At 46.2% G+C, this 246,747-nt stretch overlaps 8 protein-coding genes, 4 long non-coding RNA genes and 3 other non-coding genes across 51 annotated transcripts; 8 read left to right on the top strand and 7 right to left on the bottom strand.

The window, feature by feature from the left end:
• Nucleotides 1-7,018: 7,018 nt before the first annotated feature.
• On the top strand, nucleotides 7,019-25,073 carry 9430091E24Rik (RIKEN cDNA 9430091E24 gene). Of its 2 annotated transcripts, NR_040363.1 has the most exons (4): nucleotides 7,019-7,113; nucleotides 8,793-8,915; nucleotides 14,965-15,074; nucleotides 22,731-25,073. It is a non-coding gene; the product is annotated as an RIKEN cDNA 9430091E24 gene (long non-coding RNA). The 2 variants fall into 2 exon arrangements; NR_040364.1 differs by lacking the exon at nucleotides 8,793-8,915.
• Pdpr (pyruvate dehydrogenase phosphatase regulatory subunit) lies at nucleotides 12,736-57,908 on the bottom strand. 5 transcript variants are annotated; one of them, XM_006531084.4, is made up of 18 exons: nucleotides 57,691-57,856; nucleotides 50,427-50,656; nucleotides 48,480-48,613; nucleotides 39,934-40,015; nucleotides 39,667-39,830; nucleotides 37,654-37,775; nucleotides 37,276-37,393; nucleotides 35,686-35,835; nucleotides 34,358-34,550; nucleotides 31,245-31,369; nucleotides 28,617-28,772; nucleotides 27,905-28,038; nucleotides 26,764-26,912; nucleotides 26,189-26,301; nucleotides 24,180-24,274; nucleotides 22,822-22,911; nucleotides 19,458-19,640; nucleotides 12,738-17,909 (listed from the first exon to the last, which is right to left on the bottom strand). In XM_006531084.4, the coding sequence occupies exons 2-18, from the start codon at nucleotides 50,648-50,650 to the stop codon at nucleotides 17,505-17,507; spliced, it is 2,637 nt and encodes an 878-aa protein (XP_006531147.1). In that variant the 5' UTR covers nucleotides 50,651-50,656; nucleotides 57,691-57,856; the 3' UTR covers nucleotides 12,738-17,504. The 5 variants fall into 5 exon arrangements, with proteins under 5 accessions (XP_030099463.1, XP_006531147.1, XP_030099464.1 ...); NM_198308.1 differs by having other exon boundaries at nucleotides 17,373-17,909; nucleotides 50,427-50,703; nucleotides 57,691-57,772; XM_030243604.1 differs by lacking the exon at nucleotides 34,358-34,550 and having other exon boundaries at nucleotides 57,691-57,742.
• Nucleotides 57,909-60,092: 2,184 nt separating this feature from the next.
• Clec18a (C-type lectin domain family 18, member A) lies at nucleotides 60,093-83,021 on the top strand. Of its 11 annotated transcripts, XM_011248418.2 has the most exons (14): nucleotides 60,093-60,721; nucleotides 61,957-62,102; nucleotides 70,780-71,014; nucleotides 71,586-71,677; nucleotides 73,527-73,769; nucleotides 76,394-76,491; nucleotides 76,980-77,101; nucleotides 77,262-77,369; nucleotides 78,776-78,868; nucleotides 79,789-79,895; nucleotides 80,402-80,531; nucleotides 80,832-80,928; nucleotides 81,741-81,832; nucleotides 82,590-83,021. In XM_011248418.2, the coding sequence occupies exons 2-14, from the start codon at nucleotides 61,977-61,979 to the stop codon at nucleotides 82,625-82,627; spliced, it is 1,581 nt and encodes a 526-aa protein (XP_011246720.1). In that variant the 5' UTR covers nucleotides 60,093-60,721; nucleotides 61,957-61,976; the 3' UTR covers nucleotides 82,628-83,021. The 11 variants fall into 11 exon arrangements, with proteins under 11 accessions (XP_011246720.1, XP_030099497.1, XP_030099499.1 ...); XM_030243637.1 differs by having other exon boundaries at nucleotides 81,741-83,021; XM_006531143.3 differs by lacking the exons at nucleotides 60,093-60,721; nucleotides 61,957-62,102 and adding an exon at nucleotides 70,429-70,488.
• Nucleotides 83,022-87,357: 4,336 nt separating this feature from the next.
• Gm38523 (predicted gene, 38523) lies at nucleotides 87,358-94,131 on the top strand. Of its 10 annotated transcripts, XM_011248573.3 has the most exons (5): nucleotides 87,702-87,836; nucleotides 88,102-88,179; nucleotides 91,278-91,423; nucleotides 91,589-91,710; nucleotides 93,574-93,820. In XM_011248573.3, exons 2-5 carry the CDS (start codon nucleotides 88,109-88,111, stop codon nucleotides 93,595-93,597), a joined length of 363 nt encoding a protein of 120 aa, XP_011246875.1. In that variant the 5' UTR covers nucleotides 87,702-87,836; nucleotides 88,102-88,108; the 3' UTR covers nucleotides 93,598-93,820. The 10 variants fall into 10 exon arrangements, 4 of the variants coding, with proteins under 4 accessions (XP_011246873.1, XP_011246872.1, XP_011246875.1 ...); XM_011248571.2 differs by lacking the exons at nucleotides 87,702-87,836; nucleotides 93,574-93,820 and adding an exon at nucleotides 87,358-87,387 and having other exon boundaries at nucleotides 91,589-92,324; XM_011248570.2 differs by lacking the exon at nucleotides 93,574-93,820 and having other exon boundaries at nucleotides 87,697-87,836; nucleotides 91,589-92,324.
• Nucleotides 89,886-89,956, bottom strand: n-TGgcc2. The gene has a single exon. It is a non-coding gene; the product is annotated as a tRNA-Gly (tRNA).
• A 721-nt stretch (nucleotides 94,132-94,852) lies between the features above and the next one.
• Exosc6 (exosome component 6) lies at nucleotides 94,853-96,178 on the bottom strand. Its single transcript, NM_028274.4, has one exon. The coding sequence runs from the start codon at nucleotides 96,144-96,146 to the stop codon at nucleotides 95,325-95,327; it is 822 nt and encodes a 273-aa protein (NP_082550.1). The 5' UTR covers nucleotides 96,147-96,178; the 3' UTR covers nucleotides 94,853-95,324.
• Nucleotides 96,179-96,947: 769 nt separating this feature from the next.
• On the bottom strand, nucleotides 96,948-124,739 carry Aars (alanyl-tRNA synthetase). 5 transcript variants are annotated; one of them, XM_006530921.3, is made up of 23 exons: nucleotides 124,602-124,739; nucleotides 118,976-119,394; nucleotides 118,254-118,877; nucleotides 115,444-115,608; nucleotides 112,197-112,385; nucleotides 111,775-111,920; nucleotides 110,848-111,039; nucleotides 110,132-110,276; nucleotides 109,709-109,854; nucleotides 109,176-109,284; nucleotides 108,724-108,874; nucleotides 107,515-107,639; nucleotides 106,846-106,990; nucleotides 105,408-105,586; nucleotides 104,492-104,605; nucleotides 102,612-102,818; nucleotides 101,988-102,172; nucleotides 99,996-100,104; nucleotides 99,213-99,326; nucleotides 98,509-98,628; nucleotides 98,306-98,392; nucleotides 97,895-98,008; nucleotides 96,948-97,498 (listed from the first exon to the last, which is right to left on the bottom strand). In XM_006530921.3, the coding sequence occupies exons 4-23, from the start codon at nucleotides 115,585-115,587 to the stop codon at nucleotides 97,313-97,315; spliced, it is 2,907 nt and encodes a 968-aa protein (XP_006530984.1). In that variant the 5' UTR covers nucleotides 115,588-115,608; nucleotides 118,254-118,877; nucleotides 118,976-119,394; nucleotides 124,602-124,739; the 3' UTR covers nucleotides 96,948-97,312. The 5 variants fall into 5 exon arrangements, with proteins under 5 accessions (XP_006530984.1, XP_006530985.1, XP_017168237.1 ...); XM_006530922.1 differs by lacking the exon at nucleotides 124,602-124,739 and having other exon boundaries at nucleotides 118,609-118,877; nucleotides 118,976-119,368; XM_017312748.2 differs by lacking the exons at nucleotides 118,976-119,394; nucleotides 124,602-124,739 and having other exon boundaries at nucleotides 118,254-118,310; nucleotides 118,609-118,835.
• Ddx19b (DEAD box helicase 19b) lies at nucleotides 120,766-149,331 on the top strand. 3 transcript variants are annotated; one of them, NM_001190786.1, is made up of 12 exons: nucleotides 120,766-120,895; nucleotides 128,503-128,551; nucleotides 130,063-130,116; nucleotides 131,422-131,557; nucleotides 131,796-131,888; nucleotides 136,850-136,952; nucleotides 139,649-139,763; nucleotides 141,055-141,232; nucleotides 141,559-141,796; nucleotides 143,174-143,336; nucleotides 143,676-143,867; nucleotides 144,206-149,331. In NM_001190786.1, the coding sequence occupies exons 1-12, from the start codon at nucleotides 120,794-120,796 to the stop codon at nucleotides 144,265-144,267; spliced, it is 1,485 nt and encodes a 494-aa protein (NP_001177715.1). In that variant the 5' UTR covers nucleotides 120,766-120,793; the 3' UTR covers nucleotides 144,268-149,331. The 3 variants fall into 3 exon arrangements, with proteins under 3 accessions (NP_001177715.1, NP_001177729.1, NP_758488.1); NM_001190800.1 differs by lacking the exon at nucleotides 120,766-120,895 and adding an exon at nucleotides 124,747-124,919 and having other exon boundaries at nucleotides 144,211-149,331; NM_172284.5 differs by lacking the exon at nucleotides 120,766-120,895 and adding an exon at nucleotides 124,747-124,919.
• On the top strand, nucleotides 135,987-136,067 carry Mir3473d (microRNA 3473d). The gene has a single exon (NR_039583.1). It is a non-coding gene; the product is annotated as a microRNA 3473d (primary transcript).
• A 5,362-nt stretch (nucleotides 149,332-154,693) lies between the features above and the next one.
• Nucleotides 154,694-177,526, top strand: Ddx19a (DEAD box helicase 19a). 2 transcript variants are annotated; one of them, NM_007916.2, is made up of 12 exons: nucleotides 154,694-154,850; nucleotides 159,412-159,460; nucleotides 161,990-162,040; nucleotides 162,908-163,043; nucleotides 168,844-168,936; nucleotides 171,424-171,526; nucleotides 171,850-171,964; nucleotides 173,304-173,481; nucleotides 173,812-174,049; nucleotides 175,387-175,549; nucleotides 175,897-176,088; nucleotides 176,427-177,526. In NM_007916.2, exons 1-12 carry the CDS (start codon nucleotides 154,794-154,796, stop codon nucleotides 176,486-176,488), a joined length of 1,437 nt encoding a protein of 478 aa, NP_031942.2. In that variant the 5' UTR covers nucleotides 154,694-154,793; the 3' UTR covers nucleotides 176,489-177,526. The 2 variants fall into 2 exon arrangements, with proteins under 2 accessions (NP_031942.2, XP_006530713.1); XM_006530650.4 differs by lacking the exons at nucleotides 154,694-154,850; nucleotides 159,412-159,460; nucleotides 161,990-162,040 and adding an exon at nucleotides 163,917-163,977 and having other exon boundaries at nucleotides 162,955-163,043.
• Nucleotides 156,061-162,908, bottom strand: Gm51551. Its single transcript, XR_003947457.1, has 3 exons — nucleotides 161,842-162,908; nucleotides 156,969-159,549; nucleotides 156,061-156,574 (listed from the first exon to the last, which is right to left on the bottom strand). It is a non-coding gene; the product is annotated as a predicted gene, 51551 (long non-coding RNA).
• A 932-nt stretch (nucleotides 177,527-178,458) lies between the features above and the next one.
• Nucleotides 178,459-232,774, bottom strand: St3gal2 (ST3 beta-galactoside alpha-2,3-sialyltransferase 2). 5 transcript variants are annotated; one of them, XM_006530786.3, is made up of 8 exons: nucleotides 232,412-232,774; nucleotides 230,906-231,108; nucleotides 194,467-195,759; nucleotides 190,155-190,348; nucleotides 184,921-185,100; nucleotides 183,284-183,329; nucleotides 182,854-182,973; nucleotides 178,459-182,415 (listed from the first exon to the last, which is right to left on the bottom strand). In XM_006530786.3, the coding sequence occupies exons 3-8, from the start codon at nucleotides 194,803-194,805 to the stop codon at nucleotides 182,242-182,244; spliced, it is 1,053 nt and encodes a 350-aa protein (XP_006530849.1). In that variant the 5' UTR covers nucleotides 194,806-195,759; nucleotides 230,906-231,108; nucleotides 232,412-232,774; the 3' UTR covers nucleotides 178,459-182,241. The 5 variants fall into 5 exon arrangements, with proteins under 5 accessions (XP_006530849.1, XP_006530850.1, XP_006530851.1 ...); XM_006530787.3 differs by lacking the exons at nucleotides 230,906-231,108; nucleotides 232,412-232,774 and adding an exon at nucleotides 220,512-220,612; XM_006530788.2 differs by lacking the exons at nucleotides 230,906-231,108; nucleotides 232,412-232,774 and adding an exon at nucleotides 211,417-213,145.
• Nucleotides 203,477-210,217, top strand: Gm39251. 2 transcript variants are annotated; one of them, XR_001778654.2, is made up of 4 exons: nucleotides 203,477-205,335; nucleotides 207,006-207,103; nucleotides 207,651-207,791; nucleotides 210,177-210,217. It is a non-coding gene; the product is annotated as a predicted gene, 39251 (long non-coding RNA). The 2 variants fall into 2 exon arrangements; XR_879195.3 differs by lacking the exon at nucleotides 210,177-210,217 and having other exon boundaries at nucleotides 207,651-210,156.
• On the top strand, nucleotides 213,210-216,330 carry Gm46052. Its single transcript, XR_003947458.1, has 3 exons — nucleotides 213,210-213,344; nucleotides 213,882-214,097; nucleotides 214,842-216,330. It is a non-coding gene; the product is annotated as a predicted gene, 46052 (long non-coding RNA).
• On the bottom strand, nucleotides 229,254-229,401 carry Gm26132. Its single transcript, XR_003947676.1, has one exon. It is a non-coding gene; the product is annotated as a small nucleolar RNA SNORA57 (small nucleolar RNA).
• Nucleotides 232,775-246,747: the final 13,973 nt, after the last annotated feature.

Genomic DNA, 246,747 nt, shown 5'->3' with positions numbered 1-246,747 from the left:
GCATACAGCATAAGGAAGTTGCCATTGGAGTGCCCAGCCCTGCTCTGTCTTACAGAGAATACTAGAACCCCAAAGCTGCCTGGCCCTGTAGGGAGCACACTGCCCGAGGCCCACCCTCTGGCTTTGTGGATAGGAATTTTTCAGGTAGAGTGTAGGGCAACTTCAATCCTCAGAGGCACTTGGCATTTGTTCTCAGGATTTAGAGGGCATTAGCCAGGACAGGGAGAAGATGGTGGTTATCTGAAAACCAATAAAGACATTTTAAAACTTGAACAACCTGCACTTGTAAGATGGCTCAGCAGGTAAACTAGCTTGCTGCCAAGCCTGACCACCAGAGTGGAATCCCCAGGACCCACGTGGCAGAAGGAGAGGACCAACTCCTGAAAACTGTCCTGAAGTCCATGTGAGCTAGGCGCTCTTTCCCCGTACCTACAATACACATTAAAAAAAATGCCAGCTCATATATTTATATTTTTAGTATAGAACTAGCCTTTCAAATAAACACAGGCTAGAGTGATTGCTTAGTGATTAAGAACACCGGGTGTGGGTTGGAGAGATGGCTCAGTGGTTAAGAGCACTGACTGCTCTTCCAGAGGTCCTGAGTTCAAATCCCAGCAACCACATGGTGGTAACCATATGTAATGAGGTCTGATTACCTCTTCTGGTGTGTCTGAAGACAGCTACAATGTACAAATATTTGTTTAAAAATAAGCAAATCTTAAAAAAAAAACACCGGGTGTTCTTCCACCTGGTGGAACTCTGGACTCAGGGCTTCCAGCACCCTTTCTGGCCTCTGAGGGTATCAGGCACCCACATAGTACATAGGCAAAGCGTTCATACACATAAATCTTAAAGAGATGGAGCAATGGAGATGGCTTCAGAGATGAGAGCACTTGCAACAGAGGCATGAGGGCCTGAGCTCAGACTCCTGACAGCCATGTGAAAGGCCTGTGATCCCAGCAGGAGTAAGGAGGACAGGATGAGAGACAGAATTGCTGGGACTTGCTGGCCAGCCTGATGGGAAAATAAATGAGCTCTAGCAGTAGTGAGGGGCTGTAGGGAGTAATGCACCTAGTGATTGGTCAGGGCACCAGAGTCCTGGCTTCTACACCTGCACACATGCACACGTACAAAAGTAAATGGCGAGGTCTGTTTCAGCTGGCCCCTGAGTGCTAGCATTAAAGGCATGTGTCACCACCTCAGGGTAGACCCTGTCTTTGAGTGAAAAGATAAGGGAATATATGGGGGCCAGGATAGAACATTAGATTCATGTCAAAAAATCAAGGAACCAAAGCCAGCTGTAGTAACCCATGACCGAGGAGCTGGAGTCCAGGAGAATCATCTTATAAAAGAAGCTTTATGGGCTGGGCGTGGTGGCCAATGCCTTTAATCCCAGCACTTGGGAGGCAGAGGCAGGCTGATTTCTGAGTTCGAGGCCAGCCTGATCTACAAAGTGAGTTCCAGGACAGCCAGGGCTATACAGAGAAACCCTGTCTCGAAAAAACAAAACAAAACAAAACAAGAAAAACAAACAAACAAAAAAAGAAGGTGTAGCTGAGGCCCACCACACAGCTTACAGTCATTCAGCTGGAAAGGTTGAAGAGTGTCGCTTCCAGGCAGCTCATCTGGCTTGAGAGTGTCTCTTAAGAGGCTTTACTGCTACTGTATCCTTGCAGAGGGAGGACCCTTGTGCATCTGCTCAGCCTCAAGGTCTTCCTGGGGTTTTTGAATTGTTTATTCCTGAGTGTTACTGAGCCTCCCTTTAGAGCCTCCCGAGTCTTAGGGAACTTCCCTCCTAGATGGATGTCTGTCTCCTTTTGGAACTTGCTGACACTTAAGGGCCTCAGAACCTCTGGGGAAATTGTTATACATGCAATATCTCACCCTAACCTATTGAACCTACATAGCTATTTTGGATCTATGTTTTCTGACCTCCATACACATACCATAGTAGTCAAATGCCCAGCATTCACACATAGGAATATACACAACAATAAAAGTAAAGATTTGAGTTGGGAGGTGGGCCTTCTCGCCTTCAGGCCTCATCGAAAGTCCTGTACCAGGTGCCAAGTGTCTCCAGGCTTAGCCAGGCTAAGCCCTGACCACTGTTGAGTGTGTGATGACCCACTAAGCAGCTGGTGTCCTACGATTTCCTTCTGGCTACCTCTCATTCCATGGCAATGGGTCTGGAAAAGAGGTTGGGAAAGCCACAGTGATCTAACCTAGCTGAGCTGTGGGGTTATAGGCAGCTCTAAAGGGAAGGCCAGAAGAGAGCGGGTAGGGGTACAGTGGCCTGGGAGGACCTAAGGGAACTGCAGGATTGCCGCTCCAGTGGTGAGTGAATGGGGTCAGGTAAAGACTATGACTGGGGGTACCTCCGCCCCCAAGAGTACCAGAAGAGTGCTGGACATTCAACAGTCACTTCTTCAGACTCAGGGAAGTGTATACACAAACCAAAAGGATTGGGTGTCAAGCATCGGTTTTATATATAGGATTTCTTATGGGCAGGAGTTTTTCAGGGCAGAGATTTCTAGACTGAAGATTGGTGGGATTTCAAGTCCCAAGCTTGGGGGAGCTCAGAGACTGGTAGGTTTATCTGCTCAGGGATTGGTGGGTAATCCCTGAGCTTCCCAAAGAAACCCACCCTGGCTGAGCTGAGGAGCTCTGGAACCTCAGCCCCACTCCCTTCTTCCCTTCAGAATATTTGATCACATTTTGAACCCTGAAATTGTGTTATTTATGGTGTGGGGGTGGGGGACCTGTTTTTAGTTATGGTGTGGCTTAGCCTTAGCACACACCTTAAATCAAGAGCTTACTGCTTGAATGTTGTAAACAGGATTAAATAAAGTCAACCATAGGTCAAGAGGCAGAGCAAACAACCAGATGACAGGAAACGAACATAGGATTACTAAGAAAAAAAAGAGTAAGGAGGAGTCAGGAGGATGGCTAGACACACAGGTAGAAGGGAGGGACATTCAGTTGGAAGGAGGTTCTTCTGAGACCGTGTGAGAGAGGGGAATTCTGAGGAGGAAGGGAGAAAGGTCAAACAGGTGCTTTCCTCTCTGAGCTAACAGACTTTGACTGCAGGGTCTGACTCCTGAGTCTTCATTAGTAAAATCAAATGACTGAGTCCTCTCCAAGAGCAGAGAATGTGGGAGCTGGATCGCTCATTGGTTGAGACCACTCGTTGCTCTTTCCGATGACTTGAGTTCAATTACCAGCACCCACATGGCAATTCACAGCTGTTAGTAACTGCAGTCTTGGGGGATCTATTGTGCTCTGTCTGGACTCTGTGGGCACCAGGCACACATAACTCACAGAAATACATACAGGCCAAACAACTATACACATAACACTTTTTTTTTTAAAAAAAGACCAAACAGTGCTCTAACTTTAGAGCTCTCTCCAAGCAATCCTTGAGTGTGCTCAAAAGTTTAACATTTGTTTTGAGAAACCAGAGGATGCATCTTGACATAGGTCATGCCAAGTATTTGGACTTAGATCCTTATAAAGGAGACCCAATCAATAATAGTGAGGGGGTAGGAAACAACACGTGTCTACCTTCTGTCTGACTCAACATTGTGTAGCTCAGACACGTGAAGCAGATGGCTCATGAAACCTTGGTTACCCCCCTCCCCCAAATGATCACATCTGCGCATCCAGAAAGACTTCCCTAACAGTGTTGTAGGTGGGTTTATGGTCCCCCCTCTCTTAGGGGGCGGGGGAGGGTGGTGATCAGCATCATTTCTCTTGCTGCTTGTGAGAAGAAGGATATCTTGAATGTTGTGCTCCAGGCGCGGGGTGAAGGTGTTGAGAAGCTGCACCTGAGTAAGGTTAGGTCAAGAGCTCAGAGGGGCCGGGCAGTAGTGGCAAACACCTTTAATCCCAGCACTTGGGAAGCAGAGGCAGGTGGATTTCTGAGTTCGAGGCCAGCCTGGTCTACAGAGTGAGTTGTAGGACAGGCAGGGCTACACAGAGAAACCCTGTCTCAACTAGCCCCCAAAAAGCGTTCCATTTTAAAAGTATTATTTTATATACATAAGTATTTTACCTGCATGTATACCTCTGTACTACGTATGTGCCTGGTGCCCACAGAAGTCAGAAGAGGGCATTGGACCCCCTTGGACTGGAGTAACAGCTGGCTATATGGGTGCTGGGAACTGAGTCCAGGTTCATTGGGAGAAGAGCAGCCAGTGCGCTTAAACAATAGACCATTTCTCTATCCACAAATACCAAAAAACTGTAGAAAAATCGTGTGTGTACACATGTGGATGTTAGACAGCTTCTGAGAGTCCATTTTCTCTTTCTACTATGTGGGTCCCAAGGACTGGACTCAGTCAATGATGAGGCTTGGAGGCAGGTACTTAGCCATTTTGTCAGTTCATGCTTCTATTATTTTTCTAAATGTAAAATATAATTTTATTTTATAAATGTTTTATCTGCATGTATGTATGTTATGTGTACCATGTGTGTGCTTGGTGCCCAAAGACATCAGATGTTGGTTTTCCTAGAACTAGAGTTACAGATGGCTGTGAGTTGCCACGTGGCTTCTAGGAATGGAACCCAGGTCCTATGGAAGAGTAAGAACTCTTTGAAGCCATCTTTCCAGCTCATTGTTGCTCTAGATGCCTCTGGGCACATTTCCTCTCTTCTGGGATAATATTTATTTCCTGATTTACTCAATGAATCCTGGGTTAAGATAATGCTACTTGCTAAGTGTTTCTCTGTATCTTTTTTCACTGTTGACCTCAAATTTAGTCCGTGGTTAGAAAACATATTTGGGTGACTAGAATTCTTTCAAACACAAGTAGCTCAAGGCATGGTGTAAGTTGACAAGTGCTCCACAGGAGGAAAATAAACTGTATTCTACAGTTGCTGGGTAGAGTAGGGTTTTTTGTTGTTGTCGTTTGTTTGTTTTTTGTTTTTTACCTTTCTGTCTTCTAGAAGACAGGGTCTACGTATCTCTAACTGTTCTGGAACTATGTAGCCAAGGCTAGCCTTTGAGATCTGCCTGACTGACGATGTTTTTTTCTTTCTTTAAACGTTGTTAGACTAGGGAGGTTTTTTTTTTTTTTTTTAAATGCTTTTTAGAGACAGGGTTTCTCTGTATAGCCCTGGCTGTCCTGAAACTCACTTTGTAGACCAGGCTGGCCTCGAACTCAGAAATCTGCCTGCCTCTGCCTCCCGAGTGCTGGGATTAAAGGCGTGCTCCACCAAGCCTGGCTTTTTCTTCCTTCTTGTGTCTCCATTTCTCCCATGCATGGAGATCTGAAGATCCTGAGTTAGGATTCATTTCATCCAAGTCTGCTGGTGACAGATTCTGATTGTCAAAGTTTGAGACAGGGTCTGAATAGCTCTGGCTGCCCTAGAACTTGCTCTGTAGTCCAGGCTGGCCTTGAACTCGAAATCCACCTGCCTCTGCCTCCAAGTGCTGGGATTAAAGGCATTGGCCACCATGCCCAGCCCATACAGCTTCTTTTATAAGATGATTCTCCTGGACTCCAGCTCCTCGGTCATGGGTTACTACAGCTGGCTTTGGTTCCTTGATTTTTTGACATGAATCTAATGTTCTATCCTGGCCCCCATATATTCCCTTATCTTTTCACTCAAAGACAGGGTCTACCCTGAGGTGGTGACACATGCCTTTAATGCTAGCACTCAGGGGCCAGAAACAGACAGCTCTCTGAGCTCAAGGCCAACATGGAATACAGAGGGAGTAATAGGGCCACACAGAGAAACTGTCTCAAAAAAAGAAAACAAACCAAAAAGGGTCTCACTTAGCTCAGGCTAACCCCTAACTCCCTACATAGCCAAGGATAATGTAGAGCGCGGGTCTCAACCTTCCTAACGCTGTGACCCTTTACTACAGTTCCTCAACTTGTAGTGACCCCCAACCAAAAATTAATTTTCAATGTTAGTTCATAATTGTTATGAATTGTAAATATTTTTGGAGACAGAGATTTGCCAAAGGAAATGCCCACAGTCTGAGATCCTGCTGCCTGCACCTCTGTGAGTGACATCACGCTGGGTGTGGGCAGTGCTGGGAACCAACCCCAGGACTCCAGTCATTTTAAGCCCATAATTTGTAAACTTATGAATTAAACAACCATCACAATAATGTAGTTTTAGAACATTTTACAAAGCCTGGAAATATCTGTGTGTGTCCTTTTATGTTTATTTTTATGTTGTCCAGGTTAAACAAATGGGCTCAAGCCAGCCGCCTATCTCAGCCCCGGAGGGGTTGGGACTACTATATTTCTTTTACTTAAAACATTATTTTTGGGGCTGGAAAATGGATCAGTGATTAAGAGGACTTATTGACTATTCTTCCCAAAGACACACATGTGATTCCTAGCACCCACATGGCTTCTAACAATCATGTCTAACTCTGGTTCTAGGGGATGTGACATTCTTGGCCTTCTCGGGCACTGCATGTATGTTAGACACAGACTTGCTGACACAAGCTGACCAGACAGCTACACATAAAAGTATTCCATTTTGCCTGGCGGCAGACGGTCACCCTAACTGCCCACACTGGGTCGAGGCTCTGGCCCGGATCCGATGCCCGGGCTCTAGGCACACACGGAGGCCGGCCTGAGGCCGGTGGCGGCTCTCCTCACTCTCGTCGCCATCCAGGCAGAGGCGGAGGCGGAGGCGGCCACGGGTTCTGGGCTGCGGACCCCTCGCGCAGGATCGGAGCTCAGGCCTGGCGGCAGACGATCACCCGAACTGCCGACACACGGAGGCCGGCGGGAGACCCGGAGCGGGGACGGAGGGCGGTGGCCGCTCCCTGCACACTCGCCGTCATCCAGGCGGAGGCGGAGCGGGAGGGGCGGGGCCTGGCGAGACCCAAACAAGCGCACGTGCGGGCCGGCCCGCCGCGGTGACGTCACGGCGCGTCGGCGCGCGCGCCCGCCTTACCCTTGCCGCGGGCCGTAAAGCGCGGAAGGTCGCAGGCCCCCGCGGTCCCGGAACTCTGCGCTCCGCGTCCCGCCCCGTCCCCATGCCCTGGCCCCCTTTCCGGCCGGCGCAGACCCTCTTCAGCGGCTGGGCTGCCCTTCACTTCCGCCGGGCGTTGCTGAGCGCGCTGCCCGCGAGATGCGGGCCCCTGAGGTAGGAAGCCGGCTGGGACCCGCGGGTCCGGGCGGCCTTCTGGTCCCGCGAACTCTTGCGCCCCGCACGCCCCTGGCGTCCGAGCTTTGGGCTCCGGCTCCCGGCCGTCCCTCCGGGTCTCTGAGGCGGTGCCACCGGTCGGGCGCCGGGATTGAGCCAGTGGAGCTGTGCGGGCCTCGGGGAGCCGCGCCGGCCGCCCCGGGACTGCGCGCCGGCTCTCCCAGGGCGGCCGACCGGGCCTCGGGGCGGGCTGCGGCTCGGGCGGGCGCGCGCGCACTGCTGTCACGGCCAGAGGTGGCCCCGCGTCTCTGCAGGTGGAATAGTTTCCCACCTTGTAATGTGCGGCTCGGCTGTGCTTCACCGACTCCTGTCAGAGACCTAGTCAGGGCCGTGGGGTTTCCGGTGGGTGACAGTTGTGTGTGATCCACGGTCTCCAAGCCTACTTTGCATGATGTCCGTGGGTGGGCGAGGGCCGCTGGCAGGGAGCAAGGCCAGAGGTCAACTTTGAAAGCCACAGGGATTTGCATCACTTTAAAAAACTAACTTCATATTTTTAATATTTACTGGCTTTGTTTGTGTGTAAGGTAGAGGTCAGTAGAGAAATTGGGGATGCGTTTCTCTCCTCCAGATGAATCCAGGGATCGTTCCTAGCCGATCAGTCAAGTACCCAGGTTTTTTGACTTTTACCCGCTAGCCATTTTTGTGGGCCCAACTCTCTGAAGCTCTCTTTTTTTTTTCTTTTTTTTTCTTTTTTTTTGGTTTTTTGAGACAGGGTTTCTCTGTACAGCCCTGGCTGTCCTGGAACTCACTTTGTAGACCAGGCTGGCCTTGAACTCAAAAATCCGCCTGCCTCTGTCTCCCAAGTGCTAGGATTAAAGGCGTGCGCCACCACGCCCGGCTCTGAAACTCTCTTGATACCTCCTAATGCACCTGTTGAAAAAATAAAAATCTGCAGTCGGGCTGGAGAGATGACTCAGTGATTAAGAGCACTTCCAGAGGTTCTGAGTTCAATTCCCAGCAACCACATGGTGGCTCACAGCCATCTGTAATGGGATACCCTCTTAACGGTGTGCATGAAAACAGTGTACTCATATACAGTAAATAAATAAAAGGAAAATCTGCAGTCTGGACCAGTTGGGTCACAATGTCCAGCAGGTTCTGTCCTTCCTTCCCCATTCGTTCATCCATCCATCCATTTTAACATAGAGTCTCACTAGTAACCCTGGTTTACCTGGAAGGCAGAGAGTCACCACACAGGCCTTCGGTTGGTAAGCAAGTGTCCTGTGGGGTTCTGTTGTGTGGGGGAGTGTGGCCGTCCACCTGTCTTTTTGACCAGCAACCCATCTGTGGTTAAAGCCAAACAGAAGAAACTCTGGAGTCACTTCAGTGCTGCCCCTTTGCTGGGGTTGATTTAAGAGGAGCCCAACAGAAACAGCCTGGGTTGTTTGGCAGAAGTTGTTTTAACTGAGAGTTTTACAGTTACTCTCAAGGACTTTTTAAAGGGTGTCCATTGCTTTAAGCTTACTGCCTTTTATCTTCTGCATCTCCGGTGTCACTGGCGTGATTACCCTCGTTGCTGTTGAGGTTTCTTTGGCTTTGACATTCAGCCTGCTGGAGAAGACTCCAGAGCCTCCCTTTGCTTCTTGCTATTTGGTTTAATCCCTTCTGCTCTCACCTAGTCACTGTTGTAGGTCAAGATGAACACTAAACCAACAGTCTGTCAGGCTGGGCTTTTGACATGGTTTATTTCCTCCTGAAACTCATCTGTTGCTGTTTCTTCTGCCATGTCTTCCTGCTAAGGGGTGAGTCTTAGCGTTCTTTCCCACGGTTGTATTATCTTTTCTCGTCTAGTTTTCTTTGAAAGGGCTGCATAGCGTAGAAACAGATAATGACTATGCTAATGATGACTGACTGAAGATGATGGGTTCTCTGGAGTAACTGGTCCTTTCATCACCAGCTGTACATGACCAAGATGCCAGGACATTCATGGTCTTCAAAGATCAACCTGGGCCAATGGCTCTGGAGTTTGTTGTCTCATGCCAGTGAAAACTAGGAGACAAGACCTCTAGTGGGAACAAGCAAAAAAACCCAAAAAAACCAAAAACAGACTTTAATTATTACAGCGACTGAGGAAAAGTGAGACATGAAAACGGGAGTAACTCTCCAGAGTCAGAGAAGGGTTTCCAAGAGAAGGTGGCTGAATTTCCTTATCCAGGGTTTTTATAGGGCAGTGGTAGAAACTGATAACAGATAAGATCTCTCCAAATTGGTTTGGTTCTCTTGACTATAGTGGGTCAAGCCAATGCAGGGCCCGCATTCTGTCACACGTCCCATTCACCCAGCCAGAGAGATGAGCATGCACTCTTCAGACATTGGGGGTCTCAAGGCTCCTCTCAGTCATCACTGACTCTGGCTTTGTGGGTATTGACTGTTCCCTTCACTGCTGGCCATAACTTGCTGGTGTTTCTTCCTACAACCTTGAGCTGTCTTATTAACTTTTTTATTTTATTTTTTTAAGATTTATTATGTGTGCTGCACTCTGCCTGCTTGTATGTCTATATGCCAGAAAAGGGCACCAGATCTCATTATAGATGGTTATGAGCCACCATGTGGTTTCTAAGAACTGAACTCAGGACCATTGGAAGAACAGCCAGTGCTCTTAACCTCTGAGCCATCTCTCCAGCCCTGTTAATTCTTGATTATGTATTAAACTCTGACTTTGTTAGTTGTTGATTTGGACTCTGCTAGCTATTCTACTGGCTAGTGTTGCTACTTCTAGCCCAAGTGTTGGTAGTTGTATAGAACTCTCTGTTCTCACAGCTACTAACAAGTAATAGCATTTTGGGTTATCCCTGTATGGGGATGGTCTGGTGTCTCTTTCTTGATGTGAAGACAGGCTCTAATAGCTTCAGTAGAAGCACTGTATTAAAAGAAAGGCTATATAATAAGCAGGAGTGCCTAGCATGTCTTTTCCAAGGAGGAAATGTGTCTTTCTGTCCATCACTGGCACTGGCCTGGTACTGCTGTTTATTTTCCCTGTTTGTTTAAGATAGGGGGTCTTAAGACCAGGCTGGCCCCAAATTTAGACATGTGCCTGCCTCTGCCTAACAAGCCTGGGATTAAAGGTGTGCACCACCACTTACTGGCCTTCCTTTATCCTTAGCCTGCTGTTCTCTTTAGCACGTTCTTTTTACTGTGTCACCCAGCTGCAGGTGTCTTTGTGTCTCTTCCTTAGTATTCTTGGTTTCATGTTTTAAGATTTATGTATTTAATGTGGATGTGTGTTTGCATGAATGGGTGCATACATATACATTGGTGTATATGGAATGACTTGTGTGCCTGGTGCCTACAGAGCCAGAAGATGGCATAGAATCCCCAGGGGCTGTTTGTGAACTTCCAAAAGGGTGATAGGAATTGAATCAAGGTTCTCTGGAAGAGTAGTCAGCGCTTTTAACCTCTGCAGTATTTTTTTTTTTTTTTTTTTTTTTTTTTTTTTTTTTTTTGGTTTTTTGAGACAGGGTTTCTCTGTATAGCCCTGGCTGTCCTGGAACTCACTTTGTAGACCAGGCTGGCCTCGAACTCAGAGATCTGCCTCTGCCTCCCGAGTGCTGGGATTAAAGGTGTGCACCACCACACCCGGCTTATATCTGCAGTATCTTGACCTTGGCTTCACTGTTTTGGCTTTGTTTTTTGTTTTGTTTTGTTTTTATTTTAAAGATTTATTTATTTAATGTATATGTTCTCTTCAGACACACCAGAAGAGGGCATCAGACCCCATTGCAGATGGTTGTGAGCTACCATGTGGTTGCTGGGAATTGAACTTAGGACCTCTGAAAGAGCAGTCAATTCTCTTAACCATTGAGCCATCTCTCCAGCCCTGGCTTTGGCTTTTTAAGACAGGATTTCTCTATGAAATCCTGACTATTTGAGAACTTGATCTGTAGACCAGACTGGCCTCAAGCTCACAGAGGGATGCCTGCTTCTGCCCTCCAAGTGCTGGGATTAAAGGTGGTGCCACCACCACCCTGCACTGGCTCTACTATTTGAACTTTCACATTTTTTTTTTTTACCTTAACATCCATGTTTGGCATATGTGGGCAACCTGTAGTTTTTACTGTTGGGGTTTGGATTAAGGTTAGATGAGGCTATAATGAATTATGACATAGATGTGAGGACATGTAATGTTGACATTTCTCAGGAACTGAATTTGGAATGCTACAGAGTGAAGGAACACATGATGACCTGTGGTGTTCTTAATTTTTAGACAATAGTTAGGCCAAATGAGGTACCCATGCCTCAGATATTTTTAAAGAAAAACTACATTATTGGACTTTATGTAACCTTGGATATGCTGGCCTGCCTTGTTGGGTAAGACTTCCTTGTTAAAATCTAAACCTGTAACTCTGTTATTAAAGGAGCTGTAACAATAAAATGAGCCTTGTTTACAGTTTGTGCTCTGTGCTCTCTTGCCTTGAATTCTCTGGTGTTTGCATCGGTTCTTCAGCATCCATCAGTCAGGAGAGCAGATTTGGCTACATCTCATATTTTACCCTGAATGTTTTCCTATTACTGTCTGCTGAGCTACCTCTTAACCTCATTAGACTCTGGTATATTGTAGTGGGAAAAACCAACTTGCAATTCCAAGGGGCTTTCTGATCACCAGGAGACACAGCTCCACGATACAGTTCTAGTCTTCCTTAGTTACCATCTGTCTAACCCACAAGCTTCATTTGCTCTCACAGTTGTGTTTAGTGGTGGTGGTGGGGGGGGGGGAGTACTATTTCATGAGTGCTTCTGTGACACTACTTGCGTATTTTTCCTGCATCGCCTGATAATTAGTCTTTCCACAGGCATATGAGGTAGATAATTCCTAGACCATGTAACAGATGGGAAAATCCTGGAGTCTAGATTCTCGTCTCGTAAGTTGTGTTGCTTATCCATTTTATTAGCTTACATATAGTTAGGTGGTTGGAATGTTCTGTGCTGGGAGAAGGTCAAGGCATCAAGGGAAAGAGTTCCTTAACCAGGGTCTGTAACTTCAGTGTTGTGAGATGAGAGACAGTGCACAGCACACAGGTCCTGGACGTGGAGGAGGGGGTTAAGCCTGACTTGTTTGAGAGGCAAGAAGAACAGTGAGGCCAGAGATAAGCCAGCTTGTGAAAAGGGCTGCACTGAGTAGTAAGGAGCTTTGACTCCTTCCTGCAAGCATCAGCCCATCACTGGAAGGCTGTGTGAAGGGCGGTGAAATAAGATTTCCATTGTGGAAGACTGTTGTTCACTCAGGCCTGTGTGTGGACTGAGGTCTGGGGGAGTGGATAAAGTTCTACAGAAATGTCAAAGAAGTGTATTTTTAAAAAACTGTAAATTGTTTAAGGTTTTAGCTACATTTTAGAATTTTGATACTAACCATATCTCCTGCTAATTAACCCTTTGTTCCTCTTTTACATAAACATGGGCTTGCTTACATGCATATGGTAGTGGGTCATGTTCATTTTTAGCCACATCCACACTGTACACAAGCCTGTCTCTTCCCTCCCTTTAGTTTCTAAACCCCTTAGCAGCAGAGATATTTTATCCTTTGAGAAGGCATGTAACCAAATTAAAGGACATTTCACAAGTGAATATTACAATAGTTATGGAAACATCTTTTTATTCATTTATACACCTAATACATGAAAAGAAAATCTCAATTCAAATCCAGCCATCTAGAAATAATTCTGGTCATAAATGCACAATTACCCCATGTGTCCAAAGTCGGCTGAGTTTGCTCTTAAGAAAAGATTTTATTTACTCCAATATCTAGAATGTCCTCAGGATCACATGCTGATACTACACAGGAACAGAAGGGAGCTGAGCAGAACCACACACTAAATGCGAATTTAAAGATCTTTATAGCAATTGCACTGGTGTCTTATATATCTTAAGCATTGACCAGAGAGTTAAGTATGCGCTAGAAAAGCTTTCAGTGAAATGAGCTGCAGAACTTTTTACCCCACACCAAGGTTATTTTGAACAAAGAGGGCTGATGTGGGGGATGAGAACCTACAGACCGAGCATCCTGCTTTCATCCTACCTCAGTCCGATGCTGGACATCCTGGAGTGTAAGGCACTAGAACTGGCCTGAGAAGTGCTCCAAGCTTCAGTTCTTGGTGTGCAAAAGAAATCTTGGCATAGATCTTTTGAAACATGATAAAAATAACTCCCCCTCCTCTTATAATCTGTCATTCACAGACAAAAGACAAGGAGGTAGATGTTTGCAAAGATGAATCAAAATATGAAGAAAGTGTGTATAATTATTCAGATTCGGACAACTGCTTAGAGGCCAAGAGTCTTATACAGGGAAATGCTGACGTGACAGACTGAGATGGCAAAGGGGAACGCTCGATCCTTGTGAACAGTACCTGGTGCAGGTACTGCTGAGGACTTGGAGAGAAAGCCCCATGCTGACGAACATGGGGGCTTACAGATCAGCACCTTGGAGGCCAAAAGAAAGGGAGGTGCTGCCAAGCCGCCCACAGCTCAGCCACAGCCGAACTCAGGCATCATCCTCACCCGCTCACCTACTGCTCCTCAAGCTGTGTGCCTACAGACGTAAGGGCAGGAGGAGCATCCTCCAGTAGAAGGAAAGTGTACTGTGTTGATACTATGCTGCTTATCAACATGTGAGCTGGGGGTGTTGGGATGCAGAAAATGGAAAAGTGACTTCATTGTCCTAAATATAAATCTGTTACCTTAGCCAAGAAGTTAACCAAAAGATACAAAGATGAAATTTGTAGTTCACCCCTGCAAACAGGATGATGGAACTGCTCATCCAGGTCTGTCTCCAGGGCTAGTACCAATACTGTAAGGCATACAGTTCTCTCCAAGGACAGTGAAGAACTTTTCCCATGCTAGCAAATGTGTTCATAAGGTAACCTGAAAATCAAAGCTGTCACCCACATCCCAAAACAGATCAGTTAATACTGAAATCTACAAATTTGTTTTTCATGTTTGGTTACTTTTCTTGAACACAATATAGAGGAGACAGGCCAGAGCTAATGTACTTCCACAACAAGTGCCAAGCTGAAGTGGCTATATAGTCCACGGCTGCATAAATGGGCTCTTGGTGACCAGACTGAAGCTAGGGTTTACAATTGTGCTAAATGATCCTGTGTGCAGGACTAATATGATCTGTAGGAACCCACAGAAGAACTAGAAATGCAGTGAGGTAGTCTCACAATTAAGACTATTCAAGCCATTCCTCTTTGTTCCTTTTTGCAAGTTCAGTACCTATGTCATGGAAGGGAACTCTGTTACAAGCTTGAGCATATTTCAAATAACTGTGGTAGTGCTGAGAAATAGGCTTTGCATCTGGCTAAGAGAAAAGAGCCTTCATGGAGTATCACAGAAAACTTCCAATTCTAGGTTTTCTATATACTTTGTTACCTTGTTCAAAGAGATTTAATTGCTTCTATAATCAAAGAAGAGAACATGGAACCCCCTCACTTCTAGGAAGTAGATGTGGTAACATTATTCCAGAGAATCTGTCACCTAAAACTGAAGTGTTTACAATCCCTTAAAGCTAACCGGCTCCCCAGTGTGTTATACAAGGCAAGCCAAGATAGCCTCACTGTCCCTGAACTGGAAGTGTCACACAGCTCAGGAGGTACAGTGATTGTTCCTCCTTAGTCGTCCTAGATTTTCATTCACGCCTCTAGAGCAGTGGTTCTCAACCTTCCTGATGCAGTGACCCTTTAATACAGTTCCTCACATTTGCAGTGACCCCAATGTAGGGTCACTGCTACTTAGTAACTGTGATTTTGTTACTATTATGAATCATAATGTAAATATCTGTGCTTTCCAATTATTTAGGAGACCTGTGAAAGGGTCAGGGGTTGCTCTAGAGCTACCATTTCTGCTAACAACTTGCATCTACTCCTGAGAAGCCCAGCTCTACCACACTGGTGGATCAGATATTCTAGGTAAGCAGCCCCCTCGACTATCTAAGGTACTTGTGCCATCAAGCATAGAAAAAACTGCAGCAAGACAAGCACGGTGTGTAAGCTCTGCTGATGGCAGCATCGGCCAGAACTTCTAGCTGAAAACTTACTAGGAAGCTGCTGTTTCCCTCCAACTTAATAGTTAATTAGCTAGTGATTAACAAGTGCAGAAGAAAATAAAAAACTGCTGAAAATACTCTTGATGACATTTGTTTCTGAATAATATACTGTGATGGTGGTATACCCAATTGTAAACTATATTGGTTTGGAAGTTTTTCTGATTTGGAACTTAAGTACTAACTTCCATATTTAAAGAGCAAACCTGCTGATTGCTACTTTTTTTTTTTTTTACAAGTAATGCATAGTTCAAAAATGTATTTTGTATTCAATACCAAATAAACGTTCATTACACAGACTGTGGAATGTTACAGCCAACAGCCATATCTATCAGAGAGAGAGAGGGCACACAATACCTGGAGCTGTGCATCTGTATTCCACCCCCATAGGTCAGTTAAGAGCCTGTTCTGTCTCCTCAGGAGCTTACTGCTACTGCTGCCCTGCTCAGCTCTCTAGTGGAGAAACAGTTCCTCTCATCTCATTAAATAGGTATTTTTCCCAAAATACTAATTCCCCTCACATCAAATTCTAATTGTGTGTCCTTTTAATCATTTAAAATCTTGAAAGCCAAGTAGGAATGGCCTAGCTGGAAAAAACAGCAAGAAATGTGTTAAGGAAGGAAGGAAGAAAGAAAAGTCTGAGTGGATAAAGTTCTACAGAAATGTCAAAGAAGACACTAGAAATTTGAGCTGCTCTAAAGAAATGAAAGGATTTCTATTGATATCAGTTTAGCAAAACCAATGCTTCCCGGGTACTGAGAATTACTTTAACTGAATTAAAGGCTGGCATGTGTTATGGCCAGCTAGCTCTCTTGCCTGAGCTCGCCCTCGCCCTCTCCTTCACTCCCTCCCCCCACTTTCTGGTTTTATGAAACAGGATTCTCTGTGTAGCCCTGGCTCTCTTGGAACTCACTCTATTCTGTGGACCAGGCTGGCCTTGAACTCACAAAGACCCTGCCTGCCTCTTCATCTTGAGTGCTGAGAGAATTAAAAGTTCTCCAAGACTGGGACAGTTTGTATATGAGAGCAAACAAAATCAGTGTTGATGGTATATAGAACAGCCATGACATCCAAGTTTCAACTTCAAAAAAACTGTCACCACACCCGAAATCTCAGTACTCAAGAGACTAATAAGCAAGAGGATCACAAATTTGAGGCTAGCTCCAATTTTCACAAAAACAACAGTGCCACTGAAATGTGTGGTGCATTTGGTGGGGAGCCTGGAAAGAAAGGATGGGAAGCAGTCTCTGGCCTGCACTGTACTTACAGTTCTCAGTGGTCATCTGTCTGGCTTTGTTCATGCTAGGGACACAAAGCCTGGGGCTCTGAAATGCAGTATGACCAGCATGGTTTACTTAATCATCCAAAACAACCCGCCTGATCCCCTCTTCCTCTTCTAAAAGGCTAAGAATGGATGTTGAGGTTGTAGGCAGGCTACACAAGGCACAGATGAGTCTAGAAGTCATCTGAAGAAATCAATAAGGGATAGCCAAAATATGATTAGCTAAAAGAAAAGCAGCACTCCTCCTCTAATAGTAGGAACTCAGCATCTGAGTTCACACTGCTCCTACTGGGAAAAGCAACAGAAAAGGCAGCATGGTTTGTCTTTCCTTTCAAATACTGGCATACCTGTTTACTCAGCTAAAAACCAACATCATGATAAAAGATAGCAGAAAATGAAGAAAATGCAGGTAGGGTGCCCTGGCACAAACATGTAAGGACAAAGTTGGAGGATACTGGGTGCCAGGTAACTATTCCCCCTTCCACAGAGCAGACAGTGTCCACACAATCGCTCTTATTGGTGAGGTAGATGGTTACGAGGTATCAGGTGGCAACCTCAGCACAGTGGAACAGAATTATCTGCCTGGTTAAGACACAAGTTATTCCCAGGGCTGCATCAGACACAAAATCATCTACCGAAACTAGGAGGTTACTTGGTAAGAATCTAAGCCGAAGGGAAATGGATATTTACCCTAAGACTTAAATAATACCAACTTGCCTAACACTGAATTTAAAATCAGTCTGTCACCCTAATACCACTCCACAAGTGGGTTCTGCCCGCCATTGTGGGTATGTGAGCCTGCTGGAGGGATGAGAAGAGCCTGGATTATTAGGAGGGGTAACAGCAAATGGGAGAAAATGGGAAGACAAGAAAGGTTTTCAAGGAAAAAGTTTAGGTCAAATTGAACCTAGGCAAGGACAAAGGTACCTTCAGTGAGGAGACCAGGACGGAGGGAAACTCGGCTCTGAGAACGATGCTCCTCATGGCAAGAATGTGGGAAGGGAGTGTCTTGCGTTACTTCCCATGAAAGTCGCTCAGCTCCACATCGTCCTTTCTACGCTTGTGAGTGAAAAAAGAGGTGACAGGGTAGAGCTTGGCCTTGGCCTGAAACCGATGTCCTGCAATGTCAATTTCATATTCTCCTCGGTTGATGAAATCTGTTGTCACCACCTGCTCTTCCCCACTGTCCTCAGAAAAATTGTGTACATAACCCAGGCATACATGGCGCTCCAGTGTGTAGCTATAGGCACTACTGGTGGTCTTGCCAGCATACTTTCCGTTCCGGTAAATGGGTTCTCCCCACCAAGGCCACAAATCAAGGTCTGTGTCATGGTCGTCCAGAATGAACATAGCAAGGCGCTTATATACCCCGGTCTGCTTCTGCTGCAGCAGGGCATCCCGACCAATGAAGTCTATGCCCTAGGAGAAAAAAGGGAAAAAATCCCTGAGATACCAGTCTATAAGATGGCCCTTGGCATGTAAAAGTAGAGGGTACATCTAGACTACATTCCTGCTAGCTTTTAGAAAATGATGTTTGAGGAAGGCATTATGAAAAGCTTTGTACACAGCAGAGACACAGCTGAAGTACATACTTCTGTGAACAGATTTCAATCACGGGCCTAGTAACAAAGAATGTTAGAAAAACTGAAAAGTTAATCAAGAATACTTGATAGAGGGATGGCAGGATGGTTCAGCAGGTAAAGGCTGTTATCACACAAGCCTAGAAACTGGAGTTTGAGCACCAAAACCCAAGGAAAGTTGGCAGCAAAGAACCAATTCCACAGAGTTAGAGGTATGTAACCTTTGTGTATTTCCAGCAAGAAGCCCCTGCATATGTATGTACCAATATACTTATATATACAGGTAAACAAACTTAATAGTGATTATCTCTATAATTAGAATACAGGTCATTTTAAGCAAGTTAGCATTTTCACAGCACACAAAAAATTATGTATAATTTCTTTATGTCTAGTTATATGCAGTGGCCAAAATTAGTAAGTAAATAAATGAATAAGTGAGTACTATCTGGGCATGATGAGACACAGCCTGGTCTACACAGAAATTTCCAGGTCAGCCAGGACTACATAGCAGGACCTTGTCTACAGGTGTACTGTTAGGGCACTGCCTAAATACACTGTAGTAAGTAAAGCAAGTTTAACACGATCTAGATTGGAAGTGGGCAGGGGAACACACACTGGCATACTTGCCCATTCTAACACTCTAGAATAGAAACCAACTGCTGCTTCTGAGAAGACACCGGGTGAGGTTCAGAGGTGGAAGACAGTAGACTAACCTTTTGAACTATACTTCTCTAAATAATAAGACCTGGGGGCTGGTGAGATGGCTCAGTGGGTAAGAGTACCCGACTGCTCTTCCAAAGGTCCGGAGTTCAAATCCCAGCAACCATATGGTGGCTCACAACCATCCGTAATGATCGACTCCCTCTTCTGGAGTGTCTGAAGACAGCTACAGTGTACTTACATATAATAAATAAATAAATCTTTAAAAAAAAAAAAAAAAGACCTGGGGCTGGAGAGACAAGAGTTGTAGAGGACCCAAGTTCTGTTCCCAGTGGCCTCTTTTGGCAACTGCATTCAAATACACCTCATGCAGACATACATGCATTCACATAATTAAAAGTTAAAAATATATTTTAAGAGAAAATTAGGCAGCTGGCTGTAAGATGACTAATTTAGATGAATACTGTGGTACATTCACAATATTATTTGTGACCACAATTGACTAAAAAATGTATGTCAATGTAACCAGGTGTTGGGATTTTATCTGAAATGTGCATCCCACAGGTAAGTGTCCTGCCCTGAGGACACACTATTCCTCATGACTTACCTGCTGCTAGCTAGCACCTCCCTATCTTTCCTGCTCTTCTTTATTTGTTCAGCTCTTCCTATCTTAGACACATCACAACTGTTTGGCTGAGAGGCACAGAGAGATGTAGATAAATAATACCTTCTCTAACTTCACTCGAGATTCTCCTCCACATTCCAAAGGCGTGGTAAGGGTGTTTAAGTCCTGACCCCAGAAAGCAAAAAACTTCTCAATTCGGAGACTTCTGAGGGCATAATACCCAGCATTCCGGATTCCATATTTCTGTCCAACACTCATCACCTCATTGTAGACATGCAGAGCGTACTATATGGAGAGAAGAAAAGTTAGCAACTAGTGAGCTTTCTAGTTGGCTGAAGTGGTGTATCCCTTTGGTTCTTAGGTCGGCTGCAGGAAAAGGATTTTATCATTTTTAACAGTTAATTTTGAATGGATATATTCACATTTTTAAAAAAGATTTATTGATTTTATGTATGTGATTACATTGTAGCTGTCTTCAGACACACCAGAAAAGGGCATCAGATCCCATTTCAGATGGTTGTGAGCAACCATATCGTTGCTGGGATTTGAACTCAGGACCTCTGGAAGAGGAGTCAGTGCTCTTAACTGCTGGGCCATCTCTCTCCAGCCAAACATAATCACATTTTAAAAACCACCTTAAAGCTGCTGAAGACATGCAGCTCAGTTGGTAGACAGACATCTTCCTAGCAATCACAAAGCTCAGAGGTATACTCACTTGCCCAGCGTGCCTGTGACTCTTGGTTCAGTTCTGTAATACACATGCAAAAACCTCATACCATGTATCACATGACAACCTAGAAAAATGCATCATGCATGGGAGAGATGGGTCACTTGCTGTTCTTTGCAGAGATCCTGGGTTCAATTCCCAGCATTAACATGGCAGCTCACAATAGTTTAACTATCCCATCTTTAATTCTAATTGCAGGGGATCCAATGCCCTTTTCTGACTCCCATGGCCACTGCACCCATGTGGTACAAAGGGATACATGCAGGCAAAACACCCATACATATAAAAATAGTATGTTCAAAGTATTTAAAGTATCTAGAAATATAAATTAATGTCTCTGCATCTTTACTATGGATGCAATGAAACTAGTTACAATTCTGCCACAATAACTTACTGTGCACTGGACAATACTCAAACTGAACCAAAATAAGCCCCACCTTTAAAAAATGTGTGTGTGGCTGGAGAGAAATGAAAAACTAAATTGATGAAGATCAGGTTCAGTAGTTGAAGTATTTGTACCCTATGTAAGGACTTGAGTTTGATCCTGGACCCCACAAAGAGAGGAACCAACTCTAAAAATTTACCCTTTGACCTCCATGCATGTACCATGATAGGTATGCCCTGACATACAGACACTACATAAACTAAAAAACTAAGAGTGTAGGTGATATGGGAGGAAGCCTTGGTAATGTGGAAGCAGTTCCAGGTTGATGCAAGAATGGAGAGTAGGAGGCCAGTGTGGGCCAGGCCTGGTCCTGGGGCATGGGAAGGAGCATGGTCAAAGGAAAGCATGTGACCAAAAACGCCAGGGAACATCTACTCTGACTTACTCTGTGACACCGATTTCTTTATGTGATAAGATATAAAATCCTTACAGGGAACTCTCAGGAGTACACAGTAATGTTATTAGGTAGTGGTAAGTGCTACAGAAAAAAGGGGTAAAAAAGAGGTAAGAGGACAGATAGCTTTAAAAAAGGTCTCACTAAGAAGTGATGTGGCTGGACATGGTGCCACACTTTTAATCCCAGGACTCAGAAGGCAGAGGCACTGGATCTCTTAAATTGAAGGCCAGCTTGGTCTACATAGTGAGTTCCAGGACAGCTAGAGCTATATTCTGAAACTCTGTCTCAAAACATTACAAACTGTAATATGAATGCTGGAGAGATGGCCCAGCAGTTAAGAGCACTTGCTCAGGCTTGGCTCCCAAGCACATCATTAGTTCGCCACCACCTGTCACTCCACTTCCAGGAATTTCACACCTCTCCTGGTCTCCTCAGTGCAGCGCAACATGTGTACCATATATAGATGTACTAAATCATATACATATAGGTGTGCATGTGTGTGCTGGGTGGGGGAGGTAATATGAGGCCTGAAAGGGAACAGTAGTGGCTTGCGGTGCCAGAAGGAAAACAAAGCATTAGGACACAGAGCAGCAGCCTGTCTAGCCTGTTCCACCTAGCAGGAATGCATGCTCCAGGAAACTCTGGCCAAGTTCAGAGGCAAGAAGAATAGACTGCCAGCTCTGTGGAGTGGCTTTCAGTAGTACTCTGCCTCATTCATAAATTACACTTGACTGACATGCCAGGTATGGTGAGACACATATAATCCTAGCTTTCAAGAGGTAGAGAACAGCCTGGGCTAGAATACTGAGAATCCCAAGACCAATTTAAAAAACAAAAACAAAACAGCACTTGCAGGGAACTCTCAGGGAACTTCTTAGTGAGACCTTTTTTAAAGCTATCTGTCCTCTTACCTCTCTTTGTACTTTACCCCTTTTTTCTGTAGCACTTACCACTACCTAATAACATTACTGTGTACTCCTGAGAGTTCCCTGTAAGGCAGACAGATCTCTGAATTCAAAGCCAGCCTGTTATACAGAGTAAGTTTAAAGATAGCCAGGGCTACACAAAAAAACCCTGTCTCTAAGAACAACAACAACAAAACAAACAAACATGTAATCCCAAAGGTACTACTAAGTACTACCCCCCTTCCCTGTCTTTGAATTTACTTGCATATACATCAAAATTACTGATTAAATAATGCTACTATATCAGGTTGCTGTTGGCTGAAGGGAACTAATTATGAAGGTGATGCTGAGTCTTATCTACAGAACTGATTTTATTTGACTGGTTGTGAGCCTAGACTTTAACAACTAAGCCATCTCTAGCCCACGGTGTTGATTTTTGAGATTCCTAGAGTCTCATGTATCCCAGACTAGACTGAAACTCCGGCGTCTACCTTCTCAGTGCTAGGATTATGGGCATGTGTTACCATGCCTAGGTAGGTGATAGAGTACTAGGGATCAAACTGAGGACTGACTGACATGCTAGACAAACTGTACACTAAGTGAGCTACATCCCGTCAAGTTTTCATTTTTTTAAGATGCGTAAACATTTTATTTCTATTCTACGTATGTGAGTGTTCTGCCTGTATGCATGTATGGGTACCATGTATGTGCCTGGTACCCTTGGGGGTCAGAAGTAGGCAGTATATCTCCCAGAACTAGAGATAAAGATAGTTGTGAGCTGCCATGTGGGTGTTGAGACAGAACCCAAGTATTCTATGTTCCCTCCCTCAAGTTTTTTTTGAAAATGCATGTATCTCTTTAACAGTAACTATTAAAAATGATGAAAACTTCTTCCCTGCAGCCTGTCCAAGACTGGATGGGATACACCATTCTAAATCTGTTGGTACTCAGGAATCTTGGGAAACTGGTACCCCTGCCCAGAGCCCTCTCACCTCTATGGGGATATACAGCATGAAGCCTGGCTCTCCCGTGTGCGTCATACTCATCACCCGGATCCCATTTGCATAGCCCACACTCATCTCCTACAAAGAAAAGGAAAGCAGTCAGTACTCGTCCCTCCTGACAGTCAAGAGACTGAGTCCCGAGGGGAGCCTGTCAGTACCCACCCTATGTTAACCCTGGAAGAGCTACAACCAAGGAAAGCATCTCTCTTTACCAGCTCATGCTAAAACATTGAGTTAGCCAAGCAGCGTTAGGAACAATGAAGACCAACCAAGTGTTTTCTCTGGAGGACTCTGTAAGACACATAAAGGACAATGCCTGCAGAATACAATTCATGCACTCTGGGACCAAAAGCTCAGTTTCTAGTGTTACAGCTGCTCAGTCGCCTTGAAAGGGTCACTGATATAATACTGCTCTATGAAGGGAAGTGTAAGGCCAAGCAAGACAGCACTGAAACAATTCCACATGAATTCTGACAAGGCATTTGACAGTCAGGTTGGATCATTTGTAAAGTACAGAGAAGACTGTAGAGGGATCTGTTCACCAACATGGAAGTTTTCTGTTGTTTTCTCTGCTTGGGAGAGCAGGAAATCATTAAACAATCTGCTCTAAAAATCTCCACTTGGGTTTAAACTTCCAAGTTTCTCCATGCATGGTGCATGTCCAAAGTGGCTGTGTGACTGCTTCCTGCAAAGCGCTCAGTTATTCAGTGTAGTGTGTGCCAAGCAACTAGTTGTGTGTTGTCTAGGGTTCAGCTATCAATATACTATGAGAATAAAAACAAAACAGCAAATGCAAGGAGAAAAAACATCTGACCTCAGTGTGCATTTACTGTCACCTTAAGTTTAATTCAGGCGCTAGAGAAACCAATAAGTACACATACCTGACATTCAAAGACATTAAGTATACTTCAGGGAATACCCTAATCCTTACTAAATAAAGCAGACTTGGAAGTAAAAAATAAAAGTTGCTTGGTCATTTTGCTTGCTTAATAAAGGTCAAAACACTGTTTAAGTATTAACACCATATTAAGAATATGAACCTGCCATCACTATAAAAGAAACATATTTAACATTTAAAAAAACAGAACTGCTAAGAATGTGGCTCAGTTGGCAGACTGCTTGCCTAGCATGCATGGAGCCATGGGTTTGATTCTCAGCACCATATAAACCCATTACACACACACACACACACACACACACACACACACACACACAGACACACACCCGCATTCCCAGCACTTGAGCAAGCTCGCAAGTGTAAGGTCATGCCCAGCTACATAACAAGTTTGAGACCTGCATGCACTACATGAGACACTGATCACAAACAATAAATGACTAGCACCTACCTTGCAGAAGAGCGTTGGAAAGTGATCTGGAGTCATAGGGGCATAGGACAGCTCAGATAGCACATCCACGGCTCGAGGGCCAATCAGATTGAGGGCTATAGGGTAAAGAACAAGAGATGTCCAGCCTCTCCAGAGAACAGCCTCTTCTGACCGTGTCCACTGTCCCCGGTTCTTTACCTGCTACTGTCATGAATACACTGACAACGTAAACGATAGTTTTCTAGTTTATAGTTCAAAGTCGGTCCATCCACGGCGGGCAGTAATTTCCCATAGGCAAGTACATTTATCTCCCAGGTGATTAACTAACCACCATATTTACACAGGACCTGGTCTACAGCTGATGAGATATAAAAAATGGCCCTTTATTTAGGGTCCTGAGGTTCAATGGTAAGTACCTGGGCTCTGGCCCCCAGTCCACTGACAGAGCTGCTGAACGCAGCTGCTGACTGTGTGTGCTGGTGTGGTTCTTGCAGTGCACAAGAAGGGTGTATTTTATAGTCTCCTCTGCAGAAGATTAGGATCGAGACCAAGACCTGACCAAGAGGTCACTTCCAGGGCTGGCCATACACCAAGCACTATAGTTCATCTTCCTACATGATGGAAGTGATCCCCATCACAAAACAGTGTCTAGAGAACTGTCTCTCCACCCTAGGCTCTGTTCCTTTGACAGAACTACACATAACTGCTCTAGTACAGGCTAGAAGACAACCAGTATTCAGTAATATTCTACACTTTGCCAAGCTAGCAGCAAGAAGCTAATCATGCTTTCTGCTAACGAGAGAGAATGAAGTCCTTGGTGAGATGAGCGGTTAATAAGATGAGTGCAAGTCACTTTTCTCCTTCCACTGTGGTTCCAGGGATTGGAACTGAATAAATAAATTGAATGGACAATTATCTGTGTTCACAGTGTCTTATTTCCCTTTAAAGATTTATTTTTTTAAGGAGTATACAGTTTGTTTTTGTGAAACAGCTCTAGCTGTCCTAAGGCTCATCATGTAGACCAGACTCACAAAGATCTACCTACTTCTGCTTCCTGGGTGTTGTGATTAAAGAAAAGCATCATTACATGTAGCTAAGGGTTAAAGACTTGCTGATTTTCTTCTCATGCTCATGAATGTTTTACATACGTCTGTGCCCCATGTGTATGTGGTACTCATGAAAGCCAGAAGAACACACTGGATGCCAGCAGTGGTAGTAAGTGAACCAACGTGCTCTGGAAGGACAGGCAGCTTTTTGTTTTCCTTTTTTTTCTTTTTCTTTCTTTTTTTTTTTTTTTTTTTTTTTTTTTTTGGTTTTTCGAGACAGGGTTCTCTGTTCGGCCCTTGCTGTCCTGGAACTCACTCTGTAGACCAGGCTGGACTCGAACTCAGAAATCTGCTTGCCTCTGCCTCCCAGCCTCCCAAGTGCTGGGATTAAAGGCACCACTGCCCGGCCAGGCAGCTCTCTTAACTTAGCCGTTTCTCCCCAGCCCCAAAGATGTTTTTATTTCTATTTTATGTGTTTTATCTTTATGGGTGTTTGCAAATGCACATGTACCAGATGCAAATGGAAGCCAAAAGAAGGCATCAGGTCCCTTGGAAGTGGAGTTGCAGGCAGCTGTGAGCTGCCCTCAGGTAAGGGAACCAGAAACCTACAGGAGCACAAAGTAAAGTGTTCCTAACTTCTCAACCACCACTCCAGCCCCAGCATGTCTTTACTTTTATTTTTTAATTTATTTATTTTATATGAGTACACTGTCACTCTCTTCAGACACACCAGGAGAGGGTGTCAGATCCCATTACAGATGGTTGTGAACCACCATGTAGTTGGTGGGAATAGAACTCAGGACCTCTGGAAGAGCAGTCAGTGCTCTTAATCACTGAGCCATCTCTCCAGCCCTGCCCCAGCATGTCTCTTTCACACTAATTCTGATGCTTACTTGTAAAGTCAAATATAAATAAGTACATAAAGTAGAAGATGATCTGCGTCTGCTTCTTTACTGGGCTGCCCTGTGAAGGTTGACTGATTACCTGTGTATTTCCAGGTGACGTCCTCCAGCAGCAAGTTGCTGTCTTTCGGCAAGTATTTGTTAAGCCAGGCCCAACAGTGGACCTGCTGATCGGTTGGAGAAATCATAAAGAAACTGAAAATGAAAACCCCAAAATAATCAAAACCAAAAGGCAGAAAATTTACACAGATTTAGTAACATTTCTAAAGAATCCTTTCCCATTAGGGTGACTACACCCAGTGTACAGTTATACATAGTACAACTTATTCTGTTCTTATCTTTTAAGCAGAGTGAGTCTCACTTCATAGGCCAAGCTGGCCTGGAACTTCTCATGTAGCCCAGATTGGCCCCAAACTTGTGTTAAACCTTCACATTCCTGACATTATAAGTATGAGCCACCAACCCACCCTGGGTTTCTTCTCTTTATTGGCCTTTGCTGATTTGTTTACAGGTGACTAGTGATTTAGACAGGAGTTTATGAAATCGTTTCTGGGCTCCTAGGACTGTGGCCTCCTAGAGAAGTACTAATTGTTCAACATCCAGAGCCCGTGAAGTATCAGTTTAGTGGAAGGAGAAGGGCATGGCAGCTCAGCTCACCTGCGTTTGGTCAGGCGTGCGATGCTGCAGTCGTTTTCGTATCCTCCATATTCATTGAGCATGCCAGTATGAACGATGTGGCCTACAGGTACATCAAGGTCATTGCAGAAAAGGTACTGCAGACTTTCTAACGCCTCGTCCCCAGTGGACTGCAAGGCAAGGTTGAGGTGGGGACAGTGAACACAGGAGCACCTGACCGCACTGCCCGACTGAGGGAACTCAAAGATACAACCTACATGGCACCATTTGCAGGCTTACTTTCCTGTAAGCCACAAGGAAATCTAACCATCAGTACTTATGATAAACATGTCTTACCAAGTTAATTAAAAACTGCTACAGGAGCTAAACTTCAGAAAAATGTGATTATACAGTTGAAACACTAAAATAGTGTAGAGTTCTTCCAGAATCAGTTTTGAGGTAATAAGTGAAAAATGGGCATTTGGGAGCTAGAGAGGTGTCTCCGTGGTCAAGAAAACTGGCTACACGTCCAGAAAGAAATCTTGAGTTCAATCTTAGCAACCACAGGGTGGCTCACAGCCACCTAAAACTAGAGTCTCATGAGATCCAGTGTCCTCTTCTGGTATGCAGATATATATGCAGACAAAACACTCATACACAAGCAAGTCTTTGCTGGGCTGGCGGTGCACGCCTTTAATGTCAGCACTTAGAAGGCAGAGGCAGGTGGATCTCTGAATTGGAGGCCAGCCTGGTCTACAAAGTGAGTTCCAGGACAGCCAGGGCTACACAGAGAAACCCTGTCTGAAAGAGAAGAGAAGAGAAGGGAGGGGAAGGGAAGGGAAGGGGAGGGGAGGGGAGGGAGGGGAGGGGAGGAGAGGGAAGGGGAGGGGAGGGGGAGATCAAAACAAACATTTTGGGGGCTGAAGAGGTGGCTCCTTGGTTAAGAGCACTGGCTGTTTGGTCAATTCCCAAGCACCCGCATGGCAGCCCACAGCCATTTATAACTCCAGTCCCAGGGGAAGCCAAGGCTGCCTTCTGGCTGGCTTCCTCAGGTACTGCATGCACACGGTCAACAGGCATACATTGAAGCAAAATAACTATATGTATATAATTAAAAACATGAAAATACATGAAAGAAAACACTCAATAAGTAGAAAATGTTTCCCCAAACTTTAATACTTACAGTTATTTCAAATTTTGTGAAAGAGGACATGTCAATGACACACACAGCTTCCTTGCAGCATTTGACTTCTGACTCCACAATATCAAACCAATCTGGCTTGTAGAAAGTCTTGCTCTGTTCTAATGCAAGAAGGTCTATGAAGCAGAAAAAACACGGTGGAAAGTAAAGAGTTTTGACACTGAGAAGTCTTCATATATTTTATTATGGCCTACAGACTCTTTTCCTTCCAGGAACCCATTCTAGCCAAAGGCACTCACTAAATACCAGTTTTAAGGCAGGGTAGAAGCAACTGTCTCAGTAGCTGAAGAGCTTGCTATGCAAGCATGAGGACTTGAGTTTGGATTCCCAGCACTGATATAAAGCTGGGATTAACAGTGAACCCTGGTTAATCCCAGAAGTGAGAGGATTCTGTGGCTTGTTGGCCAGCAGTTTAGCCAATCAGTCAACTCCAAATTCAGTGAAAAAATCTGTCTGAAAAAGTAAGGTGGAGTACAGAGAAAACATAAATCTCTGGCCTATACGAGGGTGCACATATACACATGCATACAACACACACACAGCCAAGGGTGGTTTCTGCCTATGATCCCAGCAATTGAGATGCCAAAATAAGAGGGCTGATCAGGATTCAAATCTGACCTAAAATATAAAGTAAGTTCTAGGCTAAAATGTGAGATTCTTAAAAAAGAAGACAGACAGACAGACACATTCCTACCCTTGTTGGGTGGAACAAAGTACTTTGGCCTCTCAAATCCATGTTTCTCCATCCATCTGGCTCCTTGAGCATCCAGCCGGTCATAAAGAGGAGATGTACGTAACTGCCTTCCAGTCTGGAAATCCCAACGGGGAACCTTCAGATCATATATCAGAGCTAGAACAGATAAACACTCTGTCAGCTGGACCTGGAAGCACAGGCTTACAATTCCAGAGACCTGGGTGGCTGAAGTAGAAGGACTTCAAGGTTCCAGCCAAGCCAAGCCTGGGCAGCTTGTGATGGTTTGAATTAGAATGGCCTCCATAGACTCATATATTTGAAAGTTAGGTTCCCAGCTGGTGGAACTCTGTGGAAAGGATTAGGAGGTGTGGCCTTGTTAGAGAAGGTATGTCACTGGGGGGACTTTGAAGTTTCAAAGCCCACACCAGGTCCAGTGCTATCTCTGCCTCCAACTTGCAGATAAAAATCAGCTACTGTGCTAGTACCAGTCTTGCCTGCCTGCTCCATGCTCCCCACCATAATGGTCAGACTCACTCTCTGAACTATGCACAAGCCCCCAGTTAAGCAATTCCTTTATAAGTTGCCTTGGTCATGGTGTCTCCTCATAGCAAGAGAAAAGTAACTAGGACTGCAACTTAACAAGTCCCCAACTCAGAGTAAAAATCAAAAACCAAGCAAGAGACTGAGGCAGATGGACTTGCTTAGCATGCATGAGGCTCTGGGGCTCAGTTCCCACGACCATAAAAAAAGGGGGTAGAGTCGGGGTAAGAACAACCTCTCTGCAGATACAAGCACTGGCTGTCCTTCCAAAGGATCTGGGTTTATTTTCCAGCACCCACATGGTGGCTCACAATTGTTCTCTAACTCCACTTCTAGGGGATCTGATGCCCTCTTCTGGCCTTCATAAGTATCAGGCATCAAAGTGGCACACAGGCATACACAAAAGCAAAATATTCATACACATCAAATTTTTAAATAAATTAAAAAAATTTAAAGCCAAGCAACAGTAATGCACAGGCCTTTAATTCCAGTAGGTGCAGTTGGATCTCTGCGTTCAAGGTCAGCTTGGTCTAAGGAACATGAACACGTTCCAGAACAGGGAGGACTACACAGAGAAACTGTCTGAGAATTACTAAGGTGGTGTTCATGATGGGCTATCAAAGTTCAGAGTCACAGACTGAACTGAGAAGAACTGAGTGACCAATAGCTATAAGAGCCTGGAATTATTCCAACTCAAAAGAGAGTAATTTACAGGGGAAAAGCTCAAGTATCAGATATCACCCAATGGAACATGTCTAGTTCAGAAGAGAGAAAAGTGTATAAATACTGGTGCTATCTTGCTAACAAACACTAGCAAGTAATTTACACCTGTTTGCATTTTTAGTTCCAAATTAGTCAGCAGAAACAATGAAAAAGTCATGAATCTAAATGTTGCAAAACTCCAAAGTATGTATGAAGGCCCTGGCTGTCCTTGAACTCACTCAGTAAACCAGGCTGACCTCAAACTCACAGAGATCTGCCTGCCTCTGCCTCCACTCCCCCAAGTAATGGGATTAAAGGTGTGCACCTAGATTGATGAAGGCTGTATCTAAAGGGGACGTGGGTAATTTTGTTTATGCTCAAAGACAGGCATATGTTGGCACACACACTTCGTCTTAGCACCCAAGAAGCAGAGGCAGGGAGATCTCTGTGATTTCCAGGTCAGCTAAGAATACAGTGAGAAACTACCTTGGGGAAAAAAGCATGTGAGAGGCCAGCTGCTTTTCATAACAAGTTCCAGGCTAGCTAAAGCTACAAAAAGTGTAAAAAAGGTACTTAATTCTTTGCTTGTGCTGCAGGGATCCTCTGGTTTACAGACTTCCCTTTAATGTGTAAGGGGTGTATGGTACACCTTCATGTGGTGGTTCTGAGATCTGAAAGGCTATGTTATTCACATAACAAAGCTAAAATCCAAATTCATCTCTTCTTTATTTTAAGATTTTTGGAGCTGGAGAGATGGCTTAGTATAACAGCACTAACCACTCTTCCAGAGGACCTGAGTTCAATTCCTAGAAACCTGTGTACAAGTAGGAGAGGCCAACTCTACAAAACTGTCCTCTGACCCTACATCTGCCCTGTTCTGCAATATGTGTACACACACCATTACACGGAACAGAGGGACAGACAGACAGACAAGGATTGGTGGCATACACCTGTAATCCTAGCATTTAGGAGATAGAGGCAGGAAGATCAGAAGTTTAAGGCAATATAGCAAGTTAAAGACAGCCTGGATTCTGAGACTCCATCTCAAAATAATGACAAAAACTACCCAATGACTTCAAAGCCTAGGAGGGAAGCTGAGGTAGCACCAAGGCCCACTGAAAAGGCTACACTGCTAGCAGCACACAGGAAACTGCAACATACCAGCTTGCAAGTCTAGTCCTTCCTATTCCTAGCATGGCCCCATGTGCCGGAAATGCTCCTAAGTGTCAGGTGGGGCATAAATCCCCATCCTCCGACCTGAAATAGGCACAGATGAGAAACCCAATTCAAAATGGTTATTAAAGAGGTAAGGGAAAGCCCTGACTAATAAATCAAACGACACAAAGACTGCTGAGCCCAGTAAAATTAGAGTAAAAGCACACTTACGCATAACTTCCATGACCCGGTGGCGCAGAAAGGTGCGGCTGCTCTGGAGGGCTCCGAAGCGCTGCAAATCCAACTCCCAGACATTTTCAGAGGGATAACCATATACCATCCATTCTGCTAGGAACCTGTTTAGATGGAGACAGAAGGCTGTTGGGCCTCAGATAGGACAGAGAGAAGAATTCACATCATACAATCAAGAACCAGTGGAACCACAGAGTGGGCAGCACAGAAGCCGAGCAAGTCTAGACAGTTTTCTCACATGTTCTAAAGTAAACATGGATCCAAGTACGATTCTCACAGGACCACAAGGAGGAACATAATAAGCCCTGGCTGTCCTGGAACTCACTATATAGACGACGCTGTCCTCAAACCCAGAGAGATCTGTATGCCTCTGCTTCACGAGTCCTGGGATTGCAGGAGAGTGCCAGTTTTTGAGGATTTTTGAAAAAATTTTATGTGAGTGGGTCTTTAGTCTGCATGTAAATTTGTGCACCAAAACTGCTGGTGTTTACAGAGGCCAGAAGAGAGCCCTGGATCTGCTGCAGCTGGACTCAGGTGGTTGTAAGCTGTCATGTAGATTTTAACTCTAATAACAGAATTCCTAACAGAATCCCCAAAAAAGTGTTTAAGACATAAGCCGTATGCAGAAGTGCTGTGCTCCTCCTTCACAGTCAGTCAGGTGGAGACAGCTCTCTGGTACCTCACCATGTCTCTGCTCCAGATGTCTCTGACACGCTTCGGTTTTCACAGCCGCCTAAGCACTGACCTCCGAATGTAACCTTTTCTTTTTATGACTGTGCATGTGTATATGATTGGAGCCGGCACTTCTGAATGTCAGGGTAACTGTGGAGTCGCTTCTCTCCCTCTGCCTTTACAAAGATTCCTTTTTTGTTTTGTTTTGTTTTTTGGTTTTTAGTTTTTGGTTTTTCGAGACAGAGTTTCTCTGTATAGCCCTGCTGTCCTGGAACTCACTCTGTAGACCAGGCTGGCCTCAAACTCAGAAATCCGCCTGCCTCTGCCTCCCAAGTGCTGGGATTCCTAAAGTTGAACTTAGGTTGCCAGGCTTGTGCAAACGCCCTTCCCCACTCAGCCATCTCACAGGCTCCCCAGATGCCCGGAAAAATGCTCTAACTATGATAAATACATTTGACCCTTGAAGAGCATGGCTTTGGACAGAGCAGGTGTATTTTATTTCTGGATTATAAAAAATTGTTACTTTGTGACAATTAGAAAACAACAAAAAACATAACTCATGTACCCTACAAATATCCAAAGCACTGTGAGTTAGGAGGGCTGAAAAGCTGGCTCAGCAAATTAAGAGCACATACTGCTTCCATATAGGACTGGAGTTTCAGTTCCCAGAAGCCAGCATGGAACTCCAGCTCCAGCAAGAGGATTTAACGCCTGGCACTACAGGACCCCCACTCATGTGCACATATTCATATGTACATAGTTAAAATAAAAAACAAAACATAAACATTTTTTTAATAGAGAAGAACAGATGGGCTGGAGAGATGGCTCCGTGGTTGCTCTTCCACAGGACCTGAGTTCCAATTCCCTGCAACCACATGGCAACTTGCAACTGTCTGCAATCCAGTGCCAAGTGATTTGACACCCACACACAGACAAACATGCAGGCAAAAAGCCAATGCACATAAAGTAGAAATAAATAGATCATTAAAAAAAGAAAAAAGGAGCCAGGCGGTGATAGTATGCACCTTTTGTCCCAGCATCCAGGAGGCAGAGGCAGGAGGATCTCTGAGTCTGTAGCCAGCCTGGTCTACAGAGTGAGTTCCAAGAGGGCCAGAGCTACATGAAGAAACTCTGTCTTGAACGCCCTTTAAAAAAAGGCGTATCAGATGCACATAAGTAAGCACTGTCGACTGGCAATGTATACACGCACATATATTGTAATATGTAAAAATTTCAGATTAGGTTTATGGGGGGGGGGGGATTTGTTGGTTTTTTGTTTTTCTAGACAGAGTTTCTCTATGAAGCACCCCTGGCTGCCCTGGAACTAGATTTGTAGACTAGGCTGGCCTCAAACTCAGAGAGATCCACTTGCCTCTGACCTCTGAATGCTGGGATAACGGTGTGTGCCACCATGTTGGGTCCCACTTTCTCACTCTTTTTTTTATATATATATATTTTTATTAGGTATTTTCTTCATTTACATTTCAAATGCTATCCCAAAAGTCCCCCAAACACCGCCTCCCTTTCTCACTCTTAACCCAGGCTCAATAGAAATCACTAAGTGTCCAGTCTGGCCTCGCTCACTACAGTCCTCTTCCATCAGTTCCCTAAGTAAGCGGATTACAGGCACGTGCCACCACATCCAGATAATCAGCTTCTTTTTAACCTGAGAATAAAGTGTCCTATGCTGCTGAGGACGACCGTGAACTCCTGATCCTCCCAAGAGTTGGACCTGTAAGCTTACAGCTGATTGACTACTACATGTGTGTGGCACAGTGGGGTCAAGCACACGTGCCCTGCTGTGTAACCTCTCACAGGCCACTTAGGCGCTCATTCCATCCTGCAGAACTGAGACAGCAGACCTATCTAACATAACTCCACATTTTCTCTTCCCCCGGCAACCACTATTTTTCTTTCTGTTTCTATGACTACCCTAAATGCCTCACATAAGTGGAATTGTACAGTATTTGTATCCTTCTGTAACTGGCTTATCTTTTTCTTTTCAAAACAAAGTCTTTCTATGAAGTCTTGGCTGGCCTCAAATTTGTAAGGATCTACCTGCCTCTGCTTCCCCAGCTGGGATTTTCCTAACTACCTATTGTTAAACTACAAATTTAATTGCCTACCTTGATTGCCTATTTCACTTACCATACCTAGCTACTTCTAACCTTACTCAATCAAAACATTAACATTGGTAGAAACTGAAATATTAAAGTTTTTTCCACAGGTTAATGACTGAGTTACTAAAATATTATATTCAGTAACATTTATGGAACATGGATGAAGTAATTACCTTGAAGATAATACACTGTTATTTACATTACTATCTGGTCACAGACATATTAACAATGAATACTCTAAAAAGGAAGAACCTAGCAAGCTAAAGCATCCACAGGTGACTCTACGTAAAAAAGACTTACTTTCCAGCTCCTCCACCCAACGACAGGCCAGCAGAGTTCATCCCTGCCAGGACAAAGTAGCCCTGTACTACAGGAGACTCGCCCATGATGCACTTCATGTCTGGTGTGAAGGTCTCAGGGCAATTCACCAACTTCAAAATCTCCAGAGTCTCCAATGCTGGCATCCTACGCAGGAGGGAACTCAGCAGGGGCTCTGAGCAATCAAACAAACCCAAACAGTCCCACCTTTAGGGAATTAAACCTCTTCAAGTACTTATACCTTTTACTCCTCCTTTCTTTAGAGGAGACCGTTCTAAGAGTCATTTGGTTATCAGAAAGACGAAAATTGGTAGAATTACAGAACACACCTACAAAATGCCTGGCATGCAGAGTAAGAAAATCATACTTTACAAAGGCAAGGAGCCACACAACAAAAGGAACACAGAAGGTGACAAGCAGTAATCTTGAAGGGGTCAAGGCCTGTGGGAAGGTCTCCATGAAAGACAGTGTTTCCTACAGTGAGATGGATGTAAGAACAAGTTTGCATTTGTTCTACACTATCTCTGCCCACTGTCCCTTTGGACAGCAGTAATAGATGGAAACAGGATTAACTGGCTGATGGGCACAAGGGTTTAGTTTCCCATAAGCAGCAATTTGTCCTTTTAAAAACCCACCAAGGATGGAAGAAAAATTAGGAGATATTTCATATCCTTTCGATTTATAACCATGTAACTACAATAATTATTCAAAAAAAGACAGAATTATTTTAAGTCTTAATAAAGACCACATCAGCAAAATAATCTACTTTTACAATCCTCCTGCCTCAGCCTCCCACATGCTGTGATTACAAGCAGGAATACATCACACCAAGCCTGGCTTTGTAGAAACCTCTTCAATTTCATTAAGTCTTACTAAAAGAAAGTCCCCCTTCTAGTCTAAAGCTTCAGCAGTGATTTAAATAAGTCAGTCAAGCTCATTCAGCCTGTAGACCCCTGCCTCCATGAGCTAACCAGTAACCATATCCTTAGTTCAGGCAAACGCTAGACTACCCTTCATGATTACTATTGTACTTTCTGGAGCTGTCTTCTTTTTATTTTTTTTTTAGGTTTTTCGAGACAGGGTTTCTCTGTATAGCCCTGGCTGTCCTGGAACTCACTCTGTAGACCAGGCTGGCCTCAAACTCAGAAATCCGCCTGCCTCTGGCTCCAGAGTGCTGGGATTAAAGGTGTGCGCCACCACCGCCCAGCTGGAGCTGTCTTAAAGATAAATAACTACTCATGAAAATACCTTGAAAAATGTAACATCTTAGATAAGTAGACGACACTGTTGTTATAATTGACTTCACATACCAAAGTGATCCCAGTCTTCACGAAGGTTCTGAATTTCCAACTGGTTCTTGCCTTCAGTGAAAATAGGTTTGGGGTTCTTCTCAAAGCCTCCAGACAAGATGCCACCCTGCCAGTTCCTAATGTAAATTCTTCCATCAGCATCCACAATGGCTGAAGAAGAGAAGCAACAAAGAAGTGGGACAAAGGAGAAAAACAAGGGGTTAGAGACCAGCCAGATTCCTAGATGGAGAGACTGCCTTACCAACAGTGCAGCAGCCAATAAATACAGGCATCCATTAAAACACTTCTACTGAAGACCAGGCAGCGGTGGCGCACGCCTTTAATCCCAGCACTTTGGAGGAGGAGGCAGGTGGATCTCTGAGAGTTCGAGGCCAGCCTGGTCTACAGAGTGAGTTCCAGGACAGCTAGGGCTACACAGAGAAACCCTGTCTCGAAAAAAAGAAAAGAAAAAAAAAGGAAAGGAAAACCATTGGAAGTCAGGGGGAAGGATCTTCCCACTCAAGATTACAGAAAAGATTGTTTCTCTGATTATCCCAAACATTACCAGGAACCTAAACGCTTTGCCAACACCTCACAATCAAACTAAACTATGGTGGCACTGTGCCTTTCCAAAGTCTAACAGAAAGGGGAGGTGCAGAGTTCATTCCCTGAAATGATATCAAAACCCTCCTAAGCTCAGCATGCCTGCCTCTGCCTCCAAGCCCACAACAGTGAGTTCAGGCCAGCCAGGACTACACAATGAGACTCTGTCTCAAAAAAATAAAATATAAGCCAGGCAGTAGTGGTACACACCTTTAATCCTAACACTCGGGAGGTAGAGGCAGGTGAACCTCTGAGTTCAAGGCCAGTCTGGTTTACAGAGTGAATTGGTGGACAGGCAGGCTACTGTCTGCCCCAAAACAAAAGGAAGGAAGGAAGGAGAGAGAGAGAAGAGGAGTAGGAAGAGGAAGAAGAAGAAAAGAAAGGAAGGCAGACAGAGAGACTTACCGGCCAAGCAAGGAAGGAGTAAAATAGCCCCACCTTTTCTTCCTTCCGTGGCTTATAACCATTAAACCACTAGGTACATGGACTACCTATACACTTCTACAACTGATACCATTTAAGATGAAAGCACAAAATGTATATTCCAAATTCTCAATGAACCATATATATTAGGGATTAAAATAAGCTTTCAGAAAAAAAAATCAAACCAAGAAAGTGGGGCGGCACACGCCTTAAATCTCAGCACTCAGGAGGCAGAGGCAGGTGGATCTCTGTGAGCTTGAGGCCAGCCTGGTCTACAAAGAGAATCCAGGACAGCTAGGGTTATTACAGAGAAACCCTGTCTCAAAAACAAACAAAAATCAAAAAGCAAGAACATTCTTGGTGGCATCTCCATTCTGGCTATCTTTTCCTAAGAAGTAATCAAAGGAAATTTAGAATGGGATCCACGTCCCTGTAACATGCTCCAGAAAAGAAAGAAAGGCTTCTAGACATAATATGTCCTTAATGAAGTTTTCCTTTCAAAGGACAGGATACTAGCTAGCGAGGAGATAAAATTATTTTTTTAAAAGAAGAATGAAAGAAAGAAAAAAAAATACAAGTCCTCACTTGGTGTGTTGCTCTGCAGAGGGGTGTCCCAGGGACGAGTCAGAAGGTAGAAGTGTTCACAGGCGTGTAGCGGGATACTAAGCGGCTCCTCGTTGGACAGACCCAGCTCATATGCCCACTACAATGGACAGTTTGTGGGTGAGAAGAGGAACAGAAACACAGTCAGTAGCCTTCTGACTAAGACAGTACACTACTTCACCCAGTGTGGGAGTCTACTGTTAGCTGCTCATATCTGAGGACTAGGTTTGTGTTTAGAACATAGCTCTGGATTACCCACTCCAAATAAGCAGTATAGTATCTCAGTAAAATGATAACCTTGTATCTCTACAGTAAAAAGTGCAGATTTAAATTAAGTCATAGACCCAGTTACCAACCTACCTGCCCGGCACAGTTGACAAAATACTGGCATTCGATCTGTCCTTTGTCTGTCTCCACACCAGTAACTTGACCTTTTTTGATCAGTACGTGAAGAACACTTGTCCGGTCATAAATCTGAACACCTATTTCAAAACAAAGAAAAAAAGAAGGCAAATTATTAGCCACACAGTGGTGATGCAGGCCTTTGATCCCAGCACTTGGGAGGCAGAAGCAGGAGGATCTCTGGGAGTTCTAAGCCAACCTGGTCTACAGAGCAAGTTCCAGAACAGCTAGAGCTACATAAAGAAACTGTCGCAGAAAACTAAAAAGAAAAAGAAGGCAAGGGCTGGAGAGATAGAAGGCTTACTGGTTAAGAGCATTGACAGTGTACTCATATACATAAAATAAATCTTTAAGCCGGGCGTGGTGGCGCATGCCTTTAATCCCAGCACTCAGGAGGCAGAGGCAGGCGGATTTCTGAGTTTGAGGCCAGCCTGGTCTACGAAGTGAGTTCCAGGACAGCCAGGGCTACACAGAGAAACCCTGTCTGGAAAAACAAAAACAAAACAAAAATAAATAAATCTTTAAAAAAAAAAAAAAAAGGCAAATTATTTGATGTTACAAAATTAAGGTCTCTTGGGGGGCTAGAGAGATAGCTCAGCCATTAAAAACACTGACTGTTCTTCCAAAGGTCCTGAGTTCAATTCCCAGCAACCACAAGCTGGCTCACAACCATCTGTAATGGGATCTGATGACCTCTTCTGGTGTGTAGGCATACATTCAGATACAGCACTCATATATATTAAATAAATAAATAAGTTTTTTTAAAAAGATAAGTTCTCGCCGGGCGCGGTGGCGCATGCCTTTAATCCCAGCACTCTGGAGGCAGAGGCAGGTGGATTTCTGAATTCAAGGCTAGCCTGGTCTACACAGTGAGTTACAAGACAGCCAGGGCTACACAGAGAAACTCTGTCTCAAAAAACCAAAAAATAAGTTCTCTGAAGCAGACTCTCTACTCCAAAAAGGCACTGAAGAAGCTGAGTCAATAATTTAATTTAAAAACAGAACCTCAGCATAGTATGGTGACATACAATGGTGATCTCAGCACTTTGGAGTCTAAGGTTTGGCTACATGGCAAGTCTCAGGCCAGCCTGAGCTACATAGTGAAACCCTACTTCAAAACAAACAAACAAACAAACAAAAGACAATACAGCTCAGTAATAGAACATCTGCCTAGCATGCCCAACGCACTGGGTCCAATTCTCAGAACTATAGTGAGTGTATATATAGAGAGAGTATATGTAACACTCTGGACACCGAGTCCTTTTCTGGTTTACTCTGGGTCATATTTAAGCTCTAGTTTAAACTCCCCAATCATTCTCTTGCCTTGGCACTTCTCAAGTCCAGAGCAGGGACTCTCGTAAGTCTGACATGTATGAATCAGCACAGGTAGGTCCTTAGAACAAATGGATACTATTTAAAAATACAGTCTAGGTAAAATAAAGTCCAGGTAAAATATTAAAGGCCTAGGTAGAATTTTAAGGTCTGGCTAGCCTAACATTCCAAGGAGACTTTCTCATATGTTTCTGCTGGTACTAGGAAACTTTCTCATGCCCAGGAAGCCAGGGCTATACAGAAAAACCCTGTCTCGAAAAAAAAACAAAAAAAAAAAAAACAAAAATTAAAAATAAAAATATAAATAAATAAATAAATAAATAAACCCTGTAGAATCTTAATTCAGGATCATGGTTCAGTTCCCGAATCTGGACCCTGGCCCTGACTGATCAGTCCTGGGGTGTAGGCTCAATAAATCATCCCTGTATGACTGAGATCAGTGTTCGTGTGAGATATTATTCAGTTTTCCAGTTTTGACACAGTGCAGTGGTCAAAACTGGAAAACTGAATAATATCTCATACCTTTCTTTCCCCATACCTAAGCTGGTCTTAGTACCCAAACTCATGCAAAATAATAACAACAACAACAATAATAATTAGCCAATATATAAACAAACAAACAAACAGAAACCTGCTCACCATTCTGGGAGGCAGCACTTGCCAGGGCCAGAGCCACATCAGCAGAGGACACTACTGCATCCTCAGGAACGTACATGGCCCCGACCAGATCATGCACATTGAGGAGAGGGTGAAGTTCAGCCACTTTCTTCGGGGAGATGATCTCAGAAGGGATACCTACAACACTGCCATAGAACACAGGGGAAAATTCTACTGTTATGGGCTCTGTGGCAAAGTCAGGAGGGGTGTGTAGTCCTTAGTCTAAGAGTATATAGAACTCTTACGTACTTCAGCCTTGAGTTGATACGCTTCAGAGAGATCAACCGGTCCTGAGTCTGGGCCAGAGAGATTGAGCCTGTCCTTAAGTAACCTGTGAGAAAAAGCAATCAAATGAGCAGTCCAATGGGATCCACTAGATTAACAGGTTATACCTATTATGAATCATCTAGCAAAATTTAAACACAGAGACATAACTACTCTTAGCTCACAGCTTTGTGAGAGTCAACTAGAATCCTAACATATATAAAAACCTTCAAAATGATAATGAAAGCTACTATGGCTGAAAGTTTACTAGGCTGAGAGCTCATTCCTTTCTTCATTCAGTTTCCCTTTCAGTCATGGTGGGAGTACACTCCTTAGTGAAAGCCATTCCTAACATTGTTTACCAGAGAGGCAGTCAGATTCATACTCCTTCCCCAGTACAGCCAAACAACAAGCTGCTATCTAAACACAGGCAAGTGGACCCTCTTAAAACATTTAGTCTTGAGCAAGCGGGTGAATGCCTGGAAGATTCTGGTCCCCTGGAGAAGCAGTAATGTCTGGACGGCTTATTCATCTTCCCTATGTCTGGGCTCCCTAGCCTTTTTGTAGCTGGAAGTTTCCTGGAATTAAGTGATTTAATACGTTTTGGTTCCTCTTGGGTGGGAAGGTTTTTCTGAAACCAAGATGCAATGCCATCTCTAGCTCATCTTCTTTCATGTTCATTTTTTTTCCTTTTAAAACAAAATTTTTATAGCCAGACCTGATAGCACATGCCTTTAATCCCAGCACCTGGTAGGCAGAGACAGATGAATCTCTGTGAGTTCAAGGCCAGTAGGGTCTACATAGCAAGTTCAAGTCTATCCAAGGCTACATAGTGAGACCCTATCTCAAAAAAAGTATTATTAATGTATATAGATGAGTGGATATACAAATGTCACAGCATGTGTGTGATAGTTGGAGGACAACCTTCTCAGGGGTCAGTTCTCTCCTTCTACTATGGGTTCAGCAAGAAGTGTTAGCTATCAAGCCATTTCACCAGCTTTCTCTTGTAGGGATACTATTTTCATGTAGGAACGACTGTCTCTGATTTCTGACCCAGCAGAGATCTGATTGTAGACAAAAATTTTGGTATTGTTAAGCATCTCCTGCCCTAGTATTTTGGAAACATTGTTCTCCATCACCTTCTCATTGGTTAAAAGTCTATGGCCTATAGCAAAAAGCAGAATAGTAAGGTGGGACTTCTGGACTGAGAGAGGAACTCTGGGAGAGAGAAAGGCATGGGAGAGTCAGCCACCAAGATGTGGATGGATGAAACTAAGGAGAGGCAACCAGTCAAGTGGCAAAACTTAGGAGAGTATAAACTGGATAACTGAGTTATGAGCTAGTGAAAAACAATGCGAGCTACAGGGCCTAGGCATTCATAAATGAATATAAGCCTCAGTGTCATTCAGAACTGGGGCTGGCGAGCCGGGCATGGTGGCGCATGCCTTTAATCCCAGCACGCGGGAGGCAGAGGCAGGCAGATTTCTGAGTTCGAGGCCAGCCTGGTCTACAAAGTGAGTTCCAGGACAGCCGGGACTACACAGAGAAACCCTGTCTCGAAAAACCAAAAAAAAAAAAAAAAAAACCAAAAAAAAACAACTGGGGCTGGCATAGAAAAGGCCCACATGGTTACATTCTCATATTCTCTCTCTCTCCTCTCTGGAAGAGCAGAAAATGCAGTAATCATTGAGCTATCTCTCCAACTCCCTGTTCTGTTTTTAAAACAAAGTCTAACTCTTTAATCCAAGTTGTTCTGGAATTCACAGCAACACTCATTCCTGCTTCAGCCTCCGAAACACTGAGATTACAAGCATGAGCTACAGCCTCTCTAGGTATTTTAACCTACTGGTTATCTTGATTGTCAACCTGACAGGATTTAGAACTTCCTAGAAGGAGCTGGAGAGATGGCTCAGCAGTTAAGAGCACTGTCTGCTCTTCCAAAGGTCCTGAGTTCAAATCCCAGCAACCACATGCTGGTTTACAACCATCTGTACAGCTACAGTGTACTCATATAAATAAAATAAATAAATAAATCTTAAAAAAAAAAAAAAGAACTTCCTAGAAACCAAACGTCTTGAGATGTCTGTGAGGTTATTCCAGGGAGGCATAATAAAAGATCAAAGGCCTATCTACTTAGAAACACCATCCCATGGGCTGGGGTTCCACAGAAAATAAAAAGAAGGCAAGTAAGCCAGGCGGTGGTGGCGCACACCTTTGATCCCAGCACTTGGGAGGCAGAGGCAGGTGGATTTCTGAGTTCAAGGCCAGCCTGGTCTTTCACAGTGAGTTCCAGGACAGCCAAAGCTATATAGAGAAACCATGTCTTGAAAAAAACAAAACAAACAAACAAACAAACAAAAAGAAGGCAAGTACAACTCATCTGTTTCCTAACTGTAGACTCAAGGTGAGGTGACAAGTCACCTCTTGCTCCTGCCACCATGCCTTCCTCACTCTTGTGTAGCCACTATCTGTGCGCTCAAACCATAAACTAAAACAGACCTTTACGTGGCTTGTCAGGCATTCTGTCACCAGCAACAAGTAATATGGCCTCCTTTTGCAACACCAAATGCCTGCTTCCCTTTATCCGTAACGTACTTATTCTCTAGTTACTGTCATACATTATTCATTTGCTGCATTTGAGGATAGACAGAAAAAAACAGAAGTGTCCACATATCCTCAGGAAACAAAACTGCTAATTAAGGGTCAGTTCTATCAAATGTTATCTGTCTTTAGGCTAAGAGGGAACAGTTTAAATACCTTGGTCAAAAATGGGCATATTCCAATCTCAGACACACAAGAAGCTGTGGTAAGAGGGTCACTGGAGCCCGAGTTCAAGTCCAGCTCAAAACATAGAAATAAGCTGGGCGTGGTGGCGCACACCTTTATTCCCAACACTCAGGAGGCAGAGGCAGGTGGATTTCTGAGTTCAAGGCCAGCCTGGTCTACACAGTGAGTTCTAGGACAGCCAGGGCTATACAGAGAAACCCTGTCTGGAAATAAAACAAAACAAAACAACCCATAGAAATAAAAACATACCAGGCTAGAGAGATGGCTCAGTGTTTAAGAGTGCCAACGGCTCTTCTGAAGGTCTTGAGTTCAAATCCCAGCAACCACATGATGGCTCACAACCATCCATAATGAGACATATAATAAGTAAATATATCTTAAAACAAAAAACAAAGAAAAAAAAAGAAATAAAAACATACCATGGTCAAAAGCTGCCTAGTCAGCCGGGCATGGTGGCGCACACCTTTAATCCCAGCACTCAGGAGGCAGAGGCAGGCAGACTTCTGAGTTCAAGGCCAGCCTGGTCTACAAAATAAGTTCCAGGAGAGCCAGAACTATACAGAAAAACCCTGTCTCGAAAAACCATTTAAAAAAAACAAAAAACAAAAACTCCCTAGTCTAATTCTTTTACCTTACTTGAGTATAATAGTTACCCACTTAAAATTCTGTTGGTCTCTTCCCATCTTTCAAGACTTTATATATTTGAGTATATAAATGTTAAAATGATTCAGAAGAGAAGCTAGAGAGATAGCTCAGCAGTTAAAAGCTCTTGATACTCTTTTCAGAGGATCCACAATCAGTTCCAAGAACCTACATGATGTCTTACAACCACCTGTAACTCCAGTTCCTCCAACCACCTCTTCTGGCCTCCACAGGCACCAGGCACATACATTGTTTGTATGTATGTATGTATGTATGTATGTATGTATGTGTGTGTGTGTGTGTATATGTATATATACATATATACATACATACACACTTGCAGCAGGCAAAATACTCATATAACATGGCAGTTTGAATGAGAAGGGTCTTCAAAGACTCATATATTTGAATGTTGAATTTGGTTCCCAGTTGGGAACTATTTAGGAAGGATTAGGAAGTGTGGCCTTGTTGGAGAAGGTGTGTCATTGGGGTTGTTGGGCTTTGAGGTTTTAAGAAAGTACACACTACACCAAGTCTCACACTCTCTCTTCCTTCATCTTGCAAATCAGATGCAAGTTCTCAGCCACTGCCCAGTACCATGCCTGCCTGCCTGCCTGCCAGTCTGCCTGCTGCCATGTTTCCTGACAACTACACACTTTATTTTATAAATTGCCTTGGTCGTGATGTCTACTCACCGCAATACAGCAGTAACCAGGACATACACATAAAAAATTAATCTTGAAAATATCTATATAAATTTGGGGGCAGGGGACTCATTATGTAGCTCTGGCTGTCCTGGACCTCCCTCAGTAGACCAGCCTGGCCTTGAACTCAGAAAGATCGACCTGCCTCTGCCTTCCACATGCTGGAACTGAAGGCATGCACCACTAAACTCAACTACATATGATTTTATAAAAAGACTTATTTATTTAATGTGAGTTCACTGTCGCTGTCTTCAGACACACCAGAAAAGGGCATCAGATTCTATTACAGATGGTTGTGAGCCACCATGTGGTTGCTGGTAGTTGAACTCAGGACACTTCTCCTGTCCTACATGATTTTTAAAACCAAAATTATTGAAAGTTAGACTACCCTTCCTGATTGCAGCTGTTATATACTGTTTCCCACCTATCAATCTCAGTAGCTTTATTTTTCTGAATTTCTTTTGCAAACATTCAGCAGATAGTAGCTTTCAATATATTTATTTGGGGATAGAGAGCTGGCTGCAGTTAAGGGCGTGTACTTCTCCTCTTCCAAAGAATCTGAGCTCAGCTCCCACACCCACATCAGGGCTCACACTCAGTTACAGCTCCGGGGAGACCCAACTGCTCTGCCCCTATGGGCACCTGTACTCATGTACACATACCCCACACACATAATTTTTAAAAATAAAAGTAAACTGTTTGTTTGTTTGTTTGTTTGGTGTGGATGCTCACATTCCAGAGCCTACACACGGGCCTCTGAAGACAGCTTGGAAGAGCTAATTCTCCCCTATCATGTAGAACCCAGGAATTAGAGTCAGATAGAGTTGGTGCTTGTTAAAACTGTTAAATCAGTAAAGACTGTTACTTTCCATTTTTATTTTCTACACTTTTAAGAATCAAACTTAGAGCTTCACATATATCAGTCAAAGACTACGTCCTCAGCCCACTGAAAAACTATCAGCTTTTAGTCCTCGTGTTCCACTTACTTGACAAAATCCTGTCACATGCCATTGGAAGAACTATGGTTGTGATGGCAGACATCTCTAATCCCAGTACTTGGAAGAAGGCAGCAAGAGGATTAGGAATCCAAGGTCACAGTCTTCTCATTAAATTTAGATTATATACGTGTTTTCAACTTTAATAACAAAAACAGACAATGGGCTGGCAGGATGCTTCACTGGTTGTAAAGCTCCTGTCGCGGAAACCTGGTAACCTTAGTGAGATCCCTGGAGCCATAGAAAGTTGGACTCACTGGCTGGCATCTACAATTGCAGCATTTCTATGGCAAGATGGCAGGTGAAGACAGAAGAACTTCTCAGAGCTGGTGAGTGAGCTAACCTAGAATGGCACAAACAAGACACCCTGCCTCAACAAACTACAAGTAGAGAACCAACTCTCGAGAGTGTCCTCTGACCTCTGCATACATGCAGAAGGCGAAAGGCCTTGTGCACACGGACAGCACCGGAGGAGCCAGGAAAGTTACTGCTTAGCTTGTCAAGGGATGAGATGCGTAGCTACTCTCCCGGGAATGCCACGAATGATGTAGTTTTACAACCTGGTGATCCTTTGCTGACTGAGGAGACAGGCTCTGCCCATATCTCCCAGAATTTATGTTTTTACTTAGCCCAGATCTTGAGCACTGCAGAGCCCATTCTTCTAAGTGACGTCACTTGTGCTGTACAGCAGCTGAGAGAACTTCTATATCTTAGGGTCGAGACAATCCTGACACCTATGGGTGTTGTGTTTACCTCACTTAAGACCCCCAGACCCTAAATCATGGGCACTATCTCTGAGTCAACAGTCCCCATTCTTGTGAAATAAGCTAGCTGTTCTTTGTAAAGAATCCCAGGGTAGACATGTCTAAAATTGTGTACTTAGGACGGAATTAATTGTTATCTAAAGACTTTTTCCCAAAATTGTACTGTGCTTAAATATAACTAAAGTACAATGATCTGGGTCAGACTCTGGAAGTCTTGAGCTGAATTTTATTCTTATCTTTTCCTGGATTGTTTTGTTCGCATATGGTGAAGCCTAAAGGGAATCACCACACATACACACAAGCATATCATACACACAAGTAATAGAAAAAGTAAAAATACAGCAGCAAGTATCATGGTAGCTTACACACGTATACTGCTCTCTGCCTCTTTAAAACGCATTACATTTTTATTTATTGTTTTTGGCAGAGGGAGCTTATGTGTCCCACTGTACTTTCACGGAGGCCAGAGGACAACTTGTAGGGGTCAATTTTCTCTTTCTACCATGTAGGATCCCAGGTACTGAACTCAGGTTGTCAGGCTTGGCAGCAAGCATTTCTACCCTCTGAGCTGTTTCACAAGCCCATGTACGCTGTTTAACAGAGAATCTCAGCCAGGTGTGGTGACGCACACATTTAATCCTGGCGCTCAGAGGCAGGTGGATCTCTAAGTTCAAGGCTAACCTGGTCTACAAGGCAAGTCCCAGGACAGCCAAGGCTACACAGAGAAACTGTGGCTCAAAAACAAAACAAACAAAAAACCAGAAAGCTCCCCACCACTGACGTTCCCGGCTTCCTTTCATCCATTACTGGTCCACTGCAGTGAAAACAACAGGTTAAAGCAAAACCCTACACCCCTGCCTAACTCTGCACTATTCTCCATGTCTTTGCTGCCTCACAAGCATAAAAGACAAACCAATAAGGGGTTCTAGGCTGTGTATGACCTGGATCTAATGCTAGGCTCACTCATCTCTCACCTGTGTGTGTGTCTCATCTGTGTGTGACCTGGATCTAATGCCAGGCTCACTCATCTCTCACCTGCCCTACAGACATCTGACTCAAACTGGCTAACATTTGACTCAAGCACTGTACGCTGCCATCAGATTCAGTCCAACCAAACTGGAGAATCTCTCACTTGTCCTGCACAAAGCAAACATCTTTTCTGGCCTCTGAGGGTGTATGTATGCATATTTGTACATACACATATACAGACAGGCACAGACATACAATATATAAATCTTAAAAAAAGGAAAATTATAGCTGGGCAGTGGTGACACAAACCTTTAATCCCAGCACTCAAGAGGCAGAGACAGGCAATGTCTGTGAGTTCAAGGCCAGCCTTATCAACAGAGCGAGTTACAGGACCACTGTTACACAGAGAAACCCTGTCTCTAAAAAGAAAGGAAAAAGAAAAAAAGAAAGGAAAGGAAAGGAAAATTCAATAAGAACAAAAAAACCAAGGACAATGTTGTGGAACTACTTTCACTAAGTTCATTTCAGAGCCTTAGGTGGCCAAGTTCAGTTATGCTGACTACATACCACTGTTATGTTCTGTGTGTTATAAGGTTTATTAATCTTACACTCCACAACCGTAAGCTTCACATAAGTCCCATCAAATTAAAGGTCAATATAAAGTGTTATGTCTAAAATGGCTTGAGTCAGGGCTGGCCACCAGGCAGCACTTCCAGCATCTACACCTGATATGCGCTCACTATGGGTTTTACAGCTTTAGCCTTTATAGGCTGGCCCTGAGAAATGTCCACCATGTGGATTCAGCTCTCCAGCCTGAGCTGTTGCCCTGGCTGATCAGTCTTGGGGTGTGCATTCAATAAACCATCCCTGTTTAATTGAGGTCAGTGTTTGCGTGGTTTGCAGGGCAATTCCTGGACCCAAACAGTTCAGACAGTCTCCCTACATTCCCCTAGCTGGTCTCCTCACTAGCTCCAGTACTATTACAGAGCTACTTAATTTATAATTCTAAGTCTTCTTTCCCCTAACTACACAGACAATATATTTCCATATCCCATAATATTAATCGGTAGAGTTTTATGAGTTGAGCTATGATTTACCTGCTCCTGCTAAGCACTTGAACAGTCTCCTTCTCTTTGTTTAAGAGCTAAGTGCTTCCATTTACTATACTTAAACAAGTGAAATACGCTAATGACTTTCATATCATGGCAATGGTAGGATTTGCAGGCCCTGAGTGCAATACACTCTCTACTCCCACCAAAAAAGTTATAGACTCTGAAAATGACCTGGGATTACTGACTGCAATCTCCTCATCCTGTACATAAAGAAGGTGAAAACAAGCTACATGACCTGCTGAAAGGAACACTCTGGCTTGGCAAATCCTCCAACACAAATGTGTTTGTTTGTTTTTTAGATTTACTTATTTCATGTATATGCATATATAATAGCTGTCTTCAGACACACCAGAAAAGGGCATCAGAGTCCATCACAGATGGTTGTAAGTCACCATGTGGTTGCTGGGAATTGAACCCAGGACCTCTGAAGAGCAGCCAGTGCCCCCTCCAACACAAGTCTTAATCATCAGATCCGACAGAGTACAGAACCAGAGACAGTAACTACTGAGTAAGGGTGTAGAGACAGGAAGAGCAATAAACAGCAGGTTATCTGCTTACCTGTTTGGATCCCTGTTTCTTGTTCTAACTGATGGTAGAGTTTGTTTGAATAGTTAGCCATCTTCTGCTCAACGCTTGAATGCCTAGCAGTGCTTAGGATGCCAGCACAGAACCTTGTTGAGCCAGCAGCCAGCCTGCAACATAGATGCAAAATTCTGTTAGAAAGACTCACTTGGGGCTGGTGCGATGGCTCAGTGGGTCAGAGCACCCGACTGCTCTTCCGAAGGTCCAGAGTTCAAATCCTAGCAACCACATGGTGGCTCACAACCATCCGACTGACTCCCTCTTCTGGAGTGTCTGAAGACAGCTACAGTGTACTTACATATAAATAAATAAATCTTAAAAAAAAAAAAGAAAAAAAAGAAAGACTCACTTGTATCTGTAGATCTAATTTCAGGCTCCAAGATGAGAGAAGTCTCATCTGATTAACAGCAGTGGTTGTTCTTACAAAAGCCAGGTCTAATTCCCAGCAACCACACACTGGCTCACCATTGTGGCTCACAATCATCTATAACCCCAGCTAGGCAAGGAACCACACGCCTTTAATCTCAGCACTCTAGAGGCAGAGGCAAGCAGATCGCTGAGTTCCAGTGACATTCTGCCTTAGCAGTTAGGACCTCGGTTTGATTCCTAATACCTGCACAGTTGCTCAGAGCCATCTGTAACCCTCTTCTGGCCTCCACAGGCACCAGGCATGTATGTGCTATATATAGACATACATGTAGGCAAAATAGCCATACACACAAAAATAAACAAAAAACAAAGGCCTGGGGAGATGGCTCAGTAGTTAAGTGAACCTTTATTCTTCTAAAGGAACCGAGTTTAGTTCCCAGAACCCACTCGGTAGCTCACAACTTCCTGATAACTCCTGTTTATTTGACGCCTCTGTGCACCTGCGCTCATGTACATGTATGTATACACACACACACACACACACACAAAATCACAATAAAAATCCTGGGCTGGAAAGATGGCTCAGAGGTTAAGAGCACTGATTGCTCTTCCAGAGGTCCTATTTCAATTCCCAGCAACCACATGGTGGCTCATCTGTAATGGGATCTGATGCCCTCTTTTGGTGTGTGAAGACAGCTACAGTGTGTTCATATACACAAAATAAATAAATCTTAAAGAAAATCCTTACCCATCTCCCCAAAACAAAGGTAGATGAGAGAATCATACACATATACCCCACACATATACAATAGTTTATTTTTAATTTTTTAATAATTTATTTATGTGGTCTTTTGTCAGCATGAATATCTGTGTGTCTGTGTGAGGGTGTCATATCTTGAAGTTACAGACAGTTATGAACTCTACCATGTTAATTTTTTAAAATGTATTTATTTTTACTTGTTTGGGTGTTTTTTTCTGCACATATCTGCATAACACATGTGTGCTTCATGACTAGAGACCAAAAGAGGGTATCAGATCTGCTGGATCTGGAGCTACAGACCCACCTATGACCTAGGTAGATGGCTACAACCTGCCATATGGGTGCTGGGAACCAAACCCTGGTCCCCTGGAAGAGTAGCCAGTGCTCTTAACTGCTGGGCTGTCTCTTAAGCCCTGCAAATCTAAAACTAGACTGAGTCAAACAAAAATTAGTAAAAGAACATGGGCAGGATGTAACCACTTTTGTTCAGCTCATGACCACAAGATACAACTGTACTGTGTAAAGAGGATGACAACAGAGGAAGATGAGCTGGCTGTGAATTCTTGTCCTTTTAAGACACTCTGCTGAAATTTGCTTGCTACCTCTCTACAATGCAGAAAACATGAGTGCTAGAACCTTGCTAAACACGGTGCAGATTTCACCTTGGGTCTTCTCACACTAGTGAGCAACATTTAGATTAGCTATGGGGATGACATTATGAAAAAGACAGGGAGTGACAAAGCCCTATACTGTCATTGCAGCCAAACCCCAAGGCAAGTCAATTTGATCCTTACCTGCCCTGCTCCAAAAGGACAATATCTTGCCATCCCATTTTGGAGAGGTGATAGGCCACGGATGTACCCATGATTCCACCTCCACAGATGACCACCTGGGCCTGGGCAGGCAGAGCAATAGAATGTGCCTCCGCAGTGGACGTGCTGCTTCTCGCTGATGACCAGGTCTGCCATCCTGGGCTAGTCCTTTGTCTTTGCACAATAGAGAGCAACCGGTAAAGCATCACCACCTGGAAGATACGTTTTCACTCAGCTGAGAAGATCCAAAGAATATGAACTAGAAAGAAAAAAAAAATCATTCCATGTAAGTCCGTTCTCAGGACTAATGAGAAAAAGATTTAACATAGAACAATAGCCCTTTATGCGACATATATTTGAAAACCTATGTTCCAAATTCTGCTTTAAAAAAAAAAAAAAAAAAAAAGCCAGACATGGTGGCACATGCCTTTATTCCCAGCACCCTGGAGGTAGGATCTCTGTGAGTTCAAGGCCATCCTGGTCTACATAGAGATTTCTAGGACAGCCAGGACTACAAAGAGACCAAGTCTCAAAAACAACACACACACACACAGAGAGAGAGAGAGAGAGAGGAAGATAGCAGCACAAGCCTATAGACCTAAAGTGAGTACAGGAGGCTCCGCAGAAGTTCAAGGTCATCCTCCGCTACACTGGGATTTCAGGGCCAGCTGGGGTCGGCGATCTTGTCTAAAGATAGAAACAGACAGACATAGACAGAAAGAAATGTAAGGGCTTAGTAAGTGAAGGCACTTTGAAATGGGGCCTTATAACCTGAGTTCAACACCTATTATCCATTAAAAAAAAAGAATAAGGAAGAGCAGTGGGACGGTCAGGAAGGTGAGGCATGGCAATAACATCGGCAGATGAAAAGAAAACAGCTATATGAATATTTAGACAGAACGGTAAGTATATGGAAAGACCCTTAAATAAGACAAACCAAAAAAAAAAAAATGAAGGCAGGGGCTACGATATAGTGATGGAAGGGAAAATGCTTAAGCCTGAGAAAAACAGGCAGGAGTCAATTCTATAATACTTGAATGCCATAATAAACAAACAAACAAAATCACTAAAGCAAGGGAATCAAATGATCGTGCATGATTTTCAAAGGTCAGTCTGGCTCCACGGTGGAGAGAGGATGGTGAGTGAAAGAAAAAGATGAGAAAGGAAGATCCTCCAGCAGTCCAGCATCACAGTGGCTGAGACTGAACACGGCAGATAAGTCAGGAAAATGAACATATTGTTCTGGAAGCAGAAAGGACAGAATTCAGCCACTCATGATGATGCACACATGTGATCCCAGCACTCCAGAGGCTGAGGCAGGAAGATCTCAAGTTCAAAGCACCTTGACAACAAAGAGAGACTTGTCTCAAACAAAGAGAATGTTCCACTTCTGGTGTGAATAATGCAGCTGAAGAGCCAGAAAAATGCATTAACAAAGCATGGAGTGCTTAGGAAGACAAGAGGCGAGACCCAGAGCCCAGTGAAAGAGGCAAGCATAGAGGTTCAAATATTAGACACTTTTTCATGGAAAGAAGGAAAGGGGTTTTATCTTATTGTTTACACACAAGTCGTACATAGTTCTACAAGATAATAAATCTAATAGGCTAAAGAAAAAGGTAATGGCTGGAAAGAATCATACTGAAAGTAGGATGTAAGTTGAGCCTTGGAGGGGTGATGTTTGGACAGAGACAAAGACATAGAAAACAGGGGCTGGAGAGATGGCTCACTGGTTAAGACCACTAACTGCTCTTCCAAAGGTGACTCACAACCATCCGTAATGAGATCTGATGCCCTCTTCTGGAGTGTCTGAAGACAACTATAGTGTACTCACATATAATAAATAAATAAATCCTTTTTTTTGGGGGGGTGGTGGTGGTGGTTGAGACAGGGTTTCTCTGTGTAGTCCTGGCTGTCCTGGAACTCACTCTGTAGACCAGGCTGGCCTCGAAATCAGAAATCCACCTGTCTCTGCCTCCCGAGTGCTAGGATTAAAGGCGTTCGCCACCGCTGCCTAGTTAAATAAATCTTTAAAGAAAAAGAAAAGGAGGGCTGGTGAGATGGCTCAGTGGGTAAGAGCACCCGACTGCTCTTCCAAAGGTCCGGAGTTCAAATCCCAGCAACCACATGGTGGCTCACAACCATCCATAACAAGATCTGATGCCCTCTTCTGGAGTGTCTGAAGACAGCTACAGTGTACTTACATATAATAAATAAATAAATAAATCTTTAAAAAAAAAAAAAAAAAGAAAAGAAAAGGAAAAAGAAGGAGGAGGAGGAGGAGGAGGAGGAGGAGGAGGAGGAAGAGGAGGAGAAGAAGAAGAAGAAGAAGAAGAAGAAGAAGAAGAAGAAGAAGAAGAAGAAACAGAAAACACACATACTAAAGACAACAGAACAGATCTGACTTAGGACGGTAATACAGACTCAAGTACAGGAACTAAAGGAAGAACCCAACCACAAGGGACTCTGAATATTTGATCTGGCATGGTCCAGTAAACAAGAAGTCACTACTGGCTGAAAATTTAAAAAGCAGGGTTTTAGCTGGGCATGGTGGCGCACGCCTTTAATACTAGCACTTGGGAGGCAGAGGCAGGCGGATTTCTGAGTTCGAGGCCAGCCTGGTCAAAAAAGTGAGTTCCAGGACAACCAGAGCTATACAGAGAAACCCTGTCTCAGAAAAAAAAAAAAAAAAAAAAAAAAAAAAAAAGCAGGATTTTGGCAAAAATCTAACAGGAATACTGTCAAGTCTCAAGAAACTAAAGGCTGACCTACTGGCAGACTACGCCAGCATTAAAGAGATTAAGACACAGGGTGGCAGATATGTGGGAATCAGGGCAATAAAGCTGCCGCCACCTCCACCACCAGCATCTGGACTTAGACTCCCCATTGGTCTATGTCCTCTAAGCCCAAAGACACACACACACACACACTATCAGAGAGGACTCTCAGAACTGCAATCTTTTTTTAAAAAAAGATATATTGCACACATACATATATTCTGTCTGCATGTATATCTGTGTGCCATATGTATGTGTGGTCCCTGAGGAGGTCAGGATAGGGTGTCAGATCCACTAGGACTGGAGTTACAAATGGTTGTGAGCCACCCTATGGGTGCTGAGAATCAAAGCACGGCCCTCTAAGAACAGCTAATACTCTTAACTGGCCATCTCTCTTAGTGCTCAGAACTACAATCTTGGCAGACAGGGTGTAGAGAGAAATCTCATGCAAGTGGAAATCAGTTATTATTTCTGCTTCCTATGAGGTTCTATCTGAAGGGTGTCAGTCTGGTCTAGCAACACACAACTAAGACCCAGCACTTGGGAAGCTAAAGCAGGATTCTGAATTGCAGAACAACCTGGGATCCATATAACCATGTCTCAAAACAATCCAAGACCAAAAACAAAAAACAAAAACAAAGATACAAACTTCTCTACATGAGCAGTTTTCTGAAGTCTCATCTTCATAAAACTTTCTATTGCCCAACCTCACCTTAAATTCTCCACAAGGCCCTCTAGGCTACATTTCTAAGTTAAATACACACCCCTTTACTAACATTCTCTCCACCTGCAATGGAAACACAACTCTCAACTGGAGAATTATCTTACCTGTTCTACTGTCTGGCCATCTTATTCCATTATCAACCATTGCCACTTGGTCATGCTTGTGAAAGACCCTTGGGCTGGATGGTTTTATATCAACTTGACACAAGCCAGAGTCTATGGGAAGGGGGAACCTCAACTGAGAAAACGTCCCATCAGATTAACCTGTGAGCAAGTCTATGATGTATTTATTGGGATTCAGATCTGGAACAAACAGCTGAGGGGAATATTTAACCCTCGTAGCATCCCTCAGTCCCTACCTGGCATAGCCTGTCTTCTATCTTAACTGCCCAACCCAGAGGCTGGGATTCCCCTTCCCCAGAGGCTCTTTCCTATATAAGCCAATCATTCTGGTCTCTTCCCTCTTCTCCCCGCCCCGCTATACATTCTCATATTCATTCTCCCCACCTCCACCCCTCAAACAAGTCAGGCTTAACTCTCTCTTCTATGCCCTGGACCTGTGGGCACTGTCTCTCTAGCTGGCAAAGTTCCTGCCACTTGTCTACTGAGCAAAGCTACCTCCTCAGAACACGGCCTATTCTATACCAATCTGACAGTGTAGCCTTTGAGTAAAGGAGTCTTCTGTTTTCTCCCAGGATATTCTACTTCTCCCAGAACTTTTCCTCTTCTCCAATTATCTGTAAGGCATTTGAGTGAAGTAGTAATTCAGCAACCCACTGGGGGAATCCAAGATCTACAAACACAAGATATCAAGTCTCCTTACATCTCATTACCTGTACAACTCTGACCACATTTTGGTGTGCCAGGTTCTATCTGTTAACATCGGTTAGAAATATCTATCTCACATGGTTGTGGAAAGCCTAAATCAAACAATACAATACAAGGGGGGGGGTATGGGGGACCTTTGGGATAGCATTGAAAATGTAAACAAGGAAAATACCTAATAAAAAAAAAGTAAATTAAAAAAACAAAAAAACCAATACAATACAAAAGGGTAACTGATGTCAAAGCCAAGCTCAGAAGCTGGGGGTAGGGTGGGGTGAAGGAGAGAGATGATGGAAGAGTGGAGACAGGGAGAGAGAAAAAGACTATCATTCCCTCATTAATGAGAACTCCTAGGCCAGTAGACAACTGTATCCCAACAGTGAGAAGGTAGAGTTAGAAGAGCAGGAATTCAAGATCATCCTAAACTGTGTAGCAAGTGTAGGCTAATGCCGGGAGCACTCGGGAGGCAGAGGCAGGTGGATTTCTGAGTTAGAGGCCAGCCTGGTCTACAAAGTGAGTTCCAGGACAGCCAGGTCTATACCGAGAATCCCTGTCTCAGAAAACAAACAAACAAAAACAAAAAACCCCAAAAAGTTTAGGCTAAATGAGACCCTATCTCAATAAACATACATAGGGCTGAGGAAGGTGGCTCAGTGGTTAAAGCAGCAGCTGTGCAAGGATGAGGTCCTGAATTTGGGTCTCTGTTAGTGGTTACAGTGTGCAAGATACTTCCTAAGTATCAACTAATCTAAGCACAACCCTATAGGGTGGACATAATTTCTGTTCTGTACTTTAGGAAACTTATGTATAAAGTATATTATGTAAAATTATTATTCTATAATCAAAGACAAAACTGCAAATCTAGCATCAGAGCCACTTATCATAATACTACTACTGCTTTCTTTTTTCCCTTTCTCTCTTTCTTCCTTTCTTTCTAGACAGGGTGTCACTTTGTAGCAAATGGCCTAGAACTTGCTATGTAGACCAAGGTTGCTTAGACTTCATAGAAATCCACCTGTCTCTGCCTCCCCCAGTGCTGGGATTAAAAGCATGGGCTTCAAAGAAATCCAGGTAAGCAAAGGCCAAACAGCTGTAAAGCAGTACCAGAAGCTCTTTCCCTACCTAGAAAAGAGAATAGCAACAGGAAAGAAACATAACAGAGAATTCCTCCCTGAGAAACCCTACCATGCCCAGTCCTTTGTCACTGTTTGCTCAATAAACTTATGATCTCTCGGCAAGACAGGAAGAAAAGGACAAACAGGAGATTCAGGAAAGAACAAAGCACGTTTAATGCCCAGTCTGATAAGGCCAAGAAAAGAATGTTGACTCTGTGATCATCATGACCTTCAAGAGTGAAGAGATGAGGGCAGAAAAGACTGAAGTATACCAGGAAGGGAGGGCTAGAGAGATGTCTCAGTGGTTAAGAACGTTACTGTTCTTGCACAGGGCCTGGGTTTGATTCCCAACTCCCACAAGGAGGTAACAATCTTTAACTTCAGTTCCAGTGAATCCAATGCCTTGACTTTTGTGGACATCAAGCGTGGACATGGTGCACAAACGTACACATAGGCAAAACACTCATAAAATAAAATGTGATGAAGGGGTCTGGCAGTAAAAGCAAGCAAGTTTCACAGGAAAAGGAGGTAGAGCCAGGAAAACAGACACTGAAGACTGCAAACTCATTCAAAGGAAAGGTCAGGAAGTTTTGCATTTTCTTGAAATTCGTGAAAATTAACGGTATCTCTACTAGTAAGAGTAACTTCTAAACAGCCTTAAGACCCAGACTGATTGTGCTCGGATCCTACACCAACAAGCTCAATCCTGGAGCAGTGCTCACACCTGAAATTCCCACCACACTGGATACTGAAACAGGAGAAATGCCCAGGTTCCAGGTGAGCTGGGGCCACAGAGCAAGACTCTGTCTTTAAAAGGCAGTCACAGGGACAGTTCTAACAACTCCTGAATGCTTCCTCTGGTAACAGCATGAGCCACAGGTCACAAAGAATGAAGGCTGAATGTACATTGACGCATCTCCCACACATAACTCGGAGGAATCACCAGGGCAAGTTTACAAGCAACAGAATGACCCTCTGAACAGTTTGATCATGCAAGTTCAGGATGCTGTAATTTTCAACAAATGCACCGTTGGCTGAGAGAATTTAAGAAAAATTATACACGTCCCTGACGCCAAAAAGAGGACCCTTGGGCCGGACGTGGTGGCGCACGCCTTTAATCCCAGCACTTGGGAGGCAGAGGCAGGTGGATTTCTGAGTTCGAGGCCAGCTTGGTCTACACAGTGAGTTCCAGGACAGCCAGGGCTATACAGAGAAACCCTGTCTCGAAAAACCAAAAAAAAAAAAAAAAAAAAAAAAAAGAGGATCCTTAAAGGACGTCTTTATAACTAGACCCTCTACCACATCATCATCCCTACAAATCAAGATTGCATAAATGTTCGAAGTAGGCTTGGAGACCGTGGACTCGCACCTCGGGATCACACACAACTGTCACCCCAAGTCACCCACTGGAAACCCCACGGCCCTGACTAGGTCTCTGACAGGAGTCGGTGAAGCACAGCCGAGCCGCACATTACAAGGTGGGAAACCATTCCACCTGCAGAGACGCGGGGCCACCTCTGGCCGTGACAGCAGTGCGCGCGCGCCCGCCCGAGCCGCAGCCCGCCCCGAGGCCCGGTCCGCCGCCCTGGGAGAGCCGGCGCGCAGTCCCGGGACGGCGGGCGCGGCTCCCCGAGGCCCGCGCAGCTCCACTGGCTCAATCCCGGCGCCCGACCGGTGGCACCGCCTCAGAGACCCGGAGGGACGGCCGGGAGCCGGAGCCCAAAGCTCGGACGCCAGGGGCGTGCGGGGCGCAAGAGTTCGCGGGACCAGAAGGCCGCCCGGACCCGCGGGTCCTAGCCGGCTTCCTACCTCACGGGCCCGCGACTCGCGGGCAGCGCGCTCAGCAACGCCCGGCGGAAGTGAAGGGCAGCCCAGCCGCTGAAGAGGGTCTGCGCCGGCCGGAAAGGGGGCCAGGGCATGGGGACGGGGCGGGACGCGGAGCGCAGAGTTCCGGGACCGCGGGGGGCCTGCGACCTTCCGCGCTTTACGGCCCGCGGCAAGGGTAAGGCGGGCGCGCGCGCCGACGCGCCGTGACGTCACCGCGGCGGACCGGCCCGCACGTGCGCTTGTTTGGGTCTCGCCAGGCCCCGCCCCTCCCGCGCCACCTCCGCCTCCGCCTCCGCCTCCGCCTGGTTGACGACGAGTGTGCGGGGACCTGCCAACGTCCTCCGTCCCCGCTCCGGGTCTCCCGCCGGCCTCGGTGTGTGGGCAGTTCGGGTGATCGTCTGCCGCCAGGCCTGAGCTCCGATCCTGCGCGAGGGGTCCGCAGCCCAGAACCACATCTCTCTGCCCGTGGTCACCGTTGTCCGTCCCTGCACGTCGCTTAAGGCCTTTCAGTGCTTGGCTTGGGCAGAAGTTGTACTGTGGGCCTGGCCGCACCTTGGAGGCCGAATCAGCTGACCTTATTTCCCATCTTACTCCTTGCGGCTGCCCAGAGGGAAAGCATTGTTCACTGGAGCCTCAGAAACATCTTCTGCCTTCCATCCCCCCACCCCCGCCCCCAACTCTCAGCCACATCCCCTAGTTTCTTTCACAGCACTCGTTACTAGATTAAATATATGTGTCTCTACACTGGTGTAGACGTGGCCCTCAGATATCTTGAGGACCTAACCTTACTCAGGTGCAGCTTCTCAACACCTTCACCCCGCGCCTGGCGCACACCATCCAATCATCCTTCGCACAAGCAGCAAGCGAAATGGTGTGCTTTAGTTTAGCCTATCTTGTCTTATGAGCTAGTCTTGAACATTATTGCTAGGCTGTGTACCTTGGTGCTGTCTTGAGCGCTCTGACTAGGAACAAGAAGGCTTCAAGAATCTCCTTTTCATGATGTCATTCATTCCCCAGCTTGCTTAGTTTATACCCAACTCACTAGCCATGAATTTCTCCAAGACTGCCCAGATGAGAACTGACAGTAAGACTCAACTCTACCCGGTTCCTTTTTTTTTTTTTTTTTTTTAGTTTATTTGTTTTATTTAAGTTTATTTGTAGCTGGGCAGTGGTGGCACACGCCATTAAACCCAGCACTTGAAAGGCAAAGGAAGATGGATTTCTGAGTTCGAGGCCAGCCTATTCTACAGAGTGAGTTCCAGGACAGCCAGGGCCACACAGAGAAACCCTGTCTCAAAAAAACAAAACAAAAACAACCAAAAAAAAGTCTATTTGTTTTATTTATTTATTTATTTATTTATGTGTATGTTTTTATAGGCAAAGTCTCAGTCTAGGCTGGATTCAAATAGGTACAGAGGATGACTTAGCTCCTGGTCCTCCTGCCTCCACCTCCCAAGTGGCTTGCTTCACCACACATTCAGTTGCCCTTGTTCTCCTGAAACATTAAGCTCAAGACATTTGGAAGCCCCTAGTAGATGAATCCTTTCACATTTTTGGTTAAGTTTTTAATGATACCTATCCCCAAAAAATGAAAATGAAAAGACACTGACCAATCAAAAATATTTGGGGATAGGTTTTTTTAATTTGTCAGGGAACCAAAGGTTTTTGGGTTTGTTTTTTGTTGTTTGTTTGTTGTTTTTCCTGAGCCATCTGCCTACTTACAATTTCCAGACATACAAACTTTGTAGCAACCTAGTTATCTACAGGACAGGGTGAATGAAATGAGGTGGTGTGTTATCTATGTGTCACACGTAGGGAATGTTTCTCTCACCCACAACTGTTACTGACTCTACTAGAAATTGCTAAGTCTATCCGAGCAGTGATGGCACACACCTTCAATCCCAGCACTTGGGAAGCAGAAGGAGGTGAGTCCCTGTGAGTCTGCGGCCAGCCTGGTCTACAGAGGGAGTTCCAGGACAGCCGGAGGTACATACAGGAACACTGTCTCGAAAATAAAAGATAAAATAAGTGTTAAGTCTGAAAGCTCTTCTTGCGCGCGCCAGACTAGATGCTGCAACAGGATCCTTCTGCACACGTTTATTGGGAGAGCTTGATTGTAGAGGCGAAGAGACCCCAAGCCCAGAACTGGTGCTGCTTATATAGGCCTAGGAGAGGCGTGTCTCACACCCGGATTGGTTATGCACTACGCCTCATTTGCATGTTCCTCATCTGATTGGCTACTCTCTTTCTCTCTCTGTACCTCACAGAGCCTCATTATCATACCTCATTTGCATGTCTCACATCTGATTGGTTATACTCTCAAAGCCTCATTATCATGCCCGGGCCAGGCAGTGTCTTTGCAAAAAACTTTACTGCATATGTACACATTGGTTGTTTGTCCAAACTTATGTGTGGTGGCCAGCAGTAGTCAGTGCCACTCTGCAATGGCACATGTGGCTTCCCACAAGCTCTTTGTGTTGTCAGTGATAAGATTTGGTTTTTGTAATCTCTTACAGCCACCAGCACAGTTTTGAATGCATTCAAGACCAGTGAAATATTTTTGCTTTTGTGATTGGTTTTTTTATGATTTTTGCTGATACTCTGTTGGGGTCAATCCTAGGTCCTACACATAAATAAACCCCACTCTCCCTGAGTGACAGCCCCAGACCTGTTTTTTATAGTTTTGCCTTCTCTCTCCTTTTTTCCCATAAATCATCAGAGGTGTTCCATGATTGGCTCCTGACTTCTCTATGCTGAAAATCCCTTGGAGAATCATCATCCTTTGGCGATGAAAAATGTACCTTGGAAGATCTGAACGCAGCTAACGTTTTGTCCTTTGAAAACACTTGGCATCCTTGTGTGTATGTTGACTACAGAGAGAGTGAGAGTGGGAAGATATTTTTAGCCCTTGTTTCTAAGGATCCAGGCCAGGACGTTCTCTGAGTAGCAAGGACTGGAATCGGAGCTCCTCTCCACAGCTTGGTTCTGGTGCCTTAGCTTTCGGGAATGTCAGGTAAGTAGTAAAACGAAAAAAGAAGGAAAGTTTATTTTGAACTGTAGGCTCCCATCAGCCCTATATACAGTCCTTCCTTCCTTCCTCAGAACAGATGAAATAGAAACCTATACAACTTATTTCATGAAAGGGTTTTCTAGTTCACACTTAACTCTCCAGTCAAATCTTGGTATGTATCAGACACCACTGTAATTTTGTACTTCTGAGTGTTGTTTGCCCTCAGCCCACTAATGTTCCTGGGTAGAGTTAGCATGTGGTATTGAGAACATTCCAGATCCTTGAGTAGAGGGAATTAAGCTAGTTTACTAAGCTGGATGTCGTGGCTCATGCCTTTGATCCCAGCATTCAAGACACAGAGGCAAGCAGACCTCCTTGAGTTCAAGGCCAGCCTGATCTACATAGTAAGTTCCAGGATAACCAGAGCTATAGAGAGATCCTCTCTTGAAAACAATGAAATAGAGGATAGTTGATTGTGCACACGGAAGCAGAGGCCAGCCTGGTCTACACAGCAACTTCTAGGACAACCAGAGCTAAACACAAATAAAACAAAACAAGCACTTCTCCAAATACTGGCACTCAAGACAATCTAGGACCATGCCAGGTGTGATACTAGGGTCTGAGATTGTATCTAATCCAGTCCTCTGTCTTTTTTTTTTTTTAATGTAAGTACACTGTAGCTGTCCTCAGACACCAGAAGAGAGAGTCAGACCTTGTTAGGGATGGTTGTGAGCCACCATGTGGTTGCTGGGATTTGAACTCCGGACCTCAGGAAGAGCAGTCGGGTGCTCTTACCCACTGAGCCATCTCACCAGCCCCAGCCCTCTGTCTTGGAGCTGCCTGGAGAAACGTCCTCTTGACACCTTTCCTTCTGTGCTGTGGAAAGTTCTGAACTTAGAATCTTTTTTTTCCACTTGGTTTTCTAGACAAGGTTTCTCTGTGTAGCTCTGGCTCTCCTGGAACTCACTGTGTAGACCAGGCTACCCTCAAATTCACAGAGCTCCACCTGCCTCTGCCTCCTGAGTGCTGGGCTAGAGGTGTGCACCACTATGCCCGGCTGAATTCAAAATCTCACGACCCCAGATGCCTCTCCCAACTTTTCTGGAAAGGCCCTTTCGTCTCTTAAATACTCAATATTCAGCTGATGAAAGTTCCATCTCCTTGGTGGAACATTGCCTTTCCAAGAAACTGGGGTCCCTTGGTGTTTCCACAGTCTTCTTTCCTTTCTTTTAAAAAAGCTTTTTAGGGGTCTGGAGAGATGGTTCTGTGGTTAAGAGCACTGACTACTCTCCCAGAGGACCTGGATTTGGATCCCAGCAACCACACATGGCAGCTCACCACTATCTGTAATTCCAGATCCAGGGGCTCTGATACCTCCACTCAGGTGAGTGTGTTTTAAAGTTTATTAAAAGATCTTTTTTTCCCCCAATCTTAACTGATTTAACTGTAATTGCCCCACAGACCAGATGGGACTTGGTTCTGCTTATGTCCTCAGGCTGACCACTAGGTGGCGCTGGAACCTGTGTATTGAAGTGACCTGGCTGCCTGTATCCCTTATACTTCGTTGAGTGAACTGTTAGGGTTAATTAGAAACTGACCATCTAGTGATTGCCATATGCAGGGATCCATCCCATAATCAGCTTCCAAATGCTGACACCATTGCATACACTAGCAAGATTTTGCTGAAAGGACCCAGATATAGCTCTCTCTTGTGAGACTATGCCGGGGCCTAGCAAACACAGAAGTGGATGATCACAGTCAGCTATTGGATGTGTCACACGGCCCCTTATGGAGGAGCTAGAGAAATTACCCAAGGAGCTAAAGGGAACTGCAACCCTATAGGTGGAACAACAATATGAACTAACCAGTACCCGGGAGCTCTTGTCTTTAGCTGCATATGTATCAAAAGATGGCCTAGTCGGTCATCACTGCAAAGAGGCCCATTGGACTTGCAAACTTTATATGCCCCAGTACAGGGGAACACCAGGGCCAAAAAGGGGCAGTGGGTGGGTAGGGGATTGGGGGGGGTGGGTATGGGGGACCTTTGGGAAGGAATTGAAAATGTAAACGAGGAAAATACCTAATAAAAAAAAAAAAAAGAACTCAAATGATATGTACTCACTGATAAGTGGATATTAGCCCAGAAACTTAGTATACCCGAGATATAAGAGACAATTTGTAAAACACATGAAACTCAAGAAGAACGAAGACCAAAGTATGGACACTTTGCCCCTTCTTAGAATTGGAAACAATCATCCATGGAAGGAGTTACAGAGACAAAGTTTGGAGCTGAGACAAAAAGATGGACCGTCTAGAGACTGCCATATCCAGGGATCCATCCCATAATTAGCCTCCAAATGATGACACCATTGCATACAGTAGCAAGTGTTTGCTGAAAGGACCGTGATATAGCTGTCTCTTGTGAGACTAGGCCCGGGCCTAGCAAACACAGAAGTGGATGCTCACAGTCAGCTATTGGATGGATCACAGGGCCCCAATGGAGGAGCTAGAGAAAGTATCCAAGGAGCTAAAGAGATCTGCAACCCTGTAGGTGCAACAACATTATGAACTAACCAGTACCCCGGAGCTCTTGACTCTAGCTGCATATGTATCAAAAGATGGCCTAGTCGGCCATCACTGGAAAAAGAGGCCCATTGGTCATGCAAACTTTATATGCCCCAGTACAGGGGAACGCCAGGGCCAAAAAGTGGGAATGAGTGGGTAAGGGGGAATTTGGGGCGGGAAGGGAAATGGGGGGAACTTTTTGGGATAACATTTGAAAATGTAAACTGAGGAAAATACGGGAATAAAAAAATAAAAATAAATAAAAATAAAAATTATACTTGAATATATAAAAAAAAAAAAAGAAACTCAAATCAGACTAAGAAAATCCCCTCTAAGACTGATAACTCAGAGTGACTGCTATGGTAAAGAAGGAACAGAGATGAAGGAACTGTAATCCCAACAACTCAGTAGGCTGCTGCAGGACTAAAATTTGCTTGGTTGTTATTGTCTTGCGTTTTTCTTTGTTCTTGTTGTTCTTAAGGGGGCCATAAAGACAAGGTCTCTTGTAGCCCAAGCTGGCTTCTAATTTGCCTTATGGTGGAGGGTGATCTGGAATTCTTCATCCACCTCCGGAGTACTGAGATTACAGGTATGTGCCACCATGTCACCTTTATGTGGTATTGGGGATTGAACCTAGGGATTCATGCATGCTTGACAAACTCTAACAAATGAGCTACATTCATGGATAGCAAGGCCAGCCTGGGAAATTCACTGAGATCATCTCTAGAGGGTGAGAAACAGCAGCAGCAGCAAAAACCTAACAACCAAATATAAAACAACACAACACAAAATGTGGGTGGGAAGACTGGGGGTATAGCTCAGTGGTGGGGTTTCCCTAGCCAACATGAAGCCTTAGTTTCAATTCATAGTTAAAAAACAAAACAACGACAAGCTCTGTGTGGTTAAGTACACCTCTAAGCTAAGGACTTTCGAGGTCGAGACAAGGGGATTGCAGTAAGTTTGAGGTGACCTTGCACTATATATTAAATACAAAGCCAGCCATGACTAAATAGTGAGACCCTGGTGTGCATGCACACACACACAAAGAAGGAGGGCAGTTGTGCAAACATGAGAACCCAAGTTCAAATTCTCAGACCCTACATAAAGTTAGACATGGAAGCATGTCTCTGTAACCTCAGTGCCAGTGCAGACAGCTGGGAAGCAGCGACTGGAGAGTCCTCAGAAACTCATGGGCCAGCTAGCCTGGCATACACAGCATTAAAATAAAAGAACCTGCCGGACGTGGTGGCACATGCCTTTAATCCCAGCACTTGGGAGGCAGAGACAGGCGGATTTCTGAGATCGAGGCCAGCCTGGTCTACAGAATGAGTTCCAGGACAGCCAGGGCTACACAGAGAAACCCTGTCTCAAAAAACCAAAAAAAAAAAAAAAAAAAAAAAAACAAAAAAAACCTGTTTCGACAAGCTGGAAAACAAAGATTGGCACGGGAGGTTGTTTTCTGATCTCTATGCATGCACACGCCATAGTATTCAAATGCCCACATTCACACATAGGACTTCATACAAAAATAAAATAAAGGATGGAGTTGGGGGTGGGGATGGTAACATTCACCTTTAATCTCAGCACTCAGGAGGCAGAGGCAGGTGGATCTCTGAATTCCAGGCCAACCTGGTCTACACAGGGAGTTCCAAGACCAAAGTGCTACACAGAAACTCTGTCTCAAAAAAACAAAACCAACAACAAAAGCTGGAGAGATGGCTGGGTGATTAAGAGCACTGGCTGCCCTCCAGAGGACCTGGGTTCTATTTCTAGCGCTCATGTGGTGACTCACAACCATCTGTAACTCTAGCTCTAGGGTCTCTGATGCCCACTTCTAGCCTCTAGAGACATTAGGCACACGTGTGCTGCACAGACATACATGTAGATGAACATCTGTACACATAAAACAAATTTGAAAAAAATTAAACTAATAAAAATTAAAATAGAAAAAACAAACAAACAAACAAACAAAACGCCTTTAATCTCAGCACTTGAGAGGCAGAGGCAGGCAAATTTCTGAGTTCGAGGCCAGCCTGGTCTACAGAGTTCCAGGACAGCCAAGGCTACACAGAGAAACCCTGTCTCAAAAAATCAAAAAATATGCCGGGGCGGTGGTGGCACACGCCTTTAATCCTAGCACTCAGGAGGCAGAGGCAGGTGGATTTCTGAGTTCAAGGCCAGCCTGGTCTACAGCCTGAGTTCCAGGACAGCCAGGGCTACACAGAGAAACCCTGTCTCGAAAAAAAAAAAAAAATCAAAAAAAAAAAAAGAAAAGAAAAAGATAAAAGTAGAATAAAAATAAAAATAGGTCAGGAGTGTGTCTCATGCCTTTTATCCCAGCACTAGGGATGCAGATCCAGGCAGATCTCTGTAAGTTCAAGTCCAGCCTGGTCTACATAGTAAGCTCCAGGCTAGCTAGGACTATATAGTAAGACCCTGTCCCAAAAGAAATTAAAAATAGGAAGAATGATATGCCATTTCCCCCAGTACATGATTTCTGTTGTGTCTCCTACTCTAGCCAGATCTGGGATGAACCTAACTTTGGGTGTGATGTGACCTGGAGCTGAGCACAGGTGTTGCCTCCCCGCTCTGTGTTTTGTTTGTTTTGTTTTGTTTTAAATTTTATTTATTTATTTATTTATTTATTTAATTAATTTATTTTACATATTTAATTAGGTATTTTCTTCATTTACATTTCAAATGCTATCCCAAAAGCCCCCCATACCCTCCCCCCCAACTCCCCTACCCATCCATTCCCACTTCTTGGCCTTGGTATTCTCCTGTACTGAGGCATATAAAGTTTGCAAGACCAAGGGGCCTCTCTTCCCAATGATGGCCAACTAGGCCATCTTCTGCTACATATGCAGCTAGAGTCATGATCTCTGGGGGTACTGAGTTCATATTGTTGTTCCACCTATAGGGTTGCAGTCACCTTTAGCTCCTTGGGTACTTTCTCTAGCTCCTCCATTGGGGGCCCTGTGTTCCATCCAAGTGACTGTGAGCATTCACTTCTGTGTTTGCCAGGCACTGGCATAGCCTCACAAGAGACAGCTATATCAGGGTCCTTTCAGCAAAGTCTTGCTGGCGTATGCAATACTGTCTGCGTTTGGAGGCTGATTATGGGATGGACCCCCGGGTGCAGCAGTCTCTAAATGGTCCATCCTTTCGTCTCAGCTCCAAACTTTGTCTCTGTAACTCCTTCCATGGGTGTTTTGTTCCCAATTCTAAGAAGGGGCAAAGTGACCACAATTTGGTCTTCATTCTTCTTGAGTTTCATGTGTTTTGCAACTTGTATCTTGGGTATTCTAAGTTTCTGGGCTAATATCCACTTATCAGTGAGTACATATCATGTGAGTTCTTTTGTGACTGGGTTACCTCACTCAGGATGATGCCCTCCGGGTCCATCCATTTACCTAGGAATTTCATAAATTCATTCTTTTTTTAATAGCTGAGTAGTACTCCATTGTGTAAATGTACCACATTTTCTGTATCCATTCCTCTGTTGAGGGACATCTGAGTTATTTCCAGCTTCTGGCTATTATAAATAAGGCTGCTAAGAACATAGTGGAGCATGTGTCCTTATTACCAGTTGGAACATCTTCTGGATATATGCCCAGGAGAGATATTGTGGGATCCTCCGGTAGTACTATGTCCAATTTTCTGAGGAACTGCCAGACTGATTTCCCGAGTGGTTGTACAAGCTTGCAATCCCATCAACAATGGAGGAGTGTTCCTCTTTCTCCACATCCTCGTCAGCATCTGCTAAAATTCCTGAATAGAACAGCAATGGCTTGTGCTGTAAGATCGAGAATCGACAAATGGAACCTCATAAAATTGCAAAGCTTCTGTAAGGCAAAAGACTCTGTCAATAAGACAAAAAGGCCACCAACAGATTGGGAAAGGATCTTTACCAATCCTAAATCTGATAGGGGACTAATATCCAATATATATAAAGAACTTAAGAAGGTGGACTCCAGAAAATCAAATAACCCCATTAAAAAATGGGGCTCAGAGCTAAACAAAGAATTCTCACCTGAGGAATACTGAATGGCTGAGAAGCACCTGAAAAAATGTTCAGCATCCTTAATCATCAGGGAAATGCAAATCAAAACAACCCTGAGATTCCACCTCACACCAGTCAGAATGGCCGCTCTGTGTTCTTGTACCAAGAAATGCTCGTTCATGAATCCCAAAAAGACCATCAAGTAGCCGAATCCATGACACAGCAGGAAGGTGGAGCCCTGGGCCTAGTTTTAGGCAAGCATTTATAGGGGCAAGAAAGGGGTATCTGGCCTGGTACACATCTGATTGGGGGGCCATTATGGCCTTTAATTGGCTGGGAGCCCAACAGTATACTTAACTTCTGTTTTCCTCCTGACTGATGGTTGTTAGGAAGTGAAGTGCCAGCCGTGGGTTTGTAACCTGAGGGTGCAGATGTGTTGGGGAATAACCTGGAAACTGGTGCTAGATGCAGGTTGTGTTGGGGTGGGGGGTAACCTGGAAACTGGTGTTAGATGCTGAACCTCTGGAAGAGTGGTCAAGAAGCCAGTGCTCTTAACCAATGGGCCATTTCTCCAGCCCTACATTTTCTATCTTTGAGATGATCGTGTGGGTTTTGTCCTTTATGTTGTTAACCCAGAGTTTCAATTAGTAAGCTAATCTTGCATTCTTACATTAAGTACTGTTTAGTCGTGGTGTTTGATCTACCTTATATGTTGCTAAATCAAATTATACATTCTGTTGAGAGAAGATCCAGTCTGTATTCCTAAAGAATGATAATCTGCAGTTTGCAGATATCTAGACCTGGCTTCGGTGTGACTACTCACATTCGTAGGATGAGTTGGAACATATTTCTATTTGCATTAGTTACACTTCACTGCTGTGTCAAACTACCTGGGATTCTAGGCATGGGTCACAAATTCATGAATCACAAACTCTGGGCTACATATGAAAAAAAATTTTTCAGAGAAACACTGTTGGAGTATGAGTGTCATCAGGAATGCCAGGCAGTGGGGGGAAGGCCGAGCAGCCAGGTGTACTGGGCTGTACAGTACCCAGAGCCTTCAGGACTTCTGCCTCAAATAGCCTGACAACTTCAAGATCATCATATTAGGGGCTGACGAGATGGTGGCTCAATGGTTAAGAGCGCCGACTGCTCTTCTGAAGGTCCCGAGTTCAAATCCCAGCAACCACATGGTGGCTTACAACCATCCCTAACAAAATCTGATGCCCTCTTCTGGAGTGTCTGAAGACAACTACAGTGTACTTACATACAATAAATAAATAAATCTAAGAAGAAAAAAAAGAAAGAAAAAGAAAAAGATCATCATATTAGGGAGAGATGGCTCAGCTGTTAAAGCATTGGCTACTTTTCAGGAGGACCCAGGGCCCATACCCAGCACCAATAGGCAGTTCACAGCCGTTTGTAACTCCAATCCCAGGGGATCTGACACCCTCTTTTGACTCTGCGGGCACTGTATATACATGACACATTGACATGCAGGCAGGAGAAACACCTGCAAACATAAAATAAAGGGGAAAACTTTAAAGTTGTTCCACCGGTAAAAATTTCCCTCCTATCCAACCAAAAGCCAAATGACAATGAGCCACTGGAGCCCAGGAGCAGAGATTGAGTCAGTTATCACCAGCAAGAGACAAAACTATTGAAAACTGAACTCTAAAAGATCCACTCTGGGGCTGAAGAAATGGCCCAGCAGTTAAGAACACGGGTTTCTCTTCCAGAGGTCCTGAGTTCAATTCCCAGCAACCACATAATGGGTCACAACCATCAGTAATGGGGTCCTATGCCATCTTCTGGTGTGTCTGAGGATAGTAACCGTTGTACCCACATATATAAAATAAATAAATCTTAAACAAACAAACAAACTTGGAAACCTGAATGTAGAGTCCCTGAATTCACTGGGATGTACCTGGGGTCAGTCCCTGAGACACCCTGTGTCCTGCTTCACCATCTGCCAGATGGAATCAGTACAAGGTTGTTATGATACAAATAAGTTACATTTGTAAACATGCTTTGTAACCTCTGGCTGGCTACCAAGCTAGCAAGATGTCTCAGAGGGAAAAGGTCTCTGCCACCAAGCTGGATGGCGTGGGTCTGACTTCTGGGAACAGTGGAAGGAGAAAAGCCTCTCTCTGTCTCTCTGTCTCTGTCTCTCTGTCTCTGTCTCTCTGTCTCTCTGTCTCTGTCTCTCTCTCTAGTTGTCCTCTGACCTCTACATACACATGAGGTAGCACCTGTATTCATATATATATGTAATAGCAATTTTTTTTACAAATAAAAATGCAGCTGTTACTAATCATGGCTTGGACCCACTGTGGTGCGCTCAGGCCATCTATTCGAGACAGAGGATCCTGAGACTCTGGGTATTGTACAACACTGTACACTTGCTGCCTGGCCTTGTCCCCACTGCCTGACATCCATGATGACATTCATATCCCATCAGCGTTTCTCCAGAAGTCCATGTAGCCCACCTGTGCCCTAGCAGAATCTCCAAAGAGGTGACATCTGAGATAGCACTGACTCTAGGGTCAGGGACCACACCAACTTCAGAAGGACAAAGTATTAGCTTGTAAGGCTGTGCTCTAGAATGGCCGAGTACCCTCCCTGGTCATTTGACTATGGTCTACATGTCAACCTTTTTTGATTTGGCTGTACTAGATACTCAGTGATCCTGATAGGATCACGCAGGCTTCAGCTAGGCCCTAAATACCATGGCAAGTTGCCGCCTTCCTGTTCCACTGTTTGTCTAGAGGCAGGCTTGTTCACCGCAGGACTTAAGTCAGCCAAGGGCATCCATCACATGCCCTCCTCTTTGTCTGCCTGCCCCCATCTTAGCCCAAAGTCACATGGGTAAGCATGATGGATCCTGGGACTAGCCTCATCCTCTCACACTGCCCTGACATAAAAGGCACACCTTTCTCCCTGAAGGTGCAGTCCCCAGCGAGTTCCTCTGTGATCCCGTCTGGTGGCATCTGTCTGGCGAATAGTTACTTCCTGCTTTATGTTTAATTCATGGCTAGGGGGGTTGGGATGAGCTTCCTAAGAAAGGAGAGAACTCCCCTGGGGTCCTGCCCAGGTCCTGCCTGCTTTACTGGCCCACTGCCAAAGTCCCAGCCTCCTCCCCATGACTGGGGCTGAGGAGTGGAAGCTGTCCATGGGCTTGGAGGACACTGTCCCTGCCAGGGTACAGTCATTAGTCGCTAATCCCACAGCCCTGGAATGTCTGTAGGCCAATCAGCAGGGTCTTTGGGGGCTCCCTGAGGGTGCTAATAATCCTACAATGATTAGCAGGGGCCACAGGTCAGTGCACACTGCCCTGCTTTTTCTTGCGGAGCGGGCTGGCCAGACACTGAGGCTGGAGGAAGGAGGCGTTTAGAAGAAGGGTTCTATGTCTCTTTTGAAGTCAGTGCACCAAGGAGGGGAGGCTGGTTTGGAGACAGTGATGATTCACTAGCCTCCTCCTTTTGACTGGCAGCTTAGCCTGACTCCGAGACTTGTGAATAGCTTCATGAACACGGGGAGGCTAGCTGGACAGCTGAGAGAAGCCATGTCTGCAGCATCCGGCAGGCCAATGATTCAGCCGGAGCCCTCCCTGTGGCTGGGAAGCCAGAGCCGATGGCTCGGTCTCTTGCTTCTGCTCCTGTCTCTCCTTGGCATCACATGGACAGAGGTTCAACCACCCCAGCCAAAGCAAGATCCCACTCTGCAAGGTAAGGAACACCTGGGCAAAGACGGAAGTAGAGATGCTGTTGTGAGCCTGAGAGAGGGTAGCGAGGGATTTCTAGAAGTCAGGTACCCAGGACTGAGCCCTGTGTTATGCTGATGTGATATGATGGGGGGGGGGCATTAGGATGATGGTGGGGAGGATGGAAGGATACTGGGAAGGAAGAAGAATGAAGCAGATGGGTCCAGGGTGGATGTTAAGGAAAGATACCGGTTAGAGCCTGCAGCTAAAACCTCAAAAGAAACACATCGGTAGAAAGGCCTGCTTCTAGTCCAGGGCTGAGTCATTCATTACCCCGAACCCCTCCACCCCCATCATCTTCCCACACCTAAGCCAGTCACTTATGCCATTGTTCTACACTTTGCCCATCCTCACCCATCTTCCTATCTCTCTCCTGGCCTCCCTCCATCTCTATAATGGGAGTTCTCTCCTACACAGCTACCACTGCCCCTCCTCATCTCAGATCTGTGTTCCTGGGGTGGGGTCACCCTCAGCTGGCTATGGCGATGTCCCAGGAGCCTCTGGTCATCGGCCTAACCTTCTCTCCTGGCCTCCAGCCCTGAGCAGGAAGGAGAGTTTCTTAATCCTCACCGCACACAACCGACTGCGCAGCCGGGTCCACCCTCCTGCAGCCAACATGCAGAGAATGGTGAGTAGACCCAACTGCCCTGTGTCAAGAGGGCTGCCAGAGGGACTGAGCCCCAGAGTGATCTCAGGAGGCCTTGCCAGTGCCAGAGGCCCTTTCACCAGGGGTACCATGGCATTGGATGCTGCAGAGATATGTGCCTTCTTCCTTCAGGGAAAGCCATTTGTTTAGGAAGTCAGGGCCCTCAGCAACTCACAGTTGCATTGAAGACAATCCTGCCTTTCCTGGCATCCTGTCGCCACGGAGATCAACAGATATGGATGGAGCCAGGGTTCCCCACTCCCGGAAAAGGAGCTCCACAAAGGAATTCAGCAGAAAGGGAGAGGTGAAGGACAGAGAGGGAGAAGAATCTCGCTGGGTTTTGCGGGGATTGGTTTGGGACCAGGATTTATCTAGCAAATACTGGAAGACCTCTCAAAAGTTCCTTACTCATTCACTGACTTGCCCTTTAGAGCCTCCATGATGGAGCCTGCAGCAGGGTTGGTTGGAGTTGATCATCCTGGAGCTTTAGACATGCTGCCTGCATATTCTGGGAGGCCCCTGCCACCCCTAGCCCCAGCCCACGTGAACAGGCCTGGGAACAGGGTGGGATCGGTAAGGGAGGGCAAGGTTCCCCATGGCTGCCTCCCATAAAGTTCTCAGAGGTGGACAGCCACAGTGGGTGGCGACCTTGAGAGCTCAAGGGTCAGTTTCCCAGGAGGTGGGGGAGGGTCTGCTTCTGTCCCCTGCCCTGCTCTGCCTCCCGGTGCCCAAGTCCAGAGCAGCCAGGATTTTCCAAGCGGCAATACCTAGCAGAACTCTGCAGCCTGGAGGTAGATGCTATGATTAGCTGACTGGTAGTGTGTTCCTTTCTTGGGGACCGTTGCTCAAATGGGCCTGGAAAAATCACATCTGGCCAGATGGGAGCAGCAGAGTTCTTCTGACTGTGGCTAGGGCAGGCTCTTAAAGGAAAACACAGCCGAGCCAGCCTGCAGGTCTGGGCACCATCTAGGCTCAGATTATTAGACATGGAACATGATATCAGAAGTCCATCCCCTTGCCTGGACTAATGCTATTTCCTAGGCGAGGTCAAAAGTGTGTATTGCAAGGCAGTTCTCTTTTCCTGACCTCTCTCGGGAAGCTCTAGATCTTGTGTGAACCTTCTGTGGCTCTGTGCCGTGAGCAACACTGCTCTGATCATGAGGCAGGCAAGCATGACTCTTTACTCTATGTGACCTGGCACCCCCTGGACACTCACAGACAATAGAGAAATGGCTCAATGCCCATTTACTTCCGTGCTGTCCAAAGGCCAGTTGTAGTGAGTGGTTAGTTTTGATCATGCCAACGTGACCAGAATCACCTGGAAAAGGAATCTCACTGGACAATAATAGTCTAGATTAGGTTGGACAGTGGACACATCTGTCCACAGATTATTAAGGTCAGAAGACCTAGTTTAAAAAGGGGTGGGACTGGCCAGGCATAGTAGCACATGCCTTTAACCCCAACACTTGGGAGGCAAAGGCAGACAGATCTCTGTGAGTTTTAGGCCAGCCAAGTCTACATATTGAATTACAAGACAGCCAGGACTGCATAGAGAAAACTGGGTGCCACCACTCCCTGAAGAGTCCTGAACTGTAGAACCAGGGAAAAGTGAGCTACGTATAAGCATGCATGCCTTCATTCTCTCCGTGCCCTTGACTGTGGGTGGAACGAGCAGCTTCAAGTCCCTGCTACCTTGATGTCCCTGCAGTGCTGGACTGGAATTGTTGAGCCAAATGAGCCCTTGCTCCCCTGCGTTGCTTTTGTCTCACAGCAACTGGCGGGGGAGCAAGCGAATGTATCATCTGAGGATGTCTGTTTTTGCCACTCCCAGGACTGGAGCGAGAGCCTGGCTCAGCTAGCTGAAGCCAGGGCAGCCCTTTGTGTCACTTCAGTCACCCCAAACCTGGCATCTACCCCAGGGCACAACTCACATGTGGGCTGGAATGTGCAGCTAATGCCCATGGGCTCAGCATCCTTTGTCGAAGTGGTCAACCTCTGGTTTGCTGAAGGGCTGCAGTACAGACATGGGGATGCTGAGTGTGCCCACAATGCCACCTGTGCCCACTACACACAAGTGAGTATATTTCAGATAAGGCTAGGGGAGGGCATGGTCTCCCCAGTCACCTTACAAGAGGCTGCACTTTATCCTTAAAAGGACACTGTCTAGATTTAGATGTTACCACACCAGAGCACTGTGCCTCCTTTTTTTCCTGCTGTTCCTCCCCAGATGAACCTCTTTCTCAAGTTCAGGTGCATCATTCTCAAGAAAGTTCTCTTCGTTTTCTCCTCCATTCAACAATCATGAACACTTATTGAGTGTTTTTAACATACCTGACACTGTTTAGTGGCAATACAACACTGGATAACACAAGCAAAATTCTCAAATTTTTTTTTACACCTTTAGTATAAATATAATGATAGTGAAGTTGACCCATGAAGTGAGGAAGACTCTTTGTCTCATTTCCTATTTCCTGGAGTAATTTATGATGTTATAATCTTTCCCTAAATTTATTGAGCCTTATTCCATTCTGTATTTGTGTGTGTAACTATGTAAATAGACTACTTTTGTTTTGTTTCATAATACTAATTAATTCAATATTTCATCTTTTTTTTTTCAAGACCGGGTTTCTTTGTGTAGCCCTGGCTGTCCTGGAACTCACTTTGTAGACCAGACTGGCCTCGAACTCAGAAATCCGCCTGTCTCTGCCACCCGAGTGCTTGGTTTAAAGGCATGTGCCACCACGCCCAGCACCTCATCTATTTTTTTTTTAGTGTGTGTGTGTGTGTGTGCGCTTCCACACACATGCAGAGGTCAGAGGTCAATTTGGGGAAGTTGGTCCTCTGGCTTCTTGCACAGGTCCCAGAGTTTAAACTCTGTTGGTTTTGTGCAGTTGGTCCTTTTTAACCTGCGAGCCATCTTTCTGGCCTATTGTTTTGTGGTTTGTTTGTTTTTATAATATTTTCACTTGTATTGATGCTGTGTGTGTGTGCACGTGTGCGCGCGCACCCACATACACGGAGTACATCTGAAGCTCAAAGGACAACATATAGAGATTGCCTTTTTTTCTACCATGTTGGGCTGCGGAATTGAACTGGGGGTGGGGAGCCCACAGAATTAGAAACAGGTATCTTTATCTGACGAGATAGCTCCCCAAATCCAACTCCTTGCTGTGTATTATCTTAGGCAGACCAAGCCGGGCTTGAGCTTACCTTATAGCACAGGGTGACCTTGTACTGGTGAACCTTTTGTCTCCAGCTTCCAAGTGATGTGACTACAGGAGTGTGCCACCGTGCCCAGCTACATCCTACAAATTTCTATGTGACTTAAGGATGGTTTTATTGTTGGGTTTGTTGTTGTTGTTATTGTTGTTTTCATTGTTGTTGTTATTTTCAATGGTGGTTCTGGGTCATTTGTTTTGAAATATGTAATTATTTTTTAATTAATTTATTGCCTTAAATATATTCTATCATCTCTCCTCTATCTCTCATCCTTTAATTTTGTATATTTTAAATTCATTTTTATTTTATGTGCATTGGTGTTTTGCCTGCCTGTATGTCTATGTGAGGGTGTCAGATATTGGCGTTACAGACAATTGTGAGCTACCACGTGGGTGCTAGAAATTGAACCCAGGTCCTCTGGAAGAGGAAGTCAGTGCTCTTAACCGTGGAGGCATCTATCTCTCTAGCTCCAGTTCTGTGTCTGTGCAATGCTAGTGATCCAAACTAGAGTCTCGCACATGATAGGAAAATACTTTACAACTGAACTATACCTGTAGCTCTAAAATTATAAAACTAACATGTATATTTCAAAAAGCAAGACATGTTGCATGCCTGAGGTCCAGGCTCAAAATGACCTACTCAGGAGCTAGAGGCTGAGGGATCAGGAGTTCTGTGTCATCCTTGGGTACTCGAGGGAGCTTGAGGCCTGCCTAAACAATAACTATTTTTTAAAAAAGGCATGGACTAGTGGCCTGGGAGGATGTAGCTCAATGGTAGAGCTTGCCTAGTATGTACCAGGCCCTGGATTCAATCTCCAGCATAAAAGACCAGTCTATAAATTGAGCATGGTGGAACATACCTTTGATTCCAACATCTAGGAGGCAGAGACAAATGGAACTCTATGAGTTTGAAGCCAACCTGTTGCTATACATTGTGATTTCCTGGCCAGTGCTGCATCCTGCATAGTGAGACCTTCTCTCTCTCTTCTCCCTCTCCCTTTCTTCTCCCTCTCTCTCTCCCTCTCCCTCTCCTTCTCCCTCCCTCCCTCCCTTTCCCTCTCTCTCTCTCTTTGCTTGTCTGCCTGTATGCCTCTCTCTCTCTCTCTCTCTCTCTCTCTCTCTATATATATATATATATATATATATATATATATATATATACATATATATATATATATATATGCACACACACATATATATATATATATATGAAGAGGCTTGTGGTCATTTTCACAATCTTTCACAAGACCCTTGATAGCTAAGTCTTTCTTTTGTCACTATTTCCACCTATCCATAATCATTTCTCCTTTCAACACTTAGTAGCATAGCCACTGCTCCAAGGGCCCTGGGCAGGTAAGGGAGCCATCTGTCTGCCTAGTTGAAGCCAAACTTTCTCCAAGTGTGCACTGCCTGTGCTGTGATCCCCCAGAATGGAGTAAAAGCCATCTGAAAGGGTTTCTGAGCCTTGCGTTCTCTGCAGCTTGTGTGGGCTACCTCCAGCCAGCTGGGCTGTGGGCGGCAGCCATGCTTTGTGGACCAGGAAGCCATGGAAGCCTTTGTCTGTGCCTACTCCCCTGGGTAAGCCCCTCATCATAGACTGGGTGATAGCTGGGTGCGGGGGTGGGGGTGGGTGAGAGGGCAGGAAGGCTGGGGCTGAAGGTGGGAGGGGTGGATGGATGACTTTCAGTTAGGATGAGATATGGACCCAGCCACCCACAATGTCTTTACTTCTTGGTCTGCATTGGGAGACAGAGGATGAAAGGAAGAAGATAGAGTAGATTCTGGCCAAGCTGAGCAGGACTTGTTCATGAATTCTCCTTACTGGATGTGTGACCCTGCTCAGAGGGATTGATACAAAGTCATCTCTTGTTTCCTAACTGGCCTACCTGCCACATCCAGCTCCCTGAATCCCTAACTGGGCCACAGGTGCTAAGGTGACCCATGAGGAAGGGAGCCAGGAGCCATTCCTGCCCTGCCCAGGGCCCCTCCTCAACTCTGTCCGAAGCTCCTGCTCCGGCCTTGCCCAAGGCCAGGTTCTCCAGACCCTCTGATTCTTGCTCTCACAGAGGCAACTGGGATATAAATGGGAAGACAGTCGCCCCTTACAAGAAAGGCACCTGGTGCTCCCTCTGCACAGCCAGGGTCTCGGGCTGCTTCAAGGCCTGGGATCACGCAGGGGGGCTCTGTGGTGAGTACCCACCCTATTTGCCGCCTCCTGGAGCTTAGAATGGGTGACCCTGGCGTGGGCACTAGCAGTCTAAAGGGCTATCCCTGAAGCCTTGGCCTTCACACCTGCCTGACTGGCTGGAAGGAGGCCCCTTCTCAGAATCACCTACTCTTCTTACCAGAGGTTCCCAGGAACCCATGCCGCATGAGCTGCCGAAATCTCGGACATCTCAACATTAGCACTTGTCGCTGTCACTGTCAACCTGGCTACACAGGGAGGTACTGCCAAGGTGAGGACCCTGTGTTCCGTCAGGCTGCCCTGCAGGGTAAGCGTGAGGGAGAGTCACCTCAACAGGCATACACCTGTCCTGTGATGTGTACTGGTACAGTGGGATAGCTGGAGGGCTGGGGTGGCCGGAGCTGCTCTGAGGGAGTCTGGGGTACATTACAATTATTGACTACTGGGTTTTTACAGTGCATGCATTCACTCAATAAAAGCTCACGGAGCCCCAACTGTGTGATATACATGTGATTTAAAATGTTCAGGGCTTGGGCTAGAGAGATGGCTCAGCAGTTAAGAGCACTGACTGCTCTTCTGAAGGTCCTGAGTTCAAATCCCAGCAGCCACATGGTAGCTCATAACCATCAGTAATAAAATCTGATGCCCTCTTCTGGTGTGTTTGAAGACAGCTACAGTGTAGTTACATATAATAATAAATAAGTTTTTTAAATGTTCAGGGCTGTAATCCTAGTACTTGGGAGAGTAAAGTAGGAGGTAACAGGATTGTCATGAGTTCCAGGCCAATGTAGGCTATATAGTGAACTCTACAGCTCAGGCTGTAGATAGAGTAACACTCTGACTTTAAAAAAAGGGAGGGGGGATCAGATTTGGCCCTTTGTTTCTATTGAAACAAAGATAGAATTAGGAAACAAAAGGAGTCTCTCTTGTCCATGTCCACTTTCCATGACCTTCTGTCTTAGCTAGTGTTTGGTTACTATAAAGAGACACCATGACCATAGCAACTCTTTCTTTTTTTTTTTTTTTTTTTTGGTTTTTCGAGACAGGGTTTCTCTGTATAGCCCTGGCTGTCCTGGAACTCACTTTGTAGACCAGGGTGGCCTCGAACTCAGAAATTCACCTGCCTCTGCCTCCCAAGTGCTGGGATTAAAAGTGTGCGCCACCACGCCCGGCATCATAGCAACTCTTATAACAGAAAACATTTAATTTAGGGCTGGCTTACAGTTTCAGAGGTTCAGTCCATTATCATCAAGGCAGGAAGCATGGCAGCCTGCCGGCACACATGGTGCTGGAGGAGTCGAGAATTCTGTATCTTGATTCAAAGGCAGCCAGGAGAAGACTGTCTGTGTGTCGAACTAGGCAGAGCTTGAGCATATATTACCTCAAAACCCAGCACCCATAGCTGCACACCTCCTCCAACAAGGCCACACCTCCTCCAACAAGGCCACACCTCCTAACAGTGCCACTTCCTGGGCCAAGCATATTCAAATCACCACACCTTCCAAACCTTAGTTTGGTTCTCTCTACAAGGAGAATCAAACCACAGCAGCCAAGCATGGCAGTGGCTGGAAGCCCTGCCATGGGCTCTGGCTCTGGGAGGGTAGTCTTGCTGTGGTTGGCCCGTGGGTCCAGGTGGTTTAAGACTGAGCACTCGCCCTGTCTGCTCTGTCCCGGCAGTGCGCTGCAGTGTACAGTGTGTGCACGGCCAATTCCGGAAAGAAGAATGTTCCTGTATCTGTGATGTCGGCTATGGGGGAGCCCAGTGTGCCAGTGAGTTCCAACTCGAGGTTGTTCTCAGACCCCTCTTCAGTGGGGTGCTGGATCTGACTTTATCAGCTCGTGAGAGTCCATGTGCCAAACTATTACCAACTCCTCGTTCAGGAAAACCACCCTAGTATCCTGGAATTGACCACAATGGGGTATTTATACCAGTGCAATTAGCAAATGCTTTATAAGCTATGGATTTTTAAGAAAGATTTATTTATTTCGTGTATATGAGTACACTGTCACTTTCTTCATGCACACAGGAAGAAGGCATTGGATCCCATTACAGATGGTTGTGAGCCATCACGTGGTTGCTGGGAATTGAACTCAGGTCCTCTGGAAGAGCAGTCACTGCTCTTAACCACTGAGCCATCTCTCCAGCCCCTGGATCTTTTTTTTGTTTTGTTTTTCAAGACAGGGTTTCTCTGTGTAGCCCTGGCTGTCCTGGAACTCATTCTGTAGACCAGGCTGGCCTCGAACTCAGAGATCTGCCTGTTTCTACCTCCTGCTGGGATTAAAGGCGTGTGCCACCACTGAACGGCTTTTTTTTTTTTTAATGACATTTTATTTGTGTGCATGTGCCAGAGAGCAGGTGTTGATGTCAGAGGACAGCTTGTGGAGGTTGATTCTCTCCTTCCATGATATGGGTTTCTGGGGATTGAACTCAGAACATCAGGCCCCTGGGCAGCAAGTGCTTTTACCTCACGAGCCATCTTGCCTGCCCTGGATTCCCCAGTCCCCCTCTTTGTCTCTCTTGAGAGATCTCATGCTTTCAGATTTCCCAGCACACTACTGACTTTTGTCCACTTCCAGTTTGGAGTAGTTAGCCAGAGGCTGGGGAACCGGAGCATTGTTCAGTCGTATGGGAGAGGGTAAAGATTTTGAGGTCAGTACAAGAACTCAGGTTTTCCTGTCACTGCCGGCAGCCAAGGTGGGCTTTCCCTTCCACACCTGTGACCTGAGGATTGACGGAGACTGCTTCATGGTGTCTCCTGAGGCAGACACCTACTATGGAGCCAAGATGAAATGTCAGGTGAGGGTCTCAAACGGGGTGGCAATGGAGTGGCTTTGGACCAAGAGATAGTTCCTTCAACTTCCCTTGGCCTCGATCTCTTCCTTGGTATAAAGCAGGAGCCATAGATTCAAGGCTCATACAAGCCAGGGTCCCACTTAACAGCCAAGGACAAAGCCCCACCCCACTCCTATCTTAGGAACTGTCTTGACTCAGCTCTGGCTGGTGACTGACACGCTGGGATGCCAGATCAGAATCTATCTACTACACTGGGCGATTGAGACAAAAGCCTTCTGAGAGAAGAAACCAGGCATGGCCTATGAGCTGCCAACTGGGCCATTGCACACACAGAGGGAAGTCTGGTGGGGAGAGAGTGAGGAGGCAGGAAAACGTTGAGGGTGGAGATCAAGACAGCCCAACCAACACATATATTTGGAATCCTGGCCATGGTAGAGCAACCGAATGGGTAGAGAGTTCTGGGTCTGAACCCTACAGTCTGTCCAATATAACTCAGAGTGGGGTTCCAGGGAAAAGGTGGGGTGCTAGCCCAGATCGAGAGCCAGAAAGTGCAAGACATCCTTGCCTTCTACCTGGGCCGCCTGGAGACCACCAACGAGGTGACTGACAGTGACTTTGAGACCAAGAATTTCTGGATTGGTGAGTGCTTGGTGGTGGAAGGTAAATTGGGAGGAGTTGGAGCCCTACCAGGAAACAGGGACCATGGCAACCCCTGTCAGGCACTAAGAGATATCAAGGGTATGGAAGGGGCTTGGAGCATGGAATGGGTCAATAGTCAAGACAGTCTCCTTCCCTGGGAATGAGGGCTGCAGGGAGGGAAATACCACAGGTTGGGGAGAATTCTGAAAAGAGATGTTTAACAACTGGGCCATCAAAAGGCATTAGGCAGCAGGCTTCTGGACTCTCAGATAGCAGTCAACCTTGGCTACCCTGGTCCAGGGCTCACCTACAAGGCAGCTAAGGATTCCTTCCGCTGGACTACTGGAGAACACCAGTCCTTCACCAGTTTTGCCTTCGGGCAGCCTGACAACCAGGGGTGAGTCTGGGATGCTTACCCTCCTCTGGGTCCACTTCCCACTTGGACCTGCCTGGCTGGGCTTCAGATGCCACTGAAAAACCTCCGCCCAGCCTATACAGGTCTGGATCTTACCTGGTTTTAGGTGCCAGGGAAGCCTGGACCCAGCTGATGCTGACACAGGTCAGGGAGACACCACCGAAGGCACATTACACAGAAGGGGGATCAGAGAAGTCTCCGTCCATGTAGGCTTGCTATTTGCACGTGGTATCTGTTCCCCAGTCCCTGGCCTGCCTACTGCCTGCATCAACCCATCATTTCTCGTACCCACCCATCTGCATCCTTCATGCATACCTCCACCAGCTGACCCACCAGCTGTCCTGTACAGAGAAGGTTCCGGTTATCTGGCATTTCCCTGGTCTTCAAAGCCCAGGAGTGCCACAACAGGGATGGAGATCACAAGCTATAGGATCTATAGTAGTCTATAGGATCACCAAGGTCTCCAAATATCTCCCCCAGTACACCCCGAGTGCAGTCAGGCCTAACTGGACTTCCAGCATAGATTCTCTTGGTGGCAGAAGGGTGTGGTCCTGTATATTTCTGCTGTGGCTACGTGCCAGGCGGGGGTGGGTGGAGGGTTATGGAGATCACCCAGCTTCCTTATGGAGAGCTGCAGTGTGTGGGGAACAGAATGGACGCTGGCTCCCAGCAGCCCCTTCTGCATGTGATGCACCATGATGGGCTAGTGGGGTGGAGGGTTTAAGACTCTACTAGATTCCTAATTTCATTCCTCTATTCCTCTACCTAAGCGCTCTTTTTTCCTGGCCTCACAGGTTTGGGAATTGTGTGGAAATGCAGGCATCTGCTGCCTTCAACTGGAATGACCAACGTTGTAAAACTCGAAACCGTTATATCTGCCAGTTTGGTGAGACCACGCTCTCGGCTCCCTTCCTCCATTACCTCTCTCCTGATATGTTAACAGCCTGCTCCATGCTGTTAGGATATCCAAGCCATAGGTACAAAGTGTGTCTGAGTACACGAGTCAGACATGGTTTCCTGCTCAGGACCTTGTATTTGCAAGGTCAAGGGAATGGTGACAGCCCAGCTTTGAATACCATGTTCATGCAGAGAAACAAGACCGGAGCCACATCTTTTGTTGTTGTTGTTGTTTTGTTTTTCAAGACAGGGTTTCTCTATGCAGTCCTGGCTGTCCTGGAACTCACTCTGTAGACCAGGCTGGCCTCGAACTCAGAAATCCACCTGCTTCTGCCTCCCAAGTGCTGGGATTACAGGTGTGCTCCACCACTGCCCGGCTTTCCTTAAAGTTTTATTTTATTTCATGTATATGAGTACACTGTAGCTGTCTTCAGACACACCAGTGTTCATATCTGCTGAGCCATCTCTCCAGCCCTGGATTCCACATCTTGCTTGGGAGTTTTCCAGGGTTCCTCTGCTTCTGTCATGAAAACTATCACCTGGGGGATCTGTCAGGTCCTTTACTGTGTCTCAATTACCTACAGCCCAATAAGATCTGGGGGAGGAGACAGAAGTGGAACCCGGACCAACATCAGCTCCCAGCGTTCACCTATTAGAATTTGGAGTTCTCCAAGAGATCACAGCCATGATGGGTACAGCGGAGTCCCCATCATAGAAAGATTCACTCTGTTATGCTTCCTTTCCAGCTCAGAAGCACTATTCCCGGTGGGAGCCAGGGCCCTGAGCCTGGCCAATCAGCTCTCCTGCCAGCCCCTGAATGCACAAATCAGTTTGCTGGACTTCTCACCCGTGTGAAACAAGTGCCTGGCTAGGACTAAATGCCCAACCTCCCAAGAGGTCTCAGACCTTCCACAATGCTGGACGCTGGGTAAGATAGTAGTGTAGCCCATGGGAAACAAATAGGAAGTGGAACAAGAGCCTAGCATGGGAAGAGAAGCGCCAGCATCCTCAGCCTGCCTCTGATGGGAAAGAGGGGCTCCCATGGGTTCCTAAAGCAAAAGCCAGAGCCAGGGGCCAGAAGAGGCTGTTCTGCTCCATCCAGACCAAACTCCTTCGGGCAGCTGGAGTTTTCCAGACTAGCGGCCTTTAATTCCAGATTAAATGACATTGTGAATCAGCTGGCTTTGCAATTCATCAATTATTCCCCCTGTGTATTTTGTTTCATTTTGTATTGTTGTTGTGGTTATTGTTTTTTAAAATATTATTTATTTATTTAATGTATGTGAGTACACTGTAGCTGTCTTCAGACACACCAGAAGAGGACATCCGATCCCATTACAGATGGTTGTGAGCCACTACGTGGTTGCTGGGAATTGAACTCAGAACCTCTGGAAGAGCAGTCAGGGCTCTTATCTGCTGAGCCACCTCTCCAGCCCACAGTTATTGTTTTGTTTTCTTGTGCTGGCCTTAAATTTACCATGTAGCCCGGCCTGGCCTCCAACTCACAGTAAGCCTCCTTCCTTAGCTTCCTGAGTACTGGGACTTCAAGTATGTGCTATCATGCCTAGCCAATGGGTGGCTTTTGAAGGGAGATTCAAGCGGTGGGGAAGATGAGCCGGGAAGACCAGAAGGGCCTGGTGCTTCACTGTCAGTTTCCTATTAGTCCTCCTCCTATTCCTCCTCCTCCTCCTCCTCCTCCACCAGACTCTCTTTGCTTCAATGACTCCTCCTCCTATTACCTTCTTTTCTCCTCAAGCTACAAGATAGAAACTACCCTGAAAACCTGGGAGATGGCGTGAGTGTGCGCGCATGCGCACACTTGGTCTCCACCATAGGAGTACTATCTCACATCACCTTATCATCAAATATTTTACAGTTGGCCGGGCGGTGGTGGCACACGCCTTTAGTCCCAGCACTTGGGAGGCAGAGGCAGGATTTCTGAGTTCGAGGCCAGTCTGGTCTACAGCATGAGTTCCAGGACAGCCAGGGCTATACAGAGAAACACTGTCTCAAAAAACCATATATATATATATATACACACACACATATATGTGTACACACACACACACACACACACACATATGTATATATATATCTTACAGTTGAAGAAATGCCAGCAGAGAGGTTGAGTAACTTGCCTAAAGTAACACAGCTGAGAAGCAAACCTAGTCAATTTGGCTATCATTTAATCCTTCTATTTTCTTCCACTGATAGAACTTGCTTAATGTAGTCAGGGGAGGCACAGAAGAGCTGCTGTTTCTTCATAGTGTGAACACACGAGAGGCTAACCATATGCCTATCTCTGTGGAATTTCATCGGGGACTGTATTTTTCTTTGACTTGGCAAACTCTTCTAGGCCAAGGTGTGTGTTTTTCCCAGTCTATAAAAGTTCGTTATGGCCGGGCTGTGGTGGCACACGCCTTTAATCCGAGCTGGAGGTAGAGGCAGACGGATCTCTGAGTTCAAGGCCAGCCTAGTCTACAGAGTGAGTTCCAGGACAGCCAGGGCTACACAGAGAAACCCTGTCTTGAACGATGCACCCCACCCCCCAAAAGTTCATTATGTATGTGGTCATGTCTGACAGAACAGGTCTCAAGTATTGATCGCTGTTTCAGATACCTGCCTGGGCGTAGAAGTCCCTACGTGTTCTTGCCTTAACCTTGGCCTGTAGTTAGAGTCATATTGCGAAGCCATGCAACCTTAAGCTGTTCAAGAATCTGGTTACAGGGGCTGGTGAGATGCCTCAGTGGGTAAGAACACCCGACTGCTCTTCCGAAGTTCAAATCCCAGCAACCACATGGTGGCTCACAGCCACCCGTAATGAGATCTGATGCCCTCTTCTGGTGCGTCTGAAGACAGCTACAGTGTACTTACATATAATCAATCAATTAATCAATAAATCTTTAAAAAAAAAGAAAAAAGAATCTGGTTCCAACCCATTGGGAATCACTTAGGCGTCAGTCCAAGCCTGAGGCCCCGCCCACTACCCTGGGCCCGCCCCGTCCATGTGTGAGATAGCCCCGCCCACTTCCCAGTTATCCTTTCCCTCCCACTCCTCCTCAAGTTTGTCACCTGGTCCAAGCTTCTCAGTTTTCTCAAGGCCAACTTGAGGCGCATAGTAAGTCGAAGGCCAGTGTGGGCTAAGGTGTAAGCCTCTGTCTTACAAATAAAAAAGTTGGGGCCGCAAGATAGCCCAGCCGATGAAGGTACTTACTGCCAAGTCTGGTGACCAGAGTTAGATATCTGGGACTCACATGGGGGAAGCAAAGAGTTGGGGAGGCTGTATTTTGCTTCTCCGGGGATAGGAGGAAGAGCTGAGTGCTGTCCCAGTTCAGAGTCGCCAGCTTATGTCCAAGAGCAGGGGAGGAATGGGGACCAAACCCGGTGGGCTTCTCAAGAGAAAGAGAAAGATTTGTTTTCCTTGGCAGCAAGCAGATACCTCCTTGGTATACTTTCTGGCTTCAGCTGCTATTCCCTTTTTTGTTTTAAGCTGCTATTCCAAATGTGGCTCTACAAGGTCCTTCGTAGGTCATATGCCTGGTGGTTTTGTAGGTTTGGTTGCAAGCATCTGGCTGTAAAAACCTAAACGTGCTTACATATTTGGTAATGAATTGTGTCCATGCAATGCAGTCCTCATATGATACATATATTACAAAAGAGGCATAAATAAAAACCCTAAAGAGCAAATATGATGATGAATGTAAATGTCTTATTTTTTTTCAGTACTGGAGATAAACCCAGGTTCTTACATGCTAGGCAAGCACTGAGCTATGTTTCCAACCCACTTCCTAATAATTTTGCTTTGCACCTGAAGAGGCTGTCTTGTGGTGGGCTTGGGCAATGTTCCATGTTTCCCAGAGACCAGACATGACCATACATGGATGAGGTTTACTAACTGGGGCACTACAGATAATCACAACCATTCTGACTTGACTTTTTTTTTTTCAATTTATTTATTGTTATATGTAAGTACACTGTATGTAGCTGTCTTCAGACACACCAGAAGAAGGTGTAAGGTGTCAGGTCTCATTATAGATGGTTGTGAGCAACCAGGTGGTTGTGGGATTTGAACACAGGACCTTTAGAAGAACAGTCAGTGCTCTTAACAGCTAAGCCATCTCACTAGCCCCAATCTTCGTCCTTTTATGGCAGGAGTCCTTAGGTCCTGTAAGCCTTGCCTTTGCTGGGTTCTCTGTTCGAAGGGACCACAGGATTAACTGCTTTAACATGCCAGGGGCTGCTGGAGTCTCTTCCCTTAACACTAGCTGGATTTTCACTGTCCTCGGGCTACTGGCGAGCCTTAGACTGCTCACTATTTCTACAGGGCTTCTTACCACTCCATGTATTCTCAGTGCTGAATTTGTCTGACTCTTGGTTGTAAGCTACAGAAATTAATTTTGACAACTTTAAGCAGGAATGAGTTTGTGGAGGACATTTGTCAGCCCCCCAGGGCTGTGGGAGAGTAAGAGAATCAGATCAGGAAAATTGCTGGCTGCCAGTCTAGCTCCAGGTTTAATGAGAAACACTGTCTTAAAGGCATAAGGTAGAGGGTAATATAGAGCAGGACACCAAACATCCTCTGGGCATGACACCTCTCTCTCTCTCTCTCTCTCTCTCTCTCTCTCTTTCTCTCTCTCTCTTTCTCTCTCTGGCATGCGCAATGTGAACCAAGTTATCTTGAATTTAAATTTTTTCTTGGTATGGTGGTCAATGCCTGTGCCTTTCTGGTGGTTGACTTACGAGAGAGGGTCATGAATTAGAGAGGCTAGCCTGGTCTACTAGGTAAGGCTGTCTTACACAAACAGGAAGAAAACAAATGAACGAGAGGAAAAGCCCAGACGCAGAGGCAGCACAGCTCACATGCTCTACAAATTGAACTATGGGGCTTGATTACACATGGGCAGAAGGAGCCCCATATTTCTTAGGTAACTAGAGAAGCCAGTAATGCTTATGAAATAAAATTAAAGTAAATCAAACAGATCTGTAGTCCAGGCTGACCCTAAACTCTCTGTTCTCCTTGTTCTGCCTTCAGAATGCACAGGCACAAGCCCTCTCTGAGTTTATTAAAAACAAAAAAACAAAAAACTCTGTCTGAAATCTGGGAGTTTATTTATCTGAAGGCAAAAATGAATTTAAAATTTTAAAAAAGTTCCTTTTTCAGGCTAGCAAGATGCTCAGTGGGTATGTGTATTAGGGTTCTCTAGAGCCACACAATTTATGGATAGTCTCTATATAGTAGAGGAATTTATTGATGACTTACAGTCTGCAGCCCAATTCCCAACAATGGTTCAGTAGTAGCTGTGAATGGAAGTCCAAGGATCTAGCAGTTACTCAGTCTCACACAGCAAGCAGGTGAAGGAGCAAGAGCAAGACTCCCTTCTTCCAATGTCCTTATATTGTCTCCAGCAGAAGGTGTAGCCCAGATTAAAGGTGTGTTCTCGGAGAGTTAATCTTCTGGAATCCATAGCCACTATGCCTCAAGATCTCCATACCAAGATCCAGATCAGAAACTTCTATCTCCAAGCTTCCAGATCAGGGTCACTGGTGAGCCTTCCAATTCTGGATTGTAGTTCATTCCAAATATAGTCAAGTTGACAACCAGGAATAGCCACTACAGTATGGTAAATGTGCTTCCTTAAGAAGCTGAGTTTTATCCTCATGACTCCAGCAAACTGTCCCACCTCCATATGCACTTAGTGGTGTGTGCCCTGCCCCAATAATAAAAAATATATTTTTAAAAGTTCCTTTTGTTTCTGGCTCCCAGCAACCCTGGCTCTTTGAGGCTTAGCCCAGAAGCAGGTGCGGGGTGGGGGGTGGGGGTGGGGGCAGGGCGGGGCAGGCAGCAGTGGTGGCTAGGACCAGGGCGGCTGGCACAGGCACTCTCCATCCCTGGCTGGTAATAGGAGAGAACTCAAACATTAACCCAGCCCAGGGCTGGGAGTCTTCTCAGAGGACACAAGGACCACGGACATTCTTCCTCCTGCATTTCGATGGTACCTAAACTCCAGGGCCTGGGCAGTGAGGTTAATATGACCGTGGGTTTGGGTTTGAAGGGACTAGGGTGACCTTTCCAGATGTAAGATATTCTTGTTTTAGGGAACTTTCAAGATGACTCCCTGGAGCTTGAGCAGACTGCCTGAGATAGGGGTTGCTAGGGTTTGTCCAAGGCCAGGCTGAGCACGGACATGTGCACGTGACCCAACCTCCTAAGGCCCTCTTTTCATCCTCATCTCTGTCCTACCCATCTCTCTCCATTAGATTGAACATGGCTGGAAAGCCCAGGCCTGCCTCTGCCCATCCAGGCCAGAAGAGACCACGGGACAGGATCATCTTCTGGTGAGTCTGTCCTGGCAGCAAGGCAGGCTGGTTGTCTACTTGTATGCGTTCCCCTGAGAAGGAAAAAGGAATCTAGAAGGTTTCCTAAGTGCGCCGCCCACCCAGCATCTCAGCATCTGTGACTTACTCCTGAGTCTCAGGTTCTGTCTCTAACTGACAGAGTGCATTCCACCCTATGAGGCTGCCTTTGCTGACATCCTCAGGGAGTCAGTCCATCAAGGAGAACCTCTTTTGTGGCAGAATCAGAAACTTTTTTTTCTAAATGTAGATGTTTGGGAACTTTTCCAGATGTTATCTTGTCCTTAGCTTGGCAGGTCTCAAACAATTTTTAGGAAACCCTCTTTTTTGTTATTGCTTTAGAATTTTTTTTTAAAAAATCACTTTTGGGGGGGGGGGGGGTTCGAGACAGGATTTCTCTGTATAGCCCCGGCTGTCCTGGAACTCACTTTGTAGATCAGGCTGGCCTCGAACTCAGAAATACGCCTGCCTCTGCCTCCCAAATGCTGGGATTAAAAATCACATTTATTAATTTGCATGTGTGCATTCATGCATGTGTATGTATGTCTGTATGCATGTAAGTGTGCATGTGTGTTTATATACATTTTATTTTATTTATTTTTAAGACAATGTTCTTAAAATCTTTAAAAGTTCCATACATGCATACAACATACACTGATCATTCCCACCTGCCCCTAATCCTCCCTTCCCACCTCTCTCCCTTCCTCTTATTTATTATTTATTTAATTAACTTTTAGACAGAATCTCTCTATGTAGTCTGGTTGGACTCAACCTCGCAGAGATCGTCCTGCCTCTGACTTTCAAGTGCTGAGGTTGAAAATTTGGATACAACTATCCTTCCTGGAGAAAATAGGTAGATCAGGAACTGTCTCCCTAAACCACAAGTCCATTTACTATATAATTCTTGGATAGAGGACATGTCAGATATTAAAATAGTAACCGACTGGGTATTGTAGCCCTTGTCTTTAACCCCAGCACTTGAGAGGCAAAGGCAGATGGACCTTGGTGAGTCTGAGCAAGTCTTGGCTTACATGGGCTCCAGACAACCAGAGCTACATTTTGAGACCCTGTCTTGAAAACAAAACAAAACAAAACAAAACAAAACAAAACAGTGGGTTAGCGTGCCTGCCACCAAGATTGACAACTTGAATTCAATTCCTGGAGCCAAGGACACTAGACTTCTCTGCTAAAAGGCACAGAAGCCATCGACCTTGTGTGTTGTTAACATGGTCCCCACTGGTTCCTTCCAAAGTGGAGCTCTGGGAGGCAGTTTGGTTTTTGCCTATAGAGACACCTACAAAATGGTGTGTTTTGGGTTTCTCTCTTACTTTCTTTTAATTTCTCTCTCTCCTTTTCTCTCTTCTTTCTTAAATTTTCTTTGAACTTCTTTAATTTTCTTCTTCCATTACTTTCTGTGTGGGGGAACTCAAGATTTTAGATAGACTGCAGCTGTTAGCCCTGGTACTGTTAGCAAGAGATTGCGCCTCTTGGAGGAAAAAGGAAAAGCCAAGGACGGGGAGGGGCGGGGGAGGGGGGATGATGATCAATGCACTCGATTCAATGCAGGGAGGGGCTCCCTCTTCTAGTCGAGGCTGCAGACACACAAGTGTTATTCTGTCCGTTGAAGTTTTTTAGTTCTTTGTGTTCTTTTCTGACTACTTGAGAAAGCCATTAAGAAAAGAGATATATGCATTGGCCGGGAACCGAACCCGGGCCTCCCGCGTGGCAGGCGAGAATTCTACCACTGAACCACCAATGCCTTACTGTAAAAGTGGCCTTTCCTGGCTGAGTTCAGTCTCTGAGGGTCTAGCTCACGAAGCATCGTTATTCCTGAAATCCTGCACCTGGAGCTCTGGATGGATACAACATCGTTCGTATCTGACCTAAGTTGTTGAGGAGAAATGCGTGCCCTCTCCGCTTTGACCTCCTGCGCCTGCCGGCTTTTTCATCTTCCTACCGGCCGGAATCCGAAGCAGCCCTGAGTGTCCTCAACCGCCCACCCAGACCGCCAGAAGCCAGGAAGCAGAGGTGGCCGGAAATCTCTTCCCAATTGTGGGGACCCTGCAGGCTGTAAGGGCAGATGGGCATCCTATCCTTCACTTAGCCCACGGAGTCGCCTTAGAGCTGGGCACGTAAGACTGCAGCACTAGGGAATTGTTTCTTTGTTTAGACTAGACTCCAACTCAACGTGCTCACCAGCCTCATCCCAGGCAGGACCTAATGTTTTGTGTATTCGCACCAGCCATTCATGCAACTGTCTGCATAGATAATTCATCCCTCCGTATGAAAAGGGGTGAGACCGCCCTTAAGTGCCTGGCACCTTTTCACTTTTCAGAGCTCGACCACAGCCCGCAGCCAAGGACAGGTGGCTTGGCGGCAGCCTTAACCTTTCTTCCGAGCCCCCTCTAATGCTGACCTCTGCATTCTGGCGGTTCCCACGCTAGGATTAAAGTCTCCACACCCACACTAGGAACTTGGGCTCTGGCTTAACTTCCCTTTCATCCTTTGCCGGACAAAGATCCGAAAGATCAGCAGTGCCTGGCTCAGGCAGAAGAGCCTTTGGAGGGCCAGGCTCTGGCTGGACAGCCGACTGGGTGTCACTCTGTTGCCACTTAGAACATCGGCGGCGGGGTGGGGGTAGGGGGAGGCACGGGGGGGGTGTTTGGGAGGTTGGGGGAGGGGGTTAAGAGTCCAATCAGGGTTTGTGTGGTCTCCTAAAATGACTTTGGCAAGAGCCTAGGGTGTCTTCTGAGGAAAGAGTCCTGACCGTCAAAGAAAGGGCAGCAGGTGTAGGTAGATTGGGGACAAAGTCAAAGTCAACCTCAGTTACATTGAGAGTTTGAGGCCAACCGGGCAACATGAGAGATGTAAAGAAGTACGGAGGGAGGGATACTTGCTCTTCCAAGTTCGGCTGATGGCCAGACTGACTCTGGTTTTCCCTTACCTGTGAATTGAAGAGCTAAGTCGATTAGAGAAGGTATACACTACTAGTTAGTGGCTGGGTCTTGCCAGCTGTGTCCTGGGGTAGGGGCAGGTGGCCCTGGATGACTTGACTGCTCCCTCCTCTCCTGTCTCTTTAGGGTGGATGAAAGCAAAAGGACCCCTCTACTTATCAATCAGGTGCCAGCCAAGAGCCGGAGGACCCACCTAAGTACAGAGGTCAAGAACACCTACAACACTCACAAGGCCTGCAGGAAGGGTCATGTGCCCCTGAGGCAGATAAAGTGTGAGTGAGGGGCCCAGCCCTCACCGTCAGTGCCCGGGAGGAGTTGGATAGCCTTATCTGAAGTGAGGGAAGACTGAAAAGCCCTGACAGTAGGGCTCTCAGTTCCCCTGGCTCCCGTGCCCCCCCCCCCGTGGCCATGTGGGCATCAACTCTGCCCCCTCTTAGCAGACCAGACCGAGGAGTTGGATTCCATCCGGAGGGAGCTGAGCAAGATCAAAGCCCAGGTGGACAGCCTGTTGAAGAGTCTGGAGTCCATGGAGCAGGAGACAGACCAGCACGTGGGGCAGGTACTCGAGGGGGTTCCCAGGCCACGCTCTCCATGGGTCCCAGTTATTCCTGCTCCTGAAGATACCAGGGCTTTGGGGTTCTTCTGTTCATGTCCTTCTCTGACTGGAGGTCTCCTTTACCTGCATTGGACTTAATTTCTCTTGCCTGTGCCCATGGCCAGAGGACCTCTATGACCTCTAGGTTGTCCTGGATCCCTCCAGATATCGGGAGTCAAAGCAGCCATCTCAGGTTCCCTCTTGTTCTTTGGAGTTCTAGATTACTGCTAGACTCCTGATTGAGCCAGCTGGGATCTCCGAACTTTGACTGTTGGCTCTCTAAACAGGAACAAAGGACAGTGAAGGGGACAGGTGTCCTGGAAGTAAGGACTTCTCAAAACACTGAGTCACGCATCCAAGGGCCAGAGGGCCTACCAAGAAGCAGGCAGCTCAGGGCAATACAAGGGGTAATTAGGGATGCTCTGCTCTCTTTCACCTTACTTGGGTCCTTGTGGCCTTTTTATGGGCAAAGACAGAGCATGTGGTTTATGTAGGAACAGAGAGTAAGTAGTAGGGACAGATGGGTTTTGTCTTAGGGTTTCTATTCCTACAGAAAACATCATGACCAAGAAGCAAGTTGGGGAGGAAAGGGTTTATTCAGCTTACACTTCCACACTGCTGTTCATCACCAAAGGAAGTCAGGACTGGAACTCAAGCAGGTCAGGAAGCAGGAGCTGATGCAGAGGCCATGGAGAGAGGTTACTTTACAGGCTTGCTTCCTCTGGCTTGCTCAGCTTGTTTTCTTATAGAACCCAGGACTACCAACCCAGGGGGCCCTCCTTCCTTGATCACTAATTGAGAAAATGCCTTACAGCTGGATCTCATGGAGGCATTTCTCAAGGGAGGCTCCTTTCTTTGTGATAACTCCAGCTTGTGTCAAGTTGACAAACAAAGCCAGCCAGTACAGGCTTACAACCAACCTATACCCAAGAGCAGTCCCTAGGACAGCCACTTCTCCCTTCTCCTCTGCTTTTTAGCCCCTTGACTCTGGGTTTGGTTGGCTCAGCTATACCAGTGGTTACTGCCAGGTATTTGGACACTGGGTTAGGTCAGTTTTGGGTTGAAATACCATCTTCTGGAAGGGAGGCAGAGGAACTCTGACTTTGTACTGTACTTTGTACATTCCATATGCCAAGTCTTCCCCCCCCACCCCCCTCCCTCTTTAAGCTTGTTAAATTTTGATTTCCTGAACCAGGAGGTGGTGGCACATACGTTTAATTCCAACCCTTGGGAGGTAGAAGCAGGTGATCTCTGAATTCCAGGCCAGCCTGGTCTACAGAGTTCCAGGACAGCCAGGGCTACACAGAGAAACCCTGTCCCCAAAACACAACAAAACATTGGCTTTCTTCCCCTTTCTGGCCTCATCCCATTGGTTGCCTCCCCAGGGCTGTGGCATGCTAATGTTTCTAGGGTGAGACAATCTAAATGTAATGGCCCTTTGTGTAGCAGTAAAGGGCCTTAAATTTTCTCTGCCCTCCTGTAACTTCCTCCGTTATCAGTGAATTCCCTCATAAAGCCCTGCCTAACCCAGGCTGCATGGGCTCAGGAAGGTCCTCACTGCTGCCTATGGCCTGAGTCACAACTGTCCTGGGAAAAGAATGTGCTGCAGAGAGAATGTCTGCTCCTGCCTGCTGGTTCTGGGTTAGTGGGTATGCTTAGATTAGACACTCTCCAGCACCCCTCCCATCCCCCAAAGAATCTAGAATAGCCTCAGACTTCCCAAAGGTCTGAAGGAGGGGAATGGAAGAACTAGATTTGAGCACATTTTAGCCATCTTTCCCAGGTTGTGCCTCCTGCTCTCTAAACCAGCCCCTCTATTCTTTACAGGTGAAGAATCCAGCATCGGACTAGTGTAGCCAGTAGGAGGTGGGAAACCTTCCAGACTTTGTTCAGCTGGTACTTAAGTGGCCTGTTTTCTTGCCTTGTATTTTTGGAAGTCACTCCCTTGAAACTTGAAGTCACCTTTCTGGCGCTTGGGCATTGAAAGTGCTGAAGTGCTGGCGTTGGTGGCGCACGCCTTTGATCCCAGCACTCAGGAGGCAGAGGCAGGCAGATTTCTGGGTTCGAGGCCAGCCTGGACTACAGAGTGAGTTCCAGGACAGCCAGGGCTACACAGAGAAACCCTGTCTCAAAAAAAAAAAAAAAAAAAAAAAAGTGCTGAAGCACCCAGGAAACCTCCCAGTGGTTGTGGATTTAACTCCTGAGGTCTTTTCCATGAGTCCTGCTGAGGGCAGGGTAGGGAAGCCCCATAGATTAGCAGTATAGTATCTCTTTATTTTCATTCAACTGTGGTGGTCTTGCAGGAGGCACCTGACAGGGCCCTGAACCCAGTGAACACTGTTGGCTCTCACAAAATGAAGGTTGCTTCCTTGCCCACGCACCACTAAACTTGGTAGTGTGTCAATTTTTCTGCAGCCACAGTAGTGAAACACACTTGCATCCCTACAGTGACACCAAGCTGTAAGGTTGTGTGTGCTAACCTAACCAACCTCTTGTGCTGGGATTAAAGGCGTGTACCACCACCACCCAGCCAAAATGTATACTTTTTTCTTGACACTTATTAAGTAACCCCTTACTTAATAAGTGCCACACAGCTTCCTCCAATTCAACCCTAAGTGAAGAAAAGCCCCTATAATCCTGGTCAGGCCCGCTCTGCCTTATGGAATAGCCAGGCTGTAAGCGATGCCACAGTATTTAGGTGGTCCCCATTTGAGTAGTCCATTGCTGCACTGAGCCTTAGTGCCAGGAGCCAAGCCTGGACAGGACACCAGGATGGGACTGGGCGTCCTTCCAGAGCATAATCCTTCAGTTACCCAACTCCTAGACATGATTTTGTCCTAAAGGAAAGGATAGGGGGGCACCAGAACTTCTTTTAACTCTCTCCAGTTCCCTCCCCCCACCCCCAAAAAACAGGGGTTTCTGTGTGTAGCCCTGGCTGTCCTGGAGTCTCCTCAGACTTATCACCTCAGCAGCTGCCCCAGACAATGCTCCAGGGCACGAGGTTTCTCCTACAAAGCACATCACCCCTTCTTAGTTACAGTGGGCTAATATGAACACTTAAGGCAGTAATGACTCGGAGCCCTTGAAAACACAGACTCAACACACACCCAGTTCAGAACAGCATTGTTTCTAACTCTAGTATCAAGAAAAAACACAACAGATGTATTTCCAGTCATAAAATAGTTTTTATGTTTTACTCTGAGTAGTGAGAAGGCAAAGTCCCCTGGTCCATCCTCTCAAAAGAATCAGTTTATTATGTATTGGAGCCAATGGCTGGCCTGCACTGGGTCCATCTCCTACAAGACCATAGCCCCTTATCTCATTTACTAGGTAAATCCAGCCCAAGTCCTTTCCAACTTGGGAGTATGGCTGCTTTCAAATCTCTCCAACTGGATCGTGTTTCCAACGGCCTTTTAAACCTTTCCAACAGAGCTGTCCAGTGCTTTGGTTCTGTGCGCCCAACTGCCCCACTCTTCGTTTCTCAGCTCTGCGGAGTCAGGCGACCATCAGCGCTTGGTCCTTTAGGGAGAGAAGGGCGATAGCAGTCCTCGAATCCTCGTCGCTCCGGTTTTTTCCAATCAGGGTGGGGCGGCGGCACCCCTCCGGCGGGCAGCCCGCACCAAACACTGCTGCAGCACTGGGTAGAGGCGCTGGCAGCCCTCCAGGCCCAGGCGCACAGCATCGGTCCAACTCTCAGTCTGCCCGCCTTCCCCACTGCCCAGTAACCCGGCCACCTGATTGAGCACAGGCATGAGGGCCACCGTGAGACCGGCCGCGGAGTGCTCCTCCTCCAGCCGCGTGGGGTCCAGCAGCCAGGTCGGGGAGGGTCCCGGGGTGAGGCTCAGGCCGCAGCCCACCACCAGATCGTACATCTCCACTCCCGCGTCGGCCAGGGCGAGCGCGGCCGCGGTGAGCGCCGCGGCCAGCGCACAGCCGCCGTCCTCCAGCAGCAGCGCCGACACCTCGAGCTGAGCACGCGGGTAGCGCCCCAGGCGCACGGCGGGCTCCAGAGCCTCCTGTAGCGCCAGTCCCAGCTCGCGATCCTCCCCGCCGCCGCCCTGGGGCGCGCGACGCCGGCGACCGGAGAAGGGAGCGCGGCGGAAATCGCAGAGCAGGCGACCCCGGAGGGCAGCGGGAGCTTCCCCGCCCGCTCCCGCAGGGCCGCTGCCGCGCTCGCCGCCCTCGGCCTGCCGCGGACCGGACACGGCGCACAGCACCTTGGTCCCGCCCGCCTCCAGGTAGGCGGAGCCCTTGGCCTGGCTCAGCAGCCCGGCGCGCGCGTACACCGGGCGGAGCCGCGTCGGGTCGCGAGCAGCGGGCGTCTCGTCGTCTTCGGCCGCGTACAGCTGCGGCGGCTGAGACTCCTCCGGCCCGCGGATGCGGCGATGGTCTCCCGGCATGGCGGCTACCGGCGTGCGAGCTACTTCCGCCTGCTGGGCTGCCCTTGCGCACCCGGCTCTTCCGCTCGCTTAAAGATGCGCGCCCGCGCAGAGCCTATCGGGAGAGCGGTAGGTGTGCGCGCTGCCACCTAGCGGAGTGGAGGAAGAACGGCGAGGTATAGCTGGACTCCTATGCTGGTACTTTAGCTAGTCCTAAGGAACGGATCTGTTGTTATTCCTAGAAGTTTGCATTCAGACTGTTTCACATAAGCTTGCCCAAGGTGAGAGGTTTTTGTTTACTCGTGCAATTAGTCCTCTGGCTGCTTCAACACTTGTTTAATAAATGGACGGTATCTCTCTTTGTACAACTAGATATTTCTAACACTCTGAGGAACTGTCATAAGCAGACAGTATCTCTGCTTCCAGACCCTGCTGTTTGTAGATTCATACAAATTGCATTTTAGGGCTGGGCCAGGGTCTTGAACCTACTTTAGGTTAAAGCAGTAGGGGTGGGGCAGTTAGTAGGACACACCTACATGTTCATACTGCCTATATCAGTTGTCTGACCTCATATCAGCAGCCTCAAACAGGCATGTGGACAGGCATGGTGGAGGTTGTCCTAAGAGACTAAGAACAGTGGTTCTCCACTGGAAGCAACTCAGAATTATTTTCCTCCACCCTTCTATTGAATTTCCTGAACTTTCAGGAGTCTGGGAGTCTATTCGGTGATACCATCAACCAGAAACAGGCTGGAACCGTAACAGATATACAGGAGCCAGGGCTCACCTCAGGACAAGAAGCAGAGCGCATGACATCACCAAGTATTGCACATGGTCCTTTTTATTTTCTGCAGAGAAAAGGCTTCCTTCCTCTGCAGACCTAAAGCCTCAGGCTGGCAGAGTGACCTCATCTAGATGTGATCATGACGTTAAAAAGCATTCCTGGGTAGTGATTTTAGACAGATGGTGCTGACATGAATGGGCTCAGAGCAGTAATGGAGGGGGGCAATGAATCACAGGACAGCTCCAGGCGTGTTCCCATTACCGCTGGATCAGGACGGACAGGGCTGCTGAGAGGTCCCATGACTCCAATGTCTTCGTGGCGGGAGGAGAGCTCCTGGCTGAATTCCCGCCTTCGGACATGTCTGGTTGATGGCGAGTTGCTTTCCCGAGAGGGCTTCCCTCCCATCAGTTCTTCACATCTCCCAGACGGAGCTGGGCAAAGGAGGTAGCCAGCTGCAGTGCTTCCTGAAGGCAGCCCACGTTCTTGCCTGTGGCCTGGGCGGACATGTCCTTGCCACCGCCTTTACCATCCATCAGGCCTGAAACCTGCTGGACCCACTCGCTGGCTTTCAGTCCCCGGTTGGCTGCATTCTAGGAGATAGGAGGGGAAAATGGTAGTCAGAATGGGATTGAGGGGGGAATGGCAGGCGCCCCCAACATCCATTTGTATCATGTGTGATGCTACCACAGACTAACACTATAGCTGGCACAGGAGAGCAGCTATGGCTACTGCCAAAGTGAGGACAGAGAGCAAAGCCAGGCATTAGCCAGGAGTGAAGTCTTTCACCAAAAGAAAGCCCGAGGGGTAAAGGTGCCGCAGGAGGCGACAAATGATAGACAGATCAACAGTTTCTAGTGAGGACTGCGTGCACACAAACAGTCTTGGCAAATGCTGTGAAGAAGCCCTCCTTGAGGAGCCACAGGCAGGGTTTCCCACTGGCATACGGGTTTGCAGGCTTTTAGACTGGGACTGTGGGAAGTTCTGACCTGGGGAACCTGGCACAAGCACGTGATCTTGCCAGCCTCATTGTCCACCGTGAACAGCATGGCAGATGTCTGAGGAGAATGCGTCTTGAAAAGCTTCAACGCTTCATTCAGGGCCTGTGGGGAGAACCTCAGGTTAGGTCACTGGCAAGGGAGCCCTGCTTTCTACAAGGGAAGCTGAGAACTCAGCCCTCAGAGAACCATCCCATTTCCAGCAGATGCTGTTCCCAGGAGCCCACCAGTGGCAGGACCCTGCCCACACCCTGGCTGAGGTCGGCCTCCTACCCCCAGGAAGCTCCTCCTTCTCTGGCCACCGGATCTCTCCAGGGCTCAGCCTAACTCTAGAACTGAGCAGTGGGCCTTAAGTGACCACACAGCCCAGATTTAGAGGGCAGCCCGGCCCTCGCGGCTTGCCTTGGCCGATGCTCCACTCTCCATCTCCAGGATGACCAGCGGCTGGTTGGGGTTGCTGTCAATCAGCTGCTTTGTCTTCTCTAACACCTACAAGAAGCCCAGGAGAGAGGCTTAGGCCAAGGGACCAGACTCTGAGCCCTGTCAGCCTCTGCCTAGGAAAACCTCTGGGCGCTCATCCAGCTGCTGGCACTGCCAAGCCTTACTCGCTTCTGCACATCGGCTTTGCTGGCCCGGTCTAGGTCATCCATGACTTTCTTCAGGGACTTCAGAGTCTCTCGTTGTTCATCTTTCTGCCACTGGGGGATGACTGCAGTGGCCAGGGCCTGGAACCAGAAGAGAAGACCATCTGGGGTCTGGGCTAATAGGAGGTAGGGTGAAATTCAAGCCCACTCTACCCTACCCCACCTTCTGTCTTTGAACCAAAGTCTTCCATGGCCAGAGTCTGAGAAAACAGAAAAACACAAAGATACCTGCTGGCTTTAAGACTAGTCACTATATTAATGAATGCAGCAGCCATCACTGGACAGAAAGTAGCAAGATAAAGAGGGCTTTCCTTGAGACCTGGTCCTTACCAGCTCTGAGTACAGCCTGCAAAGACGTGCAGGAAGGAAGCCCAGCATACCAGAATACGAGCTGTTCGAGCGCAGTGTGGATGGCATGATATCCTTTCTCAAACAAAGAACTTGACGACACCCCACCACCCCCAGTCCCCAACATGTGGCTCATTTTGCAGAGACATGCTGAGGCCAGAGGACAGCTGCGAATCTGTAGCCAGCCTGAGCGGTATAGTGTGGTTCAGGCTAGTCTGGGCTATAGAATATGACTCTGTCTTTAAAAAGCACAACAAATAAAGAAACAAAGAGTTTAAAAACACAGGGAGAAACAAACAGAGCGAAGCCATTCCTACCTCACCGAGGTCAGCAATTTCCCTCTGCACGTCCTTGTTGGGTGCAGTCTGGGCCTTCACTTTGGCCTCCATGGCAGAGAGAGATTTCTTCAAGGTTTCTGACTTCCTGAGAGCCTAGGAAGAGAACCATCAGAGCTCTAAACACTAGGGTTCCTTTCCTTCAGGAAGCAAGTGCTCGGGCCATACATAGCTGGCCAGCAAAGGCTGCACTGTAACTCCTGTTCAGGGCTGGTTCATGTCCATGAACCAGAAGCCCTTTCACCTGGGAAAGTGACCATTCCTCAGGATCTACCACCAAGCTGCGCGGCTCACCTTGGTGCCACACACCTCGCCTTAGGACCACCCTGGGATATGTCGAGAGGGAAGGGCATATGAAGCAGAAGGAGACTCTGGCTTACACTCACACGGAGCTGTGCTGGGAGGAAGGTGCAGGATTTATGTATTCTGTTTTCCTAGACGCTGTTTGTCTTTTGGAACTTTCTACTAGTGTGTGTGTGTGTGTGTGTGTGTGTGTGTGTGTGTGTGTGTGTGTACAGTGTATGGTGTGTGTACATGGTACATATGTGTGAGAGAAGTACTTTATGGAGTCAGTTCTCTCCATATGTTTTATGTGGGTCATTGGCCACAACCTCAAGTTGTTAGTCTTTGTGGCAAGTGCCTTTTTGTACTAAGCCCTGCAACTGACCCCCAAATATAAAAGATTAACCATGAAGACTAGAAACCTTGCATGGTGACAGCTTTCCCCTGCCAGGCAGGGCCCACAGGCCACCCTGACCTGCTCACCTTCTGGGCTTCAGCACCTGTGACAGCAACAATCCTCCGGATACCCTTGGCAATAGCTTCTTCTGTCACTATCACAAAAGCGCCTGCGTGGCTAGAATTCCGTAGATGTCTGAAAGCAGAACACGGAAGGCTGAAGAAGGGGAAGTTTACAGAGCCCTGGCTGAGATGCATCTGCACTCGGAAGCGATTCTGAGACACAGTGTCACTATGAAGTCCTGGCTGACCAGGAACTCACTTGGTAGACCAGGCTGGCCTCAAACTCAGAGATCCTTCTGCCTGCCTCTGCCTCCCAGGTGCTGGGATTAAAGACATGTGCCACCACTGCCCGGCAGCCTTTCACTCTTAAGAGATCTATGAGCATAGCTCAGAAGCCAAGGCAAGAAAGAGAAGGAGCAGAGGGGGTTAGAAAGTTGGGCTGAGCCCAGGAGCTAGGGCTTCACAATGCTGAGAGCAGGACGCCATTTCTCCGAGCCTCAGTTCCCTCAAGTATGAAAAGGGGAGAAGTCTGCCTGCCTCACCAGACGGTTAGGAAAATCAAACAAGACAATCTTCAAAATGCCAAAGTTCCTACTGTCCAACTCAGCAATACTGCTGCTACTGACCGCATGTGGCATTTTGCTGTTTTGTGGAACAAGAGCTATATCTTAGTATAGTGAAAATGCTCCCTGGGTGAGAACACTGGGGACTACTTTTCCAAATCTTAATATAACCCTTAAACAAACAGATCTAGAAACAGGTCGTATTCTCCAGTCGCTCAGAGGACTCGAAGTGCATTAAGTCTCAGTCACTTTCTGAGAGAATGGCACAGTCTTTGAAACCCATTTCTGAGGGTGTCAGTGAGGGGTGTGTGTGTGTGTGTGTGTGTGTGTGTGTGTGAGTATAAGTGACACTCACCTAAAGGCCTGAGTCAGCCGGAAAGAGGCCTGGAACTGGGATCTCTCAGGTCCCCTCGCCCTCTGTGTACATGTTAAGTGTTTCCTGCTGGCCTGAGCCTTGCAGGAGGCTCTGGCTGGTTTAATTGGGCCTTTAAGAATATGCTTTCCTGCCGGGTGGTGGTGGCACACTCCTTTAATCCCAGCACTTGGGAGGCAGAGGCAGAGGCAGGCGGATTTCTGAGTTTGAGGCCAGCCTGGTCTACAAAGTGAGTTCCAGGACAGCCAGGGCTACACAGAGAAACCCTGTCTCAAAAAAAACAAAAAAAAAAAAACAAAAAAAGTTTTCCCTTATGCTTCTTTTGGAATCTGAGCTTGCAGAAGCAAGCGATCCCAAGCCAGCTGAGCCAGGTCCACTCAGGAGCTCTCAGTGGATTCAGCTTCCCTTCCCAGATGCTGCCCAAGGTAGCAAAGGGAGTCAATGACCTGGGGCTGGAGCTGGAGCTCCGTGAGCACCAAAAGCCTTGCTCAGCCTAAAGCCTGAATTCTCACAACTTCATTTAAAAAATGAATCCAGGGGCTGGAGAGATGGCTCAGTGGTTAAGAGCACTGACTGCTCTTCCAAAGGTGCTGAGTTCAAATCCTGACAACCACATGGTGGTCTACAACCATCTGTAATGAGATCGGATGCCCTCTTCTGGTGTGCCTGACGACAGCTACAGTGTACTCACATACGTAAAGTAAACAAATAAATCTTAAAAAAAAAAAAAAAAAAAAGACTGTGCCGACAGTGTCTTCATCTCCTCATCCTGGGAAGAAGATTTCATCAGAAACCCAAGACATGCTTATGTGGACCACTGAGGGGTCTGACTGTGAAGATTCTTGGAAATCTTATTGGCAAGTCCATTTCTGAAGACTTCATTTTACCCTTAGAAAATGGGAGTCTGAGGGTCAATGGAAGAACACTCATTTAGCATCTGTGAGGCCCCGAGTTCCCTCCAAAGCATGACAGATCAAATCAATAAGGGAATGACCTTTGACCTAGCATAGGTTCCCATCCCCAAGGGGGGTGCCAGACGCAGGAGAGTGCTTCTATTGCTGTCCCTGCCAAGTTACTCACGTTCCTCCACAGAACTCAACAGAAGTAAGGGAGCCAGCAGGCCCACACGGGTCATCCAGCAGCTCTGACACGGGGACCCCAATGGAGACGACTCGAACGGGGTCAGGATAGGTCTCATCAAACACAGCTCGAAGGCCCTGGATGGCTTTTGCTGCTGCCAGGGGACAATCCTGGGTGTAGACAGGCTGACATACAAAGAAGACAGGAGAGAAGAAAAAAAAAAGCTGGAAAAACCTCTGAAGGCAAGGAAGGAGCCTGGCGAGAATCCAGGCTCTAAAGCTGTAAGCCCACCGTGTCTGACACACACCCTGAGCCCTCTGAAATAACAGCCTGTGTTAAAGCAACGAAATCCGGACAGGAATTTCTAACCTGTTTGTTAAAATGCTAGGCAAACACTGTACGTAACTACAAGAACACTGCTTTGTCTAAGGAGGTAGGAAATCAAAGACACCACCACTATAAAGACAGTTAGGGAAAGGCTGCTTTCAGCATCTCTGTGAACGGGTCAGGACATGGTACAAGAGAGCGGGAACATCTGGATCGCTGAGCCTCCATGACAGAAAGCCATGGTATAGGAAGAGTGCGCCTCAGTCGCCAGAACTCCTCCGACATGAGAGAGCCTACCTTAGCTGCCTCAATCATGCCATTGACAATCTCTTCAGCCTTCTTGATTTGCTGGGTGGACATGGCTCCCTTGGCAGTGAAGTCAAACCGAAGGCGGTCAGGAGCAACCAGTGAACCTTTCTGGTCCGCTTCCCCAAGCACCGAGCGCAAGGCGAAGTTGAGGATGTGTGTAGCTGTGTGGTTGCTCATGACGGGTCTCCGCCGGGGCTGCAGAGGGCAGAGATGGAAGCTATGGAGCTGTCCGCACGTGCTAGAACATTTTGTTGAATATAAGGTTGCTCAGCTTTCTTTATAGAGTGGGCATATACCTCAGTTCTGAACATGAGGGTGTGAGAAGTGAGGGATGGACCACGCCCTCTCCTTCCTCAGCTTACAACAGGAATAACAAACTAGGGCTGATGGGCCACATCTGACTGGTTGTTTGGATTTTGGTTTTTAGGAGATAGGCCTGGTCCGGAACTCAAAGACCCCTGTGTCTCTGCCTCCTGGGATTAAAGGCTTGAGCCACCATGCCCAGCCTCTTGTGGTTTTGATAGTGTTTTGTAACCAGGATTACTGGAACACAACTCCATTGATCTGTTTGCACACGTTAAACATGCAGTACCTACCACCTCACAGCTGAGAAACTCTGCTTGATATTGAACCTCTGGCCCGAACAACGCACCTTACAACTACCGTTTTGGTCCATGAAACCAAATCCTGAGCACACCCTAGGGATGAGCAGTAAGCAAAGACAAGCTGGCCCTGGAACATCTATGTAATGAAACACACATTGCCGCCTGCTTTCGAGCTATCTGTCTCATGCAACAGAACCCAGCTTTTTTTCTGTTTTTGAGACAGAGTCACACTATGTAACCCAAAGGTTGACCTCAAACTCTTGATTCTCCTGCCAAGCACAAAGATGGCAGGTGTGCCCACACAGTGCCTGAGTTCCTAGTTCTTTTTTTTTTTTTTTTTTTAAAGATTCATTTATTGTATCTATAAGAGTACACTGTCACTCTCCTCAGATACACCACCAGAAGAGGGCACCAGATCCCATTACAGGACCTCTGGAAGAGCAGTCAGTGCTCTTAACCACTGAGCCACCTCTCCAGCCCCACTAGTTCTTAATATAAATAAGCTCCTGACTCCTGAAAAGTTCATGGAGTCTGAAAAGCAACCCACGGGAGAAGGGAATGTTTTAGAGGATACGACCAAGGTATGTTGTATACCTGTGTGAAGTTGTCAAAGGATAAATAACACTTATGAAAAGACTAACTTGGGACCGAATAGGCTTGAGGGTTTTAGCTTCATCCCAAACAATCTACAAAATGCACCTAACACTGCTACTGTACTTTGCTAACAGTGTCACTTACGAGGTGCCAACAAAAGGTCTCAGTGGGCAAAGGCGCTTGCCACCAAACTTGACAATCTGAGTTCAATACCTGGGACCCACTTGGTAAGAGCTGACTCCTTTCAGGTTGGCCTGAGCCTCCACATGTGTGCTTTCACATGTGCACAGAGACCAGATATTAAAAACAGGCGGGCATGGTGGTGCTCGCCTGTAATCCCAGTACTCAGAGGCAGAGGCAGAGGCAGGCAGATCTCTAGGAGTTCGAAGCCAGCCTGGTCTACAAAGTGAATTACAGGAAAGCCATGGCTCTACAGATAGCCTCTGTCTTGAAAAGAAGCCAAAAATGAATTTAAAAAATTATTAAAAATAATTAAAACTAAGATCAAATGGGGAGCTGGGCCAGGGGGGTCCAGGCACATGACTCTAGCATCTGGGAGACTAGGACAACAGGATGACCCTAAGGCAGCTTTAACTACAAAGTGCTCAAGAGATTGTCTCACTAAGTAAGTAAATATACATCAAATGTGGACCAACATATGCAACTTACCTCATCAATAAACAGCCGGACTTGATCCCCCACTTTCAGGTTACCATATATCGTTCCTATGTGCAGCACGTACCCGCCTCGGACCTGAGCGTTCTTCACTGTAAACTCGGTTTTCTGCAGGGTCAAGGATAGCCACCAACAAGTAAGTAAAATTTCCAAATCTATCAATTCTCTCTTCATGCGCGTATACACCCCTACGGTCAGATGATGCACACACGGCCCTGTGATGGACTGGGCAGCCTAGGGTGGACGCGCCTCTTAACAGTGTCTTCTCTCTCAGGCGCAGGGGTCACATGCTCACAGCCCACTCCCAGGTTTATACAGTGTGGGGACGAACTCCAGGGAGTGCTCTAAAAGTGAGCTGCTTCCTCAGCAAGCGCCATCTTAAAAGTCCCATGAAATGGATCCTATCCTATCTGCAGGAATCCGTTGCTAAAGGAGACCCAACAGCCAGCAGTGGCCACACTAGAAGCTAAGTTTTCTCAGAATGTTTGTCCTTCAAGAATGATCTCTGCCAGGCATGGTGAAGCCCTACCTCTACTCCCAACACAGGAAGGGCTGAGGCAGGCTTACTGGGAGTTCAAGACTGACCTGGGCTGTAAGTGTAAGACTCTGCCTCAAAAGCCCAACAAAGGATACCACTCAGCAAGTGAGACAGAGTCCTTGTCCTTATGCATACGGAAGCATAGGAAGTAAGGGTTAGCCTCTGCACCCTGGCTGCAAAGATCCCTTAGGACCTAAGACCTGAGACAGCAACAGGTATAAGAAGCAGCCCTCTTGGCTACAGAAGAAATACCAACCAAAGAATAAAATAAAAACATCTGTCCCCAAGGCTCAGAATGTGAAGGTGAAAGAGAAGGCGCCCAGCCCCTGCTTGCCTTCCACGGCTAACAGGAGAGAGCTTGGCCTTACTTACGTCCTCACTGCTGTCGTCGACCTTCACCAAGTAGCCTTCATCGTAGATCTGCCCTCCTTGCTCCGCATAGAAACAGGTCTTGTCCAGCACCACTCCACACTCCTGGCCAGTGACCACCTCGTCCACAAACATCTTTTCCCGACGCAGAGCAAGCACGGTAGCCACTGTACACTCAAACACTGATCAACAGATGCAGAGATAGGGGGAGACAGGTCAGTGACTGGTGATATACAGTCCCATGTCTGTGCTGAGACTAAAGATTGAATCTAGACCCTCACACGTTACCCAAGCACTCCTCCACAGAGCTCCCAGCCCCAGCCCAGCTCACGTAGTCTTTTTTGTTTTTTGGGTTTTTTTTTTTGTTTTGATTTCTTTTGGAGACAGGGTCATGGCAAGTAGCCCTTGATGGCTTGGAATTCTCTGTATAGAAGGATAACTTCCAACTCACAGAGATCCACCTGCCTCTGCATCCTACGTGTTGAGATTAAAATCACACAACACCATACATGGCTCCAATCACATATTCTTAGTTGCTTTTTGCTAAATTCTATTTTTCAATATTCAGGTCCTAGTTGTCTATTTGTATTTTGAAAACCAGCCCATTAGACTTTATAAAAGAACTAGCACACTGATTCTCCACCAGGGAATCACTGCTCCGGGTTCTAGTTTCAAAACTCGGGGGTTTCCTAGGCTGTTAGTGTTAACACTGGGACATTTCTGAACAAACTGGACAGTTGGTCACTCTGTATCTTAGACACAAACTTGGTAAATCTAATTCTGTCTCATATAATTATAGTAGTCTCTAGTTCAAATCCTCTCTCACACCCATCCACCCACCCACATACAGACACACACACACACACACACTTAAAGGACTTGAGCTGGGCACAGTGGCATGTGTGTTTAATCTTAAGCACTTGAGAGGCTAAGACAGGTGGATTTCTATGAGTTCAAGGCCAGCCTGGTCTAAATAGGAAGTTCTAAACCAGCCTAGGCTACATAGTAAGATTTGTCTCAAGGAAGCAAAACAAAACAAATAAACAAACAGCCTCACTATGTAGATTTTGGTATAAGATCTCTGCCAGGCAGGCCCATCTATTGCACATCTATTTGTTTATTTAGATTTTCTATGAGTGTGCAGGGATCAACAGCTACTATGACTGTGACTGTTTTAAGGTCAGCTTTCTTTTTTCTGCAACATGTTACCAACTAAGGGAAATTGGTTTAAGAGTAGCTGGAACCTCCCCATGATTAAAAAAAAAAAACAAAAACAAAACAGCTTTCTGTAACTATGTTTCAAAATAGTTACGGAGACCCCCAGCCAAGGGTGCCTATGAGTATAACCATGCAGCATGGCCCGCTGGGCACCTCGAGACTGATCTCTTGGAGCTCCCCAGATAGAAAGGCAGACAGCGTGGGAGCAGAAGGCTCAGCGTACCGTAGCTACCACTGGAGTCTGATTGGTAGTTATACTTTGGAGAATCATCTGTGGCCTCCAAACCCTTTGCCCGGAGCTCTTCAATAGCGTAAATGTCCAGCATGATGAGGTCTTCGTCCCCTGCTCCCTTGCCCTGTGACTTCAGCTGTCAAAACAGGAGAGAAAAAAAGCCTTAATTATGTCAGTCTAGATGAAGAGAGAACTGAGCCTTGGCAAAAACTGTGGCCAAGAAAAAACTAAGAATAATGTCTTTAATCTTTATACTCCTGGCATTTGGGGCTAGACCAGCCTTTGCTTTGGGGGCTGTCTTCTTTCATGCCAGGACACTGAGTGGCATCTTGAGGCTCTACCAATAAGATAACGGGAAACATCAGCCCCTAGTTGTGAAAACTAAAAATGCTTTAACACATTTGTAAACCATCCAGGAAAGATGCCTCCAGCCGTGCGTCACTGCTCTGGGAGTGGGGGAGACCTTAAAGGAAGGGAATCCAGTTGCCTGGTGCTGCCCTTCATCTCATTCCGCATATTCTTTCTTTCTTTCCTTTTTGTGGTTGGTGGTAAGAGAAATAGGGGTTGTTTCTTCTTCAGAAAGAGAAGTGGTCCCAAGGATGGGGTGAGAGAGTGAGAAGGGAAGACAGGTGCTTACGAGTCACTCCTCACACTCCTTACCTGGGCCAGTCTCCTCTCTTCCTCAAAGCCATTCATATCTACCACCAGGCCCTTCTCTTCAGCAATCAATCCAGTGAGGTCCACTGGGAATCCATAAGTATCATAGAGGAGCCAAGCGGTGTCACCTGTGCAGTACACACAAAGGAACTGTGTCAGAACGACATAGACAGACCCTTTCCTTCCCGCCAAGCCCTCCCAGGGCGCTGCTGAGAGGAACAGGTGTGAATGGAGGTAAGTAAGGCTTTTAGAACTGAAGGATAAAGGGTCTCCTGGTAAACTTCTGTTTCCTAATCTGAGCACTGTGAGTGAGTTCTTTAATCTTTCTCTGCAAACACTTCACTCCAATAAAGGGAAATAACCAGAACTAGAGAGATAGCTCAGAGGTTAGAGCACACTTGTCATTCTTGCAGAGGACCTGGGTATCCATTTTCTGGCTACTCACAAATACCTATCATTTCCCAGGGGTTCCAGCGCCCTCTCTTGTCCTCTGTGGGCATTACACTCACATGCCAAGACCCCACCCCCACCCCCCAATCAAAAAGAGGCAAAACATTTCGTGGAAAAAAAAAAAAAACCTTTAAAATTAATTTTCTCAGCTGATGAAAGACAATGTGGACTCCACATGTTACATTTATATGCAAAATATGCAGACATAAACACCTATTTGCAATTTTATGCAAACAGATTAAAAAATCCTGAAGCATTGATTACACACTAATTTTTTTTTTCTGTTGTTTCTTCTTGAGATAAGATTTTGTTATGTAGCCCAAAGGCTGGCCTTGACCTTGGGATCCTCCAGCCTTGGCAGCTACAGTGCTGAGATTACAGCAGACATCTTGCCAACTAATAGTTTACCTCTGAGAAACATATTTGGAAAAGGTTTTCAGTTCTGTATTGTTTGAAGTTTTACCACAGTAAATTCTTTTTTTTTTTTTTTTTTTAATTATATGTAAGTACACTGTAGCTGTTTTCAGATACCCCAGAAGAGGGCATCTGATCCCATTACAGATGGTTGTGAGCCACCATGTGGTTGCTGCGATCTGAACTCAGGACCTTCGGAAGAGCAGTCATTGCTCTTAACCCCTGAGCCACCTCTCCAGCCCCAGTAAATTCTCTTATAATTCATTTTGCTCCAAGTCTTACTTTACCAAAAGCGGTTTAGGTAAGGTACATTCAACCTTGGCAGAGAGGGGGAGAACTGGGCCTCACCTGGGATGGTTTTGCAGTCTCCTAAGCTCTGAATTTTTCGGTCCAGGATGCGCCGCCCTCGGCTGAGAGTCTTGAGAAACTGCACCTCTTCTTCATTAATGATGTCCTTCACCATCTCTGGGTCCTTCTTCAGCTCAGGAAATGCGTCTCCCTGACAGAAAAGGTTCAGTGTGAGCAGGCTATTCCGTGAAACACCCTCCTTCCTTTTTAAGATGGGGCTTCATTCTATATGCAGTCCTGGCTGGCCTGTAACTTACACAGTGCAGATCAGGCTGGCCTCAAACTCATCTGCCTCTGCCTCTCAAGTGTTGGGATCAAAAGTGCGCACCGCCATCCCTGGCCTCCACGGTCTCTCTCTTAAAATGTCCACTCACAGAACATTACCACCTACCATATCCCTCTTAGACTAGGGCTTCAGCACAGAAGAGAAAAGCAGAGACTTTTCTACGCACCAGGGATTGAACGACAACATCAACCAATGTAGCGAAGAAACCCCTGCTGGCATTCAGTTTCTCATGGGAATACCGAACAGCTCGGCGAAGGATCCGTCTCAGCACGTACCTGTGGGAGGCGGACCTTAGTGTTAGTTAGCTAGGAGACACCCCTAGCTGAGGGGCCCACGGGAGCTCCTTTAAAACATCAGCTTTTTGTTTTCTCTGCTTATGCAGAGAGTTTGTTTAGCTACCCAAGCCTGCCTAGTCAGGAATGCAGTTTCCTGGGCTGAGTCAGTACCTAGTCCTATTCTGCCAAGACCTAGCTGATGGTTTTAGTGCCAGCTCTACATCCTACTCAGTAAAAACTATTAAATAGTGTCGCCTTAAAATACATTAAAACGCCGTTAGCTGTTAAAAGGTGGGAGGGAAGGGGGTCTCTCCACTACACAAAAGACAACAACGAAACAGTAATCAAGTATGGCTTTGAGCTCCAGTCAGAACACTCATGCATGCTATCAGCCCAGACCCTGCCCACAGTGTGACCGACTCACCCCCGTCCTGTGTTGTCAGGCCGGCCGCCATCAGCCAGCGCCACAGTGATGGTCCGGGCGTGGTCAGCCAGAACCCGGTAGGCCATGTCGATTCCGTCTGCATCCTCAGCACCAACCTTCCCAGTATACGGCCGGGCGCCGGTGCCCTACAGGTGACCAGAGAGGGGGCCAATGAGACAGTCCTGCCCCTGCTGCCTCACACGAGAGGGTGAGGAGGTCTGGGAGAAGATGACTACCCTGCCATCCGCCACACGCCCTCGCCCTGGCAAATGGCATAGTGTGCCTTTACTCAGAGAGGGCACGCTGACAGTAATGGTGCAGGCAGACAGCAGCAAGTACTGTGGCATTCACCTATGACGTCAGTACTCAAAGTCCGCCCTGCAGACCCCGTAGAAGCGTCCATGTTCACAGCCTGATCAATACCTTCTGAATGGCTTCGAAGTAAGGCATGAAAAGGTCGGTGTCGTAGTTGGACATCTTGTTCTGCAGCACAGACACCAGCCTCTCTAGGCCCATCCCTGTGTCGATGCTTTTCTTGGGAAGAGGTTTCAGAACACCATCCGACTCCCTGAATGACAGATACAGAAAGGAAGCTGGAACGGGCCCCGGGCTGCTCCTTTCTGGGCCGTAGGTTAAAACTCATTTAGCATTGTTGGAAAGTTGCCATTATTCACCATTTGCCATTGTCTGGTTTGTGAAGGAGGGGTGTGAATACATACCCAGTCTCCTTGTCTTGGTTTTTTAGGGTTGGGGACGGTGTTGAGACAGGGTCTCTCTACATAGCCCTGAATTCACTATGTAGACCAGGCTAGCCTCAAACGCACAGAGATCAGCCTGCCCCTGCCTCCTGAATGCTGGGATTAAAGGCGTGTGCCACCACACACAGAGCCTTATTCTTAAGTAGAAAGCAGACAGACGGTTCAGGAAGACATTCTGTGAGATAAGGTTGGTTTTTATATAGGTCCACCCCATCCCAGGGAGCCATCGGAAGCCTGCCAGCGCCCAGAATGTCCAGGAGCACCTGAAGTGCAGGGCTGTTCTCCAGCTCCAAAAGTAAAGATCGCAGACCACCTTTGGCCGAGAAGGTCTGGTTAAGAAAAGGAACTGCACATAGCAGGGAGGAGCAGGGCCCACACTACCTGTTATACTGGATGAACACGAGGTTCCAGATCTCCAGCACATTGGGGTCATCCTGGTTGACAAGGTGTGCGGCGTCCCTGCCACCAATGCGGTCATAGTGGATCTCGCTGCAGGGACCACAGGGGCCTGTGTCACCCATCTCCCAGAAGTTGTCCTTCATGTTGCCAGGGAGGATTCTGGCTTCATCCAGTCTGCACGGAATGAGGAAGAGAAACCCACTTGAAGCCGACAAGAAATCCCTCCAAGACTTGCTTCTACCACACAACGCATCCCTATGAGTCCTTATGAAGAAGTAAGTCCCACTGCCTGGCAAGCACTCCTTCAGAGGTCACGGTTTTCTCCTGCTATGTAGCCAAAGCTGGTCACGAACTCAGGATCCTGTTGCCTCTCTGCCACCAGGGTATAAAGATTATAGGTATGTCATCAAACCTGGGTGTCACATGAAACTTAATTAAATACCAAGTGGCTGAGGTATAGTTATATACCTAAGTGTATATTTGGAACTCACTGTAAAGAGGAAAAGGTTGGGGTGGGTAACTGTCCTGAATCAGCCTGCCTGCCTGCCTGCCTCCCTCCCTCCCTCCCCCCCTTTTTCATTCAAGAAATTTGTGTAATGTATATGAGTGCTCTATCTGCATGCACAGAAGAGGACATCAGATCATGTTACAAATGGCTGTGAGCCACCATGTGGTTGCTAGGAATTGAACTCAGGACCTCTGGAAGAGCAGTCAGTGCTCTTAACCACTGAGCCATCTCTCCAGCCCCATCATCCCGAACTTAGAAATCTCTCTTAGTGTAGTGGGTTACACTCTTATCTGCACCACCCCTCTCTGCTACCTTTTTAAGATAAAGAATTCCAACAAAAATTCTCCAAGAGCAGTTATGAGCTCTCAACTACTGAACCACTTCTCCAATCCCTCTCTTACCCTAAATTTTGCCAAATCTGTCTGCACTCCAGATCTGGCTCTAGGCCGGCCGCCTCATCACCACCAAAGTAAGTGACATAGAGTCTTTCAACTGGAATACCAAACTCCTGGGTAAGAAGTTCCAGGGCCATCTTACATGCCAATTCCTACAAAAAGAAAGATCCAGAACACAGCTTTAAACCAACAATATCTTCATTATAAACCAAAAAAAAAAATTCAACTTATATAGAAAAATAGAAACTGAGACATCAAATGATACATGTTTCCTAGGGAGTGTCGGAATTATTAAATGCCCTTCATCTCCAAATCTCCTAAATGATATTTTATGTTTTAAAACAATCAAAATTAAAAACCCCATCCCTTTTGTAGAAATGAACCTTGTGTTAGGAAAAAAAAATCTAAGCCACCTATGTTGAGCTTACCTTGAAATAGTCCCCAAAAGACCAGGAGCCCAGCATCTCAAAGAAAGTGTGGTGGTAGACATCCTTGCCCACGTCATCCAGGTCGTTGTGCTTGCCCCCAGCTCGGATGCATTTCTGGGTATTGGCAGCTCTGCTCAGCTTCGCCATAGGGTGAGATGGGTCGATTGTGTTTAGGAAGATGGGTTTGAACTAAAGAAAAAGGAAGAGCATGACTTTTACAGTATGGCTTTGTCACATGTGCATAGCCTATAGGATGTGGTCCAGGTCTCTGAGCAGTGGTTCTCATCCTTCCTATTGCTGCGACACTCTACTGTAGCTCCTTGTGTTGTGGTGACACCAACCATAAAATTACTTCATTGCTACTTTGTAACTGATTTTGCTACTGTTATGAATCATAATATAAACATCTGATATGTGACACACCCCCCCCCCAAAAGGGTCACGACCTACAGGTTGAGAACTGCTATCTTAAAATCATCCAGAAAGCCGGGTGTGGTGGCGCAGGCCTTTAATCCCAGCACTCGGGAGGCAGAGGCAGGCAGATTTCTCAGTTTGAGGCCAACCTGGCCTACAAAGTTGAGTTCCAGGACAGCCAGGGCTATACAGAGAAACCCTGTCTCGAAAAACCAAAAAAAAAAAAAAAAAAAAAGATCATCCCAGAAGAATTCATATGACAAATGAATATGCTCACTTGGGAGTAAAGGTGACAAAGAAGGAAAGTACTGACACAGATAAGCACAATCCTCCCCGAGCTGATGAAGGACTGGGTATGTAGATAAATATGAGCAAGCAGCATATATATAAAATAGAAATAAATCAGTTTTTAAAAAAAAAGACTTGAAGGGGCTAGATGAGAAGATGGTTCAGGGGTTAAAAGCACTTGCTGTTCCTACAGGGGACCCCGATTCAATTCTCAACACCCACATGATGGCTTACAACCATCTGAAACTCCAGTTCCAGGGGCTTTAAAACCCTCTTCTGGTAGGCACACTTGTACACAGACAAAATACCCATACATATAAAATAAAATAAACATTAAAAAAAATGTTAAGAACATGTTTGCCAGGGATGGGTTTTGGTGGTCCATGAATATAATCCCAGCTTTTGGGAGGCAGAGGCAGGTGGATCTCTGTGAGTTGTAGCCCAGCCTGGTCTATATAGTGAGTTCCAGGATAGCCGGGACTATGTAGAGAGACCATGTCTCAAAAAACAAACCAAACAAAAAGAGAGCTGTAGTAACTAGGTAGGTACACTTCGAGACCAGGGCAGGCAGATCTCTGAGTTCCAGGGCCAGGTAGTAACTAGGTAGGTACACTTCGAGACTAGGGCAGGCAGATCTCTGAGTTCCAGGGCCAGGTGCTCACACACCTGAACTGAAGGTATAGAGTGCTTGCTGATCATGTCTTGAAGCCCCAGGTTCAATCCCCAGTAAGAAAGGAAAGAAAACAAGTATTTTTTTTAATAACTAAATTAAATTAATTTTAATTAAAAATAAATGAGAAAACCTTTTTTACAATATGGAGTCACATATGTCTTTACAGTGTTTATATACCTGCCGCCTAAGGAAGTAAAAAACAAAAAAAATGCATCAAATTTCTTGGATCTGGACTCATGGGTAGATCTGAGATATTTGCTGTGGATGCTGGGAACCAAACTTGGATACCACTGAGAAAACAGTACAGGTCTAAACCATGTCATGTAATATGGGATGACAATGCTCTTTTACTCCTGTCTTTTAAACGGGATAAAAATCTCCACTATGACCTCATGGTCACCAAAGAGGAAAACAATTATTTTTAAGAAAACTTCTCAGCTTTCTTTTTTTATGTGTATCAGTGTTTTGCTTGCATATATCTGTGTATCACATGTGTGCCTAGTGCCAAAGAGCCAGAGGAGTAGCATTCGATCCCTAGAGGTGAAGTTACAGATGGTTGTGAGACACCTTGTGTGCCAGGAATTGAACCCTGGTCCTCTGGACAAGAAGCAAGCAGCCAGTGCTCTCAAGTGTTGAGCCATCTTACCAGCCCCCAAAACAGTTCAATAAAAATAGTTGTTGTTTTTTTTTTTCCTCAGAAGAAAGGGACAATGAGGGCTGGAGAGATGGCTCCATGGTTAAGAGCACTGACTGCTTGTCCAGAGGTCCTGAGTTCAATTCCCAGCAACCATATGGTGGCTCACACCACCCATAATGAGTGCCCTCTTCTAGTGTGTCTGAAGACAGCTACAGTGCACTTACATATAATAAATATATAAAACCTTTATTTAAAAAAAAAAAGAAAGAAAGACAGAGAAGGACAATGAAAAAATAAAATCTTAAACCTTTTTTTTTTTTTTGCAGGGGGAGGGTACTATCATACAGGGCTGTAGCTGTGTACCTTTCTAAGTCTTCCCACTTTCCCAATTACTCGGAAAAGTATGGCTTCCCTTTCTTCTTTCTATGCCTGCTCTAGTGTGCTCTCTCACTCAGAGACTTGGACTTCCTCACTCTTTCTCTAAAGCTCCTCTCCCTGCCGCATGGCTGACTGCCGTCCATGACTGCTTAACACAACAGCATGTTTTTTTTTTAATTTCCCCTTCTTGTCTCCATTCTCCTCTAGGCCACTGCTGCAGATGTACAGTTATCCTGGGGCTCTCTTTGAAATGCTTAAAACAACAACAACAAAAAAAAAGTTGCCCTTGAACTCAAAAAAAAACCAAAACAAACAAAACAAACAGAAAAAAAAAAAAAAACTTAAAAAAATTTTTTTTTGAGACTTGGTCTTACTATGTAGCCTAGTTTGGCCTTAAATTCTCTTAAAGTTTTCTTCCCTTCCTTTTTCCTTTCCTTTCCTTTCTTTTTCCCTTCCTTCCCTCCCTCCCTCTTTCCTTCCTTCCTTCGTGACCCTGGCTGTCCTGGAACTCCCTATGACCTTTTTAGTGGAGAGCCACCTGCCTCTGCCTCTTGATTGCTAAGATTAAACCTTTCACCACTATACCAGGGCTATCACTGGGCCTATCAAATTCTTGATCTCAAAGACCATAAAAGAAAAGAGTCTTTCCAAGACTCATTTAAAAATGAACTCCTTGGCCGAATGTGGGAGCCATGTTCCCAGCCCCTCTGGCTTCTAACCATCACACAGAAACTCGGGCTCACCACGGAAAGTCACTCGAGTTTACCTGCTACTTTATACAGCCCAGGCTGTGCTTTCCGGCAGCTCTGCTGCCCTCAGCCAGCCAGGCAGGCAGAGAGGAGGAAGACGACCCTTACCTGGTTCATGCCAGCGTTGGCGAAGAGCAGAGTGGGGTCATCCAGAGGGATGGTGGCGGAAGAGTGGACATAGGTGTGCTCATTTCGTCTGAAGAAATTTATAAACCGCTCTCGGATCTCTCGTGCTGTTAAAGTGGCATCCATTTCGGAAAGTCTCCTCGGGAACTAAAAGGAAGAAGGAATGACGACGGCAAGTTAGGGAAATAAAAGTAAAAGTGGGGATTACACAAGACTCGTGTCGTCTCAAGCCAAGTCAAATAGGTTAGCTGTTTCTTTGATCCTAAAACTTTCCTGTTGCAATGTCCCAGGTTACAGTCACCCTCACTGGGAAATCTTTGCTGCCTCAGCAGACTGGCCCCGGCTGTCTTCCCCCTGTTGACCCGTCAAGCAAAGCAAGGCTCTTCTTCATGGTTTCATTCATTAACCAAATACGCACTGAGTACCTACGGCTAGGAATCGGCAAGGGTCACCTCAACAAAAGGGGAGTCTGTACCCACTGGCCTCTGAGGAGCTTCCAAGCTCTTTGTTAACCTACAGGCTGAGGCTTGTCCAAAGTTCCATATCCCCAAAGGCACAGGTGCCAGGTTTGGGCTGACACTTGTGTCAGTGGCTATGAACCCAGGGATAAGCCCATCTGTGCCATGGACCACCCTAAAGTATCAAGAATGCATCAACCTCTACGTAGCCTAAACCTTCAGAGCCCTAGCTGGGAAAGAGCCGGGTTCTAGCCATGATATTACGAAGAACTGGGGCTATCTGTATACAGCATCATTTCGAAATGAGTATGCTATTGGAAGAACGAGTCCGGGGACTCAGAAGAGGCAGAGGTTGAGAAAAGACAACTTTATAGCGTCAAAACGTTTTTATGTGCACCCTCAGGTCCCTGAAAGGCAGGGAGTGTGTAAGGTGGGGATGACAGGTTTTGGTTGGAGTGCACCAATCGGCGTCTAGTGCTGTAGTGCTCTGCAGTGCTGGGTGTCCTGACAAATGAGAACTGTCTCATTTTTGACATCATCTAAACATCTCTAGAATTCTAGAGCCAGCTCTAAACTTAACTGCACCACTTTAGCTTGAGTTTAGTGTCTGTGTGGAACAGGACCTTGTGAGCATCAAAAAAAAGTTATTGAACTGGACACTATTTTACGCCCATTAGCACAGAGTTTTTAAACACACCCGCAAAGCACATGACATCCTGACTCAGCCAACCACAACTCCAAATGATCTACTTACAACTTAGTCTATCACTCTGACAGAAGCCCCAAAGGGGCAAAAAGATGGTGACACAGGCTGAGTGTGTGTGGAGGGGTGGGGTGGGGGGTGGGGATGGACTTGCATTCCCACAGGATCTTGCTAGTCACCATAAGGAGTCAAGGTTTTCAGAAATCTTGTCACACCGCCTTCTCTTTTCAGCCCTCCTTAACAATGGCTACAGTTCGACTTTACCTTTAGAGTCATTGTTGCTGAAGAAAACAACCTGCTTCTCTCCACAGACAAGCTGAGGGAACATTACTTTCTAGAGCACACTTGAACCTCCCACCTTTGCCTAAGTAATGAATGAGGACTGTGTGCTAAGAGCCAGTGGAGAACCAGTGCCCCCATAGGGTGGCCACTACATACAGACTACACCAGAGTTGTATACTGGGATCTAACATGTCCATTACCCTATGAAGACTGAAGGCTGTTGAAAGCTGTGTCCCCACTCTGACCATCCCAGAGCTCGGGAGGCTGAGGAAGGAAAATGGAGGGTTGGAGGTTTCCAGGTCAGAGACCCAGCCCCCAATAAATAAATAAATAAATGAATAAATAAATAAAGTTTCCAACATTAAAACTTGTTCTTTCCTCAATATACATAACACGTCTGTAGCAGAGGCAGGTCCGAAAACAGTACATCCCAGCAGGGGCTTAAAAGGCCTTCAGAACTTTTATTTATTTGTTTGTATTTGCAAGCTTGGGGCCAGACCCAGGGCCTTGAATTACAAGGTGACTTCAGCCACAGGACCTTGTAACATATTTCCATTTACAAGCTAGCCGTTCTGCCTGGCCTCTCCTTTCCCTTCTTCCTAATGAGGTCGTTTTGATCAATCACAAAGAAACATACTTAAGCAAACCTTTCCTTTCTTCACCAGGTCTCTCCTCTTTATACTGTCTCCTAGCCTCAAATGATTTATTTGGTGTGACTATTTAATGCTCACCTCCCAATCACAGTCTATGTTACATCTCAGTAGGAATCCTGGCTGGCTTCACTTCACCGTTACAGTGTATTTTCAGTATCTAGTAAAGTGGTCGTCACCCATGCTCATGATTAATTATACTAATCTGTAAATAGCATGCTCTGCACTAACATACTCCAAAGCACACCAGGAAACTTAGACTGTTTGAAAAAATTGCTGAATATATTTGTTCGGGTGAACCTGAAGGTATCAACTATTCTGTTTTTAAGAATCGAATCGGGCCGAGGGTCGTAGCACACGCCTTTGGTCCCACCACTCTTGAAGATCTCTGTGAGTCGAGACCAGCCTGGTCTACATAGTGAAACCCTGTCTCAAAACAGCAACAGAAAGAAGCGAGTCTGGAGTGCTGGCTCACGCCTGTAATTCCAGCACTTGAAATGCTGAGGCAGGAGAACTGCCGCGAGTTCAAGGCCAGCCCGGGTTACAGAGTTGAGTTCAGGCCAGTCTGGGGTAAGGTGTGAGAACCTAATAAAGAATGAATGAAGATGCCTCTTAGAGAGACTCCATTTATCTTAGTCACCCTGCTCTTCAGGCCTGGTTCCCTAACCCCCTAAGAGATTAAAATTAGAGGAGACAAACCCTTAGCTCTGGGTGGCGACTGAAGAGCAACCGCGATCTTCCCAAGGTCTTGGTCCTCTGCAAGTCCACCAGAAACCACACCACTCTCAGTGCTCCGAGGGAATAGCAAAAGCTACTCTCGAGATCCGGCTCCTGCGGAGACCGGGTCCTGACCCAGGCCAGGGGCGGGACCGCCCGGCAGCCCGCTGCAGCTGCCCCTCCCCCTCCAAGCGCCGGCTCTTCTCGTAGAGCTCTCGGGGCTCACTTGCTTTTTTTCCCGAGGGTCCGGGTCCCCAGGTCCTTCCTTGCCCGGAGCCCACCGCCACTCGCCGGCAGTTACCTGCTCCCTCAGATGCGCACAAGAAGCTATACTCACCCGCCACAACCGGTGCCAGAGCCGTACCTCACCATCCAATCAGAGCGCTCTGATGAAAAGTGACCCGCTACGCCTTGTCATCCTCTGATATGATTGGTCCACTGGCATGCCAATCATTCGGAGCGCGAATGAGCTAACAAGCCGGTTTCTGGGAAGGCTCCTGGGCTCGGCTGATGCAATGCTCAAGAAAGCTAGGACATGGAGTGTCACGTGACAGGGTTGACTATTGGCTTCAGGAGGCAGACATTTTGGGTTCTATTGGCAAAGCCCTAATAGTTGACAGTTAACAAGAGGAATGAAAACATGAATTTGGTGGCGATCACAGATTTTGGCATAGAACTGTTTAACTGCAAAGTGATACACGTACCTCAAAGGTTCGTTTTTCGGCCTTTTGAAACGGAGCAAGGTGGTCTTGAAATCAGGGGATTTGCCAGTCTTGCAGGTGTGCACCAATCAAATGTTCTTATTGTTATCGCGTATAGATCGGCATGCCTTCTTTAACGGTACCCTGGACTGAAATAAGTGCTTCAACCACGCCGAAGCGCTTTGGCACTGACTGATACGTCCGGTTCTCTCTTTGAGACAGGGTCTGGATAAATTGTCCAGGTTGGCCTTGAATTTTTCACTCTTGTCTTAGCCTCCGGAGTAGGAGGCAGTACAGTCCTGTGACATTAGGCATAGCTTTATATTTGTCCTTCAGGTCCCAATAAGAAGAAATTCGGGTCTTGATTTTGAAGAGGAAGAAATGACGTAACCCAAGTTAAAGGACATCTGTCCCTCTGTTTGCTTTAGAAAACAAGTCAACATTCTTAGGAAACGCCTACAACGGTGACGCACATCCATAGTCCCAGCACTTGAGAGCCAAGAGGATCAGAGCTTAAGGCTACCCTTGGGCCTTGGGCACAGTCTCAAAATAACACACACAAAACCTAAAATCTATAGGTAAGGCATCACACTAAAAAGTTCACACACCGTTTAATTTTTAAACTGTATTATCAGGTCTGCTAGTACCACTTTTTCACAGATGAGGAAACCCCAAATTACACGAAAACTTTTTCATGATGTACAGCTTTACAGAACAAAGAGAGTCATAAGTCAAGGTAATTTTAAAATATAGTGATGGTTATATCTGAAAGGCGACTATAGCAAGATGGAAAGCTTTTCTATAGACCCAAGATGTTATCTGATGGCATCTTTAGCTTTTTGGATGGTGGAAGCCAGTGGTCTGGTAAGTTAATAGATTCCAAATGGTTTCTATCTGTTAGTACAAGACTTTATTAGTTCAAACACAGAAATGGACAAAGAATGGTTGTTTTCAGAAGGCCAGAACTAGTCCAAGACAAATTCAATTAGCCTGTGAGCTTACGACATTCCTGTCTTCACAGTACTGACCTCAGATCTAATCAGTCAATTAGTATCCACAGACATAGTATAGTCTCTTTCCAGTTTTTGTTCACAGCTATATACCAAGACCTTGTCTTTTTATTTTTATTTTTTCCTCTGTTTTTACATAGTCCCTGGCTATCAAATAACTCAACAAATAAACCAGGATGGCCTTGAACTCACAAAGATTTGCCTGCCTCTGCCTCCCAAGTGCTAGGTTAAAGGCCCTTGCAACAGGATCAGCTTTTCTTTTTTCTTTTCTTTTCTTTTCTTTTTCTGTCTGTCTGTCTGTCTGTTTGTTTTTCGAGACAGGGTTTTTCTTGTATAGCCCTGGCTGTCCTGGAGCTCACTCTGTAGACCAGGCTGGCCTCGAATTCAGAAATCCGCCTGCCTCTCCCTCCCGAGTGCTGGGATTAAAGGCGTGCGTCACCACGCCCAGTTTGCCCAGGGTGTCATAAAGAGATGAGCAGAGGGCTAGAGAGATGGCTCAGTGGTTAAGAGCACTGGATGTGTGCCACCACCGCCCGGCAGGATCAGTATTTCTTAAAATGTAGACACTACTCCTGTGAAGGAATTTCTATTCATAGGTCAATTCAACAACAAATGACAACTTGAAACTTCAAGTGACCTGGAGAAGGCATCTATGGGTCTTTGGAGAGAACATGCTCAGTGCGCATGCGTAAGCAAGAGCCGTTCAGTGCCCCTCTTATGATTGGCTGGGAGGAGCCAACTTCAAAGGCTCAGCCAATGGAGCTTCGGCTTGGTTTGGATTGTGAGTGGCCGTTGGGGAAGCCTAACCGCCATGTTGCGCCGCGATGGCCGGAGCTGCTGGCCGGGTCGAGGTCGAGCCCGAGCCCGAGCCCAAGCCCAAGCTCGGAATCCACTTTCCCTGCCCCTGACTGGTGTGAGTATCTGTGCGGGTAGCTTTCCTTCCGTACCTTTAGGCGCTTTTCTCGCTGCTAGAAAGAAGGCAGGGGAATAAATGAACGAGTAAAAGCTAAGGAGACAGCGGGGCAGTGGTGGCGCAACGCCTTTAATCCCAGCACTTGGGAGGCAGAGGCAGGTGGATTTCTGAGTTCAAGGCCAGCCAGGTCTACAGAGTGAGTTCCAGGACTGCACAGAGAAACCCTGTCTCAAAAACCCAAAAAAAAAAAAAAAAAAAAAAAAAAGCTAAGGAGACTTAACCACCAGCAGGCACGGAGCCCCAGGCCTTTAATATGTCCCAGAACCCAAATGACTGCCTACCATGAGTTAGCAAACAGGCTGACCTCGGCAACACGGAAATAAGTACAGGAGACTGAACTAAAGTGCCTAATTGGTCTTTCCTCACACACCACTTTGGACATCACGTTCTTTCTCCTTAGAAGTCCTCAACGATGTTGGGGGTTGAGTCTTGAGAGTCTAGAGTTTTTTGTTTGCTTGTTTGTTTGTTTGTTTGTTTGTTTGTTTTTGAAACAGGGTTCTCAGTAACAGTGCTGCCTGGCCTGGAACTTGCTCAGCAAACCAGGCTGGCCTCGAACTCAGAGATCCACCTGCCTCTGTTTCCTGAGTGCTGGGATTAAAGGCGTGTGCCACCACCGCCCAGCTTTTTTTTTTTTTTTTTTTTTTAAATAGAAATAACACACTAAACTTAGTTCAGGATAGCAGTTCCTCCTGTGATGGTTACAGAGGCTGCTTTTGGTATTCTTTGTTGGTGCTCTGAACAATCTCACTAGCCCTAGGCTAGCCTTCAACTCAGTATATAGCCAACAATAATCTTGAACTGGATCTTTCTGCTTTTACCTTCCAAATGCAAGTATTACAGGGAGAACTGCCTGCCTTGACTTGGAGAGGGCTTCAGCTGAAATTCCTTGTTTATGTTTGAGTTACTAGACATTCAGGGTCTGGATTAGTCTGCTAGGCAAGAGCACCACTTTCAATTCCACGTTTTATTTCTTTATTCCCGTGGTAGAAGCCTAGGTTGTGTGTGTGAATGTGAATGTGTATGGGTGGGGGGACGGGACTGACTGACTTTTAAATTACTTTTTGGCAATTTCATAAAGGGTCTTAGCAATCTGGTCACACACTCTTTAATCCCCCTCCCATCCCCTAGAAACTGAGGTATTTGTTAAATGTTATTTCCTTTGTTGTTTATCTGAAGTAAGATTTGTTGTTCTTTTTCTGGGGCGAGGCCGTTGAGACAGGGTCTCACTGTTTATTATAGTCTTGCGTGGTTTGGAACTGTCAACCAAGCTGGCCTCAGACTCATAGCGATCCACCACCCTCTGCTTCCTGGGTGCTGGGCTCATTTATAATGGCTCACTTTACCACACTGAGGTGTGCTTTGTTTTGGTTTTGGTTTCCTTTTGATGGTATGTTGCAGGGAATAATAAATAAAGGCATCTGCCCATGCTATCCTCAGCTACTCTCAGGCCCTGGGGACCCTGCTGCATCCCATTCCCAGCCATACACCCCGCTGTGGTCAGCGATCCCAAATCCCAGCAACCCAGTAAAACCAAAACTCTAGAGGCTTGTAATTTATAAGTCAGATTTATATCAGTAAATTCTCACCCCACAGAAATGTCCACGCAATTACTCAGAACCAATTGATATTGATATAAATTGCCCACCTAGATAAGACAAACTGTCCTGTAATTATCCATTTCTTATAAGATATTCATAGTTACCTGTGGCTATTTAAAGCCACATGGAATCTTGATCGTCTCTCTTCCTCTATCTTCTTCCTCTCTTCCTGTCCCGGTCTTGGTCTCTGAAACTCTTAACTCCGCCCCCTTTTCCCTGTCCAATCACAGGCTTCTTGTATTCATATTTAAATTAATTGGGGAGGGGATTCTGATACTGTACATACTTACTGTACATTTTTAATCCCTAAGCACTCAGGAGGCAGAGGCAAGTGGATCTCTGTGAGTTGGAGGCCAGCCTGGTCTACAGATCCAGGACAAAGGACCTGTTGATCACCAGCTCTTATTCTCCTGCTTTCAGCCTATCACTGGGGTTACAGGTTTCACCACCATGCTATTTATTTATTTATTTATTTATTTATTTATTTATGAGATTCTGACTCAAAAGAGCACATGGAAATTAACTTCCGAGGATAAAATGAAATTGCAGATGGTAGTGATGGTTCATGCTTGCAATCCCAGCATTTTGTCGGCTGAGGCAGGCAGGTCACTGTGAGTTAGATAAACCCCTCATAAACAGTCCCTGTTAGTTGAGTTTCTGATAACTTTAATACTGTATACACACCTATGTGAGTTTGGTTTGTTTTTGTGGATCAAGTGGAACCTATTCTACTGTATTGCATCTTGTGTAACTTAATGTTTCACTTCAATAAAATCTATTTGAAATTTTATTTATAATCTTCTATAGTCCTGAAAAATACAAAATAACTTAATTGTTTTTTAGCTGCTTTTCCTTGGGGTTTCTTCTAACTTGAAATATGATCATGGCCTCCTAGCTGGCTCCTGCCTCCACCCCACCCTTACCTATCCAACATTTCTTGAGGTTAATTTATTATCATGGGGTATTAGTAAAATGTTTTTATAGTTCCAGGAAGATGCTCAGTTTCTTTCTATGGAATACACAGGATAAAGACCTATTTAATCCTGGTTAGGGGGAAGCAGGTAGTTCCTTCTGCCTTTATTTTACTATTCTAAAACTAGAGCTATTTCCTTTTTAAAATTTCCAAAATTAGGCAGGGCGTGGTGGCACACACCTTTAATCCCAGCACTTGGGAGGCAGAGGCAGGTGGATTTCTGAGTTCGAGGCCAGTCTGGTCTACAAAGTGAGTTCCAGGACAGCCAAGGCTATACAGAGAAACCCTGTCTCAAAAAACCAAAAAAAAAAAAGTTCGGAAAAAAAATTCCCAAAATGAAGGCTGTGAAGGCTGGAGAGATGGAGCAGAGATTAAGAGCATTTGTTGCTCTTGCATAGTACCTGGGTTCCATTCCAGGTAGCCACATTGTAACCATCTGTAACTCCACTTCCAGGGTATCCAACACTTTCTTCTGACTAGGTACCAAGCACACATGTGGTGCACATAGACATGCAAGCAAAGCACTCATACACATAAAATTAAATGACTAAATCTTTAAAGTATTCATCCAAAAGTAATTAAATAAAATGCCAACGACACAACCTTTACATAGGAGAGGAGAGATGGCCATCTGAAGAAAGCATAGATAACGCCAGAGGTCATGTATTTTGTTATTAAACTGCTTTTACCATTTCCTTCAGGAACTGAATTGATTTGATTGAGCAAACCGCTTGCTCTTTCTGGTCTCTGATACTCTACCAAGAATTTTCCTTGGCATCTTCCTTTGGTGTTCAAAACTCAATTTGGGGCATATCATTGAGCACCTGTTTGTTTCACGGGACTGATTGTCAATGCTTAGACATCTTATTAAATTGAAAAGAACAGATACTATTTTGACCTTAGCTAAGAGTCTGGTAAGGCACGTTTACACAGAGGCATTTTAAATATCCTGAAAAGGTAAAACACTTGCTTATGTATTCTGGCTGTAATAGTTATACCAGGGCCATCTATGCCACCATGCTGATTGAAAATGTGACTTTCCGCCTTCGGTCCAAGAGCATTTAATGCTGGCTACCTCAGTTGGGTTGTAGGACGATCTGCAGCGAAGGGTGATGGGTGGGAACCCGAAGAGGACAGTAGTGGCGCTGGATCCCCGGACCTTAGGGGCGCGGAGCTGACGCTGACTCTGACGACACCGTGGCGCGCCGTTTCCGGTCTGAGCTTTAGTGAATGATTTCCCTCGGGGCGGTGCTGGACTTCTCTGCCACCCACCTGAGTCCGCGGTCGCACCGCCCAAGCGGGCAAGCCTGCCAGCGCTGCCCCGGCACCGCGGGCCATGGCTACGGATTCTTGGGCCCTAGCAGTAGACGAACAGGAAGCCGCAGCTGAGTCTGTGAGTTGTCACCAACCGCTGGAGGACCAGGGGCCAGTGCCAGTCAGGATATCTGCCCCTTAGAAGGACAGATCTTAGGTTGCTTGGAACTGGGTGGAGGACCCTGGCGGCATGGGCCCCGAAACCAGAGCTGGCTTTGATTACCCAAGCCCTTCCACCTTGTGTAAACTCAAGTTGGATGCTTGGTTGCCCATAGTGCTCAGCCACCTGCCTGTCTTCCTGGAATCAGGGCTGATATTCGATTGCACTCACAAACTCGGATGGTAATCTGTAGCTTGGGCTTTGAGTTTCCTGGGCTCAGGGAGGTTGTCTTACTCATATTTATTTGTATGACTCCTCCAACTTGGTTACCTCTAGCTTGGTTATTGGTAGTGAATGACTGGTGGGGCCTATCAGTAAATCTTTTGGTTGGCTTAACTGGTTTTCTGAACCTGATACATAGTAGCAAGATTAGAGTTAAATATGGAATTATATATGTCTTGAATTTTCCAAGAATTAGGACCTTGTTCTTTTTTTTTTTTTTAACTTTGAAAAAATAAAGGTTTGAACCTGTCACTGTGATGTGGCACCTCTCATCCTATCTCTTTTTTTTTTAATATTTATTTATTTATTATATGTAAGTACACTGTAGCTGTCTTCAGACACACCAGAAGAGGGAGTCAGATCTTGTTACGGATGGTTGTGAGCCACCATGTGGTTGCTGGGATTTGAACTCTGGACCTTCGGAAGAGCAGTCAGGTGCTCTTACCCACTGAGCCATCTCACCAGCCCTCATCCTATCTCTTGGAGACTTAAGACAGGAGGGCTGACTCAAGTAAGAGGCCAACCTGGGCTGCATAGTGATCTTGCTGGAAAAAAAATATATGTATATATATATATATGTATATATATATACACACACACATATACATACACACACACATATATATCAAATACAATAAAGAATTAACTATCCATTTTGGCTCAAAGCCTTTATTATATATAGGGTTTTAAAAAAAGATTTATTTTATGTATATAAGTACACTGTGGCTGTACAGATGGTTGTGAGCCTTCATGTGGTTGTTGGGAATTGTTGGCCCCGCTCATTCAGGCCCAAAGATTTATTTTTTATTATACATAAGTACCGCTGTAGCTGTCTTTAGAAGCACCAGAAGAGGGTGTCAGATCTCATTACAGGTGATTGTGAGCCACCATGTGGTTACTGGGATTTGAACTCTGGACAGAAGAGCAGTCAGTGCTCTTACCCGCTGAGCCATCTCGCCCACTCTTTGTATATAGTTTAAAGAGAAATAATATTTTTGGCTTTGTGCATTGAGGGAATTATTTATTTATTTTTGTTTTTGGAGACAGGGTTTCTCTGTGTAGCCCTGGCAGTCCTGGAACTCACTCTGTAGACCAGGCTAGCCTCGAACTCAGAAATTTGCCTGCCTCTGCCTCCCAAGTGCTGGGATTAAAGGTGTGTGCCACCATGCCCAGCATAAAAACTGTTTATGTCATAACCTTTAGTCTCATTCAAACTGATGGGCCATTCCAAGGTTAGAGCCCATTTTCTGAGGGGAAGGGGAAACAGCAGATTTGCTTTCAATCTCATTCAGAGGGATTCTTTCTTTCTTGTGTTAAATATAGTCTCGTTTTCCTTTCCTTCCTTTCTCTAGACACAAGGTCTCATGTAGCCCAAGCTACATGGCCCACACCTGTACCTCCCTGCACTGGGACTGAAGGTGTGTGCTACCACACCTGGCTCAGTACTTAGTAGCACTGTCTGTCTATCTGTATCTCTCTCTCTCTCTCTCTCTCTCTCTTAATCATTTTATTCGTTTGCATTTCCCTTCACAAATCTCCCATCCCATTCTGTCTTCCCTGCTCTCCTTTGCCTCTATGAGGGTGTTCCTCCACCCATGCACCCACTCCTGCCCAAGGGGCTCCCCTTCCATTGATGTCAGATAAGGCATCCTCTGCTACATATGTATCTGGAGTCTGGTTTGGTCTCTGGGAGCTCTGGGTGGTCTCGTTAGTCGATACTGTTCTTCCTATGGGGTTGCAATCCCCTTCAGTCCTTCCCCAGTGGCTCTCTCTTTGGTTTTTGGAGACAGGGTTTCTCTGTGTAGCCCTGGCTGTCCTGGAACTCACTCTGTAGACCAGGCTAGCGTCAAACTCAGAAATCTGCCTGCCTCTGCCTCCCAAGTGCTGGGATTAAAGGCGTGCGCCATCATGCCCAGCAGTGGCTCTCTTTTTGTTTTTTTTTTCCATTTTTTATTAGGTATTTCTGTGGCTCTCTTTTTAAGATGAGTACTACCATTAGACCATGTTCCTGGTAGGATACTGGGAGTGCTTTAGCAATGGCCCCAGTGTGTGGATAGCTGCTATCCCGCACAGTGTACTGGAGGCTTTGCACTTACTGCCAGTTAACGTTCTTGATCCCAGAATGAATGGAGTCTTTTTACATGTTTGTGATATCCTTTCTGCTAATCCCTCTGCTAGTTTCCTTTGTCTACTCTCTCCCATATGTTTCCTTTTGTTGCTCGGGAACACTAAAGCAGACAGACTATTGGTTTTATTTTAGTTTCCATGAAGACAAATGAGGTTCCTCCATCTGCAGCTAGCCACCCATTTAACAACTTTTTTCTTTCCTGCTTCCTAACCTTATTCCCCTTGTCTTTGTTTTTGGATTTAGTGACTGAGATATAGAGAACCTGTCTGTGGTTTAAGAACTAACCATCTCTTGTAATGATTTTGTATTCTTTTCTCCCTTTCCCAGATGCTAGTTGAGTCTTCACTTAGTATTTGATGATCAGTCTAACTGCTTTGTGCTAGATGCAGAGATGAAGTAGTCCCTGACATTAAGGTGGTTACATTCTCATGGGCAGGCATAAGTTATACCAGTATATATCTAAATTTATACTGTTAGACAAAATCCTGGTAATTCTTGCCTTGAAACATTTCTCTGATCTGTTTCCTCTTTTTTAGCCCCACCTCAACCCAGTGTGGGCAATTTTGGTTATGTCCGGTGTTGGAATACTCCAAGATGTGCCCAGTTAAACTGTCCAACTGCAACCCAAGGCAGCTTGCACGTGAGGCTGCATGGAGTTGTGATCTGGTTGGACTTAGCCAGACATAACTCTCTGCCCTTGATTCTTCTGTCCACTGTTGGCTGTCTAAAGGAGACTGCGGTTGTCCAATCTTCACATTTCTTTCCTTTCAGGACCTGAGAAAGTGACAGCTCTGAAGAAATCCCACTGAGAAAGTCTTTGTAAATCAAAACATTAAGAAAACTTACAAATTATAATTCTATAATTCTGTCTAGAAATTGTAATTAGGAAATCTGAGTTTGGGGCTACTATGTAGTTTTGGTTTTTTTTGTTTCTTTCTTTTCTTTCCTACTACTGCTTTTAGGGGAAATTTTGTTATTCTCTTTCACTCATTTGGAAGCAAAAAGGAACCCAACAGAGCAACCTAATGAGTCATTTTACTGAGTGCGCCTAGGGAGTCTTGAGAGTAGCTCTTCCCCCTAATTAGAGAGGCTCTGTTAGTTCCAAGGCTTTCATATGATTTTCCTGACACTTTCCATTTCCCCCACATTTAGTTGAGCAACTTGCATCTTAAGGAGGAGAAAATCAAACCAGATGCCAATGGTGAGTAGCTAAAGTTAGTTTATAAACAAATGTAATTTTTCTTTGGTATTTCTATATTGATAAAGCAACTACCTGGATAATTAGTGCATTATACTGGACAAAGGACTAGTGAATACTGATAATTATTTGACTTGTGTATCAATAAACTAGGTTGTTTAGTTTAAAATATTTAACAGAAGCCGGGCAGTGGTGGCGCATGCCTTTAATCCCAGCACTTGGGAGGCAGAGGCAGGCAGATTTCTGGGTTTGAGGCCAGCATGGTCTACAAAGTGAGTTTCAGGACAGCCAGGGCTATACAGAGAAACCCTGTTTCGAAAAAAAACAAAAAAAAACAAAACCAAAATGTTTAGAATGAGAGTACCTAGCTAGCATGTAATTATTTAATTTGTTACTTAACCATAGGACTATATTGACAGAGATGATTTTTTAAAAACTGTTTTTCATCTTCAGTTTGGGGTAAGATGCATACAGTTTGAGCACCTTGTCAGTTTTCATGTTCTAAATATCATCCTGAATTTATATCTGTTAAAATGTGTAAGATGAGGGCTGGAGAGATGGCTTAGCGGTTAAGAGCACTGACTGCTCTTGTCCTGAGTTCAATTCCCAGCAACCACATGGGGGCTCACAACCATCTGTCCGATGCCCTCTTCTGGTGTGTCTGAGGACAGCTATGTTGTACTCACATACAGTAAATAAATAAATCTTTAAAAAAAAAAGTGTAAGGTAGAGGAGTGGGGCTTTGCCTTAGTGGTAAGTGCTTACCCTTGGTACACAAATAGAACCAGCAAAATCAGTCAGTCGAGTACAGAGCAATGCTAATTACCTCATTCTGAAAACACTTGATAATCTTGTGTATATATATATATTTTTTGTGTGTATATTTTTACAGATTACAATGTTGCTTGAGTATATATTTCTATTCGTCAATAATTTACTATATAGACTTTTTATGGCATTGTGTTCACATTGACACAGTTGTAGATGCTTTATTGAGCACAAAGATGTTTTCTAATGAATGCAGTTGTAGTTCTCATCCTGTATCATTTCAGAAATGTCACTACTGTGACAGGAGCATGCCATTGGTTTTTTTTTTTTAAAGATGTTATTTATTTATTATATGTAAGTACACTGTCGCTGTCGCTGTCTTCAGACACTCCAGAAGAGGGAGTCAGATTTCGTTACGGATGGTTGTGAGCCACCATGTGGTTGCTGGGATTTGAACTCCAGACCTTCGGAAGAGCAGTTGGGTGCTCTTACCCACTGAGCCATCTCACTAGTCCCCATGCCATTGTTTTTAAACCAGGGTAAGGGGATCTGGAAATAACCACAGATAGGCAGTGTCTCGAAGCTTTATGTAGAGAGAATAAAGTAGTTTTAGTAGTGGCTTGGTTTCCTCATTTGTTTTCTTGCAAAAATTAGATGATTCCCCCCCCCCCCAGAATTAGAGTTGTCTTGATTGCTAAAAATAGGATGAACTTTTGAATGCCATCTCTCCTTTGTATCTAATCAAGGTGCTGTTGTTAAGACCAATGCAAACACAGAGAAGACAGAGGAAGATGAGAAAGGTAACAGTGTTCAAGTTATAAATGAGGTTCCATGTTCTAGGGAAAAGGTTATAGAGGCCTTATTTGTTCACTTATTTATTAAGGTTTTTTTTTTTTAAGACAAGACTGTGTATCCCTTGCTGGCCTACAAATCTATGCAGTTGAGTTAGCCTTGAACTTATGGTAGTTTTCTTTCTTCTATCCTGAGTGCTGGTATTGATGGCCTTTGCCACATGTCGGGGTGGGGATGTGTGAAAGGGGTAGGGGTGGGTGTTTGAGTGTGTGTGTATGTGTGTGTGTGTGTGTGTATGTGTGTGTGTGTGTGTGTATGTGTGTATGTGTGTGTGTGTGTGTGTGTGTATGTGTATGTGTGGAGTGTGTGTGTGTGTGTGTGTGTGTGTGTGTGTGTGTGTGTATGTGTGTGTGTGTGTATGTTGTGTGTGTGTACGTGAGTGTGTGTGTGTGGAGTGTGTGTGTGGCGGGGCGTGTGGATGTGTGAGTATTGGTGAGAGTAGAGGTTTGGGGGTGGGGTGTGGGGGTAGGGATGGGTGTGGATGTTTAGATGTTTGGGTCTGTGGGTTTGGGTGTGTGGGTGTGGGAGTATAGATTTGGGTATGGGGTGTGTGGTATGTGGGTTGGGGTATAGGTGTGTGGGGTGTATGAATATGTGGGTGTGGGTGTAGACCAGAGGTTAACTACAGGTATTGTGTTCAGTCACTTTCCACCTCTTTTTGCTCTTGAGACAGTGTCTAACTATGTAGCCCTCTCTGGTTTAGAACTTACTATGCACTGGCTGGGAATCATAGATCTGCCTACCTCTGCCTCTGTCTTCTTAGTGCCGAGATTCAAGGCCAATCCTACCATGCCTGACCTTTCCACCTTATTTTTTGAGATAGTCTCCCATTGAACTTGGAGCTCACTAATTGAGCAGACTGCTGGCGAGCAAGCAGGTCCTAAGGACCCTCTTGTCTTTTTGCCAGTGTGAAGCTTTACTGTTAGACTCACCTGGGGTGACATTGAATAGAGAAATTATCCATTTTTTTATTATATTTTAAATATCAAACTTGGTATATTAGGAACTCTAATACATGTGTATGTTATTACTTAAAATATCTGTTAAATTCATGGACTTTTTTTTTCTTTTGAGATAGGGTTTCTCTGTGCAGCCCTGGCTGTCCTGGAACTCACTCTGTCTCTGTAGATGGCCTCAAACTCACAAGAGATCCACCTGCTCTGCCATCCAAGTGCTGGGGTTAATGGCGTGTGCCATCATCCCTGGCAAATTCATGAACTTTTAAAAACTCTTGTGTTCTCTCTTCCTGACAGAGGACAGAGCTGCTCAGTCTTTACTCAACAAGCTGATCAGAAGCAATCTTGTGGATAACACCAACCAAGTGGAAGTCCTGCAGAGGGACCCAAGCTCCCCGCTCTACTCAGTGAAGTCCTTCGAAGAGCTTCGCCTGTGAGTAGTGGCTTACTTACATTCAGACAGAGATCATGGCCTGGCTACACATTTTTCATACAGCATTATGTTTACCTACACAATAGGTACACACACACACACACACACATATAATAGGTTAATAATATGCATGTAGCTGCTTTGAGTGTTATGTAAAAACTTTAGTGGTTAGGTGTTCTCAGCTACATCCTGTGTGTTCTTCAGTCTCAGTGACTTTTATCTTTAATGCCTTTTCCAGGAAACCACAGCTTCTCCAGGGAGTCTATGCTATGGGTTTCAACCGCCCTTCCAAAATACAGGAAAATGCATTGCCTTTGATGCTTGCTGAACCGTATGTAACTCAATATAACTACATCTGTCATTTACTATTTCAATATGTTTTTAAAAAATTTAAGCCTATTCATGCCTATAATCTCAGATATTTAGGAAGCTGAGTCAGGAGAATGAAAAGTTGAAGGTCTGCTCAAGCTATAAATTGAAGTCAAGGCCAGCCTCATCAATTTTTTAAAAAATGCATACTAACTATTTGTCCGGATTTTAAAAAAGACTTTCATTACACTTATTTGTGTGTGAAGAGCACATGTATGCACCATGGTACACTTGTGGAGATGAAAGGACATATGGAGGGAGACAGTTCTCGATTCTACCATAAGGTCCCCAGGAATCAAACTCAGGTCGTCAGGCTTGGCAGCGAACACCTTTACCCACTGAGTCATCTCACCAGCCTCAAGTTGCTATTTTTACCCTGAGCATGTTGTTAGGAAAAGCTTAGGATGTTCAGTGAATTTGAAAGGATTTTATAGGGAAATGCCCTTATACCTACAACCTAGATTCTACCACTTTCGTTTTACTCTTCTTTTCATGTATCTGTCTATGGATCTTTTTGATGTTTTTTGCTTGCTTTTGGTGGCGTGTAAGGTTAATTTTTTGAGATAGTAATAGTGTTGTTTTGAGATAGAATCTCAGTATAGCCCAGGCTGGCTTCAAATTCTTTTATGTTGTTGAAGATGACTTTTTTCCTTTCTCCCTTCCTTTCCCCTTTCCCCTTTCCCCTTTCCTCTTTTCCCCCTTTCCTCTTTTTCCCCTTTTCCCCCTTCCCTCTTTTTCCCCTTTTCCCCCTTTCCTCTTTTTCCCCTTCCCCCTTTCCTCTTTTCCCCCTTCCCCCTTCCCCCTTCCCCCTTCCCCCTTCCCCCTTCCCCCTTCCCCCTTCCCCCTTCCCCCCTTCCCCCTTCCCCCCTTCCCCCCTTCCCCCTTCCCCCTTCCCCCTTCCCCTTCCCCTTCCCCTGTCACGTCTCGTCTTGTCTCGTCTCGTCGTCTTCTCCTTCTTCTTCGTCTTCGACTTCTTCTTCTTCTTCTACCTCTCTCTCTCTCATTTCTTATGTGTTAACTGCCAAGAAGGAAGCAAGGGGAGAAAGTAAAGAACAACAACAGTGGAACAGAAAAGGAGAAAAGGCAGGCGTGGTGGCGCACACCTTTAATCCCAGCACTCGGGAGGCAGAGGCAGGCAGATTTCTGAGTTTGAGGCCAGACTGGTCTACACAGTGAGCTCCAGGACAGCCAGGGCTATACAGAGAAACCCTGTCTTGAAAAACAAAACTAAACAACAAAAAAAAAGCTTTTACTTATTTTATTTATATGAGTGCACTGTAGCTGTTTTCAGAAGAGGGCATAGGATCCCATTACAGATGGTTATGAGCCACTATGTGGTTGCTGGGAATCGAACTCAGAACCTCAGGAAGAAGAGTTAGTGTTCTTAACCACTGAGCCATTTCTCTAGCCTCCCTTTTTTATTTTTAAAGATCTATTTATTTTATGTATGTGAGTACACCATCATTTTCTTCAGACATCGCATCCTATTACAAAGGTTGTGAGCCACCATATGGTTGCTGGGACTTGAACTCAGGACCTTAGGAGGAGCAGTCAGTGCTCTTAACTGCTGAGCCATCTCCAGCCCTGACTTCTTTCTTTTTTAATGTCTGTTTGAGTGTATGCTGCATGTGTGCAGGTACCCTTAGAGGTCAGGAGAGAGAGGGAGTTATATCCCTTAGAGTGGGAATCACAGCTTAGCCTACTGACAAGGTGCTGGGAACCAAATTGATATCCTCTGGAAAAGCAGAGTTTATAAATGTCGAGCCATCTCCAGAGATGATAATTTTGAATTTCTAATCCTCCTGCCTTCAAGTTCCAAGTGTTAGGATTATAGGCATGCACAGTCATGCCAAGTTTATGCAGTGATTGGGGTCTAAGGCTTCCTGCATGCTAGGTGAACAGCTGCCAACTAAGACACATTCCAGCTCCTTAAATTCCTTATTTCTGCTTGTGAGGAACAGACACTTCCCTGGGCTTGACTTGTATTTTCTCAAGGTTTGGTTTTTTTTGTCCTGTATTAGTTGACAAAATAGTGGGTTTTGGTATGATATTTTCATATATGCAGTTGAGGTAGTTTGATATATTTACGCACACACACCTTTTGTTAAGGCTTATGTCTGAAAGCCTTGTGTTTCTTATTTGATTTCTTCTTGGGCTATGTTAGGGCTGCCTCCTTGTTACCTTCAAAGAACCGAAATTGGTACTCGCCATCCTTTTCACAGACCTTGCCACTTAACCCTTGGTCTTGTGTTTTAAGGAGTTTTACGCTAGGTTACGCTTTGTTAGTTAAGTGCTTGTTGGAGAGTTTCAGGTTGAGGACACCTGAGTCTTTACAGGAAGTAGAGGAGATAGTTACCATAACATTTGGGTAGTTACCATAACATTTGGGTAGTTACCATAACATTTGGGTAGGATGGTTTCAGGCAAATTACAGCTAGTCCAGAAGCCTTGATATGCCAGAGCAACATTATGACAATTGTCATTTAAGAGGAGGGAGATTGGGAAAGAGAGAAAGAGATGTGAGATGAGAGATACCAGGGAACCAGATCCGTAGAACCTTGAAGGACATTGGAAGATCTGAATGAGGACCTGGAGAGAGGTGGCTCATTTGGTACAGATTGCTGTGCGTATATGGGGACCTGAGTTTGGATCTCTAGCGAACACATAAAAAGCTAGATGTAGCAGTGACCCATGTTTGCGTTCTGTCTTCATGCTTGTAGGGGCAAGGGCAGGGGAGTCTGTGCGAGTTGCTGACCAATGTAGTCAAATTAGAGAGCTCCAGGTTCAGTGAAAGATACTGTCTCAAAAAATAAACATGGGAAGCTACTGAGGAAGGTAATCTATGCTAGCTAGCTTTTTGTGAACTTCATGTAAGCTTAGTTCATCTGGGAAGAGGGAACCTTAACTGAGAAAGTGGCTCCATCCTGCAGGCACATCTGAGGGGACTTGTTTTCATTAATGCTTGATGTGAGAGAGCCCAACCCAGTGGGAGGGACCACCCTGGCAAGTGATTCTGGATTTTAGAAAGTAGGAAAGTGAGTCAGGAGGTGCTGATGCACTCCTGTACTCTCAGCACTCAGGAGGCAGAGGTAGGTGGCCGGTCTCTGTGAGTGTGAGGCTGGCTCTGTCTACAGCCAGGGCTACACAGTGAAACCCTGTCTCAAAGGGGCAAAAAAATAAAAAAAAGCAGAGCGGTGGTGGCGCACGCCTTTAATCCCAGCACTTGGGAGGCAGAGGCAGGCAGATTTCTAAGTTTGAGGCTAGCCTGGTCTACAGAGTGAGTTCCAGGACAGCCAGGGCTACACAGAGAAACCCTGTCTTAAAAAAAAAATATATATATATATATAAAATATATAAAAATAATAATAAAAAGAAGGAGGAGGAAGAGGAGGAGGAGCTGAGTAAACCACGGAGAGCAAGGCATAAGCAGCACCCGTTCACCATCTATGGGCTTCAGTTCCTGCCTCCAGGTTCCTGCCTTGACTGCCTTCCAGGATGGGCTGTGACCTGGGAAGCGTAAGCAAGACAAACCCTTTCTTTCCCAAGTTGCTTTTGGCTCTGATCTTTACCACAGCAGTAGAAAGCAAACTAGGAAGATACATGATGTCAACTTCTGCACTTCCTGTGCACATATGTGAACACACATACACATATATGTGTGTGCACGTACTAACGTAAGAATCCGGCTGAAGGAAGGCTTGATTAGTTTTTGAGCGTAGAACAACTCAAAGTAAGTCACATTTTATTGAATCCCTGGCCGTTTCGACTATAGGTAAAAGTGCTTGAGAATCTCTGTGTGACTCTGCTACCCAATCCAAGGTCTCCTTGTGTCAAGGAAATTTAAAATGTCATTTTAAGCTTTATTCACTTTTATTTTTAAAAAAAAATTTAAATTTCTGTGAAAGCGTTTTGCCTGCATAGGTGTGTGTGTGTCTCTTGCTTACCTATGTTCAAGGATGTCAGAAGAAAGTTTCAGATCTCCTGGAACTGGAGTTAGACAGTTGTGAGCCACCATGTCAGTGTTGAGAATCAAATTCAGAACCTCGGCAAGAGAAGCAAGTGTGCTTAACCACTGAGCCACTTTCCAGCCCTTTGAAAACTTATTTGAGGGCTGGAGAGGTGGCTCAGTGGCTAAGAGCACTGACTGTTCTTCCAGAGGCCCTAAGTTCAATTCCCAGCAACCACATGGTGGTTCACAAGCATCTGTAGTGGGCTCAGATGCTGTCTGCTGGTGTGCATGAAGACAGAGCACTCATATACATAATGTAAATAAATAAGTTTTTTTTTAGAAAAAAAAATAGAAGCCAGGCGTATGCCTTTGATCCCAGCACTCTGAGTTCGAGGCCAGCCTGGTCTACAGAGTGAGTTCCAGGACAGCCAGGGCCACACAGAGAAACCCTGTCTTGAAAGTCAAAAGAAAAAAGAAAAAAAGAAAAAAACAACAAAAACCAAACCAAACCAAAAACAAAAACAAAAAAAGAAAAAGAAAACTTATTTGGTAGTTGTGTAGTTAGGATTCTATTGCTGTGATGAGACACTATGACCATGGCAACTCTTCTGAAGGAAAACATTTACTTGGGGCTGGCTTATTATAGTTTAGATGTTCAGACCATTATTATTGTGACATGAAGCATGGCAGCATGCAGGCAGTCATGGAGAGGGGGCTGATAAGAATTCTACATCCAGGTCAGCACGCAACAGGAAGAGAAAGAGAGACACAGAGAGATTGAGACAGACAGACAGACAGAGAGACACACTGGGTCTGGGTTGAGCTTCTTAGATTTCAGAGCCTACTCCCAGTGATACATTTCCTCCACCAAGGCCATACCTTCTAATAATGCCACTCCCTGTGGGACTATGGGAGCTATTTTCATTCAGACCACAATGATAGTGATATTTCTAAACATTTTCTTTTTCATGCAGCCCACAGAACTTAATTGCCCAGTCTCAGTCTGGTACGGGTAAAACAGCTGCCTTTGTTTTGGCTGTGCTCAGCCAAGTAGAGCCTGCAAACAAGTTTGCCCAGGTAAGGACTTTAGGAATCAGGGTTTGCTACTAACATACAGCCTAAAGGGGTCATAGTTCCTGGACTAAAAACTGTGGGTAAACCAGGCAGTGGTGGCGCACGCCTTTAATCCCAGCACTCTGGAGGCAGAGGCGGGTGGATTTCTGAATTTGAGGCCACCCTGGTCTACAGAGTGAGTTCCAGGACTGCACAGAGAAACCCTGTCTCAAACAAACAAGGGGCTGGCGAGATGGCTCAGTGGTTAAGAGCAGTGACTGCTCTTCCGAAGGTCCGGAGTTCAAATCCCAGCAACCACATGGTGGCTCACAACCATCTGTAACGAAATCTGATGCCCTCTTCTGGAGTGTCTGAGGACAGCTACAGTGTACTTACATATAAATCTCATGTAAATAAATCTTAACAAACAAACAAACCAAAAGCTGTGGGTAGTCAAGGTATTTACACTTGTAATCCCAATAAAGGGTAGGCAGAAGCAGGAGAGTTTGAGGGTAGCATATGCTACGTAGTTAAGTTCTAGGCTAGCTTGGGCTACAGAGTGAGACCCTGTCTTTTTTTCTTTCTTTTTGAATGGTCAGTCCTGAAATGTATACATTCAAGGAACTGGACTGAGCAGGTTGAGGAACACACACACACACACACACACACACACACCACAGGAACACACACACCACAGGAACACACACACACACACCACAGGAACACATTCATTTAACAACAGTTAAAAAAAAAAGTCAATGGATTTGAAAGAAAGCAGGGGTGGGGTATGAGGGAAAGTTTGGAGGGAGGAAATAGAAGAGGGAAATGATACAAGTATAATCTCCAAAGAAAAAATATATAATAAAAATCATTTATTGAGAGGACTTGCAGGTAGAAAATATAATGCACTGAGATTAGCCAAACCCAAAGTCAAAGAATTTTCAATGAATTTCTATTTAATTAGAAAAATCATTCTGAAGCATGGATGTTTACACTGGATCCTCCCTCCCTCCCCCCTTCCCTCCCTTCCCCCCCCTCTCTCTCTCTCTCCCTCTTTCTTTCTCTCTCTCTCTCTCTCTCTCTCTTTCTTTCTTTCTTTCTTTCTTGACTATATATAAATATGTATATACAGGTGTGTGCTTGGTGCCTGCAGAGACCAGAAGGCGGCATCATATCCTTGGAACTGGAGTTACAGATGGTTGTGAGCCAGTGTGGGTGCTGGGGATAAAACTCAGGTCCTTAATATTTTCATTATCATATTTTTTGTTTGTTTGTTTGTTTTATTTTTGAGACAGGGTCTCTATTATGTATTCCTGGCTGTCCTAAAACTTATGTAGACCAAGATGGTCTTGAACTCACAGAGATCTACCTACCTACCTCTGCCTCCTGAGTGGTGGGATTAAAGGCGTGTACCACAGACATACTACAGCAACTATCAGCTTTATTTTAATGCCCTTATCCACCACACACACCGAAGAAAATTCATGACAGAGTTAAAGCTGGAAAAACAATTAGCTTTATAGCCTCCTTTATGACTTATGTTTTCTTTTCTTGCATTCTGTCCTTCCATTATCAAATATTTACCTTTCTACATGTTATGCTGTATCCACATGTATGTTTGCTTACATACACACACACAAGTGCACACCCATGCATGCACATACACACACATACATTATAGGCTATAATCCTCACTCCATTTTCCTTCAAATTGTAAATGGCATTTCATATTTTTATTATATGTTCATCTTTTTCTTTTTTTTTTTTGGTTTTTCGAGACAGGGTTTCTCTGTGTAGCCTTGGCTGTCCTGGAACTCACTCTGTAGACCAGGCTGGCCTCGAACTCAGAAATTCACTTGCCTCTGCCTCCTGAGTGCTGGGATTAAAGGCGTGCGCCACCACGCCTGGCTCATTATATGTTCATCTTAAATAAACTAAAAAACCCTTATGATTATTTTAGAAAGGGTCAACTCCTTCCCCTTCTCACTCTGTAGAGGCCACGCTGTGCTGAGACTTAGTGTGTAATTCGGGAGGACTGTGAGCACACAGCAATGAGCCTCTTCTGTGCTGGGAACGTAAGCATCTGACTTGGCTCCGTTTTATATAAACCAGAACTCAAGTTGACTGGCAGTAGAGGGGCTAATGTTTCCGGACAGCACAAAGCTTACCCGCCTGCGCTACCCGTGGTGTTTGCATCCGGGAGGACTGCTAAGGGGCTTGACGTTTACTTGTAGAAGAACCACATTTATTATTCTCATAGGTTTGAACATTCTGACAACTGCCAAGAATGGTGGTACATGCCTATAATTCCTAAATTTGAGAAGCTGAGACACGTTGAGCTTGAATTTAAGGCTAACCTGGTCTACATAGTCATCTGGAGGCCACATTGGTCTATGTATGTAGCAAGACCTTGGCCCCAAAAGGAAGAGAGGGTCAGGCAGTTGTGTGTTGCACGCCTTTAATCCCAGCATTTAGGAGACAGAGGCAGGCGGATTTCTGAATTTCTGAGTTCGACACCAGCCTGGTCTACAGAGTGAGTTGTAGGACAGCCAGGGCTACACGAGAAACCCTGTCTCAAAAAACCGAGAGAGTGAGAGAGATGTTTTGTATGCTACATTTTTTTTCCTTTGGCCTCAGATGGATGAGTGGGTTCTTAGGGGGATTGTCCTTGGCCATCACTTGTTAAGAGCTCTCAGTTTGTTCTCTGTTTTTTCCTCTAGTGTCTCTGCCTCTCTCCAACCTATGAGCTTGCTCTTCAAACAGGAAAAGTGATTGAGCAGATGGGCAAGTTTTACCCTGAACTGAAGCTAGCTTATGCTGTTCGAGGCAACAAATGTGAGTAGAAGAATGGGCCTAGAGCATAAATGAAACTAACAACTTATTTTATTTTTGAAAACCTTCAGACCATCCCCAGCAGTTAAAACAGTTCAGTGAATACATGTGTACTTCCTGCCCTGGTTCGGAAAACGTAACATCTGCCACACATTCTTTATTGTATGTTTGTATGTTTTTGTTAAATGTCAGTAAATTGTCAGGATGGAGAAATGGCTCAGAGAATAAGAGCACTGGCTGCTCTTCCAAAGGACCTGAGTTCAATTCCCAGCAACCACACGGTGGCTCACAACCATCTGTAATGGGATCTGGTGCCCTCTTCTGGGGTTTCTGAAGTCAGCTACAGTGTACTGATATACATACATACATACATACATACATACATACATACATAAATGTTTTTTAAAAAGTAAACTTTCTTATTATAGTTCATTCTTCCTGAATCTTTTATAGGCACCTCATATGGACATTATATAATCACAATGCCCTTGTTACAACCAAATAAATTAACAATTTCCTAGAAAACTTAGCATCTACTTTACCCTTGCCCATTTATACTTAAATTTTTTATTTTTTAGTTTGCTGAAGTATAGGTTGGTCTTGCCCTCACAGCTCTGCTTTAGCTTCCTGTGTGTTATAGGTTATAGACATCCACTACCATTTCTGGATTTTTTTTTAATAGTGTATTTTTATTTTATGTGCAACAGTGTTTTACCTACATGCATGTCTGTGCCACCACTTCCTGGTGAGTTAATGAAATTATATGTTAAGGATGTAACAAAAAATAATGATAAAGCTGGGCATGGTGGCGCATACCTTTAATCCCAGCACTCAGGAGGCAGAGGCAGGTGGGTTTCTGAGTTCGAGGCCAACCTGGTCTACAAAGTGAGTTCCAGGACAGACAGGGCTACACAGAGAAACCCTGTCTCTAAAAAAGAAAAACAAAAAAACCAACCAAACAAAAAAAGATAAAAATAATTTTTAAAAGGAGCCAGAAGGGCTAGAGAGATGGTTCAACAGTTAAGAGCACTGCTACACAGAATAAACGGATAAACCCTGTCTGGAAAAACAAAAATGAAAAAACAAACAAAACACAAAAATAATAAAAATTTTATAATAATTTCACGAATCCTAAATTTGATTAACTATGTGCCCACTAGATATTATGGTGGCATTTTACATTTTCCCTAAAATATAAACAGAAAATTGTTAGAAATTATTACAAAGCAGCTTCAGAATGCCTCCCAGCTGAGAGCCGGCCGATTGCACATAATGAAAACTTATCTTTCCACAGTGGAGAGGGGTCAGAAGGTGAGTGAGCAGATTGTCATTGGCACCCCCGGGACCGTCTTGGACTGGTGCTCCAAGCTGAAGTTCATTGACCCCAAGAAGATCAAGGTGTTTGTTCTGGACGAGGCTGATGTGATGATAGCGACTCAGGGCCACCAAGACCAGAGCATCCGCATCCAGAGGTAGGAACTAGAGCCAGGAGGAACTGGCCAGAGCTCCTCTTGCATCTTTGAGTTCTTTGCTCTGCTCTGTGCAGCTGCATTGGTCTGGTGGGCCATTTGCACAGCAGCTGTCACCATGCTGCCAGCATGGGTTGGGGAGAGAGGCCTGGGTCCCTCACTCAGCCCCAGTGCCCTGCTGGGTCTGCTCCTCCATGCCAGGATGCTCTCTGCTCACCTCAGCCTGCTGCGGCTGCAGCCCATCTAGAATGGGGAGGCTGAGCTTGTGAGCCTTCCCTCTGGCTCTACCGCCTTGGAATGTTGCAAAGTGCCCGGGCCTCCACTTGCAGGATGCTGCCCAGAAACTGCCAGATGCTGCTTTTCTCGGCCACCTTTGAAGACTCGGTGTGGAAGTTTGCCCAGAAGGTGGTCCCAGACCCCAACATCATCAAGCTGAAGCGTGAGGAGGAGACTCTGGACACCATCAAACAGTACTACGTCCTCTGCAATAACAGAGAGGAGAAGTTCCAGGCCCTGTGCAATCTGTATGGGGCCATCACCATCGCCCAAGCCATGATCTTCTGCCATGTGAGTAGCTGTCCCGGCCTACTCAGATGCACAGTCCCTAGATCGTTCAGCCTGTCACTCAAAGGGACCAAATTCTCTGTAGCAAGGAACTAGCTTGTAGGAATGGAGAAAATGGTTTCTTTAGTGGTCATGTTGTAGGGGTTCTGTAAGTTTAACACAGCATTCCTAGATGGGTGTCTATTTGTAGGGATATGTTCCTGGAAAATCCAAAGCAAGCTGCTGCAGACTCCTAGGAAAAAGGAAGCTACGGAACAAGCTGGCTCTTGTCCCAGGAGGAAGCCCTTGAAAGTAGTGTTAGGAGACAAGAGACACATCCTCTCTGTCAGTACAAACATTCCCCTGTGCGTTCATTTGCTGGGGGATTTTGTTAGTTTGTTTTCTTTATGTTGTTTTTCAAGTCAGGGTTTCTCTGTGGAGCCCTGGCTGTCCTGGAGCTCTTTTCAAACCAGGCTGGCCTCACTCTCAGACCCCTGAGTGCTGGGATTAAAGTTGCAGTATATTTTTTGAGCTACGGAGGCATCATTGCTCATGTTAGCTTAAAGTTGAGCCAACCAATGATTGCTCACTGCATTTAGTAGTTCTGTCTCAAGACTCCTCTACCCAGAACCATCCCTTCATGTCTCTGACATTGCATGTCTGACTTTTTTTCTTCATGACATCTCAGAGAATGAATGCAGCTAATGGGGTCATGAATTGTAGAACTTCTCTGATTTCCCCAATTCCTTTTGTGACCCATTCAGGTTTGTGGTTTTTGGTTTTGTTTGTTTGTTTGTTTGTTTGTTTTGGTTTGGTTTTTTTTGAGACAGGGTTTCTCTGTGTAGCCCTGGTTGTCCTGGAACTCACTTTGTAGACCAAGCTGGCCTGGAACTCAGAAATCCACCTGCCTCTGCCTCCCAAGTGCTGGGATTAAAGGCGTGTGCCACCACCGCCCGGCTTTCAGATTTGTTTTTGAGGTAAATGGCTCACTGTGTAGCTCAGACTAGCCATCTTAAATCTCTTCTACCTCACTTTCCCAAGTCCTAAAATTGAAGGAGTTCTTTTTGTTACATTTACATATTGTGTGTGTGGACATGGCACAATATGTCAGTATATCTGAGGACTCAGTTCTCTTCATCCGCCATGTGAGTCTCTGGATTCAAACTCTAGTCAGCAAGCTTGACAGTGAGTCGGAGCCCACTGCACCATTTCAGCAGACCCCAGTGTAGTGTTGTAGTGAAAATTTTGTAAAATTGTTTCCCTTGTGACACTTTTGCTTACTATTGTACTATCAGGTTGGCAATTTTACTGCGTTTAATGTTTAACTGGTTACAGGGTAGATCCACATCAGTCTCTTTAGGTACTAATATTTCTTACATATTTGTTTGCTTGTTTTTCCAGACCCGCAAAACAGCTAGCTGGCTGGCAGCAGAGCTCTCAAAAGAGGGCCACCAGGTGGCCCTGCTGAGTGGAGAGATGATGGTGGAGCAGAGGGCTGCGGTGATCGAGCGCTTCCGAGAAGGCAAAGAGAAGGTTCTGGTGACCACCAACGTGTGTGCCCGTGGTGAGCAGAGACTGGCCCCGTTCACCAGGCTGGGGGCCCAGGCCCTGTGAGCAAGAAAAGTTCTTGTCTCGTGGAGGCGGAGGGTTTGAGGGACATTCCTTCCTAGGAGAGGGTGGAAGGGAAGCCCGCAGTCTGCCTTGGTGGGAAGGTTTCCAGGTGCTCCCTGTCTTGTGGACTTGTGTCCTACGGCCTCAGCTACAGACCCTCTTTAGTGGTGTGCGCTTTAGTGGCCACATGCCAGATGTGACCTGTCCCAGGCATGTCTTCAGCCCAAGTGGGTACGTGTGGCTGATGGTGCCCCTCTGTCTCCTGCCTGCCTCCCCCAACCCCTCTGTACAGGTATCGATGTTGAACAGGTGTCTGTCGTCATCAATTTTGACCTCCCTGTGGACAAGGACGGGAACCCAGACAATGAGACCTACCTGCACCGCATTGGGCGCACTGGCCGCTTTGGCAAGAGGGGTCTGGCGGTCAACATGGTGGACAGCAAGCACAGCATGAATATCCTCAACAGGATCCAGGAGCATTTTAGTGAGTGCCGGGTTGGCTCTGCCTGGATCCCTTTCAGAGGGGGTGTGGGAGAGGGCAGGTTTTCGTGGTCCCTGCATATCCGGGGCTCAGGGACTGCAATATCAGTGCCCTGGGACCAGGCTGGGAGAACCTGACTTCCTGGGAAGTTGGTAGCTATGATCAGAGATAGCCCTGGTGCTATCTGCTCAGGCTCAGGAAGCCTGCTTGTGCCTAGAGGAAGCATCATTGTCCCTCAGGGAGGTGCCTCCGCAGACTGCCACCCTGTCCTGGGTGACTTCTGTTGCGTGTCCTCGGTAGTTCATGGTGAGATGTCCTCCCGTCTTCTCTTTCCCCCTCAGATAAGAAGATAGAAAGACTGGACACAGATGATTTGGACGAGATTGAGAAAATCGCCAACTGAGGCGCTCGCTTCTCCATGGGCTGGCGCCACCCTCAGCGCTCCCTGCCTGGGAGTCTAGTGCTTTCATGGCATAGGCCTGACGGGCCCCTCAGAGACCACGGGCTGAGTAGAGACTACCTACCTCATTCGGAATTACGTTTGGACTTGACAAATTTGTGCAAATGATGAGGGATGGTAGAAATGTGTTTACACAACTTTGGAAGATTAGGCATGAATACACAGAAATTTACCTTTTCAAGTCCCATCTTTTTTTTTTGGACAGTATTTTCCCATCACACTGATCTAGATAATATGCCTAGGATTCCTCATGACAAACCTTAGCTGTTTGTGACTTGGAGTTTGCAGGCCAGCCTCGTGGAAGTGACAGCACAGAACAGAGAGCACGTAGAGGCAGAGTCCTCAGGGAGGAGGAGGATATAAGCCAGTCGTGTGTCAGGAAGATGGCACAAGGCACTGGAGTTGGCCTGTGGACTGCTGCTTAGGACTTGGTTGGTGTGTAATGGCTAAGCTGTGTGTTACCTGACCCCTGCTGACATTCTTTCCAGGAAAAGATTTGCCATGTTGGACCAAAATGCCTTTGGGGCCTCTCCTTAAGCTTTGTGGCTCAGGAACATGGGCAAATCTAGTTATTGGTGAGTTCTTGGCTCATACTTCAGCAAGACCTGTGGAGAAGTTGTCCTGGAGGATTAGTGGTGCCTCTGGCTTCCGGTAACACCTGGATCATGGGTACTTGAACCATAGTTTTTACATCTGTAACATCACTTGGACTGTTAGTAGTCCCAGGCAAATAACAGGGTACTGAGGTTTGGGTTCTAAGTGAGTACTGTAGCTTAAAGTTTCTGATGGGCTGGCAGCCTTGATCAGAGCAGGCTAGGCATGGTCAGCAGTTGCCAAAATTCCTTGCTTTGTTTGCAGTTCCTGAAAGATTAGTCCTGTCAGAGCTGGGGAGTGACTGCAGATATTGGGCAACGTGGCTCTAAAGGGATTCTGATGGTCTGTGTTCACAGTGAGTGTGATGAGGGACAGGACGGACCACAGCCGTTTGTCTGTCCACAATGAGTAATCAACAAGTACTTGCTGCTTTCTCCCTTAGCATCCATCATTAGGACAGTAAAAGCACACAATAAACAGAGAACTTCTCACACTGGCTAGGCCATAGATACTACAGAGTGACAGCAATGTGGAGGGATTGAGAAGCATCCTCTTCAGTTCTTTGACTTGGACATGGGGTGAGTCTTCTCTCTAGGGCTTGTTTTGTTAGTTTTGTTGCATGTATGTGTTGTGCTGGGACTCAAAGCCTTGCGTTCTGCTACCTAAGCACGGTTACTCTGAACTATTATTTCCAGCCATGATAGAGGCTTGTTGTGGTGAGAAGTATAGACCTGTGTTCCCATATCTTAAGGCCAGTTCCGTCCCCTGGGAAAGGAGAGTGCCATGGCTACCACCTGGTGGTGGTTCAATGTCACAGAGAAATCAACAGGTGCTTGTTCTCCACTCTCCAGTGGGTATTTGAATAGAATTCTCTGTGGGCTCCTGGCCAACTTTGATCTATTTTAGGAGTCTTAAAAGGAAAGAATAAACTTTTTCTCCCAAAATACTGTGGATCAAACTTGAAATAAGTGAAAACAAGAACTGTAGTTAGAGAAGTGTATGACTCTTCCCTGAGTCTGAGAAGGAGACTGGGCAAGGCGAGCAGCAGCCCCTCCAGTGGCTTCTGGTGGGAGTGTAGATCAACACTCCTAACCTAGTGTCCTGCACCTCGGAGAATACTGGATGGGTTTCATGGTGTCTGTGAAGTTATATACATTAGTTTAAGGTTTAAAAACTTCTTAGGAAGACTCCCAAAAGATTTTCCACCTTTTAAAAAGGTGAGTCCTACATTGTGAATGGCTCTGGCATGTCACTAGTGTCATGTGGACCATACTCTTTCCCAGCCCACACTCACTCCTGCCACCATCTATCCCCCAGGGGCAGATTAGCACTGTCTGGAGCCTTAAGAATGTATTGAGCTTACAGAGCCTTGATCCCAGGGATTTGACTGTTATGTATCTATGGAGTGAGAAACTGAGCTCTTGGACGAAGGAGCTCAGGGAAAGAAAGAAGGGAGAAGCTCAGGGAAAGACATATTTTTGTGTAATGAAAAGTTTTGTGATGCTCATTATCCACAAACATATTTATATTGGAATTTTATTCCTTGACCTCAAACTTAAGTTTCTGCCTCAGTTTCCTGGGTGCTAGAATTGTAGGTGTGTACTATCATGCCAGACTGTGGTATTTTTGTTCTGAGTATCATTTATTGGTTATATGCATGCATAAGATCTGATAAGTTGTTGAGACATAGTCTTTTAGGGATTTGGGGTTTTTGTTTTTTTGAGACAGGGTTTCTTTGTGTATCCCTGGCTGTCCTGGAATTTGCTCTATAGTAGATCAGGCTGGCTTTGAACTCCAAGATCCACCTGCCTTTAGCTCCTGAGTGCTGGGATTAAAGGTGTGCACTACCACACCCCGCACGATATAGTTTTTGCTGGTGTTAATTATGAATTGTTCATGTTACTAAGACAGTAATGCTTATAAGAAGCAAGTAGTATCTTGTGGTTGGTGATATATTAAGTAAAGTTAATACCACCTTCAGCTAGTATTAGTCTATGTCAGGTGGTACTGTTCGAACGTGAGCAACGAGGGCATCTCCATAGAACCAGGATTCTGCTCACTTGCCAGGCATTCACAAACACACATGCATACGCACACACACAAATACACACACCATTCCACTTTAGTAAAACAGGATGATTTAGGTCACAGCATGTAAGGTCAGTCTGTGGGTGCATCCTCCAGGAGTGATGGTATATACCAGTCAGTCCCTGCATTAGCAACGGTGATAGTCCATACCTGTAGTCCCTGCATACCAAGAGCGATAGTCCATACCTGTAGTCCCTGCATACCAAGAGTGATAGTCCATACCTGTAACCCCAGCGTTAGCAAAGCTGAGGCCAGAGGGATTTGAGTTGAAAGTAAACCCAGGCCTACATAGGTCCTGTTTCAAAAAACAAACAAATAAAACAAAACAAAAAACAATCTCAACATGGTAGTTCATGCCTATAATCTTGGCATTTGTGATATAAAAGCAGGAAGTTCAGGAGTTCAAAGCTAACCTAGGCAATAAGAGGCTGGGTCAGGGCATAGCACCTGGAGATAGATCTTTCCTATTTCTTACAGAATCAGTGTCCGAGACTGGTATAGAGTTCCAGAGGCCAGAGAATGTTGAATAAAGGAGTGGGGTTTGTGTGTGAGGAAGCAGGCTCGTGACAAGATTTGCAAGGAAAGGACTCATCCTCAGGTACAAAGAGAAGTTGAGGCTAGCCTGGCCTACAGCAAGCCCTGTCTCAGAAAGGAAAAGAGTAGAAAGTATTGGGTACAGTGGTCCTTTTTTATAATTGCAGCACTCAGGAGGCTGAGACAGTATTGCTGAGTTCAAAGCCAGCCTGGGTTACTTAGAAACAGGCCAGCCTTAGCTGTGTTAGTCAAGATGACAAGGGTGACAGAGATCCCCTGGGAACACAGCTCAGGTGGCCCTGTGTGGGAAAGTCAGGGTTCACAGGATAAAATGCTGCTGCTGCTGCTGCTGTTCAGTTTTTATTGTGCTTGGTGTAGGGTCTCACTGTTTAACACAGACTGGCCTGGAAATCAAAGCAATTCTACCTCAGCCTCCTGAGTGCTGGGATTCTAAGCAGGAGCCACTATGACCTGGCAACTAAATTTTGACTGTCTCACAGTCCAGTGTCCTGCTGTGACGGAGTAGCCAGGGCTGAGTAGTCTGAGGACAGGTGAGCCTGCAGGCCTGGAGGGAGACATCAACATGAGAGCATTAGCAGCAGGATGAGGGATTCTGAAATCAGCGTAGCAAAATTGGCTTTCTGTTGTTGGAGGAGGGAACTGGACTGCCTGCCTCCTCTGCCCACACCACTCGAGGTAATGCTGAAGGCTTCATGGACTCTCAAGTTTCTCTTGATCCTCTTTTAGAGACACTAGACTCATAGAAATTCATTGCAAGTTTACATGGCTTTGCTTCTGTGCTTGAGAGTAAATATCCTGTGCTTTGTTGCGTGGCTGTTATGGTGTCTTCTATAAAGGACCCTGGTGCACGGAATTAACTCAAGAAACGTATGCTGAGGCACATACACTGCTTTTCTTACCCTTAGCTGAGATAGGGCTTTCCCAGAACAGCTTGGAACCCTAGTGTGAAGATGCAGACCCATGCTTTTCTTGGCCTCCAGACTGTCTTGGCTTTAGAATCCGATGGGGCAGGGGAGTGGCTGTTCTTGTCGTAGTTTCAGTCATGAAGTGGGGAATGACTAGAAGGTGGAGGAAGGTGTGGTGGCACACAGCTGTAATCTTAACACTTGCAGGGCTGATGGTTGAAACTTTAGAGTACTGTTAGGGCTACAGAGGTCTAGACTGTGTAGTGAGATCATGTCTCTTCAAAATGAAAAGATTAGGTCAAGCTTTACCGTGATGCCTGACATGCCTGCTGTCCAAATGAACCATGTCTCCCCTCTGCCTTAGCTCCAGTTAATGGACAGAGGGACGAGGGTGAGAGAGCAGATCTTTGTCTTTTTGAGCGGCTAGCTTTTGCCAACGTAAGAAATAGCTTTCCCTACAAGACTGCTGTTGCTCAGTATGTTTTTCCCATTCCAATTCTTCAACTTAAGAACAGCCTACTGAGTGTAAGTTATTGTAATATTCCCTGAGGGCATGCCTCTCCTGCTTTTTTGTTTGTTTATTTGTTTGTTTCTTTCTTTTGGTTTGGGTTTTGTATGTGTGTATGTGTTTAGTTCATTTTGCTATCTGACAGCAGTAGCTGCTAAGTATGCGTAGAAATTATCAAGATATGGCTAGTGAGATGACTGGTTATTGCAGTCCAGTTCCTAAAGGTAGGAGAAAACTAGCTAGCCTCAGGGAGTTGTCCTTAGACCTCAGTAGTGGGGCAATGGTGCATAGTCACACACAAATTTTATTTTTTAAGACTTGCTCGTCTTTTTAAATAAATATATTTTTAAAAATGTGTATGGGTATTTTGTCTGCATTAACTTTGTCCAGTGTCTTTGAGTTTCCATTGCTGTGAAGAAACAATTGACCAAAGCAACTCATTTAATTGGGGCTGGCTCATAGTTTCAGGGGTTCAGTCCATTATCATCATGGTGTGAAGCATGGCAGCATCCAGGCAGACACAGTGCTGGAGTTGATGAGAGTTCTGCATCTTGATCTGAAGGCAGCCTGTAAAAGATTGTCTTCTACAGGCAGCCAGGAGGAGGGTCTCATCCGCACTGGGTGGAGCCTGAGCACGGGAGGCCTCAAAGCCCACCTACACAGTGGCACACCTCCTAACAGAACTACTCCCTAAACCAAGTATTCAAACATGGGTCTATGGGGCCAAAGCTTATTCAAAGCACCACACACAGTGTCTGTGGAGGCCAGCAGGGGACATTGGATCCCCAGAATGATGGAGGTTTCTACTCATATTTGATTTCTCAGCAGTATTAGCAGTACTTCCTAAAGGAACTAGTGGCACTCAAACATTTGCCATTGGGACATCTGACCACACCTCAGGCTCCTTGACACTTTTATTCACCTCCTCATGCCTCTCTTCTTGGGCATTTCCTCTTCTCTGCCACAGGCAACTTTGTTCAATCCTATGGGTCTGTTTGCTGGAAAACCCCCAAATCTATCCCAACACCTGATTGTTGAATTTTGGGATAGGCTTGTAGCTGGGGTGGTTTCTAGTTGTGTTATAAACAACATGGAGCCCAGCAAACACCGCCAACCCAAACCCTGAGTCCTGCTCTTGAGTCTCTCCTCCAGCTTGACCTCACAGAATGCCATGACAGTTGCCTATGCTCGAGTTAGAAACCTGGGATTCAGCGTGGATCTTGCTCCCTGCCCCGACCTGATAAAATACCAAGTCCATTGCTGTGTCACAAGTCGCAAAACAGTGGCTTGTCAGATGTGCCAATGCATGGCTTTAATCCTAGTTTTCAGTAGGCAGACTTAGGTGGCCTACCATAAATGAACACATCCTCTCTTCACAGCAAATGTGTTATGATCCTTGTTTCATGGATAGAGAAACAAGCACAGAGAGGCTATGTGAATTGCCCTTCAACTCCCCCATAGTCAAAGTCCCCTAGACTTTGGTTCTAGGCCCCCACACTCTTAACATATTTGTCTCATGCCATTTTAGAACTGCTTTTATTTATTTTTTTAAAGATTTATGTATATGAGTGTGCTATCTGTATGTAAACCTGCATGCCAGAAGAGGCCATCAGATCCTAGTATAGATGGTTGTGAGCTACCATGTGGTTGCTAGGAACTGAACTAAGAACTCTGGAAGAGTAGACTGCTGCGCCATCTCTCCAGCCCCAACAACTGCTTCTTTAGTGTATGTTCTCCCCTGTACTCTAGGCAAGTATGTCTTTACTACTGAATTCTGAGATTGCAGCAGCAGGGGTTGCAAAGAACTGTTCTGTGTTACTGTGTCTTCCAATGTTTAACCTTGAGAAAATGCTTCACAATCATTTTCTCTACAGTTAACTTACTGCTGGGAATCAAACTCAGGCATCCCTTAGGCTGGGCAAGTGCTCTGTGATGACTCAGCTACATCTCCACCCTTTATACTTTTATTTATTTGTTTGTTTTTTTTTGTTTATTTATTTGTTTATTGATCGATTGATTATAGCCTTTACTGGCCTGGAAGTAACTATGTAGACCAGGCTGACCTCAAATTCATAGAGATCTGTCTGCCTCTGCCTCTCAACTGTGGGATTAAAGGTGGTGCCACTGTGCCCGGCTTCCTTTATATAATAATTTGAAAAGCTAAACAGTTATTCTACAACCTGATATAATCCCTCCTTTATTTTCTGAATCTTTATAGCATCCTGTTGTCCCTTGCCATCCTGTTGCTTACTGCATGTAGGGGCATCTGCAGTGTAAAGAAGCAGAAAATTCACTTACTGATTTGCTCCCTCCCTGACTCGAGCACCAGCTATTGTGCCCCAGCGTGGATAGACTGCAGGGTAATCCAGCGGTGGAGAGACACCATGGATAGGGTATCCAATGGTGAATCTGGGACTCTGTGATGAAAACAAAATGCCTCACAGATGAGGAAAAGGTGACAGTTCCGTCCACCCAGCAGGTGATGCAGCCCAGGAGCAGATAAGTGTCCAGAAAAGGACATTGTCCTCCAGTAATTGGTTGGCTCATTAGGCTTTGGCTAGTCAGATGCCAACAATGTTCTAAGATGCATACTTACTGAGTTGGTTGGTGTAAAGAAAGCCAGCCACTTCCTCTCCCAGGTTTTGGGTTTGTGCTGTAGAACTGAGTTGCCCTAAAATCAGAGGTCAGATTTGCAAGTTGGTTAGGCCTTTTTTTTTTTTAAGAATTATTTTATGTATATGAATACAGGGTAGCTGTCTTCAGACACATCAGAAGAGGGCATCCCATCCCATTACAGATGGTTTTGAGCCACCATGTGGTTGCTGGGAATTGAACTCAAACCACTGGAAGAGCAGTCAGTGCTCCTAACCACTGAGCCATCTCTCCAGCCCTGTTTAGGTTTATTGATGTTAGAATTAACTTCTGGACCATGAGTTTTGTGAACTGGGAAATAGAGATGACATAAGTGTTGCAGAGAACTAAATGATTCAAACAAATTGTGTATAATGGGGTTTTTGTTTGTTACTTGTTTTGCTTTGTAGACAGGGTTTCTCTGTGTAGCCCTGGCTGTCCTGAAATTCACCCTGTAGACCAGGCTGGCCTCAAACTCAGAGATTTGCTTACCTGTCTCTCGAGTGCTGGGATTAAAGGCATATTTTGACCATGCTCAGTTCAGAATGAGGGGTTTCTAAAAATGTTAACTTAGCACCACTTGTAGACCTCCTGGCTAAAATGGAGTGTAGATGTTAAGTCATGTGGTCATGTACAGAGGAGTCAGAACTTGTCTAAGTGCAGGCTCTTTGGTGGGAACTATCAGAAAGTGCCTTCTCTTTGGCCTCTGGTGTGGAAAAAGGAGTCATTGTGGGTGTACTCCCTTTGAGGTGTGCAGGCTAGCTGTGAGCTGGAAATGAATGTTCTGGCAGAAGGTAAGGTATAACCCAGAGTTGTTTCCAACAATAGCTGAGTAGATTCATTGTTTCATTTGGGCTTTCAGCCAACACCGCCAGAAATCAACCTCATAGTGGATGCAGGTGGTATGAAAGAATTTTTTTAATTCATTAAATGCAGGAGTCGTGGTACATGCCTGTAATCCCAGCACTCGGGAGGCAGAAGTAGCAGAATTTCTGAAAGTTCAAAACTATCCTGTTCTACATTGAGAGTTCCAGGCCAGAAGGAAGGAAGGAGGAAGGAAGAAAAGGTTAGGAAAGGAAGCAAGCCAGATGGGTGTGAGAAGGCTCGGCTGATTCCATGACAAGCTTCAGATTGGCAGTTAAGGAGACGAGGTCTAAATCTCTGTCTCCAAGAACTGGGCAATTCCAGGCAAGTCCAGGCCTCACAAGCTGCCCTGCCACCTGGCCTGAGGCAAGGACAATGGGTCAGCAGCAGTTTCCAGACTTCCTCAGCCCCCCACACCCTGGTAATAGAATAGAGATGAACCCAACAGATTAACATAGAGGTCACCTTAACCCAGGATTCCCTAATATGCTTTAAATCAGGCCTGCAAGCTCACTTGGGTCTCTTTTCTCTCTCTCTCTCTCTCTCTCTCTCTCTCTCTCTCTCTCTCTCTCTCTCTCTCTCTCTCGGTCATGGGGAGACCCAAGCATGCTGAACTTGTACAGAATAAAGAACACTTTGCATTTACAATCTATTTGAGTTGGTGTGTGTGTGTGTGTCATTCTTCAGCAAATTATGGACCCTTAGAGTGGTGATGGTGCCTAACTTTAATCCCAGCACTCGGGAGGCAGAGGTAGGCAGATCTCTGAGTTCAAGGCCAGCCTGGTCTACAGAATGAGTTCAAGAACAATCGAGAGCTACACAGAGAAACCCTGTCTTCACAAACCAAACCAAACCAAACCAAACCAAACCTAAATATCTTGCAAACCTAAGACAAGTCAAAACTTGAACTTCTTAATTGTTGTCAGACACTATGTCTTCTCTAAGAAGTATGTCCCAGCAGATACATGAAGAAATAGCCATGTTCTTGGTACTAGAATAGGTATGCTTGGTAGTGCAATTTCAAGAGGACAATGGGCAGTTAGACTCAAAATATATGCATTTTGAGACTAGGTCTCCTGTAGCAGAGACTGGCCTTGCACTCTCAATCTTCCTCCTACACCTCCCAAGTACTGGAGTTAAAAGTGTTCACTACCATTCCATTAAAATTTTGCACTATTTTAAGAGCATCCTTTTTGTGAAGTGCCTAAGTCATTCAAACAGCTTTACACAACTATCATGACTTAAAATGTATCCCAACAGAGGGAAAGTACTTCTCTTATCCCAGTATTTGGGAGGCAGAAAAAAAAAAAAAAAAGCCACGGGATACATGAAATTCTTGACTCAAAAAAAAAAACAAAAAAAAAAAAACAAAACTAAATACATATCCACACACATAGGATGTAACTCTGTTTTGTTTGTTTTTAATTGTTTTTTGAGACAGGGTTTCCTCTGTGTAGCCCTAGTTGTTCTGGAATTTGCTCTAGTGGCCTCTGCCTCCCAAATTCTGAGATTAAAGGCCTGTGCCACCTATGCTCAGATCATTTCATTCTTAGTTGTATGTATATGCATGTGTGTCTGCGACTGCAAAGGCCACTAGAGAGCGTTCTATTTTTTTAAAAAATATTTATTATTTATATGTAACTACACTGTAGCTGTCTTCAGACACACCAGTAGAGGGTGTCAGATGTCATTACGGTTGGTTGTAAGCCACCTTGTGGTTGCTGGGATTTGAACTCAGGACCTTCGGAAGAACAGTCAGTGCTCTTAACCGCTGAGCCATCTCGAGAGAGAGCGTTCGATCCCTTGTAATCTAGGTGTTGGAGATTATTAAGGAGGAAACCGAGTTCAAGGTAGCCTTGTTTTAAAACAAGATACCTAGTTTCAAAACCAAAAAATGGGTAAGTATTTTGGTTATGAAATGAAGCGATTGGGCGAGTACTAAGTAACTCTGCAGAGCTCTAGGACGTTAACTCAATTAGATCGCACCTAGCGAGATGGAATTTTTTTTTTTTTTCCTCCTCTTTTTAGCATTTCGAGACAGGGTTTCTCTGTGTGGCCCTGGCCGTCCTGGAACTCTCTCAGTAGATCAGGCTGGCCTCAAATTAAGAAATAAGCGACTCAGGACCTTAAAGTGCTAAGCTCCGCATGCTTATCTTCCTGGGGGCGGAGCGTGGGTGGAAGACGGACGCGCGGGGCAGGAACTGACGTCAACTCCGCGCGGGTCTTTTTCCGCTCCGTGTGAGTGGCACTTGGCGCGGGCTTGCGTTCGGCGCTGGTGTTGGCGGGGCGCGGAGCATCTCTGCAGGTCGGCTCGCGTCGGGACCATGGCCACCGACTCATGGGCGCTGGCGGTGGACGAGCAGGAAGCCGCTGTCAAGTCGGTCAGTGGCCTGGTGGGGATTAGGGGACTGAGGCGGACATGGTTTCCAGCACGGGGACCTCAGAGCCGGGCCAGCCCGCGCTCGCTGGAGTTTGCTGTGGGCGATCACTTAGCGCGGCGGATTTGCTCCGACAGCGAAGAAAACCCGCAGCGAGCTTCTTATCCGAGTTTGGACTGAAAAGTTGCTCCCATGGTGACATTGTCTTTATTAAGTGTGTGAGGCCCCAAACTGGCCCTTCTCTTGACCTCTTACAAGAAATGGCAACATAAAATTCTCTCTTTTTTTCGTTGTTGAGGGGTAGTTTTTGAGTGAGTTTATGCTGCCTTTCCCCTAACAGCCCCACATTCATGCTTAACCGCCAAGCGGCAGTTTGTAGCTCGCCAGAATAACGGGTTTTGTTTGTGTTAATGCTTCACTTAGCAACAAATGCAAACTGTCTAGTTGCTATTTTAAGTGTCGTATAGTTTTTGTTAGATTGTTTTTGTGTTTTTGGAGGGGTGCGTTGGTGGGTTCGAGACGGTGTAGCCCAGGTTGGCCTCTGACTTGCTAATTAGCTGAGACTGGCCTTGAGAGCTCTTGCATCCCTATCCCTCCGCCTCCTCTTAAGTGTATGAGTTACAGCTTTGCTGCCTGTGTTTTTGACACAGCCCAACTGGCTTCACTATTTACCTCGGGGTCGCCTCAAATACTTTCTTTTAATATCTTATGTTTTCTATGTGTGTGTATGGGTGTTTTGCCTGTTCGTATCTATGCACCACACTTGAGCCTACATATGTTAGAAGAGGGTTTTAGATCCCCTTGGAACTGGGATTTACAAACTGTTGTGAGCCACCATGTGGCGCTAAGAACCAAACCCTGGCCCTTCCGCAACAGCAGCGAGCTCTCTTAACTCTTAAACCAATTCAGCTGAAGAATGAGCAGTTGATTTTCTTTTTTTTTTTTTTTTTTTTTTTTTTTCCATTTTTTATTAGGTATTTAGCTCATTTACATTTCCAATGCTATACCAAAAGTCCCCCTTACCCACCCACCCCCACTCCCCTACCCACCCACTCCCCCCCTTTGGCCCTGGCGTTCCCCTGTACCGGGGCACACAAAGTCTGCGTGTCCAATGGGCCTCTCTTTCCAGTGATGGCCGACTAGGCCATCTTTTGATACATATGCAGCTAGAGTCAAGAGCTCAGGGGTACTGGTTAGTTCATAATGTTGTTCCACCTATAGGGTTGAAGATCCCTTTAGCTCCTTGGGTACTTTCTCTAGCTCCTCCATTGGGAGCCCTGTGATCCAGCAGTTGATTTTCTTAAGAAGCTCTCCTTATTCTTTGTTTTTAAAAGTTATTTGGATTTGCTTTGTGTATATCCTCGTATTTTGAACATGGATGTGCCGCATTCATGTGTGGAGGTCAGGAGGTAGCTTGTGAGGGTAGGTTCTCTTCCTCCAGTTTGTCAGGCCATCTTATGAACCCCATCTGAAGTTTCAAATCTAGTGATTATTCCTAAGACATAGTGACTGAATTTTTTTTCTTCAATTTAATTCTGTGTGTAGCCCTGGGTATCTTGGAATTTGCTCTGTAGACTCAGAGACGCACCTGCCTCTGCCTCCTGAGTGCTGGGACTACAGGTGTGTGCCACCATGCCTGGTGTAATTACATGTTTTGAGAAGAGGATCTCACTTTGATGTCCAGACTGGCTTCAAACCCCTGGAATCCAGTAATCTTCCTGTCTTACCTGGAATTGCAGGAAAGGACCACCATACTCACATGTTTGGCTTTTAAAAATGTACTATCAAAAACTGGGGAGTTAGTTTTGTAAATCACCCTTGCCTAGCCTGAATAAGGTCCTGGGTTGGAAACCCTAGCACTACAGGGGTTTAAAAAAATGTATGCCCCTAATCTCATTATGAGAGGACTGTCACCACAACTACTTAAACATCCTTGATTTGTTCAAACCATTCTGCTTATCAGGAAGCTGACGTAACCTCCTTGAGATAAGCCTCGCCACCACCCCACCCCCCCAGCATGCACATACCCCCCAGCATGCACATACCCCCCAGCATGCACATACCCCCCCAGCATGCACATACCCCCCAGCATGCACATACCCCCCCAGCATGCACACATACCATTCACCACACAGAGTTGTGAACATTTCCTGTTCAGAGAGGCAGGATTAATCATCAGGGTCTGTGTGTGGCCAGTGAATCCAGAACAAAGGATGCCAGGCTGTTTATTGACTGGCCGTTCCTAGCTATGGGTTACTCTTCACTCTCGAGAGAGCTGTGTGTTAACACATTTGTAACCAATCATGGTTTAATGGACTTGCTTCGTTTTTTTTTTGGTTTTTTTGTTTTGTTTTGTTTTCTTTCATCAGGCCTTCTGGAGGCTACTTTAATGTGGTTGAATTAGGAAACTCCAGATGGTCTTAAATGTTCAGACCATTCCAATGTATATTTCTGCTGATCCATGTGCATAAATGAGGACTAACCAACCAATGAAAAGTTCTGCTGTGTGATGCATCCCCAGGTCTGCTTGCTTTCTCATGACCTCTCTGCCATTAAAGGAGAAAGTGTGTTCACCTGCTTTTTCTCTAGAAAACCTGGTTCCTAAACTCTTTTTTTTTTTTTTTTAAAGATTTATTTATTTATTATATGCAAGTACACTGTAGCTGTCTTCAGACACACCAGAAGAGGGAGTCAGATCTCATTAGGGATGGTTGTGAGCCACCATGTGGTTGCTGGGATCCGAACTCAGGACCTTCAGAAGAACAGTCGGGTGCTCTTACCTGCTGAGCCATCTCACCAGCCCCTCCTAAACTCTTTTACTGTTGTGGTGGTCTAGATGAGATGTTCCCCGTAGACTTAGACATTTTAACACTTGGTCCCCAGTTGGTGCTGCTGTTTGGGGAGTCTTAGGAGCTTTGGCTTTGCTGGAGGAAGTATGTCCCTAGAGGCAGGCCTTGTGAACAGAAATTGCCTTATTTCGATACAGTTAAAGATTCGAGCCTTCAGCGTCTGATCTCAGTTGCTGTGCCTTTGCTCTGCCATCGTGGACTCTTATCCCTAGAATAACTGTAGAACCACAAGCCCAAGTGAAGTCTTCTGTAAGTTGTCCTGGTTATGCTGTTTCGTCACAGCAATAGGAAGTCAGTAATACACATGAGAGTGTGCATCTCCATTTCTCAAAGACCTACAGTAGGTCAGTCAGAGAGGGCAAGTTGGGGGGACAATACCACTGTCAAGTACAAGCGAGATCAGTACAGTGCCTCTAGGAAGAGTACCAGCACACCAGTACAGGTGTGTTGGTTCACACTTAATTTCAGCACTTGGGAAGCTGAAGCAGGTGGATCTCTGAGTTCAAGGACAGCCAGGGCTATGTACAAGACCCTGTCTCTAAACCAGTAACCCACGATGTTAACTTAGGGATCTGGGGGACAGACCCAGGGCTCTGGGAACATAAATCATTTGTCGTAGTTGCATTTGTCTTTGTTGATGCAAGATACAAATCCATGACAAGAACAAGAGTTTAAGAGTGGTGGTGCACGCCTTTAGTCCAGCACTCAGGAGGCAGAGGCAGGTGGATATCTGAGTTTGAGGTCAGCCTGGTCTACCTGGTGAGTTCTAGAACACCCAAGGCTATACAGAGAGCCCTGTCATAGGAACCCCCCCCGCCCCCCCCCCATAGTATTTTTGGCTCCCATTTTAAGAAGGGCACATGGTCTGTAATGGTGGAAGGCATGGTGCTGGAAAGCACGCCGTATCCTCAAGTCAGGAGGAGAGCTGCTGGTGCTGCTTCATTCAGTCCTCATTCAGTCCTGGACTGGGAAAGGTGCTGCCCAAATTACAGTGTAGGTCTTCCTACCTCGGGTTAACCTTTCAGGAGTTTGTCTTCCATTGTACGTACCATCAAGTTGACAATCAAGATTGTCATACCACCTTCAGACCACACTCTGAGCAATTATATGTTATTAAAATACCTATGACTATGACTGTGAAATTCGTAAGTCTCATCCTGATCCTCAACTTCTGATCTTCCTGCCTCCATCTCTCAAGTACTGTTATCGATAAAGGCCTGTTTAGCTGCCCTCAGCTTATTATGATGCATTTTAACCTAACTTACATGCAGGTGTTTGGTTGGGTAGGCAGGATAGATAACTTGCTGTTATTTAAGTTTGGGGTTAAAGAGGTTGGAACATGGCATAGTGGCAGCACAGTTACCCAGTTTGTTTTGTGTCCAGGGTTTGACCCTGGTTTCACAAACCCAGACAAGCAAACAGAACCTTGGAGACCTTCTAGAAAAAGTGTAAGTTAGAAGAAAAGCAAATGTTTGAAGTTTTTTTGAAGTTTGTGTCCCCATAGCATCATGGTTAACCCATGCCCACCTCCTCTGCTTCTGCTGCTGAGGAAGGAAACATGAGATGGTTATGCCCGGCCCTTAGTGCTTCTGTATTGAGTACAACGAACCCGCTCCCAGCCAGCTCTGCAGTAGTGTCGCTAACCTCTTACCAGGCATCCGGCTGCCTTCCTTGGTTGGGTCTTTGGCTTACTGTTTTCTTTTATTCTTACTCAGATGAGCAGTTTGCAGATCAAGGAAGAGAAAGTCAAAGCAGACACCAATGGTGAGTCACTGGTAACTACAGACTAGGTTCCTCGTCACGGCAGCGAGCAGTGGGACTGTCATGCTAGAGTCCTGCGGCACATGTCAGCCCTGGAATTAGAAATTGGGGGTACATTTCTGAAGAAGGAATGTTTTCCAGGCTTCTGATGCCTTAAAAACAAAAATCACTATTGTTCTCCTGTTTGATGCTTGGATCTTTTGAACTATGACTGGGTTCAGGCATTGTGGCTCCCATCTGTGATTCCAATGGTCAGGAGGAGTGTTGGTTTTTTAGATTCCTCCTCCTCTAGGACATAGCAGAACCTTATCTCAGAAACAAACAAACAAAAATCAACAACTCAAAGTATAAAAAAGCACAAGGCCCTCCTCCACGCTGTTATAGTGCTCTCACGCCAAGGTGTCCATTTGCTGGTCTCCTCTAGCTTCTAACGAAGCACCACAAAGGTTTACTGTTTAGTCATAATAGCTGCCAGGTGCGTAGGCCTGTGCTCCCAGGAGAGGCAGAGACCAGCTAGAGCTACAAAGTGAGACCGTTTCTCAAAAAAACATAATCCAATCCACAGCTGCTTATTGCTTCAAGGCTCAGGAGATTGGAGAAGATCAAGTGTTGCTTCTGGGAGCTTGTAGAAAGACCTTATTCCAGATTTCTCCCCGGACGCCTAGTGGTTTGCTTGGCAATTTTTGGTATTTCTTGAGTTTTAACAATTTTACCCAGATCTCTGCCCTCACTTCACATGGCATTCTCCTATATAGCATTCCTTCTTCCACTGATTGATTGATTGATTGACTGATTGATTGAAATTGCTGGGGATCTATCTCACAGCCATAAACACTTGAGGCAAATGCTCTGTCACTCTTAGCCCTGGGTACCCCCTTTTTATATGGGCCCAGTAACATTGGATTAGGGTACACTGAAGTGGTATCTGCAGTAACTCCATTTTCAGATAAGACCCCTTTCTGAGGTGCTGGGGATCAGGACAAGGATAGATGACTTTAGGAGTACTGGATTCAGTCCATGACATAGGAGTGATGACTGCTAGTGACATTTTACTTTAGGTTAATTTCTCTTAGGTTGGTCATTCATTCATTTGTTTGTTTGTTTTTGTTTGCAGGGTCTTGCCTCATGACTGAGGCTGGACTTGAATGCATAGCATTCCTCTAGCCTCGGCATCCTAAGGGCCAGGATTACACATTTGTGGTACCATGCCTGGCTCTGAATTTTTTAATGTTATTCCAAAGTGTTTTTTGTCTTCCAGGGTTTCTTTATATAAGGCATGGATCAAAACAGGGATTCACGCTTCATTCTTTCTGGTCTCCTGGTTGTCTTTCCCTGTCACTTCCTACCTCTGGGAGGTGACAAAGTCATGCCCAGGATACTTGATTTTTTTCATGACAGCAAATACCTTTATCTAATCATTCACAATTTTTACAAATATTTTCAAAGTAGGGGTGAGGATATTGTAGCATGCAGGAATCCAGATCAAGCCTTAGTACCATATAAGCCAGTCATGCTGTTGCCGTTTTGTAATCTAAATACGTGGAAGTGGAAGCAGGAGGGTTAGAGGTTCAGCATCATCCCCTGCTGCATAGCCAACTCCAGGCCAGCCTGGGCTACATCAGAGAGAGAGAGAGAGCCTGTCTCAAAAACAAAACAAAGTACCCTCTGTAAAACTGTTTTATTTTTAGTGTTTTGGAACAGGGTCTCTATATATCCTTGACTGGCTTGGAATTTATATGTAGACCAGGCTAGCCTCAAATTCTGGGTGAGCTTGATTCTGCTCCCCTGGTCTTGGGATTACAGACGTTCACTCCTGTACAACACTCCTGTGAGGATTCTGCGATTTTATGTTTCCTCAGAGCCTGCAGTTTCCGTAGAGTCTCATCATAAAATGCTGAGCCAGGGATTAAGAGTTTTCTAATCTCATAGGTTAAAAATAGAGAATAGAGTTCACTATGGAGTTAAAAATAGAGAATAGAGTTCACTATGGAGTTAAAAATAGAGAATAGAGTTCACTATGGAGTTAAAAATAGAGAATAGAGTTCACTATGGAGTTAAAAATAGAGAATAGAGTTCACTATGGAGTTAAAAATAGAGAATAGAGTTCACTATGGAGTTAAAAATAGAGAATAGAGTTCACTATGGAGTTAAAAATAGAGAATAGAGTTCACTATGGAGTTAAAAATAGAGAATAGAGTTCACTATGGAGTGGGCGGGTAGGGGAGTGGGGGAGGGTAGGGGGGACTTTTGAGATAGCATTGGAAATATAAATGAGGAAAATACCTAATTTAAAAAAAATCACTATGTAATGCTATGCTGTATTTTAGAATAACTACATAGGTTTCTGATTCTATGTTCAAATTAAGTTTTTCTTATGTACTTACATATTTTGTAGACATAAACTCCACTAAACATGAAGAAATGCCAGCTCCTTATATTTGTTCACTTCAATAGGTTTTAGTGCTTATATTGTCCCAGCCTTTAGGTGGGTTTAGTGGTTGGCTTTCTAATGACGGTTGTTTTCTTGTGTAGGTGTTATCAAAACCAGCACCACTGCAGAAAAGACAGAGGAAGAGGAGAAAGGTAATGAGTCTTTGAAGTGAGTTTCAAGAGACTTCTGTGGAGCTAGAGGCACTCTTAACTTACGGGGACAGGGAAGTGAGGGGAGGTGAAGAGTGTGCTGTCCCTGAGGCTGTGAGAAAATGTCTTCAGAGTATCGTGTCGGGTCTGGGAAATGGCTCATTCAGTAAAGGGCCTCCGTGAAAGCTGAAGCTGAGCAGCAGCATGTCTGTAAGCCTGGCACAGGGAGGAGTGCTGTGACGCAGCAGGGTGACCCTCAGCTCTCTGCCCAGCCAGTCTAAACAGTCAGCTGCAGGCTCACTGAGACGCCGTCTCAGACAGGAGGTGGAGAAGGTGCACAACCTCCATCTCTGACCTTCACATGTGTGTGCACTTTAAACGCATCCATCACACACACACACAGATATGCAGAACAGGTGTGTGTGTGTGTGTGTGTGTGTGTGTGTGTGTGTGTATCGGGCTGGACGTGTACCTCAAGGGCAAAACACTTGTCTAGTGTGTGTTAGACCATGAGCTTTATCCCCATCACTGGAAAAACAAAAGGGAGTCACGATAACTAATGAGGTGATTGAGAAAGGAAGCATCGTGTGCTTGTGGCCTCAGCTATGGGAGAGGCTAAGGCAAATGAAGCTTAAAACACAAAATAGCTTAGTCAGTGCAGGGATAGGAATCCAAGTACTTAGACCCCACAGTAGGAGGATGCTATGAGTTCAAGTAAGACCCTGTCTCTAGTAACTTAAAATGTACAGGGATTGGCTTCTCCAACTGTGAATGCTTGCCAAAGTCTCGTGCAGAGACGGGGAAAGAGCATTTCCTCAAAGATGGGAATTGTCTCCAGTGGATGAAGAAAATTTGCTCTCTTCCTGACAGAGGACAGAGCTGCTCAGTCTTTACTCAACAAGCTGATCAGAAGCAATCTTGTGGATAACACCAACCAAGTGGAAGTCCTGCAGAGGGACCCAAGCTCCCCGCTCTACTCAGTGAAGTCCTTCGAAGAGCTTCGCCTGTGAGTAGTCATCAATTTGAACAGTTTTTCCTCAGTCCCAACAAATCAGTTCTCAGAACTTGGTCTGGTAGCACACGCCTTTAATCCCAGCACTTAGTAGGCAGAGGCAGGGGATCTCTTGAGTTCATTCTAGCCAAGACTACATAGAGAGACCCTATCTCAAAAACAACCAAAAACAAAACAAAACAAAACTCCAGCTTTTTAGATTTTTCTAGATTTTTATTTTGGCTTTAAATTTTTAAAAACATTATATTTATGTCTTTGAGTGGGTGATAATCCACATAACTAAAAAGTGAGTGTGGGAGGGCTGTGGTTTGTGGCTCAGGTAGTGGTAGAGTGCTTGCTTAGCAAACCTGAGGTCTTGTGCTGATCCCTTGGCACTGCACAAAACAAGCGTTAGGTGGCATGCCTATAATCCCAGCATTTCAGAGATCTTGCAGGCTAGAGGTCAAAACCTCAAGGTCATTCTAGGCTACACAGCAGGTTTGAGGCCAGCCTCAGACACATGAGGCTACATACATGTGTCTACAGTGATAGTCTTCTACAGTTCTCCTGATTACCCTTTTTCTTCCAATTTAGCTTTCTTTTCTTCTTAGGCACTGGGTCTCTGAGTGGTCTGGTGGTAGTGCAGGCCCATTATCCAGCTTGAAGTTCAGGATGTGCCTGGGCTACAGAGTGCATGTGGGATCTCACTATGTTGTCCTTGCTGGCCTTGGACACCTGGGCTCAAGGATCCTCCCACCTGAACCTCGTGGGTAGCTGGGACTACAAGTGTGCACGTGCACCTGATTTTCTTAGTAGAGACTGAAATGCTACAGATTTATTCAACATAGCTGAAAGTCTTTTCTTCTTGTTTTTCTTTTATACTCTTAGAACTTTGAATAAAATATTGGCTGACAGGTGATTTCTGGATGTCAGGAACATGTCTAATTAGGTAAGCCCTTTGGAAGACTACAGGGTTTACAAACATTTTTATCTGCTTTTAGAAAGTGTCTTAAGAGCCTGGATTCTGGTACTGTTGGGGTCTGGGGTTGCTCAGATAATGAAGACAGAACCTTCAAAGTCAGAAAAAGCCAGAACACTTTCTTCACTGTGGGAAGCACTTCTGCGGTGGCTAGCGGTGCAGTCAGGCTCGGTGCTGAACTGCTTCCCTGAAGGGAGGGAGCAGGCTCGTGTGAAAGCATAAAACCACAAGCAGATGTTCAGACGATGATAGAGAAGGAACTTGCTAGTTGGGGGTTAGTCCTTGAGTAACAACCTGTCCCAGAATGTGGCTGATCGTAGGATGTTTATACAGGCTCAAGGCTTTTTAATAAGGCATTGGTCTTATTTCAACTTTATGGGGCTGATGCAGGCTAGATGGTTTTTACTGTAACTGAAGAGATGTAAGGCAATTACATGCAGTAAAATGGGGGCAGTGGCCCCATGCTTGGAGTTGCTCTAGGCTCTTCAGTACTGAGAATGCAGTGCAACCTTTGATAGGCCAGGCTCTGAAAGAAGGGAGTGCCTAGTAATAAAATATACCCAATAGTTCTCAGAAGCAGTTTTCTTGTTTAATTATTTGAAATGAGGCTGGGCTGTATAGCACTGTGTCTATAGTCAACACTGCCATACTGACCACTTGAAAATGTAGGATGGATGGAGTGCTTGTAGCAAAGACTGTGTGTGAGAGAGAAACAGATTTTTCTCTAACCTGGAGCACATCCATGCAGCTGGATATCCCAGGGATCTTCCTGTCTCTACTACGGTCCTGCTATCCCTGATGTTACAGGCATGTACCACTACTACGCTTTTATGTGAGCGCTGGCCATCTAAACCCAGGCCGTCATGCTTCTGTGACAGTGCGTTACCAGCTGAGCTGTCTCAGCAGCCCCATTCATATCAAATGTTTCTATCACAATCCTTTTGGTTTGGTTTTTTGGTTGGGCAGTTGGTTGGTTTGGGGTTTAGGTTTTTTAAGACAAGGTTTCTTTGTGCAGCCCTGACTGTCCTGAAACTGGCTCTGTAGACCAGGCTAGTCTCACTGAAATCCACCTGCCTCTGCCTCCCGAGTGCTGAGATTAAAGGCATGTGCCATCACTGCCTGACAAAATTATATTTTTTAATTTAGATATTTTTGCATGAGTGCTTTTGCCTGCACGTATGTATGTGCACCATTTGTGTGCCTGGCTCAGGTGGAGGTTAGAGAAGGCATCAGACCTCCTGAAACTGTAGTAACAGAGGGCTGTGAGCCACCACGTGGATGCTGGGAACAGAACTCAGGTCCTCTGGAAGAACAGCCAGTGCTCTTCATCACTGAACCATCTCTCCACATCACTCCTCCTTCTTAAGGTCTTACTACATAGCATAAGGTAACTAGGACTGGCTGGGTGGTGTACGTTAGTCTAGGACTCACAGTTAGCCTCCTGCCTCAGACTCCTAAGTGCTAGGATTACAGATGGGAGCCAGTTGTCTCAACTGCATCAGGAGGTTTGATGATCTCAGTGTGTCTTATTTGATGATCCTGTGTCTTATTGAGTTCTAACTCCTTTCCTTGGAAAGACTTGCACTGTCAGTTCAGCTCTGATGGATGGGTGTCTGTCTGAAAGAACTTAGCTATGTAGCCATGGCTGGCCTGAACTTGCAGAGATCCTCTTGCCTTGACCAGCCAACTGCTTCACTTACAGAGCTGAACTACCAGTTAGAGCTTGAATTGTCCTCTTAGGTAGGTTTTCTCTTATTTAGTTGTTGGACAATAAATAGACAGAACGTAGATCACTGTTGGGGTTTTGTGTACCTGTGCATGGAAATGTATGTGAACACACTTGGGCCAGAGATTGATGTTGGGTATCTTGCTGTGCCGTTTCCTGCCTCTCACTGAACTCACATCTTACCTTTGGTTAGACTGGCTGCCGAGCAAGCTGGGGATCCAGATCCCACTCCCCATTTCCATACACTAGGGTTGCAGACACACGCCACCATGCTCAGCCTGGGTTGTTGTATACTTACAGATCTGGCATGCAAAAGACTGAACCAGTGGAACTCCTTGGGTTGGTGAATACTGACTAGGTAGTGACTGTTTTTAACAAGCACGTCAGAGGCTACCTTTATTACCCAATTGAGAATACCAAAGGGTTTTGTTTTGAAAATTAGCTGTGTATGAGCACCTACATATGCCAGAAGAGTTTACTTCTCAGATTCCTTCATCTTTTAAACATTTAATATTTTAAAATTTACTATTTTTATCTTATTTAGTATGAAATTTTTATTGTATATGTTTCACAGTATATGTTTTGCCTACATTAGAGGCCAGAAGAGGGCAGCCAATAAGATCCCATAGAAATAGAATTACAAACAATTGTGAGCTGCCACATGGGTGCTGAGAATCTAACCAACTTCTTTTTTTTCTTTTTTCTTTTTGGTTTTTTCGAGACAGGGTTTCTCTGTATAGCCCTGGGTGTCCTGGAACTCACTTTGTAGACCAGGCTGGTATCGAACTCAGAAATCCACCTGCCTCTGCCTCCCCAGTGCTGGGATTAAAGGCGTGCACCACCATGCCTGGCTACAGCTAGTGCTCTTTAACTACTGAGCCATCTCTAGTCCTTTTGTCTTTCTTTCTTTCTTTTTTTCCCACCCACCCACCCCCCATTCTTTCTTTCTTTTTTTATTGCATATATCTCTATGTGTGCATGAGTACAAATTGCACAGAGGCTAGAGTATAACTTGCGGGAGTCAGTTCCCCTATTCTATCTCTGGATTCCATTTGACAGATCAAACTTGGATCACTAGGCTTGGTAGCAGATGGTTTTACTCATAGACATATTGCTAGTCTTCCCTCCCCCAACCCCCTTTTAAAGTCTCACTCCGTAGCTCAGGCTGACCTGGAACTCACTGTAGCCCAGGATAGTATGCTCAAGGCAATTATTTTATTACAGCTTTCTGAGTATTGTGGTTACAGGTTTGAGACATCATGCCCTGCTATCAGCTTTTCTGTGAAAGCTGAGCATAGTAGGAAATACTGCGATCCCAGCACTCAAGGCAGAGGCAGAGGTAAAGTGGTCAGGAATGCAAGGTGACCCTCAGCAACATAGTGAGTTCAAGTCAAACTGGGTTATGTCAACTCTTTCCTTTAACAACAACAACAACAACAAAATTTAAAGCCACCTGGCCTGACAGATGGCTCTTTGGGTAAAAACCATTGCTGTGCAAGCTGACAACCTTAGTTCAATCTTAGAACAACTCTTGAAAATGTAACTTCCACATGAGCACGGGACACAGCAGGTGAAACCTGTACTCACAGATACATCATGCACATCTGCACAGTAATAATAGTTAAATACTCTGTGAATATAGGGGTAGTAGAGAACTTATAAGTGTAATACTAATTGATATTTGTTAAGTAGTTACTTGAAAACTAGTTGCCAGGACTGCATCTCAGTTGCTATAGTGTTGGCCCCGCATGCAGGAAGCCCTGAGTACAGTCCCTATAATGCGTGAAGTGTGCTGGCACACTTGGGAGTATGCCAAGTCAGGGTGTGAGGTCTACCAAGTTTCAGAACAGTCTCGGCTTCATAGAGAGACCTCATCTCTCAGAAAGAAAAACAGTTTCACAAAATATAGATGATCAGAATTAAGGATAACTTTGGATACCTGAGACACTGGCAAAAAAAAAAACCTCTGAAAATTCCATTTTTCTAAAGAAATTCTACATTGCAACAGTATAACAAGCAGTGTTTATTTGGGGCCTGGAGAGGTGGCACTGACTGCTCTTCCAGAGGTCCTGAGTTCAATTCTCAGCAACCACATGGTGGCTCACAGCCATCTGTAACTAGATCTGATACCCTCTTCTGGTGTTTCTGGAGATAGCAAAAGTGTACTCGTATACATAAAAATAAATCCTTTAAAAAAAAAGCAGTGTTTATTTTAGAAATTTCCTTTATAACTTATTTCATGGTATGAATTTATCACTTTTGCTGCATCCATGGAACACTTGTCATCCAGATCTGTCTGAACACATAGGTGGGCCTGCTGAAAGCGTGGATTCTTCCATTTATCTGAGAAACTGTAGTAGTCTCAGAGTAGCATTTAATAGGGTAAGATGAGACTTTGTTTTTAGGTGGGTATGGGTGGTGTGAGAGCTGGAAATGGCTGTGGATTAAAACTGGTTGCTGCTGGTGCATTAGACTGCAGCTTGATTCCCCGCACCCACGGCCAGCAGTGCATGGCTGCTTGTAACTCTAGCTTCGAGTTTCCTGTCTTCTATAGGCGCATGTATGTGTGTGCAAACACACACATACACACACACCCCTATGCATACACATATGAATTCATACACATAGATAAAAATAAATCTTCTTAAAAAATAGTTTGAGTCGGGCAGTGGTGGCACATGCCTTTAATCCCAACATTTGGAGGGCAGAGGCAGGCAGATTTCTGGTCTACAGAGTGAGTTCCAGGACAACCAGGGCTATACAGAGAAATCCTGTCTCAAAAAACAAACAAACCATAGTTGGAGGTGGTGAGGTGGTTAATTGGGTAAAGGCACTTGCCACCAAGCCCAATAAGCTGAGTTCAAACCCTAGTACCTTCATAGTGAAGGGAGAACGCTGACCTGTGCAAGTTGCCCTCTGACCTCCACCTGTACACCCATGGCACATGCTCACATACAGACATACATAGAGAATAACCAAATGTGAATTTTAGAATAGTAGTTTGACTGAGATGAGCATCATACCTAGGTAGATATATCTAGGGAAGGTGATAAGTCTCTAAAAACATTTTAATTGCTGGAAAGCCATCTTATCTCTACCCTTCCCCCTAGGAAACCTCAGCTTCTCCAAGGAGTCTACGCCATGGGCTTCAATCGACCGTCCAAGATCCAGGAGAATGCTCTGCCCATGATGCTTGCTGAACCGTGAGTACCGACCCGGCTGCACCTCTTCACAGGTGGCTTAGCTAAGTGTTTCACAAATGACTGTCATTGTTGCTGGGCACAAAATGGGCTGTCTGGGACATCCTGCTTCCTCAGAAAAAGAGCTTCAAATGTGCAAAGAGAATCAGGGGGATTTGAACATACTTCTTGGGGGAGAGGAACGTTGAGACAGGGTTTCTTGTGTAGTTCTGGCTATCCTTAAACTTGATCTATAGACCAGGATAGTCTCAAACTCAGATCTGCCTGCCTCTGCCTCCCAGTGGAGGGGTTAAAGGCATGTGCTAACTAACACTCCTGGCCTTCACATGGGCTCAGCAGTTAAGAGCACTCTGCCAGAAGACCCAGGTTTAATTCCCAGTAACCACATCATGGGTTCACAACCATGTATCTAACTCTAGTTCTAGAGGATCTGATGCCCTCTTCTAACCTCTGAGGGCACCAGGCATACAAATGCTTCACAGATGCGTAGGCTAAAGATCCACGCACATAAAATAATTTTTTAAAAATAATACATTGAAATTTTTTAGCTCTACAACAAAAAAGTATACAGAGAGATAACCAGGAATATCTCTCTAGCTTTGTTCAGCATGTAAGATATAACATTAAAGCCGGGCGTGGTGTCGCACGCCTTTAATCCCAGCACTCGGGAGGCAGAGGCAGGTAGATTTCTGAGTTCGAGGCTAGCCTGGTCTACAAAGTAAGTTCCAGGACAGCCAGGGTTATACAGAGAAACCCTGTCTCGGGGAAAAAAAAAAATAAAGATATAACATTAATCTATTTGCAAGTGGAACCTCCCATAGGCTCTTCCCATCCCTTGTCTACCCCACTTGAAGCAAATGCCTTCCTGACATGGGTTATCTCCTGTGTGTCTTTAAATACTTTCGCTGTGTTCATAGGTGTCTAATGCTCTGAAGGGTAGCTTGCATATTTTTAAAACCTAGATAAGTGATATTGCATTTTGTAGAATTTTTTTTTTCTTTCTTCCTTCCTTTCATTTCTTTTCCTTTTCCTCTGTAGACCAGGCTGGCCTGGAACTCAGAAATCCGCCTGCCTCTGCCTCCCAAGTGCTGGGATTAAAAGCATGCGCCACCACTGCCTGGCTGTAGAAGTTTTTTTAATCTCAACTTTTATTTTTGCTTGTTTGTCTGCTTTTGATTTTTGTTTTTTTGAAATAGATATCACTATGTAGCTTTGGTTGTTCTGGAACTCACTCTATAGAGAAGCCTGAAATCACAGAAATCCACTTGCTTCTGCCTCCTGAGTACTGAAATTAAAGGCATGCAACCACCACACCTGGCTTCAACTATTTTTAGTGACAAAACACCATGGTATTGGGTCAGGTGATGTAGATTGTAAAGGTTCCTTCTAAAATACCCAGTAGACCTAGTTATAAACTCAGTATGCAGAAGTAAGGTCATGGATCATGAATTTGAGGCCAACACCCTGAGCTACATACATAATAAGACCTTGAAGAAAGAAAGGAGAATTAGCCAACTGAATAAGAGTCTTAAGTCAGCTGTGTAGGTGGGAAGAGAGAATATCCAGAGAGCTGCACTCGGGCATGGTATAGCTCAGCAGAGAACACCATGAGGGCTTCTGTGGCCTAGATCTTACTCCGCAGTCTTGATCTCTCTGGGATACTTTGGGCATTTAAATTAGAATATTTCAGAATCTGGAATGAGGATTTTGTTAGTGTGAACCCATCTAATAATAATACTAAATAATAATATCCTTTAAGAAAAAACTAACATAGAATAAAATGGAGCTATGAGGTAGCTCAGAGTAAATGCACATTCCAATAATTGACACCTGTTAGATGGATCCCTGGGACCGTGTGGTAAAAGGAAAAAACCAACTCCTAAAGACTGTCCTCTTCGTTCACACTCACTTAGCTCCACTCCCCAAAGCACAAAGCACAGAAACATAATTTGTAAATCTTTGAAAGGAGCTGGAGAGATGCCTCAGTGGTGATAAGCACTTCCTGCTCTTCCACAGGACCCAGCTTGGGTTCCTATTACCCTGTCAGGTGGACCACAACTTCCTGTGACTCAAGTTCTAGGAGATCTGACATCTGATTCCCTCTTCTGGTCTCTGTGTGTACTCAGCTGCACATACATGGCATTCTATACACAGATATATAGGCGTGCATACATAAATGAATCAAAGCATTTTTAAAATGTAGGGGTTGAAATGAAGCTGGTGGCACATTACCAAATGAAATACTGTGTGAAAGTTATTTTCTGTTCAGTGCAGAAACATAGGTAATAAAAAGAAACATAAGTGGATTTTTTTTTTTTTTTTTTGAGACAAGATCTCATCATGTAGAATTGACTGTCCAGGAATTTGGTATGTAAACCAGACTGCTCTCACACTTAGATCTGCCTGTGTCTGCCTTCTAAGTGCTGGGATTAAAAGTGTAGATCACCACACCTTGCTCCAATATTTTATTTCTGTTCTTTGTCATTGCAGCCCACAGAACCTGATTGCACAGTCCCAGTCTGGTACTGGGAAAACAGCTGCCTTTGTCCTAGCTATGCTCAGCAGAGTGGAACCAGCAGACAGATATCCTCAGGTGAGTGTTAGAAGCCTGGGGGCTGTTGCTTGCCTGCCCTGAGTCCCAGTAGAGCCATCTGATGAGGTGTAACTTGTGTTGGCACCTTAGTCTTTGACATCTCAAAGCAGTTAGTGCGCCATGCCTTGACAGGGGAGGATTCTTTTGGAGACCTCGGCTTTAGGCAGTGATTTCTATGGCCTCCACCAATACTGAACCACTGATGCCGGGTCCCTTACTGATGGCATTTGTTCAACAGGTCCTGCTTGAGGAGTAGGTCCCTGCAGTATTTCAGGAGGCCCGTTGTCTGTCACTGAACTCGCCTTTTGTGATTTCTCTGCTAGTGTTTGTGCCTGTCCCCAACATATGAGCTGGCATTACAAACTGGAAAAGTGATTGAGCAGATGGGCAAGTTTCACCCAGAATTGAAGCTAGCTTATGCTGTTCGAGGCAATAAATGTAAGTATAAGGGAGGAGGCCTAAACAGAGATGGAATTTGTAAACTTGGGCTCATGCCTGACCACCACTGGCTTAATTTCTTACAATGGAATGTTAAAGTGAACATGAATAAACTTGACCTAGCTTAAATTTCAGAGACTGTGTGTCATGGGCTTGTGTGTTGTAAACTAAAGAGATTTATCCTAGGAAAACTACCTATACAAGTAGAATCTTCATAGACCAGAAAACAGAACAAAAACGTGGCCAGGATCCTTGACTCAACTACCAGCATAGGAGGAATTGAGTGAACTACATGAGAGAATAGATGATATGAAAAGACACACAGGGGCCAGAGAGATGGCTCAGCGGTTAAGAGCACTGACTGCTCTTCCAGAGGTCCTGGGTTCAAATCCCAGCAACCACATGGTGGCTCACAACCATCTGTAATGGGATCTGATTCCCTTTTGTGGTGTGTCTGAAGACAGCTACAGTATACTCACATACATAAAATAAGTGAATCTTTTTTTAAAAACATACATATAACCGGGTGGTGGTGGCACACGCCTTTACTCCCAGCCCTTGGGAGGCAGAGGCAGGCAGATTTCTGAGTGTGAGGCCAGCCTGGTCTACAGAGAGGACAGCCATATGTGTGTGTATGTATGTGTTATATATGTATACATACATACACACCTGTATGTGTATTTACACACTCACATATATGTATATGTGTATATATATATATATGTCTTTTCATATATATATGAATGAAAAAACACAGTTAAAGAGAAGTTTCATGACATCAACTGTGGAGAGGGCTGGAGAGATGGGGCAGTGGTTAAGAGCACTCACTGCTCTTCTAGAAGGACCCAGGTTCAATTTTCTAGTGTCCACATGGCAGCTCATAACTTGGTAACTCCAATCAGAGGATCTGCCAATGCCGTCTAGACTCTGCAGGCACAGAACTCTACCCTTTATCCACAGATAAACGAATGAACTTTTTTAGGTTTTTAGGAGAAAGTAGAAACATGCACGTTTTGTGTCCACAGTGCAGCACACAGTGTTCACGTCACTGTTGAAGAAGCGAGGCTTGAGGACGACCCTCGTGGGTTATTTATTGGGCTGTGGGGGTGAGAGGGTAATCTCAGGTCAGTTCTTTTCACTATGTGGTTTTCAGAGAGTGAACATAGTTCTTAGGATCTGACAGGAGCCTTAGCACACTAAGCCATCTTACCAGCTATCCCATGTGATGTGAAATCTGAAAGTGACTTGTTCTGACACTTCTAAGACAATGTAGAAGATTTTTATTTCCAGAACTGGCTTTCTCTTTGGAACATGTAAAGAAAACTTACCTTTTCCACAGTGGAGAGAGGTCAGAAGGTGAGTGAGCAGATTGTCATTGGCACCCCCGGGACCGTCTTGGACTGGTGCTCCAAGCTGAAGTTCATTGACCCCAAGAAGATCAAGGTGTTTGTTCTGGACGAGGCTGATGTGATGATAGCGACTCAGGGCCACCAAGACCAGAGCATCCGCATCCAGAGGTAGGAACTAGAGAGAGCCAGGAGGAACTGGCCAGAGCTCCTCTTGCATCTTTGAGTTCTTTGCTCTGCTCTGTGCAGCTGCATTGGTCTGGTGGGCCATTTGCACAGCAGCTGTCACCATACTGCCAGCGTGGGTTGGGGAGAGAGGCCTGGGTCCCTCACTCAGCCCCAGTGCCCTGCTGGGTCTGCTCCTCCGTGCCAGGATGCTCTCTGCTCACCTCAGCCTGCTGCGGCTGCAGCCCATCTAGAATGGGGAGGCTGAGCTTGTGAGCCTTCCCTCTGGCTCTACCGCCTTGGAATGTTGCAAAGTGCCCGGGCCTCCACTTGCAGGATGCTGCCCAGAAACTGCCAGATGCTGCTTTTCTCGGCCACCTTTGAAGACTCGGTGTGGAAGTTTGCCCAGAAGGTGGTCCCAGACCCCAACATCATCAAGCTAAAGCGTGAGGAGGAGACTCTGGACACCATCAAACAGTACTACGTCCTCTGCAATAACAGAGAGGAGAAGTTCCAGGCCCTGTGCAACCTGTATGGGGCCATCACCATCGCCCAAGCCATGATCTTCTGCCATGTGAGTAGCTGTCCCGGCCTACTCAGATGCACAGTCCCTAGATCGTTCAGCCTGTCACTCAAAGGGACCAAATTCTCTGTAGCTAGGAACTAGCTTGTAGGAATGGAGAAAATGGTTTCTTTAGTGGTCATGTTGTAGGGGTTCTGTAAGTTTAACACAGCATTCCTAGATGGGTGTCTATTTGTAGGGATATGTTCCTGGAAAATCCAAAGCAAGCTGCTGCAGACTCCTAGGGAAAAGAAAGCTACGGAACAAGCTGGCTCTTGTCCCAGGAGGAAGCCCTTGAAAGTAGTGTTAGGAGACAAGAGACACATCCTCTCTGTCAGTACAAACATTCCCCTGTGCGTTCATTTGCTGGGGAATTTTGTTAGTTTTCTTTATGTTGTTTTTCAAGTCAGGGTTTCTCTGTGGAGCCCTGGCTGTCCTGGAGCTCTTTTCAAACCAGGCTGGCCTCACTCTCAGACCCCTGAGTGCTGGGATTAAAGTTGCAGTATATTTTTTGAGCTACGGAGGCATCATTGCTCATGTTAGCTTAAAGTTGAGCCAACCAATGATTGCTCACTGCATTTAGTAGTTCTGTCTCAAGACTCCTCTACCTAGAACCATCCCTTCATGTCTCTGACATTGCATGTCTGACTTTTTTTCTTCATGACATCTCAGAGAATGAATGCAGCTAATGGGGTCATGAATTGTAGAACTTCTCTGATTTCCCCAACTCCTTTTGTGACCCATTCAGGTTTGTGGGTTTTGGTTTTGGTTGTTTTTGTTTTTGTTTTTGTTTTTTTGAGACAGGGTTTCTCTGTGTAGCCCTGGTTGTCCTGGAACTCACTTTGTAGACCAAGCTGGCCTCGAACTCAGAAATCCACCTGCCTCTGCCTTCCAAGTGCTGGGATTAAAGGACTGTGCCACCACCGCCCGGCTTTCAGATTTGATTTTGAGGTAAATGGCTCACTGTGTAGCTCAGACTAGCCAACTTAAATCTCTTCTACCTGAGTTTTTTTTGTTACATTTACATATTGTGTGTGTGGACGTGGCACAGTACGTCAGTATATCTGAGGACTCAGTTCTCTTCATCCGCCATGTGAGTCTCTGGATTCAAACTCTAGTCAGCAAGCTTGACAGTGAGTCGGAGCCCACTGCACCATTTCAGCAGACCCCAGTGTAGTGTTGTAGTGAAAATTTTGTAAAATTGTTTCCCTTGTGACACTTTTGCTTACTATTGTACTATCAGGTTGGCAATTTTACTGCGTTTAATGTTTAACTGGTTACAGGGTAGATCCACATCAGTCTCTATAGGTGCTAATATTTCTTACATATTTGTTTGCTTGTTTTTCCAGACCCGCAAAACAGCTAGCTGGCTGGCAGCAGAGCTCTCAAAAGAGGGCCACCAGGTGGCCCTGCTGAGTGGAGAGATGATGGTGGAGCAGAGGGCTGCGGTGATCGAGCGCTTCCGAGAAGGCAAAGAGAAGGTTCTGGTGACCACCAACGTGTGTGCCCGTGGTGAGCAGAGACTGGCCCCGTTCACCAGGCTGGGGGCCCAGGCCCTGTGAGCAAGAAGAGTTCTTGTCTCGTGGAGGCGGAGGGTTTGAGGGACATTCCTTCCTAGGAGATGGTGGAAGGGAAGCCCGCAGTCTGCCTTGGTGGGAAGGTTTGTTTCCAGGTGCTCCCTGTCTTGTGGACTTGTGTCCTGCGTCCTCAGCTACAGACAGACCCTCTTTAGTGATGTGCGCTTTAGTGGCCACATGCCAGATGTGACCTGTCCCAGGCATGTCTTCAGCCCAACTGGGTACGTGTGGCTGATGGTGCCCCTCTGTCTCCTGCCTGCCTCCCCCACCCCCTCTGTACAGGTATCGATGTTGAACAGGTGTCTGTCGTCATCAATTTTGACCTCCCTGTGGACAAGGATGGGAACCCAGACAATGAGACCTACCTGCACCGCATTGGGCGCACTGGCCGCTTTGGCAAGAGGGGTCTGGCGGTGAACATGGTGGACAGCAAGCACAGCATGAATATCCTCAACAGGATCCAGGAGCATTTTAGTGAGTGCCGGGTTGGCTCTGCCTGGATCCCTTTCAGAGGGGGTGTGGGAGAGGGCAGGTTTTCGTGGTCCCTGCATATCCGGGGCTCAGGGACTGCAATATCAGTGCCCTGGGACCAGGCTGGGAGAACCTGACTTCCTGGGAAGTTGGTAGCTATGATCATAGATAGCCCTGGTGCTATCTGCTCAGGCTCAGGAAGCCTGCTTGTGGCTAGAGGAAGCATCACTGTCCCTCAGGGAGGTGCCTCGGCAGACTGCCACCCTGTCCTGGGTGACTCCTGCTGCGTGTCCTCGGTAGATCATGGTGAGATGTCCTCCCGTCTTCTCTTTCCCCCTCAGATAAGAAGATAGAAAGACTGGACACAGATGATTTGGACGAGATTGAGAAAATCGCCAACTGAGGCGCTCGCTTCTCCATGGGCTGGCGCCACCCTCAGCGCTCCCTGCCTGGGAGTCTAGTGCTTTCATGGCATAGGCCTGACGGGCCCCTCAGAGACCACGGGCTGAGTAGAGACTACCTACCTCATTCGGAATTACGTTTGGACTTGACAAATTTCTGCAAATAGTAGGGGGAAATCTAAGAAAATTTACAATTTAGAATATAGCCCTGGCTTGGTGTGGTGGTGCACACTTTTGGTCCCAGCACTTGGAGGGTAGAGACAGGAGGATCTCCATGAATTACAGACCAGCCTGTTTTACTTAATGAGCTCTAGGACAGCCAGAGCTATGTAGTGAGCCCCTGTCTTGAGGAAAGAACTGAGTTCTCGGCACTATTCCCCTTTAAAGCCACAGTTTTTCTTGTATGGTAATATGGTTGCTAATGCTTGGGCTGCAGGCCTTGTTGCCCACTGGCTGGCTCCCTCTGTTTTGACCAATCCTCAACCTTGAATAAATGAGAGGAAAAGGCAGTTCATAGAGGTCAGGAGAGACATTGCTATAGCTCACCTGCCTCTCATAGAACCAGTAGAGACACTCTGTTCTCCATTCACCCCCACTCAACAACCACCCACCCCCCACCCCACCCCACCCCCGCTTCCCTGGTGTAATGCCTTGGTTATGTCTTTATTCTTCAGATTGGCAGAAAAAATGGAAGTCAGCAAATCTCAGACTCGAGGGTCATAGACAATCCCATTGAAGATGGAGGTGTCTTTCCTCCTGTACATCTAGTCTGTGCCTGGCTCCATTGTTTGTTCCAATCCATGGGACTTCATGCCACGTAACAACTTAGAAAGGAAGTTATGACCAAGCAAAAACTCTGAATTATGCTATGAGCAGACTTATGGGTTACTTCATACATTGTATGAATAAGGTTTATAAATCAGTGGTAACACGTCATTCTTAGAAACTTTAATTATGAGAAATTTTGCTAATCATGATTTGTTATTTGTATTTTTCTGCTTACTAGACTAATATATGCTCATTAAAAATGTGTATAAGAATGTTTGTGTACACTTGAGGCACCATAGCTACCAGCCTACTCGGCATGTCCCTCTCTCTTCCACAAGTGTGAACACTTCACACTAGTTTGTAAGCTGATGGTTCACTTGTATGCCCATCTCCCTCTGGAAAGTAGCTGTCACCCTCATGTGTAGCCACCCTGGCCCAGGTTTCCTCAGTGGTAGGTGTTGAGGGTTTCTAGCATGTTGTTACCTACAGTGACAGTGACTGGCTCAGTCCCTGTCTTGGACCACAGGGGGTAGAATTCTTGGGTCAGAGTTGGAACATTTGAAGTCATAATTCACCAACTCTGTAGTATTCTCCTACTTTTTTTGTTGTTTGAGATAAGTTCTCACTGTGTAGCCCTAATTGTCTTTGAACTCGGAAATCTGCCTGCCTCTGCCTCCTAAATGCTTGGATTAAATGGGTTTATATTATCAAATTTTAAAAAATTATGTATAGTGTTTGTACTGGCTGTATGCATGCTAAAAGAGGGCATTAGATTTCATTACAGATGGCTATGAATCCATGTGGTTGCTGAGAATTGAACTCAGGACTCTGGGTCAGAGCAGCCCATGCTTTTAACCTCTGAGCCATCTCTGCAGCCTTTATATTATCAGTTTTTAAAACTTTGCCAATCTAGGAGCTGGAGAGAAGACTCAATAGTCAGGAGCACTTGCTGCCCTTATAAAGGACCTTTGTTTGAGTCCCAGTGCCCACATCATGTCAGGTCATTCACAACTGCCTGGTACTTCCTTTGCTTCAGAGGAAGCTGGTACCTCTGCTGTCCTTGGGCACCTGGCAGTCATGTATACTCCACTCCCAGAGATGTAAGTTACTTTCAATCCCAGTGCTCTGGTGACAAGATCAGTAGTTCCTGAATATCCGGAGTTATATTAAGAGAACATGGCTCAAAAACAGAATTAAAACCATCTTTCTTGGGAGTCATTTTTATGTTCATTTAGATCTTAAGATGTTGTATTGGTGCTCACCTGTGAACCTCGACAGTGAAATAAATATCAACTGAGCCCAGAATTCAGGGATTTAGCCTATACAACAATAGGAAAGGACAAAGATCAAACAAAACATGTTTAGACTCTTTTGGATCTGAAATATTTTGGTTCCACAGAAGAGAAGTACCAGATAGATGTGTATGTAGGCTAGAGTTTCAGCCCTTGAATGATGGTGAACACGGGAGAGCAGGTATGAGATTGAAAATCACGGTCTGCCTAGAATGGGTAGTGCAGAAGACATCAAGGTTTGCCTGTGAGTGTGCAGGTGTTTGAGTGCTGTGGGGAAGTTTCAAAGAAGGGCAAGAGAAGTGAGAAGGCACAAAACAAGATGGAGCAATAGTTACTACCTGCACTCACCTAAATGGTGACACTGAAAGTGAACATCTCTTAAAAACAAGGCAGAAAGGGCTGGAGAGAGCTCAGTGCCTGACACCAGTAGTTGCTCTTCCAGAGGGTCTGGGGTCAAGTCCCAGCACTCACATGGCAGCCCAGAACTGTAACTTCAGTTTCAGGGGATCTGACACATGCAGGCAAAACACCAACACATGTAAAGTTTTAAAAGGGAGGGGGGTGGGGGCTACTGAGATGGCCCCAGCCCCCCTCCCTTTTAAATGGTTAAGAGCAGTGACTGCTCTTCTGAAGGTCCTGAGTTCAATTCCCAGCAACCACATGGTGGCTCACCACCATCTGTAATGACATACCCTCTTCTGGTGTGTCTGATGACAGTTACAGTGTACCTACATATAAATAAATCTCTAAGAAAAAGAAAAAGGGAGGGGGTGGGATGGCACACTCCAGCACTTTCAGAGCAAAGGCAGAAAGGCCTCTGGTTTTGAGGCCAGCCTAGTCTGCAAAGCGAAACCCTGTCTCAAAAAAGCAAAATTAAAGCCACATGGCAGGCCATCTCTGGTCTAAGAATGGAGTAAAAACAGCTCATCCCAGACCATTGCTGTTTCTACCCAGCTACCCTCGTGCAATCCTGATAGGTTTTATGAACATAAAACTCTACATGCTGCCTTCCACATTGGTCTCCTATCTATTTTAACAGAACAGCCCTGCCCCAGTCTCAGAAACCATAATCACAGAAGAGTTAAACGACCAGAGGACAAAACTTATGTATCTGATGTCTGTCAGTTTTTTTTGTTAAATAGCATATACCCTGGAACCCACGAGGCAGAGCTGATGGATCTCCTAGGAATTTGAGACCAGCCTGGTCTACAGAGCATAGGTACAAGACAGCTGCTCTCTCAGAAAATCAACACTAGTTTAGTGTACCTCCTCAGCCTCGCTAAGACTGCAGGGATGAATCACAGCAGCTGGGGTGGGGGAAGGTAATCCATCTGTACTGTGATGATGCACACCTGTAGTCCCGACACTTGGGAGGCAGAGGCAGGAGGATTTCTGAGTTCCAGACCAGCCTGGGCTACACAGAGAAACCTTGTCTTGAAAAGACAAGAAGTACTACTTACTACCTGTGGGTTTGGTTTTTTTTTTTTTTTAATTTAGTTCTAAGATCCATACGACCTATTTTAGTGAGTAGTTTAAGGTGCAGACCCAACATTCCCCCCTGTTTTCCAGTTACCCTACTGAAGTTTAAGCATTTATCCTTAGTGACAGGCAAAACTCAGAGAGGCACTATCTGCCCTCCGCAGCTCTCCCAGAGAACTCTTCCTTTGCATAGCACTTTGTACTGGCAACAAGCTGTGGGCCACACAGCACGATTGGGCTAAGCAGAAAAATGTCAGAACTCGTGAGAGAACTCACTAGAGATTTTTTGCTCCTTTTTTTCCCCCTTAAGAAAGGTCTCATGTAGCCCAGGTTAGTTTGAAAGTTACCATGTAGCTGAGGCTAGCCTTTAACTTCTTTTCCTGCCCCTCAGCCTCTCAACTGCTAGGATTAAGGGCACATGCCACCATGCCTGACATAATAAGTTGATTTTTTTTTTTAAACCATAATACTCAGAGTCCTTAGGGGGGACTTCAGTGAACAGAGCCCATGAACTAGACTCCTCAGCCGTAAGAGGGTATCAGAGTTGTGTTGTTCTCCCAAACACCCTTACCTCCTTAGACACCTAGGATGGTGCAGTTCAGAACAGATGAGTGACTCTATGGGCTTTGTTCTTTTTAATTCAGGGAAAGAAACGGAAGGGAAAGTTGAATGTTTAAATAACTCTAGAAGAAAAAGATGTAGATTCTGGGACCTACCTTTTCTAGAATGGGGATTCATGATTTAAACAAAACAAAGGGAAGAAAAATAAATTACTCTTCTCAATACTGTTTGGCATAATTGCATTGCTTTCCCGTTTCTCATCACAGCAGCTTGAGAGCAGAGATGAGACAGGCAAAAACTGGAACGGTGACTATGTGCGATGGTTCGAGCCCTGAGAGGTTCTGCTATACGCCCCTCCCTTTTTTTTTTTCCTCCACCCGTGCTTTTGAAACTGGGAAGGAACAGACTCGAGCAAAGTTCTCCATGTATTAGTTTTTAGGGTTGTTGCCTCATCCCAAACCTCTTAACACTCTCCCTTATGTGTGACTGTCCCCCAACCAGGCTGCTTGGTAATGTGAACTCATTAAGAATGGGAAATATTTATGTGGACGCTGCAGCAGGGACGTGTTTTCTGCGGCCTGAGACATTCACTGAAGCCCTTTCTCCCAGTGAACCTCAACTGTGACCAAGTCATGCAAGTAGCTTCCAGTTGTAACCCCTGATTCTTGACTGAGCGGCCCTTCTGGAGCTGGAGAGTAGGTTAGAACAGGCGAGTAAGCAGGGTAAAGGTGCGGACAGGAGGAGGCATGCAGGGCAGCCACCAATCCGCTCCTCCCCAGCAAAGCTCCGAGCCATCTGCGCGAGGCCCCGCAAACAATTGTCAAGCAATCTTGGTTGGATCGCCATCCCTGGCAGCTTGAGGGTAACTAAAGCATGAGTCCAAAGCAAATCCTACCCCCAAGCAAGAGGCTGCCTGCTCCTCTTTGGGGTGACAATGAAAGAAAACGGTACATGCTCAGGGATCTCCTTTCCAGCCAACTGTCCAACCGTGTTGCTCTCTCGCGCCTTAGGGCTAAAGACACGGGTCACGTGTGGGAGAGCAAAAGCAGCCGAGTCAGGGTGGTCTCACTTTGTCTCCGAATCAACAGGTGAGCTGGAGAGGAGGCCCAGGACCTAAGGACAGACGCTGAGAAGGTGGTAGGAGACAGGAGTGAGGGCACATGTGAGAGAAGCACCTTGCATGTGACCCGGTGAAGCTTCCTACCCGTTCCTGACACTAGTGAGGCCCTAGGGAGATCAACCCAACAGGGGGTGAATTCAACCCCCTACTACCTGGTGCGCCACGGAAAGCCCTGGAGAGTGTCTCACCGGAACCACATTTCTTTGGATGGCTTCACTCACCCACCCGGCCTAAGCTGGAAATGAGCAGTTCAAGGCGCTCCTGCCCAGCCCCAGACCCGCCTCTTAAAAAGCATCAAAATTCTTATCCAAAGCAGGTTTAGGGGAGGGGGTCGAGGCCCGCCGCCTCCCAAGGCCATGATTGGTGGAGACGGCGGCGCCGGAAATTCTCCTTGAGTTGCGTGATTGGCTAAGAAAGAAGCTCCTCCCAACTGCAGCACTGATTGGTTGCTGGGGACGGCGCAGTCTGATTGGTGGGCTGCAACCGGCGCTTGCCGGACCCAGAAGTGACTGGTTCTGAAGGCGCTCAGGGCCGCTCAGTTCCCTCGGTAGACCTCGATCTTGCTGGCCTTGGCCAGCATGTCGATGATGTGGGCTTCGAAGTCGGCGTCATGCACGCCTGTCTTCCGGAACTCGCCCGCGTACCGGTTGTTCTCCCAGTAGTGGTGCCAGTTGCCTCGACTGTCGGCCCCGAACCCATACACGTTCACCTGTGAGGAGGGTGGCACAGGGGTCACTGGGAGTCGGGGGCGTGGTTGGGGACACCCAGGCCTGACATAAGGGCACTGACTCAGAGGGGACTTCTGTCTCTTTCTCATTTGTGTTTCGCTTTTTCACGACTGGGTCTTATGTAGCCCAGGTTGGCCTCAAACGCTGCTCCTGTCTCAAACTCTCCGTATCTGATTACAGGTGCCACCATGACCCTGCTAAAAATGTGCCTTTTAAATGAAGTAGTTTTGTTAGTAAATCTTAAAAGGTAATGACGATGGGAAATGCAAAAATATTGTTTATAGGAATAACAGATATGAAAAAACATGGTTTCTGTTTACAAAAACTACTTCCCGGGAACCACAGCTAAGATGGGGAAAGGGCTGTTTCCTCTGTTTATGGTTCTCCTAATTCTGCTCTAGACAACACCGACTGCCTACCTCATCACACACATGTAGTGCAAAGAAGAGCACCAGCATTCCTGTGGAAGGGTAGCGCCCGTGGTGCTCGGTCCACCTGTCGTGAATGTACTTGAAGAAGGCTGGGTTGTAAATCTGGACCTGCAAGGAGAGAAAGGTACATGAAGGGCTTGGAGGTCTGGAGATTTGGGCCAGGCTCTGAACAGCTTCTAGCAGTTCCTCGGGAATGCAGCACATGGGTATTCCTAGGTTCTTGTGTTCATTGTAGGGGTCAGGCATACCAGCAGATGCAGATCCCACACCTGCCCCCTCCCCCTGCACCCCCAGGACAGGATTTCTCTTGGGTAGCTCTGGCCATCCTAAAACTCACTCACTCTCTTGGCATCGCTTGAATAAGCCAGCATAATTTCCATGGTGGTGAGAGTCAAAAGACAGGGGGTAGAGAACTTACCTTCTCTTTGTCCACTCGAAGGAAGGACTTCACTGGGGCATAGGTGCTGCAAGAAAACAGGAAAAAAAACCTTTCAGATGGCAACACATTTGCTCCTGATGACCAAATAGTGACACCCTCACAATTTCTAGACTGACCTATTCCCGTTGCATGTTCGCCACTGCAGGGCCATGATAAAAACCTTCAGTGGCTTTCGGGATAAAATTGGGATCCTCTAGTCAAGCCTAGGAACTTGCAGTTTCACCCTTTCTCCCCTAAGCTCTCTGTTGGGAAACTCAGCATTTGGAATAGCTGATCTCAAACTCGCCGTGTGTGTGTGTGTGTGTGTGTGTGTGTGTGTGTGTGTGTGTGTGCCTACTTTTTATGTCAACCTGACGCAAGCTAGCGGCATCTGAGAGGGGAGAACCTCAATTAAGAAGATGCCTCCATAAGATCTAGCTGTGAGGCATTTTCTTAATTAGTGACTGATAGGAGGGTCCAGTCCATTGTAGGTGGAGCCACCCCTAGGCCGGTGGCTCTGGCTTCTATAAGAAAGTAGACTGAGCAAGGCATAAGGAGTAAGCCATTGCTAAACCACTTTTGGCCTTCTTACTACTTTAAAAAAAATTTTTTTTTACTTTAATCCCAGCACTTGGGAGGCAGAGGCAGGTGGATCTCTGAGTTCAAGGCCAGCCTGGTCTACAAAGTGAGTTCCAGGACAGCCAGGGCTATACAGAGAAACCCTGTCTCGAAGAAAAAAAAACAAAAACAAAACAAATCAAATAAAGCTGGGGAGATGGTTCAGTGGTTACCAGCATTTGCTGCTCTTGCAGAGGAATCAGATTTAGTTCTCAGCACCCACATGGAAGCTCACAAACACCTGTATAACCCCAGTTCCTGAGAATCCGATGTCCTCTTCCAACCTCCTTGGGCTCTTGCACACATACAGTGCACATATATACACTCAGTCACATTCACATAAATGCTTTTTTTTTTAAATGTAAGCCAACAAAACCTGACAAACTTTTGGTAAACCAGGCCTTGTGACACAGACCTGTGATCCCAGTCAGTAGGGGAGCTGAGACATGAGGATCACAAGTTCAAGGCCTGCTTCAGCTGCAGAGAAAATTTAAGGCCAGTTTCAGCAGCTTATCAAGAGCTTGTCTCAGAAATAAAACAAACAAACAGCAATAAATAGAAAAGGCAACCAGGGATGGAGAGATGGCTCAGTGGTTAAGAACACTGGCTGCTCTTCCAGAGGTCCTGAGTTCAATTCCCAGCAACCACATGGTGGCTCACAACCATCAGTAATGGGATCTGATGCCCTCTTCTGGGTTGCATTAAGACTGAGTACTCATATACATACAATACATACATAAATCTTAAAAAAGAACAACAACAAACCCTCAGTGAAATGAATTGTCAGGGTTGCCAGCTGTGATAGAACTGCCATCTCAAAGACAGTTACCAGAGAAAAAAAACCCCACAGCCCAGAGCTGTACCCTGAGCTGCACCACAAGGGAAGTGACATAGAATCAACTCCATTTTTGAGCTCCTACTTCGCACTAATTCAATTAGAGAACCTTTTGAACTCAGAGACAAGCCCTCCCATAGAACTCCTGACACCCGTGTGCTACTCAGCCAGCAAAGAGGCTCACAATCGGATCTGTCCTGTGGAGAGGGCGCTGGCAATCCACATTAGGTCCAGGGCCTTGAAGGGGACCAGCACGAAGCTGACATTGGCAGGCAGGTTCTTGGCACTCTCTGGGTACATGAAATGGTGAGTTGTTCGGCTGCCAACATCCTTCTCAAAGCCCACAGTCGGTGCCTGATTCATCCTAGAGAGAGAGGGAGAGAGAGAGAGAGAGAGAGAGAGGTGTGAGAAGGAACTACCATGAAACGTGGTGTGCGGGTTTTACAGGATAATTTGGCACTCACCAAAAATAAAAAAGGAAGTTGGACATGACGGCTAATGCCCATAAAGTTCTAGCTTTCAAGAAGCTGAGGCAGGAGGATTGCCACACATTTGAGGCCATCCTGCACTACAGCGTAACGTAACACCTGTCTTAAAAAAAAAAAAAAGGAAAAGAAATAAAATGACGTACACTTTGGCTCAGCAATGGTTGCTTAAGTAAAGATAAAGACTATTCTGTTAATCAAAGAACTGGGGGTACAATCTGTACATTCACCCACCGAATACCACTTAGGTACCAGGATGGAGTAAGTGTTACATGTTGGTAACAAACCCAGCTCTATTCAGTGAAATATCCTAAGGATGGAAAGTACCCCGATTCCTCTTTGAGACAGGATCTCATACAGCCCAGACTGGCCTTACATTTGCTGTGTATCAAACATCGGCTTTGAACTCCTGACCTCCTGCTTCCGCCTCCCAAGTGCTGGGATCACAGAGATGTACCCGTGTGCCAAGACAAGCCTCCCATTTTGGTAAACATCTTACATCACAGGCTCTAAGCACGAGCCTGTTGGTCTTGCTTCTTGCTGTTTAAGAGGACATTGCAGCATTCCTACCACAGTAGGGTGACCAGAAGCTCTGCTCCTTCACTATGGCACAGGGATCCGGGAGGGAGGGACAGTCTCCATGCGCCCCCCTAGCTTTCAGGCCAGCTCTATGAAACTGTACAAACATCGAATCAGAGTAGCTGGCACCAATCTCAGGAATGGGTGTAGACTTCCTATGCCACAGAGCACCTCTTGCTATTTTCCTCCTGCTCCTCTCCCAACATCTCAGTTGCCTGTGGATGGAAAGGGCACGAAGGACATGGAAGAATTCGGCTGGTGTTACCAAGCTGGACCGATGCTGGAATCCAGATTTAGGCTTCTGAGGACCTAAGCAGCAAACTTTATCTGTTGTCGTCGTTTTTGTTTATTTGTTTTTGAGTCAGGGTTTCTCTGTGTGGTCCTGGCTGACCCAGAGCTCACTCTGTAGACCAGGCTGACCTGTAACTCATAAATCCGCCTGCCTCTGCCTCCTGAGTGCTGGGATTAAAGGCGTGCACCACCACCACCCAATACAAGAGACAGATAGACCAAGCCCTGAAGATCAAAGAGCTGTGACTATCCAATTTTAGGGGGAAAAAAGGTTTGAAAGCAGCCTACTTGGGAGGAGGAAGAAGAGAAGTCAATGGTGGGTGGGTGAGTACGATCAAAACTAATTATATGCACATATGAAAATATTGGAATGAAGCCCACTGTTTTGTGTAATGAGGGAAGATAAAGGGTACAGTTACCCCAGGCTGGCTCACTGATTAGCCAGTCTACTCAGAGTCAAGAAGTGTCCCCCTGGTCCTAGTGGCGGGACCGTCAGCTTCCTTCACTCCTCTACTACCGGCTTCAGGCCCCAGACAGCAGGGGGCAGGGAATGAAGATCCAAAATAAAGTCCAGATGATGTCGCACAGCCTCCACAGGAACAGGGAGGGACTTGGCATTCTTCTGGAGACTGTGACTCATTCTAGATAAGCCAAGTTGGAAAGGGGCCAGAAGATGACATCGACCTCTGGGGCATGGAGCCACGCATTCCAGAAACCTATCTGCTCCCAGCTGCCCCCAGCAGCCAAAGAAAGGCTGGGCAGGGTGGACCACACTTTACTCAGGGACAGTGTCTGGCTGCCTCATCCCTTTCCTTGTGCTTCCATCGTGCCTTCTGTCACCTGACAATGCCAGGAGCTGGATGTATCTGCTGCCTAGAGGAAGTAAGAAAGGCTCAACTCCAGTTGGGTCATAAGCGGAGAGATCAGAGAATTTACAGGTGGAGACGACAGCTCGAGGTGAGAGGACAGATCTGGATTTCACTGCTCTCCCTGATTCTGGGGTGAAAGGTTTCCTTTCTGGTTCCCAATCAAGAGAGATCTGCAACCGGCCACCATCTGGCCCTTTCTATAGACCACACACAGACAGACAACTACCATCTGGGTCACCTTTTCTGCCCAGCGATTCTAGGGACCACTCCAAACATTGTATCTTGAGCCTGCCTCATGTGAAGGAGAATCTATGGGTGTGTCCGCAGCGAGGACACCCACATGTCAGAAGGCACAGCTTTTGGGCCACAGGCTTTGACCCTGAGGTTTCCCAACCATCACCGAGGAACCATATATATGATAGAGTTGGCCAGAGAAGCAGGTATTCAGGTATCTGAGTTTCCTTGGGTTTTCAAAGGGCCCCAGAGCTGAAGGGAAGCAATGGGAGCCTCGACCCCCTAATCTTGGCCACCTTCTCTCAGTAGACAGAGTTCTTGCACCAGCTTTCGGCTTCCTTCCCTTTAAAACCCCAGGAACTGGAAAATGAGGATAATCCAGGTGGCTCTGGAGTTCTGGGGGGAACTCAGCATTCTATTTCTACATCTGTCACCGTTCCTCATCTCGAGGAAGATCTTGCAAAGGAAAAAAAAATACGGAAAGCCTCAAGAGATAAATTGCTATGTTGGTGTTGCTATGGAGACAGCAAAGGTTTCTACGACAAAGGCCTTCTGCCTCCCGGGAAATCTGGTCTTTCTACAATGCCCATCCTAGGTGATGTTTAGCAAAAACCTGGCATTTTCAGTATTTTATTTACTCATTCATTCATTCATTCATTCATTCATTTGTGTATGTGTATATTTGTGTTTGCATGTGTTGACAATGGAAATCAGCTTCTTTTGATTCTCCTTTATTTCTGTGTGTGCTTGTTTTTGCCACGGGGACATGTGTGGAGATCAGAAGACAGAGTCTGGGGTCAGTCCTCACCTCTCTACCTGAGGCAGGGTCTCCTTACCACTGTGTTGGCTAGGGTAATGGGCGCTCAAACTTCTGGAGAATGCCCTGTCTCGGCGTCTCAGCTCCCTATAGGGCAACACTGGAATCAAAGAAGCCTGTGCTACAGCATCTGGCTTTTATACAGGCTCTGAGATTCCAAACTCAGGTTGTCAGGGTTGCTCAACAAGTGCATTTATCTCTTGGGCCACTTCCCTAACCCCCACCTCATTATTTAAGACAGATTTTCTTTCTGAACCAAGGCTTACAATTTTGGCTAAACTTGATGACCAGCAAGCTTCCAGGATGTACCAATCTCCATACCACCAGCACCGGGGTACAGGAGCTTTGGGGGGGGGGGTGTTGTTTTTTGTTTTTTGAGACAGGGTATCACTATGTAGCCATGGTTGGTTTCAAACTAAGAGATTCGCCGATTTCTACATTCCAAGTATTAGGATTTAAGGTGTGGGCTACTGTGCCTAGCTTTGAGATTATTGTTTTGTTTTGTTTTGTTTTGTTTTTCAAGGTAAAGTTTCTCTGGGTAACAGAGCCCTGGGTGTCTTGAACTGGCTTTGTAGATCAGGCTGGCCTTGAACTTGAGAGATCTGCCTGCCTCTGCCCCCCCACCCCCAAGTGCTGGAATTAAAGGCGTGCGCCACCATGACTTGCTTTGAGATTGGTTTTTTTTTAAACCAGAAGCTTTCTATGGCACCTCAGGCTGGCCTTGGACTTGGGATATTTCAGTCTCACCTTGCAGGAGCTAAGATTCATGAATGTGTGCTACCACACCTACCTTACCCTTTTGAAAAGAAGATGAGTTGATTTAGTGATTTAGTGTACCTCAAGGGCAGTAGAATGGACAATAATAAGAACACCTCCTGCCACCAGGAGTTCAAGGCCAGACTGGTTAAGTTCTAGGATAGCCAGGGGTGCAAAGAGAAACCCTGCCTTGAGAAAACAAACACACACACAAACAAACAAACAAAGGAATACTTTCTGCTAGTAAAGTTTTTCTTTAAATATTTATTATTATTTTAAATTATATGTATTTTAAATTATGTATACATATTAATACACTATGTATATATAATATTACATGTATACATGTATTACATGTTATATATGTGTATATATACAAACATACACATATACACACACATATATGGGTGTAGGTATGCGCATGTGAGTATGGATACCCAGGGAAGCCAGAGTAGTCAGATCTCCTGGTGCTGGAGTTACTGGCAGTTGTGAGTCATGTGACAGGCAATGAACTTGAGTCCTCTGGGAGAGCAGCTTATATTCTTATCCACTGAGTCAACTCTCCAGCCCCAGTGACTGACTGTATGTATTAAGGTTCTTCTAACACCAAACACACAGGCAGGAGTATGCCACTGACCCTGGTGTGTGCACTGTTCAGGATTGACCCCAGAGTTTCGTGCATGCCAGGCAACTTTTAAAAAAAGATTTATTTTTTTGTTGGGCAGTGGTGGCACACACCTTTTGGGAGGCAGAGGCAGGCAAATCTCTGAGTTTGAAGCCACTCTAATCTTCAGAGTTTCAGAACAGCCAAGACTACACAGAGGGGGAAAAAGTGTATTTTGTATGTATAACTGTTTTGCCTTTTATATGTATTTGTAACACCTATGTCAGAAGAAAGTGTTGGATCCCTGGAAGCAGAGTCAGGTGACTTTTAGCTTCCATGTGGGTGCTGGGAACCAGGCTCCAATCCTCTGCAAAGGTAGCAAGCGCTCTTAGCCACTGAGACACCGCTCCAGCTCCCACAATGTGTATTGTGAACACTTACTCCACACCCAACCTGAAAAACCTGGGAAGAGAGACCAGGACTATTAACTGAAGCCTCTGGATGCTGGCGTCCCTTAGCACACTGGGCAATTAGTACTTGTACCCTAGCAGAAAAGATCAGAGAAGACTGGCAAGATGGTTCAGTGGGTAAAAGAGCTTGCCACCAAACCTGAAAATCTGAGTTTAGTTCATAGGACCCACGTGGTGGAGGAACTCCTACACGCCGTCCTCGGCTATCCTGAAAACTAAATAATGTTTAAAAACAAACAAACAAAACCCAAAGACACAAGGACGCTTCACGCATCGATTTCCCTGTCCCCCTGCCTGTTCCGTGAGAGCTCACCTCATGATAAAGTTGTGGCTGTCCACTTCTTGTCCATAGCCAGAGCCCCGAAGGTTGCCTGAGTTCCCGACCACAGCACAGCGCCGGCACTGTTGGGGGTCCCGGAAGCGGTAGGGGTTCTCGCCAGGCACGATCTGGAACAGTTTTTCCAGCACTTCGTTGGTGTTGTGTGACTTGAATTGGGGTTGTAGCATCTGGGCAGGGGAGGGAGATGGCTGTGAGCGTGGGGAAACCCTCACCCCTTCAAGGCTCCCCTCCAATCAGAGCCATACGGACCTCCTCGCGCAGGGCTGTCTGGGAAGCCCTTCCCCGAGCACTGAGAAACAACTTCTCGCTTCACAGTAGCAAGTCTTGACTCTCAGTCAGTCTCACTATTGAGACCAGTACCCAGTACCCTGCCAGACAGAAGCTGCCTCTCCAATGCTCCAAAGAGGCTTGGGGTGGGGGTGGGGGTGGGGTGTCCGAGTGCTATTAGAGGCATTCTGGAGGGGTTTATGGTCCTGGGCCATAAAGCAGAGAAATGCACTTCAGGAGTCTTTCCAACGGTTTCCAGGAGTCCACCTGCGGGACTTGTCTATAGGCACTCTGAACCTCTGAGAAGTGCAGGAAAATGTCCAGGAGAAACTAAAAATATAGATTTCACATGAAATCCTCTGAATGTTAAATATTGGTAGTATAAATATTTTTAAAGACACTGGGCTAGACTTGTTTCATGATATAGGGCCATCAACTAACACTTTGAAATACTTTGAAACTAAGACTTTGAAATGCCATAAGCAAAAAGAAGCAAGCCTGCCTGCTCTCCAGAGCGAGCTCTAGGACAGCCAGGACGACACAGAAAAACAAAATGGAATAAAATAAAATAAAAAAAAAAAACCACTGAGAGCTCTCAGGAGGCTGAGGCCAGAGGATCCTAAGTTTGAGGCCACGGGGAAGACAGAATGAAACCCTGTCGCAAAGGAACAGAGCAGTGTCAGGTATGGTGGCACACGCCTCCGCACTGAAGAGGCAGAGACGGCAGATCCCTGTGAGTTCAAAGCTAGTCTGGTCTACATAGTGTGTTCCAGGTCAGTCAGGGTTAGATAGGACCCTGTCTCAAAACAAGAACAAAAACAAGCCAAATGCAATGGTATATACCTATAATCTCAACACTCAAGATTCGGAGGAGAGTCAGGCCAAATTATGGATGTCTCAAAAATAAAAAAAAAAAAAAAAAAAAACTGGGCAGTGATCTCTGTGCTTGGGAGACAGAGGCAGGCAATCTCTGAGTTCAAGGGCTAGAGTGAGTACCAGGACAGTCAGGGATACACAGAGCAACCCTGTCTCAAAAACAAATAAGCAGAGGCTGGAGAGATGGCTCAGCGGTTAAGAGCACTGATTGCTCTTCCAGAGGTCCTGAGTTCAATTCCCAGCAACCACATGGTGGCTCACAACCATCTGTAATGAGATCCGATGCCCTCTCTGGTGTGTCTGAAGAGAGTGACAGTGTACTCATCATATATATAAAATAGATAAATAAATATTTAAAAACAAGCAAGCAAAAAACAAAAGCAAGAAAAGCAACGCTGTGGACCAACAAGCAGAGAGAAGTCACTCTGGGATGGAGCACTTGCCTATATACCCCAAGGCCTGCCCTTGACACTCAGCAATAACAGCATTGCTGCAGATGGAGGCACAGCCCCCTGGGTCTGTGGACAAGTAGGAGCTGCTCAGGGAACCCGACACCTTTCTGGAGCAGAAGTCTGCCTCTGAGACAAGAATTCTCAACCCTGAGACAAAGGGGTTGGCTGTGGGGCACAGGAAGATGTGTGGACTAAGGAACATGGTACCCAAACAGGCTCTGAGTTCCATTCCTGTGACCAGAGGCCTGTCTTATCCCTGAGGAATAAGGCCACTGCTGAGCCTATAACACCAGGCAGACACTGGGCACTTTCTGAACCTTGACTTTCTCCATAAAACAAAGTTGTAGCCGAAAGTGACGGCAGGCAAGACTCTGCTAGAAGGTCCTGTGGGCTCCTCTGGACCCGTGTTCCACAGACACTGGTCTTGGAGGACTCTAACAGTCTGGGCCAAGACATAGGTTCTGGACAGCTGTCTTGATAAATGTGGACATCCTCACATCCATGAAGAATGAGAGGCGAGGCATCTTGCTCCTATACTGGCAGGAGGAACAAGGACCAGGAATTGCCTCTCCGTGCCAGGGAGAGCAGGCATCCTACGGGCTCTATTCTTGGCCCAGGAGGCGACCAGATGGCCTTGTAGAACCTGGGAAGTGATGCTCCAGCAATGATGGGGGCAGGGTGGAGGACATGAAAAGCAGAAAGGTCTTGCTTGGGACATCGGAGACCAGAGGTGGACCTGTTATGGGGCCCTCTGAGGCTCCTGTGCCCCACCTCCCATAGCGGCTGAGGCTTACATTACTCTCCCAAGCCAGAGCAATCTTTCCCAGCAACTGTGAAGAGCCAAGAAGGACTCTTGAAGTGTTCATAATTACTCTGAGCCAACGTTTACCAATTAGGATGTTCAGTCTTAAAATCTATTATTTCTGGGATAGCCCAGCAATAAGTAGCTATCATACATGCAGTGAGGGCCTGAGTTACAGATCCCCAGCACCTATATAAAAGCCAGATTGGGGGGTGGGAACATTTCTGTAACCTGGTGCCAGTGGTATGCAGAATCTCACAGGCCGGCCAGCTTAGCCAAATCGCCAAATCACCAAGCTCCAGAGTCTCGAGACCCTATCTTAGAAATTAAGACGGAATGGCCGGTGTGGTGGTGCACGCCTTTAATCCCAGCTCTCAGAAGGCAGAGGCAGGTGGATCTCTGTGAGTTCAAGACTAGCCTGGTCTACAGAGTGAATTCCAGGACAGTCAGAGCTGCACAGTGAGACTGTGTCTCCTAAAAACAGAACAAAACAAACAAACAAACAAAACCCACAACAACAACAAAATAAGGTGGACAGTGATTAAGTCGATAGTTCACAACATCCGGCTTCCACAAACACAATTCTGCACACACACAAGACTTGCATAGCATAAACAGGAGCTGGAGAGAGATGGTTCAGCCAGTAAGAGCACTGGCTGCTCTCCAGAGATGCCGGGTTTCATTCCCAACACCCATATGGTGGCTCATAATTGTCTGTAACTCCAGTTCCAGGGGATCCAAAGTCCTTCTCTGTCCTCTGAGGGCACAGAAATACATGCAACAAAGAATATCCGTTCACATACTAAAATAAAAACGAAAATACTACCTTCACAGATCCAGGCTCCCGGAGTCTGGTAAGAGGCTGGAGGATGGCAGGCCAGGAGGTTGGGGAGAAATGGTCCTCGCTACACAAGCCTGGCAACCTAAGTTCAGTCCCTGGATCCCAGGTAAAGGAAGAAACTACCAACTCCACAAAGTTGTCTTATAATCTCCACATGTGCGCTGTGGCATCCGCACAGCCCCTGCTACATCATACATGTACACACACACACACACACACACACCAAATAATAATAAAAATTTTGGGGCTGGCAAGATGGCTCAGCAAGTAAGAGCACTGACTGCTCTTCCGAAGGTCCTGAGTGCAAATCTCTGAAACCACATGGTGGCTCACAACCACCTGTAATGAGACCCGACGCCCTCTTCTGGTGCATCTGCTGAAGACAGCTACAGTGTACTTATTTATAATAATAAATAAATCTTTGGACCGGAGCGAGTGGGGTTGAATGGAGCCAGTAGAGGTCCTAAATTCAATTCCCAACAACCACATGAAGGCTCACAACCATCTGTACAGCTACAGTGTACTCCTATACATAAAATAAATAAGCAAATCTTTAACATCATTAAAAAAAAAAGAATTTTGGAAAAATAAGATGCTGCTGGGAGAGAAGTATAAGTCACTTGCCAGCTGGGCAGCCTTTGCTGCAGCTGTGGAATGGCTTCTTGCCACTTACTCGGCAGGCCTCTATCTATATGGCATGGCCTCCAGGTCCCCACTCTGACCACTCTGACCATTTGTGCTGCCTCCCTGAGCCCAGAGCATTTTGGGGGCGGGGTGTCTACACAGGACTCCTACAAGCCCCACAAATAGTAGTTCTCTCTCCTCCCAGGTCAAAGCTCATCCTGCCTGGCAGCGGTCTGTGATCCAGGGATATGGCTCAGCTCAGGTGGGCTTCCTGCTTTGTCAGGGTGCTGGGAGTCATAAGACGGACAGCCTAAGTCCAAAAGGGGACTGATCACAGCGGCTCCAAAAATAAAGAGGACCAATTCTGAAAAGCAGGCAGTAAAAGGAAATCAGCAGGGGGTGGGGGTGGGGCACAGTCCTTACCATCCACCACCGCTGGACATCCGGGGGGAGGTTCATGTTATCTCTGGTCCAGACGGGTGAGATGTTGCCGTCAAAGTGGCTGTCAAACCATTCAGAGGTGCTGGCGTCACCCATGCAGCGACTGCAGGCACAATTTCTCCCCAAAAGCCCCTCCTTGCCGAGGCGCTGTAGTCCTGAATAGCCTGGTACCAGCTTCACCCGGTGTGTGCCGCCCAGAGCCCCCGAGTCCAGGTAGGGCAAGGTAGCCATGCTGTGGTGCGAGTAGGTGAAGAGCAGGGACATAATGAACACCAGCAGGAATGCCATAGAGAGGAACCACACCCGAAGAGAGCACTTCATCGTGCTGGCCACGGGGTGGCTGTCACCGTGGCCAATCCTTTCCCGGCCCGCTGCGGGGCCAGCCACGGCGCAGCCTGCTTGTTTTGGCAGCACGTAGAAAGGGCATAGGGGCACGAAGCGTGACAGGGGACTCTTGCCACACCTTCCCTCAACAAAAGGGGAAAGCAGGAATAGCCCCCCCCTCCCACCGTCCCTGAGCCACCAGAGCCTCTCGCTCAGAACTTCCTCGGGTCTCTCTCAGTCACTAGCTGGGCCACAAAGATTCTGCGTCTTCTGCCACCCCGTCAAGGCAGAGGTCAGTCCATCTCAGCCCTCTAGTCCCTTGTGAGTGCTGGCTGCCAGCTCCGGGGTCCCCCCTCTTTGGTGGCTTGAAAAGGTCCAGTCTGGAGCAGTCTGGGTCCTTGTGGCTCATGAGCAGACGCTAAGGCAGCCCCTGCTCCCCTGCAGTGGGGAATCCCTGGAACCCTGATTACAGCAGAGGGTGCACGGGCTTCAGGGGGCCTGCATTCCATGCACGAGTCCTCTTCGCACTTGCAGGCCGTCCTGGTCCAACTCCTTAGCCAGGGGAAAAGAGCCTGACTCAAGGCCAGAAAGAAAACCAGTGATCTTCATGGGCGTCAGGGCTACAAAAACCCAAGACCTTCTGCGGAGCGTCTGGCCTGCTGCCTCCCATCAGAGGGGCTGGTCCCCTACTCTGTGCTGTGGGGTCGTCTGGAGCTGGGAACAGCTGCTGCTCAGCAAGGTGCCAGACTCTAAGCCATGTGGATCAGGAGAGCTTACGTGGTCCTCATTGGGACTCCAGACTCCTTCCTGGGACTGTTGGCCTTGGCAGGGCAACTGCCCTGCCCACCCCTGCTTCTAGGGTGAGGCTGTTCTGCCCTTGGCTCCTGTTGGCAGTGATCCCCTGGCAGGCTCTTCCTCACCTGTCAGGCACCGGGCGGCCACAGCCTGACCCTGAAATTCAGAGAGGAGAAAGAATATGCTGTTAGACAATAGAACCTGAACATAACATATGTACACATGCATTCTCTCTCTCTCTCTCTCTCTCTCTCTCTCTCTCTCTCTCTCTCTCACACACACACACACACACACACACACACACACAGCCCCCACCCATGGTCTGAGGACAGAGCCAGCAGTAAAAGAGATGCCCATCAACAAAAGCGTAGACAAAAGAAAAGGCTCTCTCCTCAAACAGTCCATGGATAGCATCATTTTGCCTAACTCCCAGCCTCAGAGGACTGCACCTTCATTAATTAGCCTGAGAATAAACAAGGAATAAGTTAATTTCCCCTGGGTCCGATGGCAAGGGCTAACACACTCCATTTAGGAAGCCTTGTCCAGCTATGTGTAGTTAGTTACTTTCGGACAAAACTGAGGGGAAATTAGCCTAGGGAGGATTGCAAGGTCTGAGAATAATGGTTTCCCCCCACATAATGCTCTCAGGGAACTTGTAGTGCCCACGGAAAGCTGGCAGAAGTTTGTCCCTGGTCTCTCAAGTGTGGACTGCACAGATTGGTTCAGTGAACCATGAACAATCCTTCCTGCTCATATAGAGGGAAAAGATGTCAGGAGAAGAGGTATCTGGTCTCGGAACAACCACCAACCAGCCCTCTGGGCAGTTGCCTTCATCTGTGTATTAAGGACAAAATGAACCCCTAGAGTCCCATCCCGGGAGTCCCAGCAGCCTGAGGCTCCAAGCTGTCCCTAGCACACAGAGGGGAGAAGAGCCCACACTGGCCTGAGGGAAAGGAGTTTGAATCCACGCTCAGGGCATCTCCAAACCATCGCTTTAAATCCAGCCAGCTTTAAATCGCTTTAAAGCTCCGATGTGACCCCCCAGGTCTGGCAGCCCTAAACCCTCGCTCCCTTGTTGAAGGCTCCAGCCAGACATTCTAGGATTCTCTGCCGTGACAGTGGCAGACAGTCTTGGGGCAGTCAGGACAGAAGCCTGCAGCCCCAGGAGGAAACAGAAGGGCCATGAGGAGCTGGGTGGGGGCTGTTCAGTAGTGAATCCGAGGTCAGCTAAGGCTACAAGAAATCCGAGTCTTTGCCTCAAAGTAGAAACAAAAACAAAACAAAACAAAACAAAACAAAAAGCCAGCAAGATGATTCAGTGGGCAAACCACTTGTACAAGTTGAACAGCCTTCGTTCATTCCCCAGAACACACTTAAAAGAGAGAATCGTGAGTCCACCTGTGACCCCAACCCATCACCCAGACACAAACAATAATGAAAGGGGGGAGGAGCAACTAGAGAAACGGCTCAGTGGTGAATGGTACTGGATGCTTTTCTAGGAAACCCAGGTCCAGTTCCCAGCAGTCACAGGGCAGCAGTCACTGTCATCTGTAACTCCATTTCTAGAGAATTCTTTACCGGCGTCTGGCCTCCTGGGGCACCTGGCATGCACACGATATACAGATATACACGCAGACAAAACATTCATATGCATAAAATGAAAATAAATACGTCTTTTAAGAGAGAACAGGAAAGAACAAGCCCCCTGTCCCCTCAGTTTGTGATGGCTCAAATTTCTTCAGTGAAGCGAAACCCCAGAGCCATCAGGGACCAGTATTAGCACGATATAATAGGGAAGACATTATTCTAGATCAGGAAAATGATGCTTATAGATGTGAAAGCACCTGCTTAAGGCCATGACCTTATGAGTGGCAGTGAGCTTTGAGACCTGATCTCGCTCAATGCCTGAGACGAGACGGAGTGCTAGAAGAAACCTGTGAGTCACTGCAGCTGCACAAGGCTCAGGGAGGAAGTGAAAGAACGGCAGAGGTGCTGAGATAGCTCAGAAGGAACACGTTCTTCCTGCCACACCTACTGACCCAAATTCAATCCCTGGGACCCACATAGGAGAAGAAAAGAACCGACCCCCTTGCCTGGTGTGTTGGCTTAGACCTTTAATCCCAGCACTCAGGAGGCAGAGGAAGGTAGATCTTTATGAGTCGGAGGCCAGCCTGGTCTACAAAGCAAGTTCCAGGAGAGTCAGGGCTCTGTTACAAAGAGAAACCTTGCCTCACAAAACAAAACAAAACAAAACAAAACAAAAACTGGCTCCCTTAAGTTTTTCTCTGATGTCCAAAATATACATACACAAATAATTAAATAAGTACCATTTTTTTGAAGCTTCAAGCCAGGCAGGTACATGCCTATAATCCTAGCACTCGGAACATAAAGGCAAGTGAATCATTTGAGTTTAAAGCCATTGCAGTAGCTTGAGTAAGAATGGCCAACACATCATAGAGATGAATGCTTAGTCACCAGGGAGTAGCACAATTTGAAAGGATTAGAAGGTGTCTTAGTTAGGGTTTTACTGCTGTGAACAGACACCATGACCAAGGCAAGTCTTATAAAGGACAACATTTAATTGGGGCTGGCTTACAGGTTCAGAGATTCAGTCCATTATCATCCAGGTGGGAGCACAGCAGCATCTAGGTAGACATGATGCAGGCAGAGCTGAGAGTTCTACATCTTCATCTGAAGGCTGCTAGCAGAGTACTGGCTTCCAGGCAACTAGGATGTGGGTCTTAAAGCCCACATCCACAGTGACACACCTACTCCAACAAGGCCACACCTTCTAAAATGCCATTCCCTCGGCCGAGCATCTACAAACCATCACAGAAGGATTAGGAGTTGCCTTGGTGGAGACATGTGTCACTGGAGATGGACTTTGAGGTTTCAAAAGTCCATGCCATGCTCAGGGTCTCTCTCTTGGCCTGTGGGTCATGACAGAACTCTCAGTTACTACCCCGGTGCTATGCATACTGCTATGCTCCCAGCTATACTCCCCACCATGATGATAACTGACTAAACCCCTGAAACTGGAAACACCACCACCATGTTGCATGATGAGAGAGCAGCCACGAGGACATACACGGACCAGAGTGAACCAGGGAAAGACCGAATGGCAAGTAATGGGGCATTTGTCTGAGTAGTCGCAGCCTAGTCAGGTTAGAATAGATCAGAACCTGCCCAGCTATTAGTGCTTGCAGCTTGCTAATAAAAATACCAGGTCTCTGTGTCTTTATTCAGGAGCTAAGATGAGCTAGAGCGGACATAGAAATGCCCTGCAGTTATCTGGGAGCAAAAGGGGTGTAAGAACCCCCCGCACCCAAGAAATACTTTTATGTTATAGTCCCAACACTTAAGAGTCAGGATTAGAACTTCATGGTCGGGCTGGTGAGATGGCTCAGTGGGTAAGAGCACCCGACTGCTCTTCCGAAGGTCCAGAGTTCAAATCCCAGCAACCACATGGTGGCTCACAACCATCCGCAACAAGATCTGACTCCCTCTTCTGGAGTGTCTGAAGACAGCTACAGTGTACTTACATATATTAATAAAATAAATCTTAAAAAAAAAAAAAAAGAACTTCATGGTCATTCTCAACTAGACAGTAAGATGGATGGCAGCCTGGGATACATGAGACAACCTCAACAACAACAACAACAAACCCAATGCCTCTCTCACATGCCTCATCCAAGGCCCTGGAACGGACTCCAAGGAGACCCCAGTAACACTGGCTTCAATGAGCTTCTTCAAATGCTCCCCCGGGATCCTTATGCAGATTACACATTAAAGACTCTGGCTGAACAAGGCTGAAAACGGGAAGCCAACCCACTGTATCTTCCAGGTCTCCCTTTTCCCCTCTCTACGCCTAACGTGTAAGGAAATAACTTAAGCCTGCAGAGTCCTGTTCCCAGCTGTGGTGGCTTAAATAGGTATGGCCTTCATAGACTCATGTGTTCGAATGCTTGGCTCAGGGAGTGGCATTATTAGGAGGTGTGGATTTGTTGGAGTAGATAGGGTCTTGTTAGAAGAAGTGTGCCACTGTGGAGGTAGACTTCGAGGTGTGTGTGTGTGTGTGTGTGTGTGTGTGTGTGTGTGTGTGTGTGTAAAATCTCAATCTCTTCCCAGTGTAGAAGTAGTCCTGGCTGCCTTCAGATCAAGATGTAGTACTCTCGGCTTCTCCAGCACCAAGTCTGCCTGCATGCTACCATGCTTCCCACCATGTTGATAGTGGACTAAACCTCTGAAGCTCTAAGAGAGGCCCAATCAAATGTTCCTTTATATGAGTTGCCGTGGTCATTGTGTCTCTTCACACTAGCCTCTGTGATCTGAACAGAGCCATTCATGGGGCAGGTAGCCCTGGCGGGGCACTGACTCTGTAGGCTGGTGGCTGAAGGAATGAGGAGCTTCCGCTGAAGAAATGAGGGTTGCAGGAACTCCTGTGTGACCATGAAAGCGGGTGCTGGGCGGAGGCTGGTAGAGATGTCACTGCCTCCTAGGGACTCAAATCAGTGCCAGGTCACCTGATATCATTGGACTGCCTTGATAGGGACAGAATTGAATTTAAAAAAAAAAAAAGCCCCAGTTCAGCAATGTGTCTAGGGAAGAGCAGAGTGGATACGGGCATAAGGTCCTGCTGTAGAACCCCAGTGTCCGCCCCGATCCTGGGAACTTAAGCTGGGATAGTAAACAGACTGAGCAAAGGGAGCATTGGAAGGAACCAGAAGCCTCCAGACACGAACTCTCACCCCGAGGTCATCCAGTGCTGGCCCCAACTGGTCTCATTTCCAGTTGCGAATGTCTCATGCTATCTCCTGGGTATTCTAAATGAGGCCCCTCTACTTCACAGCTACCCAGTCACCCACAAAACGTCCACGAATATCCTCATATAAAATGTAAGAAATGGGGGTTTGAGGTGTGGTGGCTCATGCCTATAGTCCCAGAACTTGAAAAGCAAAGAGAGGAGAATCATGAGTTCAAGGCCACCATGGACTCCTTGGACAATATACATTTAGCCTGGACTCCATAAAGAGATAGGGCCTCGATGGGCAGTGGTGGCGCATGCCTTTAATCCCAGCACTCGGGAGGCAGAGGCAGGTGGATCTCTGACTGTGAAGCCAGGTTTGTCTACAGAGTGAGTTCCAGGACATTGCCAAAGCTATACAGAGAAACCCTGTCTCAACAAACCGAGAGAGAGACAGAGACAGAGACAGACAGAGAGAGAGAGAGAGACAGAGAGAGAGGTAGAGACAGACGGACAGACAGACAGACAGAGACAGAGACAGAGAAAGACTAAAAACAAAGAAGCCAGGTGTGATGGCACACACTTTTTATCCCAGCACATAGGAGGCAGGATCTCTCTGAGTTTGAGGCCACTGCTAGATCCTGTCTAAAAAAACGTAATCTCTAAAAACCCACTCTGTGTCTACCCTTCCCCCTAGGAAACCACAGCTTCTCCAAGGAGTCTACGCCATGGGCTTCAATCGACCGTCCAAGATCCAGGAGAATGCTCTACCCATGATGCTTGCTGAACCGTGAGTACCGACCCAGCTGCACCTCTTCACAGGTGGCTTAGCTAAGTGTTTCACAAATGACTGTCATTGTTGCTGGGCACAAAACGGGCTGTCTGGGACATCCTGCTTCCTCAGAATAGGCGCTCCGGAGGTGCAGGGAGAATCGAGGGGACTTAGATGCAGTCTTCTTCTTTCCCACTCAACGGTAATAACTGATACGGTGAGGTGAGTCTTTTATTTTAGACAGCTTTCCGGGTTTTAGAAATTCCTTTGGAGGTAGGGTGGTGGTTCATACCTGTGACCCCCAACAGTGAAAGAGTTCAAGGCCAGACAGGGCTACAAGACATTAAGCACACTGGGCCAGAAAATGGCTGAACAGGTAAAGATGCTCGTACCAAGCCTGGCCATTGGAGTTGAGGGACCAGACCACACGGCAGACTTTAAGAACCAACTTCCCACAAGTTGTTCTCAGACCTCCACCAGTGTGTGTGCACCCTATCCCACATACAAATAAACAAGGGAGGGGGAAGTTTTAACTGTATACTTCAAATGGGTGAATTACATTTGGGGGTGGGGAGGGGTACCCAACCTCCCAACCAGAGACAGCGTCTCACTCTGCAGCTCTGGCTAGCCTGAAACTTGTAGCAATCCTCTTGCTTCAGCACCTCAAACGCTGGGATTGTACGCATGCACCTCTGTGCCAAACTGTTTCACTATGTCTTTATAAGAGGTTCGAGATTGGAGTGGAGGGGGCACCATGGGATAATAACCATTTCCATGCGACCTAACCAATCTCAGGGAAAGTAGCACCCAGGAGGCTGCGGCTGGAGGTCAGGCCTCCAGAGTTGGATGGACTTGCTTCCTCTCTTCCCCCAGCTTTTTATAGCCAGGAAACCCACGGCTAGAGGAAGCTCCCACGGAACAAATTAAAAATGAACGCCCAGGGGAGGCTCGCAGCAGCACAGTGGTAAACGCAGCAAAGGATGCTGGGAAGGGGAATGTACCGTAGGCTACAGTGTAGTGTCTTCAGAGCCCATCTCGGCCAGATCCCAGGAGACCAGGCACGGAAATAACCCTAATGAAACGTGGGCCGGTAGAGCCTCAGATCGGCACAGCTGAACACAACCTGCAACCTTCTTGGCAGGCAAAGGAAAGTCAAAGGAAGGCGTGAAGGATCGGGGAGGGGGAGCAGAGCTCTCTCCCTCCGTCCATTCCCGCACTGCCTAAGACTGTGTATCCTAAAGCGTCCTCCCGAAGACAGCCAATCACAGGCTATGGCTGAACCGTCAGGAAGCCTTATGAACCCCAGGCACATCTCAGGCTTCTTATTTAATATCCCTGATCAAGAATCCCAGGACTGGGCTGGTGAGATGGCTCAGTGGGTAAGAGCACCCGACTGCTCTTCTGAAGGTCCGAAGTTCAAATCCCAGCAACCACATGGTGGCTCACAACCACCCGTAATGAGATCTGATGCCCTCTTCTGGAGTGTCTGAAGACAGCTACAGTGTACTTACATATAATAAATAAATAAATAAATAAATCTTTAAAAAAAAAAAAAAAAAAAAAGAATCCCAGGACTAACTGACCAGGTCAGCCAGACAAACGTGAATACTTTAAGACCACTGCTTCTGTGGGGAGGGGAGCGGGGGGGGGGGGGGGGGGAGGGGAGGGGGAGCACGGGGGGGGGGGGGGGCGGGTATAGGAGACCTTCCTGATAGCATTTGAAATGTAAATGAAGAAAATATCTAATTGACAACAAAAAAAAGAGTGGCGCACGCCTTTAATCCCAGCACTTGGGAGGCAGAGGCAGGCGAATTTCTGAATTCAAGGAAGGACAGCCTGGTCTACAGAGTGAGTTCCAGGACAGCTAGGGAACCCAGAGAAACCCTGTCTGTAAAAATAAAAAAAACAAAAAACAAACAAACAAAAAAAACCACACCACTGTTTCTTTTATAAACCTTTCAAACAGGCTTTTTCTACCAACTGGGGTATCCCACCAAAAGCTCTCTTTTCTGTCGATGCCTGCCAACACACTGTTAGGGGCCAACTCCTGCCTTCCGGGTGAGGCAACAGCCAAAAATTGGACCAAAGATAGCCTAGGGACTCTGTCATTATCTTGAGTAAGAGACCCAGAGTCCTCCGAAGACAGCTCAGTGTTTGATGGTAAAAATTATCACTATAACCCATGAAAAAGTAGGAAGAATCAACTCCACAAAGTTGTCCTCTGGCTTCTACTTAAGAGGCCCTTAAAAAGTTTTTTTGTTTTTGTTTTCTTGGAGCTAGAGAGATAGCTCAGCCATTAAAAGCATTGGCTTCTCTTCCAAAGGACCTAGGTTCTATTCCCAGCATCTACATAGTGGCTTACAACCGTCTATAACTCCAGTTCCAGACAATTTGAAGTCCTCTTCTGGTCTCCCTGCAGCACAATTCACATGTGGCTCACACAGACACACATGCAGGCAAACACACACAGGAAACAAGGACAACTTTTTTAGGCACCCATTCTTTTAGAAGATGTGGGTCCTAGGGATCGAACTCAGGTCCTTAGGATTAAGGGCAAGTGCTTTAACCCACTGAGCCATCTTGCTGGTCCACATTTTGTTGTAACTTACATTTACTTAAGTATCTGTGTGCTGCAGCGCACAGCTGTAAAGATCAGAGAACTTACAAAGAGTTTGATTTCTTCTTTCACTATGTGGGTCCTGAAGATGAAATCCAAGTAGGTCATCCAGATTTGGCAGTAAACACTTGTACCTGCTGACCCATCTCACTGTACCTGTTCTGTTTATTTCGTCTGTGTGAGGGTTTTGCCCGCATGTATTTGTTCATAAGTTATTATCTTACTTTGCGTTTTCTCTGTTTTTAGTTTTGTTTTTTTCTTTTCTTCTTTTCTCGGTTTTCAGTAAACTGCCATATTATCCTCTACCTTTATCCCCTTTTTCCTTTCTGGTTTGAAGATTAAATTCCTCTTCTTATAATAAGTATCTTAAATTGTTAGCATACCTGCATTTTCCTATTGAAACCTGGGTTTGAAAATGACAGAAGCCTGGTATAACTTAATAATTAAATTCCCTGTCTTTTTTCACTCCTCATCTCTCTGGTTGATGTACTTAACAATTCTGGCGCTCTCTCTCTGTCTCTGTCTCTTTGGAATTATAAATTTAATTTGAATAGGAAAGGCAGCTCAAGGGCTGGTGAGATGGCTCAGTGATTAAGAGTGCCAACTGCTCTTCCGAAGGTCCCGAGTTCAAATCCCAGCAACCACATGGTGGTTCACAACCATCCGTAACGAAATCTGATGCCCTCTTCTGGGGTATCTGAGGATAGCTACAGTGTACTTACATATAAATAAATAAATCTTAAAAAAAAAAAAAAGGAAGACAGCTCAATCAGTTAGTTCTTTCCCAAAAAGGATAAGGCCCTGAGCTTGAGTTCCTGAAACCACATATTAAAAAACCCTGGCGCAGTAGCAAACACTTGAAATCCCAGTGCTGGGGAAGACAGATCCAGAGCCTCTTAGCGTATAAGAGACCTTGTCTCAAAAACACAGAAGATGTTTCCCGAAGAACATTCCGTGAGGCTCTCCTCTGGCCTCCACACAAATTCATTCCCACTCTACCCCATCCTCACCCACACCCCCGCTGTGTATTTACCATCTGTGGCACACACTACTGATCACCCATTAACCCCCATTAACTGTGCCTCCCTTCCTTCCCTGCCAACAGAGTCCTGACCTGTTTAGGAAGCTGAGACCTAGACCCAAGAAATGAAGCAAGACCGACCAAAGCCAACCATAGCCAGTCTCTCTTTTTTCCCCTTAAACAAGGCACTGGTATAAAATGTAGGCCAATATAACTTAAAGAATGAAGGAGCTATCTCTTAGGGCTATCTGGGAACTGAACTCTGGCCCTCTGTGAGAAAAGTCCACTCTGAATGGTAAGGTTCCCCACAAGCATCTCTTTCAAGCATGCTGATGACAGCAGGATTGCCTTCTTGCCTTTATTTATCTAGGGTGGGGGCGGGGTCTTCCCATGTATCCTGGCAGGCTTTGGACTCAGTATCTTCCTGTTCAGTCTCCAAGAGCTAACATTAACATTCACACCGCGATCTGCTGCTCTTCTTGGGAACATTAAAAAGTAAGACTGGGGCTCGGTAGATGACCAAAGGACTTGAGAAGACCCAAACAGGCCTTTCTGCAAGAGCATCCATATGGCTGCCAGTAAGTATTCTCACTGACCAGGTAAAAGGCTGGAATCGTGTGTCATGGAAGAATGGAAGTATGGAGGCTCCTCCTGGCTGTGAGGTGTTTTTATTTTGAGAGGGGGAGGGAGTTCAAAACAGGGTTTCTCTGCATAGCCCTAGCTGTCCTGAAACTCACTCTGCAGACAAGCTGGCTTCGAACTCACAGAGAGCCACCTGCTCTGTCTTCTGAGTACTGGGACTAAAGGCGTGCGACACCTGCCCTGGCTGGCTGTGAGTTCTTATCTTGTTCAGGTCTTCTCTGAAAGATCCCATTTGTCCTGCCCTTGTCTGCTGTGAACTGGACCAAGGGAGGGTGGGAACAGGAAAGCGGTGTTAACTGGTGCTTGCCAGCTCGCCCCAGGGTGTCAGTGTGCGTCCACCCGCGTGTTGACTAGACTTCTATCAATCTTGTTAGAGATGGTTTGATATTCCTTCCCAAGAGACAGGTATTGGCAGGGATTCCCGGTTCCCTGATATGAATAGTCTGTCCAGTGCATCCCATCAAGACGGCACTGTAAATCTATACTCTAAACACAGCAGCCATACGAAAGGATAAAACTCTAAAAACAGTAACCCAACCCCACCCCACCCCCAAACCCTCACAACCACAATCGCTAAGCATTGCATGGGTAAGAACTGACCAGAAACACAGAGGACAAAACAGGGCTGAAGTTCACAGGTCTGCTGGGCTGAGCCTAGAAACAGACTCTTGGACAACTATACAAACTCAGGGCCTGGAAAAGCAAGCTGAAGATAAGTTGCCACTTGGCGGGAGTGGTGGCACATGCCTTCAATCCCAGCACTTGAGGCAGAGGTAGGCGGATCTCTGAGTTCTAGGCCAGTCTGGTCTACAGAGTGAGTTCCAGCCAGGGAAACCCTGTCTCGGAAAACAAAAACAAAAACAAAGCGGGAGAGAGAAGGGGGGGAGGGGAGGGGAGGGGAGGGGAGGGGAGGGGAGAGGAGGGGAGGGAAGGAGGAATCTATCAAGGAAGGAACAGATTGCCAATGCCAACAGTTAAAAATTGACACACTGGGCTGATTAGATGGCACTGTGGGTAAAGGTGTTTGCTGCCAAGTCTGACAACCAGAACCTACACGGTTGAAGGAGAGAATCAACTCCCAAAAGGTGGCCTCTGATCGCTACACAGCCACTGTGACATGCCCGACCTCTCCCTCCAATAAATAAATAAATATGAAAAACCATTCTTTTCCACTGGCACTTAGTGTGCCATCCATTAGGGCAGTGTCACAGTCCCACCTGTGGGGGAGACTGAAGTGAGGGAACTGCTTGTTCCCAGGCATTTGAGGCTGTCTTGGGCAATTCAGGGAGAAAGGATGTGGGACAGAGGGAGACTTAGATAGTGATCACATAACTATAGTTGTGGCCGGGGTTGTGGCTTGTGGCAAAAGACTTTAGTGTATCTGATGTCCTGGTTCAATCCTGAGCCTGGGTACCCATAGGCTTGAATTAGCTGACGATGAGAAACATGGAAACATAAATTAGGGTCATGATGTATCAAAATGTATCGAAATGTATCAAAATGTACCCTGTATCTTCCCTGCAGAAAAAAAAAAGTCAGGGGAGAAAAGGAAACTTTCTTTTCATATGCTCTATGCCTGGTAGCTCACAATCAACTGTAACTTCAGCTTCCAGGGATGTGACATTCTCTTCCGACTATGTACCCGGGAGCGCGCACACACATGCACACACCCCGCCCAGGCACACCTACAATTTTTAAAGTAAAGTAAGTCTGTTTGTTTGTTTGTTTGTTTGTTTGTTTCAGACAGGGTTTTTCTCTGTGTAACAGAGCCCTGGCTGTCCTGGATTCACTTTGTGGACCTCGAATTCACTGAGATCTGCCTGTCTCTGCCTCCGCCTCCTGAGTGCTGGAATTAAATGTGTGTGTTACCATGCCCAGCTAAGTCTTTTTTAAAAGGGGAGAAACACTTGTGTCCCTTACTTTGGTGATCAAATTATTGGAATAAGACACTCCGAGGGGTTGGAGTTATCCCCCCATTCCCCAGGAAGCTCCTACAGAGAGAAAGACTGGGAAGGCTTCAAGCCTGGCACTAGCCAGAGTAGGAACCTGTCTCCCAGAAAGAGATGTCCGCCATGCTGATAGCTGGTCAGGCTACCTGGTAGAGAGACCACTCAGTGCCGGCAGGGTTAACTTGACTGGGTTCCACAGCTGTGCATCCTAACTTTGGCCCTCTACTCACATTTAAACAACGGGAACCAAGACAAACTTGGGGGGAGGGAGTGGTCACTGGATCTCTTTGTCTTTTTCCCAGTGTGGCCATACTGAATGAATCTCCTCTTCCTGCTTTTAACTGGCTAAAAAGGGTGCCATACTGAGCCTGGCTCATTAGGGCTGCCAGGTACTGGTGCTAGTGCCGACAACACCCAGCTCCGGAGACACCGCCTTTGCTCAGGTAACTTCCCTTTGTTACTGCTGACCACACTTGACTTCCAAGTAACTATAAACACAGTCTCTCGCCTCTCCGGACCTCTCTCTTTCCTTCTGCTTTTTACTGAGTCTCTCCTTGCGTTCTGAAGGGTCTGGCCTCTGCTTCTTCTTTCTGTGCACCCTGTCTTTTCCAGGCCAAGAGCCTGCATTCCTGTGGCATGCCTACACAACACTTCAGTCTTTAGCCATCACCTCTTGCATGAGGCCAAGGTCACACTCGTGATCATAAACAGCATCCAGAGATCTCAAAACCAGGCTTGTGTCCAATCATACCTCACCCTCTTGGGATATGAACTCATTTGAATCACAAGTGATATCTAGCCCACATTTATTGAGTCTAAACTAGAACTACAAGAGAGAGAGAGAGAGAGAGAAAGCTAGTTACACCTCTCTCACTTAAAATATAAAATCTATGGCCTGAACTATAGTCAGTCTCAGGCCAGTCTGAGCTACAGTGAGACTCCATCTCAAAATTAAATATATTAACTTAAAGGCATAGTAACTGTATTACTTAATCCACCATCTCTTCCTACTGTGTGACCCAGTATAGTCGTAGACAGATCAGGCATTAAGGCGGCTAGAGAGAGAGGTAACTGTTAAGAGCACTGGTTGCTCTTCTAGAGTACTTAGGTTCGGTTCACAACCCTCCGTAACTCCAGTTCCAGGGATCTAGTGGTCCCAGCACAGCACACATGTGATACAGACACACAGGCAAAATACCCATACAGATTAAAAAAAAATATTAGAATAGGCATCAATAAATGTTTACCCAACTATCTATCATCTCTGTATAAAAAACCTTACACTACAAGAATCAGAAAAACACTGACTACAAAAAGTTTTGAAACCTTATTTGGAGGTAGGGCTTTGTCACCAAGGACGCTCCTGAATTGCTCAGCCTCCTGCTTCTCCTTCCCAAGTGCTGGGACTACAAGGAGGGCTAAGACACTTGTGGATTTATATATGCCAAACGAGTCCTCTATCAACCTAAGGACACCCCAATTACACCCCATTTTTAGTTGCTGAAACAAAGTCTCATGGTGGCCTAGAACTTACTATGTAGTTGAGGTTAACCCTGAAATCCTAGGATCACAGGCATGTGCTGGCAGGTCCATCTGAAATATTCTTGTAAGTAGGAAGATACGAATGGATAATTACACTCTGCCTCGCACTCGTGTGTCCCCAGAATACAGAAGGAAGAGTTTTCTCTAATTGTTTTTAATCACTTGGTAGTAGGGAGATACACATGCTAACCATAGCATCTAGCTATCGGCAGCAGCTTTTCCCCCAACAATTAAGACTAAGTTGCCCAGGAATGCTTCAAACTCAGGTCCTTCTGCCTAAGTCTCTTGAGGAGCTGGCATTAAAAAGAGATGGCTCCTCTATCCACTTAAGCTCAAAGCCTTCCAACCTAGCAACATCTGAATCCACATTCTGACATTGCCACTGGTCCCCCACGTAACCATTTGACCTCTCTGATCTCGACCCTTGTCTATAAGGTGAGACTGTCATCCTTTCAAAGGATGTCCTGAAACTATCAGAAGCCCAAGGCTCCCAGTACACCAACTGCCATCCTGGGTGGAGCAAACTGAGGACCACAGTTCATCTAGCTTCAACTCAACGTGGAGAATTCCTAGCCTGTATCCCCACAGCCCTGGAGAGCATCCTGAGGCATAAGCCCTGCACATAACCCACTAGTTGACCCCACGCCAGGTCAATCAGCTCTCCAACCCTGAGAACAATCTCCCCCGGGGGAAGCAGTCTTGCTTCCCAGCCCCCAGCTCTGACCAATCACAGGCACTGTTACCCCTTGGTGATAGGTACGGGCTTCCAGGAACACAGAGATCTCAGAGGCAGATATGCCTTGGTGGACCCTTACTCCTACATAGAACAGAAGCCATATGCTCACTGTGGGGCAGATTGTCAGCTCTTAGCCCAGCTGCCACAGAGATCCTACATAGCTCCCCCGAGACCCATCTCACGCCTGTAGCTCTCTAGTCATTAAGTCAACAGTAGGATTCTAGGAAAGCCAGGAGGGTTTCCCGTGAGGTCATGAGGAGACATGAGGAGAACCAGAGGATGCATAGAAACTTTAAAGGGAGGAGAGAGGGAGAAATCACATAAGACAGGACACAATCAGAGTATGGCGGTAGACTGAAGGAGAGAAATCCAAGGCTCTCGGGAGGGTTTTTAGAAGAAGTAGAAATTAAGCTGAAGAAATGCTAGCGGAAGAAAAGCCAGACAGAAGCTTGCGTGGCCCAGACTTGAGGTTTTCATCTGCAACCTGAGCTTTCTCTTCATTTCTTTTCTTTTCTTCTTTTTTTTTTTTTTTTTTGGTTTTTCGAGACAGGGTTTCTCTGTGTAGCCCTGACTGTCCTGGAACTCACTCTATAGAAGACCAGGCTGGCCTTGAACTCAGAAATCCGCCTGCCTCTGCCTCCCGAGTGCTGGGATTAAAGGCGTGCGCCACCACACCCAGCCCACCTGAGCTTTCTGGACACCTTCAATGAGCAGTAACACCTGGCCACAGCTTCTTCAAGATGAAGAAACCAGGGCTGGGGAGATGGCTCAGCGGTTAAGAGCACTGACTGCTCTTCCAGAGGTCCTGAGTTCAAATCCCGGCAACCACATGGTGGCTCACAACCATCTGTAATGGGATCAAATGTCCCCTTCTGGTGTGACTGAAGACAGTTACAACGTACTCACATACATTAAATAAATAAACCTTAAAAAAAAAAAAGATAAAGAAACTAGGGCACTTTCTGGTTTTCATTTTTGACGGGGGTTGAAGCATTAGGGGCTACAGCTGTTGGTCACTTCAGGACTGACCGCAGCCCAGTGAAGAGCCACAGAAAAGCTCCAGTCCTCGTTCGCATGCTTTCCCACCTCCCAGGGACTGCTCTGACTCACAGGGGGAAAGCAGCGGAGCGTGAGATCATTCAAGAAGTATTTATTTGGTTCCACACCAAGGCTGGCAGCCAGCCTGCCCTAGCATGTCCTTCCCTGTTAAGCCGTATCACTCTTCCCTCCACCAAGCCTTGTGGCTCCTCTCGAACAGCAATGATATCAGCTTCCTTGGTCCAGGAGCAAAGCAACGAGTTTGCTCTGTTCTGAGAAGTCCTTAACTGTTATTAGCCAGGCTTCCTCCAGGAAGGGCAAGGAACAACCCGTCTTCAAGACTGGCACTCCAGTTCTCACTCTCTTTATGGAGCTGGTGATGTGTTTCCAGGCCTTATCCCAGACACATAAACACTTGTGGAACATTAACACTGAGCACAGAGCCAGGGCTTCATGCAGAAGCGACGGTTCTCCTTAAAGGGAAGGACCGTGCTTTATCTCCATTAGAGTAGCAACTCGTCAGGCCGATGTTCCCTAACCCCTCCCTTCCCAAATCCACAAAGATTCTCTCTGCTGGTTTTGGAAGATTAAAAGGTCAAAGAATGAGTTAGGTGTGGTGATATAAGCCCCAAATCCCAGTGCTCAGGAGCTAGAGGCAAGAGGACTGTTGGCCCGCACTGCTGATGCGATAAGGCTCTTTAGATAGAGACAGACACACAGAAAATGAAACCTGATCACATTCCAACACTCACTCTGGGAGAAGGGATCAAAGCAAGCAGGGCAGATGGTCTCTCCGCTGGTTACCTGGCTATGCCCATGCGCCCACTGGTCAGGAATCCGACGGTCACAGGCCTTACCACACCACAATTCTCAGCAAGGATGTACAACCGAGGAAGGAAGATCCAGCAGGTAGGGCCACAAGGCAGTTGTTCGTCTAAATTACCCAATCCAGCCATGATGATTCATAAAAAAAAAAAACGGTAGGTGGGACAGGAAGAGCTCTTCCTGGATTTCAACACTAAGGAATTCCTAAATCAGGAATGGAGGCGAATGCAGAGGCAGAGGCAGGTGGATCTCTGTGAGTTCAAGGCCAGCCTGGTCTACACAGAGAGTTCCAGGGCAGCCAAGGGATACACAGAGAAACCCTGTCTCCAAAAAAAAAAATTGCTAAATCTTTTTTGTTTGGTGGGCTTTTAAAAAAAGATGTGTGTGTGTGTGTGTGTGTGTGTGTGTGTGTGTATTAGAGAGAGAGAGACAGACAGACAAAGAGTTTATGATCCTACCTGAGGAGGCCAAAGGGAGGGTTGTCATATCCCTGGAGTTATAAGTAGTTGTTAAGTTGACATCTTTTGTTTGTTTGTTTGTTTGTTTTGTTTTGTTTTGTTTTGTTTTGTTTTTTGAGACAGGGTTTCTCTGTATAGCCCTGGCTGTCCTGGAACTCACTCTGTAGACCAGGCTGGTCTCCAACTCAGAAATCCATCTGCCTCTGCCTCCCAAGTACTGGGATTAAAGGCGCGCGCCACCACTGCCTGGCTAGGTTAACTGCTGAGCCATCTCTCCACCTTCTGGTTTTGTTTTTTTGAAACAGTCATCTATGGCCTAGGCTGGCCTCTAATTCACTATGCAGCCAAAGATAATCCTGAACTCCTGATCCTCCTGCCTCTATTTCCTATGTGCTAGTATTACAGGTGTATGCTACAAGCAAGTACTGGAAAAGGCTTAGGCCTGCCGGAACCCATCCAGGGCTGGTGGCACATGGCAGTGGGCTTATATACCAACAACTCCAGGCAATATGTATCTAGGGAAGGAGAACCGATGCTCTCGAAATGTTCCAGAACAATTTCCACAGCTCAAAAATCTAGGAGTTCAAAACCATTCTAGTCTATATAGTGTGTTCCAGGGCAGCCAAAGGGACATGGTACGATCCTGTCTTAAAGGAGGGAGGAAGGAGGTGGGAGGATGGGGGGAGGGGAGCCCCACTTTGAAAAGTTCTAATACTAGCTTTGGGATGAGAAGAGCATTCTGCCTCTGACAAGCTAACTTCTCCCCTCTTTTTGACTCAGGATCTTGCTGGTATAGTCTGAGTATCCTCAAATTTGTGATCCTCCTGCCTCAGACTTCCAAGTGCTAGATTACAAATGTGTATATCTATACACAATATTTAATCCCTCTTGTTAAAAAAAAAAAAAAGCAAAAAGCATCCTGTCTTGACACCCCCTGAGCCAGAGTTTCTCTGGATTTCTTGTGACTCTGTATGAACGTCTGGCTTGTAGAAGGTACTGTATCCTTTGAGCAACGGTCTGGACTCTGGAAACATGTCTAGCTCTTGGGCCCCATCCAATCAAAGGCAGGAAACAGCACTGTAGGCTGGAAACTTAGCTTTGTGGTCAGGCTCCTATCTACTTCCTTCATCAAGACCATATGACTTCAAAGTACGTTGCCCCCACCCCTCTAAATCTAAAAAAAAAAAAAAAAAAAAAAAAAAAAATCCTTCTGCCAACCCAGCCCACCTACCAACCAAGCCAACTTCTTATCAGTTTCTATTCTTGTGGCACAGTGGGAGGAAGGAACCTGGTGGGGAGACTGCCGCAGTTCCTGCCAACATCGGTTGGTGAAGAACCACCAGCCCTTTCATTTGGCAGCTTGTGAGATTACCCAGGGCTTGAGGACTGTGTCAAGAGTAAGTATAGCAGTGAAGGCTTACTCAGCAGAAGACACTGCCAAAAGGCACAGCCATGTAAATGCCAATCCCCTGGCAGACCAAGGAAGGAGCCCCCCACCTCCCCACCTCCCACACGCAAAGCAAACAAGCCCTGGCTAGGTAGGGGAAGGGAGAGCAGAAGCCAAGGTTAGCGATGGTATGGGTGACTGAGGGTGTCTAGACAGGAGACAAATTGGCACTAGGCCAGAGGCTGAAGCCAACCAGCATGTTGGCCTTAGAGGTGGCTGTCTCCAGGCAGTGACAAATCAAAACAGGGTCCAAATCCTTGGAACAGACTGGTAACTTATACTCCGTGGGCCAGGCTGCAGTATTCTCTGAACACCCTATCTTTAGCTGTCTTTTGTTCCCCTTTTATATTTAGTAAAGACTTTTGAAAAGGTCGCCCTGTGGTAGCTATTCTAATAGAAACTCAAAAGATGTCTGCACCCAGGCGAGGGCCAGGTGCTTCAAGAGAAGCAATACTAACCCCACCCCACCCTACCCCCACCTCCACAGCCCGATTTACATCCATGCCCCTCTGGAGTAGAGGCAGCTCAGGGAAAGGAATGGAAGAGACTAGAGCCTTTTTCCTCGTTGGGCGACTGAAGGCAAGATGGGTCACCAGCAGCTCTACTGGAGTCCCCCACAGAAGTCGGGCCAGGGTTCTCACTCTAACCGCCATGGTCTGATCCGCAAATAAGGGCTGAACATGTGCCATCAGCGCTTCTATTGGTAAGTAAAGGACATAGGCGTCATTAAGTCGGACCAAGCGACTTTGAATGGGTTATTCGATGGTCTGCCAAGTGGAACAGATCATGCTAGTCTTTGTTCACTAAGAATTAAAATGTGAAGAGCTTTTAAAAAAGAGAAAGAGAGACTAAAGTTGGGGCACTTGCTCAGTCACCATTTTGCCAGCAGAGACCTTCAACATTTTTTTTTTATTTGGTTGTTTTTGGGGGGGGTTTTGAGACAGGGTTTCTCTGTATAGCTCTGGCTGTCCTGGAACTCACTCTGTAGACCAGGCTGGCCTCAAACTCAGAAATCTGCCTGCCTCTACCTCCCAAGTGCTAGGATTAAAGGCGTGCGCCACCACCGCCCGACCAACATTTTCTTAACATAGGGTGTGGTAGCACATGCCTGTAATATCTATGCCTTAGAGAGACCACTGAAAATCCAAGGCCAGTGTGGGTCTACCCAGCGAATTCCAGGTCAGCAGGCACTACACAGCGAGATCCTGCTTAGAAACAAAGAGCTAGAACTGGAGACTGAGAGCAAGAGAGAGTAAGCAAGCAAGCAAGAGAACATAGACTTTTCTGATAGGCGGCCATGCGGTACGTACGTTCTAGAACCACCTACAAGGGGCTCTCTGAAGCCCCTCTGCCCTGTGCTCAGATTTTCTGTATTAGTTCATCCCTAGATGGTGGGGTGAGGCAGAGGCCCAGTTTAAATTTTTACTTCTCTCTCTTCACTGAGTAGCTGATGATACGCCGTGACCCGTTCCACGAGGCTCCTGGTGGCTAAGATATCACTTTCCCACTTGTGGAAAGTAGCAGCATCCGCTGCTATGAGAAGGCACAAAGGGGACCTTCCCCTTGTTTCTGACCCTCACCTCCAGGTGAGAAAAACCCAGGCTGCAGGAAGAAAGGGGTCCTCCCTGTCTCCACTGCCAACTCTCAAGGATGACCCATGTTCCTGGATCTGTCCTAAGTTCTGAACTCCTTGCCAAAATAGCATCCAAAATGACAGGCACGAATGCTGACACCGGTGTGGACTGGGGACACAGACTTCAGTCCACTGACAACGGCTTTATCATCTATGACAAGGACTTCCAACACTACGGTGCCATCAGAGACCCCAGGCACAGGTGACCTGGGAGCATCACAGAGTTGGGTCCAGTGAGTGTTTTCGGGGGGCCTTTGCCTTCCCTCATAAGGCAGGAGTGTCACCACCTCAATACTTATGTGTGAGCACGCCAAAGGGTGACAGTGGGTGTCTGCCTCTTCTGCTCTCTTTTATTCACGACAGGGTCTCTCGCTGACTCTATCACATACCAGCTAACTGGCAAGACTGGGAGCCAGCAAGCTGCAAGGATCCACCTGCCTCACACATGCACCACGACTAACGTTATACGTGCTGTGTACTCCCAGCTTTAAAATAAAAACAGGATGCTTGGATCCCAACTCAAGTCATCATGCAGGCACTTTTCCAACCGAGCCTTCTCCTAAGCCCAGGGCTGACATTTTATAGTCAACAGTAGAAACAAAAGACCTAGCAGAGATAGATAGCACCCAGCTGCAATCCCTGCTCCCGTTACATAGAAGGGCCAGGAGTTCAAGGTCCTCCTCAGCTACATAGTTAGCTTGTAGTCTACTCAAGCTACATAAGGCCCCATATCAAAAAGAAGCAAAACAAACAAACAAAAAAGACCTCCATCCCAGCCCTCCAGGGCTGCCTTTGCTACACAGCTGTGTGTCTTTAGGCAAATCACACCTTTCCGATTTAGCCTCAGGACCTTCATCTGTGCAGTGAGCTCGACAATGGTTGCCCTCCCTCTGCTAATCTAACAAACTCCTATCAAAGATTAAATATGTAACTGTTGTGAACTTCAGAGGACGGCGCACCGCCAGCAAGAGATTCTGCATGTAAGCCTAAGGAGACCGGGGACTGAGCCAGGCCCAGGCACTGGGCACAGAGCGAAGCGGGCGGGTAGAATGAACATGCAGATCTGGCAGGCTGCGCAGGTGGAAAGAACTGGCTGCCAACAAACACCGGAAGAGAAGGAAAGATTCATGCCAGGGAAATGGGTATAATGAACGAGGAATTCAGACCAACACTCAGAACAGCCTACCTCACTGTGTAAGAATGGAGGAGCTAGTGAGAACTTCTCCGGCGTTCCCAAGTCCTGTCCCCCAGCACAGTGTTAATATAAAATTTCGTGTCCTCAAATAAACCAAAGTCCCTCACAGGAATGTTCTCTTTCTGCGCCTGGGGCCCAGGCTAAGGCAAGAAGCCTATTCAAAATTGAACTTGAGGTCTCCTCTTGCCAAGCCTGAAGCTAAAAACCTAGGGCACACTGCTGAGATCTCAGAATTTCCTGGCCGAGGCAAGCTGGTTCAAAAATCTCTCGGATTGGAAGTGAACTGAGGCTCAAGGGGCGCTTGTTTCATCTCTGCTCAAATCTGTCCCACTGTCCTGAATGTTCTATTTCAAAGACACCAGAGGGGCACAACATCCCCAGTAGGAAATCCCCAGAATATTCTAGAAAGTACAATATCCCTACAGCCACATCCTTATACTGCAATAATAAACATTGAGGGTGGGGCATTGGGGCAGGGAGCTGGCCTCAGAGTAGAATGCAGGCAGAGCTGGGCCAAATCCTATTTCCTGGGACCGGGTTGAAGCCATCAACAAAAAGGGTCCCCATCTAAGGCATATTCCTTTGTGACACCAGCCACCACAGAGTCTATGCTGTGCCACAGGAGGAAGGAATCATTTGCTATAACTGGCCTATGTTAGCTTTTTCTTTTATACTGCATGGGAAGAATGATGCTTTCTGAATGAGCATCAGGACAGGGAGGTGGTTCCTCCCCTAAAAATTGCCACCCCTCCAGGGCTACACTAGTTCTTATCTTAGTCCTTCACCTTCTTGGAGCTTTGTTTTAAGAAAGTCCACCATTCATTTTCAACAAATCCCCCCCTGGCTAGCCTTTTAACTCTCGATCCTCCTGCCTCTGCCTCCTCCCAAGTGCCCAGACTACAGGAGTGTGCTAACATGCCCTGCTAACATTTGGTTATTTTCAGAGGTTATTGCTAGATAGTTGAGACTGACCTGAACTCCTATGTGGTCTAGGCTGGCCTAGAATTCATGATCTTCTAGCCTTCATCTTCCGAGTCCTGTGATTACACAAGTGTCCTTGCTAGCATTCGATTATTCTTGTTGTTATTGTTGTTTTGGTGTTTGAAGTCAGGGTTTCTCTTTGTAGTCCTAGATGGCCTGGAACTGACTCTGTAGACCAGGCTGACTTTGAATTCAGAGATGCCCCTGCCTCTGCCTTCCAAGTGCTGGAATTAAAGGTGTACACTACCAATGGTTAACACTAGCATTCAATTTTTTTTCTTCCAACCCGCTACAGCCCCGCTCGCTCAGCCTATTTATTTATTATATATAAATACACTGTAGCTATCTTCAGACACCCCAGAAGAGGGCATCAGATCTCATTACAGATGGTTGTGAGCCACCATGTGGTTGCTGGGAATTGAACTCATGACCTCTGCAAGAGCAGTCGGTGCTTTTATCCGCTGAGCCATCTCACCAGCCCAGCATTCAGTTTTTAAGAAGGTAAATTAATAAATGGTAACAAACACAAGACATTTACCTACAGTGGCTACTGATGTATTAGGTCACAGAGCTATCACGAGGTCTCCATGGACCCAAATGCACACCGGACACTTTAATATACAATGTCTTCATAATGGGCAATGAGCAGATTTCCTTTAGAGACTCAACGCTCTTCAAATTCCTCGATGTCATGCAACCCAGCCAGGCCCAGCCAGTAAAGCACCAAAAACACTCAGCCCAGAGAGGCTGGAGCCAACCATCAGGAATGTGAACCAACAGTTTCCCTTTAATCGAAGGGCACTTCAAAGTGCATTTTCTCTTCTTGGGACAGTCTCATGTATCCCAGATAAGTCTCAAACTGTGTGACTGGAGGTGGCCTTGAACAGCTAATGCCTCTGCCTCTGCCTCCCAAGTGCTGGGATTACACTTGTGTGCCATCAAGTCTGGCTAAGTGAGGTGGATTCTTTTGCTTGAGACAAGGTCTCTCTATCATGTAATCATGTAGCTCTGGCTATCTTGGAACTCGCTATGTAGACCAGGCTGGCCTGGAACTCTCAGGGATTTACCTGTCTCTGCCTCCCAAGTTCTGAGATCAAAAGCATGCATCACCACTCCTTTATGTATGTATGTATGTATGTATGTATGTATGTATGTATCTATCTATCTATCTATCTATCTATCTATCTAATGTATATGAGTGCTCTATCTGCCTGTATACCTGCGTGCCAGAAGAGAGCATCAGATCCCATTTTAAATTGTTGTGAGCCACCATGTGGTTGCTGGGAATTGAACTCGGGATCTCTGGAAGAGCAGCCAGGGCTCCTAACCACTGAGCCATCTCTCCAGCCGCAGCAAGGTAGATTTTTTATAATTGAGGTCCAACTGATGCAGTCTCATATACGTGCACAATCATTTTTCATTTCCTAGGCAATTTTAGAAAGCCCCTTAATTGTATCACTTGTTATCTTACCTAAAAACAACGTCCTGAACTTGCACTTCAATACCATGTGTTTCATAGGTCAGGCCAGCTCAGAGGCTCACAAGAGCAGCAGTGGTCTGGGAGCTGATGCTCTGGGATTCCTGGTAATATCTTGGTTCTAGCTAGGACCAAAGTTCTTTTCCAACCAGGGCCACTACTCACACCTACATTCCTCAAAGTTGGCTCTCCTGTGTGTGACTTTCTAGAGAGGCCTGAGATCACAGTATCTGCTGCCAGAATGCCCCAACCACAGGGAAAACTCAACAGGAAAAGATGTGTTTGTGTCCCCTCCCCTCTTCTGGGAACTGAGACCAAGTGCACCTTCCCCACTTCTTCTAGGAACTGAACATAGGACCCTGAGCACATAAGGCAGGAGGTTTTATCACTGGGTCACATCCCCAGTATCCGTGCCCTCTGATATCTAGCCAAACCATAATACACTAAACCAGATGATGCTGTCAAAGACAAAAGAGTATGATTCGGGCTGGCTGGACATGTAGCTCACTGGTAGCAGGTTTGCCTCCCATGTATAAATAAGGACCTGGGTTCAAGCTCCAGCACCAAAAGGGGAAAAAATGTAAAGAAATATAATTCTAGATACGGTCTATAATGTGGAGGGATGTCTTTTCCAAAACTGAGTCTCAGCCAATAAGAATCATTGCTGGTTTTTCAAATAATGCTACCAAATGCCTGAGCCAACATCCATTAACTAACTTTTGGGTCATCCATCCATTAACTCCTGGATATTGCCTCTTTTTGTTGTTGTTGTTTCTTTTGCTTTCTGAGACAGGGTTTCACTATAACTCTCGCTGGCCTGAAACCCGCTATGTGGATTAGGCTAGCCTCGAACTCAGAGCCTTCTGCCTTTGTTTCCTGAGTACTAAATATACTAAATATACTGAGTATATAAATATATTAAATACATCCACCACCATGTCTGACTGGATACTGCATCTTAAATGATATATTTTATAGCACCCCAAACTACCCTATTTGGTCTTCAACTGCCTCAAACAAACTCACACATGATCTAGGCCCCTTTTCTTTTCTGTCTTCCTAGTTTCTGGGAAAGGGGCTCGATCATCCATTTCACCATGCAATGTTGAATCACCTGTGACTAGCCAATCTAAAGTCCAACTGACTTGACTATGTAAGCCTCTCTCCCTCCTTTTCCCACTTCATTCCACATCTGCAGCTGTCCATTCTATTCAAACAACTGTCATTCCTCACCACAGACATCCCAGATCTACTGAAGAGATCCTCTCAAACTTCACCTCCACGGGGAATTTCAAGTAATCTCCAAAATGTAAACGCACCCCACCCACAAACAGCCACACCTCCTAATAATGTTCCAAAGCAGAGGTAGGACTCCCCAAAGGCAAGTTGTCATCAGGTCTGAACAGCAGAGACCTTAAAACCAAAACAAGCCAAGCCAAGACACCTGTAATCAAACAACAACAACAACAACAACAAAAATGAAACAAAACAAAACAAAACAAACAAACAAACTTAGGAGGCAGAGGACAGAAGAACACAAGGCCATTGTCATTTAAGGACAATCTTGTCCAAAATTAGAAGGGTCCAGGTCCTAAGCTATGGAAGGAGACCTTAAACATCAAAGCAAAACCAGTGGGTAGAGGCACTTACTGCTCCAGCCTGACAACCTGAATTCCATCCCTGAAACCATGTAAAGATGGAAGGAGAGAACTGAGCACACTGGTATCCTCTAACTTCCACACGCAAGCCGTGGGACAAGTGCTGACCCCTTCCCCACCCCCAATCATACCTAAATAAAATAACAACAGATTTAGACAAGACAGGCACCAACCAGTGTAAAGTGAGGCAGGTAGATGTGGGAGTTGCTGTTCAGGCTGAAGGCCCTGACCTCCCACCTAGGGTGGCTTCAGACTTCTAGATCAAGCTCAGAACTGGCTGGGTCACCCCACAGTGAAGACCTCAGCTGACCCCAGATGGGAAAGGAAGCTCGCAGCCAGGCAGGGAAACCCAGCTGGGCTGAAGCCAGAGGAGCCGCACAATGGACTGTCAGGAACGGTTGGGCTGCCCAGAGCAGGCAGCTGTCTGCGTGTAAAAACCAAGGGATCTGTTTCTTCCTCCTTATCACACTGACCCCTAGCAAGCTGCCAAGCTGCAGCAAATGAGCCCTCCCACACTTTCGGGCAGACACAATCCTCTGTAACCAGTCCAGCACAAAAGCTTGCCTCCCCTCCTTGTCGAGGTGGGGCATGGAGGCCCTGTCTGGCCACACCCTTTAGTTATCTGTCCCACCTCTTTGCAAAAAGAACCAAGAAAGTTTATGCTGTGCTTCTCTATTTTTGGAGGGTCTGTGTGTGTTCGGACTTTACACCTTTATATTCGTAGCCCTTCCTCTCACACCTTCCTCCTCTTCTGAGATGCCCATGCCAGGCAGGTTCTCAAATCCTGGCAGATCATCTACCTGCTGAGATCCATCTGTGATTCCCAACTCCCACATGGGCTTAAGGAAAACCTGACTGGAGCAGAGCTGAGTGCAAAGAAGAACAGAGAAGCCGGGTGCTGGTGGCGGTGCAGGTCTTTAATCCCAGCACTCAGGAGGCAGAGGCAGGCAGATCTCTGAGTTCCAGGCCAGCCTCGTCTACAGAGCAAGTTCCAGGCCGCCCAGGGCCCAGGGCTACACCTGTCTTGAAAACCTTGTCTTGTAAAACAAAACAAACCAAACACAACAACAGAAAACTTGAATAAATGAGAACCATTAAGAATTAGCTTCCGAGACTTATGGAGGGCCAGCCTAAGAGAGGGGTGAGCCTTTCTACCTGAACCCCAGACTTCAGTAAGGACTGGGGATGGAGTAAGGCACTCACAACAGAGCAGCGGCTCCTCTGGCTTTAGGAGTCTATCTTCTCCACAGAAGCCAGAACTGCCTGTCTGCTGCTTAATGCAGCCATGAAGGTAAAGAGAAAGATCGAACCAACTTCCAGGCGTCTCTGGACCGCACAGTGCATTCTGGGCTCCCACTCTACCTTCCTACTCAGAATGTGGCACGCCTCTGTTGGGTTGACCAGATGGCCTGAGAGCGAACTTCTCAGTAGCCCCCTGAAATCTTTATTTACATGTCAATTCTGAATTCCAGAGGGGAATAGTGATTTGCCTTGAGCCACACAGCACTGTAGGGAGTTCAGGGTATTTATATTTTGTGTGCACCCTACAAAACTCAACCCTGAAGTATAAAGTTTTGCTGTGGGGCTGGAGAGATGGCTCAGAGGTTAAGAGCACTGACTGTCCTTCCAAAGGTCCTGAGTTCAAATCTCAGCAACCACATGGTGGCTCACAACCATCCATAATAGATCTGACGCCCTCTCCTGGTGTGTCTGAAGACAGCTACAGTGTACTTAGATAAAATAATAAATAAATCTTAAAAAAAAAAAAGTTTTGCTGCCCCAAAATTGAGTAGCTTCCACTTTGCAAGAACCAAATAATCCTATCCCAGATAGATAGGCTTTTGTAACAAAGGGACTGCAGTTGGCTTTCCTCCCTGTCCTACATAAAATGAATGGCAGGGATATGATATACAGATCAGGGATAGATAAGAGTTGCCTGTGGTGGCGCACACCTTTAATCCCAGCATTTGGGAAGGAGAGGCAGGTGGATCTCTGAGTTTGAGGCCAGCCTGATCTACAGAGTGAGTTCCAGGACAGCCAGGGCTACACAGAGAAACCCTGTCTTGAGAAACCAAAAGAAGGGGTAAAAAAAGTTGCCAATGCCGGACGGTGGTGGCGCACGCCTTAAATCCCAGCACTCGGGAGGCAGAGGCAGGCGGATTTCTGAGTTCGAGGCCAGCCTGGTCTACAAAGTGAGTTCCAGGACAGCCAGGGCTATACAGAGAAACCCTGTCTCGAAAAACCGAAACCAAAAAAAAAAAAAAAAAAAAAAAAAAGTTGCCAAGACTACAGTATGGGTTAGAGAGTCACCTCCCAGAATGTAGACTGCTGGGTGTCCCCTATGTAAGCCAGGAGGAATCCCACTTGAGATTGAAACTCACAGTCATCCTAGAGGTTTTCCCATAGGCTTCATGGTCAAGTATGTCTTGCTTCTCAGAGGCTGAGGACATAGCTTCATCAAATGCCTACAACTCTGGCCTTGAGCTGACCTCCTCTTAGCAGAAACTATCTGCTCTCCATTTCACAGGGGCTCTGAGAAATACCTCCTTACCCTAGAAGAGGGTCCACCGCTCTTTCTTACCCTCTTCAGTTTTCTGAGTCTAAAATCATGTCTGGGGCTGGAGAAATGGCTTAGCAATTACTAGCCATTGCTACTCTTACAGAGAACACACACACACACACACTAAATCTTTAGAATCATTTCCCCACACCCCTGGCACCCAGGGCATTCCCCTAAGTGATAATGAAGAGCAAACCAGAGGCTAAGACGGGCACAGGTTCATAGGAATATCAAGCCCCCTGGGGCAGGGAAAAACAGAGATGGCCAACCACAGAAAACCCCAGTGGGCCTTCCTGGCTTCTCAAAGAACAAGAGAGCTGAATGCAAAGTACCTCCCAGGCCTCTTTAACCACATCCCCTTGAGCAGCTGCTATCTCTTCTATGCAAAGCCCAAGGACTCAATACAGGCTCATTTAATTTCCTCCAGGCGTTTTATCTCCAAGTCACCGGGTACCCCAAACAGCTGGTACTGCATCTTTAACGTGATATGGGTGGGAATGGGGGTCAGCGACAAGAGACTCAGTGTTCTACTGGTCTACTTTTGCAAGGTTCCTCTTGAAAGCAAAGGGACCCTATGGAAAGAGGCAGGAGAGAGTAGGGTGGGGAGGTATTGTGGGGGAGGGGCTAGACTACTAGGGAGGCAGAAGCAAGGAGGTCACCCCCACACCCCCCACACCCCCATCTCACCCCTTCAATTCTCCTACCTGGTTCATTCCCACAATCCCCTTCTCTCTCCCTCTTCCCTCCCAGCATCATCCCCTACACATTCCCTTTAACCACAGAAACAAATAACTTGTTGATTTTTCCTGCCAGAGCAGTTCCCTCTAGACCAATTAGCTATTTGCATTTGTTGCTGATATCCTTCCTCTGAAGGCTGCTGACCTGCTAAGGCTGAGGAAGGACTGGGGCCTCTCCCCGGAGCTAGGACTCCTCCAACACCTGAAAGATTCACCGCAAGAGAGGTCCAGCAGTGGGGGCTGCTCCTCCGGGTCCCCAGGTTACGTCCCCTGAGCCACACAATGCTGCTGTTTCAGAAGCCAAGAGACCTCGGCCTGAGGATAGCCTCAGCCCTCACCACGCAGCAGAAGGTGGCCTTCTGTACGCCTCTGGATCCTCATTCTGACCCCAATCAAAAGAGAAGGAAAGGAAAAGAAATGTTTCTGGACATGGCAGCAGACAGGGCAGACACAGGGGAAACCAATGAGTTTGAAAGCTCTGGGTTACATAACATGTTGAGATGAGACTGGTCTTGTCTTAAACAAAACCGAACAAAAGGGTGCCAAAAAGACTCAGTTCATACACCACGCCTCAGGAGAAACCAAAGCCTGCTGGGTAAAGAACACCACAGAGGCAGATCACCGGCCTCCAACAGCTCAGCAGGAATAACCTTTCTCATGACAAGCCACCCGAAGGAAGAGGCCAGGCTGAGGACGCCCTTAAGCTTTTCAACATCTTTCTTGTTCATGTATTTGTTTGGAGACAGGATTTCTCCGTGTAGCCCTGGCTATCCTGGAGCTCACACTGAAGACCAGGCTGACCTCAAAACCTTGCGGGCCTCTGACTCCCAAGTGCTGAGATCAAAGGTGTGAATGCACCTCCTGGCTGCTTTTTCAATATCCTAGGCCAGAACGATGTGTGCAACATTAATATTGACATTGTACAAATAAAAGGTGAGCATCCACGGGCTGGAGATACGGCTCAGTGGTTAAGAACACCTTCGGGTTCTTACACAGGATTCAAGTTCCGTTTCCAGAACCCACATTAGGGAGCTTAGAACTGACTGACCTCTGTGGGCACTGGCACCTGTGTGCACATACCCACGTACAGCCACACAACCACGGGCAGACACATAATTAAAAACAAGAAAATACATCTTGAGCTGGAGAGATGGCTCAGTGGTTAAGGGCACTGACTGCTCTTCCAGAGGTCCTGAGTTCAAATCCCAGCAACCACATAGTGACTTACAACCATCTGTAATGGGATTTGATGCCCTCTTCTGGTGTGTCTACAGTGTACTCATATACATAAACTAAATAAATATTTAAAAAAATACATCTTTAAACAGTTTTAGGGGCCATATCAAGAGAAGCAAAAATTACATTCCCCCCTTCCCCCTGCCTCTACATTTTTGCTTCTCTCCTCCCCCCAACCTTCTCTCTCAATTGTGTAGTAAAAGTCAGGGAAATATATCACAGAGATCTGAATTGATGGAAACACACCACTTTGCTCCAGGAAGATAGCCTTCTGCTCTGGGAATCTTCAGGAATATTCTTCTGCATGCCTCTCGAGTGGACCCTGTTCCTGCCCTCCTGCCTAGTCCCACAGGAGGGACATCCCCGGGGCTTAGCTAGAAATCCAGGGTGGCTCAAAGCCCAGCTGTGCCCTAGAGCCCTAGATGAGGTCTGTGATGGCAACAGGAACGCTCGATTGACAATATGTTGTAATTACAATAATGATTTATAAATAAGCAACGAGAAGTACTTGAGACCGGCTGGCCGGGGACACAGGCAGCTGTCCCTGGTGAGCCCTGCGTGGGGAAGGAAGAGTCTGCAGGCTGTAGATGCAGACAAAGTTGAAGTTCTTTTGTTCAAGAAACACTACTTGGCAAATTCAACCCCACTAGTTAAGAAAGACTTATTAACACGCGTTCTGAGAAAAGAGCAAGAAAATACAAGTCCCCAGGGAAATGGGCCAGGCCCTTGAATGGCTAAGGACTCGGGTATGCAGGAACTTGGGGTAGAGAGAAAGGCTGATGGGAAGGGAGGTGAGGCACAGAATCTGAGAGGAGCAAAGGGGGAGGAGGAGGCCCTCCTAGGCTAAGGAGAGGAGGTGACAGATCCCAGTGCTGGCCACAAGCCCCACCCCCACCCCACCCCCACCCCCACCCCCTCACCCCCCACCCCACCCCCGTTGCTCTCAGGTTATTTTGGAGGGTCTCTGCAACTTGAGGCACCAAACCTCAGACAGCCTGGGATCAGGAGTAAAACACTGACGGAGATACTAGGTCTGCTGTTTGTTGGTAGCCACACTTGGCTTCTACAAAACAGCCCACATTATCTCCTGGTAACCGTCCTCTCGGGTAGTCCCCCTCAGCTAAAGGAGCCAACCTTCATCACTTAGGCATCAAAATGTCAGACTCCAGAGAATCTGAGTATTTTTCCAGAAGACGATACTGACTTTTCACAGCCCCTCCCAGGCACCTCTTTTCCGTTCCTACTGCCAAGTCCAGCCTTCACTACATCTTACTCGGGCACTATCTTGTTTTCTGTATCATCCTTCTCCTTGTCCCCTGATGACCCAGCCAGACCAGGTTGCCTATCAGGCTGCCCTTGGCTGGCTCAGAAACCTGTCACACTAACCCCCTTGCCACCTGCCAATTCAAGTCCTTGCCTGGCACTTTTTTTTTTCAGTTTTTTTTTTTTAATTTGGTATTTTCTTCATTTACATTTCAAATGCTATCCCAAAAGTCCCCCATACCCTCCCACCCACACCCCCCCCCCCATGCCTGGCACTTTTTGGTTCAGTCTCTTATAGCATCTCCAGTGTCTGTTTCCCCAACTCTCTAAATAAACAGTCTGAGCCAGGCGTGGTGGCGCACGCCTTTGATCCCAGCACTCAGGAGGCAGAGGCAGGCCAGCCTGGTCTACAGAGTGAGTGCCAGGACAGCCAGGGCTACACAGAGAATCCCTGTCTCAAAAAACCAAAAAAAAAAAAAGACAGTCTGGAGGGACTGCCCCTCCTGTCACCAGAAGTCCCCACGAATTCGGGGGATGGAAATCTGGGCACAGCCCAGATATATCTTAGAGACCACACTACACTCATGAGACTAGTTTTGGGCTCCTGTTATATCCCCTCTGAGACCCTAAAGGGGATGGCCCAAACCACGGCTCTGACGGCCACCTCGCAGGGGAGCCCTTTCTTACCAGAGGAATACTCGGAAGTGAAGCTCTCAGAAGCAGCATCTCTTACTGGTTTGCTCTTTCCCCTTACTTCTTGCCCTTTTTTGTCCCCTACCTAACCCTAGAGTAGCTCTCTGGCCCACCTTGTCACTCAGGAACATTATCCATAAAGAAAGCTCTCTGCCATGTATCCCCCCACCCCACTCCACCCCCAAAAAGTAATGCTGTCACTGGCTAAGCAGCAGCTAACAGACATTAGCCCAGCTTTTGGTTCTTTAATAATTTATGTTTTATTTTTATGTGCATCTAGTGTGTGGTCTGTGTGAGGGAGTCAGATCCACTGGAACCTGTGTCACAAACAGTTGGGAGCTGCCATATGAGTGTTGGGAATTGAACCTAGGTCCTACAGAAGGACAACCAAGGCTCTTAACCACCGAACCATCTCTTGAGCTCCAAGCCAGCCTGTTTGTTTGTTTGTTTGTTTGTTTGTTTATTGGCCCAATCTTATTTCTACCCGTTTACCAGGCTTCCCCAATCCGAGCATAAAAATGGAGCCTTCAGCCGGGCGTGGTGGCGCATGCCTTTAATCCCAGCACTCAGGAAGCAGAGGCAGGCGGATCTCTGAGTTCAAGGCCAGCCTGGTCTACAGAGTGAGAGTTCCAGGACAGCCAGGGCTACACAGAGAAACCCTGTCTTTAAAAAAAAAAAAAAAGGAGCGTTCACCTGGGTCTCCGTGGCACATAAAACTACGATTAAATAAAAACAAATTTGCTATAAATACTTTTCTCTTGCTAAATTTTGCTATTTTTGGTTTCTTCAGATGGGGTCTTGCGACATAGCCCAGACTCACCATGAACTCAGGACCCTCCTACTTTCAGTTCCCAAGCACTGGGGTTGCAGATATGCCCTACCCTGCCCGTTTTTATGTTTGTATGAATTCGTCTATATGAATGTATGTGTATGCGCAGAGCATTCACCTCCTTTAGGCAGGTCTCTTACTGGCCTGGAGCTCACCCACTAGACTGGTTTGGCCGGCCGGTGAGCCTCTGCACCTCCTACACTGGGATACGCAGCACCATGCTGGACATTTCCTTATGCAGGTGCTGGGAATTTAACTCAGATCCTCCTGCTTGCAGGGCAAGCTCTTGACACATCACGATCTTTCCCCAAACCTGGACGCTTTACTTTAAATTTCACATATGAAATGCTGACAATGATGCCAACCTTGCAATGTTGCCATGAGGATTCCCCTACACCCTGAGGCATCTACTGCAGTGAGCACACTCAACAAGCACGCAGTGAGCCTGCTACAGGCGGCCTGAAATCAGGAGTCCTTTCACCCCTCCCTAACCCTACCTAGATCCATCCCTGCCTGTATATATTTTCCTATATATCTCTATCTATCTCTCATTGACCTAAAAAATAGATAGAAAATATTTGCCAAACTCCAGATTCCTAAGCACCTTGTCCAGTGTGCAACCATACATAAGAGGACTTTCCCTGGCAGGCACGCTCTTATCCTCTCAGTCTGGAAAATCTACATGGAACAGACGAGGGTCTGTCTCAGTTATTACTCTACTGTATACGGAGGCCACCCTTTTCCAAAGTCCTGGTTCCTAAACATCCTGTTTGTTCATGAGGCCTTCTTTTCAAGAACAAAGAAACTGTGGTTATGGTGGGACTGACAGCTCAGCCCTTCCACCCCAGTCCTGCAGGTCAGGCCCTTCACTTAACCTAGCCCTGGGCAGCCTCAGAATGAAAGAGCAAGGCTAACAGGCACAGCTGGCACAACAAGCCTTGGTGGGGAAATAAGGTGGAAGAAAGTCTTTCTTAAGACCTTCCATCTGTCTGGATTAGCTAACCAGGCAACTATAATGGCTCAAGATGGTGTCTTTCAAAATGTTAGCCCTGAGGAGCTGATGAGAGATACAAATTCAGACCAACTGAATCAAAAAAAAACAAAACAAAAACAAAAACCTCTGACAACATGGAACAGGTATGTGTCTTAACCAACTCTCCAGGTGATTTCAAGATCTGCAAAGTACAAAGAATCCAACCCTAGACCTTTAATCCTGAGCCTCCCTACTTGGCCAGGCGCAGTGGTACAAACCTGTAACCCCAGCAATCAGGAGATAGATACAGGAGGATCACTGAAAGTTCCAAGCTGCATCGGACTACACGATACGGCCAACCAGGGCTACATGGTAAGATACCATTTCAGAAATGAAAGCAAAGACAGGCAAGAAGGCTTGGTGGACAAAGGGGCTTGCAACCAAACCTGACCACCTAACTATGATTTCCAGAACCCATGTAGTAGAAGGGAAAAACTAACTCCCGAAAGTTCTCCTCTGACCTCCACACATGGGTCAACACACACACACACACACACACACACACACACACACACACACCGCCCTACATGCACCATCTCCAATTAATTACTTTTTTTTTTTTTTAAGTGTTCCGGCGTCTGAGGATAGAACCCGAGAACAGGAGGCCGCAAGCACCGAAGACATAACGCCGAGAGGGCCAGAGCCCTTTCTTCTACCTCCGTACATTACAGGAAGCGGGACCGCACGCCCGGTACCCGCCAAGAAAAGGAGGATCTACAAAGTCAGGCCCAGTTCCCAGGAGTTCCCTCGCATATAAAGACAAAATCAAGACTCACGTGAAAACCACCCTTGAAAAAAGCTTAATTACTTTTTAAAAAATAAAAATAAAAACAAAGCTGGAAAGTGGTGGCTCACACCTTTAATCCAGCAGGCAGAAGCACATGGTTCTCCCAGTTCGAGGCCAGCCTGGTCTACAGAACAAGTTCTAGGACAGCCAGGGCTACACGGAGAAACCCTATCTGGAGAAAAAACAAACAAACAAACCAACAACAAAATCTCTGCTTCAACTTTCCTGAGCACCTACTATATGCCAAGGACTGGGCAGATGAAAGCATTTCAGAAATGAAGATGAATTTAAAGAATGTCCACAAGATCAAGTGCACAGCTCGGCATCAGGGTGCACACCAGTGACCCTAGAACCCCTGCGGCAGAGGCAAGAGAATCAGGTGTTCACGACCATCTTCAGCCACACATCCAACCTGAAGACGGCCTAAACACAGGTAAGTCCTTGTCTCAAAACAAAACAAAATGCAAATACGTAAAACCACCACAAGGCAAACGAAATATCCTACAAAATAACCAAGAAATCCATGTCCCACCCTCTTCCTCACACCGAATTTTCTATATTATCTCCTGCTTGCTATGAAGAAGAAGAAGAAGAAGAAGAAGAACAACAACAACAACAACAACAACAACAACAACAACTACTACTACTACTCAGTGGTTAAGAGAGCCTGCTGCTTTTGCAGAGGACCAACTTTAGTTCCCAGCACCCACATCAGGTGCCTTACAACCACCGGAAACTCCCGTTCCTACGCATGTGAACACCCTCTTCTGGCACCCACCCGCGCATGATCAGACACACACATAGAAAAATGAGACAAGCCTTTGAGAAAAAGAACTCAACCTAAGGAAAGAACCAAGCTGCCTTGCTTCCCCCACACCCTGAACCAGAACGGTAAGCTGACGCCAGGCTTAAAGGGAGAGCTCAAACAGGGATACATATGAGGGCACAAAAGACAGAGCTGTGCATGCTGTGGCCTGTGTGTTGAGGTCAAAGGGCAACGTTTATGGGGTCAAGTCTCTCCTTCCAATTTATTTGGGTCCCAGGGGTTGAACTCAGGTCTCCAGTCTTGTTTGGTGAGTACATCTCAAAGACACCCCCCTTTTGGTGACAAGATCTTATTACATAGCCTAGGGTCCCTTGAAATGGTAATCCTCTAGTTATCCTGAATGCTGCTGGCATAACAGGTGTGGCCACCCTGCCTGATTCAGGGTGACTCTTACAGGCTTCAAAACTAGTTCTATCTTTTTGGGCTCTCAAAGTGACTAGGGCTTATCAGCAGGCCACAGAACTCTACAGTGGTCTCTGGGGGCACCGACACTCCCACAGGCCCCTGGCAAGCTTGCACATTTGGATATAAACATTCACGCAGTTGGCCTCCTGGCCTCCCTTCTCCAATCTCAAGTTACAAGGTTAAAAGCATCCTACTCACAGCCAAGGGGGGCAGGGAGCATGGGCGGGACCTCGTGGAAGCAGACAACCATCTGGTTCAGATCAAGACTGCTCACTCAGGACCCTTACAAACTTCTGAAGAATCTCCTCCTTCCTGGATGGCTCACAGGGTTTCCCTCCCTCCCTTCCCCACTGGGAGACTGGGAGACAGGGGAAGAAAGTGTGACCCAAAGGAAAATCCGGCTGAAGGAAGACAAACAGAAAGCAAACAAACAAAAACTGAATTATGCAGTCAAGTCTGTGTACCCTCCATCCCTCTTCAACTCAGAATCACCACAACTAAACAAGAGATCACCGCCTGTAGGCACCGTACCTTCTTCCACAAAGCACTCAGGCAGGCATCCCCCACACCATCCCCCAGAAGGGGCAACCCTCCTCCAAAGTTAGCAGCAGGAGTCAGATTAGCTTAGAATGATGACCAGAGTCCTTCAATGTCACCATCTTCATAGAGGTAAACGGTCCCTTCCAACCCACACTTCTGAGCCCACCAAGCATGAGGACGGGATGGCCAAACAGTTTCTAGACATTTGTAGACAGGAGTATGGGTTACTGACAAGGAATGACTGACTACTTCCCAGGGGTCCCAGGGGTCCCTGAATTATTCTTAGTACACAGATGAAAAACAAGAGGCAACATGGGAGGAGATGGATGCAGTTGGCAAGAGAGAAGCAGAAAGGCTAACTTGAACGAGCAGCAAAAGGACTGAGACTCCTTTCCAGGTGGAGGGCTGTGCAAAGCAGGGACAACAGAAGTAGTGGAAGAACTAAACAGGGAACACTGGAGCTGTATATGGGGCTGGGAAGTTTGATTCAGTCACAGGGGCATGACTGGAGGGAAGTAACGTGTCTTATATGGCAAAGGATGGAAGGAACAAGAGGGACAAGGGACAGTGCTCAGGCCAGCGTCCAGAGAGGACGGGCACACCATGACCAAGTTTCCGGTGGGTTCATGCCTCAGTTTTTCCAAAGTAGGAAGGGGATCAAGCTGTCAGGTCTTATTAGAGAGAACTAGGCCACAGAGTGTGGCTAGGGGTCAGTGCCAGGTGGGGGAAAGGCCGAAGGGTAGAGGAAAGAAGTGAAGATGGTGCAGACAGCTTGTGACCAGGAGAAGTGGGGCAGGGGATTCCGGATGGAGCAGGTTCCCAAGCGCCCTAGGGCTGGAAGTACCAACACCTGGGGTGTGGAAGTGTGGACGAGGACAGAGAACTCCAAAGGCTGAGGCTGGGGGCTGCCAGCAAGGAGTGTTACAGGAGTGCCTGAAAGACTGGGAGTGGTTAGATATGCAGAAGCAGAAGACGGGGATCCCGATCGAGGCCAAGGCAATCGGACCCCCGCCCACACGGCGCCCAGACCCGAGGGAAGTTGCTGGGCTGGACCCGCTGGATCTGGGCCTCTGGGCCAAGCCCGCTGCCCGCACAGAAGACGGTAGGGGCAGCACGGGGCCCGGGGAGCCCCGCATCCCGCCCTCTCTCATCCCGCCCGCGCACCTCAGTCTGCGCTGGGCGCCGCGCGGGCCATGCTTGCCGCTCCTGCCGCCGCCTCCGCCCGTGCAGAGAGCTGCCGCCGCTGCCGCCGCCGCCGCCGCCGCCGCCGCCTCCCGCGCCTGGACCCGTTAGCTTCACCGCTCTCCAGTCCGCCAGCCTCGGGCCAGTCCCGCCCTTGCCTGGCCCTGCCCTCCCGGAGCGCCGCGGCTGCAGCTCAGCCCGGCCCCTCCCCCCACCCCTACCCAAGCTAAAGGGAAGGGTGGGGGAAGGGGGCGGGTGCCCCCTCCCCATTCACATCCTCCGGGGCTCTCCCCTCCCTCCTGTTCCCCCACCACCACTCGCTCAGGCATGCTGGGATATGTAGTCCAGCCTGGCAGGACCCGCCAGCATCGCTCTGCATATAGGACTATTGCTCCCAGAAAGCAATGCACTCCCATATCTGGGCTCATGGTCTTTGTAGTTCTGTCCGGATTTAGAGGGTTAAGGCACAGCACTAAGGGGCGTATTCTTCAGTTTCACAGCCACGCGACTCTGGGCTGCTGAAGCCTGGGAGGTGCAGTCTGCGGTACCCCAGCCGGGCTTTGGTACCTGGTTCATCAAAGGATGCGAGTAAGCTGAGGATGCCTCTCACACAGGACTGTGATCAACTGCGGCCAAGCCCAGCTCAAGGGAACTGTTTGTACTTGCTCTTGCCAAGAGCCACGACCTGAGCCAGCTGGGTTCATGCCCTGGCCCAGCAAGCTGCAACTGCAGTGAGGGCACTAGGTCCAGGCTGTTGAAAAGAGGGGCACCAGCAGCGATGTGGAAATAGGGTTTGCCACTATGTGACTGGGCACCTCACATTGCAAACTGTCTTGCTTGTAGGCACCCTACAGCCTTTATCCATTAGGGCATCTCTTGACTTCAGACTTCTGACTCTTAGATGCCTATTCTCTAGGGTAACATGCACACATTTTAAATATTTATCCACATCAGTGTTAGGCAATCCTTTCCTCAACTTTCAAACCAAGCTCCAAAACCATTAGGAAGTTCCTAATTGATGACACATTCAGTCTCCAAATGTCTCTGACTGACCAATGATACTCAAACGACTTCTGGTTCATTAGTTCTGGGACCCTAGAATTTTAAGTGTGTTCGTTCTTTCTCTTATTATGTAACCCAAGGTAGTCGTAAATTCCCTTTGTAAGCCAGGCAGGCCCGCCTGGAATCCATGATGGATTCTCTTGCCTTAGCCTCCTGAGGGTTGTTATTATGGACACTGAGCCATCACACCCTGCAATGAATCTTTTGGGTTCAGACTCCATCACAGAAAGCCTGACCTAAGATTGAACTCGAGTAAACTAACAGACCAGTACCTAGCACCGGTTTCCAGGTTACTCCCCAACAAATCTGCACCCCCCAGGTTACAAGCCCGCCCCCTGGCACTTCACTTTCTAACAACCACCAATCAGGAGGAAAGCAGAAGTTAAGTTTATGGTTTGACTTCCAGCATTAAAGGCCATCATTCCGCCCGTCGTCCCTCCCCCGCCCCCCCCAATCAGATGTGTACCAGACTAGAGACCCACTTCTTGCCTCTAAAAATGCTTGCCTGAAACTAGGTTCAGGGCTCCACTTTCCTACTGTGTCAGCGTTGGTAAGAGACAGGGGGGGGGGGGGAGCTCAAGCTTAAATAAAGAGACTCTAATGCGATTGCATCTGATTTGGCTCCTTGATAGTCTTTTCGGGATTCACGAATGCTTCCTGGCACAACACTACAGCTCAGGAGAATCTCACAGACCAAAACCCTACTTCTTTACGATGCAGTCATCAGGAAGGCTAGGCATTCTATCTCCAAGCCTCTACGAGAAGCTAAATTCTAACTTCATTGTCAGCTGACATACCAAGAAGCCAGGCGTGACACCTACGCATTCCCCCTCCTTTTAAAGCACAGCTGCACAAATGCAAGCTAGGTTCTTCTCTTCCTCGATTCTTTTTTTTTTTAAAGATTTATTTGTTTGTTTTATGTATGTGAGTACACTGTAGCTGTGCAGATGGTTGTGAGCCTTCATGTGGTTCTGCTCGCTCCGGTTGGCCCCGCTCACTCAGGCCCAAAGATTTATTTATTATACATAAGTACATTGTAGCTGTCTTCAGACACACAAGAAGAGGGCGTCAGACCTCTTTACCGGTGGTTGTGAGCCACCATGTGGTGGCTGGGATTTGAACTCAGGACCTTTGGAAGAGCAGTTAGTGCTTTTAACCGCTGAGCCATCTTGGCAGCCATCTTCCCTAAATTCTTATCCCAAGGGTTTGTTTCTAACTAAAACTCATCCTTACCCTTTAGCCTCTAACTTCATTTTTGAAAAGGTGGGTAAATATCTACTTTGAGTCAGAAAGCTCAGTTTCTAGCCTCCCCTATTTCAACCTAACACACCCCATTCACCCTGCAGCAAAGGGTAAGTTCTCCCAACACTGTGGGCAAGCAGCCAAGTGACTAACAGAACCACTGAACCCTGACTAAAACTGACTCAGGAATTTTTTTTTTTTTCTGCTTTGTTGACACCGGTGTCTCCATCACAGGCTGTAAGGAGAGAGGGTGGTTGGGTGGATGGGATGGGACAAAGTCATTCCTATGCAGCTCAACTTCACTCTGTCCATAAAATTAACCACTAAGACCTCTTTGCAGAACTGTTGTCCCTGCGTTGCAGTAATTTGCAGTGGCAACAACTCTCACCGGCAGGTGTTGAGTGTCTTCTTGCTTTTATCACCCATCACCAGGTTACTTTAAAAAAAAAAAATGCTGGGAATTGAACTTAGAGCCTTGTGCGTGTTCAGCATGTGCTCTGTTTTTAAGTAATGCAATCCTCACAACCCCCACGTTTCCGTTAGCAGATTACTGAAGAAGAATCCAATACCCTTCCCTGGAGAGGGCAGAGCGTTCCTCTCTACCCTTTGGCTCCAATAAGAGCTCCCATCATCTGACAACTTCCCAGCTAGGGTCAAGTAAATTCTAGGTGTCCGAGGCCCATGTGGGATTCTTTTTTCTTTTTTTTAGGTTTTTCAAGACAGGGTTTCTCTGTGTAGCCCTGGCTGTCCTGGAACTCACTCTGTAGACCAGGCTGGCCTCGAAGTCAGAAATCCACCTGCCTCTGCCTCCCAAGTGCTGGGATTAAAGGCGTGCGCCACCACACCCGGCTACATTTGGGATTCTTTCCTTGAAAAATTTCTCTCCAATAGTCTCAGTCTACCTTTATTATTTTTTATTTTTATTTCTGAGACAGGGTCTCACTATATAGCTCTGGCTGTCCTAGAACTCATTCTGTAGACCAGGCTAGCCTTGAACTCACAGAGAGCCATCTGACTCTGTCTCCCCAGTTTTGGAATTAAAGGCATGTGCCACTAAACCTGGCCAGGCTTCTTCTTCTTTTTCCTTTTCTTTTTCTTTTTCTTTTTTTTTTAAGATTTATTTATTTATTATTTGTAAGCATATTGTAGCTGTCTTCAGACTCCTGAAGAGGAAGTCAGATCTCCTTACGGATGGTTGTGAGCCACCATGCGGTTGCTGGGATTTGAACTCAGGACCTTTGGAAATGCAGTCGGGTGCTCTTACCCGCTGAGCCATCTCACCAGCCCCCCAGGCTTCTTTTTCTTTAAAACTTTCTGTTTTAGTTAGTTTCCTTTTCTTTCTTTTTTTCTGTATGTTCTCAACATTTGTTTTTTGTTGTTGTTTATTTCCTTTTTTTTTTTTTTTTTTTTTTTGAGACAGGGTTTCTCTGTGTAGCCCTGGCTGTCCTGGAACTCACTTTGTAGACCAGGCTGGCCTCGAACTCAGAAATCTGCCTGTCTCTGCCTCCCAAGTGCTGGGATTAAAGGCATGTGCCACCATGCCCGGCTCTTTTTGTTTTTATTTTTTGTTTTTGTTTGTTTGTTTTGTTTCTTTTGTTGTTTTTGTTAGTCAGTTTTCTATTGCTGGGGTAAACACTAGGATAACCATTAGCTTGGTAAGGAAATGACTTATTTCATTTTACACCTTATAGTCCATCCTAATGGAAATTCTCAAGGCAGGAGCTAAGGCAGAGGCCATAAAGCTCTACTGCTTATGACCTTGCTCAGCCTGCTTTCTTATAGAGCACAGAACCCCTGCTCAGGAGTTGCATGGCCCATAGTAGGTTGAGCCCTCTCATATCAATTAACATTTAAGAAAATGTTCCCAGGGTTGGAGAGATGGCTCAGTGGTTAAGAGCACGGACTGCTCTTCCAGAGGTCCTGAGTTCAATTCCCAGCAACCACATGGTGGCTCACAACCATCTGTAATGGGATCCAATGCCCTCTTCTGGGATATCTGAAGACAGCTACAGTGTACTCATACACATAAAATAAATAAATCTTAAAAATTATAAAAAAAAAAAGGAAGGGAGAAAGGAAGAAAGAGAGAGAGAGAGAGAGAGAGAGAGAGAGAGAGAGAGAGAGAGAGAGAGAGAAAGGAAGGAAGGAAGGAAGGAAGGAAGGAAGGAAGGAAGGAAGGAAGGAAGGAATTGTCCCCATACTCATGCCATTATGCCAACCAGCGGAGCCCTTATTAACCAAGATCCCTTCTTCCCAGGTGTATCAAGTTGACCATTGAACTAACTAGGACACCTCCTCTTTTCTTTCAGTATGTGTATGTGAGCCTGAGTGTGGTGGTGGGTTTCGTTATTCAAAATTCAGGAGGCAGAGGCAGGCAGAACTCTGAGTTTGAGGCCACTCTGGTCTACAAAACAAGTTCAGGGCCAGCCAAAGCTGTACAGGGGAGTCCCTGCCTCAGAACCGGTAGATAAATTGATAGATGGATGGATGGATGGATGGATGGATGGTTAGACAGACAGATGAGTGCAGTGTGTGTGTGTGAAGCAGGAAATGGAGAGCAGAAGAGACTTCTGTGTACTTGGTTTTTCTACTCTCACCTTTACGTGCGTTCTGTGGAATGACTTCAGATTGCAAGGCTTGCAACACACTGAGCCATTGCATGGTTTTGTGTGAATACTTTTTTTTTTAAAAAAAAGATTTTATTTATTATTTTATTTATTATTATATGTAAGAACACTGTAGCTGGGCTGGAGAGATGGCTCAGTGGTTAAGAGCACTGACTGCTCTTCTGAAGGCCCTGAGTTCAAATCCCAGCAACTACATGGTGGCTCACAGCCATCTGTAATGATAACTGAATCTCTTCTGGGGTGTCTGAAGACAGCTATGGTGTACTTACATATAATAAATAAATAAATCTTAAAAAAAAAAAAAAAAAAGAACGTTGTAGCTGTCTTCAGACACACCAGAGGAGGGCATCAGATCTCATTATGGATGGCTATGAGCCATCATGTGGTTGCTGGGATTTGAACTCAGGGCCTTCGGAAGAGCAGTCAGTGCTCTTAACTGCAGAGCCATCTCTCCAGCCCCAGGAATACTTTTTTGGAGAAGATTCTCATGGAATCTGGGCTGGGCTGGAACTGGCTATGTAGCTGAGGATTACCTCAAACTCCTGATCTGCCTCCACCTCCCAAAAATTAGGATTACAAGTGCAATGGTGGTGGTGCAAGCCTTTACTCCCAGGGCTTGGGAGGCAGAGACAGGCAGATCTCTGAGTTCGAGGCCAGCCTGGTCTACAGGTTGAGTTCTAGCATCCAGTGCTGCACAGAGAAACCCTGAAGGGGGAAACAAAATTGAATTGTAAGTGTGATCCACTCTCACAACTGCCTATAACTCCAGAGAATCCAATGTCCTCTTCTGGATTCCCCTGCATTCCCCAGATACCCCTACACTCATATATTCCCACCACCAAACACATATGCATACTAAAAATAAAATCACTTTGAATTGTTTGAAGAAGACCTCAATATCTGTCTCTGCACACACCTGTCTTTTCCTTTTTGGGGGGGGGGCGGGATTTCGAGACAGGGTTTCTCTGTGTAGCCCTTGCTGTCCAGGGACTCACTTTGTAGATCAGGCTGGCCTCGAACTCAGAAATCCACCTGCCTCTGCCTCCTGAATGCTCGGATTAAAGGCGTGTGCCGCCACCACCACCCAGCTGTCTTTTCCTTTTTTGATTGTGATAAATTACACAACAGAAGTTGTCACCTTAACCATAATAACCATTTCTTAGTGAACAGTATAAAGTCTATTTATATTGTTGTATGATTGTCACTGCCCTCCATCTCTATAATTCTTATCATAATATTATAAAACATTAATTCTCTGCCTCCTCCCTAGCCCCTGACCACTGCCACACCCCCTCCTCCCTTAACTCCAGCACTGAGGGTTGTACACAGAACCTTGGTCTAGAGCTTGGCACTCAGCTATATCCCCAACACTCTACTGCCTTCCTTTCTTTCTTTCTTCTTTCCTTTTGTTTTTTTTGTTGTTTTGTGTGTGTGTGTTTTTTTCCAAGACAGAGATTTTACATGTAGGCCCAGCCCTCCTCGAACTTGTTCTGTAGATAAGGCTGGCTTCGAACTCACCCTGATCCTCTTGCTTCCCACCTTCCAAGTGCTGGGGTTAAAGGTGTGTGCACCGCCACAGCCCAGCTTCTGCCTTCTGTTCCTGTGACTCTGACTACTGTTCTAACACACGCAAATGGGAGACTGCATCAGGAGAGAATGAATGTGTGGTTCCCCCACTTGAGCGGAACCATACACATAGTGTTCTGTTGCTGCCGTTCTTTTTGTGAATGGCTTATTTCACTCAGCATAGCGTCCTCAGGGTTCATCCATACTGTAACGTATTTCGGCATTTCCTTCCTTTTTAAGGCTGAATAATATCCTATTGTGGACACATACCACATCTTCTTTATCCATTCACCAGTGATGAATTGTTTCCATGTCTTGGCTGTGGGGAGTAATGCTGTCATGAATATGAGCACACAGACATCTCTTTGAGTTCTTGCTTTCCATTCATTTATGATCGCTTTGGTTGGTTATTGTGTGCATATGTGTGTGCCACATGTGTGTAAGAGGGGGATGCTGAGTGTCTCTTCCAGTTACTCTCTGTTTTAATTTTTACATTTGTGTGTGTGTGTGTGTATGTGTACATGTACTCTGTGTCTACTTGCTTGTACATGGCATGCACTTGGAAGTCAAAGGACAACATATGGGACTCAGTTCCCACCTTCTAGCATGTGGGGCCTGAGAATTGAACTCAGGTCACCAGGTTGACAGTCAAATTTGTCTTTACCCTCGGAAAGATTTCTCCCTAACCCTCTATGATTTCTCCCTAACCTGCTATCTTACTTCTTTTTTTTTATTCTTATTTATTTATTTATTTATTATATGTGAGTTGTAGCTGTCTTTAGACACTCTAGAAGAGGGAGTCAGCTCTCATTACAGATGGTTGTGAGCCACCATGTGGTTGCTGGGATTTGAACTCAGGACCTTCGGAAGAGCAGTCGGGTGCTCTTACCCACTGAGCCATCTCTCCAGCCCCCTCTTATTTCTTAAGACAAAGCTTTTCAGCCGGGCGGTGGTGGTGCACTCCTTTAATCCCAGCACTCGGGAGGCAGAAGCAGGCAGATTTCTGAGTTCGAGGCCAGCCTGGTCTACAAAGTGAGTTCCAGGACAGCCAGGGCTACACAGAGAAATCCTGTCTCGAAAAACCAAATAAATAAATAGATAAAATTCACTCAATCTCGAATGCTCTGATCCAGCCACGCTGGGCCAACAAGCCCCAGAGATTTTCCAACCACCCCACCCCTACCCTATGATGCAACCTTTACCATATCCGGAACTCAGGCTTTGTGGGCTTTCTTGGCTTTCTGGCTCCCCTTGCCTGTTGGAGACACGGTCTGAGCCTCCCCCAGGCAAGGCTTGAATGTAGGGCAACGCCCGCCTCTGCTTCACACTCACAGTGTTAGGATTTTGGGTGTGAACCACTTGATCCATCAGGCCTCACCTCATCCAAATGCTGCCTGCAGTGTGGCCACACTGTGGACCGGTCTCCAAGTTCCACCACATCTACTCTGCCCTTAGCCTGTACCTTATCTCACTCACCACAAAAGAGGAAGGAAAAAAAAAGGGTGGAGATTCTTAGCAACCTTTTGAGACATAGCTTGAGAGGTACCAAGTGGCACATATGGCTAATACTAAGACAACTCGCCGCTTGCTCTCCCCTGGAGCCTGTATCTACACTTGGATGTGTCTTATTTCTCTGCCTCCTCATACTCTCAGGTGTGCTGACTTTCTCTGAGGGCCTCTCTCGCACTTCACACTTGTGCTTAAACCTATATTAAAATGTCATTACGGCTGGAGAGATGGCTCAGTGGTTATAGAGCACTGACTGCTCTTCCGAAGGTCCTGAGTTCAAATCCCAGCAACCACGTGGTGGCTCACAACCATTCGTAATGAGATCTGATGCCCTCTTCTGGAGTATCTGGGGATAGCTCTTCTGGAGTATCTGGGGATAGCTACAGTGTACTTATATATAATAAATAAATAAACATTTTTTAAAAAATTAAAAAATAAAAAATAAAACATCATTAAGTAAAATCTCCACTTCTGTTTCACTATAAACTGGCTACACCTGAACTTCTTTTCAACACCAATGCCAAGATGCCTTGGTTAGCCTGAGTTTAAGTACTTAAAAAACCTCCTCGGGAAATAGCTGGCAGTGGTGGAGCACACCTTTAATCCCAGCACTTGGAAGGCAGAAGCAGGTGGATTTCTGAGTTCAAGGCTCAACTACGCAATATAAAGTGGGCCAATACACGTGTGTTCTTGGCAAATAATTCTTCATCACGTGTCCTTTCACATGCTTGTTTTAGCAGAACATCCTCTCTCATGTGTCTGTTTTAGTGAAATGTTCCTTCACGAGTCTGCCTTGGTCCTTCACCTGTGTCCAGTTCAGCTAAATGTGCCTTTACTGTTTGTCCCAGCAAAATGCCATCCAAACGACTTTCCAAAGAACTCTTAAGTCTCAACTTCACACGAACTTTACACTGGTAGGCCCTATCCTGATTTGATCATTATATAATATATACATGTGTCAAATCATTTTACTAACCCTAATAAATATGTACGAATATGTGTTGGTTTAAAACTACTTGCTGAGGGGCTGGCGAGATGGCTCAGCGGGTAAGAGCACTGACTACTCTTCCAGAGGTCCTGAGTTCAAATCCCAGGAACCACGTGGTAATGAGATTTGACGCCCTCTTCTGGTGTGTCTGAAGACAGCTACAGTGTACTTATGTATAATAATAAATAAATCTTTAGAGGGGGGGAACCTATTTGCTGAGATGTTGGGGACCAATTTCCCTGAAAACATGAGGACCAGGGTTTGGATCAGAACCCATATAAAGGCTGATCAGACCCCAGAGACAAGGATTCCAGGGGCTGGGCTTTCTGGATATCTAGATTAGCCAGTATAAGCCAGCACTGGCTCAGAGAGACCCTGCCTCAATAAATGAAGTGGAGAACTATTGAAGAAGATACCTGATGTCCACTCAGGCCTCAACATGAATAAGTACAGGTGCACTTGCACGTTTGCATGTGCACACACACACACACACACACACACACACCCCTTTACTGGTTAATTATACAAAAACTAGTCATCCGGAAGGAGGAGAACCTCCAACTGAGAAACTGCCTCCATCAGATTGGTCTGTGACCCTTTGTGGGGCATTTTGGTTGGTCATTACTATAGGAGGGTCTAGCTCACTGTAGGGTAGTCTCACCCCTGGGCAGGTGGTCTCTTGGTTGTAAGAACTCTGGCTAAATCTGGGCATGGTAGTGCATGATGTTAATCCCAGGACTTGGGAGGCAGAGGCAGGCAGTTTTCTGAGTTCAAGGCCAGCCTGGTCTACCGAGCGAGTTTCATTGCTTTTGATCAAGGGGTTCTATCACAGCAACAGAAAAATAAACTAGGGTAATTCCCTCTTTAAAAAAAAACAAAAACAAAAACAAAAACAAAAACAAAAGCCTGTCTGAGGACTGGAGAGATGGCTCAGTGGGTAAGAGCACTGACTGCTCTTCCAAAGGTCTTGAGTTCAAATCCTAGCAACCACATGGTGGCTCACAACCACCTGGAATGAGATCTGATGCCCTCTTTTGGAGTGAGGTCTGATGCCCTCTTCTGGGGTGTCTGAAGACAGCTACAGTGTACTTACATATAATAAATAAATAAAGCTTTAAAAAAAAAACTGTCTGAAAGCTGGGTTCTGGCCCAGCTTCAGGGTGTCATATACTTGAGGTTGGCCTTCTTTTCTGTTTGTTTGTTTTTTTGGGATTTTTTTGGTTTTTTGAGGCAGGGTTTCTCTGTGTAGCCCTAACTGTCCTGGAACTCACTCTGTAGACCAGGCTGGCCTCGAACTCAGAAATCCGCCTGCCTCTGCCTCCCAAGTGCTGGGATTAAAGCCGTGTACCACCACGCCCGGCTATGGCCTTCAAGTCTTGAACCACTGGTCGTCCTTCCTTTACCCTCCAAATTCTGGGATTAGAGATACACACTGCCATGCCCAGTTTAAGACAGGATCCTGCTATGCTCCCTGATTGCCCAAATACTTCGTAAGCTAGGCTGGTCCTGGGTAAGTCACCAGCTTCAGGATTTCTGGTTTGAGCCATCAAGCCTAGCTTTGATTCTTTTTCTTATCCTTTCAATTATGTCACTAGAGACTGGTCCTTGTATAGATTCAGATAAGTCAACTACTCTATCCACCTCTTCTTTCCTTCTGTGCATGCGTGCAGTGAACGTGTGCACATGTGCAGCCAGGTATACATGCAGAGGTAAGAAGTCGATAGCCAGTATCTTCCTCAATCTCATTCCTCATTTTATTTATTTGTTATTGTGATGGTTCTGTTTTTGGTTTTGGTTTTGGTTTTGGTTTTTTTGAGACAGAGTCTCACAATGCATCCCAGGCTGGTTTGGAACTCACTTTGTAGACCAAACAAGCCTTGAACTTGTGATGATTTTTCTGCCCTCTGCCTCTCTATTGCTGGCATTACAGGCTTCTGTTTTTTTGTTTTGTTTTTGTTTTTGTTTTTGTTTCCCAAATAGGGTTTCCTGTTAAACTTAGAAGCAACTCATTGATTTAGTTAGCCCGGCTGGCCAATGAGTTCCAAGGAGCTCCTGTCTCTGCTCTCTCCCAGCACTGGGACTACAGATATATGTAACTATGACCAGCTTTTCTGTGGATGCACGAGATCCCAGTTAGGTCCTCCTACCTGACTGGCAAGTACTTTACCAACTGAGCCATCTCCCCAGCCCTCAACCCTTTTTGAGACAAGATCTCACTGGGCAGTGGCAGCACATGCCTTTAATCCAGCACTCGGGAGGCAGAGACAGGCAAATCTCTTGAGTTCGAGGCCAGCCTGATCTACAGAATTGAGTACCAGGACAGCCAAGGCTACACAGAGAAACCCTGTCTTTTTTTTGTTTGTTTGTTTTTGTTTTTCGAGACAGGGTTCCTCTGTATAGCCCTGGCTGTTCTGGAACTCACTTTGTAGACCAGGCTGGCCTTGAACTCAGAAATCCGCCTGCCTCTGCCTCCCGAGTGGAGAAACCCTGTCTTAAACAAACAAACAAACAAGCAAACAAGCAAGCAAATGAGACAGAATTTCGTGTAACACAAGCTAGCCCCAAATTCACTATGTAGCTGAGGCTGGCTCTGATCTCCTGAGCTTTCTGCCTCTACCTGCTAAATGCTGGGATTACAGGCCTGTGGCGCCAATTCAGCAAGAATCTCCTTTTGCTAAAGTAATAGTAAAATGATCTATGAGGTGCACAGTTTAGGTTTCCAGATTAGAAAGCCATACAGGTAAAAGTCAAAAGTCACTTGCATTTTGGCTCTAAGCTGTCAAGATCCATTTGTTTTTCTTTTCATTTCTTTTTATTTTATGTGTCTGAGTGTTTTGCCTATATATGTCTGTGCAGCACCTATGTGCCTGTGCATGTCAGGTGCTTTGGAACTAGATTTACGGATGGTTGTAGCCACCATGCAGGTGCCGGGAATCAGACCCGGGCCCTCTGCAAGAGCAGTCAGGGCTCTTAAGTGCTGAGCATCTCTCCAGCAACATCCCCCACTGGTTTTCTTGCAGTCTTGAAAGCTATCTTTCAGGATTGCTCTCATTGCAGGCGTTCTGCCCCGATTTTGTCAACCATATTGAAGCTCTTGTCTTCAGCCAGCAGGAAATGTGACCTGTGTCATGAGGGGAGGGCTTTCTTGTCTTTCCCATACCCCCTTTATTTAATTGGTACTGGAGAAGCTGAGACTCCCTCTAAAAAGCATTTTATAAGCCGGGCGTGGTGGCGCACGCCTTTAATCCCAGCACTCGGGAGGCAGAGGCAGGCGGATTTCTGAGTTCGAGGCCAGCCTGGTCTACAAAGTGAGTTCCAGGACAGCCAGGGCTATACAGAGAAACCCTGTCTCGAAAAAAACATAAAATAAAATAAATAAAAAGCATTTTATTTTAAATTTTTTATTAGATATTTTCTTTATTTACATTTCAAATGCTATCCCAAAAGTTCCCTATACCCTCCCCCTGCCCTGCTCCCCTTATTTTTTAATTTTTTATCTATGCATATGTGTTGTGGTGGTTTGAATGAGATTGGCCCCCATAGGTTCATAGATTTGCATTCTTAGTCCCCAGTTGATGACTATTTGGGAGGTGTCAGGAGGTGTGGCTTTGCTGAAGGAGGTGTATCCCTGGGAGTGAGCCATGAGGTTTCAAAAAGCCCATGCTAAGTAAGCAGTGGTGTCTCGTGCCTTTCATCCCAGCACTTGGGAGGCAGAGGCAGGTGGATTTCTGAGTTCGAGGCCAGCCTGGTCTACAGTGCCAGGGCTACACAGAGAAACCCTGTCTCAGAAAAAAAAAAAAAAAAGCCCATGCTAGCCTATGTGTCTGTGTCTGTCTGTCTGTCTGTCTGTCTCTCTCTCTCTCTCTCTCTGTGTAAATCTCTCAACCTGTTACTTGAAGACCAGAATGTAAAACTCTCATCTACTTCTCCAGCATCACGACTGCCTGTGTGTTCCCTGCTCTCTGCTAGGACACCAGGACATATGTGTGAGTATATGTCACAAGTGTGTGGTGTCCAAGGAGGCCAGCAGAGGGTATCAGATTCCTTGGAGCTGGAATTGTGACCAAATGATTTGGGTTTGGGAATTGAACTTTGGTCCTCTGGAAGAGCCATCTCCCCAGCTCTGCTAAAAGCAGTCATAGGCAAGTCTGAGCTGCCAGATGTGGATATTGGGGACTGACCTTAAGTCCTTAGAAGAGCAGGAAGTGCTGTTAACCACTGAGCAATTTCTTCATTCCTTCCTCCCCCCCCCTTTTGAGGTAAGTTCTTATAATACAACCTAGGCTATGTTATAGCCTTCTACCCCAGTGTCTCAAATGTTGTGATCACAGCCATGAGCTGCCACCATCCCAAATCACGGAATCCTTCCTTTTTAAACAGGACCTATTCTTCTACCTGTAGAGATCACACTGGCTTCAACTTTGGGTGATCTTCCAGCCTCTGCTTCTGCCTCCTGAAAGCTAAGATTATAGGACATGTGTGAGGGATCACATCCGGCCAGGGATGGGCTTCCAGCTATGGAAGCCTTCCTTGAGTGGCTTTGCCTCTCTGGCTGGAGAGTTGCCGCACTAGAGCGGGTCTGGCAGTATGGAGGTCATTCAGCCACACCTCCTTCTCAGGATGTGAGTGAAGGCCTTTGCTCCTGCACTCTTTGGAGACACATTCTGTCTTATGGAACCACTGCCAACACTGCAGCAGCTGGCATCTCTGCTTCTCATGCCACTGTAGAGCCCCGGATCTGCATTGCTGAAGCAGCAGCAAGAAGAGGAGCCTCGTCCCTTGCGAGAGATACGGCTTCCTTGGTTCATAGGCACAGGAGGCGGGGTGAGGGAGACTTGGGTCAGGTGGAGAGAGGGGATGACTCCCATGAGAGCTGGGCAGGGAACAGTTTTCATGCTTTCTTTCCCTGGTTTCTAACCACCTACAGCATCCTAGATACTGTCCTAGAACCTGAAGCAGGGAACAATCCAAAAATCCTGCTTTAGAGAGGAGAAAGATATATTGACAGTAATAATGGCTGAGCTTCCCTCGACGCCAACACCACTGCTTACTATGGAGTCAAAGCTGCATAAAAATTACAGGCATTGGGAATTACCGTTAACTCATTTTACAGACAGAGACAGAAAGACACGGCTACGTGACTGGCCAAGTTACAGTACACCCCCCCATTCCCGCTGGAACTGACTCTGTGTCCTCCCAGGCTCCTTGGTTCAGGACAGCAAATGCAGAAAGCACATTCTTGTAAGAAGAACTCAAATACAGGGCGAGCTCATGTTCTCCTTGCCGGTCCTCGTCTGTACCCCATAGCCGGCTCTGCCCCATGA

The sequence above is a fragment of the Mus musculus genome, chromosome 8, assembly GCF_000001635.26.
Source record: "Mus musculus strain C57BL/6J chromosome 8, GRCm38.p6 C57BL/6J".
NCBI lineage: Eukaryota > Metazoa > Chordata > Mammalia > Rodentia > Muridae > Mus > Mus musculus.
The sequence above is the reverse complement of the archived record's forward strand: the minus strand, read 5'-3'. Positions and strand labels throughout refer to the sequence as shown.

Excerpts from the sequence above, each read along its gene's own strand:
- Pdpr (XM_006531084.4), bottom strand. The coding sequence starts at position 50,650 with ATGCTTTACCGGTTGCTCTCTATTGTGCAAAGACAAAGGACTAGCCCA. Across the intron at positions 28,773-31,244 it reads CCGGGTCATGGAAGTTATGC|CTCTGATATATGATCTGAAG; the intron begins GTAAGTGTGCTT and ends TATCTGTTCTAG. Across the intron at positions 26,302-26,763 it reads GCACGCCTGACCAAACGCAG|TTTCTTTATGATTTCTCCAA; the intron begins GTGAGCTGAGCT and ends TTTCATTTTCAG.
- Clec18a (XM_030243637.1), top strand. The coding sequence starts at position 61,977 with ATGGTTCTGTGGTTAAGAGCACTGACTACTCTCCCAGAGGACCTGGAT. Across the intron at positions 62,103-70,779 it reads GCTCTGATACCTCCACTCAG|CTTAGCCTGACTCCGAGACT; the intron begins GTGAGTGTGTTT and ends TTTGACTGGCAG. Across the intron at positions 77,370-78,775 it reads CACAGGGAGGTACTGCCAAG|TGCGCTGCAGTGTACAGTGT; the intron begins GTGAGGACCCTG and ends CTGTCCCGGCAG.
- Gm38523 (XM_011248571.2), top strand. The coding sequence starts at position 88,109 with ATGGCTGGAAAGCCCAGGCCTGCCTCTGCCCATCCAGGCCAGAAGAGA. Across the intron at positions 88,180-91,277 it reads CGGGACAGGATCATCTTCTG|GGTGGATGAAAGCAAAAGGA; the intron begins GTGAGTCTGTCC and ends CTGTCTCTTTAG. Across the intron at positions 91,424-91,588 it reads GCCCCTGAGGCAGATAAAGT|CAGACCAGACCGAGGAGTTG; the intron begins GTGAGTGAGGGG and ends GCCCCCTCTTAG.
- Exosc6 (NM_028274.4), bottom strand. The coding sequence starts at position 96,146 with ATGCCGGGAGACCATCGCCGCATCCGCGGGCCGGAGGAGTCTCAGCCG.
- Aars (XM_006530921.3), bottom strand. The coding sequence starts at position 115,587 with ATGGATGCCACTTTAACAGCACGAGAGATCCGAGAGCGGTTTATAAAT. Across the intron at positions 109,285-109,708 it reads CCTGACAACACAGGACGGGG|GTACGTGCTGAGACGGATCC; the intron begins GTGAGTCGGTCA and ends CGCCTCCCACAG. Across the intron at positions 98,629-99,212 it reads AAATTGCTGACCTCGGTGAG|GCCCTGGCCACTGCAGTCAT; the intron begins GTAGGAATGGCT and ends TTCTGGTTCCAG.
- Ddx19b (NM_001190786.1), top strand. The coding sequence starts at position 120,794 with ATGTTGCGCCGCGATGGCCGGAGCTGCTGGCCGGGTCGAGGTCGAGCC. Across the intron at positions 130,117-131,421 it reads GACAGAGGAAGATGAGAAAG|AGGACAGAGCTGCTCAGTCT; the intron begins GTAACAGTGTTC and ends TCTTCCTGACAG. Across the intron at positions 131,558-131,795 it reads TCCTTCGAAGAGCTTCGCCT|GAAACCACAGCTTCTCCAGG; the intron begins GTGAGTAGTGGC and ends TGCCTTTTCCAG.
- Ddx19a (NM_007916.2), top strand. The coding sequence starts at position 154,794 with ATGGCCACCGACTCATGGGCGCTGGCGGTGGACGAGCAGGAAGCCGCT. Across the intron at positions 168,937-171,423 it reads CCCATGATGCTTGCTGAACC|CCCACAGAACCTGATTGCAC; the intron begins GTGAGTACCGAC and ends TTGTCATTGCAG. Across the intron at positions 174,050-175,386 it reads AAGCCATGATCTTCTGCCAT|ACCCGCAAAACAGCTAGCTG; the intron begins GTGAGTAGCTGT and ends TTGTTTTTCCAG.
- St3gal2 (XM_006530786.3), bottom strand. The coding sequence starts at position 194,805 with ATGAAGTGCTCTCTTCGGGTGTGGTTCCTCTCTATGGCATTCCTGCTG. Across the intron at positions 190,349-194,466 it reads ATGTCCAGCGGTGGTGGATG|ATGCTACAACCCCAATTCAA; the intron begins GTAAGGACTGTG and ends TCCCCTGCCCAG. Across the intron at positions 182,974-183,283 it reads TTCGAGTGGACAAAGAGAAG|GTCCAGATTTACAACCCAGC; the intron begins GTAAGTTCTCTA and ends CTCTCCTTGCAG.